At 41.5% G+C, this 261,093-nt stretch overlaps 4 protein-coding genes and 1 long non-coding RNA gene across 10 annotated transcripts; 1 reads left to right on the top strand and 4 right to left on the bottom strand.

Annotated features, from left to right (window-relative positions):
* Nucleotides 1-320: 320 nt before the first annotated feature.
* Nucleotides 321-29,717, top strand: cd9 (CD9 molecule). The gene is made up of 8 exons (XM_062981992.1): nucleotides 321-721; nucleotides 10,932-11,034; nucleotides 15,967-16,064; nucleotides 20,139-20,213; nucleotides 23,378-23,470; nucleotides 24,541-24,630; nucleotides 28,051-28,134; nucleotides 29,356-29,717. Exons 1-8 carry the CDS (start codon nucleotides 656-658, stop codon nucleotides 29,419-29,421), a joined length of 675 nt encoding a protein of 224 aa, XP_062838062.1. The 5' UTR covers nucleotides 321-655; the 3' UTR covers nucleotides 29,422-29,717.
* On the bottom strand, nucleotides 26,690-37,945 carry LOC134299349 (uncharacterized). The gene is made up of 2 exons (XR_010006537.1): nucleotides 37,436-37,945; nucleotides 26,690-28,158 (listed from the first exon to the last, which is right to left on the bottom strand). It is a non-coding gene; the product is annotated as an uncharacterized LOC134299349 (long non-coding RNA).
* Nucleotides 37,946-56,961: 19,016 nt separating this feature from the next.
* nobox (NOBOX oogenesis homeobox) lies at nucleotides 56,962-86,543 on the bottom strand. Its single transcript, XM_003221387.4, has 9 exons — nucleotides 86,317-86,543; nucleotides 82,380-82,478; nucleotides 79,344-79,450; nucleotides 76,769-76,890; nucleotides 75,056-75,189; nucleotides 72,068-72,329; nucleotides 64,915-65,258; nucleotides 61,675-62,021; nucleotides 56,962-57,396 (listed from the first exon to the last, which is right to left on the bottom strand). The coding sequence occupies exons 1-8, from the start codon at nucleotides 86,366-86,368 to the stop codon at nucleotides 61,684-61,686; spliced, it is 1,458 nt and encodes a 485-aa protein (XP_003221435.1). The 5' UTR covers nucleotides 86,369-86,543; the 3' UTR covers nucleotides 56,962-57,396; nucleotides 61,675-61,683.
* A 2,336-nt stretch (nucleotides 86,544-88,879) lies between these two features.
* Nucleotides 88,880-168,963, bottom strand: LOC100561372 (uncharacterized). Of its 2 annotated transcripts, XM_008111347.3 has the most exons (16): nucleotides 168,809-168,963; nucleotides 132,871-133,035; nucleotides 119,674-123,382; nucleotides 117,483-117,567; nucleotides 116,092-116,156; nucleotides 113,905-114,167; nucleotides 112,514-112,674; nucleotides 110,928-111,080; nucleotides 107,525-107,654; nucleotides 105,596-105,670; nucleotides 102,538-102,627; nucleotides 100,794-100,945; nucleotides 100,103-100,264; nucleotides 99,329-99,399; nucleotides 94,128-94,232; nucleotides 88,880-92,261 (listed from the first exon to the last, which is right to left on the bottom strand). In XM_008111347.3, the coding sequence occupies exons 2-16, from the start codon at nucleotides 132,925-132,927 to the stop codon at nucleotides 92,107-92,109; spliced, it is 5,433 nt and encodes a 1,810-aa protein (XP_008109554.1). In that variant the 5' UTR covers nucleotides 132,928-133,035; nucleotides 168,809-168,963; the 3' UTR covers nucleotides 88,880-92,106. The 2 variants fall into 2 exon arrangements, with proteins under 2 accessions (XP_008109554.1, XP_008109556.1); XM_008111349.3 differs by lacking the exon at nucleotides 132,871-133,035.
* Nucleotides 168,964-185,859: 16,896 nt separating this feature from the next.
* LOC100565436 (fatty acyl-CoA reductase 1) lies at nucleotides 185,860-242,907 on the bottom strand. 5 transcript variants are annotated; one of them, XM_008111350.3, is made up of 12 exons: nucleotides 242,373-242,905; nucleotides 226,676-226,897; nucleotides 218,102-218,277; nucleotides 216,821-217,000; nucleotides 207,262-207,439; nucleotides 206,707-206,751; nucleotides 202,708-202,826; nucleotides 200,308-200,375; nucleotides 195,779-195,950; nucleotides 189,919-190,048; nucleotides 187,782-187,909; nucleotides 185,860-186,226 (listed from the first exon to the last, which is right to left on the bottom strand). In XM_008111350.3, exons 2-12 carry the CDS (start codon nucleotides 226,862-226,864, stop codon nucleotides 186,064-186,066), a joined length of 1,548 nt encoding a protein of 515 aa, XP_008109557.1. In that variant the 5' UTR covers nucleotides 226,865-226,897; nucleotides 242,373-242,905; the 3' UTR covers nucleotides 185,860-186,063. The 5 variants fall into 5 exon arrangements, with proteins under 5 accessions (XP_008109557.1, XP_008109559.1, XP_062838061.1 ...); XM_008111352.3 differs by lacking the exon at nucleotides 242,373-242,905 and adding an exon at nucleotides 242,053-242,299; XM_062981991.1 differs by lacking the exon at nucleotides 242,373-242,905 and adding an exon at nucleotides 242,107-242,299.
* Between the last annotated feature and the right edge of the window lie 18,186 nt (nucleotides 242,908-261,093).

The following is a 261,093-nucleotide window of genomic DNA, read 5'->3' as shown; positions in this document are numbered from 1 at the left end:
AGGGGGAGAGGAAGAGGAGGGAGAGAAGAGAGGAAGGGGAGAGAGGAGGAAGGGGAGGAGAGAGAAGAGAGCAAGGGAAGGAGAGAAAAGAGAAAGGATATGGAGACAGAACAGAGAGAGGGAGGGGGAAAGAAAAGCGGAGGGGAGAGTAAACACAGAGGGAGGGGAGAGGGAGAAGAGAGGAAAAAGAGAAATGAGAGGAAGGGGAGAGAGAAATGAGAGGGACGGGAGAGGGAGAAAGAAGACAGGGAGGGAAGGGAGAGAGAGGGGAGAGGATAGAGAGAAGGGAGAGGGAGGGCCCTTCCACACAGCCATATAGCCCAGAATATCAAGGCAGAAAATCCCGCAATGTCTGCTTTGAACTGGGTTATGTGAGTTCACACTGCCAAAGCAGATGTGGGACTTTATTCAGCTGTGTGGAGGGGGCCCAAGAGGGAGAGAGCGGGTCCTGCAGGCCTGGCGCGGCGCCGGGGAGGGCGGGCGGAGGAGCCCAGGGAGCGGCCCTGAGGGCCGGGGTGGAGCCCGGGACGAGCCGGTCTGAGGAGTGGCCCTAGGGAGCGCCTCTCCCGGCCGGGGCTGCTCAGACGCGCCTTCCGCCTCGCCACACAGAGAAGCACCGCTGCCTTCGAGCCGCCGTTGCCTTCGAGCCGCCGCCATGCCCGTCAAAGGGGGCACCAAGTGCATCAAGTACCTGCTCTTCGGCTTCAACTTCGTCTTCTGGGTGAGTCCCCAGGACAGAGCGCAGGCTCGCCTCAGCCGCGGTTCACCTGGGCCTCTCCCTCCCCGCCCAAAACCGAGCGCGAGCCCCTTCCCTTCTCCGAGTCTTTTCCGAAGCGTTCCGAGTGGAATTTCGGTCTGTTTTCTGAAGGCATTTGTTAGGAAACTGGAAACGCAGCCTGAACTCGAGCGCGCGCCTTCTCTGCTGGGCCCCGACGCCGAGTATGAGCCGCGGTGGTTGGATTCTTTGAGGCAAAAAAAGCCCCGGGTGGTGGGCACGCGGACCCCCTCCCCCTTCTTCTCCCTTAACCTCCCAGGTGCAAACAGAGGAAGGCGGGCCAGGGCTGCTCTCGCCTGGGAAGCATGTAGCTTCCCTTCCCACGGCCTCGTCCCTTGGGAGATTAAGCCACAACAGTCTGTTCTCTTCAAAATAATAGTAAAGGTTTCCCCTGACGTTAAGTCCAGTCATATCTGACTCTGGGGGTTGGTGTTCATCTCCATTTCTAAGCCGAAGAGCCGGCGTTGTCCGTAGACACCTCCAAGGTCATGTGGCCGGCATGATAGAATAATAGAATTGCCCCTGGTGGCACAGTGCATTAAAGCGCTGAGCTGCTGAACTTGCGGACCAAAAGGTGCCAGGTTCAAATCCCGGGAGCGGAATGAGCGCCCGCTGTTAGCCCCAGCTCCTGCCAATCTAGCAGTTCGAAAACATGCAAATGTGAGTAGATCAATAGGTACTGCTCTGGCGGGAAAGTAACGGTGCTCCATGCAGTCATGCCGGCCACATGACCTTGGAGGTGTCTACGGACAACGCCGGCTCTTCGGCTTAGAAATGGAGATGAGCACCAACCCCCAGGGTCGGTCACGACTGGACTTAACGTCAGGGGAAATCTTTACCTGATAGAGTTGGAAGATACCAGATGGGCCATCTAGTCCAACCCCCTGCCATGCAGGAAAAGCACAGTTAGCTAGTCAGCCTCTGTTTAATAGTTTCCAAGGAAGGAGCCTCCATTTTGCTCTGAGGCAGAGAGTTCCATTGTTGAACAGCACTTATTTATTTATTTACAGTATTTATATTCTGCCCTTCTCACCTCGAAGGGGACTCACATTACACATATAAGGCAAACATTCAATGCCTTAACATAGAACAAAGACAGAGACAAACGCAGGCTCCGAGCTGGCCTCGAACTCATGACCTCTTGGTCAGGTTTTTGAGTAATTACATTGGACTACCGCGGATTTCTGAGCCTGAATATATTGCACAAGATTTCCCTAGCCTAAAATGATACATTTTAATATATTGGGTTTATGGTTCCCGTCCCCTTGATCTGGTCATGTAAGTGTGATTTACTGTTATAATTGTATTATTTTACTTTATTTAATAATGTGTATTATGTTGTTATGTAATGTTTGTGTTGCTTTTATGACTGTAAATCGCCATGAGTCCCATCCGGGAGATAGGGCGGTATATAAATAAAGTTTTATTATTATTATTATTATTATTATTATTATTTGTTGCAGCTGGCTGCAGCTGGCTGCTCACCAGCCTGCGCCACAGCCCGGGCCTATGTATTTACAGGGCACATAGACCCCAAATAACCCCAGGAACAGGCCTAAAAACAAATTTGTTATTTACAAAATGAACGATGCTGCAATGAGTTAGTGGCTTGTGTTGTCAAAGGTTTTCATGGCTGGAATCACTGGGCTGCTGTGAGTTTTTTGAGCTGTATGACTATGTTCCAGAAGCATTCTCTCCTGACATTTCGCCCACATCTATGGCAGTCAGCCTCAGAGGTTGTGAGGTCTGTTGGAAACTAGGCAAGTAAGGTTTATATATCTGTGGAAGGTCCAGGGTGGGAGAAAGAACTCTTATCTGCCTGAAGCAAATGTGAATGTTGCAAATTGGCCACCTTGATTAGCATAGGACTGAGAGCAATGAATTCAAATTACAGTAGAGTCTCACTTATTCAAGCTAAACAGGCCGGCAGAACCTTGGATAAGCGAATATGTTGGATAATAAGGAGGGATTAAGGAAAAGCCTATTAAACATCAAATTAGGTTATGATTTTACAAATTAAGCGCCAAAACATCATGTTATACAACAAATTTGACAGAAAAAGTAGTTCAATACGCAATAATGTTATGCAGTAATTACTGTATTAACGAATGTAGCACCAAAATATCACAATGTATTGAAAACATTGACTACAAAAATGCGTTGGATAATCCGGAACATTGGATAAGCGAGTGTTAGATAAGTGAGACTCTACTGTATTTACAAAATGAATGATGCTGCAATGAGTTAGTGGCTTGTGTTGTCAAAGGCTTTCATGGCTGGAATCACTGGGCTGCTGTGAGTGTTTTGAGCTGTATGACCATGTTCCAGAAGCATTCTCTCCTGACATTTCGCCCACATCTATGGCAGTCAGCCTCAGAGGTTGTGAGGTCTGTTGGAAACTAGGCAAGTAAGGTTTATATATCTGTGGAAGGTCCAGGGTGGGAGAAAGAACTCTTATCTGCCTGAAGCAAATGTGAATGTTGCAAATTGGCCACATTGATTAGCATAGGACTGGGAGCAATGAATTCAAATTACAGTAGAGTCTCCAAGCTAAATGGGCCGGCAGAACCTTGGATAAGCGAATATCTTGGATAATCATCATAATCATAATCATCATTCAATTACTTATTAATCGCCCTCCAACCAAGATGCTCTAGGCGATTTACAAGCTAAATTGTAAAGGATAAAAATACATAATACATAATAAGGAAGGATTAAGGAAAAGTCTATTAAATATCAAATTAGGTTATGATTTTACAAATTAAGCACCAAAACATCATGTTATACAACAAATTTGACAGAAAAAGTAGTTCAATACGCAGTAATGTTATGTTGTAATTACTGTATTTATGAATTTAGCAACAAAATATCACGATATATTGAAAACATTGACTACAAAAATGGCTTGGATAATCCAGAAGCTTGGATAAGCGAGGCTTGGATAAGTGAGACTCTACTGTACATGAAGGGGAGGTTCCACTTGAACATTAGGAAGAACTTCCTGGTTATAGCCCCTTCCACACATATAAAATCCACATTGTATTATATGGCAGTGTGGACTCGGGGCCCTTCCACACAACCATATAACCCAGAATTTCAAGGCAGATAATCCACAATATTTGCTTTGAACTGGGTTATCTGGGACTCCATCCACGTAGCTGAATAAAATCCCATATTATCTGCTTTGAACTAAGATATATGGCAGTGTGGACTCAGATAACCCAGTTCAAAGCAGATATTGTGAGATTTTCTACCTTGAAATTCTGAGTTATATGGCTGTGTGGAAGCGCCCTGAGTCCATACTGCCACAGTTCAATGTGGATTTTATACAGTTGTGTGGAAGGGGCCACAGCCAGGAAATTCTTCCTAATGTTCAAGTGGAATCTCCTTTCCTGTAATTTGAATCCATTGCTCCGCATCCTAGTTTCCAGGGCAGCAGAAAGCAGGCCTGCTTCCTCCTCGTTATGTCATCTTTTCACATATTTATACATGGCAATCATGTCTCCTCTCAACCTTCCCTTCTTCAGGCTAAACATACCCAGCTCTTTAAGAAGCTCCTCATAGGAATTCATGGTCTCCAGACCTTTGATCATTTTATTGCCCTCTTCTGGACTCATTCCAGTTTGTCAATATCTGTCTTAAATTGTGGTGGCCAGAATTGGACACAGCATTCCAGGTGAGGTCTTCCCAAAGCAGAATGGAGAGGCACCATGACTTCCCTTGATGTAGACACTATACTCCTTTTAATGCAGCCCAAATCCCATTGGCTTTTTTTGCTGCTGCATCACTCTGTTGGCTTACATCCACTAAGACTCCAAGATCTTTTTCACATTGACTGTTGTCGAGTATTAATCCTTGAAGTGCTTGTTAAGTGATTTGATTCTCACTCCTTTTTGTGGCCTGGAAAACATAAATGGAAAACATATTTCTCTATCAGCATCTGGATGATCAAAGGATTTGAATCTTATCACAGAGTACATGGAGATGGTCCCATATTGTCCTCACAGTAACCCATGTATTAAGTTTATGAGAAAATGGCCTTCAAATGTCAAGCAAAAAGTTTCATGACCAAGTTTTACTGGGACTGTAAATTCAATCAATAACACTATGTAATACAATTTTTGTTCCTGGGTTATAAATGACATTTCCTAATTGGTTCTATCATAAAAATGACAACAAAAATTATTAAACTGCCAAAACTTTGTTTTTGCTGGACAACCTGCAGCACATTTTGCTATAGTTTTTCAATGAATATCTCATAGAATTTCAGTCAATTCAACATAGTTTGTGGCAGCCACAAAAACAAAGTTTCTGGAGTATAACAACTACTTTCGAAGTAAGAATTGTGCCATTAAATATGAAATGCAACTTTCAAACCAGGAACAGATTTTTTTCTCAAATTTTGTGACATAGTATAATTTATGCTTTCAGCTTCAAAGTCTGGCTGCTTCCTTCCTGGGAAGATCCTTTGTTGGGAGGTGTTCGCTGGCCCTGATTGTTTCTTGCCTGGAATTCCCCTGGTTTTTTTTTTAGTGTTGCTCTTCATTTACTGTCCTGATTTTAGAGTTTTTAAGTACTGGTAGCCAGATTTTGTTCATTTTCATGGTTTCCACCTTTTTGTTGAAATTGTCTACATGCTTGTGGATTTCAATGGCATCTCTGTGTAGTCTGACATGGTGGTTGTTAGAGTGGTCCAACATTTCTGTGTTCTCAAATAATATGCTGTATCTAGGTTGGTTCATCAAGTGCTCTGCTATGGCTGACTCCTCTGGTTGAGTTAGTCTGCAGTGCCTTTTATGTTCTTTGATTCGTGTTCGGACGCTGCACGAAATGCTGGACCACTCTAACAACCACCATCAGGACAGTAAATAAAGAACAGCATTCAGAAAACGGGAATTCCAGACAAGAAACAATCAGGGCCATCTATCAACTCCCAACAAAGGATCCTCCCAGGAAGGAAGCAGCCAGACTTTGAAGCTGAAAGGCCATTCAGTGTTAATCAAGGTGACCAATTTGCAGCATTCACACTTGCCTCAGGCAGACAAGTTCTTTCTCTCACCATAGACATTCTACAGATATATAAACCTCGCTTGCCTAGTTTCCAACAGACCTTACAACCTCTGAGGATGCCTGCCATAGATGTGGGCAAAACACCAGGAGAGAATGCTTCTGGAACATGACCATACAGCCTGGAAAACTCACAGCAACCCAGTTAGTGGCCTATTTTGGCGAGGGAGGAGATGCTTTGGAAAATTTCCCAAATTGTTGTGCTCTTTGAAAACAAGACTGTCTCTGAAGGTGTTCCCTTGAGAGGGTACAATTTCCCAGCTTTTTATTCTAGACATGGAAATAAAATCTAAAAACACCCTCTCTTACTTTGGATTTGCTTTGAAGCTATTCTTTAAAAAAAAATCTCCTTGTTGTGTGGACACGCCTAACAGATGAACATTCAGGAATGAATTTGTTTTGTACTCTAACTCTCCAATGCTATTCTGCCCCAGAATGAGCATTCAAGACTGCTTTTTTAGAAATTGGATCTCCTTACATGACAAGCCCGCCTTTTTAAAGAACTTTTTGGGGCTTCTATAGTAGAATGGTTAAGCATGATTTGCAAACCACAGGATACTCATTTTGAAGCTCATTTTCTGAATCTTGTTGTGAACGTCCTGGCTCTTTTGGAGTAGCTTCCTTATCTGCTCTTGAGAGGAAGGGAAATGTTTAAACTTAAAAGACAACATCCAGATAATGCTTTTGAAAAGTTTTCAACATTTGAAGACACCATACAGACATTAAATATTTCTGATTAATTCAAGAAAACTTAATTCAGTTTAGAGAATAAATCATAGCAAAGACATTTTGAATAAGGAGAGCTTTTCATCAGTTTTAAGGTGATGAGTTCCCATGAGAGATTGTACTACCTTGGTTTGTAAATTGTACTTCTGTATCCAAGAATAACCAAAGGAGTGAGATTGAGATGGGGCAGTGGCAAGCCCCAGGTGAGTGGATTTTGGCAGTGATCATGTCTTGTAATGAAAGGGATGCAAAGTTTTCCCACATTGGTGATGACATTTACTAGCTAAGTTTCCCCAAGAATCGTTCTGTTCCTTCTCAAGAAACAAATTAACTCTCTTCCCTCTATCTGCAACTTTCAAGAATAACCTGTTGGGTAGGTGACACATGCAGTGACGTGTTTTTTCCAGCTCAAGGAATCTTCTTGCCAGAGGCAAAAGAACATCTCAAGGATGTTTCAATTCCACACAAATGTAGAGTAAGGGCTTCAGAGTACTTTGCTGAAATCAACCATGTACATTGAGAGCACATGTTCACTTATCATGTAATCCAGTTTGAAGTTAATTAGCTTCAAATGGTAATGACTACAAAACACACACTGCCAAACCCTGCTTCAGCACAAAGCAGGCCTTTAAAGCACATTAGGCAAAGTCTAAGGAAAGTCCAAGTTAAACCTCTTAATGTGCTTCAGCAAACCCTAATTCTAAACTACATTGTATAGCAAAATCGGTACTGCAGAATGCAAAGCATTGTACACATACATGCACACACACACACATAACACTAGAGTGCTTTGTAAAATTCAGAATTTTCATATATGGGGGGTGGGACCGCTGAAAAACACCCAAGGGCATAGCTAGGCAGTATTGAACCCCTGAAACATACAGTAGAGTCTCACTTATCCAAGCTAAACGGGCCAGCAGAAGCTTGGATAAGTGAATATCTTGGATAATAAGGAGGGATTAAGGAAAAGCCTATTAAACATCAAATTAGGTTATGATTTTACAAATTAAGCACCAAAACATCATGTTATACAACAAATTTGACAGAAAAAGTAGTTCAGTATGCAGTTGTAATTATGTTGTAATTACTGTATTTACGAATTTAGCACCAAAATATCACAATATATTGAAAACATTGACTACAAAAATGGCTTGGATAATCCAGAGGCTTGGATAAGTGAGACTCTACTGTAATTGATTACTTCCACTGCTAAATTTCACTTTTCCTTTCCTCTCACCCCCATCTCACTACTCTGACGCGCTGGTGTGCATCTCTATTGGAAATGGAGAAAAATCTGCAACCGGTGCCAACTGTGAAGCAATAGACATTGCGGATTCTGGAACTATACAAAAATTACAAACAGTTAAAACATGAATCCTAAAAACAACAACAGCACACATACACAAAATAATAAAAAGAATAGCCAGCACAATGAACAGGGCCTGTCCTGCCTAGACAATTTATCCTCAAAGACCTGTTGAAACAGAAAGGACTTTACTTGTTCATTGAACAAGAGGAGGGAGAAGACCAGTCTTCCTTCTCTGGGAAGGGGATTCAAGAACTCAAAGGCAGCCACTGAGAAGGTCTTTATGTGTTGTGGGGAGATGTACCTTTGGTGGAGTGGAAGAGAAAGAAGACCCTCTGCAGCAGATCGCAAAACAAAGGCAGATTTGGAAGGGATAAAATGGGCATTTAGATAACCTGGACCTGAGATATGTTAAGCTTTCTAGATCAAAACCAGGACTTTGAATTGTACCTGAAAATACATCAAGAGCTAGTAGAACTCTTGCAACAACAAAGAATCATTGAATAATAGAGTTGGAAAAAAACATGGGTCATCTAGTCCAACCTCCTGCCATGCAGGAAAAATACAATCAAAGTACCCTTGACAGATAGATGGCCATCCAGACTCTTTAAAAGCTTTCAAGGAAGGAGCTTTCACCACACTCGAAGGCATAGTTGTTCCACTGCTGAACAACTTTTAGTCAGGAAATTCTTCCTAATATTCAGGTGGAATCTTCTTTCCTGTAATTTGAACCCACTGTTAACCCATACAGGAAGGAATTATTCCCTCCCTGTAGTCAACCCCAGTTACCGATCTTGCTGCAATTCTTTGGACCAATTTCCTTCTTCAGGGCAGCCCTATGTAGAACCTGTTATTTATGCAGTTAGTTTGTAACAAAGGCATATGTCACTGCTGAGAGGTCAAGCAGAATGAATAGGACCTAACACCTCGTGTCTAGTTCCCAGCACAGGTCATCTACCAAGGTGATCAAAGCCATCTCTATCCCATATCCATGCTTAAACCCAGATTTGTTTTAAAAAACAAAAGAACTACATTTTTAAAATGTAACAATACTCTAAATCAGGCATGGGCAAACTTTGGACCCCCAAGTGTTTTGGACTTTAATTCCTAACAGCCGTTAAGCTGGCTGGGATTTCTGGGAGTTGAAGTCCAAAACACCTGGAGAGCCAATGTTTGCCCACACCTACTCTAAACAATACAAAAGGACAAGCTTCAAAATTATATCAAATAGTCCAAGAGGCTAATTTGGCAACTATAAAGGAACAGGAATTGCTTGGGAATTGAACTTAGCAATAAAAATACAGTAGAGTCCCACTTATCCAACACTCGCTTATCCAACGTTCTGGATTATCCAACACATTTTTGTAGTCAATGTTTTCAATACATTGTGATATTTGGTGCTAAATTCATAAATACAGTAATTACAACATAACATTACTGCATATTGAACTACTTTTTCTGCCAAATTTGTTGTATAACCTGATGTTTTGGTGCTTAATTTATAAAATCATTCTGCCGGCCCGTTTATGTTGGATAAGTGAGACTCTACTGTAGATAAAAGCAAATTGAATTTCAATTTGCGAAAATTTAGCTTACAAATCAGTACCAGTGTGCATTAAAGAAAACACATTAAAAACTATCCATAGATTGTATCACTATCCACTGAAACTCCGCATGATTAAAAAGAGAATTTGATACTTGTGTGCCCCACATCTTGTGCTCCCCATATCATTCTCCAACCCTTGTTGGCTCTTTCCACCATTCTAGTATGTTAATAGCCCTCTACTAAATAGTTAAATAGGTCTGTGTTGTAATATTTATGTTTCTTTAAAAGCATTTCCCTCCTACCTCAATGTTTATTCTAACTGTCCAGTGATTAGCATTTATATACAGTAGTATGTTGAATTGGCTACATTTCATTTTTCATACACCCCCAACAATTTCTCAGATTGAATATTAAAAGTGGGGGAGTTCCCAATTGAGGGGTGGTCACTTTTAAGCACACAGTCTATTTAGAGCTCCTTACAGAGCTTATTACACTCAGATGTTTGTGACAGCCCTGTTTGTTTCTGTATTGTGGTGTTTGGATTGATTGACATTTTCCCTCGATCAGTGGTTCCCAACCTTTTTTTGACCAGGGACCACTCTCCAACATTAGTAGCAAAAGGGTTACAAATCAGTTTTTGGTCAACTTTAGATTCGGTTTGGTTATTTGGGGTGCTGATTCAGAAAATTGCATTGGATATACCACATCAGCTCTAGTTTCTGATACAAAACATAGGCCATCCAGTAGTCACTATCTGCTCGCCCACAGAAAACCAAATGTAATCATTTAGAGCTGATGTGGTATATCCAATGCAATTTTCTGAATCAGCACCCCAAATAACACTAAGAACAGGCTTAAAAACAAAGACACTAAGAAATTTTTTTTGGGTTGGTCTGTATTGTTATTTGTAGTAGTTAAGGTGAGGCCGTGGACCATATTTTAGTTCTTGCGGTGGTCCATGAATGACAGGTTGGGAACCACTGCCCTAGATCCACCACTCTTCACATTTTCCAGAGTGAACACCTGCAACTTGCTATGCTCAAGAAGACTGCACAGGACCCTGATTTGACTCAAAATCTCAATTACGTGGAATTGATGCTAGAAGGGATGGAGCTAATATTTGCATCTCTGCCCTCTGTGGCTGTGTAGCTTGTGTCCAAAATTTTACAAGCCCTAATAATACCATTTGCATAATGTTGCTGTAAATTCAGAAATGCATGTGCCCCTGACAAAATGGGGTAGCATTTTCCACAAATGTTTTTTGTTTCTTTCTATTTCTAAATTTAACACATAAGTGTTGTATGGCTATATCACCTCATGGATATTCAAGCCTATTATCCACATGGATGTATCTTCTGTGTGTCTCCCTTGGAACCCATATAATAGTATTGAAAGTTATGGATATATCACTACAACTGTGGAGGACTGAAGAAAAATAACGTAATTCTGTGTACTCTAAATGAAAGCACTCAGAGGGCATAACTAACACTTCTGGTGTCATCTCTCCACAGCTTGCAGGAACAGCTGTTCTGGCAGTTGGACTATGGCTTCGGTTTGATTCACGGACAAAAGATATTTTTGATCATGAAGAAAATGATACAACATTTTATACTGGTATGTTATAAAAGGTTCTGTGGGCCTTCTAAATGTTTTAACACTGCACCAAAACAAAGGATTTGATGACTTTTTAAACCTAGTTCAAAAAAGAACTTTGAATGTTGTACATCTTGATTTCAGTAAAGCTTCAGTAAGATTCTGCAGGAAAGCTGATGAATTGTGGTCATTGTTTGGGTTCATAGTGCGTTCTGGGTGTAGGTGAACTACAACTCTTCTACATTCCCCAATAGGAGTCACAGTGCTCTGACTTGATGCAGGGTGAACTACAACTTCCACCATGTGGAATCAATTCCCCAACTCCTCCAGTAAGTGTATTTGCTGTTCAGTTCTGCTGTGTTTGTTATGCAGACAGATTTGAAAGGGATGGGCAGAAGGTGGGGTCATGCAAATTCCACACCAATGGAGAACCCTGGGATGCCTGCCTGTGGTGGAGGAAAATGCAAAATCTAGGATGAAATGGTCCCCAAATGAAAACATTCCTTGGGTGGTGTGCCGTAGTGTTTGGGGAGGACATTGGCAGGGGTTGGGATACTTGTTCATGGAGCTTGCTGTAACCGCAATATCAGTGGAAGGGAGTGACTTGCTGGCTCCTCAGCACTGGGAACTATAGCATGTTTGTGGAGGCCGGATGCTGTCCGTGTGAGCGGACACCCATGCCATATACACACATATGGGTTTTCACTTTTATTATGGACTAGTTTGGGGACCCGGCGGTGCCCAGGTCATTTGAGAAAGGCATTGTTTGCCTGTGTTCCAGGTGTAGCCTAGATCAATGTCAGCTGGTTCAGTGTGTGCGGGCGAACAACAACTCCCATATGCAAGTCCCATTGTCCATGGTCCATCCGTCCCCAAGCAATGCCAGGATGTAGGATGGGTCATGGGTGGTCTGTGCACCAAGTTTGGTCTTGATGAGTCATTGGGGGGGGGGGTTGCAGCGGTCTCAGGAAGTGAGTGAAGGTACTGTAAATCCCATTATCCATGGTCCGGTGTCCCTCAAATCGCAGCAGGACATAAAGTGGGTGATGGGGGGTATGTGTGAGAAGTTTGGTCTCAATCAGTGATTGGAGTGGGTTGCAGTGGTCTGAGGAAGTGTGTGAAGGTACTGTAAATCCCATCTTCCCTAGTCTGTTGTTCCCTCACACCACAGGAGGACATAAAGTGGGCTAGATTGCACCTTTGTGTCTAGTTTGGTACAGTTTCGTCATTCATTGGCATTACAGTGGTCTGTGGGAGGTTAATTGGATGAAGGTACTGGAAATCCCATCATCCTTGGTCCATTCTTCTGCTAACCGCACCAGGACGTGAAGTGGGTCATATTGCACCTGTGTGTCATGTTTGGTACAGTTTCGTCATTCATGCGTATCACAGTGGTCTGTGGGAGGTGAATTGGGTGAAGGTACTGCAAATCCCGTAATCCTTTGTCCATCCTCCACCGAAATGCTGCAGCATGTAAAGTATGTCCTTTGGGATATGGGTACCAAGTTTGGTTCAGTTCTGTCATTCGTGGCAGTTGCAGTGGTCTGAAGAATAAGTGAAGGTACTGTAAGTCCCAGCAGTCTTGGTCTGTCCTCCCCCATATTGCCCCAGGACGTAAAGGGGGTCATGGGGGTTCTGTCTGCCAAGTTTTGTACAGTTACGTCACTGGTGGGCGTCACAGTGGTCTGTGGAAGGCAAAACGATTGAAAGTAGTGGAAATCCCATCATCCGTGGCCCATCATCCCCCAAATGGCACCAGGACATAAAATGGGCCATAGGGGTTAAGTGTGCCAAGTTTGGGCCAGGTCCGTCATTCCTGGAGGTCAAAGTTGTCTGTGAAAGTGGGAGCCAATCAGAAAGCTGCCACATACCCGCATACCCACATACATACATACAAACATTGACTTTTATTATATACAGTAGAGTCTCACTTATCCAACACTCACTTATCCAACGTTCTGGATTATCCAACGCATTTTTGTAGTCAATGTTTTCAATACATCGTGATATTTTGGTTCTAAATTCGTAAATACAGTTATTACTACATAGCATTATTGCTTATTGAACTACTTTTTCTGTCAAATTTGTTGTATAACATGATGTTTTGGTGCTTAATTTGTAAAATCATAACCTAATTTGATGTTTAATAGGCTTTTCCTTAATCCCTCCTTATTATCCAACATATTCGCTTATCCAACATTCTGCCTGCCCGTTTATGTTGGATAAGTGAGACTCTACTGTATATAGATATAGATAAAAAAACAGATTTACATATAAATAAGGTGGATGTGCTTGCTTATCTAAATCTTGGGTAATATTTTCTACTACAGGACATAGAGCATCTTCAACATTTTTCACGCCATGCTGACGTACTAGACCAGACATGGGCAAACTTTGGGCCTCCAGGTGTTTTGGACTTCAATTTCCACAATACCAAACAGTTGGCAGGCTGTTAGGAACTGTGGGAGTTAAGTTCAAAGCACCTGGAAGGCCAAAGTTTGCCCATGCCAGTCCTAGACATTGACATTCTGGACGCAATAGTTAACAAAACAACATTCATCTTTCAGGATCGCTTTAGTTATTTATTCCTGTACAGCAGAGGTCTGTACTAGTTAACTTTTCTTGTCCCTTCCAACTCTCAGATTCTGTTATTCTTTCCTTTGAAGCAAAAGACGTAGACACTTAGAAAGAAATTTTAAATACATAAATCCCAAGTTGCTCTGCTATCCAGGGGGTGCAAATCACATGTTTTTAAGTTAACAGTTAGAACATGTGTGTTAATCAGCAGTGGACAACTTTGTTGATTTGGGAGTCAGTTTCACAGAGATATTGCTGGACTTCCTGGTGGCCACATTTCTTATATGCATGGGTGCTGCTGAAATTTGAGGGAGGGAAGATGAAACCCCACTTTCATTTAAAACAATCAATTTAGGGAAGTGTAAACATTATAGGAGCCCCTGGTGCCATAATGGGTTAAACCATTGAGCTGCTGAACTTGCTGACTGAAATCTGGGGAGTGGGGTGAGCTCCTGCTGTTAGCTCCAGTTTCTGCCAACCCAGCAACCTAGCAGTTCAAAAAGATGCAAATGTGAGTAGATCAGTGGGTACCGCTCCGGCAGGAAGTAACAGCGCTCCATGCAGTCATGCCAGCTACATGACCTTGGAGGCATCTACAGACAATGCTGGCTATTTATCTTAGAAATGGAGATGAGTACCAACCTCCAGAGTTGGACATGACTAGATTTAACACCAGGGAAAAACTTTTACTTTTACCTAAACATTATTTTAAAGAACAGTATGTTTATACCCAGAAGCACACTGATATATGTAAGGCTGTCCTTCAGAACAATGTGTGTCCTCCTTCCAGAGTTTGTTTTAAAGGAAAGGCATTGGATGGGTTACATTCACTTGGCTAAATTTCAGTGTCAGGACCATAAGAATGGGCAAGGGTCCACACTGCCAGTTAGACATTAATTCAGTTTCCTTTTGTGCATGTGCTTGCCTTAAAGTTGCCTGTCGACTTACTGGAAGCCATGAATTTCAGATTTTTTTTTTTTACAGCAAAGAACTGTGAATGTGGTTTCATCAGTTGCTTCCTCTGCACCTAGCTGCAGAGGAAGCAACTGTAGCTGCACGCAATAACATCCTGCGGAAACTGACTGGCAGCGCATGGGGTGCAGACCCACAAGTAGTAAGAACATCAGCCCTGGCCTTGTCTTTCTCAACTGCAGAGTATGCCTGTCCTGTTTGGCACAAGTCTGCCCATGCAAAGCAGGTGGACATAGCACTGAATGAAACATGCAGAATCATCACGGGATGCCTTAAACCTACACCTGTTGATAAACTCTACAAGTTAGCTGGCATTGCCCCTCCTGACGTGCGACGGGAAGTTGCTGCTAACGGTGAGAGAAAAAAGGTTGAACATTGTGAAAGCCACCCACTGCATGGCTATCACCCTCCTCCCACCAGACTCAAATCAAGGAAGGGCTTCATGAGAACCACCACTCCTCTTGATGTTCCTCCAGCAACAGCAAGGGTGTCTCTCTGGGCAGCTAAACCTGGCAATTCTAACTGGATGGCCCCCCATGAGGGTCTTCCTCCAGGGGCAAACCAAGAATGGGCAACTTGGAAGTCCCTGAACAGACTCAGAAGTGGAGTGGGCAGATCAAAAGACAACTTGGCAAGGTGACACTACCTGGAGGAATCCTCCACCTTGTGTGACTGTGGAGCTGAACAAACAACTCAGCATATGTATGCTTGCCCACAATGCCCTGCCTCATGTACGGAGGAGGAGTTGTTTAAAGCTACAGACAATGCGGTTGCTGTTGCCCGCTTTTGGTCCAAAACTATTTAGTTGCTTGTGATTTCTTTTCTTTTCTATTTATTTCCATTATTTGAAATGTATTTGCTGTACCAATGCTTTTGACACGAAATAAATAAATAAAGTTGCTTCCTCTAGCATGGAGCAAATGTAGTGGCAGTGACAGCCAGGATATTGGAGGTAGTGTACATTGATGGTGCTCATATTGCTCAGTATGATGAAACATGAAGCTTCTATAGGTAAAGGTAAAGGTTTCCCCTGACGCTAAGTCCAGTCATGTCTGACTCTGGGTGTTGGTGCTCATCTCCATTTCTAAGCTGAAGAGCCAGCGTTGTCCATAGACACCTCCAAGGTCATGTGGCCAGCATGACTGCATGGAGCGCCGTTACCTTCCCGCTGGAGCGGTACCTATTGATCTACTCACATTGGCATGTTTTCGAACTGCTAGGTTAGCAGGAGCTGGAGCTAACAGCGGCCGCTCCCGCCGCTCCCGGGGTTTGAACCTGGGACCTTTCAGTCTGCAAGTTCAGCAGCTCAGTGCTTTATCACACTTCGCCACCGGGGTTCCTCGAAGCCTCTATAGTAGAGGGTAATGACTGATCATTCTGTTTTCTTTTAAAACCTTTCCATAGGTGTTTACATTCTAATTGGAGGTGGTGCTCTCATAATGCTTGTTGGTTTCTTGGGGTGCTGTGGAGCAATACAGGAGTCCCAATGCATGCTTGGTTTGGTAAGTAATGATCCTGAGTGACTAAGCTTGAAGCCTCTTGTGAGCTGTAATATAATCGGGGGCAGGGGAGAGGGGGGGGGGAGAGCAGCTATGCTGAAGAATATTTACCTGGAACATTTGCTATTTTTCCCATCTATTGTCTGGCGTCTTCAGCTTCTCTTTGCTGCTGATCCACCCCCTTAATTTTCCATACCAGCAGGCCAGCTGCAGGTGACAAAGTCGAGCCAGAGAAGTCAGGCAAAAGACAAGATATCAACAGCCCCTTCAACGAAATATTTCTCAACACCTCTGGTGCTCTTTGCTCACCATTCAGATGAATCTCCCTACTCTCCACAGTTGAAGAGGCTGCTGATTTCTCACTTTTGCCTGCTTGCTTCAGATCCACTTTGACCCCACCCTCCTCCTCCTTCTGTGATGTACTAAATGTGTGAGAATAAATATTTATTTTCAAATTCTTTTCTTATTGCTCAAAACTCAAATAGTGGATTCCAACCAGCTACTTGTCCTCCTTCTCCCTCTGTGATGTACTAAATGTGTGAGAATAAAAATTTATCTTCAAATTATTTTCTTATTGCTCAAAACTCAAATAGTGGATTCCAACCGGAATAGACCCATTAAGTGTTGACCTATTAAATTCTTATTGATTTCATGGGTCTACTCACGCTCAGACGAAGAGTTGAATTTAAACTATCATATCTCATTTTTTCAACAATTTGTGCTCAGTGCAACTAAAAGTAATAAGAGAGTACCAAAATAATAACTCACGATGATACTTAATGAATCCATTTCCAGCTGAATGGAGAAGCCAATGTACATTAAATTCTGGTCAAGCCAAAATCTCCCTGAAGAGAATTATTTTTATCTGCATTTACGGTGGAGCCCCGGTGGCGGTGTGTTAAAGCACTGAGCTGTTGAACTTGTTAGACCAAAAGGTCCCAGGTTCAAATCCCGGGAGCGGCGGGAGCGGCCGCTGTTAGCTCCAGCTTCTGCCAACTTAGCAGTTCGAAAACATGCCAATGTGAGTAGATCAATATGTACCGCTCTGGCGGGAAGGTAACGGCGCTCCATGCAGTCATGCCGGCCACATGACCTTGGAGGTGTCTACAGACAACTCCGGCTCTTCGTCTTACAAATGGAGATGAGCACCCACCCCCAGAGTCAGACATGACTGGACTTAATGTCAGGGGAAACCTTTACCTTTTACGGTGGAAAAAGAAATTTTCAAACAATGATCTGAGGCAGGGGTCCCCAAACTAAGGCCTGGGGGCCAGATGCAGCCCTCCAAGGTCATTTACCTGGCCCCCACCCTCAGTTTTAGACTTAGGCTTCCCCAAAGTCTGAAATTACTTGAAGGCACCCACACTTGCCATTGAAATCCTGATAGGTTTGCGTTGGTTAATTTTTTTAAAAATATATTGTATTGTTCTTTCATTGTTGTTGTTATTGTTGTTGTTTTTGCACTACAAATAAGACATGTGCAGTGTGCATAGGAATTTGTTCGTATTTTTTTTTTCAAATGATAATTCAGCCCCTCAACAGTCTGAGGACCATGAACCGGCCCTCCACTTAAAAAGTTTGAGGACCCCTGATCTTAGGTTTTAATCATTGGAACAGCATCACTGAAAATGTCTTTTAACTACTCTGTAAAAGAACCTCCTTGGAAAAGCATGAGACATGAGGAAAGGCACAGACAATCCCCTTAATACCACAGTAAATAAACATTTTCCTAATGTACTGGCCTGCAGATTCTTAAAAAATGTGTTAATGGTAGTAATGCATGCACTGCTCAGCAGACCTATAGTAGTTTTCCATTATTTATCTTTCAGATTATGGATGCTGCTTGACTAAATTCTAACATTCTTTCAGTGAATTGCAGCTTATGTTTTCATAGCTGTTGTAATGCATTCTGTGAAACATCTGCCCTTTGTTTAGGTACACTGAAACCTTGTCTTACTGTAAATAAGCTTTCCTTTTACCTACTCAGCCAATCCCACAACACCCCAGCCCAGTCCCCTTTAGGAAGAATTACAGTCTAGCATACATATGGAAACTCTCACTTTTCCAAGACTCCTGATCATATCCTTCCACTGCACAAATTGAAGAGTAGCCCATCCCCTGGACTTATGTATATCAGCTGAAGAGTCAAAATCAGAACTCATCCAAGTGACTTTATCTCCAGATAGTTATTGACAGACTGTATGCAAACTGTTTACAGTGGGTAGCTGGTTGTCTCTATTTTCTTTCATGTGCTAGAGCAGGGGTCCTCAAACTTTTTAAGTGGAGGGCCGATTCATGGTCCCTCAGATTGTTGAGGGGCCGAATTATCATTTGAAAAAAAAAAAAAGAACAAATTCCTATTCTCACTGCACATGTCTTATTTGTAGTGCAAAAAAACAAACAAACCCCAGCAACAATTACTTATTTATTTATTTACTACATTTATGCCCCACCCTCTCTCACCCCGAAGGGGACTCAGAGCAGCTTACAAGTTGTATGTACATACAATATATTATATTATTAGCATAGCACAATATTAGCATTATATATTACTATATTGTACTATACCATTATACCGTAATATTATTAGTAATATTACATTTAATATATAATATAAAATTAATATTATTATATTATACAATATTATTATATTGTATTATTATTATTATTAGCTGCCCTGAGTCCCCTTTTGGGTGAGAAGGGTGGGGTAGAAATACTGTAATAAATAAATAAATATTATATTGTATTACATTATAATATTATTATCAATATTATATGTATACACAATATATTAGATTACTACCATATCATTCATTAACAATATTGGTAAATGAAAGAACAATGCAATATTTAAAAATAAAAATAATTTTAACCAACATACTGTAAACTTATCAGGATTTCAGTGGGAAGTGTGGGCCTGCTTCTGGCCAATGAGATCATCAAGTAGGATTGTTGTTGTTGTGCCTTCAAGCCATTTCAGCCTTTGGGTGAGCCTATGTCTAAAACTGTGGGCGGGGGCCAGGTAAATGGCCTTGGAGGGCCGCATCCGGCCCTCGGGCCTTAGTTTGGGGACCCCTGTGCTAGAGTATAATAGGCCACTCACTGAGTACAACACTCAACATAATGTAATGCTGCAATCTGCATGGCATATCATAAGGTACTGATTCTGACAAGGGGCACATCTACCCTGACCACTGACAAGACCCACAACAATGAAGCAGCTCTGTTGTGACTAAGCAACACATGGAGCTGATACACATTAAAACAGGCCAAAGCTGCTTAACGTGGCCTTGAGCTGCCTTAACCAAAGTTGCGAGTTGCTCTGATTTTTCTCCCAGAATTGAAAGCAAACTACACTTTTGTAAACATGTATACAGTTGGTATGGTTCAGCCACAACTGTTTACACAGCCATTCTGTGTTCAAGTGGCCCAAGGACACGAAATGGCACTCACCATCTCATCCTAATAAAAAATTGAAGCCTACCTTTCATGCCCCCCTCCCAAAAAATACTGGAATGACCTGCCCTAAGAGCTCTGACAGTTAAATAAGCTATCAGAATTTAAAACACGTCTGAAGACCGACCTCTTCTGGCAGGCCTATTCAGACAGTTTTAATCATGAATTTTAATCTTGTGTTCTGTGTTTTAATCTCTGCTCTGTGTGTTTTAATATATATTTTATAGAAATACATTTTAACATGCATATTTTATAGAAATACATTTAATATGTGTATTTGTAGAATTTTTTCAATGTTTATGTGTTTTAACCATGCTGTAACCCGCTTCGAGCCACAAGCAGAGGCGGGTAAGAAATAATAATAATAATAATAATAATAATAATAATAATAATAATAATAATAATTAGTATTATAGCTGGATTGTGATATTTTGACTATCATAATCCTTTGCATGCACACTCACTGAACAAAGTGCTCACTAGCATTGGTTTTAGCTCTGGGCCCATCCGCCTGCAGTAGGTGGATAATACTGGCCTTCCTTTAAGAATGAATTTGTCAAATGCAAGTGGTTTGAACAGTAACCTGATTACACCTTTCTTTCTGTGTTTCTCTCCCCCTAGTTTTTTACTTTTCTTCTCGTGATTTTTGGTCTTGAAGTAGCGGCTGCCATCTGGGGATTTGCAAACAAGTCAATGGTAGGTCATTATCTTCTATATCAAGTCATGTAGCCTTTCACATGTTATTGGGCTGCATCTCCCAACATTCCTTATCATTGTTTATTCTGGCTAGGTTTATGTTATTGTTTCTACAATTTTTGAATTTTGTGTGTTGCACCTTTGAGTGCTTTGTAAGCTGCCCCAAATCCTTCTGGGAGATGGTGGTGGGGTATGAATAAAATATTATTATTATTATTATTATTATTATTATTATATTATAGGCACAGCAAACAAGATAGATATGCTGGATTTCGTATCACAAAATCACAAGTCGAACCCTTCCCAAGTGTCTAGGACTGTGTGATATATTTTCGGATGATGCACGCAGATCCCATTATTATTATTATTAATATTATTATTATTATTATTATTATTATTATTATTATTATTATTATTATTATTAGGAGTTTCAACTTGACAGTGCCTGGAAGGGCATATGACTCATATACCTTTTCTGACTAGGAAAAGTTTTAAAGGAATGGCAGTTAATAAACTACCCACTCAAAGCCTAAAACCAATGGACAGCAAACAAGAATTGATTGTAGGTGTTGAGCCATTATTTCAGTCCCAATCCATACTAGAACGGATCCCAAAATATCCATATTTCTTTCTGCAATTGATTCTGTTAAGTTTTTGGTGGTTCCCACACCAAAAGAAGCAAGTATATAGTCTTCTGCTGTCAAGGACAGAACGCCACAAGATTCAAAGTAACAGAGTTTATTAGATTACAGAACTCAAAAATGCCCGTAAAACACAAGGGCCAGGCAGTTTTTGCCTTTAGGAGCAAAAAGGGGCAAAAGTAAATGTTCAAAAGATAAACCGGATTAAACCGGAGTTTAATCCGGGTAAAAACAAACTGCTTGCTTCAGCCTGGGTATAAACGAAACGAAAGCCAAGGAACAAAAGATACAAAGAATGCAACTAATTGGCAGCAGATTCCTCTCTGCTGCCAACACTGTGCTTAGAGTAACTTGCGTCGCTCCCCCACACACACAGCAGACAGGATCTCCAACACGAGTAAATCAGCCAAGGATTGTAGCAGTTGAGTAGACCAGTTCCGTTCCGTAGATCAAAGCCAGAAGCAGACGTTTGTAGTTTTTCCAAGTCCAAGAAGGGGGGAAGACAAGCCGTGGTCAGTTCAGTCCGAGTTCTCAAAGCAGGAGATGGCGTCCGTCAAGAAGACGACGGAGGGTCAAGCTAATAAGAGTAAGCACAGGTTTGCACAAACAAATGCCCACACAATCCCTCCCGCCGTCTGACCCTGGATTCCAATCAACTTACGTCACAGCACAGGAAAGCACACAAGTCTTCAGGGAAGCGTCCCACACACACACGGATCCCAAGCGTTTGCCCAGATTACCTTGCCCAACGCAATTTGCAATTGCTCTCAAGCCCCATTTTATGCCAGTTACAAATCTTCATCACTGTCAGCTGTCCTCCTTAACCCGGGCGTTTCCTCATCACTTTCCTCGTCAGAGCTGGAACACCTCTGACTACGCCCAACAGCATCTCCAGCTGTGGATCCCGTCCCATCCCTCCAGCTAAACCATGGGTCTAATCCTGAAGGTCCCCATTCATCTTCTGTCCCATCATGGCCAGTGGCACCCACTTCCTCCCTTACCCGAGTCCAATCCATCTCATCCTCCTCTGAGCTAACCAGCCCCTCCTCCATTCTCTCCGTAAACCCTTCGAAAGACTCCTCGTCAGATGGTGCTGCAAATATGTCTCGCAGTCTTTTTCTCTCTCGCTCCTCGAGAGTATCTGACTCTCGAGGAGTCTTACGCCCACGTCTGTCAGTAACAGAGCCATGAGGCTCAATCATAACATCTGCCAAGTTAAACTCTGTTCTCAACAAGGTGGAGGACTGTTTTAATATCTGTTCTGAAGTGCAAGTTGTAGAAGTGAAAAAATAGTTTTAGCTATAGTCGGCTTCAGGTAGAAAGTAACACTGTGACTGTGTTTGATGGAGCTCCACTTGCTGTTGTATAAGTCGACCTTGTGTATTAGTTTTGGAGTCAAAGTTACAGATTTTTATATGACCCATGGATAAATTGAGGTTCATTCAGGGAAGAAGGGAAACCTCTGATCCCACCTTAAGGGGACTGCTGCCCCTGGCCACTGCTGTCGTTTCCCTCCCAGGCAGGCAAAAAAGCCAGAAGTAGTACCATGATGGAGAAAGTAGAGCAGTGGTTCTCAACCTGTGAGTCCCTAGATGTTTTGGCCTTCAACTCCCAGATACCCTAACAGCTGGTAAACTGGTTTAGATTTATGGGAGTTGTAGGTCAAAACACCTGGGGGCCCACAGGTTGACAGTCACTGAAATAGAGGGAGAATGTGCTTCTTTCAGGTTATTCCAGAATTGACAAAACTTCTCTTTCATGACTCTTTCCTTTTTTGATATATGTTAAGGTACAGTACTCACACTCACCCATGGATAGGCTGGCCTAGGTTTTTTGGGGTTGATTTATTTACTAAAAAGTCTTGACTTATACATGAGTATATATGGTATATCCATGATGTTACATTCCTTAAGCTGTAGTCCACCCTAAGGCTGTCTTGTAACTCATGACCCCATTCCCCGGGTCACCCTTTTTCTGGTAATAAAACAGTTTGATTTCCCTGCTCGAATTGTTAATAGCCCCCTCCTCTTCATACTGCTTAACATTCAAAAATCAGTTTCTCAAAACCAAAGACCCAGTCACTTCTAGTGTTTTTAAAGCGTTTTGGCAACTCAAAGGCTGCTAGAAGAACCTGGGGCAGAAATTGCCCCCAGATTCACTGAGGTTTGTCCTCTCCTAGTTCAGTCATTCAGATATAGTGATAGTTTAGTCTTAGGCCTCTTCCACACAGCTGAGTAAAATCCCACATTATCTGCTTTGAACTGGAATATATGGCAGAGTGGACTCAGTTAACCCAATTCAAAGCAGATATTGTGGGATTTTCAGCCTTGATATTCTGGGTTGTATGACTGTGTGGAAGGGCCCTTAGATCTGCATGGGACCTGAGGAGCAAATTGGGGGGGGGGGGAGGGTCATGTTTTTCTTTTTCAAGATTAGGAAGCATATTTCAGTGGTTCTCTTATTAAAAAATATAATTGACATTTGGTCATTCCTGAGATGAATTCTTATCTCTCATTTTTTTAGGTTGCTGATAATGTGAAGAATTTTTATGATTCAGTATATAAAAAAAGAAGTGAACCTTCTGCCAAAGAAACTCTGAGAGCTCTTCAACATGCAGTAAGTCAGTTCTCTTATGCTGGTTTTTTGTCTTTACACTTTGCCGTTATAAAAGATGGGGTTACTGCTTTTTTACTCCTTGAGTTTCCCTTTTCCTTCCCAACATCCTCTGTAGTTGATGTTACATCCACAAAAAGCATTAACATAATATAAATCCACTTCAGATTCAGTATAGAAGTGGGTTTATATCAAAAACACTCATGCAAAAACAAAAAACTGTTAGTTTTAAATTTGTTGCGATGTTCCTTTTCTTCTCCCCCTCTCTTCCTCTTTTTTATGCTGCACTGCTACTTTTTAAGAAACTTTTTGCAACATTCACTTTTTTCTTTTTTTGTATCCTTTTAAAAGTATGATAACTGGTAGGTTGTGAAGAAGGTTAAGGGATAAAAATGAGGGGCCAAGGACTGCAGAGTTAGATAAAGAGTGCTCTTAAGGTAGGACATTTGGGCTATAAAATATCCATAATTATGGAAATGGATAAGCAAGAAAGCTTTATCCAATTAGTAATCCCCAACTGGATCACTGAGGTTTCTATCAGCATTGCAACAGTTTAGATCAGAGTTGTAGTGGCTATTTACATAGGACTGGGGTTCCATGTGCATTAGTTGGATATCAGCAAGATAAAAGACTTATCATAATTTAATGAGTTCTTGAGAAGTCTATTGTGCAGAAGACTTCAGTACTTTCCAGGATTTTCTACAGGTAAGTCTTAACATAACCCTTAAAATTACTTGACAAAGCTCTCCTACTTTGGGTATTTTGACTTAGGGCATAGCTACACTCTCCTTAAGTCAGTTGCAAACCGGTATTGAAGAAAGTGGGTTCACTCTTCATATGATTACATAGGAAATTCTGGAACCAGTTTGATGGTGGTTCCATAGCTCACATATGACTGATGCACATTAAGGGCATCCTTTTACAGCCTTTTGTGGGATTTTGTTGTCTAGCTGCAGCAGTGATGCTAGCTTTGAACTGCATGAAATGGTCAGTGTAGATTAGTTAACTATTTCCAGAAAATTTCCTTTTGAATTGCAACTTCCTTTTTCTAATTTTTTTTTTGCATGCTGTAGCTAAACTGCTGTGGCTATACTGGAGCTATTGAGGCGGCATTTCTAGACACCTGCCCCAAACAAGATCTTTCTGAAATGCTTAAATTACAGGTACGTATGAATAATCCTCTGCACTGAAAAAGTCTATGTTTTACCTCTGTGTGTAACTATGCATTGAGTTTAATATAACTCTTTGACACTCATCAAAGGCTTATGGACTTATTTCTGGAATCATCTGTACTGACCAATTAGGTTAGTTAGTGTGTAACTGCATCAGCCCTGTGGTGGCTTAATGTGGCTTTACCCTGGCCACAACAAAGTCAGGAAAAATCCCAAATCCTGACCTAGGATTCAGGTTGTCCCCCAACTTAAAGGCAGTAAAACCAGTTGGACTGGATCCTAATCAGAACCAGCCACAACTGGCTTGACTGCCATCCTACTTTTCCCAGGCTCAGGTAACCCGGATACATGGGATGGCAATCCCCTATGTCCTGTCTCCTCCCCACCCCACAACTGTTTATGTATGCATGGGTACATCTGAAATTTGGAGATGCATGAATGCAAGACTTTCATAATCCTGTCAGTGAGCAACTATTCAGAAACATGGGTGGCGTGGAGAAAAAGAATGGTGAAAAATATTTCTTAAGATTCCGTTCAGCTATCCTTAACTATACTATTGAATTAGTTAAGTTAGTTAAGGATAGTTGAACAGAACCTTAAGAAATATCTTCCTTCTTTACTTCCTTAACTATACTATCTGGAGCCCCTGGTGGTGCAATGGATTAAACCCTTATGCCGGCAGGACTGCTGACTAAAAGGTTGGCGGTTCGAATCCGGGGAGTAGGGTGAGCTCCCGTCTGTCAGTTCCAGCTGCCCATGCAGGAACATGAGAGAAGCTTCCCATGAGATGGTAAAACATCTGGGCATCCCCTGGGCAACGTCCTTGCAGACAACCTATTCTTTCACACCAGAAGTAACTTGCAGTTTCTCAAGTCATTCCTGACATGAAAAAAAACTATACTAGTTTGTAAAAATGAGGGAAACTAACCAATCACCTCTTTTTGCACTCTTATCACAAAATAAAGAGGTCAGACAACATGTGTATGATATAAATGGACCAACATTTGACCATTCTATTTAATAACTTATTGTAACTACTGCAATCTGCAAAAAAAGAGGCACTTAAATCCTCCTAATTGATAGGTGGATAGTCATAATCCCAAGGCCATCTCAACCTACCACCCCTGGGCCAGCACCTAAACCTGAAGGCAATCCAAATTATCATGGCCGCTCGCTCTGGTCATTTTAAAATGGAGGATGCTCTCTCTCAAACCTTGAGATGTCCCCATTCTAGCCCTAAGGGGAGTCCCATTCCCAGCAACACAAGCCATGGCACCCAGAGTTTGTTCCAGAAGCCCACCTATGAAGATTTTTGTCATGCCACAAAAGGTAGTTCTTTTTTTGTGTGTGTGTGCCATTGGGTTTATTCCAAAAGGCTAGCCTTGTAAATTAATGCAAATTAAATTTACACAGGCCTCATCCTAGTTTTTTAGGTTTCAAGCTTTGCCATTGGACATTAAAAAACTAATGGAACATTCAGCTTACTGTCTGACCCAATGATGGATATGCGTGTGGCATCATTTTTGCTGTAGTCTTCTTTACAGTGCAAAGTACATGAAGTCTATATTTCAGGAATAGAAGAGAGGGACGAAATGGAGGAGGAAAGATTTTCAGACAAACAGTTTATGAAAGGATTAAACTTGATTTGAGCTATAATTTGAAGAATGAGAGAGTGGCCACAATGTTGGTATTGTATTTACAACCCTGTAGATAAGGCATGGGCAAACTTTGGCCCTCTGAGTGTTTTGTACTTTAACTCCCACAATTCCTAACAGCTGGTAAGCTGACTGGGATATCTAGGAGTTGGCGCCCAAAACACTTGGAGAGCCGAAGTTTGCCCATGTCCGATCTACAGTGTTGTTAGTACAGTACCAACATTGTGGCCTCTCTCTCGTTCGTTCGTGCCTGCTGTAGATGTTATATAACCATTTGAACATCAGTTTTATTGGCCTTTATCTAGAATTTAACATGAACAGAGTGCTGGAGGAATAATAAAAGGACATTTAGAGTAAATAGAAGCTTGAAATGAATGTGACCTTAGCCAATAAAATAATTCTTTCTGAGCTACTTTATTTTCTGCTCATTCTTTGAGCTGTCAACTATGAAAATATTACCTCCATATCTGTTACCTCTAGCCCCTTCCTGTCCATTTACACAATATGATTGTTTCCCATGGCCCTTTTGGACACAAATCTCAATCATGGTTCATTATATCAGTTTCTGAGAAGAGTCAAAAAAGCAGAATGAGTGTGACTTTCTGGCTCTGGGTGATATAGCTGGTGTAAAAAGGTAAAAGTTTTCCCTTGACATTGAGCCTAGTCATGCTCATCTCCATTTCTAAGATGAAGAACTGGCGTCGTCCATAGACACCTCCAAGGTCATGTAGCTGGCATGACTGCATGGAGTGCCATTACCTTCCCGCTGGAGTGGTACCTATTGATCTACTCACATTTGCATCTTTTCGAGGTACTAGGTTGGCAGAAGCTGGGGCTAACAGTGGGAGCTCCCAGGATTCGGACCGCCAACCATTCAGTTAGCAAGTTCAGTAGCTCAGTAGTTTAATCTGCTGCACCACCAAGGACTCCTATAGTTGGGATAACACTAGTTAAAAGTGGGGACATAAAGGAGACATATGGGAAGAAAGAAAAGGCTATTTCCTTGTGGGTCTTGGGAGGGCTTCAAACTTACTTCCTATCTATTTTTTCAGATACTTTCCCATTAAATACAGACATCTAAGTTATTCTGCATAGCTTGGATGACTTAAGGAGCTGCCATGGAATATAGACATTGCACTGACTTTTTCCTACAGTAGACATGATTATAGAATTCTCAATAGCTGCTTTGTGTTTTAGTGGCCAGACTGCCTTATAGTGAACTTTTTGTTCCACAGTTGAAAGAACAAAATTTGAGTTGAGCCTTCAGATGGGTGATAAATCTTGGCTTGAAATGCCTTTGACCCCGCCCCCTTGTTGCATTCTCAAAGCAGTATTGTGCTGCTGCTCTGTGAAACTTGTTCTGCAGCTTTCACTGCCCTGAAACGTTAGTCATGGAAGCAACAAACAATTATTGGCAGAACATTTCTCACATTTTTGCCAAGGATGGACAAACTGGTTCAGTTTGCACAGAGAAAATTAATCCTACAGTGCAAGCTTCCCCCTTCGTCTTTCCTGTCCTCTTCTTCCTGTTTTGCTTATTTGACATGGGAATTGCCCATGAACATGAGGTGCATCACTAAAGGAAGTGTTTTGGGAGACACCTAGTGAGAGGGACACTAAGGCCGGACTGCATCACATATAAACCTTTAGGTTGGGCATAAGATCAACATAATCAATGAGATGTATGCTTCATGATCTAGTAAAAATCTAGCAAAGTCTTCGTTGTCCAGTATTGTAATTATAATTTCTCTTCTAGTCATGTCATGCAGCTATTGACGACTTCTTCACCACAAAACTGAACGTGATTGGAGCAGTGGGCATTGTTGTTGGCGTGGTGATGGTACGTTGTGCCTTTTACCTTTACCTATGGAGAAATGTGATATAATAAAAAGTAATTCTTAATTTATTCAAACATGTAAAGGAAGCATGGCATCCCTAAACTGATGGGTTATAGATAGCACATGGGTAAATTAGAAATCTAAAAACACAAGAAGCCTTGCAATTTTTTTGTAGTGTTGAACAGTTGACGGGTGTGAATGATATTTAGAGTCAAGGGCAAGTAAATTCTTCATGGTGGCCGGATTGGGCGCTTAGGATGCAAAGTGCTGTGTACAGATTTTATTTAAGGAAACAGCACCAGGTTGTAGTCAAGGCAGATTAATGTCCAGATGAGCTGGAATGAATGCAAGCATCAGAAACATGGATCTGGGAAAAGTTATTTCAACATGCATGGGCAATTTTGGCTAGATTTCTATAGTATGCCCATTGGACTGCCTTCTAGCCTTTAATACAGTGGTTCTCAACCTGTGGGTCCCGAGATGTTTTGGCCTTCAGCTCCCAAAAAGCCTAACACCTGGTAAACTGAAAGTTCTGAGAGTTGTAGGCCAAAATACCTAGGCACCCACAGATGCTTTAATATAAGAAGATCCTTCTCCTTTAAGGACTTCTTACAAATGTTGACATTGACTAGTTTTACAAAACAATATAGTGCCATTTAGCTATGTTGTGCTGGACTCATTAATCTGCTTTATATTTGCAATGTGAGTCACTTTTAAGATTTATGACACAGGCTGGCAATGCAACAACAAAAATGTGTGTTTGTTGACAGATCTTTATTGGGCTGAATCACTATGTTTTCAGTCACAACTACAGTAGTTTCACTTATCCAACACTCGCTTATCCAACATTCTGGATTATCCAATGCATTTTTGTACTCAATGTTTTCAATACATCGTGATATTTTGGTGCTAAATTCGTAAATACAGTAATTACTACATAGCATTACTGCATATTGAACTGCTTTTTCTGTCAAATTTGTTATATAACATGATGTTTTGGTGCTTAATTTGTAAAATCATAACCTAATTTGATGTTTAATAGGCTTTTCCTTAATCCCTCCTTATTATTCAACATATTCTCTTATCCCAACATTCTGCTGGCCTGTTTATGTTGGATAAGTGAGACTCTACTGTAATTCCAAACATCAAAGATCACACCATTTTTGTCTCGCTGATCTGTATCAATCTCTTGAAGTAATTTTCTGCACATGTTTCTTTTTCAGATCTTTGGTATGATTTTCAGCATGATCCTTTGCTGTGCTGTTCGTAGAAGCAGAGAAATGATTTAACACCATCTCGGTGGGCCCCATTCCTGTATACAAGGAATTTGTGACTATTAAATCAGCATTCCTAAAGGCAGTTCTTAAATTAATATGTATATTTAATTATTGATTTCATACTGATGTTCTTAAATTTTGCTGATGTTTATAAAAACTTTAAAGGAATCTGCTATTGAAAAATTACCAACAACTTGTATATAAGGTTTTTATCTCTAAAATTGTTTTTCTTTCTTCAAACTTACAACTGGCATTGTAACTTGTATTGAAGAATATTTGATACTTAATAAAGTTTTAACAACACATAACTCCTTAAATTTTATTTCCTCTTCAGTGTACTGATTCTGTTGTGAGAGAAGTTGACTTGCTTTCTTATACAATGTTTTAGAGAGTCTTCTAAGACAAATACCGAAACCCTTACAGTGCTACAGATTTTCTTCCTTATGAGAGCAGCTCAAACCCTTGTTCAACATGACAGTAATAGACCTTGGAAAATGACCTGAATTACGTGATTTTAATTCTTGTTTTAATGTTATGTTTTAATTGGATGGTTTAAATGTTTTTGTTTATTCATTGATGTATGGATGTACACATGCAGCATTTAATTGTTGCCTTTGTAAGTCCCCTTTGGGGTTGAGAAAGGTGGGATACAACTGTGGTAAATAAATAAATATTTACTTAATTTATATTCTGCTCTTCTCACCCTTCAGAAGACTCAGAGTGGAGTAAATATACAGCATATATTTAGACAAACATTCAATGTCTCAATCATATAACTATTAAAAATATAACATAAAATCATTAGAACAGTAGACATAAACAATTTAAACCAGTAACATTAAACATAATCCAATACACAATTACCACATTGCACCAATCCTTAATCATAATTGAGCTGCTTCAATTCCAACCATGTTGTGAGAGGACGTTAGATTGCATTTCTGTCACTCTCTAAAAGCCTATTTGAATAGCCAAGTCTTAAATTGTTTCCTAAATGCCAAGAGGAAGGGAGCCGATCTGATTTCACTAGGAAAGGAGTTTCACAGCCAAGGGGCCACCACCTAGAAAGCTCTGTCCCTCATTCTCGCCAATTGTGCTTTCGAAGGCGGTGGGACTGACAGCAGGACCTCCCCATCAGATCTTAGTGCTCAAACTGGTTCATAAAGGGAGATGTGTTCAGATAGGTAAGCTGGACTGGAACAGTCTCTATGTTAGCCAGAAATTTTGCCTGATGTTATCCAGAAAGGGGGAAACCATCAAAATAACTTCCAGCTCGCTTCCTAAATTCCTAAGCATTGTATTTGACTTTACCCAAGGTACCATCCCCTCTTCCTAAGTGTTAGCAACATTTCCAAACAGTTGCTAAAGTCAGACCCATGTAGAATGTGTTACAGTAATCCATGCTGGATGTAAACGAATGCATGCTTCACTGTAGCCAGAATATCTGGTGATATCTGGTGATAACTGTGCAGTCCACCACCGAATTTTAGGCATCATGCTCAGTTCTGAATCCAGGAGTTTGCCCGAACTAGAAATCTGAGATTTCAGGGCAAGTAACCCCATCTAGCACAGACTGACTTGTTTTCCCCTGATCTGCCTTTTAAATGCCCAGAAACACATTTGTCTTGTCTTGATTAAATATTACCTTCTTACAACCATAGCAGGCACTGGTTTAGCACGGAGGCAGCTTCCTTGGAATTTGATGAAAAAGAGAGATTGTGGAGGTTATCATCAGTATACTGGGAACACTGAACCTCCAAATTCAAGATGACTCACTCAGTAGTTTCATAAATATTAAATAGCATGGGAAATCAAAGGAAGCCCTGAGGGACACCACAAAGTAGTGGCTAGGGTGTCAAAAAGTCACCCAAAGTATCACTGTCTGAATCCACCCCTCCAAGAGGGACTGGAAGCCCTGTGGAAGAGTTTTCTCAAGTTGAATGCCATAGAGGGATTTTCTCACAAGTCCCTCACTAAATGTCATGCAAAACACCCCCGTCAGCCATTTCAGATTGCCAAACCAGAACTATGTAGAGATCTGGTGACTACTAGTACTTCCCTTAACAAAGTCCCTGACTTTTGTCTTCTCAGCAAATATCCTGACTTCCTGAAATCATGTGCTCAGGTCTCTACATGACCTAGGACAGCGTTTCTCAACCTGGGGATCAGGATCCCTGGGGGGGGGGGTTGTGAAGGGGGTTCAGAGGAGTTGCCAAAGACCAGTATTTTCTGTTGGTTGTGGAGGTTCTGTGTGGAAAGTTTGGCCCAATTCTATAGTTGGTGAGATTCAAGGGGCTCTTTGATTGTAGGTGAACTATAAATCCAAGCAACTGCAACTCCCAAATGTCAAGGTCTATTTTCCCCAAACTCCACCAGTGTTCAAATTTGGGCGTATTGAGCCTTTCTGCAAAGTTTGGTCCAGGTCCAACATTGTTTGAGTCCACAGTGCTCTCTGGATGTAGGTGAACTACAACTCTAAAATTAAGGTCAATGCCCACCAAAACTTTCCAGTATTTTCTGTTGATCATGGGAGTTCTGTGTGCCAAGTTTGGTTCAATTCCATTGTTGGTGGAGTTCAGAATGCTCTTTGATTGTAGGTGAACTATAAATCCCAGCAACTACATTCTTCCAAATGACAAAATCAATTCCCCCCCCCCCCCCCCAACCTCACCAGTATTCAAATTGGGCGTATCGGGTATTCATGCCAAATTTGGTCCAGTGAATAAAAATACATTCTGCATATCCGATATTTACATTACGATTCATAACAGTAGCAAAATGACAGTTATGAAGTAGCAACAAAAATAATTTATGGTTGTGGTTATCACAACATGAGGAACAGTCTTAAGGGGTCCCAGCATTAGGAAGGTTGAGAACCACTGACCTAGGACAAGAGAACAATAAAAAGTTGAGGAGTTCACACACAAGCATTTCTCAGCTCACATAACACTATGTAACACAATTTTAGTTCCTGGATTATAAATGTCATTTCCTAATAGGTTTTGCTATAGTTTATCAATGAATATCTCCCAGTCTCTTAACCAATTCAACATAGCTTGTGGCCACCACAAAAATGAAGTTTCTGGAGTATAACAACTACTTTCAAAGTAAGGATCATACAATTAAACAGGAAATATAACTTTCAAACAAGGAACTGAAAATGTTTCAAATGTTGTTACATAGTGTAATAGCCTTAACCCCACAGACACAAGACCTCCAAGACACAATACAGCAATACAGTGCTGACAAGCAAGCAAGCAAGTCATTTATTTATTTTGGGCATTTTTACCCTGTCTTTCTCCAGTTGGACCTAAGGCGGCTTACAACATGGTTAAAACATCATCCTAACATAAACCATTCATAAAACAAGACATAAAAGTAGTAAATGCCATAAAAAGTAATAAAATCTATAAAAGGTGGTAAAATTGGATTCAATAAAATGCATCTAAAATCCCCAAATAATAGTAATATATAATAAAACTTTATTTATATACCGCTCTATCTCCTCGAGAGGACTCAGGGCGGTTTCCAACATGAACTTAAAAAACATTCAATTGTCAAAAAACACCATACAACAAAGTTAAATATAAAGGTAAAGGTAAAGGTTTCCCCTGACGTTAAGTCCAGTTGTGTCCTACTCTGGAGATTGGTGCTCATCTCCATTTCTGAGCCAAAGAGCTGGTGTTGTCCATAGACACCTCCAAGGTCATGTGGCCGGCATGACTGCATGGAACGCCGTTACCTTCCCGCCGGAGTGGTACCTATTGATCTACTCACATTTGCATGTTTTCGAACTGCTAGGTTGGCAGAAGCTGGAGCTAACAGCGGGTGCTCACTCCGCTCCCCGGGCTTGAACCTGGGACCTTTCGGTCTGCAAGTTCAGCAGCTCAGCGCTTTAACACACTGAGCCATGGGAGGCTCCAAGTTAAATATAGTAAACATAATAAACAACATCATAAGACAGAACCAAAAGATAAACAAACCGACATAAAATTACAAATCCAAATCAATATACTCCATCAAGGATTCAAATAACCATAGAAGCAAGAACTCAGTAAACTCAATTGCTAAAGCTTTGTTGAATAGGAAAGTCTTGACTCCTTTTCTGAAAGACACCAAAGAGGGGGCTGCTCCAATTTCTTCTGGCAGCTCATTCCATAATTTTGGAGCTGCTCTAGAGAAAGTGCCATCTCTAGAGCCCATGCAAGCAAACAACCTTACCACAACAGACAAAGCAACTTAGGACAAACCTGCACAACTTTGGTATGGGCCAAAATTAAAATAGGCTAAAGTTTTTTGGGCCACATGGCCAGAAGCCTGCCCACAGAACCTTTGACGTCCTTCCCACAGCCCTCAGTGTAAGGTGTGATTTAGGAGAACACTGGGTGTGATTCCATGGTCAGGAATACTAAAAGACAAAGGAGTTCACAAAGGTTGGAAGTTTCTGAAAAATGAATTATTGGAGACACTATTTCCAACAGTTGTAATCAGGAGGAGGAATGGGAGGTTATCTAAATAAATGAGAACAGACATGTAAAAAACTTTCAAGCAAGCTAACATTTATAGAAATGGAGCAAAATCACCAAAGAAGAAGGGGAGAGACTAATAGAACATTTGCGATGCTGTATGTTTCATGAAAATCCATGCCCTCTGTAAATGTCCTGCTGGAATGCAATCTCCAGTAAATGCCAATAGGGTGGAGACCGTACCACAGTGCAAAAGTCAGATGGAAAGTAGATTTGCCGCCAAACAACTTTTGGCACCGCTCCCAGATTCAACATGCACCTCCCCCAGAAAAGTGGGGGAGGGATCTAGATGGGGTCTGGAGAGGTCTGATTGAAAGGCCTCTACACGGTGTGTGTAGGAAGGATGTTAGTGACTGGAGGCTGACTGTAAAAACAAGAGGTAAAGGTTAAAAAGGTTTTCCCCTGACGTTAAGTCCAGTCATGTCTGACTCTGGGGGTTGGTGCTCATCTCCATTTCTAAGCCAAAGAGCCGGCGTTGTCCGTAGACAACTCCAAGGTCATGTGGCCGGCATGACTGCATAGAGCGCCGTTACCTTCCCGCCGGAGCAGTGCCTATTGATCTACTCACATTGGCATGTTTTCGAACTGCTAGGTTGGCAGAAACTGGAGCTAACAGCGGCCACTCCTGGGGTTTGAACCTGGGACCTTTTGGTCTCCAGCTCAGTGCTTTTACACACTCCGCCACCGGGGCTCTAAACAAGAGGTAGGGTTTACATCACAAAAGTTACACACAATGGAATGAAAAGGCTGAAAGCCAAGAGAAAAAAAAACAGCAAAATATCCGCTGTCCTAGAATGTGTCCTTCAGAACAGGAGAGAGGTGGGGGCAAATCTCTGTATGAACAAATTTGAAACTTTTGTGCAGAATGACACGGCTCTGCTACCTTCAAGCTTCCCAGTTCCCCCCACACCAGCCAAAGGTAGGCTAGGCAAAACTACGGTTAGGATCTGTAATTGGTTAAGTGAAAGAACCTAGACTGTGCTCATCAATGCTTGCTCTTCATCCTGGAAAGAAGTGACGAATGGAGTGTCATAAGCAGGGTTCCGTCTTGGGCCCCATTCTGTTCAACATCTTTATTAATGACTTAGATGAAGGGTAAGAAGGCATGATCACCAAGTTTGCAGATGACACCAAATTGGGAGGGATAGCCAACACTCCAGAAGACAGGAGCAGAATTCAAAACGATCTTAACAGATTAGAAAGATGGGCCAAAACTAACAAAATGAAGTTCAACAGCGACAAATGCAAGATACTTCACTTAGGCAGAAAAATGAAATGCAAAGATATAGAATGGGGGACATCTGGCTCAACAGCAGTTTGTCGGGGGTCTTTAAATGTGGCCATCTGTCAGGGTTGCTTTGAATGTTATTTTCCTGCTTCTTGGCAGGGGGTTGGACTGGATGGCCTGTGAGGTGTTTTCCAACTCTTTGATTCTATGAAACAGACAATGGCCTCTTGGGATCATTGTAGTGAATCTGAACCTGATGGCCATGACACAGGAAAGGACCACTTTTACCTTACAGAATCCAGATCTAGACAATTTATGTATGTATGTATGTATGTATTTATTTTTTACTACATTTATATCCTGCGGCTTACAAATAATATTTACAATGTATTGTATTATTAGCATAGCACAATATTAGCAATATATATTACTATATTGTACTATACCACTATACTGTAATATTATATATTACACGTAATATATAATACAAAATTAATATTATTATATTGCATTATTAGTATTATATTGTATTACATTATAATATTATTATCAATATTATGTATATATACAATATATTAATTATTATTGTGGAGCCTCCAGTGGCCTAGGGGATAAAAGCCTTGTGACTTGAAGGTTGGGTGGCTTACAAATAATATTTACAATGTATTGTATTATTAGCATAGCACAATATTAGCAATATATATTACTATATTGTACTATACCACTATACTGTAATATTATATATTACACGTAATATATAATACAAAATTATTATTATTATATTGCATTATTAGTATTCTATTGTATTACATTATAATATTATTATCAATATTATGTATATATACAATATATTAATTATTATTGTGGAGCCTCCAGTGGCCTAGGGGATAAAAGCCTTGTGACTTGAAGGTTGGGTTGCTGACCTGAAGGCTGCCAGGTTCGAATCCCACCTGGGGAGAGCGCGGATGAGCTCCTTCTATCAGCTCCAGCTCCATGCGGGGACATGAGAGAAGCCTCCCACAAGGATGGGAAAACATCAAAACATCCAGGCGTCCCCTGGGCAACGTCCTTGCAGATAGCCAATTCTCTCACTCCAGAAGCAACTCCGGTTGCTCCTGACACAAAAAAAATATATTATTGTATATTATATATTATATGTATATATAGTATTATATTATTAGCGTAGCATGTTACTGGGGGGAGGGGCCTCTAGTTGATGGCACAGAAGTCAAGATGGAAATGTCTTCCTGGCTTCTCCTCTTCACTCTAGAATTTGAATGGAATTCAATAGATTCTTGATTTTCTCTTTCTTCTACTCAAGAGCCATGTGAAAGGAAAATGAGTGTAATCTTGTTGGTCTCCTTTGAATCATAGAGCTGGAAGAGACCACATGGGCCATTTAGTCCAACCCCCTGCCATGCAAGGAAAAGCACAATCAAAGCACCCCTGACAGGTGACCATCCAGCTTCTGTTTAAAAGTCTCCAGGGAAGGAACTTTCACCACACTACAAGGCAAAGAGTTCCACTTTTATAAAAGGACACTGTCTTTGGGCTCTTCCACACAGCCATATAACCTCAAATATCAAGGAAGATAATCCACAATATCTGCTTTGAACTGGATTATCTGAGTCCACACTGCCAAATAATCCAGTTCAATGTGGATCTCATATAGCTGTGTGGAAGGGGCCTTTATTTCTCAATTGGCATGTTTGTGCATGCCCAGGGTGTGTGCTTGGGAGCTGCGACTCAGCATGTGTATAAAAGAGCTTGGTTGCTAGTGAGTCATTCCTTTGAGGGGGTGGCAGTGGCAGAAGATGTGCATTTTTTCCAGCTTTTGTTTTGTGCTATGTTTTTTCACTCAACCAGTTGCTAGGAAAGATGTGCACATGTGTATATCTGCCCTTTTTGCTGTTTGTTTATGATAATTTGCTGCTGTGGGGACCCAACCTCTACCAAAAGGGGAGGGGAGTTTGGAAAAAAGGGGGTTGATTAAGTCCCACCATGAACCTCTTTGAAGCTGCTCCATTCAACCCAATAGTAATGAGAAAAACAAGAAACAAACAGCATAGACTTGTGGTCCCCAAACTTTTAAAGCCGAGGACTGGTTCACAGCCTCTCAGACTGTTGGGGATTCAGATTATAGTTTGAAACAAACATGAATGAATTCCTATGCACACTGCACGTATCTTATTTGTATTGGGGGGAAAAAAAAACTATGGAAGAACAATGCAATATTTAAAATGAGTAACATTTTTAACCAACATAAACTTACCAGTGGGGCCCCTGATGGCACAGTGTGTTAAAGCGCTGAGCTGCTGAACTTGCAGACCAAAAGGTCCCAGATTCAAATCCCGGGAGCGGAATGAGTGCCTGCTGTTAGCCCCAGCTCCTGCCAACCTAGCAGTTTGAAAACATGCAAATGTGAGTAGATCAATAGGTACCACGCTAGTGGAAAGGTAACGGCGCTGCTTGCAGTCATGCCGGCCACATGACCTTGGAGGTGTCTATGGATAAGACCGGCTCTTCGGCTTAGAAATGGAGATGAGCACCAACCCCCAGAGTCGGTCACGACTGGACTTAACGTCAGGGGAAACCTTTACCTTTACTTTAACATACCAGTATTTCAATGGGAAGTGTGGGCCTGCTTTTGGCAGATGAGAGTCAGGTTAATTAGGATTGTCATTGTTGTGTGCTTTCAAGTTGTTTCAGATAGAGGGCAATCCTAAGGTGGGAGCCAGGTAAATGACTTTGGAGAGCCACATCCAGCCTCAGTTTGGGGACCCCTGGTCAGGGCCGGCCGGAGATATTTTTTAATGGGAAGCGGGGGTGCTGAAAAGCGCCCCCGCCACCCGCGCCCTGGCCCCGCCCAGCGTGCCCTGGCCCCGCCTCCCACGCTGCGTGGGAGGCGGGGCCAGGGCGATTAGTGAGGGGGGCGGGGCCACAGTTGGCCCCGCCCCCGCCCAGCGTGGCCATTTTGCCCTTAGTAACAAACTAAGGGCAAAAATGGCTTATCTGGCTGTGCGCATGCGCACAGCCAGATAAGCCATTTTTGCCCTTAGTTTGTTACTAAGGGCAAAATGGCCTAGGTGTGCTGTGCGCACGCGCACAGCACACCTAGGCCATTCGGGCCTGACTTCCTGGTCGCGGCCGGCGACCGCCCGGGCGATCGCCGGCCGCGACCAGGAAGTCAGGCCCGAATGGGCTATCTGCGCTGTGCGCACGGGCACAGCGCAGATAGCCCATTCGGGCCTGACTTCCTGGTCGCGGCCGGCGATCGCCCGGGCGGTCGCCGGCCGCGACCAGGAAGTCAGGCCCGAATGGCCTAGGTGTGCTGTGCGCGTGCGCACAGCACACCTAGGCCATTTTGCCCTTAGTAACAAACTAAGGGCAAAAATGGCTTCTCTGGCTGTGCGCATGCGCACAGCCAGAGAAGCCATTTTTGCCCTTAGTTTGTTACTAAGGGCAAAATGGCCTAGGTGTGCTGTGCGCACGCGCACAGCACACCTAGGCCATTCGGGCCTGACTTCCTGGTCGCGGCCGGCGACCGCCCGGGCGATCGCCGGCCGCGACCAGGAACTTCCTGGTCGCGGCCGGCGATCGCCCGGGCGGTCGCCGGCCGCGACCAGGAAGTCAGGCCCGAATGGCCTAGCTGTGCTGTGCGCGTGCGCACAGCACAGCTAGGCCATTTTGCCCTTAGTAACAAACTAAGGGCAAAAATGGCTTCTCTGGCTGTGCGCATGCGCACAGCCAGAGAAGCCATTTTTGCCCTTAGTTTGTTACTAAGGGCAAAATGGCCTAGGTGTGCTGTGCGCACGCGCACAGCACACCTAGGCCATTCGGGCCTGACTTCCTGGTCGCGGCCGGCGACCGCCCGGGCGATCGCCGGCCGCGACCAGGAACTTCCTGGTCGCGGCCGGCGATCGCCCGGGCGGTCGCCGGCCGCGACCAGGAAGTCAGGCCCGAATGGCCTAGCTGTGCTGTGCGCGTGCGCACAGCACAGCTAGGCCATTTTGCCCTTAGTAACAAACTAAGGGCAAAAATGGCTTCTCTGGCTGTGCGCATGCGCACAGCCAGAGAAGCCATTTTTGCCCTTAGTTTGTTACTAAGGGCAAAATGGCCTAGCTGTGCTGTGCGCACGCGCACAGCACAGCTAGGCCATTCGGGCCTGACTTCCTGGTCGCGGCCGGCGACCGCCCGGGCGATCGCCGGCCGCGACCAGGAAGTCAGGCCCGAATGGCGCCCCTAGCAGCCAGCGCCCGAGGCGGCCGCGTCCGCGGCCGCCTAGTAACAACCGGCCCTGCCCCTGGTATATACTTTTATTTATTTTCTCCACTTACTGGAGAATGTGAGAAAAACATCAGTTGAATGAGGAGGAGGGGGAGGGGGGGGGGTTTGGGTTCATAAGTTTCAGATCTATCCTGCTAATCTAAATTAAAGAGCCACAGAAATATTGCATTGAGTTCTGAAGTCTTGAAGTTCTGTGTATCTTAGAAGGAATTCACAAGACTGAGAATAATAAAGAATGGAAATCAGGTAGCTGCAGTATGTGATTTATGTAAGGACAGGGCATATAAAGACATTATGTTGGCTTTGAAAGTGAAAAGGACTTTGAGAGGTTTACATGGCCATTGACAGGGATGTGTTCCATAAAAAGGAAATGAAACTGAAACAATGGAAGAAAGAGAAAGAAAACAGATGCTGCTTTTGTTATTAGCTGCCAGAAGAAAAGTTCATAAGAAAGGCATTGGAAAATTCCGAGGGTTCCTGGAGCCCAATCACAGATACAACAACCCTGATATGCATATCATTTGAAAGTCTTTAGATTGACTTTGATGAATGCCAAAGTATCAGTGATTTAAGTACCTTTTCATGATCATTGACCAATCCAGAGGTTGAACAGAACCATGACCAGATTATTGTATGACATCTGCTAAGACCCAGGTTCAGACCCAGGAACAGATGAGATACAGCGTAATGGGAGTGATTGAATGGGGATCCTTCATTGCTCAAATAACCAAATCCCTGATTAAGGTTTTAGGCATGGTTTTGGATACCAATTCCCCATGATATCCAAAATTCAGGGGACAAGTGCAGAATCAGAATTGGATTTTTTAAGGGAGTTCAGTTAAGCTGGACCAAGCAGAGAAGTTACAATATTTTTACTGTTTTATTTTTATTACCACTTCCACACCACGCAAGAAAAAGACTTCTTATCCCCAAATGAATGAGACCAACTCTTGCGCAACAACCCTGATGCCCATGAACCTAGTGATACAGAAATCAGAACACAAGGCCCATCTACACTGCCATATAATGCAGTTTGAAACTGCATTATATGACAATATAGACGGGCCTTAAGTTTTATTTTAAAACTGAAATAAATAGCTATTCTGTATCCTTGGCAATGCTATAGTTTCAGTCTTCCCCTAGATATGTTTACTTATAAGATCAGAATAGATGCCAGAATAAGGAAAAGTGCCTAAAGCAGATATTTTATCTTAGCACCTGAGTTGCCTTGAATATCCAGATCCATCACTTGACCTGAAAGCCTTGTCCTCAGAAGACTAGTGGATGATGGAGATACTGGAGTCCCCGTGGAGGTGGTAGGTGAACAGCAATTAGGAAATCTCACCTGCCCATCTGACTGACAAGAATAAGGTCAGAAGCAGTTGAGATAAGAAGCAGATACACCCAAACCAGGATGAGAAGCAAGTGAAGATGACAACAGAACTGCAGTGATCAGAGGTAGACACCAATTCAAATGCATAACCTAGACCAGTGGTTTTCAACTTGGGGTCCCCAGATGTTTTTAGCCTACAATTCCCAGAAATCTCAGCCAGTTTACCAGCTGTTAGGATTTCTGGGAGTTGAAGACCAAAAACATCTGGGGACCCCAGGTTGAGAACCACTGACCTAGACACACAGTTTTTGGGCTCTTATTATATGTTAGTGTATTAGTGATATTATTTGCCCCAATTCCTCTAAAGACAGACATTGGTCCCACTGTCCCTGTCACTTTCCCAAGCCTAAGTGCTGATTTAGACTGCAAAAGCAGTCCTGGGACTCGGTCCGCACAGGGCCCTCACCTCTAAAGACCCAGAACCTAGGTTAAGGTCCAGATCTTTAGTGTTTAATGAATATGGAGTAATCTGGAAAAACTCAATTTACTCTGCATTAATTCACTTTTACCTGACGAGTCATTTGGATGACTGAGGTAAAAAGCGTTTTGGGCCTGTCTGGAAGAGCCCTAGGCGAATGTTGCCATGGAGGTTTGAGTGTTGACATACTTCTAATGTCATTATCCCAGTTGGTGAGAAATCCACAGACTATTCAAAGAATTTTCTTCAAATCCCATGCACCCAAGGGTGTGGTGCCTACTTCTGTGTACCAGTTGAAAGGGAGAGGGAGTGGTTAGTTGTTTTTGTTTTGTTTTTTTCTGGCTGGCATGGCCGATACCAATTCAGCAGTCTCCAATAAACCTTACTTCTTGGTATGACATTAGGCAAATGAATCCTTCAAGTGGAAAGCAAGACTTCAGAGACACCACTATATAGAATTCACTTAACTTGATACCTAAGAGCAATTCCACATGGGCATTAAAATGCAATTTGAAGTCAACTTGATGTTGGGGGTGGCCACAAAACATACACCCCCATTACGCATTGCAGCACACATCCAGCCAGAAACAGCATATTTAAAAAGCTCACCAGAAATCTCAGAATAAGCTATAAAATCTGCTGCAGCTGATCAATATATATTCAATGCAAAGCTGGACCTGAGACAGAGAAATGAGGAGGACTAGTCAGGACAGGGCAAGTGCAGATGCATTTGAAAATCCTGGAAACACAGCTCGGTGGAAGGTAAGCAAACATCTCTCTGCTCCGCCCCACCCTAAAATCACAGCTTTTCAATGGAAATGCCTGCTTTCCACCTCCTTGTTGCTGTGCCTTGTCTTGTTCTAGCACTGATCTGAATCAGACATGCTGCTGGCCATCACTGTTGGTCATGCCAGTTGCTGACCTGAAGGCTGCCAGGTTCGAATCCCACCCGGGGAGAGTGTGGATGAGCTCCCTCTATCAGCTCCAGCTCCATGCAGGGACATGAGAGAAGCCTCCCATAAGGATGGTAAAACATCAAAATATCCGGGCGTCCCCTGGGCAACGTCCTTGTAGACGGCCAATTCTCTCACTCCAGAAGCAACTCAGGTTGCTCCTGACACGAAAAAAAAAATGCCAATGCCCATCAGTGCATCTGAAGAACGAAGAAAGAAACGAAATATTCCTGATTCAGATTGATCCACAGTCTTTGTGGCTACTAGGGTTGTGCTTTCGGGGTAAACCATGACCCGTTTCATGTCCCAGCTTTCGGTAGGGGCCCTGATCCATTTTTTGGGAGCCTTCTGAAATCGGGAGGACAGATATCTGTTTTTGCTCTGGGGTGCCAAAAGATCAATTTTCCATCAACCCATTATGAGTGGGGGTGGGCTCCCCTTCCTGTCATTTTAGGCATTTAAGCTTTTTTACTCTAAAGAAACTCAATTGCAGGCAGATGCAAGCACCCTCTCAAGGGCCCATGCATGCACACCACACATGCATTCTCTCAAGGCAAGTTCTGACTTTCTCACTCTAGAGGAGGCGCTCTGCTGCAGGCAGGCATCTGTGCTGGGCTGCTTACGACACACTCTCTCAAGACAAGTTCTGACTTTCTTACTCTAGAGGAGGCACTCGGCTGCAGGCAGGTATCCGTGTTGGGTCTCTTTCCAAGGCAAGGAGGCATGGAGTGCCACATGGTCACAAAAGTAGAGGGAGAGCCAATGACGGGCTCCTGCTTGCTTTCGTGTCGAGCTATGTAATTTTCATGGGGGGAGCTTCCCGTTACATGCTCCCAAAGGTAACGAAAGTACAAAAGAATTGATAAAACGAAGGAAAACGAGTTCTATTCACAACTCTAATGGCCACCATCCTAGCCTTCAACTAGTTCCGGGGATTCTTGTATAAAAGCCCTGTAGCGAACTATGTCTCATTAATCCAGATCCTGGCTTGGTTTAAATGGCTGTGTAAAACCATCCTAAAACCTAATCCAACTGGACAGACATCACTCATACAATAAAATATTTCAGAAGAAGAAAAACAGAAAATGTGTGTTGCAAAGAGAATTTTTATAGAAATTGCAAGTTATAACTATTTTGTCCTGTTTCAAAATAGCTAGAAGATCTTTTTGTCTACCAACTTCTACCAACTGAGTCAAATTTTAATTGAGATTAGAACTTTACTGGAGGCACATTTTATCCTTCTGGCTGAAAGCTGTGCAAAGGTAAGCATTATTACGTCTTTGAAAAGCCCAGCCTCTCCTTTTCTCCCTTTCCTTTCCTTTTTATTTTTGCATATATGAGTATGTGATGTAAGAATGCAGGAGCTAAACTTCTCTGAGGGAGCGTGAGGAATTATAGAATGGTCCAGCACATTCTTTATATAGAAATGAACCCATTCTTACACATAGGGAAATATATATATGTTGGGAGTGCACAAGAGCAGAGAATCACTGAGAGATTAAGTGTGCAGCCTCATTTGTGAGCAGTGCTTTGATCTCACAAGGATTATTATGCCACAGCGGCATTTCCTTAGACAACATGTTTTTGGAATTACTGGATCCAAGATAGACACAGTTAACAAATCCTTTTATAAACAAGTTCCTTTTATAAAATTTTCTCACAACTATTCATCTCAGACTTTTCCTTGTCCTCTGTCTAGCTGGAAGTTTTTAAAGAAACATCAGCACTGAAAAGGTGATGAAGGGGGGCTGGAATAACCCAGACATTCTTTATTTAGTTACAACAGTGTGTGGTAAACAAGCTGGGTAAAATGCATTCTCTAGCTGATCATACTGTAGTTATACATGCCTCCCAATAACAGAAAAGGTAAATAACAGCTGTCTCCAAAATCTCCTACTATGTGTCAACAAAACAGAGAGAAATGTGGCAAGCAGATAAGCTTCCTGAACCAGGATGTGGAAAAGTAAGGAGGGTCGGGAATGTTTCAGCCTTGAATTCCTCATACAGAATTGTGCCCATGCTATTATTTATTTGGTATCAAATGAAGGTTTGTGGGGATTTTCTGATGATTTTGGTTAATTGCTGTTTTACTTGTATTATTTACTTGTATAATTACTGGGTTTATAACTGTATTTTAAGTACAGTTTGTAATACAAATAACTTTATTCTTATAACCCTCCTCCATCTTCCCGAGGGGATTAGGGGCGACTTTCATGGGGACTAAGTCCAGAAAAAAACAGAGAATTCAGATACAAAATTAAAACACATAATAAAGGCAAAATAATTTAAAACAATCAAAAACAAGGAAATAAACCTAGATATTGCTGATTAAGGAACAATAAGGATACAATAAAATGCCCAAACATATGTACGTGTGTGTGTGTGTGTGTGTGTATTCATGTGATGAACCATGGGCCTTGTAGTCCTGCTCAGGACATTGTAATTCCTGATGAAGATGAAAACTTGGGTTTTTTACCTTCCCAGTCTGAACTGGATTCCTCTCAGCCAGATCTTTCCCAGGCAGATCTGGAAACTTTGCACCTGCAAGAAAGTTGTGCCCCAGAAGTATGTCAAACAACCCCAGAGCCTACTTCTCCCGTGTTCTTGCGCCGGGAGTTTTGTAAACAACAGAGAAGTTTGGATTCAGCTTCGCGCAGGAGTGCGAGGATAGCAGCTAAGAATGTTGCCAATTAACATTGGTTCTCGTGAGAATCTTTAAGGAGTTTAACATCTGGTCTCAGAGTTTAGCTTTCGTTTCTGATTCCCAGAGAACCGCTCTGGTGAGAAAGTTGGACTCTATATAGGTGTTTTGCCCGCGTAGCAACTTCGCGGAGTCAATTCGTCAGCCTGCGGAGCGAGTTGTGTTTGGACAGCGCGCTCCGATTCAAGCCTCGCTTCAGCTCAAGCCTTGCCTTGCTATCCAGCCTTCGCCTTGCTTCCCAGCCTTGTTTACCTACGGACTTTGCCTTGTTTCCCAGGACTAATCCTTGCCTTGTTTCACGGATTTTACCAAGTTATTTCACGGACCTTGTTCTTGTTCTTAGTTACCTTGTTCCACGTTCAAGCCTTGTTTCAAGTATCAAGTTATTTCCTAGCCACGCTCAAGTTTTATGGACTAAAGGACCTTGTCATCTCCCCTCACTTTGCTTGGCAAAGTGAGTGTTTCGGTTATTGGATTACAACTTTGGACCTTAATATTTCTTATTGGACATTGCTTTTTTGGACTAATTCTGACCTTTCCTGAAGGGTCTAATTCTGGACTATTTACTACACTTGTTTTTATTAACTTTATATATTCCTTCAATAAAGATATTAGTTAGATTCTGGCCTCTGTGTATGGTTATTGGTGCCTCTGCTGCCTGGGTCGTGACAGTTTGACTCCGCGCCCCATAAGCACCAACTAACCGAGGCCAGGATGTCTACCGGAGCCGCGCCGGCTGGACAGCCGCTCAGCTACACCATCAGCAAGGACGAAGTGGACCGCATCCGTGACAGACTCAACGCGCAGGATGGAGAAATAAAAGGGTTGAGGGAGCGCGGAGTTCGCCTCCCGGCCATGGCGTTGCCTACCAAGTTTTCTGGAGAAGCTGCTAAGGTTCATGTTTTCCGCCGCCAATGTCAAGCTTATCTAGAGGCCCGTGATGCTGAGTTTCCCCAAGAAGACATCAAGGTGGCGTGGGTCTACAGTCTTCTAGACGGACCAGCGGCTAGCTGGGCGACGGCCCTGTTTGATCAAGCCTCCCCCCACCTAAGTTCAGCACAACGCTTCTTGGATCACCTTAAGGAGACCTGGGGAATCGAGGACAATTTGGAGGCAGCCGGTCACAAACTCCGGCGCCTCCTTCAAGGGGACAGACCCATGTCTCAGTACATAGCCGAGTTCCGCGTGCTGGCCCACAACACCGGCTGGAACGATGTAGCCCTCAGAGGACAATTTCGGGAGGGTCTCAACATTGAAATGCTGGAAGAAATCTCCAAGGTGGATCCTCCCCAGACCCTCGAGGCACTCATTGATCAATGTTTACGGGCTGAAGTCATGATTGCCAACAGGAAACAATGGGTTCGAGGCCAGGGCGGTAGAGCCGGGGCAAAACCCCCCGCTCCCGCCAGTGTTCAGCCACGTCCGGTGTGGAGACCCCCACCGCCAACCCCATACCCTAGAGGAGGCGAGGAGGTGCCGATGCAGTTGGGCAATGTGCGTCCCAGACTAGATGCCGCCGAGAAGGCCCGTCGTCAACGCTTGAACCTCTGCTGGTACTGCGGGAACGGGGGCCACTTCGCCAGAGAGTGCCCAGCCAAAGGGAAGCCTGCCGCCCGTCTTGCGGCGGCGTCCTCCACGGAGTCGAAGGCGTCTGAGCCGACTGGCACACAGCCGGCGGGGGAAGCCAACGACCGGGTGTAGAGAGGCTCGCCAACCCGGTCAAAAAATCCATCCAAGAGCCGCCAACCGGGGTCCTGTTCCTTCTCGTGGTCACATTATGGTCAGCAAAAAGGGGACCCGTCATGATCCACGCCATGATAGACTCTGGAGCTACCAACAATTTCATCGATAGAGAGTATGCCGACTCTCTGGGATTACAATATCATGATTTCAAGAATGCCCGTGTGGTGCAAGCCATAGACGGCCGTCCCCTCAAGACGGGCCCCGTAAGCCAGTGGTCGGAACCCACCAGGATGTGGATAAGGGAACATATGGAAGAGATTTCCTTCTTTGTTACCGAGGTTCCCCATTTCCCGGTGATTTTGGGAATTCCATGGCTGACACTCCACGACCCTAACATCTCCTGGTCCAACAGAGAACTGCAGTTTGCTTCACCGTACTGCCAAAACCATTGCCTCGTAGCCAAGGTATGCCATGCCACAGACTCCGAGCCCATCATCACCTTGCCAAAGAAGTACTCCGAGTATTGGGATGTATTCAATGAGAAAGAAGCCGAAAAATTACCCCCACATAGACCTTATGACTGTGCCATTGACTTGGTGGAGGGGGCCCCGATCCCGCGAGGGCATCTCTACTCCCTGACTGAACCAGAGCAAGAAGCTCTCAGGGAATTCTTAGAGACAAACCTTCGCAAGGGGTTCATCAGACCCTCTCAATCCCCAGCCGCCTCCCCAGTGATGTTTGTGAAGAAGAAGTCAGGGGAATTACGCTTGGTGGTGGACTACAGAGCATTGAACAATATCACCAAGCGGAACAGCTATCCCCTGCCCTTAATCTCGGATCTACTGGACCGACTTCGAGGAGCCAAGGTCTACACCAAGCTGGATCTTCGGGGGGCTTATAATCTAGTTCGCATCAGAGAAGGGGACGAGTGGAAGACCGCCTTCCAGACTAAATTCGGATTATTCGAGTCCCGAGTTATGAATTTCGGTTTATGCGGAGCTCCCGCAACGTTCCAGCATTTTGTCAACGATATTTTTCAGGACTATCTAGACAGATTCTTGATAATCTACTTGGACGATTTTTTGGTGTTTTCCAGATCACAATCAGAACATGAGAACCACGTCAAAATGGTGTTGCAACGACTGCGGGATCATGGCCTTTATGCCAAGCTAGAAAAATGCGCTTTTGATCTACAAGAGGTAGATTTCCTTGGCTACCGCATCTCGCCTCTAGGGCTTTCCATGGATCCAGCCAAAGTTTCAGCAGTATTGGAATGGCGGGCGCCAACTAACAAGAAAGAGGTGCAGCGTTTCTTGGGGTTCGCGAACTACTACCGCAAGTTCATTCCAGATTTTGCCCGCTGGTCCGACCCCATCACTAGCTGCATCCGTGGAAAGCAGCCTTTCCGCTGGACTGATCAAGCAGAGAAAGGGTTCCAGCAACTGAAGAAACTATTCACCTCCCAGCCAATTCTACAGCACCCAAATCCTGGAACCCCTTTTGTGGTGCAAGCGGACGCCTCTGATGTGGCAATTGGGGCTGTACTCTTACAACCGGTGGGAGATCACCTCCACCCCTGTGCCTTTTATTCTCGTCAACTAACCACACCAGAGAGGAATTACACCATTTGGGAAAAAGAACTACTGGCCATAAAGGCAGCCTTTGAAACTTGGAGACATTGGCTAGAAGGAGCCAAATTCCCCATTGAAGTCCACACTGATCATCGTAATCTAGAACATCTAAGAACTGCCCGCAAACTAAATCAGAGGCAGCAGCGTTGGGCTTTATTCTTTGAACGTTTCAACTTCCAGATTCATTATGTGACCCCAGCTCAAACCAAGCAAGCAGACGCCCTGTCACGTAAACCGGAATACGCTGCAGGACGCAAGGAGACCTTTGAATCCCAACTGCTACAACCTGAGAACTTTGCCACGCTCACAGTGGGGAACACCAAATCCAGTCCCATTGGTTCAACTTCCCCTACTCCAGGACCCATCTGTGCTCAAGAAATCAGGGCTAGTCAGCAGGCAGATGCCTGGGCGCAGGACCAACTTCGCCAAGGTCTGCATTTTCCCTTTTCGCTTAAAGATGGGCTGCTCTGCTATAGAAATCATGTTTATATCCCACCCGGACCGGGCAGGGAAAAAGCGCTTCGTCTGTGTCATGACTGCAAACCAGCAGGACACTTCGGACTATTTAAAACCATGCATTTGATCCTAAGAGATTTTTGGTGGCCCAAGATCCGCAAGGATGTGGAAAAATATGTCAACACTTGCCCAGTATGCCAGCGCTCCAAGATACGAAGGGAGAAGCCCTCAGGGCTTTTGCACCCCCTTCCTACCCCATCTCGCCCATGGGAAATAATTTCCGCGGATTTCATCACTGACCTACCACCTTCCTGTGGATTCACCACGATCTTAGTGGTGGTGGACCTATTCACCAAGTTAGCCCATTTCATTCCCTGCGAAGGCCTCCCCACGGCCAAAGAAACTGCGGATCTATTTCTTCAGCATGTTTTCAGACTACATGGATTGCCCAAGAGTTTAGTCACAGACCGTGGATCTCAATTCACCTCTCGTTTTTGGAAGGCACTACAAAAACTATTGGGCATAGACTCTCGCTTATCTTCAGCTCATCATCCCCAAACAGATGGGCAAACGGAACGCACCAATGCCACTTTGGAGCAGTATCTTCGCTGTTATGTAAATTACCAACAAGACAATTGGGCTTCTCTGTTACCACTGTCTGAGTTTGCCTACAATAATGGAGTTCAAGCTTCTACAAAAGAAACGCCGTTCTTTGCAAACTACGGTTTCCATCCACGTTTCTTTCCCCCTGTCATTGAAACTTCAGAAGTTCCCGCAGCAGAGGATTGGCTGCAGGAACTCACAGCGGTGCAACAACTTTTGCTCCAGCAACTGGACCAAGCCAAGGAGGACTATAAACGCCACGCTGACAAACACCGCCAGCCGGGCCCCGAAATCAAGGTAGGAGATCGGGTTTTCCTGTCCACTCGCTTTCTGCCCTCCCACCGCCCATGCCGGAAGTTAGATGCCCGCTTCATTGGCCCCTATCCAGTGGTGGCGCAATTAAACCCCGTGACTTTCAAACTCCAACTTCCGCGTTCAATGCGCATTCACCCAGTGTTTCACCGTTCCCTGCTCCTTCCGGCGGATGGTGTGCGTCCTGATACAGACCAACCGGCCCCCCCTCCTGTTTTGATGAATGGGGAGGAGGAGTTCGAGGTTGAGGACATTTTGGATTCTCGCTTTCATCGCCGCCGCCTACAATATCTCATTGACTGGGTGGGTTTTGGGCCTGAGGAACGCTCTTGGGAAGACGCCTCCACAGTTCATGCTCCTGATCTAACCCGTCGCTTCCATCTGACCTATCCCACCAAACCGCGACCTCGCGCCTCGGGGAGAGGGCCCCAGTTTGGGAGGGGCCCTGAGGAGGGGGATAGTGTGATGAACCATGGGCCTTGTAGTCCTGCTCAGGACATTGTAATTCCTGATGAAGATGAAAACTTGGGTTTTTTACCTTCCCAGTCTGAACTGGATTCCTCTCAGCCAGATCTTTCCCAGGCAGATCTGGAAACTTTGCACCTGCAAGAAAGTTGTGCCCCAGAAGTATGTCAAACAACCCCAGAGCCTACTTCTCCCGTGTTCTTGCGCCGGGAGTTTTGTAAACAACAGAGAAGTTTGGATTCAGCTTCGCGCAGGAGTGCGAGGATAGCAGCTAAGAATGTTGCCAATTAACATTGGTTCTCGTGAGAATCTTTAAGGAGTTTAACATCTGGTCTCAGAGTTTAGCTTTCGTTTCTGATTCCCAGAGAACCGCTCTGGTGAGAAAGTTGGACTCTATATAGGTGTTTTGCCCGCGTAGCAACTTCGCGGAGTCAATTCGTCAGCCTGCGGAGCGAGTTGTGTTTGGACAGCGCGCTCCGATTCAAGCCTCGCTTCAGCTCAAGCCTTGCCTTGCTATCCAGCCTTCGCCTTGCTTCCCAGCCTTGTTTACCTACGGACTTTGCCTTGTTTCCCAGGACTAATCCTTGCCTTGTTTCACGGATTTTACCAAGTTATTTCACGGACCTTGTTCTTGTTCTTAGTTACCTTGTTCCACGTTCAAGCCTTGTTTCAAGTATCAAGTTATTTCCTAGCCACGCTCAAGTTTTATGGACTAAAGGACCTTGTCATCTCCCCTCACTTTGCTTGGCAAAGTGAGTGTTTCGGTTATTGGATTACAACTTTGGACCTTAATATTTCTTATTGGACATTGCTTTTTTGGACTAATTCTGACCTTTCCTGAAGGGTCTAATTCTGGACTATTTACTACACTTGTTTTTATTAACTTTATATATTCCTTCAATAAAGATATTAGTTAGATTCTGGCCTCTGTGTATGGTTATTGGTGCCTCTGCTGCCTGGGTCGTGACAATTCATAGAATCTTAAAGTTGAACGAGACCACAATCCCCTTCCATGCAGGAAAAGCACAATCAAAGCAATCAAAGTGGCTTGATTGACGTCTCACTGTAACAAGGTTAATCTCCTATTTTTTTACTTTTGCTAATTATTATATTTTCCTAGTATTTAAAACTTTGTGCAAGTCATTCTAACTCAGGAAAGTGTAAAACTAGAAACGGAAATGTTTGTGTAGATCGAAGGAATTTGTAATAATGACTGTCTACAAGCACTGACTTGACTAATGTTTCATTTGTGCAGAGAACTGAACTGGTCTGCACATTTTCTGAAGGTACTGGGAGTATTACAAAAACAGGAAGGCTTCTGTCAAAAGCAGAGCTTTTGTGAAAACAAACCTTTGCTTACATCAGATGAGAAACTGAAAGAGTTATGGGCAATGTATTCTTCACCCGGTGCCCTTGTTATTGTTAGAATTCTTACTGTATACATACCCTTAGCAACCTCTTCCTTTGGTTTGTTTATTATGACCACACAGCCTACACAAACTTGGAAGGAACTTCTTGCTGAACCAGTTTAGTGCTGGGAAACAGGTGTGGCTTCTGCTGTAACCGCAGAATGTTTCGTTTACAAGACTTTACGAGCCTTGGGCCTATTACGTTCTTGTTGTAAACCTTTCTCTAGAGATTAACTACTTCATAGATGTGCTGCTTGACTTGTTGGACACCGCTTGTTCTCTTCTTTCAGGATGGAGCCCATTACATGATGTACCAGAAAGGGCCAGAAAGGGGAGAGCAAGTGGCGTATGCTGCTTCAAGCAGACTGGGAGGTGACCTTTATGATAAGGTCCCTAAACAGACCTAAACACTTCACAAAATGGTTTAAAAACAGAAGAATTATTTGAAAAAAAAAACTCAGAAAGTGCTGCAAGCTGATAACATCAAGCTTGGGTAACTTCTCAATTTTGTTCAATCCCAAAATTGGAAGTCATCTGGATTATCAGTGTGGGAAATGTCAGTCTAGCCTCTGTCATCAGGCATTTAGGGCATGATGTGAGTGGGATTTTTGTGGCCAGTGTAGTTTTGTATGCTTCAGGACACAAAAGATTAAAAGAGTATACCACACTCCAAAGCAGCAAATAGCTGTTACCACCAGGAAGTTCTTCCTAACATTTAGGTGGAATCTTTCTTCCTGCATTGCTCCTTGTCCTAGTCTCGAGAGCAGCAAAAAACAACACTGCTTCATCTTCAATGCAACATTCTTTCAAATGTTTAAACATGGCTATCATGTCCCCTCTTCATCGCATTTCCAAGCTAAACACACTGGCTCCCTCACTGGGCATGGCTTCCAAACCTTTGATCATTTTGGTCTGGACACATTCCAGCTTGTCAATATCCTTCTTGAATAGTGGAGCCCAAAACTGGACCCAGTATTCCAGATGAGGTCTGACCAAAGCAGAGTGGGACTATGCCTTCCCTTATTCTAAATACTATACTCCTATTGATGCCGCACAAATTGCAGTGACTGTTTAAATTGACTCATGTTCAGATTATGGTCTACCAAGACACCTAGATCTTTCACAAGTAGTGCTTTCAAGCTAGATATCACCATTCTATATCTGTGTATTTCCTGATAATGTTTGCCATAGATGTGGGCAAAATGCCAGGAGATAATACTTCTGGAACATGGCTATACTGCCTGGAAAACTCACAGCAACCCAGTGATTCCAGCCATAAAAGCCTTCAACAACACACAGAATAGTTTCAGACAACTCTAAGACGAAGCCATCACAGAGGGTTTTGGCAGATGATCATGTCTTCAAATCTAAAGAGACAGGGGTGGGGAACCATTCAAGTCTACATGATCTTAGTAATGGTCAATATACTTCATGATCATTGAACTCACGACGACGCAGTTGGCGATGGTAGGACGAAGAGGATAACTTCTGAGAACTGGTCTCAACTGCTATCTTTTTAAAAAGTTGCCTAATCCATTAGAAGATTACACATACCACCAACAGTGAGGGTCATAAAACCTTTTAAAATGCACACTGGTTTCATTGGAATTTGGCAGTTTAAAGCAAAAAATGACCTCAGATTAGCTCCATTATATATTTTTTTCACAACTTGCTTTGATCTTTTTATTTTGTAATATGTGACTCAGTAAAATCTCTTTGAACAGTAAGAAAGGAGTCATTAAAGCCTTTTAACATACTTTCAAAACACTTTAATTTTCTGATAATATAAAAATCTACTCAAAAGCAAAAATCAGAAAACTATGAACTGAATTGATAAAAATGTCAAATTCGTGAGAGAACTGCAGTATGACATTTTTATCATGTGTTATGGCTTGACAATCCAAAAATACTTTTAAAAAAGCTACAATACTGAAAGTTTTTGATCACAGGTCTTGATTGTAGCTCACTCACAATGGAAAAAGAACTTCTGTATAAACATGTCCATTTCAATTCAAATAGTTTAATGGTATATGACTCATTTGTAAGTCTATTAATGCTTTGTTCAAGGCAATCATCTTTTGTTCAGAACACATCTATCAACAGCAAAGAGGTGTCTGGCTCATGAAATTTGACTAAGGAAATGCCCTTTTTCAAGATAAAGGATTCTTGGCTATCTTAAACAGGAACTTAACTCACCACATAACCATGCTGATTGTCGATCCCACTGGTTGAAGAATGTAAATAGAACCATTGGTGTTTAACCAAAAAAGCAATCAAAGATAAGATTATGTAGCTTCTAAAACAAGTGTTGTACTGGTTGGGCAGAAGTTTTGACTCCAAATGGTGGGAAATAATAGAAATTTTGATTTTGCTCCAGAAGCTGACTGAAATTATTCTCAGTAATTATACAAGGGCTACAAAATTTAAAGGGCAGACCATTGTCATATGTCAATAGAAGCAAAGGAATTCCAGGGAGTTCACAATTAAATTCATCACTTTCCTCAAGAAGTCAAACCAAGCTAAACACTGGCTGGTTAGTCATTACAGATGCAATTTTCTCATAATGAACATTATTCACTTCCGTATTTAGACTAAGAATCCAAATCGTTATGAATGTTACAGCTGGTGACATCCTGCATTCTTTGGTGGCTACTGTGTGACTGACTTTGTAGAAATTTGAGATTTTATTGGGAAAAAGGCAGTGTCCAACTGTGGTGTGTAATGGTTTATGGCTTTCAGTACAGGTTGATAATGGTTTTGCAGATCTAGTGCTGTATCTTTTTCCTCATACCCCTCTGAATATTCACCATTCATACAAAGATGTTGTCTGCTGCCTCTCACTGAATCACAGCTTTGGACTTACCTCCTAGAAACAATGATACGTGGTAGATAATTTCTGCACAAATCCAAAATTGGAAAGTTACTGCAAAAACTAGTGCAATTCTCCATAATGAGAAAAAGACATTTCACAGAATTCATGAATGTCAGACACATCTATATTTCTAAAATAAATGTATTGATAACTCATACTCCTGTCTTTACACAAATAAAAGTAATTTCCATGAGCAGAGCTGTTGGCAGACACAGACCTCTTAATCCAACCTTCTAAAGAGTTTATTTGTTCTTGATCATTTATTTGAGTTCAAATAGTTATTTTTAATTGCTATAAAGTCAGATATCTCTGGGAATCTTCACAGCATCCTGTCATCAATGACATACTCAGGCCCTGCATATTCAAGACATTTCCTCCAATGGCACTACTTTTCTATGTGTAGTGGGATTGCATGCTCCTGTGAGAACAGATATTATGCTGATGGTATTACTGCTGTGGGCAAGTTCTTTCATCAGATAGGCTTAGCCTAAGAAGCCAGATTGGGCATGCCAAACAGCTACTGCGTGTCAGTAGCAGTTCTATGTATATAAGAGAGGAAGAGGAAGAGAGAGTGGGGGGGGGGGGCAGAAAATCTCTTGATGCATTGCCACCACAGCTGACCTTTGTTAGCACTGTGTAGAAGGAGGTACCACAAATCACTTCTGAATATCTTTGGATCTGTTTGTCAGATCCAAAAGTGTTTCCAGTGTAATTGAATTACTGTTTATGCTTGAAATTACTGAGCCCAAGACCTCTAACACTCCTCTCCCACTCTCCCTTCCTGGCTGTGCCTATATTGGGGGGAAACAAATTGGCACACAATTTTAAAGTAAAAGCTACAAAACCCAAAGAAAGTAAAATGAAAGTGTGTGTGAAAGGGAAGTACTTTATCTCCAAAGATCCACATAGAGTCTACATTGTAGACCAGTGTTTCTCAAACTCTGCTCCTCCAGGTGTTTTAGACTTCATCTCCCAGAAATCTCAGCCAGCTTACCTGCTGTTAGGAATTGTGGGAGCTGAAGTCCAAAACACCCAGAGGAGCATAGATTGAGAAACACTACTGTAGACTATACCATGTGTTTGGTTCATGTCTTGGACCAAATTAGATGGAGGTCTCAAGTGGAATACCACAGGATTCTGGCTTGTGGTAGACACTCATTTTATCAGTGATTAAGATGATGGAGTGGAAGGAATCCTTATCAGATTTGCAGATAAACTGGAAGGGGTGCCTAACACATTGGAAGATAGGGATAAAATTTAAAAGGACCCTCATAAACTAGAAAACAGGGCTGCAAGTAATAAAATAAAATTCAGTAGAGACAAATGCAAAATTCTACATTCCACAAAAATTAAATGCACAAGTATAGATGGGGATAGCTCAGCACTACTATGTATGAAAAGGATTTGAGGATTATTCTTTATCATAAATTTATCACAAGTTAGCAGTGAGATGCTGCAGCAAGGAAATCAGGTGTTATTTTAGCCTGTATTAATAGAAGCACACTTACCAAGGTGAGGGAAGTAATACTCCTGCTATATTCTGTGTTGTCAAGCCTCTTTACAGTTCTGTGTTCAGTTCAGGGCACCTCATTTTAAGGACAAGATGGAACGAATCCAGACAAAGACAACAAAGATGAGATGTGGATAAAATATATGAGGAAAGGATGGAAGAGCTGGAAATCTTCAGCTTGGAGAAGTCTGATAGATAACATGCTCACACTTTTCAAATATCTTAAAAGCAAATGTCTCGGAAGGCAGAACTAGGTATAATGGTTTAAACCACAGGAAACTAGAATTATATTGAACATTAGATAGATCTTCTGGACAGTAAGCTGTTGAGCAAAGGAATAAATTGTCTAGAGAGGTGGAAGGATCTCCTCCTCTGGGTGTCTCCAAAAAGAAGCTGAACAGTTACCTGCTGAGGATGCTCTAGCTCAGACATGGGCAATCTTCAGCTCTCCAGATGCTTTGGACTTCAACTCCCAGTCATCCCAGCCTGCTTAATGGCTATAAGGAATTGTGGAACTGAAATCCAAAATGCCTCATGTTTTCGGTTATAACTGTGACTGCCAGGTAAACAGAAAAACTCGTCATGCCTCCTCTTGTTCTTACTACCAAAGTTTTCTGTATAAAAACTAACAGGTGAAGTTTTTCTTTACTATTCTCTTTACCTTGAAACAGAAAGTGTAGTTCATAGTGGAACCTACAAAACTATGTTGAGGCTCTCAAATGTGTTTTACAGTTACTTTAAACAACTTCTTGCTGAAAATACCCATTAGCATCCTGTATGGGGTGTAATGAATGCAATTTTGCTCTTTTTTGCTCTCCTCCAGTGTTTTAAGCCCAGAAGAGGACTTTTTAAAAAGCACAGAAATAACTATTTAGATTACTTCCTGTTTTTTAAAAAAGTTTTCCTTGTAACATAAAGCAGCCAGGCAGGATGGGAAAATGGCAAAAGGAGCCACTGCCAGATAAAAATCAGACATTAACCATTCTAAAAATTTGGTCTGGGGGTGAAACCCTCCAAGGCCCATAAGAAGTTACTAGCCTATCCCTCCTCCACACAGATGGCTATTAGCATGCCCCTGGAAATGAAAACATTGACAAGCAACTACTCTTATGACAACAATGTCTCCATAATTTTTAATGAAAGCATCATTTTAAAAATTCCTTTTTCAACAAGGTAAGGAGCCCTAGTTACTCATAGCATTAAATATGCAGATACTCAGAAACAACATCTCATATGTAAATTAAAGAACTGTATTCAGTTTATTTATTGAAATTTCACTGCTTACCTCAGCAGGCAATAATATGTCTACTTAATAAATAAATATCAAATAAAAACAGCAACAACAACAACAATTGCACTTGTTGTCTTAGTATCTTATTTTCCCACCTTCTTCTGTTTTTCAATGTGTTTACTTACAAAATATACATCATTTCAGTTTATTTCCGAGAATAGAATAAAAATATCATTTTCTTTTCTCTTTTTTTCCTAAACCATCTTTAAAAAAGGAGATTGAGTCATTGCATGCTGTCTTCAGGGAAACCTGAAAGGAAAAGATAAATGAGCCAGGAAAATCTTATGAAAGCATGAGATGAGAAGGTGGGGTCGGGGGGGGGGGGGGCATGGATGAAAAGGAGAAGGGCAGGGACCAGGAAAGCAGAGATCTACATCTTTTATTTCCAAAGTGACACAACATCAGTTGTCCTTGATGTCCTCTTTGTGGTGCACAATCCCCATCACCAGTTGTTCTTGATAATTAATATGAAAAAGCCAGAATGGTAAAAGACACCTATCAGTGGGACCATGGGAATGCTGTGTGCAAAGTTGTGTGCATGGCCAAGACATGTGGAAAGGAGCCAACTTCTAAAAAAAGTCTTTGTTCATCAGCATATTACAGGAATTAGTATTAGACATTTTATTTCTCTATGAAAAAAATACCACAATAATACAGCTTAACTAGTAGCCATCTCTTGCAGCTATTATGTGTGATAAAGCAACCCCTCTCTTGTAGCACTCTCTGTCAGTGTTGTTATTGTTGTCAGTAATATTGCACTTTCCCCCCCAAAATTGGGACTCAAGCTTGCTTACAATTCCAAGTAAGAATACAGCTAAAAACAAATAAAAATGAACAATATTCCTTCAATGGCATCCATTCAGCCTGGCCCTTCACTGACATAAATATTTTAACTGGAAATAATAATGCTAAGAAATGATAGAATGGTCCCAAGTTTCACTCAAACAACTAACACAAAAATTACAGTACAATCCCCATAATATCCATATCCTGAATTCGCCTTGGAAACAGGAAATGACTGGAATGAGAGACTCCTCCTAAAGTTACTACAAAGTCACTTTGGAGAACCCATAAAGTCCTAGGTCTTCTAACACTAGTCTATGATAATGTCTGATGAAAACATATTACAGAATTGCCAAGATGGCCAATAAATTTTCCAGAGAGATGTCTGTAGATGAAACTGTGGGTATTCCTTCCACAGGTATCGCATCATACTGTATCTTTTAAAATATTATCTATAGAAGTACTTCTCTATTCTTGTTAAACATTGAATTGCTTTTGCTTGGATGACTGTGGCAACTATAGTTACTTCCATAAATTCCAGGAAATAATCTCACACAAGGGGCTGGGAGGGAGGCAGAAACATTAGAACAGTGGCCTACTTGAAGCAACTGGCTTTAAATATGAATTTTCAAGCAATGCCTTACATCACTCATTGTGTAAAATGTTCTGATTAACATAAGTCCTTTCACACCCTGAACTTTAGCTTCTTTTTTGTTAGCTTTTGTAGAAAACTCACTTTATTTTAGGAATCATTCTGAAGTCTGAATGGGCCCAGATCTTTGAGCTTCATTGGAGTCTGGCACACATCCCAAATTCCTACATTTGTTTGTAGAAATGTCTTGTACTGTCTTTTCTCTCTCTCCCCCCCCCCCCCGCCCCAACCCACTTAGATGCCACTGCTGTTTCTAGAAACAGACCTACACCTGTTTTATCTGCATCATACCAGGCATAATCACTGTCTAGAGGGCTACTATGTATGTAAAAGTGTCAAACAGTTCTGAGAACGGGAATGACATTTCTAGTTGTTCACTGATTTCCAGTGGCCATCAATGAGACACACAAAGCTTTAGATTTCTGCATTTTGACTTCTGTTCAGAACCCATATAATCGTGTACTGGTCCTGAATTAAACCAAACAGAGACAAGCCATGTTCTAAAGCAGTGGCATCCTTAATCCACCTGGGCAATAAGTAAAAGGAAGAACACTCCATGCAAGCCTTATATATGTCTGATGCCCAAACTGAGCACACCCCATTAACACAGATATGAGAAATCCCACTCGACTGTCTTGGACTGTGGCTTTCTGCATGAAATCTAAAAGAGGAGATGTAATAATTATAATTATAATTATTGTATCCCGCCTCCATCTCCACAAAGGGACTCGATCAGACATAGATAAAAACAACACAATAAAATTTATAAACAACATCATAACAACATAAAAATAATATCATAAAACAACCAATAGCCTGAACAGTAATGAATGCTAAACTCGGTGGGTAGGAGCTTGTGAAAAAGAGTTTCAAGACAGGATTGGTGGGAAAAGTGGAGGAGCCAAAAATAAATTAGGGCTTGAAGGGCAATGTCATTTAGAAACGCTAGATCTATAGCGCAGGGGACAGTGATAAAGTGTATGAGCCGATAGTAAGTTATAGCTGGGGGCCAATTATCTGGTGAACTGTTAGTAAAAAGTTAAATTTACTTGCTATAGAATATTGCTACATTGATGCTTACACAATGCTAGGCAAGGAGGCAGAAGTTCAGCTACACTGTATAATATTTGGGGGGGGGGGGTGTCAAGATGGAGGAATCTTGATGGCAGGGTGTCTAGACAGGGGAAACGGCTAGATGGGGGAACCATCTATATGAGGGGCGTCTATATGGGGGCCATCTAAACTGGGGGAGGGTCACTTTGAATACACAACTGTCTTGATGATACAACCAAGCAGGGAACATCAAGACAGTTATGCAGGAATATCGACATGGTCAGTCATTTTCATACAAACCAAGATAATCTTCCACATTTGCATAATACAGATAAGAAATAAAAGGAATGTGAGCTATCCTCTGCACTCTCAAAAAAGAAAGGAAAGAAGAGGTCACCCTTGAAGAAACTGGAGCATCCCAGCAATTTTGGTTCTCCAGCAGAGAGAAAAGGTTACAGAGTAAAAGGTAACTTTATGAAGACTCAGAAACCAGGTATCTAATAAACACACACCAAAGAAAAGTACTATTTGGCCCAGCATTTTTTCCTCTGACTGGTAGTGGATATCCAGAATCTAAGATTCCTGTTAACTAAAATACTGTTTGTATTTCTGCGCAGACTTCTGCGGTTGATTTATGGACCCAACTTGGGTGGGGGGAAAATAGATTTAAATAAAAAATTCTAATAAATCTGCTGAAACACTGTGTGCTGACTAGATGGCTGAAACAAAAAGTATGTTGATTTGCCACTAAATAAAATCTCTATACTATCTATTATACAAAGACTTCTTTAGAGAGAGGAGAGGAGCATCTCGTTCATAACTTGGGGATTGCCTGTACTTGAGGTCATGTAAAAATTTATCTGGCGGAGAGGGGTTGTGAGTGGGAAAAGTTTAAGAAGTGCTGTATTAGGTAACAGTAGCTGCCCTGTGGTAACCCACTCAACAGCTAATCCAGGCGCCCTTCACATTCAAGTGTTCGGTGCAGATGAGCCCCATGTTGTATGTACTTCTATCACAGAGGCAGGCCATAATACCTGGCAGCCCTTGGCAACAGCAAGCACATTCAAGTCTCTCCCTTGGAGATATTCTATGCAGATGACACCAGCTTGGGTGCACACCAATGTAGACTACTGCCTACTTAAACACTCTTTCATCCAAAATGGAATTATTTACACAGTACAATTTGATTGTCAGTTTTGAGAATCCATCTTGGTTGGAATTATGAAGGAGGATCCCAAGATACTCTGCCCAACCATTCCTCAAATTCGTTTTTTTACTGAATCCCACGAAACTACCCGTGACCTGCCATTTTCTCATCAGAACTATTTTACTAACCATTTTGTCACTACAGGTAGGGGATATCACTTGTCTCCTCTAAAACAACTGGTCCTTTCTGAACATTCCCCTCGGGTTTTTGCACAGCCATGGAGGCTTTTCTGAATATTTAAAAACAGTGCTAGCAAAACAGATTAATACCAACCACGTCACAAACTAAAGAATGTTGAAAAATACAAAGTCTTTGCCTCTGTTTGGATGTGGAAGGGATAAAAAGAAGATTATTTCATAGGATGCACCTGGAAAACTGATACTAAAGGAAACATTCTATGCTTACAGAGGTAGTCAGTTCTCTCCCCTCCCTGCTTCCTGTTTCTATTCCTTGGAACGGATGATCCAAGCATGCTCACCTAACAAAGCACTTGGGCAAGGCAAAGAGCTTATGAGTGGAAACTTGTATCTAGTTAAATGCAGGGGGGAGGGGGAGAACTTGATCAGGTTGTCATTCTGGAAGAGAAACCTTTTGCAATATTTACAACCTCAATTTCCCCCCAAATGCAATCTGCACAGCAGGGTAAATGAGCTCCCACCACATGCAGTACTGCCGTTCTAATTCAAATTGGTCTAGTAGTTATGGTTGCACGTTTCTTTTAAAAACTGATTACAAATCTCCCAGCCCTACATTTATTTGATCAGACAATACATATTTTCAATTTTATGTCATTCTACATCATAACTTGATGAACATAAAACTCATCACTCACCTGAAGCATTTACTTGAACTTCGAGATATCATCAGAATTAAGGACCTCCTCATAGGCTGCCATGTGCTCTGCCTGAGACTGATGGATTGGGCTCATATCTTCATCTGCTGGAGCCATTTGCTTGGCAGTTAATAACACAGTAGGTCCTGGGACTGTGTTTTTTGGATGTTGAAGAGGACAAGAATTGGGTGGCACACCTTGATTCTGAGTAAATTGCACTTGTTCTGCAGAGTAATATTCCCCTCTTGAGCTGCATAATGCCATCTGTGAGCAAAGTTGATTTGTAACTGGAGCTCTTTGCAAACAAAATTCATTCCAGGGCATAGCCTGAAAAGCAGAAATGAAACCTAAATACAAAGCAGAAACAAAGAAAGAGAAAAGAATGTGGTAAGAAAAGTATAAAATGGCAAAAATGTAAATACAAAGAAAATGTAGTAAGTCACAAAAAAGAGAGCATCAACAGAATTCAAACTGCATGTTAAAAAGTAAACATCTCTTGGGGGACAATATGCCAAAACCAAGGTGCCACTACAACATGATTTTTCCTCCTATAACCATGAACCTCACTTCAGTTGGCAGCAGGGCCTGCCCTAGATAATTTTCAAGTGTAAGCAAGCAGTATTTTGCCCCCCCCCCCCCAAACCAATCACTAAAAAATAAAAGATAGAAGGTAGAGGTGAATAGAATACACACACACACACACAAATGGCACATATAGTCCCTGCTTATGTGTTTGTATGTGTGTGTGTGTCTGTGTGTGTATGTATGTGTGTGTGTGTGTGTGTGTGTATATATATATATATATATATATATATATATACACACACACATACAGTAGAGTCTCGCTTATCCAACATAAACGGGCCGGTAGAACGTTGGATAAGCGAATATGTTGGATAATAAGGAGAGATTAAGGAAAAGCCTATTAAACATTAAATTAGGTTATGATTTTACAAATTAAGCACCAAAACATCATGTTATACAACAAATTTGACAGAAAAAGTAGTTCAATACACATTAATGCTATGTAGTAATTACTGTATTTACGAATTTAGCACCAAAATATCACAATGTATTGAAAACATGGACTACAAAAATGCATTGGATAATCCAGAATGTTGGATAAGCGAGTGTTGGATAAGTGAGGCTCTACTGTATATATACACACACACACACACACACACACACATACACATACACACAATGTGGAGAATATGTGGCAAGGTAGATAGATAGCTAGGGAGCCATGGCAGAAGAACTTTCCCTGGAGCAAGGCCTAATAATAATAATATTAATAAATCATCCCAACAAACGATTCCCCCAAGCAGGAAGCAGCCAAGCTTTGAAGCTGAAAGGCTATTCAATGCTAATCAAGGTGGGCAATTGAAACATTTATACCTGCCTCCAACAGACAGGAGTTCTTTCTTTCCCACCTTGGACTTTCCGCAGATATATAAACCCCACTTGATTAGTTTCCAACTTCTAAGGATGCCTGCCATAGATGCAGGCGAAACGGCAGGAGAGAATGGTTCTGGAACATGGCCATACAGCCCAGAAAGCTCACAGCAACCCATTTGTCTTTACCGTATTACACAAATATAATGTGCACCTCAATTTTGGCAGTCATTTAGGCAAAAAAAGTGTGGCTGAGATTGATGAAATATGGTAGTTTTAGCATTCTTACTCAAACAGAAACTTGAATAACAGTAACTAGGCTTTGGCATTTTGGAGAATATGCTCAGCATGATAACTATGGTCCTTGCCCTCTGCCGAGCATGAGAATGATGAGCAGACCTTCTTCTAAACCTCTGATAACTTTGATGGCAAGGCTGGGGTGACTTACTTGAAGTGGGGAAAAATTAGTAGATGTGGGCGAAATTTCAGTATTTTAAAAACTCTAAAATCAGGACAGTAAATAAAGAATACCACTCAGAAAACAGAGGAATTCCAGATAAGAAACAATCAGGGCCAGCTAACACCTCCCAACAAAGGTTAACCCCAGGCAGAAAGCAGCCAGGCTTTGAAGCTGCAAGGCTATTTAATGCTAATCAAGGTGCCTCAGACAAGAGTTCTTTTTCCCACCCTGAACATTCCACATATATATAAACCCCACTTGCCTAGTTTCCAAGAGACTTCACAACCTCTGAGGATGCCTGACATAGATGCAGGCAAAATGTCAAGAGAGAATGCTTCTGGAACACAGCCATAAACCCACCACAGAGACTGGGAAAATGGCCAATTAATGTCGGTGAAGTAGAAAGGAGATGAGGAAGGAAGCAGGGAGGGAGAGAAGGAGGAAAGGAGGAGGAAAGAAAGAAGGGACGAAGGAATGAAGGAAGGAAAAAGTGAAGGGTGGGAGGGAAAGAGGAAGAAGGAAGAGAAGAAGGAGGTAGGGAGGGAGGGCGCCAGGGGATCCTCAATCAGGACCAGCTAACACCTCCCAACAAAGGATTACCCCAGGCAAAAAGCAGCCAGGCTTTGAAGCTACAAGGCTATTTAATGCTAATCAAGGTGGCCAATTGCAACATTCACACCTGCCTCAGACAAGAGTTCTTTTTCCCACCCTGAACATTCCACAGATATATAAACCTCACTTGCAGAAAGGGAGAGCAGGGAAAAGAGGAAAGAGGGAGGGAGAAGAGGGAGGGCGCCAGGGCATTCAGAAGCCTGGCGGCAGGGGGAAACAGAGGGCTGAGCCCACTGCTGCTGCTTCTGAGTGTCGGAGGGCGGAAAGGAGAGAGAGGCACCCCAGGGACATAGTTAAAGGGGCAAGGCACAAAGGGGGTGGGGGAGCCAGGGAGGGAGGGAGGCCAGCGCTGTGCCCTTCCAGGCTTCTCCAGCTCTTGCGCCTTCTGTGACCGCATAGTTGCCATATGCCTTGAGCCGCCCTTGGTTGGCAGTTAGCAAATGTGAGATTTTTGGCTGAAGAATGATGTATTGATATCATATGTCAACATATGAAGACAGTTGATAAGGCATACTATCACATAACAAAGAAAGGACATAAAACAATTCATTTTGGCAAATTCTAATTAACTGATATATTTTGGGTGTCTTCTTTACCACACAGATAACTTCAGTCTAAAAGGGCTGTAAATAAACAAAGACCATAGATATACAGCCACACCCTTTCTAGGAGGGCTAAGTTGTTATCATGCATGTGATTATTTCCACTGATAGCATCTACTTCTTAATAAGGAATCACCAAAACCAGACAGAATTTAGTTAAGTAACATTTACCTGAGCTTTCAGTTGATGACTGTATTAGGAGATGTCCTCCTATATGATTCTGTTGAAACCCTGGAGGAGCTTCTGCTGTTCCATACGTTGCAAGTCCACCATTGCTAGGTATGGAGAAAAAAGGTGTGCTGGATTTACTGGAAGCAGCTTGTGTCAACTGGACACTGGGCAACATGCCTCCAGTAAGGTGGATTGGAAAGTGCTGTAATTGAGACATCTGTTGCTGAGGATGTTGGTTTAACTGGAACATCTTTGAATGACTACTTGAGTAAAAATTTGGGGTTTCTAGGATAGCTGTAGGTTCCAGCTGCTCAGGGTAATTACAATGCACAGGAGAGATGATGCTGGGGGTAAAGAAAAAATAGTTCACAAGTTACTGTTTAGAATTAAGAGTCCATTCTCTGCACACTGAATCAGAAGCTTGGTACTTCATATGGAATATTGTAGCCACTTCTTTGCACAATAATTCAACTGGAACACACTCCAGAGGAGGGAAACAAAAATGGTAATAAGATCTAAAAGCCATGTCCTATGAGAAACAGCTAAGGAGGTTGGGTATGTTTAGCTGGAGAAAGAAAGGTTAAAAGGTGACTTCATAACCATGCTTAAATTTCAAAGAGATACCATGCTGAAGTTGGAGCAAGCTTGTTTTCTGCTCCAGAGACTAGAACAAAGAGCAATATCAAACTACAACAAAAGAGATTTCACCTAAGCATTAGGAAGAACTTCCTGCCTGGAAAGCTTTTAAACAGAGGCTGAATTGTCATCTGTCATGAGTGCTTTGCTTGTATATTCCTGCAAGGCAAGGGACTGGATTGGATGGCCCTTGTGGTTGCTTCCAACTCTATGATGCTATGATTCTGAACCTATGACTCATTCTTATCTGGTGTGAATGAGACATGCAAATACTTGATGGCCCTCCTACCATATAAGAAGGCAGGAATCATATGATCACAATTTTTGATGTGGTAGTGATCCTCATCTCTGCCTCTGATTTCATCATAGCTAAGTTAACAGCAGTGGCGGTGGGGAACTTTTTGTAAGAACACAGCTATAGCTGAAAGGACAAGGATAATACAGAATAAAACTATAGTACATGGGCAACTGGACTTAATGGATCTAGTGACCCATTATCCCATTCTCTCTTTAGGATACAGTTCAGATTTGGTCTGTGTAATTATTTCAGCTGAAATCCAAAATATAGGATCCTTGGAGGCTTTGAGCATGATGGTCAGTACAAGGCTATTAAAACTACTGGAGGCTGTTTTGATTTGACCTCACTTCCCACAGAATCCTATTCAAGAGCTGTATTTACATAAAGATCTGTCACTTTAAACAATGTGGCAGGTAAAGAGGACACATTGTGATTTCATGTTATTCTTGCAGACAAGCTGCTACAATTTAGACAAAACAATGTTCCTCTTAGGCAGATTTGAAACTGGTTGGTCGATTGAACTCAAAGAAGGCTTGCCAATGGTTCCTCTTTATCAAGGAGAGAGGTGCCACATGAGGGCATACTGCTCACCAGATGATATAAAATTATGAGGGATAGCTAATATTTAATTATTTGTACACTTTATCTTTTTCCCACCTTTCTCCTGATATAACAGGATCATGATTCAAAATGATCTTAACAAAAATGAGAACTGGACAAAAACAAAAATAAACATCTTTGGTATAAAAAGGTGATATGTACACCCCAGTCTTTCTGGAAATCCTTGATCAGTATAATCAGTTTGTATTTCTATTATTATTGGGCTAGACTGAAACCCCCACCCCCCAAAGCTCTCACTAATTAAAAAGATCAAAAACTCCTATACTGTGTTCTGTTCTTTTTGATTTCTTGGGTGGAACTATATAAGTCTTATGCCAGAATATTTTATCTCAGCTCATGGCACTATCAGAGTCTCTGAATCCAGATTATCTGCTTTGAATGCCATATAATCCAGTTTGAAGCAGAAAACTGGATTATATGGCAGTGTAGATATCTGCTCAATGTTATAAACATTGGCTGATTTTAACCCAGTATAGAATAGAAACAAAACCTGGAGCTTTTCAGTCAGTCCTGTAGTCAAGTCTGTTTAGTTGAGAAGAGCTGAGGGACTTTAAAATGAGCACTACTCCCTCTGGTGTCCAACTGATAAATTTACAGCAGCAAAAAAAATGGTGCTTTATTTTGGCAGAATAGCAAGTCTTGCTTATTAAGGAAGGGGCTAATGTGAGAGGTTCTGCCAACTGTTGATGCGGCAGGGGGGATGGAATGGATCCTGCCCACAGACTAGTTTCTTCATAGACTCCCTTCCAAGTCCTAGTCTTCTGATTTCTTAGAACTATCCTTCAGGTCTAGTAGAACCTGTGCCTAATATGCCTGGCTAATGAAAGCTCTCAGACAACATGGTTGGAAAGATCCAGAAGTCACAAATAATCAGTATGCAATAGCTTCCTAATTGTGGACTAAGTGGTAAAGGATTAAAAGGAATCATTGATAAAATTTAATTATGGGGAACCAGAAACATGCATACCACAGTCACATCTAGGCTGGACTATTGCAACGCCCTGTATGTTGGCCTTCCGATGTCTACAACCCGAAAGCTCCGTATTGTTCAGAATGTGGCAGCCAGGCTACTCACAAGAACACCCATGAAATGCCATATAACACCAGTGCTGCAGCATCTGCATTGGCTTCCAACTGATTACCGTGGTCTATATAAGATGCTAGTTCTGACCTTTAAAATTCTTTGTGGCCAGGGCCCATCGTACCTTAGGGACCGTCTCTCCTTCTCCCATCATCGGAGGTCACAACAACCATCCCAACGTGACTTACTTTATATATCGGGTCCTAGAGAAGTGCACTTGGAAAGGACCAGGCGCAGAGCTTTTTCTATTTCTGCCCCTGCCTTATGGAATGCCTTGCCACCCTATATGAGAGCCATGCGTGAGTTAGGGCCTTTTACCCCAGCACTCAAGACCTGGCTCTTTACTAGAGCTTTTAATCTATGTTAATTTTATCAATATTTGTATGTATGTATTTTTATCCTTTACAATTTTATCTTGTAAATCGCCTAGAGCATCTTGGATGGAGGGCGATTAATAAGTAATTAAATGATGATGATGATGATGATGATGATACCTGCCAGAGATCTCCCACTAATTCATAATTAAACCCAGGTGAAGAAGAGTTCACCACCACTGGAGCTCCCCCAAGTGAAGTTTAGTTGTTTTCAGGAAAAAATGACATTATACCTCCAAACCTGCCAGAATCTTCAGACCCAGATCCAACAGAAGAGCAGCAAGTAGAAATTATTTCAGTTGTTTGAACTAAATTAAAAACTCACACACCTCTCATTGTCCTTGACTAATTTCTCTAACAATTACATTGGGCTTAGCCACCAGGTGGCTATAAGCGACCAGAATTCACTATGCCTGCAGGTCATAAACAGGGCTTTGCTGTGCATCTCTTCCCATTTATTAACTGACACCCAACTTTGTGCCTATTACAGATACTGACAAGTTAGAAATTGTCAACAGGACTCTTTAGCAAATATAGGGAAACCTACTCCTTGTAAAACTGTAAATATTGATATCTCCTTTTCTTATTACAAGAGCTTAGAATTAACAGGGGGCTGAAGCAAAAAGCCAGACTAATGAAACTATTCAGTTTTAGGGAAATATTGTACAAATGTTAGGTGAGACATCCTCTTAATACTTTCCAGAGAGGTTTGTCTACTGTTTCTTTTATTCTCCTTTCACCACCAGATGAAAATATTTGTTTATACAGATATCATAATAATTGGGCATTATTTCATGCTGGAATTTTATATTAATGTCCAAATCAGCCTGTGAAATTTATTAAAATTTTGTCACTTTGAACTGAGACACCGATCATATTTTGCATGATAGTCCTTCCTCATTAAAAAAAAAAGATTATGATTTGAACACCTGGAAAATAAGGCAGAATTACAATGGAAGGAAAATTAAAGAAATATGGACTCCATTTAACAGATGGCTACAGGCTGTTAAACCAGATGATGAAAGCTGGAAGAAAAAAGTGGAAAGAATGGGAAAAAGGCTGGAAGAAAAAAGTGGATAGAATGGAAAGAAGGCTCATGTAATGGGAAAAATACAGGATTAAGTTGTCAATAGGGAAGGGGGTGTGAGGGGAGGGAGAAGGGAATGAAAAAGGAAAAAGTATAGTAACTATGGTTATGTATGTATTTTCTTAAAAGTAATAAATTTAAAAATGCAAAAAAAATTACAATAGAAAGATTGTTTGGAGAGCAACAATCAAAACCTACAGAACTAATATATCTATATATAAAAAAGAGTTATGGCATCACGGCGACCAACAAAACTACAGGCCCCCCAACCTCGAAATTTGACGACACAACCCATCATCCACGCCTCTAGGTTGATACAACAAAAAGAAAAGAAAAATAAAGTCCTAATTAGAGAGAGAGGAATAACTGCTTTTATCCAATTGCTGCCAGTTAGAAGGTTAAGCTCCTCCAACTTGGTCTCCTAGCAACCCAATAAAAATAATAAAAAACACTCAAAAATAATTAAAAACGCTAAAAAATTAATACTATAAAATGCTATAATAACAGAAAATAACTAAAAATAATACAAGAAAACAATAAAATATAATAAATAAAAAGATAACTTACAATAAAATTAATTAAAAAATACAAATAATGTCAAATAAAAATTACACAACAATTTTTAACCAATACCACCACCACTTTGCCACAGCAACGCGTGGTCAGGCACAGCTAGTGAACTATATAAAATAAACTTGTCCAGAAAATTATGTTAATGCTTTAACTGAATCAGTTTCAGTACACAAACACAATCTGCTTGAAGGTTTAGTTAATTTGTATGTTCACTGGGTAGGGTGAATTGACAATTTTATGCAAAATCAGAATCCACTTTAAACCTGGACTTCAAGTGAATGTAAAAGTTCTCCTCCCAGGCCTCTTCCTTACCACTAAATGCCCCAAATGACCAAGACAAGCCCAGATGCCCCACCAGCAAATCCTGACCATCTCTCGACACTGCTCTCTCCATTTCAGTTTCACTATTGTTACTGTAACTATAATGTATGTTGTATTACCATTTTAATGATAATTTTAATTGTACCCTTTCCACTTATGTATTTTTAAAAATCATTTAACTATGTATATAATAAAAGTGAATGTTTGTATGTGTGTATGTGCCAGCTTTCTGATTGGCCACCACTTTCACAGGCAACTTTGACTGCCAGGAATGATGGACCTGGCCCAAACTTGGCACACTTAACCCCCATGACACACTTTATGGCCTGGTGCCGTTTGGGGGAGACTAGACCACGGATGATGGGATTTGCAGTACTTTGAAACGCTTCAGGTCCTGCAGACCACTCCAACGCCCACCAGTGACTGAACTGGACCAAACCTGGCACACACCTTTATGTCCTGGTGCAGATTGGGGGGAAATGGACCATGGATGGGATTTGCTTCACTCACTTCCTGAGACTACTACGACTACCAGGAATGATAGAATTGGACCAAACTTGGCACACATATGCCAAATGACACACTTTACATGCTGCAGCACTTTGGGGAGGATGGACCATGGATGATGGGATTTGCAGTACTTTCAAATGCTTTGTCTCACACAGACCACTGCTACTCAAACCAATGATGGATGAGGACAAAATCTGGCACACATACCTCCCATGACCCACTTTACGTCCTCCTGCAGTCTGGGGGAGGACATACCAAGGAAAATGGGACTTTCAGTACCTTCACTCACTTCCTGAGACCACTGCAACTGCCACAAATGACTCATCAAGACCAGACTTGGAACACAGAGCACCCATGACCCACTCTATACCCTGGTGAAGCTTGGAAGATGATGGACCATGGACAATGGGAATTGCAATGCCTTCACTCACTTCCTTAGAACACTGCAACCCCCACCAATGCCTGATCAAGACCAAATGTGGCACATAGAGCCCCCATGTCCTACTCTACACCTGGCTGCTGTTTGGAGGGGGATGGGCCATGGACGATGGGACTTGCAAAACCTTCACTGGCTTCTTGAGAGCACTGCAACTCTCACCAATGATGAATCAGTACCAAACTTGGTACACAGAGGCCCCATTACCCACTCTACAGCCTGGTGTGGTTTGGAAGAGTTTGGACCATGGATGATAGGACTTGCAGTATCTTCACTCACTTCCTGAGAGCATTGCAACCCCCATCAATGTCTGATCAAGACCAAACTTGACACATACAGTTCCCATGACCTACTTTACATCCTGGTGCTCTTTGGAGTGGGATGGACCATGGATGATGGGACTTCCATATGGGAGTTGTAGTTCACCTCCACCTACTGAACCCCGCTGACCCTGGACCTAGACTAAACTTGGAACACAGGCAAACAATGCCTTTCTCAAATGACCCTGGCATCACCAGGTTCCCAAGCTAGTTTCTTATAAAAATTAAAATCATAGTCTTATATTTGCAGGTAGCCCCCTTTGTCTCCTGGAAAACAATATTTTTAGACATAGGCTGCCACTGCTGGTTGTTGTTGTTTTTTTTTAAGCTCCTTTTAAAACAGAGGAAAATTTGGGAAAGAGAAAGAAAGATTGCAGGTGCAAAACAGAAAAAAACTGAGTGAGATGGAGAGGAGGCAAAGGAGGCAATGCAGTGAATAAAGGGGAATACCAAAAGGTGACTCCCCTTGATGGTGTCACCTTATAGTGTTGCACAACCTCACACCCTCTAGTGATGCCACTGCAGTGGGATTTCTTTATTTCCATACTTTGCAATATTTCCATTATATCAGAGTGGTTGTTTTCTGCTTTCCCAAGTAGAATGAGAATGAGTGGATTCAAATTAAATTAAAAAGCAATTCCACCTAAATATTAGAAATAATTCATTTACTGTAAAAATTACTGGAAACAGTGGAACAGACTACCTTAGAGAGTGGTCGGTTCTTCATCTATAGAAGTCTTTAAACAGAGACTGCATGGACATCTTGCAGGAGTGCTTTAATTGTGCATTCTTGTATAGTAGTGTTATGGAGCTTAATAATGAATAATATGACCAATACATTTTCAAACACAATATTCTAAGCTCATTTCCCACAAGGTTTGTGTGTGCTTGCCTACCTTTGGCTTGGCATGTTACAGGCGAAGGTCTCATTGGAGTTGTTTTCCTGGCTGGCAGGACAGTTACACAAATCTGCCATCAATGGAGCAATCTGACTGTTTGTGTTAAGTGCCACATTAAATGGCAGTATGGCTCTACGAATGGGTGGAGGACTTGGGATGGCTGGTAAAATTTCTTCCTTGAGAGAACCAAGTATGCCTTCGGAGATGTCTTTGGTCTGCACAGATTGATATGGTGTTGATTTGCCTGTAACTGAGACAACTGAAGGAGAGAGAAAAGGGATCTATTACATGAGTAAGGTAAACTGCATATGCAAGGCCAAAGATTGGCAGAAACAGTATGAAAGAGTTGAAAGGAGAGAGACTGCAAAAAAATCTAGTATTGTATAAAATATAGAGGCAGAAAAGTATTCTGAACTATTAGTAAAATGCCATTGCCTGCAAAGACATCTTTTTAATTCAAGTTCACATTTTAAAAGGTGTTTGCAGGCATGGATACTCTGAATAATTTGTAAAGTGGCTGTAAAAGTGTTTCACATTTAGGACATCAATTCACAATTAGTTTTTCAGTTTAATAAGTAGCATTTGTGGAGACCCAATCATGATTAGGATCACAACAGTGGACAAGAATAAAGTTTCCCCTTCATCACAGACTCACACACACAGCTGATATCTGGCATGGGTAGGAAGATCCATGGGCACTAAGCAGATTATTTTCCCAGGGTTAATAGTAGCAAAGAGAATAATTTCACTCTGATCACAGTGAATTCAAAGAGACAATGATTTCATGGTACACTAATATAGATAGCACCCAGCCCTTGAGGGCTTCCTTTTGCTCCATTTCTCATATTTCCTTTTTGGTTCCCAGGAAGCAAATGTAAAGGTTTCCCTTGACATTAAGTCTAGTTGAGTCCGACTCAGGGGGGTGGTGCTCATCTCCATTTCTAAGCTGAAGAGCCGGCATTGTCCGTAAACACCTCCTAGGTCATGCGATTGACATGACTGCATGGAGCGCCATTACCTTCCAACTGATATGGTACCTATTGATCTAGTCACCTTTACATATTTTCCAACTGCTAGGTTGGTAGAAGCTGGGGCTAGCAACGGGAGCTCGCCCCATCCTGCGGATTTGAACCACCAACCTTTCAATCAGCAAGTTCTGCAGCTTAACGGTTTAACCCGCTGCACCACCACACCACAATACATTTCAATAATTCATTCACTATTTATCTGGTTAGCTACTCACCTTATCTTTAGGCAGTATCTTCCCTTTGAGTTTGACTTTAATTAATGAGAGACCACTTCTGGATCTTGATTGAGAACTATGGTGTATCTGGACTCTGTTAGTCTATGTCAGCCCAATTTATTACCATAGGCTACATAATCCAACCCACACAACTATGTTGAATTTTAATTGGCTTTTGTAAAATACTGTGAACATTTATTTAGATTTTATGTCACTATATAATTATTGTTTGATTCTGTCTGACTATATTGTTTTAATTTATCAAAGTTCTGTTGCTGATGTTTTAAAAGGTGCTTTTAGGATGTTTTAAAGATTTTTTTTTAAAGATGTTTTTAAAAATGTTTTTTAAATTGTTGATTTTAGCCGGTTCTTGTAAGTCGCTCCGAGCCCTAGGGGAGTGGCGGCATATAAGTTTGAAAAATAAATGAATAAAATAAATAAATGTTCAATTTACTGATATTAGGTTTAATTTGATGTCAGGTTTTAACACTGTTTTTATATTGTTGGGATTTCATGCCAATATCTGTTTTATGAAGGCATTGAATGTATGCCGCTATTTGTTGGAATCTGCCCTGAATCCCTTCGGGGAGATAGGACGGAATAGAAATAAAGTAGTAGTTGTTGTTGTTATGGGGCCGGGCTGTGGCGCAGCTGTTGAGCAGCTGCCTTAAATCACTCTGACCATGAGGTCATGAGTTCGAGGCCAGCCCGTGGCGGGGTGAGCACCCGTCAATTAAAAATAAAAAATAGCCCCTGCTCGTTGCTGACCTAGCAACCCGAAAGATAGTTGCATCTATCAAGTAGGAGATAAGGTACCACTTATAAAGTGGGGAGGCAAGATTAACTAATTTACGACCTGGAATGAGGAAGTGCCGTCAGTGTGGATGATGAAGCAGCTGCTCCCCCCTGTGGCCAGAATCGAACATCCCCTCAGAAGAAGGTTAACTTGCCTCTGCGTGTGTCTCTCAGTCTCTGTTTGATGTGTTTATGGGCATTGAATGTTTGCCCTATGTGTGTATAATGTGATCCGCCCTGAGTCCCCTTCGGGGTGAGAAGGGCGGAATATAAATACTGTAAATAAATAAATAAATAAAATTGTTATTGTTGTTGCTATTATTATTTGTCTCTCAGCAGCTAAAACATCACCATACCAACAGATTTTGCATTTTTATTACATTTCTATTTCTATTACCATTCACACATACAATCAGTTCCTTCATAGTTTCATTCATGCAGCTGATGAAACAAAAGTGTATGCTACCAACTTATTTCAGTTAGTCTCAAAGTTATTGTAACACATACTTAAACCCTCTTCATGTAGGTAAAGGTAAAGGTTTTCCCCTGACGTTAAGTCCAGTCGTGACCAACTCTGGGGGTTGGTGCTCATCTCCATTTCTAAGCCAAAGAGCCGGCGTTGTCCGTAGACACCTCCAAGGTCATGTGGCCGGCATGACTAAATGGAGCGCCGTTACCTTCCCGCCGGAGCGGGACCTATTGATCTACTCACATTTGCATGTTTTCGAACTGCTAGGTTGGCAGGAGCTGGGGCTAACAGCGGGCGCTCATTCAGCTCCCGGGATTTGAACCTGGGACCTTTTGGTTCGCAAGTTCAGCAGCTCAGCGCTTTAACACACTGTGCCGCCAGGGGCCCCTTTTCATGTAACATTATCCAAATAATGGAAATTGGAGAACGAAGCAATGAATCATGACTGAAACCAGTTATAGGTCATTACAGGTTTCACCTGAAGTGGAGACCAGTGGTGTAGATTGTTCACTGTGGATGCTGCTACAGATAATAGTTGGAGGACCCATCAAGAACGCAGGAGACTGATCATGCACATTTTCAGTTTTCTGAGAAACAGGCAGTGATGCTGCACTAAAAATAAACATCATAATCAACATAAGGCATGAAATGGTGGCAAAATTAAAAACTTCTATGCCACTTCACTATTAGTTTTTATTTTCTACAGGGAATAAGTTCCTGCTACCCTCCTTACAGAGATATCTTATTTTGTCTAATATGATGTTCTCTTTAATTCTTTTATATGTTACTAAATTTGTATGGTTTGATGTTGTTAATCGGTAATCCTAGAATTCCAGTATGGTCTAATGTCCAGCCTGCTCGCCTTTTTGGGAACTGGCATTAAAAAACATCTGAAGGGCCATGTAACCCCAAACTTAACCATGGTTATTTTTCTTTCATAAATCATACATTGAGAAAGTGATTGCTATGATCTTTCATTCATGTTTCCAAGTCAACATTTCTTCTATTGTGTAAACACCTAATGCCCTTTAGCTTGTATCTTTGAAACTCATAAACATTTTGCATTATATTTTTTAATATTTAAAAAATAGAACAAAAATCCAAACTTTTCTCCAGAAATAGTTATGTGTGGATATTTAAGATATATAGTCTTAGTTGCAAATCCTCTTTGTAAAAATACAGTTAAAAAGTTGAAAGGCCTCCATCCCCTGTAAACCAAGATAAAGAAATAGTGAGAAAACAGAAGTGCTTGGCTCTTTGTGGTAAGGGGAAATTCTTTTTAAAAAATACAGATAAAGAAAAAATGATTTCATGAGATACAAAAATGGGTTTGTGCACGTAGTCAGATTTGGCATTTTAGTTTCCCAAAACCATCTGAAGTGCTCAGGAAACAGCTAAGAAACTATTTGAAACAATTATTTTAGCAAAGATGAAATAATGTAAAAAATTGGAAAAGCCATGAATATTGAATATATGTAAATGCCTATATAACAAAAGAAAATCATTAACAGATTGAATGTGAAATGATGTTTCATGCACTACAAATACATTATATAAGATGATGATTACTACCACTGTACTACAAATACAATGTACCTTATTAGCGTGGATTTTTTTCTTATTAAAATAGGTCTATGTGAGATCTATGAAAGGTCATTTGGCTGTACAAAAAACCTCTTATTTGATATGACAGATCACCACCGGCAGCATGTAACTGCATAAGCCACTTGTTTTACTAATACGCATATAAATTACTCTGTAATCACACATGTCCTTTCCGGTAATATACATTTCCCAAAAGAGCAAAGTTTTAAAGAGTTAATCTGCATGCTTACTAAAGAATATTTATAACTTTGGAAGCCCAGGTGACCAAAATGGCAGACCCAAAGGAATGTAACATAGATAGAGTGACAACCACAAAGAAGAACTAACAATACCCTATATAAAGGAGTGAAAGAACCATGCCTAACTCATTGCACATTTATTTTCCCCTAAACTGACCAACTGCCTATGCTATTTCCCTGTGGTTTCTAACATGAATTATGAAGCATCCTAAAATCTGGGGGGGGGGGGGGGGGGAACTGTGTAATAAGAGAATACATTGAGAAGCAATAATGTCACTGGTATATCATTTGCAGTTCTCTCAACAGCTATCACCCATCCCTGAACCTATGATACATGGAATTCTCACCCCTGATAATTTTGTTGAGAATCTGCTAACAAAGCTGCTTCTGTAGTTGAAGATTTCTTGTTGTCTTTCACTATTAATTTTTCCATTTTTCTCCACTTTGCTCTGCGATTCTGGAACCAGACCTAATAAAAGGAGTGGGAGATTCTTAGTGAAATGAAATGAAAATTGTATAGACCAAGATCTCCGGGTGTAAGAGTGGGACGTTAACTTAAGTAACATACAGTTACTGCCTATTCTGGTCACTAGATTATGGGATTTCTTCAACATAAAGGTCAGACACATAGATCCCTAATTAATTGTATTTCAGTCACCTCACAATAATCCATCCTTTCTTTAAAGCAAATTATATTTGATGCCTACAGATCTGAGCAAAGGGAATGCTCAACCTTTCCGCCACCCTGTCCTTAAACCATATGTCCCCATCTTTCCCTCCTCCCAGGACTAAATGCACCTGGAGAAGAACACATTAAGAGAGAAATGGTAGTATTCAAACAAAAAAATAAGTGTCCCCTTTGTTCAGATTTCTGTCATCTCCAGCTGCTTCTGGCATACTAAACCAGGAATTATGTATAACTGGAATGTCAGCTATCTATCTCAGGCTCAAGCTACACATAACACTGAAATATCTGTGGTCCATTTATTGATGCTCTCCTCCCCTCTGCCTGCCTGCCTGCCAGTGAGGTGGTGTTTTAGAGAGAGACTGCAAATATTGTCACTGGAGCAGTATTGTAGAAAAGAATAATTAAAGCTCTCTCTCATGACATAATTCTCCAATTGAAATTTCTTTGATTCAGATCTGTTTTCTCACAAGAGATAAATACAGACTTTTACAGATCACTCTATTTTCCCACATTTGAGTTAGGAAGCATCTATGTTTGGTGGGCAATTATAATAGAAAAAGCAGCTGATGGTCCTCACTGCTGCTCCTGTGATGAAGTCCTCAAGTAAATATTTTGTGGGGTGGTGTCATTCCAGGAAACTGATACAAAATTCTCAGCTTCATTTTATAGGGTGAACTGTAAGTCTGCTGTGGAATAAAATATAGACGTTCCAGCATGGATTGGAGATACTCAGACTGAAATTTATGGTGGTGGTGGTGATATAACACTATGTACAAAATTTGAAAAAATGTCTGTTCCTGGTTTGAAAGTGTTTTTTTTCTGTTTAATTCTGCAGCCCTTACTTTGGAAGTAGTTGTTATATCCCAGAAGCTTTGTTTTTCTGGCTGCCACAAACTATATCGAATTGACTGAGATTCAATGAAAAATGTCACGGTCATTTAGTCTCTCAAAAATGTTCCAAAAATAAGAGGAAAAAAGAGCAAGAAATGAAAGTAAAAGGGTATGAATAGCAAACAACGAAGCAAATATTGGTAATGAACAAAAATAATAAGAAAAAATTAAATGGAATGTTTATTTCAAAATAAATTTATAATCTGTTCTGTATAAATGCTGATTTGTGCAGTAACAAAAATGTTACGGGCACTCAAGTTCAGTATATACAATGCCATATCCAGATGGTGTAACTTATATAAAATGACAAAATTAAGGTTTGGGGTTGTGTTTTTTTTTTTTGCAGGGGAAGGGAATAATTTAGAACCATGGATGCTGGAATTCAAGGATGAAGAATCCATGGGTTTGGAGGGCCAACTATAGTTCCACATTTGAGACAGAATTTTGAAGAAAGTATCTCTTTCAGAAACAGATTTCACAGCTTTGGATACCCGTACTTACTCGAGTCTAATGCATCCTCAATTTTCAAAAATCTGAAACTCAAAGTAATATTTACCATATTACACAAATATAATGCACACCCTAATTTTGGGAAGGTAATTTAGTAAAAAAAAGGTGAGCATTACAATCACCTTTAAGGTGATTCTAATGTTACTTTAAGGTGTGTGGATTCACTCCCGCTCTCAAAATAGAAGCCAATAATTAAAAATTCAGGTTGATTCCTTTCCAATGAACAGAAAAACTGCTTTCTTTTCTTCTTTTGTAACAGTAGCAGTATTATCATACATTTCTGCAATAACACAGTGTCAATACATTGCTCATATAAACAGAGTACTTGATGGTACTTTTTTGTGCAAACAGGTGCCAGCACATGAACAAAACTATTTCAAACATGCATTACCACTATTTACCTGTGCCAACATTGGCATACTGTTCCTGTTAAACTGCTGATTCTGTTACATTTAAAATGTAAACATTTAGTTTGATCTCAGCTAATGTTTAAATGGATTTTTACTCATCTAGTAAATTGATGTCAAAAATCAGTTCACTGTTCTAGATGTAACAGTCAGTCACAGTTTAAGATAGTTAAACTAAAACCAACATGCAAAAGGAGAAGGCAACTCTTAATCATTTTTAATGAATGCTTTATGTTACATTGCTTATTCTAATGATGCTGTGAGCTGCCTTGGGTCCATATAGAGAAAGGCGGCATAGAAATTCCAGAAATAAATAAATAATAAATAAATTTGAAGAGCTGCTGCCAGCTTCTGAAAGATAGTTTAACAAACCAGATGTGTTACATCTAAATGAGACAAATTTCTTAGTCAACAGTAAAGACTTACCATAACTCGCTGTGCTGGAACACCAACAGCAGTAGCAATTTCTCTGCGCTTTTCATTATCAGGATAATGATCTTCCAGGAACATTCTTTCAAGCTCATCTAGCTGTTCTGGAAAAGAGAACACCATTGGGGGGAGGGGGGGGGAGAAAGAAGCTAAGAGAGAACCAACAAAAAGCCAGAAAGAACAAGAAGGAAAGAACTTGAGGAAAAGACTAGAAATGTGACCTTAAAAAATATCTGAATTTGAAAATATTGTAGCCTTTAATTTGAAAATAAATTTAGAAAACAAAACACAATACTGTATACGTCTACAACGTCCCCAACCTTTTTTTGTCCAAAGACACCCAGTATTTCTATGGCTGGGCAGGTATCTGAATCATCTCCAAAATCATAGTCAAATGTTCAAACCATGATACCACACTGGCTCTCTAGGTCTAAATCCCAACAGTAGCTTTTTTGTTCAGAACTACAAAGTAACCTTGTAGAGCTGTTGGAGGCTTGCAGGAACCTCTTTTTCTTATACCATAGTGCTACAGGGCTATACATCCAATCACATAATTCCTATAAAGGAATGGAAAAGAATTTATACCTGAATTCTAAATTCTTATCCACTTTTCACCTCTCAAGAATCTGGCATTTTAAAAATATGTACTACTAAAGAGAAAATTACAACTGAAAATACACCATTCAATAACCATGCGCAGAATAAAATTCCAGACCAAATTTGACCTTTTTGAAGGTAAAAATACATGAAATAATTTGCAAGGGGAAAAACAAACAATACCTGATACAAACCAATTTTAAATTTAGGGAACTACTGGGTGAGACCAAATGGTTGGAAATGCATAAAAGTGAGGGAGCTCATAATTCACAAAAGTTTCTTGAAGAGATTAAGATAATGCTGTGGACATAGCATATATTGATTTTAGTAAGGACATTGACAAGATAGCCCATTATATCTTGCAAAAAAGATGGGATAACATGAGCTAGACAATGCTACTGTTTGATGGATTTGTAAGTCATTATCTGTCCAACCCAAAGGTGCTTACCAATAGCTCCTCCTCATTATGGAGAAAAGTGACTAGTGGGATGCCACAGGATTTTGTCCTGTGGCATATTTATTCAGCATATTTATCGATGATGGAATAGAGGGCATGCTTATCAAAGGTGCAAATGACAACAAGTTTGGGGGGAGGGGTATCTAATACCTCAGAGGATCAAAATCCACAATGACCTTAACAAATTAGGGCCAAAACTAATAACATGAATTTCAACAGGGAAAAAAATAATACAAATTAAATGTACAGATATAGGATACGTTGCATCTGGTTTGGCAATATTAAATGTAAATGGAATGTGGAAATTTTATTAGACCACAAGCTGAACAAGAAAACCAAGAAATGTAGTAGATAAGAAAGCCAATGTAAATCATGTTGCATCAGTAAGAATTTAGTGTCTAGACTGAGAAAAGTAATAGTACCTTTCTATTATGCTTTGGTCAAACCTTACCTGGAATGCTGTGTCCAGTTCTGGGCACCACAATTCAAGGAGGATATTAACAAGTTGGAATGTGTACAAAGAAGGTTGACCAAAAAGGTCAATAGTGTGTAAGCCATGCCCTATGAGGACTGACTAAGGGAGTTGGGTATGTTTAGCTTGGAGAAGAGAAGGTTAAGGGATGACATGATCTCCATGTTTACATATATGAAACAATGTCATATTGAAGCTTCTGGATATGGAGCAATGGATTCATTTCAACTAAACATTACAAAGAATTTCTTGACAGTAGGAGCTGTTGGACAGTGGAATACACTGCCTTGGAGTGTGGTGGAGTCTTTTTCTCTCGAAGTTTTTAAACAGAAGTTTTCAAACACGGGCTATGTGGCCATCTGTTGGGAGTGCTTTTATTGTGTATTCCTGCATGGCAAAGGGGACTGGACCTTGTGGTCTCCCAACTGTATGATGCTATGAGTCTATGAAAAAGGATAGTCTGGAGCAGGCATCCTCAAACTGCAGCCCTCCAGCTGTTTTGGCCTCCAAATCCCAAAAGCCCTAGCTAGCTTATTCAATGGCCAGGAATTCTGGAAATTGGAGGCCCAAACAACTGGAGGGCTGCAGTTTAGGGACACCTGGTCTGGAGAATCTGGAGGTATTGAAGGACATGAAAATAAGTTTGGGGATGGCAAGCATCTAAAGTGCCACACTGGCATATTCCTGAGTAGGACAGTGGGCCACTTGCAAAGTACATAAGAATATAACAACAGCTGTAGGGTTACTAAACATTTAGTAACAGTGAGAAGATACTTCTTAGTGATCCTGCACTGAGCAACGTGGTATTGTTGGGTGGCCCATGAAGCCAAATCCAAGTCCTTAATTCTTTATTTTATAAGCACTGGATGTTGGGGGCTCATAGCTACAAGGTTCAATCAAGCCAGGGCTAGAAAAAAACAGTTTCACATTAGGGCATATCTATGAAAATCTGAACTGTGCAGAAGATGTAAAAAAGTGCCTTCAGGTTGAGAGTAGGAAAGAACTATTATGTCACCTGATGTACACTCTCCCCATGTTCAGAGTACAGTAGAGTCTCACTTATCCAAGCTAAATGGGCCGGCAGAAGCTTGGATAAGCGAATATCTTGGATAATAAGGAGGGATTAAGGAAAAGCCTATTAAACATCAAATTAGGTTATGATTTTACAAATTAAGCACCAAAACATCATGTTATACAATAAATTTGACAGAAAAAGTGGTTCAATAAACAGTAATGCTATGTAGTGATTACTGTATTTACAAATTTAGCACCAAAATATCATGATATATTGAAAACATTGACTACAAAAATGGCTTGGATAATCCAGAGGCTTGGATAAGCGAGGCTTGGATAAGTGAGACTCTACTGTAATTGTAAACAAAACAATCTCACAAAATATCTCTCCTGATCACAAGGAAACAACTGCTATAATAACTGCCCTAAAGATTTTCCAGACTGCTAGATCTCCAAAATGTGTGACTGTACAAATTGATTTTTAATATCCTACCAGCACTGTAGAATGTTCGTGTCTTTTTTCGGGCAGGTGGAACAGGTTCTTCTGGAGTTTCTGGAGAATTTTCCTTTTTCTCAGTTGCATCTGGATTGCCTTCAAATATGGAAAATGACAAAAGATTGTATAACTGCAGATCTGTGCAGTTCACTGCAGCATTTCTGGTTGACCTGCATGTAGCATGATTGAAACTTAGGTTCTGATTCAAATCCTGGATGTACTCTGGTATATGTATGTCCTCTAGTGCACCTGCTGCAAGAATGCTATTGCTTCATTTTTCCATTGTTTCTTTTTCTGTAACATTAAAGCTTGCTTGACCCTGGGGTTTGGGCTGGTTTGTATGTTGTTGGTTTGGCTCAGCTTCTTGAATGGGGATATCTGTGTTCAAATTACTAAAACAGGTAGATAGATGCTTGCATATAGATGGGCAACAGAGCTGGTGAGTATCCGACACTGATGGTTGTGTAACAAATGATTCAATCTCCTTATCTATATAATAGAGTCTATCCCTCTCTTCTTCCTTTGTAATGTCAATGTCCCTTTCCTTCTCCGAGTTTTTCTGAGACTCATCATCTATGGCTGCAGTGTGTGGAAATACTGCTACATTCATCCCAGTTCCAACTGCATTCACAAGTTTCTCACTTTGAACAAAATGCTGTGCATGGTAGCTTTCTCAGTCTTTTCCCTTCTTGTTTTTCATATTCTTCTTTGCATGCTGCCAAGCAAAAACACCTGCATTATGTCAATGCAAGCAAAAAAGAAACAAAATAAAAACACTGCTGATCTTACACAAGAAGTTTACATCTTAATTTCAAGAATGTGAAGAAAAGCAAGGAAAATATGAAAGGGAAATACTAATATAGGCTTAATGTGAGCAAATGCAGTTGTATCTTTCCAAAAGAGAGTGAGTGCTTCACTTTGGGAAAACAACTATGCTCTTTTTCCAATACAATATCCTATTTCTATTTTGTTCTACTCCCCTCTGCTTCGGAAGCATGCAGCCTCTGGAGCTCTATTGCCACTGGCATAGCCTGTGGGGCTTCTGCACTGCTGTTTTGACTGTGGTTTTCCTGCATGGCAGAAACAGGTTGGACTGGGTTGGCCCCTGGAATTGCTCCTATTATTGTTGTTACTGCAAAGCTGGATGGTCGCTAAGGACTTCCACTGAAATACAGTTAAGTATTTACTGTTAAGTCTATGTTGGTTAAAATTGTTCTTCGTTTTAAATATTGTATTGTTTGTTCTGTCTTTCTGCACTGCAAAGTATGTGCATTGTGCATAGGAATTTGTTAATGGTTTTTTTTAAATTAGTTTACACAAACATTATCCATCCATCTGCCACTGGTCTGACCCATCTGTCAAATTTTAAAATGCAATGCGGCCCCTGTGTTCAATTTTATTGGGGCCTCACAAGAAACTTTTCCTTCAAAAAGGGCTTTGTGGCTTTAAAAGTTTGATTTGCTTTACAGTATTTCGTAACACCAGATAGATCTCAATTCCTGTAAACCTCATGGGAATTAACAGGTCTTGCACAAGACTCTGTCCCTGGATCCACCCAAAATTTCTTTCTATTACAATATTCTGCATGCTATGCCAGAAAAGATCTAAAGCCCCGGGGCCTCCTCAACAAGCACACTCACACCCCATAACCCTGTAAGACATTTGAAACTAACAAAATGAAGTTCAACAGGGACAAATGCAAGATACTCCACTTAGGCAGAAAAAATGGAATGCAAAGATACAGAATGGGGGACACCTGGCTAGATAGCAGTATGTGTGAAAAAGATCTCGGAGTCCTCGTGGACAAGTTAAACATGAGCCTACAATGTGATGCGGCTCCTAAAAAAGCCAACAGGATTCTGGCCTGCATAAATAGGGGTATAGCGTCTAGATTCAGGGAAGTCATGCTACCCCTCTATTCTGCTTTGGTCAGACCACACCTGGAATACTGTGTCCAGTTCTGGGCACCACAGTTGAAGGGAGATGTTGACAAGCTGGAAAGCATCCAGAGGAGGGCAACTAAAATGATCAAGGGTCTGGAGAACAAGTCTTATGAGGAGGGGCTTAAAGAACTAGGCATGTTTAGCCTGCAAAAGAGAAGGCCGAGAGGAGACATGATAGCCATGTACAAATACGTGAAGGGAAGTCATAGGGAGGAGGGAGCAAGCTTGTTTTCTGCTGCCCTGCAGATTAGGACGCAGAACAATGGCTTCAAACTACAGGAAAGGAGATTCCATCTGAACATCAGGAAGAACTTCCTCACTGTGAGAGCTGTTCGGCAGTGGAACTCTCTCCCCTGGACTGTGGTGGAGGCTCCTTCTTTGGAGGCTTTTAAGCAGAGACTGGATGGCCATCTGTTGGGGGTGCTTTGAATGCGATTTCCTGCTTCTTGGCAGGGGGTTGGACTGGATGGCCCATGTTGTGTTTGGAGGTTTTCCCTTCGTGTTTTGGATCTTAAGAAGTTATGGAGTTAGAGAGAAGCTCAAACTCAATTCTTTCTTATCAAGAAATGTAGTTTTTTTGTATTGTTGAAGGCTTTCATGGCTGGAATCACTGGGATGCTGTGAGCTTTCCAGGTTGGGTGGCCATGTTCCAGAAGCATTATCTCCTGACATATCACCCACATCTATGGCAGGCATCCTCAGAGGTTGTGAGGTCTGCTGGAAACTAGGCAAGTGGGGTTTATATATCTGTGTAATGACCAGAGTGGGAGAAAGAACTCTTGTCTGCCTGAGATAAGTGCCAATGTTACAATTAGCATCGAATAGCCTTGCAGCTTTAAAGCATTGCTGTTTCCTGCCTGGGGGGATCCTTTGTTGGGTGGCCCTGATTGTTTCTTGTCTGGTATGAGTTTTCTGAGTGTTACTCTATATTTACTGTCCTGATTTTAGACAGTAAAATCATGTCAGACTACCCAGAGAAGTCACAGAAATTCAGAAGCACGTGGACAATTTCAACAGAAAGGAGGAAACTATGAAAATGAACAAAATCTGGCAACCAGTAGTAACTCTAAAATCAAGACAGTAAATGAAAAACACTCAGAAAACAGGGGAATTCCAGATAAGAAACAAATGTAAATGTATATGATGCTCTAATATACATACTGTGTTTATATGTTTTGAACCTTCATTGTGTTTGGATATTTCTTGACAAAGAAACAATCAGGGCCAGCTAACACCTCCCAACAAAGATTATCCCCAGGCAGGCTTTAAAACTGCAAGGCTATTCAATGCTAATTGAAACATTCACACTTGCCTCAGGCAGACAAGAGTTCTTTCTCCCACCTTGGACATTCCAGATATATAAAACCGGTTGACTAGTTTCCAACAGACCTCACAACCTCTGAGGATGCTTGCCATAGATGTGGGCAAAATGTCAGGAGGGAATGCTTCTGGAACATGGCCATACAACCCAGGAAACTCACAGCAACCCAATGTCGTTCTAATCTTTTGTAACTTGAAAGATAAAACACTGCACATTGCCTGCTAAGCTCTAAGTTTTTTTGCAGCCACACAACACTTCACCTTTCTGCTTGCTCTGAGCTGACTGCTCAAATAAGTATCCTGTTTGTAATTTTGGATGCTCTGCTATTTTGGGAGAATTCCCTAACAGATGTGTGTAAAAGGGAGGCGTTCTGAAACCTTTCACTGTTGCCAATTCTTGGGGTCTGGAGGGGCTCCCAGTGTTGCAGAAGCAGCGCTACAAACAAGATGGAGCCCATTCCATGGTGGGTTGCTGCTTCTCCTCAGCGGGCAGAGGAAGCCTCCAGGCCAAAACGCGGGGAGTCCCAGGAGCAATTAAAGGCTATAAAGACGTCCCACTGGGCACTGAAACTACTTGGGGCCTGGGGGATTCCCGAAGGGAGAAAGCAAACGCTGAGGGGTTTGAGAAGGGCTTCAGGCAGGGACTCTCCCACTCCCTCCCCGCCCTTTACCCGCGTCTTGGAAAGCGGGCTCCGGCGCGTGCCTCGTCGAGCTGAGCGCCATTCCCTTTCCCGCGCGCCTCGCGACGTCCTCGTGCGCAGGGTATGCTCCCGCTCTCCACGCCCGGCGCCGCTCTCCAGCGCGCCCTCTCAAGGACAGCCGGGACGGCGCATGCGTACAACGCGTCTCGCCAGTTGCGCGGCCGAAAAGGATCCCTCGCGTTCGGGACAGGAGTCGCTTCAACTCTGCGCCTGGAGACTTTCTTTCCGTGCTTTCCCCCCCTGTACAGCCGCATAAGGCGAAAAGAGATTTCTCTGTAACGGTTGCTGCTTGTATTAGAAAGACTGGCTTCCACAGGAGGAAATATGGGTAGACAGTTCTCGGCTGTCTCCCTCAACTGCTGGTCTTTCCAATTTTTTTTTCGTGTCAGGAGCAACTTGAGTTGCTTCTGGAGTGAGAGAATTGGCCGTCTGCAAGGACGTCACCCAGGGGACGCCCAGATGTTTTGATGTTTTTACCATCCTTGTGGGAGGCTTTCTCTCATGTCCCCGCATGGAGCTGGAGCTGATAGAGGGAGCTCATCCGCGCTCTCCCCGGGTGGGATTCGAACCTGGCAGCTTTCAGATCAGCAACCCAACCTTCAAGTCACTTAGTCCACTATGCCATCTGGGGGCTCCTGTCTTTCCAATGCAAAGGCCAGAAAGGGAGCCCATCCTTCTGGTGCTCCCTTAGCACAGCTGAATAAAATCCCATATTATCTGCTCTGAACTGGGATATAGGACCGTGTGGACACAGGGACCTTCCACACAGCCCTATATCCCAGAATATCAAGGCAGAAAATCGCACATTATTTGAGTGTGGACTCAGATAACCCAGTTCAAAGCAGATATTGTGGGATTTTCTGCCTTGATATTCTGGGATATGGGACTGTGTGGAAGGGCCCTCAGATAGGTCAGTTCAAAACAGCTATTGTGGGTTATTCTGCCTTAATATTCTGAGATAATAGGGATGTGTGGAAGGGCCCCGAGTTTCAGAAACCCAATCTCCACAGATACAGTGAGCCCATCGTCCATTTCTAATGTTATTTTCTCGCTTTCCTCTTAATCTGCTCTGGCCCCTTCCACACAGCTGTATAAAATCCCACATTATCTGCTCTGAACTGGGTTATATGGCAGTATGGACTCAGATAACCCAGTTCAAAGCAGATGTGGATTGAGGACGACAAGAATAAAGAGATTCTGTTCAATTATTTGATTACAGCTGCAAGGATAACATATGCTAGGATTTGGAGACAAAAGGAGATTCCAAAAAAGGAGGATTGGCTAAACAGAGTCATAGAGATAATGAACATGGATAGACTTACTTATTGGTTATCCCCAAATCAAGGTTTACCAAAGAAAGAAACGAACTGGGACCTGGTAAAGGATTATTTAAAACAGATGAAGTTTGATCTTATCTGCTGAACCGACACAACCTTAGAGATTAAGGAGGACGTAGGGACATGGCGTTTTGCCAATAAATATATTTCTTTGAAAAGATTATGAAGAGCCAGTAAAAGACAGATGGAAGTCTACAACCTATTTTTTTCCTTTTTTAAATTAAATTTTTACTTTATTGTTATTAGTATTATCTTTCCTCTTTTGTTTTTAATTTTTTTAATTATTTTTTCTTTTTCTTTTTTTTTTAGATTTACATATATATATATATAGGTTTGGATGGGTATGGGTATGTACGTGTATACATATATATTTCTTTTCTCTTTCTTCTTACTTCCTACTTTCTACCTATAAAAAAGGGTTCCCCTTTCGCTGCAAAATATGGTGATTTGCATTTCTTTTCTTTCATTTTTTTATAATGTAAAATCCTCAATAAAGATATATACAAAAAAAAGCAGATGTGGATTATCTGCCTTGATATTCTGGGTTATATGGCTTTGTGGAAGGGTCCCAAATAACTTTTTTACCCAGAACCTCATAAGCTAGATCCACACTGACATAAAATCCAGATTGCTAAGCGAATGGTATAAATAATCAGATTTCCAAACAGTCTTAGTTCTCACTACTTTGTGCACGTAGTTCTAGTTCTATGAACCATCTTGGAGTTTAAGATCCTCTGGAGAGGCCTTACTCTCAACTCCGCCTTCTTCGCACATGCAATTGGCAGAGACGAGATACAAAGCCTTCTCAGTGGTGGCCCCTTGCCTATGGAACTCCCTCCCCATCAGCTCCCTCCTTCCTGAGCTTCCACAAAAAAGTGAAGATGTGGCTCTTTGACCAAACCTTCAAAAATCTAGTGCAATAGATACAAAAGATGTGTAATTAACTTATGGAATGGCCCCAGACTATGCAGACGGATCACATGATTTAACTTGTTGTATGGATTCAAATACTTTTAATTGTTTTAATAGTGCAGTTTTTATTGTACTATGTTTTTAAAGGCATTGCTTATGTTGTGAAGCCGCCTTGAGTCCCCTCCGGGGTTGAGAAAGGTGGGATAAAAGAACTGTAAATAAATAAATAAATAAATAAATAGTAGTCAATAAGGAAATACTAATGTAAATAATCTCATTCAGAGTACCGTAAATGTGTGTATTTGTCTTAAAGTATATCTATTATTGCCAAATATATTCTAGGATGTGTTAGACAACCTCATCCATCTATTGAACTTAAACAACATAACCCATATAAATCTGATATATATACAACACAACACCAGGTAATCCTGGGTACATAATCCTTCTTTCGGGGGATCCTTCATCAGGTTGTATTCCTTTAAATGTAGTCTATAACAGTCTCCTGATGTGTGATTGTTTTCTTCTTTAGCCAGTGGTCAATAAATCTTCTCGTAATAGACACCGGTAAGCTGTTTCAGATATACTGCTGTCTTTTTAACTTAGTTGCACTTGCTTGGTCCTGCTCCAATTCAAAGCATTTCAGTGCTACTTGTATTTCTAAATATAAACATAAGTACATACTAATAACTGTACATAATTCACCAAAATAGATATATATATATATACACACCCCTATGTTTTACAACCCTTAGTTTAGTACACAGAAGTATACAGAAATATAAAGATAAAATCCAGATTATCAAAGCAGATAATGCACATTATCTGCTTTGAATTGCATTATATGAGTCTACACTGCCATATAAGCCAATTCAAAGCAGATCATTTGGATTTTATATGGAAGTGTAGAAGGAGCCTCTGTTTGTGAGGTTTACTGTGGTCTCTGGATGCAGATGAACTACAACTTCCATATTCATCTGTCATTGTCCCCAAACTATGCCAGTATTTAAAGTTGGTCATTATGAGCAAGCATGAATGTTGCAGTTAATCACCTTGATTAGCATTGAAAAGCCATGCAGCATCAAGGCCTGCCTGCTTACTGCCTGGGGAAATCCTTTTTTGGGAGGTGTTAGCTGGCCCTGAATGTTTCATGTTTGGAATTCCTCAGTTTTCAGAGTGTTGTTCTTTATTTACTGTCCTGATTTTAAAGTTGTTTTTAATACTGGTAGCCAGATTTTGTTCAGTTTCATGGTTTCCTCATTTCTGTTCAAATTGTCCACATGCGTGTGTAATCTAACATGATGGCTATCAGACTGGTCCAGCATTTCTGTGTTTTTAAATAATATGTTGTATCCAGGTTGGTTCATCAAGTGCTCTGCTATGGCTGACTTCTCTGGCTGAATTAGTCTGCAGTGCCTTTCATGTTCCTCGATTTGTGTCTGGGCAATGCTGCGTTTGGTGGTCTCTATGAAGATTTGTCCACAGCTGTATGGTATACAGTAGACTCTTGTTCTTTGCTGAAGGTAACATTTGTTGGATTTTCTTAGTGGGTCTGTAAATAGTTTGTAGGTTGTGTTTCTTCATCACTTTCCCTATGCGGTCAGTGGTTCCCTTGATGTATGATAAGAACATGTATGAACCACTGACCACATAGGGAAACTGATGAAGAAGCACAATCTACAAACTATCTACAGACCCACAAAGAAAATCTGCATATAAGAAGGCTATGTATCTATATTTTGAAAAAATGTGGTTTCCAAAGTTAGCACAGGCACAACTCCTACTTGGCGTTAGATGGTCCTAAATCCCATTGATTTCACTGGTGTGTTTGTAAGATCATACATAAGCAGAAGACAAATATTCTCTTCAAGCCTATCCCAGGCTGTTTTGTTTCTCAGGGAGTGCTGACTTGAACAACTGATTGTAAAGAAAAGATAGCCCTGCCTCCTGAGTTTATGGCCTGCAAACTCTGTACAAATGATTACAGTGTCTAGGAACACATGAATAACAACTCTATTAGTATATCTTTACTTCTATTGATAGTGGCTGTCTAGCATTTCAAACAGAGGTCTTTCCCATTATATTCTGCTCACTCCAACTGGCAATTTCTACAACTGAGCAGCATCTTTTTATAAAAAAGGCAGTTTCTTTATCATCTCAAAGTCTGTCTTGGCAGACTCTTTATATACATATTTAAGGGTGTATTATACATAAGAGCCATTCTGACTGTACCGAATAGAAAAGAATCATTTGGGATTCTTTTCTAGCAGCACCCTATCAGTTGGATGGAATGACTATGAGAAGTACATAAACATTACCTTACCCACACAGACTTTTAAGATCCCAATTTCTTGAAATGGAGGCCCCTTCTACACTGCCCCTGTATCCCAGGATCTGAACCCAGTTTATCTTCTTATCCCAGATTATTTGGCAGTGGAGACTCATATTCCAGTTTAAAGCAGATAATCTGGGATAAGATCCTGGGATATAAGGCAGTGTAGATGAGGCCTGAGAACCTTAGGTACAGTATATTTTAAGAGTATTTCTGGAGGAGAGAGAGAAGGATGTGGTAAGTATATTGTCTTTTCCTGTCTGATCTCAGCCAACACTGAATTTCCCTTTTTCCCTAGCCCTGCACCACAGCAGGAATAATAGGTAACGTATTTTCATTTCAGAATAAGCGGTGAGCCAAGTTTCATGCCTTAACTTGTGTATGTGCTGGTGACAGAGAGATGCAACATTGAAAGGCACATAAGCAAGGTCATTACTAGAATGCTGGGGCTAATTCTGTTGCCAGCAGGTAACATCTTAAGGGAAATTGGACACTTTTATATACCAGTAAGTATTTCTTCTTTGGTGGAACATGCCTGTCAATTAAAACAAGTTATTTCAAATGGAAAAAGTATTTCCACAATAATAAAACATATTTTCTCTAACATTTTCTCTGATATGTATTCAAAGCACTTTGAGATATTAACATTTTGACTCATATTGCAGAGCAAAATCTGAAGCAAAGTTCTTTGAATATCGTAAGAGTCAAGAATAGGTTCCCCAAGTCCTAAAACTCAGTTTCCATCTTTCTTTTGTCTTCCTTGCATCCACCATACCAAAGTATATGTAGAGATTGTTGTACTTTGGCTGTATCTTAACAAGACATCATTCAGTAGAAAAACCAATAATGGTAAAGTAGAAGGCAGTAGGGAAAGAGGAAGGGCACATTCCAATTGGAGATAATCTTATCAAAGAAGCAGGACCAGAGCAGGCTGTTCATGACAGGGTGACTTGGAGATTTCTCATCCATAGGGGTGTCATAAGTTGAAGTCAGCTTCACAGCAGTTAACAACAATAGCTTTCTAGTCCCAGTGAAGCACCATGCGGAAAGCCATTTTTCCATTGTTATGCATAATGTCTTTACGTCCAGTTTGTTAGCCTTTGCAGCCATCTTCATTAGAGAAAATCAAATGCTGCAGTTTGGTCAGGAGGCTACACCAGGGAGAAAGGAGCAATGACTCTACTTTCTGTGAAAGACTTGTTGTTTGGCATTCTTAACACGTTGTTCCTCTCTCAGATTCATCTGCCGCACATGCTTACAAGAGATGAATTCCACGTGATCAGAAGGAAACCAACCTCTCTCTCCATCTGAGAGTTTCATGCCTTCTATCCAGCCTGGAAAGAGAGAAGAAGCTAAGTATGAACAGGCTAATAATGCTGAATTACTGTTATTGGCATATAATTATTCAGTAAAACAACCATTTTATCTGACATGCAATAAGATCCCCTCTACAAAAGGGTTGCTTACAAAAATAAATACAAAACCAAAGCAAGAATAAAAACATAATACATAATAACCAAATAATAATAATAAACACTGCCAACAGAATATGATCACTTGCACCTAAGGAACCCACTACATCCACCCCATTTACCAGGTCTTTCACTATCGGTTAGGATCAGATCTAAAATGACTAATTCCCTTATTGCCCCGTCTACCTTTTGGACAATGAAACTGTCTGCAAGGCAAATTAAATATTTGTTGGACATGATATTTTTACCAAAGTTTGTCTTCCAACAAATATCAGAATTCTATGATTCTATAATTGAAACACCTCATTACCACTACAGCTCTCCTTTCTGAATAATTTGGTCCTTAGTCTGGCTTGGAAGATCCTCCTCCCAATATCCTGTTATTTTTCCCTCTTAATTTTTATCCAGATACTTTCAACCTGACTTCCAGGATTTATGTCATGGACCTCCTCACAAACACCTTTCTCCTTTCCTGTTTGGTCTGTTTTTCCGAAATAAGTTCTACCCCTCAATTAATACATCCCAATAATGAGAGTCATCCCATCAGGTTTCAGTGATGCTTGTTATACCATATTTGTTTTTATTAAACTAAGAGTTCAAGTTCATCTTCTTTATTTTCCATACTTTGTGCGTTATGGTCGAGATATCAAAGACCATGGGCTATCCCCAGTTGCTTAAGTTTCTTCCTTCTCTTTGTTGAGTTCTTGTGCTTTTTGCTGAGTTCTCTTTATAACAGTTGAAGTATTCTGCCCTGATAAACTTATGACTAAGAAGATTCTGAGGAAGCTTTTTGAAGACAATTCTGAGGTTGAGTGGAAGATGTGAGACAGATCTCAGGAATAACATGCAACTAAAAAGCAGCAACTAGAGAACTTGGTAGAAGACATGACTCTTGCCAGTAACTTCACATAGCATTAATGTAGCAAAAGTTTTGAATGGGCGTTATACTCTAGGATGCCAATCCAAACAACTTTATTTGCCGATTATGTGAATCATGTAATGGATAGGGGAAGGATTGGTTAGTAATCTCACCCCAGTACAGTTTCTTGATTTTTGTTTGTTTGTAATGCAGGGGTGTATAACAGTACTTGGTAATAATAAAACTTATATAATAAAACTTTACTTATATCCTGTCCTATCTCACCGTAGGGACTCAGGGTGGTTAGCAACAATTGACAAGTAAAGTTACAACTGCTTGTAGCATTTTTAAAGAGAGCAGAAAAAAGTTATATATCAAAAGCAACATTATAAGTGAGAACAGTTACTTTATTATTGTAACAAGTTTTCTCCTAATTAATTAATTAGACCTTGGGAGTTAATTAGTTGTTAATGTTGGATAGAATGAAGTTTAATGATAGTATACTTCATTTCTTAATGATTCTGTCTCAGGAATCAAGGGGATTTACAATGAATGTCATTTTTGGCATTCATTTGGGATTTACAATGAAAGCTACTTTAACTGAAACCACAGGAGTGGTTTAAACATCCCCAGTATGCTTGTAATTTCTACAGCCTCTTACAGGTGTATTAAATTAAAAACAAGCCAACAAAGCCCAGGATGAGACAATCAGGGTATGTCATGTGTGCCCTGGACTAAAATAACACTCCATTCTGTTCTTCATAGTCCTGCAAGTGAAGATCTAGGTTCAAAAGATCCTTCCCTGAGAAATCAAGTTCACAATGAACTTTCTATACCCCAAAGTTCCCAGCATTGCTGTATCTACTCACCATCAGTAGTATGCCGTAAGACAATGATTATATCAGCTTTCTCTAGTGCCAACTCATCATTCTCTCGGGCTTTGTAAGATTTCACACACTGAACTTGAGGTGTATCTGTGAATTTGATGGGAACATGGGGTGGTTAATTGTCAGGTACATTGTTGTTAAGATAATTCAAATGGGTTGGGAGTAGTCCCCAGTGGGAAAAATAGAACATTTGAACATAGACATGCAGAGCTATTCTAACTTATGTAGATGTGACCGCATCTTCCCCTATGAACCTGTGCGATCTTTCAGTTCTGGGGAGGCCCTTCTCTCGCTTCCTCCACCTTCGCAAATGCGGTTGGTGGGGACGTGGGACAGGGCCTTCTCTGCGGTGGATCCTCGGCTCTGGAATTCCCTCCCCAGGGAGATTAGGTTAGCACCAACCCTGTCTTCCGGAAGCAATTAAAAACATGGCTGTTCCATTGTGCTTTTGAGTAAACAAGTCCGTTATAACCTGGCCCATAACCATATTGGAAACTTGCCCTGTCACTTTATAGTTTGATTTCCGTTCAGATTTATCTTCCCTACTTGTTGTATCTGTTTGGTGCATATCCTATTCTGTAATAGACACTCCATCAGTTTTGACTGTTGCCCAGACTGTGGTCCTATATTGGACCTTTTAATGCCTAGGATGATTGTTTAATATTTTAATTATGCCTATTTTAAACTATGACTTGTTTAATTTGTTTTTAAATGTGTTGCTTGATGTCTTAATTGTTGATTTTATGATATTATATGACTGTATTGGGCTTATCCGCGTGTGAGCCACTACGAGTCCCCGTTGTGAGTCCACTACGAGTTGTTGTTGTTGTTGTTGTTATTATTATTATTATGGTATGTATAATATATGCATGTACACATGCATGATTCTATGCTATTTATTGCACTTGAACTTTGCAGCTCCACCAGGCACTGTCCACAAAAATGCATGCCTAATTTCTACTAACATATCAGAATTGCAGGTGTTTTGAGGAAAGCTGATTTGGGGATTATGACACGTGTAACATGCACATTCAGATCTTGAAATACCTGGATACATACATTTGTAGTTCCCATAAAAAAAAAACACCTCAAAACAGTGGCATTTATGCTTTGCTCACAAGAGATAAGGCCTGAATGTATATATGTGGAATTTTGGATTAGGAATCTATAAAAGCAAGAATGTCTGCTGTGTAATGTTCAGACTATTATGTAATTGGAGGTGGAGGGAAATACCCATAAGGTTTATCTGGATGCAAAGTTCTAAGAAGAAAAGGGGTTCTGAAGTAAGGCGGATGACACCTCTTTCCTCCCAACAGGAGAATTCTAGCACTGTACATGTCAATATTGGAAAAGTGTAGGGAGTCTGAGAACACAGGTCATAGCAGCAGCTTCTTGTGCCTGGCTCCTCTGATTGGTACAGTAACTAGCCATAGCATAATTTCTCATGTTTACACAAAATCAGTGTTCTAGGCCACAAATGGTTCATTGTTGACACTTTTGAATAATAATGTCTCTCTTCCCTTTCTTTTTCATTTTAAAACCTCCTGTCAGCATAAAACTATCCTGCCAAGATAGTTTGCAGTAGTCACATTGCATAAAATGAGATTCAAAATATAAAAATAACTATATTCTTCCATGTTGTATGCATTCAGTTTTGCAAATAACATTATTCAGGAAAATCTAAAAAAGTGGTTGGTCAGGCTTTGGAAGGTAAAATGAAGGTTTGATTTCACAATGTCCAGGAGCAACTGGCATAAGCAAAAGGCAACCTTTCCCCTGCCCATAAGTGTCAGATAAAAAACTAAGACATGAGGTGAAGAACCACAACAAACCTCCTGGAAAACAATAATTCCCAGAGCCCCTGCGACCTTTTAGGAAATGTTCAAGGCTGCAACACCTATCCATTTCATTGTGTCTGTTCCCAAGTAACTTCTTGCAGAAAGGGATGGGACACTCAGGTGACTTTAAGGAGACTGGGGTTTAAATTCTCATGTTTCTCAGTGATGACAATGAACTTGAAATAGTCCAAACATAGAAAAAGTTGATACCAGGCTTTGTCTAAATTGCGTAAATACTTTTGGCTGATTCTGAACAAAGTCTGGAGCATCACTTTTTTACCAGCTTCTGCTCTTATAATGATCTCCTGTGATATTCAGGAGTGCTAGTTACCAGCTTCAGTATACTCCTTAAGATTGGATAAGTGCGTGATGCTGTGGTCAGTGACATCACGTGCCAGCATGGCTGCTTCCAGGCTTGGGCCGAGGCTGGCTCTGCATCGCAAAGGCCCTATTCTGTTGACCAGCCATGCCATGAGTGCCCACATCTACAAGGAGGGGCTCCCAGTGGCCCTCAAGCCAGATGCTGAATACCCAGAATGGCTTTTCCAGATGTATTTTGGGCCCTGCAAAAAGCTGAAGGAGTTGGATCTGGAGACACCAGAGTACTGGCGCCTGCTATGGAGGCAAACCACCCAACAGTGGAACAAGTTGTGCAAAACCCGGCCATTTTGAGCCCAAGAGGTTGGCAGACAAAGCTCAGGCAGACTCAAAAGGGGACTGATTCCTCCGCCATTGCTTTTTGTCTTTTCGATGTAAATGTCAATTAATAAACAGAGTTATTTTGTATAAGTATATATATTGGTTTACCCAGGGGTCCCCAAACTAAGGCCCGGGGGCCGGATGCGGCCCATCAAAGCCATTTATCCGGCCCCCATGACACAAGGGCAGAAGGGGGTTGGGCTAAATGACCCAAGGGGTCTCTTCTTCTCTTACAACCCTTATTATTATTATTATTATTATTATTATTATTATCATCATCATCATCATCATCATCATCATTGAGGCTGGGTGGCCATCTTTCAGGGGTGTTTTGCTTGTGCTTTCAGTGCACAAAGGCAGAAAGGGATAGGACTAAATGGCCCAAGGGGTCTCTTCCAAAACTCTTTTTTATTATTGTTGTTGTTGTTGTTGTTGTTGTTGTTGTTAATTATTATTGCTCGGTGGCCAACTATAGTCCAGCCCTCCAACGGTCCGAAGGATCGTGAACTGGTCCCGTTTAAAAAGTTTAGGGACCCCTGATATATTGTATGTACATACAACTTGTAAGTCGCTCTGAGAGAGGGTGGGGTATAAATGTAGTAAATAAATAAATAAATAGTTGTTGTTGGGTTTTTTTGTTTTGTTTTTTGTTTTTGCACTACAAACAAGACATGTGCAGTGTGCATAGGAATTTGTTCGTATTTTTTTTCAAATGATAATTCGGCCCCTCAACAGCCTGAGGGACCATGAACCGGCCCTCTACTTAAAAAGTTTGAGGACCTCTGGGTTTACCTCTGTACCAAGTTCCGGAATCCAGTTTAGTTCAAAATTCATTACTTGTACATACAGGAGGAGCATGTTACACCTATATTAAAATCATTGTACCGGCTACAAATTAGTTTCTGGGCAAAGTACCAAGTGTTGGTTATGAGTTTTTTTCTTTTTTGCCTTCACTGCTACAATTTATTAGATTTTCTTTAGTTAGCAAATTATTAGCAAAGAATAAGCCTTGAAGAGAACTTCCTTAAATCCATGTTTAACTGAGGCAGTGGGGAAAACAATGTTTTCCTCAGACCTTGGCATCATCAAGAAAGCTGAATATGAGCCTGTTAATAAAACTTCAGAGAACAAATAGTTTTGAAGATTCAGTAGGCATTCAAATACATATACTGTAGCCTGTTGTCAGGAATGGTAGATATATGCCTGCAAATCTCTGCCTTGTCAGTCAGAAGTGTCAAGCATGTAGTTCATTTTTTGTGCAGTATTGAAATGAAAGCCACTATTAGAAGGCAGAATGAGACAAAGATATATATAGGATCATTTCTCTCATACATCCTTGTCTCTTCATTGTACTTTTTCCTGCCTGAAGAGGTAGCTGATAACATCGAGCCATACACAGAGCCCATTTTTAGTCCCATTCTTTTTCATGATACTCAAGCTCAGGAACATACATGACTACCAAACTAATCCACCTCCCACTAAACGGAAAATGTAGAAAAAAGGGAGAAGAATCAAGAACAAATAAAGAGAATGAGAACATAAGATATGGGAAATGTTTTTTCCAATACTGTATTAGAACACAACAAAAATCCTATCTCACATAGAATTTATGAGTAAGCACGCTGGCATTATTTACCCTATTCCTTCAAAACAAAGGCAAAAAGCAAGGACTCTGGAAAGAAAATAACAGTGGAAGTAAAATCAAGGATGGGGCTCAGCATATATCCCCAGTATGCCACTGGTTATCTATATATATAAAAGAGTGATGGCATCAGGGCAGCGGACAAAACAACAAAACTACAGGCCCCCCAACCTCAAAATTTGACAACACAACCCATCATCCACGCCTCTAGGTTGATACAACAAAAAGAAAAGAAAAATAAAGTCCTAATTATAGGGAGAGGAATAATAGTTTTTATCCAATTGCTGCCAGTTTGAAGGCTAAGCTCTGCCCACTTGGTCTCCTAGCAACCTCCTCAGCCCAGGGGACAGGCACAGTTAGGCCTCACTTAGGCCTCTTCCACAGATTATCAGATTTTAACTGGATTATATGGCAGTGTAGACTCAAGGCCCTTCCACACAGCTATATAACCCATTTAGAATCTTATATTATCTGCTTTGAACTGGATTATCTTGACTCCACACTGCCATATAATCCACTTCAATGTGCACACTAGACATAAAGACAACCATACAACAGACATTCAGTACCACCACTACCTCAACAATTTCTCACCAACACCACCAGACAACGCCACAGCAACGCGTGGCCGGGCACAGCTAGTTACCTTTAAAGTCCTACACGGTTTTCATTCAGGTTACCTGCAGGATTGTCTTCTCCTGTACAATCCACCCCATACACTTAGGTCTTCTGGGAACTTGACTATCAACTGTCACGCAGATGATAATTTCATAACATTAGGATCTATTTTTGTTTCTCACATTCTTTCATGCACTTTTCTTTATTGTGTGCTACATTTAAATGCTCATTAGTTGCATTGTTGTCAGCATCTACAAACCTGAAGGCTGAGAAAGGAAAACTACTTTCTGTACAGAACTGTACTGAAAAAAACTGTACTGTATTAATATGGGTCCACAAATAAATATATCTATTATATGCATGTTGCATGTCCTGAACAATCCTACCAGAGTCATTCAAAAGGTCACGTTCTGTCTGTTGAGGCGAAAGAGCAGAAATCCACCGCAGCTTCTCACTCCTAGAAAATACAAAATAAATGCTGAAAATAAGAATATTCAAAAATGCACTTAATGTCTGCTGGTGCAAAACAAAAATGTAGTATACTTTCTTGTGTTTCCTTGTGATAAACTGGTGGTTATACGCTTAACTATTGCTAATTATCACTAACTCACCTTAAGGAAATTAAATTCAAAGAAATGTCTGTGATTTTTATCAATATACAAAAGATCTTGTAGTAACTGACACTGAGTGGAAGAAGGTTAAAGTTTCTGTAGACCCAATCCACACACCTGTGAAACACACAAAAAAGCATACTACATCTTTGTGTAAGAAAGCCATTGTTATTTTAGCCTGTGACCTCAAACCCCAATCTTTAATATAAGGAGGGAAATACCAACAACTATTATGTTGTTATATTCATTTTTATCCCCCCCCCTTTCTCATGAAAAATGTGGTTTTTCAGGCAACCTCCCACAGAATAATTGTATTTTGCACAGAATAATTTTGCAAAACACTTTGCTATGTGTAAATACTAGTCAAAAACTGTCCTGTCCCCCCCCCCCCCCCCAACTGGTCTTCCAAAATGTTGGGAACATCATTTTTTGGGCAGGAAACAAATAACAATAAATATTCTTTCCATTCCTCTTCATATCTGTTCTACTAGTCTGAGGTGTTGTGGTGTTTAGAGCTGATTTGAATTATAAAATTGTAGATTTTCTTACTGTATTTCTGTACGGAAGAGAAACTCTACTTTTTTCCCTTGATTATTCTGCAGGAGGAAGAGGCGGAAAACATTTTTGTTTGCTCCATGCAGTTTCATTTCACATTTCTCTCCACGAACATCTGAGGAAGCAGCATAATCAAATACAATAAAGCGCCCGTTTCTACAACAGAACAAAAGGGGCCAGAATGTCAAAAAGCTTGAATTTATAAGTAATAAAAAGAGCAATTCAATTATGTCATGTACAAAGAAAAGTCATGTGATGGAATCTTTCCTCTTAACCTCTGAACCTTATAGCCAATTTGTGTCTTGATTTAGAGAGACCTCAGTGGAATATGAAGAAATGAGCAAATAACTCTTTAAAAAATCTGAAGGAGCAGACTAAATATCAGAAGCAAGGGGAGTGTTCAATCCAGATCTCCTAAATCCTATGCCACCATTGTTGGCTTTATTTAAAAAAAATAGTAAATACCTTTGCACTGTCATAATGAGAACTGGACAGTATATTTAATCATTTTTCAACATCTGCAATATGTCATATTTAGATTTTGGGTGACCTCTAGGAAAGATGGCAGAGGTCACACAGTCAAGATGCTCCTATTTGTTATTCCTTTGCTTCTTTAGAGAGGACATGTTAGCCATCAAAATCCATTAAAGTTTCATAAAGTATTTGAAGTCTTAATAGCACTTACTCTTTGGGCCGTGATAGCAACAAATAGTCATTAAAAAGATGAAGGTAGATGGATCGAGTGGTAAGCTTCCACTTCACACTCAAATTATACTCTAGTGCTGTAAGTTCTCCACACTTCACAAGACGCCGTGACTGTGAGATAAGTGGGAAAATCTACAAAGGAAAATAGAATGATTTTAAGTGAAGTTTACTGTATCTTCATAGCTCCAGGCATGCAGAAGAAGGTTATGTTGGCCCTCTATTTGTGCCTTACCCTGTCTTTGGTGGATAAGAGATAGGGAAAAAGGACGAGAGCTTGGGGTGGGGGGTCAGTGTTTTGTATTATTTCAGATATAATATACTATTTTAATAAACAATGAATATAGTGTGCATAAAGACAAATATACTAATAAGGATGTAAAGTATTAAGCATATAAAGGCCAGACTGATTGTGCTGGGATTTCTTGTGTACTTTCCTGTGTGGCAAGAACTCCTATTCAGGCATGTGCAGAAGGAAACAGAACTCCAGCCTTCTTGCCTCCCTTCTCATTTGTCTCCTCCGCTCCATGTCCCTAGCCTCTTCATGGATTCAGCAAAGGCTGAATAGTGAACATAGGGAGCCTAGAAATCCTGATAAAGCAAGATTTCAATTTTGTTCAGCTTTGTAATTGTTTGAACATGCTTGAGACCTTCCCTATGAATAGGAGAGAATGGAGTAGGGAGGACAGGGCTAAATTACAACAAAGGGCAGCTGAATAGGGCTAAAGCAGTGGTTCCCAAACTTTTTTTGACCAAGGACCACTCTCCAACATTTGTTTTTTTTTTCATGTCAGGAGCAACTTGAGAAACTGCAAGTTGTTTCTGGTGTGAGAAAATTGTACATTTCTGATGTGAGAAAATTGGATGTTGCCCAGGAAATACCCGGATGTTTTTGATTTTTTACCATCCTTGTGGGAAGCTTCTCTCATATGTCCCCACTTGGGGAGCTAGAGCTGACAGAGGGAGCTCACCCACTCTCCCCAGATTCGAATGCCAACTTGTCTGTCAGAGTCCTGCCAGCACAAGAGTTTAATCCGTTGCACCACCGAGGGCTCCACAATAGCTTTTTGGTCAACTTTAAATTCAGTTTGGTTATTTGTGGTGTTGATTCAGAAAATTGCATTGGATAGACCACATCAGCTTTAGTTTCTGATACAGAACATATGTCATCCAGTAGTCACCATCTGCTCACCTACAGAAAACCATTTTTAATAATCTAGAGCTGATGTAGTCTATCCAATGCAATTTTCTGAATCAGCACCGCAAATAACCCCAGGAACAGGCCTAAAAATGAACACACCAAGGCACCCCTGCTTCTAGACACCACATAGAATGACTCCAGTCTGGGGGAGGGAGAAGGAGGAGAAGCAGCAGTCTGGAGGCTTATGGTCATGCCTTTTGTGGGTAGTCAGCCTCTTCCCCACCCGACATCCCCATTGCTTTGGCACTATAAGAGTGTTTCGTGAGACCTGTCACTCTTGTTGCAACAGTGTCATAATGGTGAGGCCACGGACCATATTTTAATTTTTGGGGACCACTTGTGGTTAATTGGCTGAAGAGACAGGGAAGGTTGGTCATCCACCCTCATTGAAACAGTTGAGGATCATCAGTTGCCTAAAGATTCATACAGCAGGATAGCCTCACTGTTAAATTGTCACCTTTAGGTGGCAGCAATGAACCTCTACAAACCAGGAGAGACTGGGAAAGAAAACCAATTGTTTGTTTACCTTGCATTCAAACTCCATATTTTGACTTAAGTGGATTAGCTCTTCAGTGCTCTTCATGCGCTGGACATTTTCATTGCAATCTTTGATGAGCTGCAAAGAGAAGAATGTTAAGGACGGTACAAAGGCTGAGAATAAGGAATCCATCCTTTTAGAAGTTAGTACTGACAAAACTAAATCTGTTGAGATTCACAATGATTTATTTCTGGAAAAGTTGACAGACTGCTTAGAAAAAAGTGCTATTTTGATCAACAATTTTAAAATATTTACACTCTCTTAGCATCATCTGTCTTGTATTCATTAGATTAATATCCCACATTTCTTTCAAAATTGGCACTCAAGGCAGCTAACGATAAAATTGAATTGAACAAATCCAATTAAAATGCAAAACACAATAAAAACATAAAGGATTATACACAAAATTTAGATTTAAAATATATTAAAACAAAATGCATTATCACTAGGTTAAATACTCTCATCCAGCAACCCAAGTATTTGGGAGAGGTTTCCTCTGATAAAAAGCTATTGTCTACTGATAGAAGTAGAAGGAAGGAAGGATCAAATCTGCTCCCACCCCCTTTTCCAAGAAGTTTAAATTGTGAATCCAAGAAGAGCCACGTCCCTCATGACCCCGCTAGAAATACCTTTGAGAATAGTAAGACAGAAATAAAGCTGTTCCTCAAAGATTTGACAAGTACTTATGTGAGAATACAATCCCTCAGGTAGCCTGGGTCCAACTCATGCAGGACTTCATATCAAGCACTTTGAAATGCATCCAAAATAGACTGGAAACCAGTAATATTGTTGTAAAAAGTGGTCCTGCCTATCTAATAACGGGATCCAATCAATATCATGGCCATTGAATTCTGCAGTACACAAAGTTTCCAAACACTCTTCAAAGGATTCCCCTTGTAAAGTGCATCACAGTAGTCTAAATAGGATGCAATATGTGTCAAAAGGGTCAAATTAGACATCTACATCAATAAGCAAAATTGGTATACCAGTTTCAGCAAACACATTCCTAGGCATCCAGGCTCAAGTTCAAATCTTCGACTACATTTAAATTGTGAAAACAGTGCGATCAACAAAGTCCCTCGATCCTCTTGGTTATTTAGAGCAATTGTCTTGGATGAAAAGCTTCAGTTTTCTTACTGTCATCCAGTCCCTTACTGACATTTAGTTTAGAACTAGAACAACTTCCATGGAGTTAGATAGAATGCAAATGTAAAATTGGGTGTTAACAATGTTAATTGTGTTCATTAAAACGAAATAACTCATAAGAGTTGCACTTGCTTTTGGAATTGTAATACCCCAACGTTACATCAGTAAGATCATCTAAAAAGTCACTTCTGACCTTATTGAAAACTCCACAGCATAGAGATTTTCTATTTGGGAGATAGTTGTTCACAAGGTTTTGTGACAGCCACTTTCCCAACTGGAAATCTCTGTGTTACTACACACGGGGTAAGGATAGAGGTAATCCAGAGTACTAAATCACAAGAGATAGTGAATGTTGTACACCCATGACATATCCATTTCAATGTCCTTTGCACTTTAAGAAACACTGGCAAAGTGGCTGACTGATATAGGGGTAGGGAACACTGAGATTTTAAGAGCTCCATTCATATTGAATATGGATTCATGCAGCAGTAACAAACAACAAAATGTTATTATCTGCTTGAAGCGAAGCCTAGCATTATGCATCTCTAAAATAATTTATGGATTCTTTGGGGAAAAGATAATCCCTTGTAGACATTAATGTACCTGAAATGCACTTCTGTATTACTATGTGCATTTTGATATGGTCCCACAAGTCATTCTGAATAGGGTTGTACAGCCCACCTGCATTGCAAAGTAGATGACATCTGCATCCAGTCCAGTGTTTTGGGACACACAGTAGTCTGAACATTGAATTATGACTCTGGAAGCCAGTGCTCAAACCCCATTGGGCCATGAAAGCCACCGGGTGACTTTGCGCAAGTCACACACTCTCAGCTTCAGAGTATGGCAAAAGCCAACTTCTGAACAAACCTTGCTATGAAAACCCGAAGATAGGCTCACTTTAGCATTGCCATAGGTTGGAAATGACTAAAAGGAACGCAACAACAGCAAATGCATATAACTGCATGGACTGGAACCATTTCTGTAACATTGTGAGCCCCACGGGGAGATGGTGGTGGGGTATAAATAAATATTATTATTATTATTATTATTATTATTATTATTATTATTATTATTATTATTATTTTATTATGACACAGCAAACAAGATAGATATGCTGGATTTCATATCACAAAATCTCAAGTCGAACACTTCCCAAGTGTCTAGGACTGTGTGATGTGTGCAGATCCCAGCAGGGTGGCCTTTTGCAGTTGGCAGATCGTAATTTTGTCAATGTCTATTGTTTCCAAATGCCAGCTGAGATCTTTTGGCACGGCACCCAGTGTGCCGATCACCACCGGGACCACCTGCACTGGTTTCTGCCAGAGTCTTTGAAGTTCAATCTTGAGGTCCTGATAGTGGCTGAGTTTTTCCTGTTGTTTTTCGTCAATGCGACTGTCACCTGGGATGGCAACATCAATGATCCAAACCTTTTTCTTTTCCACAACTGTGATGTCTGGTGTGTTGTGTTCCAGAACTTTGTCAGTCTGGATTCGGAAGTCCCACAGTATCTTTGCATGTTCATTTTCCAATACCTTTGTAGGTTTGTGATCCCACCAGTTATTGTTATTATTATTATTATTATTATTATTATTATTATTATTATTATTATTATTATTATTATGAAATATTTTTACTACAGAAAAAGAGAAGGGGGACAGGCTAAGGGATATGCTAACTCTTCTGTGTTGCAATACACATAAAACATAGAATCATAGAGTTGGAAGAAGCCACAAAGCTATCCAGTCCAGGAATCAAATCAAACAGAATCAAAGCACTTCTGACAGATGGCCATGAGTATTTCTGATTCTCTCTCATGGGCGTTTTTGAACCAATATGCCTCTTGTGTGGGACAGAAACAATTTCTGGTAGGATTAACTGTTTTTGGTATTTTTCTTACCTTCTCAAGAGCATCATATGCTTGTGTGGCCTGAATTTCTTCTTCTGCACCAGGTTGCGTTCTCTTCAGAATGTTCTGAAAAATGGAAACAAAAGGGTTAAATACTTGGGCATTTTCATATTCTACATCCACCTCACTACATCAGTGATAAATTCATCAAACTAATAAACATGAAGGATCTATATGATTGGACAGCAACTACTTTTTGTGGAATACAATTTTGGGCTGGAGCAATGAGGCAACAGTTGAATTCCCTAGATATTTGCCAGAGTGTTGTTGTCATAGGTGCTATGAAGTTCCTGGATTAGCTATTTGAATGGGCTGCCTGAGTAAAGGTTTCTGATGAGGAGAAAGTAGATTTCCTGGCAGTGTTCTTAACAGCAAGACCATATCAAGTGTTTTGTTTCTTGTTTGACCAAGAAGAGGATCGTAAGGCATGCTCCCTGGTTAGAAAACAAGAGATGCTGTGTCAGCTCCTTAACTCCTGAAGCCTTTCTTTTCACAGTTCTCTCACAGAGTGATTCATGCATTCTGGGTTTATATGTGCCTTACATACAGGGCTACCTTTACATTGCAATGGTGATGAGTATGAAATAGCACTTCAAGCTGTCAGTTGCCAATGTCACATGCTTATAATAAGGAAATGGGGCCCACTTCCCCCATATTTCTGTTTATAAACATGTTCCACATATTTATTAACATAGGGCCCCTGGTGGTAGCACAGTGTGTTAAAGCGTTGAGCTGCTGAACTTGCAGACCGAAAGGTCCCAGGTTCAAATCCTAGGAGTGGAATGAGCGCCCACTGTTAGCCCCAGCTCCTGCCAACCTAGCAGTTCAAAAATATGCAAATGTGAGTAGATCAATAGGTACCGCTCCGGCGGGAAGGTAACGGTGCTCCATGCAGTCATGCCGGTCACATGACCTTGGAGGTGTCTACGGACAACGCCGGTTCTTCGGCTTAGAAATGGAGATGAGCACCAACCCCCAGAGTTGGCCACGACTGGACTTAACATCAGGGGAAAACCTTTACCTAGCTATTAACTGTATTATACCTGGTTGCTGTTATTGGCTGCCCTCAAATAATTTCTGACTTAAAGTAATACTAAGAAAATCCTGGATCCCCCGATGGCACAGAGCCAGACATGACTAGACTTAATGTTAGAGGAAAACCTTTACCTTTACCTAAGGAAATTATATTATGGGATTTTCTTTGCAAGTTTTGTTCTGAAGAGGTTTGCTTTTGCTTTCCTCTGCAGTCAAGAGTCTGTGGCTTAAACAAAGTGAGTTTTCATAGCTGTCTGGAACCCTAGTCTTCAGAGACATAGTCCAAAACCCAAACACTACATCAAATTTATGCTCATGCTATCTGGCAACAAATTTAGGAATTTGTCTGATATAAAGAACTGTAAACCCTAACGGCGCTCCATGCAGTCATGCCGGCCACATGACCTTGGAGGTGTCTACGGACAACGGCGGCTCTTCGGCTTAGAAATGGAGATGAGCACCAACCCCCAGAGTCAGACATGACTGGACTTAACATCAGGGGAAACCTTTACCTTTACCTAAATCCAATATTGGGAGCCCCAGTGGCGAAGTGTGTTAAAGCACTGAGCTGCTGAACTTGCAGACCGAAAGCAGACCGGTTCAAACCCCGGGAGCGGCATGAGCGACCGCTGTTAGCTCCAGCTTCTGCCAACCTAGCAGTTCAAAAACATGCCAATCTGAGTAGATCAATAGGTACTGCTCTGGCGGGAAGGTAACGGCGCTCCATGCAGTCATGCCGGCCACATGACCTTGGAGGTGTCTACGGACAACGCCAGCTCTTCGGCTTAGAAATGGAGATGAGCACCAACCCCCAGAGTCAGACATAACTGGACTTAACGTCAGGGGAAACCTTTACCTTAAGTCCAATATTGGCAACATTCTTACCTGGAGAAGGAGTTTCAGTCGAGTAATACGTTGGAATGGGAGGATGAGAAATGATTTAAGGGAGAGGCGTTGACAAACAGGATCACTTTCCAGTCTTTCTAAGACTTGTTGGAAGGCAGGAACACCATTCCTGACAAAGAGAAGAAATTTGGCAGTGTCAACAGAAATTATTTTTTTCAAGGCCTTTTTGTTACTCAAAGTTATAGACATATATGGGTGAATAGCATGGTAACTAGTTTGCCACTGCTCATTTGCCAGCTATAGCTTGCCCCTCTCTAACTTAATGGTGCCCACTGGGCACTAAAATATCAGCAGACACTGTTTGGTGCCTGGAATAATAGTATTCAACATACCAAAGAGGAATCACTTCACCTTCTCCAATCTCTTCAGTGCGCTGGATATTGTTATTCCAGTTATTCCAGTGTCCACTAACATTTGGTGTCTGATTGGCACTGCTAAAGTAAGTTAGAGATGTTCGAAGTAGGTGCCATCCCCTCTCACTGGGCTTGGTGAGCCCAGTGAAAGTGGGATGGCATGTAATCCACTGTGCCACTTCCCAAATACAGTTGATTACACAGGCCCAAAGAAGCTTGAAAGGCTCCAGAGTATCCAGTGATGTCAGGTAATGCAAGTCAAGTCCATGTTGACTCAATCAGTTCTGTGTGTTGTGAAACAATTATTTGGGTCAGGTTTTCCTTCTGCTCTAGAGGGTAGGCATTTGCCAGCTGAACATGTAAAAGAATCAAAGAATCCTAGTAGACCACAAGCTAAACAACATTCGCTATATGAAACACTGGCAAAATGCTAATATTTTCAGTGTTGATTTAAAAGAAGCACAGTATTATGATCAAGAGAAGTTATAGCACCACTCTATTCTGCTTTCGTCAAACCTCACACGGAGGACTTTGTCAAGTTCTGGGCTCCAGAGGTCAAAAAAGAGATCAACAAGCTAGGACATGTCTAGAAAAAGGCAACTAATATGGTAAAAGGCATAGGAATAAAGCTCTATGAGGACCAGCATTATGAAGACAAACTAGGACATGTCTAGAAAAAGGCACAAAATGGTAAAATGGGCAGAAATAAAGCTCTATAAAGACCAGCAAAGAGAGTTGGGTATAGAAGAGAAGACTGAGAAGTGATATAATAGACATCTTTAAATATACCCTACAATATACAGGGGGAGCCTCTGGTGGCTCAGTGTGTTAAAGCGCTGAGCTGCTGAACTTGCAGACCGAAAGGTCCGAGGTTCAAATCCGGGGAGTGGAATGAGCGCCCGCTCTTAGCTCCAGCTTCTGACAACCTAGCAGTTCGAAAACGTGCAAATGTGAGTAGATCAATAGGAACTGCTCTGGCGGGAAGGTAACGACGTTCCATGCAGTCATGCCGGCCACATGACCTTGGAGGTGTCTATGGACAATGCCAGCTCTTTGGCTTAGAAATGGAGATGAGCACCAACCCCCAGAGTCGGACACGACTGGACTTAACATCAGGGGAAACCTTTACCTTTTTTTTTAATATACAAAGGACTCTTAGGTAGAAAATGGAGCAGACTTGTTTTCTGTTGTATCAGAGGATAGGGTGCAAACAATGGGTCTTGACTAGATATGTGCACAAAATCCATTCTTACTGTTTCTTCCTGTCTTTCATGTCTTCCATTTATTTGGAAGCATGAAATAGGAAGCCCCCTCCCCACATAAAACTCAGCTTGACACGAAAGCCTGCTTTCATGTGGAGCCTGGAAAGCTTGTGCATGCTTCTCAGTGCCTGCCTGCAGCTGAGCACCTGCACAGTCACACATCCCACCACACACACATGCCCCATTGCCCACCACACTCTCCGGATTGAAAGGAGGGAGGGGTGGTGGTTCCTTCTTGCTTGCTTGCTGAGGTCTTCTCATGCTCGGACCTTTTGCACAAGCTTCATGCCAAATGGACGTCCTACACAGATGTTAGTTTGTCCAAATCACATCCAGATACGTTTCCAATATACCGAGGGCTAAGAGTCTTCAGTATTTAGGACTACAGATCATAACAACCTAATAGCTTTGTCCAAAGAAAACAAGCATCACCTAGACATAATGGAGAAAGAGTGCATTCAAGATTAAAAGGTAACTGGATTGCACCCTTATCCTTAGAAGAGGAAAATCCAGAGCAACCATGGCATACATATCTAGATCAACATCTGATACAACAAGAGGTTGCTGACAAATTGCCTCATCCAATAGAAGAAAGATGGGACAAGAAAGTTTTTACCAATAAAGAAAATAATCAACAGGAGGAACTTCTTGTAGGTTTCCTCTCATATGCAAACAGTGTTAGCATTCCAGAACCAGCAGACAAGTCATATATTATTGAATATGAAGAAAGCAATCATATTGATAATAGAAGTTCAAAGCAGCCTAGTGCTTCAAGGTCTGTCATAAAAGAAGATGAAATTGAAGATATGTCCACATTGCAGACTGCACTTCAAACCAATTCCTCAACTCAGAGGGCAGAATCAGATATACCTTTTGACCATCCAGAGACTCAAGTGTCTGTACAGCAAGCTATAGAGGCTGTAATGATATCTCCAATAGTGCAACCACCCACCAATGTTGGTGTCGACATTTTTGCCCCACCAGCAAAGATGTGAGGCTGCCTGGCCTTGACTTCTGTAAGTAAATGCAAGGCATTGCGGGGCTGAGGGAGGGAGGGAGGATGAGGAAGAGAAGAAGTACAATGCCTGCCAGGCAGTCGAACACCTCAGGAAAAGGAGTCAGTGGGTGTGAAGCCCCCCCCCCACCAAATAATGGGTCGATTTTTGGGCCCTGAAACAAAACAACTGAAAACAACCCTCCCAATTTCGTGAGGCTTTCCAAAAATGTATTGGGCCCCACAACAAAAGCTGGAAACGAAACGGGACAAGCTTTTACCCAAATGCACACCACTAGTCCTGACCTCAGGTGAAAGTCATGGATTCTTTAGCTGTGAGGAAGCAGTGATACAAATGAACTAATTAGCATTAATGGAACCATTTTCTCTTTAAAGACAATAAAACATGAGAGTATCATTATATGTAATAATAATAATAATAATAATAATAATAATAATTTTATATTATTTTTATACCCCGCCCCATTTCCCCGAAGGGACTCGGGGCGGCTTACATGGGGCCAAGCCCAGACATCAAACAATATAAAAACAAAGCAATAAAACAAATCATAAAAGATCATATACAATAAATATCATGATAAAATCTTGGGTTGGCTCCAAAAGAAACTGGGCCAAAAGTGCAAGTTGTTTCGATATCATATGTAGCACACACTTCTGACATAGCTACAGTTCACTGGGCTCTCTCGCACAGGTTTGCCTAAAAGGGAAGTGGTGGAAAACTGCAAAAACTAAAATGCATAATCATTACTTACAGTAGCCTCTTAAAGGTTTGTTCCTGGTATGCCTGGTTTGTCACATATGGCAAATAAACCCTGCGGAATTCTGAGGCATGTCTCAGTGCCACATCACACACATTGAAGCTGAACATGTTTTCCTCAAGTTTCTCTTCCAGGTCAAACAGGAAACTGCAAGAAGGTCATGGAAGAAAAGCATACCATTTACACATTCTTTAAGATTCATATCCCACATTTTTCCTAAACCTTAGGTTCAAGGCATCTCATACTAAAATTATATAAAACAAGGAAAATTAAAATGTAAGCAAGGACAAGCATAAAATATTTTAAAACAGAACTTAAACCACACCAAGAGAAAACACCCCGAAGTTTAAAAGTCATGGACATCTCTATGTGTGAAGATACCAATTCTCCAAAAGGCTGACTAAATTTTGGAAAAATGGCATTCATAACCATTTGGCAATCATAACCTTTTGGAAAAGTTTGATCTTTCAGAGAGGAGCTAAAGACCTGTTTGAGTAGAATCTTCTCAAGTGATATCCAACCCAATGTAATATGCAAAGCAATGTCGTCAGTTGTTAGACTGAACCTATTCTCTCTGATCTGTTAGGAAAACAGAGAATATGCCAGTGCATAAAAACAGAAGTGTTTTTCAGTTTTCAAAAATATATCTATATCTATTTCAAAAATATATCTCCCATAACACATAAATAACATTTTTTGTTTACTCACAACTTTCATGTGTTCAATAGAACACAGGCACATAGCTTATCAGTCCAGTTTCAGATATTCTTGAGATAATCTCTGTGCAAATGACACAGGCAGAGCCAGCCCTAGGTATTTTTCAAGTGTAGGCGAACAGAATTTTGCCCCCCCCCCCGCAACCAATTACTGAAAAATAAAAGCGTTGGATAAGCAAAAATGTTGGATAATAAGGAGGGATTAAGGAAAAGCCTATTAAACATCAAATTACATTAAGATTTTATAAATTAAGCACCAAAACATCATGTTTTACAAGAAATCAACAGAAAAAGCAGTCTCGACTTGCGCCCCTGTATGTTTTGCGCCCAAAGCAACCACTTAATTTGCCTCATTGTTGGACCGGCCCTGGACACAGGCTCAGACCAAGTGTTTGGACTGAGCAGCCCAAAGTCTAAAATAGAGTCTGAGGTCTGAGCAGTCTCAGATCAGATCATGTGGCCTGTAACCCCTCCCACAAGCTCTCAGGAAACATAGAGCAAAAGAAGCTGCATACCAGAACATATACACAAAACAGTAAGCAAACATAACAATAGATTAACAAATTTCTAGAGGAGGCTTGAAGAAGGTTGTAATTTCCAACAGAAAATGTAAGAATATTCTTTGCATCCCTACTCTAAGTGCCAAATAAAAAAATGGAAAAAAAACCCTAATTTTTTTTTAAAAAAATGTGCAACATTTGAAAAAAGTGAGACATATCTGATTTTTTTCAGTACTCATAAGCATAGAGATTGGAATCCAAGTTTTACTCCATGTCTGCACTGGCCTGAGGTATCCAGTTTCAAATGCCCACTCTTGATAGAACTTGTTGGCTTTTGAAGGTGAAAAAAGAGAGTATAACTCACTTGGCACTAACATCACGCACATCCTGAAGGCGGGAGAAAAGCCACTGTCTGTCTTGATTAGTCAACACAGCCTGGAGTTCTGGGGCGTGTTGAAAGTGATCCACGGCTACATTTAAGCTCCGAAGGTACGAAGCTTCAGATGCAATCAGTTCAAACTTGGCCTGCCAGAAAGAAGTGGGAGAAGATGGCTTTCATGAATCCAGAATTCTTATGTATGATACATTATTTGGGGAAAAGAACAACAGAAGCCCTCAAAACTCATGGGTCTGAGACCATAGCTATTAATGTGTAGTAGAGAAAGAGTGAGTAGTTACTGTATATACTCGAGTATAAGTCTAGTTTTTCAGCCCTTTTTTTAAGACTGCAAAAGCCCCCCTCGGCTTATACTCGGGTGAGGGTCCCGGTTGGCTTATATTTGGGTCAGCTTATACTCGAGAATATTTGGTACATTTATTATTTTTTCTATTATTATTGGTATTATTACATTTATTATTTTTCTCTATTATTGTTGCTACTATTACATTTATTTTACTCTATTTTTATTATTATTATTATTATTATTATTATTATTAATACATTTATTATTTCACTCTGATATTATTATTGTTGCATGTATATTTTACTCTATTTATTATTACTTGTATTATTTTCCTGTATTTATTATTATTATTACATGTATTATTTTACTCTATTATTATTAAAAGGATACAGAAGCACATTTACATGGAAGAAGATGAGAATAATGATTTGATCAGAGTTGGAAGTCTTATCTTAAATTTGAGCTTTATGTAAATATTCAAAAACATTTAACCTACTGATGCCTCAATCAATGTAATTTTATTTTTATTTCTGAAATTTACCACCCTTGGCTGGTAAGAGTCAAAAAGCAAGCAAGAGTCCAAAAGTGACAGGTTAAAATCCAGAACCTGATACCAGATAGAAACTCCTTCCTGGGTACATAGAAGACTAGGTGACTTGGAAAGCGCTGAACAGACTACACTCCAGAGCTAAATCTTAAGAAATGGGGCTACAAAGTGGATGCAGATGCATTTAGCTCTCCAGATGCAGAGCTAAATCTTAAGAAATGGGGCTACAAAGTGGAGTTCATGACATGTGAATGTGGAGAAGAATAAACCACAGACCATTTGCCACATGCCCAACGAAGGACCTTCTTACAACGACACCAGAGACACTCCAAGTAGCCAGATTCTGGTCAAAGGAAATTTAGTATAATGCCAAAATTTTAACTTTGTCTGTGGTTTTTCTATACATTATGACTGTATTCTCAATTCGCTACTGACATGGTAAATAATTGTAAATAAATCTCTCCAGCAGGAAACTCAAAGTGGCCTGTGATGATTCTCCCTCCCTTGTTCCCTCTTTCCTCCTACCTCCTGCAGCTTCTGTTCCTCTCGGGTCATGCTCTGCAGCATTGTACTCTCTCGAACTTTGGGAATGTCCTGCCAGAGAGATGCAGTGGATGAGACGGACAGGCGTTGTGGATAGGAGTCTTGCAGGGGCAGAACCTTTCTTTGCAACCTTAGGGAGCTTGCAGATCCTAATTCCACATCTTCAATCAAGGAATCTGCCCTCTTTTGGCTTTGAATGGCTTTGTTTAGTATAACATCACTGTATTCCTGGTAGAGTACCTTTGCTGTGGATAAAAGTCATATAATCTTATGAATCAATGCACTAGATCTAAGGCCAGAACTTTTCTGCTGGTGGTGTGAGGTTCATGAAAGGAGGACAATTTAAAACATAGCCAGGGGCGGTTCAACCGTGAGGCAAACTAGGCAGTTGCCTGTGGCACCATCCTGTGGGGGGCACCGTTGAGGCAACTCCTGTCTCTGCCTCCGCAAGGAAGTAGGTCTTCGCTTTGGGGAGCAGAGAAATGCCGCTTCTCTGCTCCCCAAAGCGGTGAACGCCTTCCTTCTTGCCAGGAAGGTGTTCGCTGCTTTGCAGAGCAGAGAAATGCCAAGGACCATTATATCTTAGGGACCGCCTCATTCGTTTTTCCCATCAGTGGTCACCTCGATCCTCCCAGGGAAATCTCCTCTACGTACCGGGCCCAAGGGAGGTATGCCTGGAAGCTACAAGGCATAGAGCCTTTTCAGCCTATGTTCCAATTCTGTGGAACTCATTGCCTCCATATGTTAGAGCAATGTCGGAGTTGCGACCTTTTGGAAAAGCGCTCAAGACTTGGCTGTTTGGTTGTGCATTTAAGTAAATCAGATCTAATTTGCCAGATAGTCACTGTTGAATGTTTTTAGGTTGAATGTTTTTATGTTGAATGTTTTTATGATGAATGTTTTCTATTGTGGAATGATATTTTAAATTGTAAGTCGCTCGGAGCACTCTGGTGGAGAGCAACTAATTAAGAAATAAAGTGAAGTGAAGTGAACCCCTGAGGCTGCCTGCCATAGATGTGGGTGAAACATCAGGAGAGAATGCTTCTGCAACATGGCCATAGAGCCAGGAAAACTCACAGCAACCCAGTGATTCTGGCCATGGAAGCCTTTGATAACACATTGCAGGGCCATTGCAAAGTAGTATTTCACAGGCTGGTTCTAGGCCAAACTAGACATGAAGGTACTTGCTGTTCACAAGTCATCTCCACTCATGTAGAAAGTGAGGGCTGATGGCTGATTTTAATGTCAAGAGGAGAGTTTAACCCTTCAACACTCTATCTCCTGCAGTCTATTTCTGCAGTCTTTTCCTTCAGCCTAAGTCTGATAATAATGTGAGTAAAGCTAGAGAGGAAATAGCTGAAACCGTCAAACACAAGGTAACATGGCAAGAGAGGGTTCAGCTCTTCACTCATTCAAATCTTTCAGTGTATCAAATCAAGCATTACCATGAAGGACCATACTTTGTACACAAATGAGTCAGACACAAGAATAAACAGATATAGTTATCACCACAACAACATCAAATTTGGCCCACATATTTGCTATGCTACTAAAAGGCTGTCTCCATCATTTACATTATGTGCAAAAATAGAAGATAATAACTGTCTCCAGATTTGTATTTAATTTCCTTCCTATTTGTACTACATAGATAGGAAGGAAATAACAACCAGCATGGTCTTTGCCTAGGAAACTAGCACAGGGCCTTGATCCAGCCTAGAATCAGGGCCCACACTAGAGCCCTAGGGCAGTTTTGTCTTCAAAATATAATCTAGGCAATTTAAGCATGTTTGGGTTGCTGTGAGTTTTCTGGGCTGTATGGCCATGTTCCGGAAGCATTCTCTCCTGACGTTTCACCCACATCTATGGCAGGCAACTTCAGAGATTCTTTCTCCCAACCTGGACTTTCCACAGATATATAAACCTCACTTGCCTAGTTTCCAACAGACCTCACAACCTCTGAGGATGCCTGCTATAGATGTGGGTGAAACGTCAGGAGAGAATGCTTCTAGAACATGGCCATACAGCCTGGAAAACTCACAGCAACCCAGTGATTCCGGCCATGAAAGCCTCCAACAACACATTAAGCATGTTTATTTGAAACCATGAGTAATCTAACACAGAGTCTTAAGGAAAGACTAACACAAAAATATTTGGGCAGGAGATATTTACATGAATTGATCAGTTTGGAATGTCGCCGTTTGATGTTTTCAACTGTTGCTTCTGGTTTCTTCTCTCTTTCAGGAAAGAGAAAATATAAAGGCATTAATACTATAGACATGGTAGATTAATTCCAAAGGAAATTCTATGTCCTGAGTGTTGGACCATACCAGTTACTTTGCATACCAGGCACTTTGCAATCAGAATCAGAAGCTTGTCTTGTCTATTCTTACTGCAGAGAATTGCTGAGGCCCCTTCTACACTGCCATATAATCCAGATTATCTAATCACATAATCCAAATTATCTGCATTAGGAGCCTTTGTAGCCTAGTGGATTAAAGCCTTGTGACTTGAAGGTTGGGTTGCTGACCTGAAGTTTGCCAGGTTCGAATCCCACCCGGGGAGAGTGTGGATGAGCTCCCTCTATCAGCTCCAGCTCCATGCGGGGACATGAGAGAAGCCTCCCACAAGGATGGTAAAAATATCAAAACATCTGGGCATCCCCTGAGCAACTTCCTTGCAGACAGCCAATTATCTCACACCGGAAGCAACTCAGGTTGCTCCTGACACGAAAAAAAAACACAAAACCCTGCATTGAACTGGATTATCTGAGTCTACACTGTCATATAATCCAGTTCAAAGCAGATAATCTGGATTATATATGACAATGTAGGAGGGCCCTTAGTTGATTACAGCTGGATTGTCTGAGTCTACACTGCCATATGATCCAGTCCAATTGGGCAGGAGATATTTACATGAATTGATCAGTTTTGATGTTGAACTGAACTAGATAATCCAATTCAAAGCAGATAATCTAGATTGTATATGACAATGTAGATGGGCCCTTAGTTGATTACAGCTAAATTAATGTGGCCTTCCAACATGAAAATGTTCCCTACCTACATAGTAACACAGTATTCTACTTGCTTTACTCTGGTTCTCAATTTTGGGGAATTGTTTTGTCATAGATTATCAATTCAAAAGGTATGCTGATGTGTATTTCAAATGGAAATTCAGAATGTACTAGAGAAGTGGTCCCAAAACTCAGGTCTTTCAGGTCTTTTGGTCTTAAGCTCCCAGAATTTTTCAATACAGTATTGGCCAAAGTTTCTGAGATTGCTACGAGTTGAAGTCTGAAACACCTGGAGACCCAGACTTAGATAATCACTGAACTCGAGAGACCTAGGCCCCTACTACACTGTCATATAACATCCAAATTATCTGCTTTGAACTGGATTATATGGCAGTGTAGACTCATATAATCCAGTTTAAAGTAGATAATGTGGATTATCTACTTTGATTACCTGGATTATATGGTAGTGTAGAAGGGACTCTAGAAGTGCACTGAACCAAGAGAACATTAAAAGAGAGAGATGCAAAAAAGTTTATGAGAAGAGACTCACCCACATTGAACTTGTTCTAAATGGTTCCTTTTGTCTTTGTGCTCATGGGCATCTCCTTTGGAAGGGACAAAAGATGCTATCATATCTTAAGGAAGAAAACAAGATAGGTTTTGCAAGTCAATGAAGTACTTAAATCCACATTATTCAATTAAGATGACTCAGTCAAGAGAGTAGAAAGATAACTTATTAGAAAAGGAGAATTGCAGAGAGATAAATACTATAGAAAAAATAGAATATACAGGAAAGGGTCGGCTGGAGCAGTGCAGAACATGGAAACACATTGTGTGCCTTCCAATGGAGGCATACGCACTCTATGACCCTTTCTACACTGCCATATAATCCAAATTATCAAAGCAGATAATCCATTTTATCTGCTTTGAACTGGATTATATGAGCCTACACTCTCATATAGACCAGCTCAAAACAGATGATCTGGACTTTATATGGCTTTACTGTAGGGACCATGTAGTAGGGGCCTTACTGCAACAAATGCAAAAGCATGCTTTTATTTAACCAAGACTGAGCAACTGCAGTCATTTACCTATCACTAGGTGTGAGGAGAGAGGTTTTGCCAATGGCCTTGCCAAGTAAAAATATTCTCATCCCACTTTAAATATGTGTGCTTCCTTAGTGACATGACCGTTCCCATCATATTAAAGTAGTTTAGAAAATCTCAAGACATGCAATTCAAGTCCATATATACTCAAGTATAAGCTGAGTTTTTCAGCCCTATTTTAGGGCTGAAAAAGCCTCCTTCGCCTTATACTCAAGTGAGGGTTCTGGCCATCTTATATTCAGGTTGGCTTATACTTGAGTATATATGTAATCAGAGTTGGATAGTCTTGTTTTATTAAAGTCTTATTATCTTAAATTGTAGTTTTATGTAAATATTCAAAAACATTTAACCCACTTATGCCTCAGATAATGTAATATTATTGGTAACTATTTTTATTTTTGAAATTTACTAGTAGCTGCTGAATTTCCCACCCTCATGTTATACTCGAGTGAATAAATTTTCCCAGTTTTTTAATGGTAAAATTAGGTGCCTTGGTTTATACTTGAGTATATATGGTAAGTTTCATAGTTTCAAACCAGAACCAGGTGTTCTTCCCAGAGCACATAGGCAGTGAGGAAGTGTGCAATTCTCAGCAATATAGACTCTGCCAAGGAAGAAATATTTCCCATGTCATTGTGGGTGCCAGACAGCATCAAAATGTGGGTTCAAAAAGTGAGGCAAAAAATCCTGGGACCTGACAACAAATCCACACACAGACCTGTAAGTCCCAGGAATTGCTCTCTGCTGTCCTCATGTTTTTAAAGTGGATTTTATAAGTCCACAAGATGAAGGGGGAATGGAGGACATCTGGCGATTTTTTAAAAAGTCTTTCTGAGATGCGCTGGACCTCATCTGCAATCATGCAGAGAGCCTAATGTACACGCAAGCAGATTTCTTATTCTCTCTCTTCACCCAATTCTAAATCCAAGCTCTGTTTAATATTATAAACATTAGAACAAAGGAATGGTTGCAGAGAGTTGTAATTGCTTTCCAATTGTGATTAGACTGAGCCACCTGTGTGTCTGTGACTCCATTTTTAAACAGCCCGATCAGCTATTTGGGCTTTTAAAATATGAATATGAGCTGTAGGAGTCCACACAGGGGGCTTAGAAGTCACGTGCTTTCCGTGACTGCAGGGAAATACAGTCATGTGAAGATGCACATATTTGGGGCACAATCGGGCTTTAAGTGCACTTTTTAAATACATGCTTTTCAGCTGTTAACCTGATTCTGCCCACACTTTCCCCAAATGTAATTTAGCCACCCCCAATTTTATCCCGATTTTTGGGGGTTTTAGGTATGGGCCCTCAGACCTCATTCAACATGGATTTTTTTTTCACAGCACAATCCATCGAGAATCGAACCTGCAGTAATAGTAGGTTGTGCTGGCCTTGATCATGCTAGAATATGTAAGCATGAGCGAATGTGTTTGCATGTCTGCTTGTGTACAATAGCTAATCTCTGTGTTTTCCAACATCCCTTTCAGCAGTCAGGCAACTCATTACAGATGTGGAAAACAGATCGGGAAAATAGATCTCAAGTGTAATGCTTTGATTTCTATTTCTAGTGGTAGCTGGGCAGATTATTCCAGGCAGCTCAACAGACTGTGAAAATGGGGATTAAAAGTCAACTCACCTAATTCATTCTCTGTTGGTATTGAGATCTTTCTCATACCATGCCGATGCCAATCTTTGCTTTTTGACCGATGTTTGACTAATACCTCCTGTGTCTTTGAACTGAGTGCTGATTCTTTTGGGCTGCGCAAAGCAACATTTGTATATGGACAACTAGAAGATTTCTCTAAAGCAGGATGTTTAGCTACCCGGTCTGTCTTCTGATATATTGCACTGATGGGTTCCATTACTGACTTTTCCAGGCCCTTCCTAGGGCTTCCAGTGTCTTTTGCCATAAATGTTGCTGTTTTAGCAAATCCTGCCTGTTCCTGCTGCCACTGTATCTCTTGAAAGTCAGCCTGCGGATTGCTCGGATATCTGGCTGGTGGTGATGGTGGTCCAAGCTGAAGGAAATGGATTGGGTTGGTGAAAGCAAGAAGTGTAGGGGGCTGCCTTGAGGTTTTGGACTCTGTAGCTTCACACTTTTTCTGCCTGTCCAATGAGGGATTGAATGTGTGGTCAAAGGAAGATTTTCCATCAAGCACATCCATAACCTGAGGCATTGTTTCTCCAGTGCTATCAACTGCTGATGCATAATTTCCTAAAATGACTATATCTGAGTGTGTGTCCAACATCTTACATTCACAGCTTGTTTCAGGTATATTCCCATCCTTTCGGCTTTGTAGAGCGGCTCCTCTTGCCAATTTTGCCATCTGCAAAACAGGATTCTCCTCTACTCTATTGTCCAAAGTCTGATTTTTGGCAAGGCTTTCAGATTTAAAAGAAGAATCTCTACTCTGAGAGAAAAAATTGGCAATTGGTACAGTAGTATGTTCGCATCTATTGCTTTCTGTGCAATTGCAGGATACATTGGATTCTGGCATTTCAACTAATTGCTGAAAGAACTGATTGCCAGCAAGGCTTGGAAGCTTGTTCATGTTGGAAGTTTGAAATGGTCTATTAGCAGTAAAAGCTGGATATTCCATGAGATATTCTGTGTGTTCTTTGATTGGGTTGAAATCATCCCGTTGGATGGACTGGTTGCCTGTATGCTCTGAAAATATACAATGATCTGTGAGTTTTTGCAAAACAATGGGCATGGGTAGTAGTTGGTTGTTGACAAACTGTTCAGAATGGGACACTGGGTCTGGAGACTGGCTATATTGGTTGAAATCACATTCAGGGTTTGGGCACTGATCAGACAGTTCAGTGTCAGATCTGGATTTCTCTTTCTTTAGGGCAGTGGGAAATACGCAAGTTTGGTTACAAGAGGGCACTTGCTCTAGGGAGTGATGGAGACATCTGCTATGAGGAATGTCAGCTTTTGGCTGGGCAGGGAGATCTATATTGTCTGGTGAGGTTAACAACTGAACAGGTGTGCTACAACATGGTGGAGATAATGAAAGCTGGTCAAAGTGGCTAGAGGCAGGTTCCAAAGCCAGGCACTGGTTAGAAATAGACATTGGGACTGAGGACTCTTTTAACTGAGCCATATCAGTGGTGGGAAATGAAGAAATGTCAGTATTGTGGTCAAATTCTGTTCTGCCTTCTTCAAGAACTGGCAAACACGATGAATCATTTATTGAAACTTCATGCTTCATACAAAATGTATCTATGGCTGCTTCCTCCCCCAGAAACTGAAACTTATTCATTGAGGTTTCTACATGCTGGTGTTCCTCCAAATAAGTTATGGGGAAGTCTCCTTTCTGGGGTGACAATGAAGTCAATGTAGTCAAATCTACATTATCTTTAGTTGTGGATCGACCCTCCTCTGGAGAGACACTTTGATGGATTTCACAGATAGAACTTTGAGAATATTTATCAAAATTCTTATCACAGGTGCCATTTTTGCTGGAAGCCTGGACAACTGTATCACTGTCTAATGTTAAAGCTTCTTCTTGAGTCACTAGATCCATTTGCCAGGAGACAGGTAGCTTTTTGTTTGCTGGTTCTTCTATGGAATCTGATTCTTCACACAGCATGTAATTACCATCACTGGGTTCTTTGCCAGAATCTTTCTGTGCTGGACCTACTGTTCTTGTTATTCCTGACATTGAGGTGCAAATATGGAGTTCAACATTACCAGTGCACTCTCTAGATTTGGAATAATGTAGGTCTTGAGAATTTGGATTTTTACACAGTATTGCCATTCCTTCACCATCAACAATCCAATTACTCTTTTGACCTTCCACATTTCCACTAACTCTGTTTTCGTCAGTGGGATGTTCAAAGACTTCTTGGTCATGTCTCCCAGAGGATTCTAATTCTCTAAATTCATGACAAATTTGAGATTGGGTACTTGGGCTTGTATTCCCTGGATATTGTACTGGTTTTGTATCAGAAGACATAGCTGTTGTTTCGACATTGGAATCCAGACAGTGACTTGGTGAGAAGACCTTGAAGGATAATGCAAATCCTTCAGTCTCTGGAAAAGCACTGCTCTCATTTAAATCAGGAAGGTGCAAAGTGTTTTTCAGATTATAAACTGTATCTAGACCCAGCATATCTTGTGAACTGGCCATCCCATCTTTTTGTTCTTCCTTTCTGGGTGTTTTTCTTATCTGTGTGCCCCACTCTTGCTCTTCCTGAGCATCACTGTGTCTCAGTTTTTGTGTGGACTTTGCTTTTATTTTGTACTCCATTGTTTTCCTATGCAGATCCCCCTCCCTCTCCTCCTCCATCTTCTCATGCTTATCCTCTAGTTGTTCACTGCTTTTTACATGTTTTGTTTGGATCATCTCCTTTAGTGAATGAGTCTGGCTGCCTTCTGAATCATCCTCTTCATCTTCTTGGAGATGGAGGGTCGTGCACATAAATGATTTGCCCCCCAGTTCTTTCTTGCTCAGGCCTGAATGATCACAAGATTCTAGAGGTGAACATCCATCAAGTTTTCCTAGATTTGCTGTCCTATGTTCAGAACATCCTGCTCCTGGCTGATAAGGAAGATAAGAGTTCACCTTTTCTTTCTGTATCACTAATTCTTTTACGTTTTCCTCCTCGCTCTTCCTGGAAGGTCTGGGCTTTATTTTTCCACTACCTTCTGTCTTGGATGACATTTCCTTGTCTGTTTCATATTGTGCCTCTAATGAATGATCTTCATCTGATCTAACTCCAAAAAGCTCAGTATTTTGATGATACTTTGAAACAGGAAAGCTTTCTGATTCCACACAAAGCTTCTGCGATACTGTATCATGGAGGTTATAGGATGGGGGAAATCCACCAAAGGCATGGGCCTCCACTTGTCTTACTGCAACATTACTAGGAGTATTTGGGGTTTGTGCCAGGGTATTGGAAAGGGAAGCTGGAAAAGTGCCAGAGGAAGATGCATCTGTAAGTTCTCCCTGGTGGCAATTCAAGAAGGAATCCTTGCTATCATTCAAACTGACTTCTTGTATAATGCGATCTCTTTCTTCCTCTAAAGATCCTGCCCACTCTGATGGATCCTTCTGCCTTCTTTCCAGTGCTACAGGGGTCTCTTTTTCAAAAGAGTTGGAGAATGTGCCCCGTATCTGTTCTTCCACGACAAAGAAAAGAGGTAGATCTTCAGAAAAGTAGGCCACTTCCTTCTTTTCTGCCACCTGCTCTTCAGAAAGTTTACTCATGGTGATAAGATGTAGGCCACTATTGTGCCTTCGGGATGCTGGAGTGCCTGAAGCTTCATGGAATACATTTGTTGGTGGTGGGAAAGAGTGTCGCCTTTTGATTTTTGTAGGCTCCATTAGCATTAAATCCTGAAAATGGAGAAAACAGTAGTTGTTAGTGTTAGGAAAAAGTTGGTCTGCAAAATCTGTCTTAGGAAACTTTCAGAATATTGAGGGCGGAACTGAAACTAAAAATAGGGAGTGATCAACCAGATGTTTTAAAGCAGCCTGGGGAAGTGCAGAAGTGCAGTAAAAAGAATAGCATGTGAAATCCAAGTTTCCGAAGCTCAGACTACTTGCTACAGAGTTCTGTTTTCTCTTATTGGAAAAAAGATACAAGTCCAAGCAGAATATTTTCATGGAAAAATCCTTTTTATTTAAGCCCGCTTTCCTTCTGACAATGCAGTGGTTCTCAACCTGGGGTCCTCAGATGTTTTTGGCCGTCAACTCCCAGAAAACCTAACAGCTGGTAAACTGGCTGGGATTTCTGGGAATTGTAGGCCAAAACATCTGGGGACTCCAGGTTGAGAACCACTGTGATAATGCTACGATTCTAAATCATCCAGATTTGGTTTCTAACCCAGAGAAGGAAACATAAAATAAAACTAATTGAAAAATACAGTAGAGTCTCACTTATCCAACATAAACGGGCTGGTAGAATGTTGGATAAGCGAATATGTTGGATAATAAGGAGAGATTAAGGAGAAGCCTGTTAAACATCAAATTAGGTTATGATTTTACAAATTAAGCACCAAAACATCATGTTATACAACAAAGTTGGCAGAAAAAGTAGTTCAATATGCAGTAATGCTACGTAGTAATCACTGTATTTACGAATTTAACACCAAAATATCACGATGTATTGAAAACATTGACTACAAAATGTGTTGGATAATCCAGAACATTGGATAAGCAAATGTTGGATAAGTGAGACTCTACTGTAAGTAGCAAAGAAAGCACCTCTCTTCACTCTCTTCTTCTACCCCACTTGGATCAAACTATTTTTAAAATTCAGCAGAACATATAATCTAAACTGACAAACTGATGAGTCAAAGAAGAATAAATTTTATAAAATAGTCAAGATAAACTGCACAAGCTTCCACGGGTTGCAGCTTTTTATCGTTGAAAATACAATAAAGGTTTGGCAATAAAAAACAGAAAAAATGTACAGAAAAAAGAGGATAGGATAGAATTATAATATGTATTGAGTTCCAGGTCTCTTGATAGTAATTATACAACATTAAACAAAATTTCATCTTTAGAACTAATCACACTCATACACTTCTACTGCTCAAATTTCTCCATTTTACTAATCATAATTTATGTCAATCACTGATCCCTGACACCCTGGGTCAAATTAAGAAAAGATGTATAATCAAGGACCTTGTGGAGAGACCAGTGGAGAGCAGGAGCCCAGAACCCAGCTGGTTGGCCGATCAGATGATCAGAGGAGCGGGAGCCATGCAGTAGCTAGCTACCAGCGCCGTGGCTATAATTGATTCTTTGTATCCTTTTTGCCTCCTGTGTCTTTCTCTGTCCCTTTTGAACCTTGGCCCATTGACCCCACAGCCTTTGGAGAGGGGCTCCTTTCCTTCCTTTCCACACTACACAACCCCCCTTTACCCTAACCAATCCTGAATCACCACTCGTCCCTATGGATACCCCAGTTCCCACGATTGGGATCCCTCGGTATCTATGGACCCCTTTGTGTGTACACAATGTAATACTTTATGTTTTATAAACTTTTGGAGACATGAAACCACCCAGCAAGACCTTTCACCAGCACCCCTTGACCCTGGGAATTCCCTCCAGCATTTTTTCTGGGCTTCACAACAATGAAGCCAAGTGCCCATCATCACTGAAATCAATAAGGCCGGAGTTAAAATTGCTGGAAGAAACATTAACAACCTTAGGTATGCAGATGATACCACTCTGATGGCCGAAAGCAAGGAGGAGCTGAGGAGCCTTATCACCAAGGTGAAAGAAGAAAGTGCAAAAGCTGGGTTGCAGTTAAACGTCAAGAAAACCAAGATCATGGCAACTACACCTATTGATAACTGGCAAATAGAGGGAGAAAACGTGGAGGAAGTGACAGACTTTATATTTCTAGGCGCAAAGATCACTGCAGATGCAGACTGCAGCCAGGAAATCAGAAGACGTTTACTTCTTGGGAGGAGAACAATGGCCAACCTTGACAAAATAGTGAAGAGCAGAGACATCACACTGGCAACGAAGGTCCGCATAGTCAAAGCAATGGTATTCCCCATAGTAACCTATGGATGTGAGAGCTGGACCATAAGGAAGGCTGAGCGAAGGAAGATAGACGCTTATGAACTCTGGTGCTGGAGGAAAATCATGAGAGTGCCTCGGACTGCAAGAAGACCCAATCAGTCCATCCTCCAGGAAATAATGCCCGGCTGCTCACTGGAGGGAAGGATATTAGAGGCAAAGCTGAAGTATTTTGTCCACATTATGAGGAGACAGGAAAGCTTGGAAAACATCACGATGCTGGGGAAAATGGAAGGAAAAAGGAAGAGAGGCCGACCAAGGGCGAGATGGATGGACGGTATCCTTGAAGTGACTGGCTTGACCTTGAAGGAACTGGGGGTGGTAACGGCCGACAAGGAGCTCTGGCGTGGACTGGTCCATGAGGTCACAAAGAGTCGGAGACGACTAAATGACTGAGCAGCAGTACATGGGATGACTGTATCCATAAGCTGGGCCACCTGTCCTTTCTGCAGCCACATAGACACAAAGAAGACATTAATCACCCTGCATTCCTCCAGTACGCTAGGAGGTCCTGCCCTGTTTATCCACAATGCCATTTCTCCTTTCCTGGGAATGGATTCCATAATCCACTCACCTTGGACAATATACTGATATGGAACACAATGGGCACTAGCATCGGGGGTATTCAATTCAATGAGGACTCATGACACCATCACGAAGACAATAAAACCCATGGGACCAAATGGCCCCTCTTCATTCATCACAAAACTGGGACCTAGCAATCAACTCAGGAAACTATGTGTTCTTTTGTCTCACTGGTCATTCTTTCCCCTGAAATCCATTGCAGAGCAGAACAGTCCCACCTCGGAGAGGGAATCGTCCCAGCTAGTGTGACGTCAGAAACCGGCACTGCCAATCATACAAAGCTGTCCCCAGCTGGTCATGAGCGGGAAAAACAAAAGACCTTATTGTATAAAAGTGTCTGTTTTATTCTTGCCATCTCATCTATATATTTTTTTTAAGTTTCTGCATTTTTATTTTTATTTTTCATGGCACCTTGTTGTAGAAAGTGTCCCCTCGTCACTGCTTTGCTTGCGTCTCAAATGATATCTAATGGTAGTTCTGGGGTATCATTTATTTCAAAATACTCTTCTAATATCTTTTTGTTCCTATCTACATCTTCCTCTCATCTTAATAAATTGGTGTTCAATCTCCATTTCCATATCTTTTTGGTCTGAAATAATATTAATTCCAGTGGGCAATGGTCTGAATCTAATCTTGGTAAAATTTTAGTTTTCTTTACATTTGATGCTATAGAGTTCGATGCCCAAATCATGTCAATTCTCAACCAGTTTTTGTGTCTGGCTGAGAAGAAAGTATAATCTTTTGGGGGTTGTTGTATGTCTTTTGGGCTGTGTGGCCATGTTCCAGAAGTATTCTCTCCTGACCTTTCGCCCACATCTATGGCAGGCATCCTCAGAGGTTGTGAGGTATGGATACCTCACAACCTCTGAGGATGCCTGCCATAGATGTGGGCGAAACATCAGGAGAGAATACTTCTGGAACATGGCCACACAGCCCGAAAGACATACAACAACCTTGTGATCCCGGCCATGAAAGCCTTCGACAACACATATAATCTTTTTCTCCTTCATGATGGATTCGCCATATGATTTGTAGGTTGAATTCTTACTTTAAATTCTTAAAAGATGTGTGAGGTTTCCCTGCATTTTTCTTTTTGTTTTTTAGAGTATTGCTTTTGTCCAAATTATTATCTGTCAGTCCATTAGAATCTCCTAATATTATTAGGTTGTCGTATTCTTGGTCAGTAATTTGTTCTTTTATTTTCTTCACAAATGGGGTTTTTGAATTATTTGGTGCATATATATTGCAAATTAATATTTTAGTGTTATTTATTGTGATTATTACTCCGATTATTCTGCCATCTGAATCTTTAAAGGCCTGAATGAATAAAATATCCCAGTGGCTTCTGCTTCAACAGGTAAAATTTCTTTGATTGGGGAACATTGGGTTGTAATTTTAAGTCTTGCCAGGCTCAGATCCACAGGCGGCCAGCTGCCAGTACCTGTTTTCCCCCTAACAGATCTCGGTATCTGGGCATTGGATTTCGCTATCCACGGTCCGGATCTCACAATCTGCCAACCATTCCAAATTGCTTGATTTTATTATCAAAACGCATAATCAGTATGTTATACTAATTTTTCTGCCAAAAATAATGTTTGCCAGGCTTTCAAAAAACACAACCATGAAGAATAAAAAGAGATCCCACCTAAGCCTTAGGAGGAATTTCCTGATGCTAACATTATTGATGCATCCTTGAATTGTATTTTTGGTCTTGCAGGTGTAGTCATCTACGTAGTACTTTCCATTTGATCTTCCAACATTTCAAATAAACACAAAACATCACTGAGCTGCTGAACTTGGTGACCGAATGGTCAGTGGTTCAAATCCAGGGAGCGAGGTGAGCTCCCGCTGTTAGCCCCAGCTTCTGTCAACCTAGCAGTTTGAAAACATGCAAATCAGTTGTTACCGCTCTGGCGCGAAGGTAATGGCGCTCCATGCAGTCATGCCAACCACATAACCCTGGAGGTGTCTACAGACAGCTCTGGCTTTCTTGGCTTAGAAATGGTGGTGCGAACCAAACCCCAGAGTCGGACACGGCTAGACTTAATGTCAGGGGAAAACCTTTACAATTACCTTATCAGCACTATATTCTTTCATTCTAGCCAAGCAACATGCAACAAAATGAAGCTTTAAATCAGGAACCCCGAACCTTCCTTTCTAGTTTGCATCCAATATCACTTTAGATCTAATTCTAGGTTTCTTTCCTTGTCATATAAATTTCATCACATTTTTTTCATTGTTGAAATAACACATTACAAAAAATTGGAATTATCTGAAACAAAAACAGCAGACTTGGCAAATCATTATTTTTTAAAAATCACAGACAATGTGCCCAAATCACTCTTAATAACATTTCATATTTTACCTAATAATTGTTCACCAGCATGTAGCTCATATTTCTTATATTAAAGCCAATATATTTACTGAGCTGTGGTGGCACAATAAATTAAACCCTTGTGCCGGATGAACTGCTGACCTCAAGGTTGGGTTGCTGACCTGAAAGTTGCCAGTTTGAATATGCAAGATGGGGTGAGCTCCCATCTGTCAACTCTAGCTTGCAAAGACATGAGAGAAGTCTCCCAGCTAACATATTTGGGCGTCCCTGGGCAACGTATCTGTAGATGGCCAATTCTCTCATACCAGAAGTGACTTGCAGTATGTTCTCAAGTCGCTTCTGATATGATTAAAAACTCCAATATATTTTACCTTTTCCTCAACTGTCAAATCAGACAACTTCATCAAAATTATTTGATCTTCTCTTTGCATTTTTTTGTAAGCACCTTCATCTTTTGCTTATTAATCTTAAACCCAGCCAATTGGCCAGATTTATTTATTTTTCTTTAATTTTTAAAACGTTTATTGTGTGTGAATGACAAACAAAAAGCAAAAATCAAGTACAAATGTATAGTAACTAACAAAAACTGTACAATTATAACATCTTATCAAACCCTTACCCTCCTTCCCCACACCTGTGAATTCATCACCTATGATTTCCGGCACCACTCAATGTGAATCTTATATTAAAATCTACCCTCATATATGTTTTAATAAATTCTCCTTGTGGCTACTTTAAAGTCAAGATTTGTCTTCCATTCCAAATATCCAACTGGCCAAATTTATTCAATTCCTCAAGCAAAGGTTCTATTTTCTCTAATATGGAGCCTCCGGTGGCCAAGGGGATAAAAGCCTCGTGACTTGAAGGTTGGGTGGCTGACCTGAAAGCTGCCAGGTTCGAATCCCACCCGGGGAGAGTGTGGATGAGATCCCTCTATCAGCTCCAGCTCCATGCGGGGACATGAGAGAAGCCTCCCACAAGGATGGTAAAAACATCAAAACATCCGGGCGTCCCCTGGACAACAGTGGTCCAGAACCATCTTTGGTGGGGTTCACAGTTCTCACTGGATGTGAGGGATTCTCATAATCTTCAGTCCTTGCCCCCCCACCCCCCAAAAGCCTCCAGAATTTTCTGTTAGTCATGTTGAGTATATATACGGAGTTTGGTACAGATTTATCCTCCTAGGCATTCACAGTCCTCTCTAGATGTGGGTGAACTGCAACTCTTTTCATCCTGGGCCATTCCCCTCAAAGCGCAGTAGTACTTAAAGTTGGTCATGTTGAGTTTGGCCCCTTCTACACTGCCATAAAATCCAAATTATCAAAGTAGATAATCCACAAAGTTTGGGGACATAAGGACACTTCCAGTGAAACTTAAATAGTGGCACTTCGTTCTTAAGTGCATGGAAACTGGTTCCACTTTCCCACACTGGAGAAAGTGGAAGAAGAAAGTCCAGTCATGTCTGACTTTGGGGGTTGGTGCTCATCTCCATTTCTAAGCCGAAGAGCTGGCGTTGTCCGTAGACACCTCCAAGGTCATGTGGCTGGCATGACTGCATCGAATGCAGTTACCTTCCCGCCGGAGCGGTACCTATTGATCTACTCACATTGGCCTGTTTTCAAACTGCTAGGTTGGCAGAAGCTGGGGCTAACAGCGGGCGCTCACTCCGCTCCCGGGATTTGAACCTGGGATCTTTTGGTCTGCAAGTTCAGCAGCTCAGCGCTTTAACGCACTTCACCACCAGGGCTCCACATACAAATATAGATACATACAAACATTTTCTCTTTCATTATATATATAGCTATGGATTGTGGGTGTGTGTGTACATGTGTGTGTGTATGTGTTGGGAAACATTTAATGTTCCCTCCTTACACATGATCACTTACTGGGGCACAAAGCGTGAAAAAGGATTTGATGGGGAGGCATCCAGAGATAGTGCAGGGTGAGTGACAAGATTGACAGATAAATAATAAAGACTATTGGTTGATGATAAGTTGGTGCATGTAGGGTGGTGATATGTGTATACATCCCTCACGGAAGTGCCCGGAAAAAGAAGGGACTGGCTGAGAGAAATATGACCAGGAGACAGTCATAATCTATCCTAAGGCTCTCTTCCTTTCTCCGGCTCCTTAGATTTTCCTAAGAAAGGCAGAAATGGAAGTAAGATATGGGAAAGGGGCGAGGTTTCCATTTGAAAATGAAATGATATATCCTCAAACAGATAGCCCTCTATTGCAGCAGAAAGGAAAAGGAGGTGGGAGTAGGAATTGAGCAGGCCCTTTGAGACTAACTGATATATATTTCAGTGTGAGTGTGACTGCAGCCAGGAAATCAGAAGACATCTACTTCTTGGAAGGAGAGCAATGGCCAACCTTGACAAAATAGTGAAAAGCAGAGACATCACACTGACCACGAAGGTCCGCATAGTCAAAGCAATGGTATTCCCCATAGTAACCTATGGATGCGAGAGCTGGACCATAAGGAAGGCTGAGCGAAGGAAGATAGACGCTTTTGAACTCTGGTGCTGGAGGAAAATCCTGAGAGTGCCTTGGACTGCAAGAAGATCCAACCAGTCCATCCTCCAGGAAATAATGCCCGGCTCCTCACTGGAGGGAAGGATATTGGAGGCAAAGTTGAAGTATTTTGGCCACATCATGAGGAGACAGGAAAGTTTGGAAAAGATCATGATGCTGGAGAAAATGGAAGGAAAAAGGAAGAGACGCCGACCAAGGGCGAGATGGATGGACGGTATCCTTGAAGTGACTGGCTTGACCTTGAAGGAACTGGGGGCGGTGATGGCCGACAGGGAGCTCTGCCGTGGACTGGTCCAGGAGGTCACAAAGAGACGGAGACGACTAAACAACTGAGCAGCAGCAGTGAGCTCTTGTGGATATCAATCTACTTCATCAGATACAATGACTGAGAAACTGAATTGATATTCAAAAAGAATACAGAACACATAGGATGTGTACCAATAAGGTAAGAAAATGCAAAGTTGCAAAAATTGCAATGATTACGGTAGTTTCTGCCTACCCCTTCCATCTTCAGAGGAACCTAGATTTAGCACAGATAGAAGATTGAGACTTCCAGTTGTCCCCCATGGGCACCAGAGTCTACTTCAATGTCAGGGCCCTTCCAGACAATACCAACCCCAACAGGCAATGCCGAGATTTACTGCCTCCAAAGATGAAAGCTCTGCCACATTTATATATATACTAGCTTGGGGACCCGGCGGTGCCCGGGTTATTAGTAGACAGCATTGAGTTGTTTGGGGATGTGAGGAAATATCACTTAAGTTTGGTCCAGATTCGTCATCACCTGGGTTCATCACCTGTCTGTATAAGGGTGAACTACAACTCCCAGAGCCAAAGGTCGATCACCCCAAAACGCTGCCTGTATGCACAGTTCGGCATGATAGAGCTGTGTGACAAGTTTGGTCCTGATCCGAAGTCGGCTGGGTTCAGTGCTGTCTATATAAGGGTGAACTACAACTCCCAGAGCCAAAGGGCAATCACCCCGAAACCCTGCCTGTATGCACAGTTCGGCATGATAGGGCTGTGTGCCAAGTTTAGTCCAGATCCGAAGTTGGCTGGGTTCAGTGCTGTCTATATAAGGGTGAACTACAACTCCCAGAGCCAAAGGGCAATCACCCCAAAACCCTGCCTGTATGCACAGTTCGGCATGATAGGGCTGTGTGCCAAGTTTGGTCCTGATCCGAAGTTGGCTGGGTCAGTGCTGTCTATATAAGGGTGAACTACAACTCCCAGAGCCAAAGGGCAATCACCCCGAAACCCTGCCTGTATGCTCAGTTGGACATGATGAGGCAGTGTGACAAGTTTAGTCCAGATCCGAAGTTGTCTGGGTTCAGTGCTGTCTGTATAAGGGTGAACTACAACTCCGAGAGCAAGAAGTGAATGATGGTACTTGGTCCATCCTCCCCCAATCTGCTCCAGGACGGAAAGGGTTTCATGGGGGTTGTGTGTGCCAAGTTTGGTCCAGTTCTGTCACTGCTGGGCGTCGCAGTGGCCTGTGGGAGTCGTAGTGATTGAAATACTACAAATCCCATCACCTATGGGCCATTATTCCACAAATGGCACCAGGGTGTAAAGTGCATCATGGGGATGAAGTGTGCCAAGTTTGGTCCAGATCCGTCATTCCTGGTGGTCTCAGTGGCCTGTGATAGTGGCGGCCAATCAGAAAGCTGGCACATACACCGCCGTCCGCCGCACACATACCGGCATACATATATATAGATATAAAAAACAGAGATCTTCTGTATGCAACTTGCTTATTACTTTTAACTAATTCAGTGTCTAAAATAATTTAACAGCTAACTTAAAATATGATAAAATTTGCTAGTACATCTTACCTTTTTTAGCAGTCTTCGATAGCAATGAATCTCATTCTCTATTCCTCTGTATCCCATTTGCTCTAATCCAGTAATGTACAGCAGGCCAATGCACAGGCTCTCACAGGTTCTATGAGGACTTCAGAGGATACCCCTTGCCCCCAAGCAAGGGTTTCCCAGCCAGGCCTACATGAGTGAGACACTTTTATACCATGCTCTATCATACATCTCTGATTTTTGCATGGGAAGGAGGAGAAGATAGAGGAAGCAGGCCCACAGGAGTTTGCGTACAAGGCATTAGTTAAAATCGCCGGGAGCATATGCTAAGAGGTAGCTGGAGGGGGAAAAGTCAGCAGGATGTTCAAAAGCCACTGTGGCTGAGCTATTCACCCCCAGTTTCCTGCAACACAAAGAGAGGCCGGAGAGGAAAATAAAGGAATCCAATGCCGCTTGCTTGTTGGCGAGCCACTCCTTCCTTGTTCCTTAGCGGAAACCAAAGCATTGGGCAATTCTGGAGACCTAGTCTAAACACACACACATACACATACACACACACACAGAGTCTATGACTAAGTTGAGCTAAAACCATGCACTTTTTCATTATTTGAAGTTTGTTCTCCCTCCCCCACTGCTGGTGAAATCAGTATTAGACTCAGGAAATTTCATCACACTTAGCTGCAATGCACAGTCTAGTCACTGTAGTAGATGGTAGTGGGGGAGGGATAGCAGGAGAAAGAACAATTAGTTGCTGGATAGGAAAACATTATGTGAACCGAGACAGTTAAATATACCGTATATACTCGAGTATAAGCCGACCCGAATATAAGCCGAGGCACCTAATTTTACCACAAAAAAAACTGGGAAAACATTGACTCCAGTATAAGCCGAGGGTGGTAAATTTCAGAAATAAAAACAGATACCAATAAAATTACAGTAGAGTCCCACTTATCCAACACTCGTTTATCCAACGTTCTGGATTATCCAACGCATTTTTGTAGTCAATGTTTTCAAACATCGTGATATTTTGGTGCTAAATTCGTAAATACAGTAATTACTACATAGCATTACTGCGTATTGAACTACATTTTCTGTCAAATTTGTTGTATAGCATGATGTTTTGGTGCTTAATTTGTAAAATCTTAACCTAATTTGATGTTTAATAGGCTTTTCCTTAATCTCTCCTTATTATCCAACATATTCGCTTATCCAACATTCTGCCGGCCTGTTTATGTTGGATAAGTGAGACTCTACTGTACATTAATTGAGGCATCAGCAGGTTAAATGTTTTTGAATATTTACATAAAGCTCATTTTTAAGATAAGACTGTACAACTCTGATCAAATTATTTTTCTCATCTTCTTCAATGTAAATGTGCTTATGCATGCTTTTAATAATAATAGAGTAAAATAATACATGTAATAATAATAATAATAAATAGAGTAAAATAATACAAGTAATAATAAATAGAGTAAAATAATAAATGCAATAATAATAAGATCAGAGTGAAATAATAAATGTATTAATAATAATAAAATAGAGTAAAATAAATGTAATAGTAGCAATAATAATAGAAAAAATATATATGTAATAATACCAATAATAATAGAGAAAAATAATAAATGTACCATATATTCTCAAGTATAAGCTGGCCCAAATATAAGCCATAATGAAATGTAAAAAGGATAGTATGGTATGTAATGTAAATGGAATCATACTAATGTAGTCAAAGTAAATACAGGTAGTGGATACCTAAAGTAAAATATTCATTGTAATATATATTATCAGTAAATGTAAGTGATTCTAGAGGGCTATGATCTACCACTGTTTCTAATCAAATCCAACTTTGATGGATATTAATAAGATATCTTAATCCCCTTCTTTGGCAACTTGCATAACAAGTGCCACTAAAAGTTGTTTATATAGAAGAAATATTACATTACTAACATAGTACTCACACATTACATACCATACTATCCTTTTTACATTTCATTGTAGTCTATAGACATCTGCGTTTTTGTGTTTGTGTCCAAATATAAGCCAACCAGGATCCTCACCTGAGTATAAGCCGAGAGGGGCTTTTTCAGTCTTAAAAAAAGTGCTGAAAAACGAGCCTTATACTTGAGTATATACAATAAGTTTCCACAATGCTACTCTGGAGCACAAATATCCTTCACCTCCAAGTAGTAGTTGCTGGTTGTTTTTACAACCACCCATCAGTCTTCCAAACAAAATAACTTAAAAGGTACCTTTTCCTCTTCTGAAATGTGTGAATACACACAGACAGAAATGGCAATAGATCAACTTTCCCCAATCTTTTCCATTAACCCAATCCATAAAGGCCATATTGGCTGGGAACAATGAGAATTGTAAGCAAACACATCTAGAGTGTGCTAGGTTAGGGAAGGCTGATCTACTGCCTCATTCATTACACCATGTGACACTGTTCCATGACAGCTATTCCCACAGCAGCACACTCTCATATCACACATACAGATGATAACCAGAAGTCAGTTCCTCCCCAGGATTCCCCATGAGCATACTGAATCCTTCCATAAGGACTTTTTGTGCTGGGATAGGCTGTGGCACAGCTGGCTAGTAACCAGCTGCTATAAATCACTACTGACCGAGAGGTCATGAGTTCGAAGCCCGGGTCGGGTTAAGCCTCCAACCATTAATAGCCCCGGCTTGCTGTTGACCTATGCAGCCCCGAAAGACAGTTGCATCTGTCAATTAGGGAAATTTAGGGACGCTTTATGCGGGAGGCTAATTTACAACACCATAAAACTGCCAGCAAAACACGAGGAAAGGAATGCGGAAGTACAGCCACTACTGGACGGTGAAGCAACAGCTCCCCCTGTGGCAGGAATCGTGAAGCTGGAAAAATGTTAAAAATGCCTCTGAGTATGTCTAATGTATGTTGTTTGTCTGTTGGCACTGAATGTTTGCCATATATGTGTTCATTGTAATCCGCCCTGAGTCCCCTTCGAGGTGAGAAGGGCGGAATATAAATACTGTAAATAAAAATGAGACAGAAATTAGCCTGTCGCCTATAATACCAGTTAGAAGTTAATGACAGTGCACTTCACTAAGGCCAATTCCACAAAATACATCTGAACATGCATTCCTACTTGCATAGAATGATGCATCTACCATTATTTGGATGACTAATAAGATATCTCATTTATTATATTCAGTGAAAGTGGATCAATTTTTGTAGAAAGTGCTCCTTTCAAGAGTCCGTGCCATATCCAGCACTTTGCAGCAGCTCACCTGGCTGCCTGTTGTTTCTGGGCACACTTCAAAGTGTTGGTTATGACAAGTATGAACTGTCATTCAGCTCAGCTCAGCTCAGCAATTTATTACAGTCTATGACCAGAATATATAGAAATGGGCACAGGTGCCCAAAAAGGGGAATCACAGTTCCCATAAAAGTCAAATAAAAGAACAAGTTAAAAACATGCTATAATAAAAACAAATTAAAAGCAGACTATAAGCAGGGTCAGCTAATAGTAAATATTGACCCACTAAGAGGCTCTGGAGGGGGATAGAGGGAGCATTTGTAGTATTTCAGTTATAACAGATTGCTCTGGCTACAGGCCCTGTGGGGTCTTTACAACTGGTCCATATCCGAGTCAATATCCCATTGTTAAAGTCCAAATACTCCAATTTGACATCCTCTGATTTTTTAAAAATTGAATACAGCAAGTCAATTTTTGTATTCATTTTTGTGAAATTTTTGTGTTTTATTCAGTGTGATGACCCATGGGCCTTGTAGTCCTGCTCATGACATTGTGATGCCTGATGAAGAAGAAAACTTGGGTTTTTTACCTTCCCAGTCAGAACTGGATTCTTCCCAGACAGATTCTTCCCAGCCAGATCTGGGAACCTTGCACCTGCAAGAGGATTATGTTCCAGAAGTATGTCAAACAAATACTGAGGCTACATCTCCAGTGTTTTCTCGCCATGAGTTTTGTAAACAACAGAGAGGCTTGGAAGCAGCCTCGCGCAGGAGTGCGAGAATAATTGCTAAGAATTTGCCAATTAAGCCCGCTTTCCATGAGAATCTTTAAGGAGTCAAACATCTGGTCTCAGAGATTAGCTTTCGTTTCTGGTTCCCAGAGAACTGCTCTCGGCGGGAAAGTTAGACTCTATATAGGTGTTTTACCCGTGGAGTAACTTTGCGGAGTCAATTCGTCAGCCTCCGGAGCGAGTTGTGTCTGGACAGCGCGCTCCGTTTCAAGCCTCGTTCCAGCTCAAGCCTTGCCTTGTTTCCAGCCTTCGCTCCTGTTTCCCAGCCTTTGTTTACCTACGGACCTTGCCTTGTTTTCCCAGGACTAAACCTTGCCTTGTTTCACGGATTTTACCAAGTTATTCCACGGACCTTGTTCTTGTTCCTCGTTACCTTGTTCCACGTTTCAAGCCTTGTTTCAAGTATCAAGTTATTTCCTAGCCTTGCTCAAGTTCATGGACTAAAGGACCTTGTCATCTCCCCTCACTTTGCCTGGCAAAGTGAGTGTTTCGGTTATTGGATTACAACTTTGGACCTTAATATTTCATATTGGACATTGTTTCTTTGGACTAATTTTGACCTTCCCTGAAAGGTCTACTTCTGGACTAACTTTTACATTTGCTTTTACTAACTTTATATATTTCCTTAATAAAGATATTAGATAGAATCTGGCCTCTGCGTATGGTTATTGGTGCTCTGTAGCCTGGGTCGTGACAGTTTGACTCCGCCACCCTAAGCACCAATTAACCTCGGCCAGAATGTCTACCGGAGTCGTACCTGGGCCGAGCGGCCAGCCGATTACCTACACCATCGACAAGGATGAGGTGGACCGAATCCGTGATAAGCTCAATGCGCAGGATGGAGAAATAAAGGGTTTGAAGGAACGCGGAATCCGTCTTCCGGCCATGGCGTTGCCAACCAAGTTTACTGGAGAAGCTTCTAAGGTTCATGTTTTCCGTCGCCAATGCCAAGCTTATCTAGAGGCCCGTGATGCCGAGTTTCCCCAGGAAGACATCAAGGTGGCGTGGATTTACAGTCTCTGTTCGACCAAGCCTCCCCACATCTAAGGTCAGCGCAACATTTCTTGGACCACCTTAAGGCGACCTGGGGAATCGAGGACAATTTGGAGGCAGCCGGGCACAAACTCCGCCGCCTCTTCCAAGGAGACAGACCCATGTCTCAGTACATAGCCGAGTTCCGAGTGCTGGCCCACAACACCGGCTGGAACGATGTTGCCCTCAGAGGACAATTTCGGGAGGGTCTCAACATTGAAATGCTGGAGGAAATCTCCAAGGTGGATCCTCCCCAAACGCTGGAAGCACTCATCGAACAATGTTTACGGGCTAAAGTCATGATTGCCAACAGGAAGCAGTGGGTACGAGGCCAGAGCGGTAGAGCTGGGGCAAAACCCCCCGCTCCCGCCAGCGTTCAGCCGCGTCCAGTGTGGAGACCCCCACCACCATCCCCATACCCCAGAGGGAGCGAGGAGGTGCCGATGCAGTTGGGCAATGTGCGTCCCAGATTAGATGCCGCCGAGAAGGCCCGCCGCCAACGCCTAAATCTCTGTTGGTACTGCGGGAATGGGGGCCACTTCGCCAGAGAGTGCCCAGCCAAAGGGAAGCCCGCCGCCCGTCTTGCGGCGGCGTCCTCCACGGAGACGAAGACGTCTGAGGCGGCTGGCACACAGCCGGCGGGGGAAGCCAACGACCGGGCGTAGAGAGGCTCGCCAACCCGGTCAAGAAACCCATTCAAGAGCCGCCAACCGGGGTCCTGTTCCTTCTAGTGGTCACCTTATGGTCAGCAAAAAAGGGACCCGTCATGATCCACGCCATGATAGACTCAGGAGCTACCAACAATTTCATTGATAGAGAGTATGCCGACTCTCTGGGATTACAATATCATGACTTCAAGAATGCCCGTGTGGTGCAAGCCATCGATGGCCGCCCTCTCAAGACGGGCCCCGTAAGCCAGTGGTCGGAACCCACCAGGATGTGGATAAGGGAACATATGGAAGAGATTTCCTTCTTTGTTACTGAGGTTCCCCATTTCCCTGTGATTTTGGGGATTCCATGGCTGACACTTCACGACCCAAGCATCTCCTGGTCCAACAGAGAACTGCAGTTTGCTTCAAAGTACTGCCAAAACCATTGCCTCGTAGCCAAGGTCTGCCATGCCACAGACACCGAGCCCATTATCACCTTGCCAAAGAAGTACTCCGAGTATTGGGATGTATTCAATGAAAAAGAAGCCGAAAAATTACCCCCACATAGACCTTATGACTGTGCCATTGACTTGGTGGAGGGGGCCCCGATCCCGCGAGGGCATCTCTACTCCCTGACTGAACCAGAGCAAGAAGCTCTCAGGGAATTCATAGAGACAAACCTTCGCAAGGGATTCATCAGACCCTCTCAATCCCCAGCCGCCTCCCCAGTGATGTTTGTGAAGAAGAAGTCAGGGGAATTACGCTTGGTGGTGGACTACAGAGCATTGAATAATATCACCAAGCGGAACAGCTATCCCCTGCCCTTCATCTCGGATCTACTAGACCGACTTCGAGGAGCCAAGGTTTACACCAAGCTGGATCTTCGGGGAGCTTACAACTTAGTTCGCATCAGAGAAGGGGACGAGTGGAAGACCGCCTTCCAGACTAAATTCGGATTATTCGAGTCCCGAGTTATGAATTATGGATTATGCGGAGCTCCCGCAACGTTCCAGCATTTTGTCAATGACATTTTCCAGGACTATCTAGATAGGTTCTTGATAATCTACCTGGACGATTTTTTGGTGTTTTCTAGATCACAATCAGAACATGAGAACCACGTCAAAATGGTGTTGCAACGATTGCGGGATCATGGACTTTATGCCAAGCTAGAAAAATGCGCTTTTGATCTACAAGAGGTAGATTTCCTTGGATACCGTATCTCGCCTCTAGGGCTCTCCATGGATCCAGCCAAGGTTTCAGCAGTATTGGAATGGCGGGCGCCAACTAACAAGAAGGAGGTGCAGCGATTCTTGGGGTTCGCGAACTATTACCGTAAGTTCATTCCAGATTTTGCCCGCTGGTCTGACCCAATCACTAGCTGCATCCGTGGAAAACAGCCCTTCCGCTGGACTGATCAAGCAGAGAAAGGGTTCCAGCAACTAAAGAAATTATTCACATCCCAGCCAATCCTTCAGCATCCAGATCCTGAAACCCTTTTTGTGGTGCAAGCGGACGCCTCTGATGTGGCAATTGGGGCTGTGCTCCTACAACCGGTGGGAGATCACCTTCATCCTTGTGCCTATTATTCTCGTCAACTAACCGCACCAGAGAGAAACTATACCATTTGGGAAAAAGAACTATTAGCCATAAAGGCAGCTTTTGAAACTTGGAGACATTGGCTAGAAGGGGCCAAATTTCCCATTGAAGTCCACACTGATCATCGGAATCTAGAACATCTAAGAACTGCCCGCAAGCTAAATCAGAGACAGCAACGTTGGGCTTTATTCTTTGAACGTTTCAACTTCCAGATTCATTATGTGACCCCAGCCCAAACCAAGCAAGCAGACGCCCTGTCACGTAAACCGGAATACGCTGCAGGACGCAAGGAGACGTTTGAATCCCAACTACTACAACCCGAGAACTTTGCCACGCTCACAGTGGGGAACACCAAATCCACTCCCATTGATTCAACTCCCTCTACTCCAGGGCCCATCTGTGCTCAAGAAATCAGGGCTAGTCAGCAAGCAGATGCCTGGGCGCAGGACCAACTTCGTCAAGGTCTGCATTTTCCCTTTTCGCTTAAAGATGGACTGCTTTGCTATAGAAATCATGTTTATATCCCACCCGGACCGGGCAGGGAAAAAGCACTTCGTCTGTGTCATGACTGCAAACCAGCAGGGCATTTCGGACTATTTAAAACCATGCATTTGATCCTAAGAGATTTCTGGTGGCCCAAGATCCGCAAGGATGTGGAAAAATATGTTAACACCTGCCCAGTATGCCAGCGCTCCAAGATAAGAAGGGAGAAGCCCTCAGGGCTTCTACACCCCCTTCCTAACCCATCTCGCCCATGGGAAATAATTTCTGCGGATTTTATCACTGACTTACCACCTTCCTGTGGATTCACCACGATCCTAGTGGTGGTGGACCTTTTCACCAAGTTAGCCCATTTCATTCCCTGTGAAGGTCTTCCCACAGCCCAAGAGACTGCAGATTTATTCCTCCAACATGTTTTCAGACTACATGGATTGCCCAAGAGTTTGGTCACAGACCGTGGATCCCAATTCACCTCTCGTTTCTGGAAGGCACTACAAAAACTATTGGGCATAGACTCTCGTTTATCTTCAGCTCATCATCCCCAAACGGATGGGCAAACGGAGCGCACCAATGCCACTTTGGAACAGTACCTTCGCTGTTATGTAAACTACCAACAGGACAATTGGGCTTCTCTGTTACCACTGTCGGAATTTGCCTACAACAATGGAGTCCAGGCTTCTACAAAAGAAACGCCGTTCTTTGCAAACTACGGCTTCCATCCACGTTTCTTTCCCCCTGTCATTGAAACTTCAGAAGTTCCCGCAGCAGAAGATTGGCTGCAGGAACTCACAGCGGTGCAACAACTTTTGCTCCAGCAACTGGAACAAGCCAAGGAGGACTATAAACGTCACGCGGACAAACATCGCCAGCCGGGCCCCGAAATCAAGGTAGGAGATCGGGTTTTTCTGTCCACTCGCTTTTTGCCCTCCCATCGCCCTTGCCGGAAGTTAGATGCCCGTTTCATTGGCCCCTATCCAGTGGTGGCGCAACTTAACCCTGTGACTTTCAAACTCCAACTTCCGCGCTCAATGCGCATTCACCCAGTGTTTCACCGCTCCCTGCTCCTTCCGGCGGATGGTGTGCGGCCAGATGTAGACCGGCCGGCCCCCGTCCCTATTTTGGTGGATGGGGAGGACGAGTTCGAGGTTCAGGACATTTTGGATTCTCGCTTTCACCGCCGCCGCCTGCAATATCTCATTGACTGGGTGGGTTTTGGCCCTGAGGAACGCTCTTGGGAAGACGCTTCCACAGTTCACGCTCCTGATCTAACCCGTCGCTTCCATCAGACCTATCCCGCCAAGCCACGACCTCGCGCCTCGGGGAGAGAGTCCCAGTTTGGGAGGGGGCTTGAGGAGGGGGATAGTGTGATGACCCATGGGCCTTGTAGTCCTGCTCATGACATTGTGATGCCTGATGAAGAAGAAAACTTGGGTTTTTTACCTTCCCAGTCAGAACTGGATTCTTCCCAGACAGATTCTTCCCAGCCAGATCTGGGAACCTTGCACCTGCAAGAGGATTATGTTCCAGAAGTATGTCAAACAAATACTGAGGCTACATCTCCAGTGTTTTCTCGCCATGAGTTTTGTAAACAACAGAGAGGCTTGGAAGCAGCCTCGCGCAGGAGTGCGAGAATAATTGCTAAGAATTTGCCAATTAAGCCCGCTTTCCATGAGAATCTTTAAGGAGTCAAACATCTGGTCTCAGAGATTAGCTTTCGTTTCTGGTTCCCAGAGAACTGCTCTCGGCGGGAAAGTTAGACTCTATATAGGTGTTTTACCCGTGGAGTAACTTTGCGGAGTCAATTCGTCAGCCTCCGGAGCGAGTTGTGTCTGGACAGCGCGCTCCGTTTCAAGCCTCGTTCCAGCTCAAGCCTTGCCTTGTTTCCAGCCTTCGCTCCTGTTTCCCAGCCTTTGTTTACCTACGGACCTTGCCTTGTTTTCCCAGGACTAAACCTTGCCTTGTTTCACGGATTTTACCAAGTTATTCCACGGACCTTGTTCTTGTTCCTCGTTACCTTGTTCCACGTTTCAAGCCTTGTTTCAAGTATCAAGTTATTTCCTAGCCTTGCTCAAGTTCATGGACTAAAGGACCTTGTCATCTCCCCTCACTTTGCCTGGCAAAGTGAGTGTTTCGGTTATTGGATTACAACTTTGGACCTTAATATTTCATATTGGACATTGTTTCTTTGGACTAATTTTGACCTTCCCTGAAAGGTCTACTTCTGGACTAACTTTTACATTTGCTTTTACTAACTTTATATATTTCCTTAATAAAGATATTAGATAGAATCTGGCCTCTGCGTATGGTTATTGGTGCTCTGTAGCCTGGGTCGTGACAGTTTGACTCCGCCACCCTAAGCACCAATTAACCTCGGCCAGAATGTCTACCGGAGTCGTACCTGGGCCGAGCGGCCAGCCGATTACCTACACCATCGACAAGGATGAGGTGGACCGAATCCGTGATAAGCTCAATGCGCAGGATGGAGAAATAAAGGGTTTGAAGGAACGCGGAATCCGTCTTCCGGCCATGGCGTTGCCAACCAAGTTTACTGGAGAAGCTTCTAAGGTTCATGTTTTCCGTCGCCAATGCCAAGCTTATCTAGAGGCCCGTGATGCCGAGTTTCCCCAGGAAGACATCAAGGTGGCGTGGATTTACAGTCTCTGTTCGACCAAGCCTCCCCACATCTAAGGTCAGCGCAACATTTCTTGGACCACCTTAAGGCGACCTGGGGAATCGAGGACAATTTGGAGGCAGCCGGGCACAAACTCCGCCGCCTCTTCCAAGGAGACAGACCCATGTCTCAGTACATAGCCGAGTTCCGAGTGCTGGCCCACAACACCGGCTGGAACGATGTTGCCCTCAGAGGACAATTTCGGGAGGGTCTCAACATTGAAATGCTGGAGGAAATCTCCAAGGTGGATCCTCCCCAAACGCTGGAAGCACTCATCGAACAATGTTTACGGGCTAAAGTCATGATTGCCAACAGGAAGCAGTGGGTACGAGGCCAGAGCGGTAGAGCTGGGGCAAAACCCCCCGCTCCCGCCAGCGTTCAGCCGCGTCCAGTGTGGAGACCCCCACCACCATCCCCATACCCCAGAGGGAGCGAGGAGGTGCCGATGCAGTTGGGCAATGTGCGTCCCAGATTAGATGCCGCCGAGAAGGCCCGCCGCCAACGCCTAAATCTCTGTTGGTACTGCGGGAATGGGGGCCACTTCGCCAGAGAGTGCCCAGCCAAAGGGAAGCCCGCCGCCCGTCTTGCGGCGGCGTCCTCCACGGAGACGAAGACGTCTGAGGCGGCTGGCACACAGCCGGCGGGGGAAGCCAACGACCGGGCGTAGAGAGGCTCGCCAACCCGGTCAAGAAACCCATTCAAGAGCCGCCAACCGGGGTCCTGTTCCTTCTAGTGGTCACCTTATGGTCAGCAAAAAAGGGACCCGTCATGATCCACGCCATGATAGACTCAGGAGCTACCAACAATTTCATTGATAGAGAGTATGCCGACTCTCTGGGATTACAATATCATGACTTCAAGAATGCCCGTGTGGTGCAAGCCATCGATGGCCGCCCTCTCAAGACGGGCCCCGTAAGCCAGTGGTCGGAACCCACCAGGATGTGGATAAGGGAACATATGGAAGAGATTTCCTTCTTTGTTACTGAGGTTCCCCATTTCCCTGTGATTTTGGGGATTCCATGGCTGACACTTCACGACCCAAGCATCTCCTGGTCCAACAGAGAACTGCAGTTTGCTTCAAAGTACTGCCAAAACCATTGCCTCGTAGCCAAGGTCTGCCATGCCACAGACACCGAGCCCATTATCACCTTGCCAAAGAAGTACTCCGAGTATTGGGATGTATTCAATGAAAAAGAAGCCGAAAAATTACCCCCACATAGACCTTATGACTGTGCCATTGACTTGGTGGAGGGGGCCCCGATCCCGCGAGGGCATCTCTACTCCCTGACTGAACCAGAGCAAGAAGCTCTCAGGGAATTCATAGAGACAAACCTTCGCAAGGGATTCATCAGACCCTCTCAATCCCCAGCCGCCTCCCCAGTGATGTTTGTGAAGAAGAAGTCAGGGGAATTACGCTTGGTGGTGGACTACAGAGCATTGAATAATATCACCAAGCGGAACAGCTATCCCCTGCCCTTCATCTCGGATCTACTAGACCGACTTCGAGGAGCCAAGGTTTACACCAAGCTGGATCTTCGGGGAGCTTACAACTTAGTTCGCATCAGAGAAGGGGACGAGTGGAAGACCGCCTTCCAGACTAAATTCGGATTATTCGAGTCCCGAGTTATGAATTATGGATTATGCGGAGCTCCCGCAACGTTCCAGCATTTTGTCAATGACATTTTCCAGGACTATCTAGATAGGTTCTTGATAATCTACCTGGACGATTTTTTGGTGTTTTCTAGATCACAATCAGAACATGAGAACCACGTCAAAATGGTGTTGCAACGATTGCGGGATCATGGACTTTATGCCAAGCTAGAAAAATGCGCTTTTGATCTACAAGAGGTAGATTTCCTTGGATACCGTATCTCGCCTCTAGGGCTCTCCATGGATCCAGCCAAGGTTTCAGCAGTATTGGAATGGCGGGCGCCAACTAACAAGAAGGAGGTGCAGCGATTCTTGGGGTTCGCGAACTATTACCGTAAGTTCATTCCAGATTTTGCCCGCTGGTCTGACCCAATCACTAGCTGCATCCGTGGAAAACAGCCCTTCCGCTGGACTGATCAAGCAGAGAAAGGGTTCCAGCAACTAAAGAAATTATTCACATCCCAGCCAATCCTTCAGCATCCAGATCCTGAAACCCTTTTTGTGGTGCAAGCGGACGCCTCTGATGTGGCAATTGGGGCTGTGCTCCTACAACCGGTGGGAGATCACCTTCATCCTTGTGCCTATTATTCTCGTCAACTAACCGCACCAGAGAGAAACTATACCATTTGGGAAAAAGAACTATTAGCCATAAAGGCAGCTTTTGAAACTTGGAGACATTGGCTAGAAGGGGCCAAATTTCCCATTGAAGTCCACACTGATCATCGGAATCTAGAACATCTAAGAACTGCCCGCAAGCTAAATCAGAGACAGCAACGTTGGGCTTTATTCTTTGAACGTTTCAACTTCCAGATTCATTATGTGACCCCAGCCCAAACCAAGCAAGCAGACGCCCTGTCACGTAAACCGGAATACGCTGCAGGACGCAAGGAGACGTTTGAATCCCAACTACTACAACCCGAGAACTTTGCCACGCTCACAGTGGGGAACACCAAATCCACTCCCATTGATTCAACTCCCTCTACTCCAGGGCCCATCTGTGCTCAAGAAATCAGGGCTAGTCAGCAAGCAGATGCCTGGGCGCAGGACCAACTTCGTCAAGGTCTGCATTTTCCCTTTTCGCTTAAAGATGGACTGCTTTGCTATAGAAATCATGTTTATATCCCACCCGGACCGGGCAGGGAAAAAGCACTTCGTCTGTGTCATGACTGCAAACCAGCAGGGCATTTCGGACTATTTAAAACCATGCATTTGATCCTAAGAGATTTCTGGTGGCCCAAGATCCGCAAGGATGTGGAAAAATATGTTAACACCTGCCCAGTATGCCAGCGCTCCAAGATAAGAAGGGAGAAGCCCTCAGGGCTTCTACACCCCCTTCCTAACCCATCTCGCCCATGGGAAATAATTTCTGCGGATTTTATCACTGACTTACCACCTTCCTGTGGATTCACCACGATCCTAGTGGTGGTGGACCTTTTCACCAAGTTAGCCCATTTCATTCCCTGTGAAGGTCTTCCCACAGCCCAAGAGACTGCAGATTTATTCCTCCAACATGTTTTCAGACTACATGGATTGCCCAAGAGTTTGGTCACAGACCGTGGATCCCAATTCACCTCTCGTTTCTGGAAGGCACTACAAAAACTATTGGGCATAGACTCTCGTTTATCTTCAGCTCATCATCCCCAAACGGATGGGCAAACGGAGCGCACCAATGCCACTTTGGAACAGTACCTTCGCTGTTATGTAAACTACCAACAGGACAATTGGGCTTCTCTGTTACCACTGTCGGAATTTGCCTACAACAATGGAGTCCAGGCTTCTACAAAAGAAACGCCGTTCTTTGCAAACTACGGCTTCCATCCACGTTTCTTTCCCCCTGTCATTGAAACTTCAGAAGTTCCCGCAGCAGAAGATTGGCTGCAGGAACTCACAGCGGTGCAACAACTTTTGCTCCAGCAACTGGAACAAGCCAAGGAGGACTATAAACGTCACGCGGACAAACATCGCCAGCCGGGCCCCGAAATCAAGGTAGGAGATCGGGTTTTTCTGTCCACTCGCTTTTTGCCCTCCCATCGCCCTTGCCGGAAGTTAGATGCCCGTTTCATTGGCCCCTATCCAGTGGTGGCGCAACTTAACCCTGTGACTTTCAAACTCCAACTTCCGCGCTCAATGCGCATTCACCCAGTGTTTCACCGCTCCCTGCTCCTTCCGGCGGATGGTGTGCGGCCAGATGTAGACCGGCCGGCCCCCGTCCCTATTTTGGTGGATGGGGAGGACGAGTTCGAGGTTCAGGACATTTTGGATTCTCGCTTTCACCGCCGCCGCCTGCAATATCTCATTGACTGGGTGGGTTTTGGCCCTGAGGAACGCTCTTGGGAAGACGCTTCCACAGTTCACGCTCCTGATCTAACCCGTCGCTTCCATCAGACCTATCCCGCCAAGCCACGACCTCGCGCCTCGGGGAGAGAGTCCCAGTTTGGGAGGGGGCTTGAGGAGGGGGATAGTGTGATGACCCATGGGCCTTGTAGTCCTGCTCATGACATTGTGATGCCTGATGAAGAAGAAAACTTGGGTTTTTTACCTTCCCAGTCAGAACTGGATTCTTCCCAGACAGATTCTTCCCAGCCAGATCTGGGAACCTTGCACCTGCAAGAGGATTATGTTCCAGAAGTATGTCAAACAAATACTGAGGCTACATCTCCAGTGTTTTCTCGCCATGAGTTTTGTAAACAACAGAGAGGCTTGGAAGCAGCCTCGCGCAGGAGTGCGAGAATAATTGCTAAGAATTTGCCAATTAAGCCCGCTTTCCATGAGAATCTTTAAGGAGTCAAACATCTGGTCTCAGAGATTAGCTTTCGTTTCTGGTTCCCAGAGAACTGCTCTCGGCGGGAAAGTTAGACTCTATATAGGTGTTTTACCCGTGGAGTAACTTTGCGGAGTCAATTCGTCAGCCTCCGGAGCGAGTTGTGTCTGGACAGCGCGCTCCGTTTCAAGCCTCGTTCCAGCTCAAGCCTTGCCTTGTTTCCAGCCTTCGCTCCTGTTTCCCAGCCTTTGTTTACCTACGGACCTTGCCTTGTTTTCCCAGGACTAAACCTTGCCTTGTTTCACGGATTTTACCAAGTTATTCCACGGACCTTGTTCTTGTTCCTCGTTACCTTGTTCCACGTTTCAAGCCTTGTTTCAAGTATCAAGTTATTTCCTAGCCTTGCTCAAGTTCATGGACTAAAGGACCTTGTCATCTCCCCTCACTTTGCCTGGCAAAGTGAGTGTTTCGGTTATTGGATTACAACTTTGGACCTTAATATTTCATATTGGACATTGTTTCTTTGGACTAATTTTGACCTTCCCTGAAAGGTCTACTTCTGGACTAACTTTTACATTTGCTTTTACTAACTTTATATATTTCCTTAATAAAGATATTAGATAGAATCTGGCCTCTGCGTATGGTTATTGGTGCTCTGTAGCCTGGGTCGTGACATTCAGTCACTTCCAACTCTTCATGATCTCATGGGCTGGTGCCCACGCCAAACCTCTCTGTCAGCCGTCACCAACCCTAACTCCTTCAAAATCAAGCCAGTCACTTTAAGGATACCATCCATCCATCTTGCCCTTGGTCGGCCCCTCTTCATTTTCCTTCCATTTTCCCCAGCATTATGATCTTCTCCAAGCTTTCCTGTCTTCTCATTATGTGGCCAAAGTACTTCATATTTGCCTCCAATATCCTTCCCTCCAGTGAACAGTCGGGCGTTATTTCCTGGAGGATGGACTGGTTGGATCTTCTTATGGTCCAAGGCACTCTCAGAATTTTCTTCCAACACCACAGTTCAAAAGCATCTGTCTTCCTTCAGTCAGCCTTCTTTATGGTCCAGCTCTCGCATCCATAGGTTACTACAGAGAATACCATTGGTTTCACTATGTGGGCCTTTGTTGCCACTGTGATGTCTCTAATCTTCACTATTTTATCAAGGTTGGCCATTGATCTCCTCCCAAGAAGTAAACGTCTTCTGATTTTTTAACCTGAGAATAAGTCCCACTACACTTATATATGTGCAACTAAACATGCATAGGGTCACCTTACAAAATTGTTCTTTCACAATTTGACACAAGATGGTAGGTAACGTTGACTAGGTATTGCCCTTTGCTTGGCTGATAGATACTATCAACTCCTGGAATTAGTTCCCCTTTTCACATCTGAGCTACTGAATTTTTTGTGTGCTTTGTCTGGAAAGACATTTCTTTTGACAGTAGATGTACCTAACCAGCCCTTTACAACTGGTCCATATCTGAGTCAAGATCCATTGTTAAAGTCCAAATACTCCAATTTGACATCCTCTGATTTTTAAAAAATCGAATACAGCAAGTAAAATTTTGTGGGTTTTTTTTTCTTGTATGCTCAGCTCAGCAACTGTCATTCATTAGGCTTTCAGCAAGTTCATTATACCCCCGCTTTGTTCACTGCAGTAATCAGATTTTCCATAGTTGCATGGATCCCCTCTTGATCTTGCCAAGTAACAATGAGAGCTAAGCAATCAGCCACATCCTTATTGGGAGCACATGCCAAAGCTGGTGCACAATCAGGTTGTGCAGCGTGGGGTTGAACTCAATAATGCGGCTCAGATCCAAGCTATCTGGCTGATCACATATCACTGTACTAAGCTGACTGAGCCTCGAGGTCCTCAGGAAGGCCCTTCTCTCAGTCCCATCTCCATCACAAGCTCAGTTGGTGGGAATGAGAGAGCGAGCCTTCTCTCTCAGGGCCCTTCTATACAAGCCCTAAAATCTGAGGGAAACCAGGATAAAAGGAGGGAGGTGGCTATCTGATGCTTGCTGAAAATGCACACTAAATCACATCATTAGCTGAAAAACATAGGTTAAAAGGTGGGCTTAAAATCCAAGAGGGCCACAGGTTGTGCAGGCCTGGGCTACAGCGTCCCCAGCAGACAGCTGTCCAGACTTTTAAAAATATGTCTAGTAGGAAAGTTTCGGGGGGGGGGGGGGGTTGAAACTTTTTTTTTAAGAAAATCGTGAAGAACAGTTCCATAATGCAAAATAATTTAGAAATCAGGCTCCATCAATAAATTTCAGTGGACTCATGGGGATTTGGTTAACCAGTTAAAATCTGTGAGTAAAACAGTTTTTTAAAAAAAAAAACTGAATTTTTTTTTGAGGGGCGGTTGAACCCCTAACCCCCTCCCCCCCCCTTGGCTACAGCCCTGCATACAACAATTGCTTCCCTTTGTTAAAACTTTCATATTGTCAAAAGATTCTTTATAGTTTTCTGTCACCTGCAGTCTTAATAAGGATTCTCTTTCTCCTCTCATCTAAGTCACCAGAAAAAAGTTGAGGCAAAACTCTGAGGCACACCACTCAACGCTTCCTTCCAAAAAGCGAGTTATTGAAGGCACAGTTTCAAATAGTTCCAGTGAGGAGGAAAAACATGAGGTGTCTAAAGAAACCACAATCGATGTCTAAGAAAATTTCAACTGACCATGAATAAGAAATGGAAAAAGAGACAAATCACCAAAGACGAATTCAAGTGAATAGCCAGCATGTGTTAGGAGGAATTTGGAAAAGCCAAAGTACAGAATGAGTTCAAGCTTGTTAGAGATGGGATATTTTTGATTATGTCCACATCAAAAGGAAGGACAAAATAAATGATAGGGACACTGTGTGCAGATTATGGAGAAATGCTTACAAGGGACCTCGAAAAGGCAGAATTACTCAACACTTTCTTTGCCTCCATCTTATCACAAAAGGTTAACAGTGCTGAACTTTGGGATGATCAAGCAGTGGATGCAGTAGGGAAAATGCAGCACAGAATAAGGAAAAAGGCAGTTCAGGAATATCTCACTACTCCAAATGAATTCATATCACCAGGGCCAAATGAATTCCATCCAGGCATATTAAATGAACTGGCAGAAATAATTTCAGAATTCCTGGAGAACAGGAGAAGTTTCAGCAGACTGGAGGAAGGCAAATGTTGTCCCCATCTTCAAAAACAGGGAAAAAGAGGACTCCAAAAGTTATCATCTAATCAGTTTGACATCAATATCAAGGAAGATTCTGGTACTGGTCATTAAAAAGACAATTCTGTAACCACTTAGAAAAGAATGCTCTGATCCCTAAAAGTTAACATGGGTTTCTGAAAAACAAGTCATGTCAGAAAAACATTATCTCTCTTTTGTCAATGAGTTACAAGCTTAGTAGATGAAGGGAATATTGTACATATAACCTATCTTGATTTCAGTAAAGCCTTTGACAAGGTCCCCCATGTCATTTTCACAAAGAAGCTAACAAAATGTAGACTAAACAGTGCTATTGTTAGGTGGATTGGGAACTGACTGTTGACTGACTGAATTCAAAGGGTGCTCAGAATAGCTCCTCTTTATCCTGGAAAGAAGTGACTAGTGGGATGCCACAGGGTTCTGTCCTGGCCCAGTGCTGTTCAACATCTTTATCAATGATTTGGATAATGGAAAGGAAGATATGCTTATCAGATTTGCAGATGTCACCAAACTGGGAGGGATAGCTAATATCTCTGATACTAAGATCAGAAACCAAAATAACTATGATAGATTAGAGAACTGGGCCAAAATTAACAATATGAATATCAACTGGGAGAAATGTACAGTACTACATAAATTACCTAGGGCTGGCCCTGATTGTATGTAAGTCAGAGCAGTGACATTTTAAAATTCTAACTCTAGCCAAATATATATTTTTAGCTTTGGATAGCATAGGGAAGAGTTAACACCCCTGTTGTGTTTTGCTGTCTGTGCCCATGTTCAGAAGATTTCATCTCACTTTCTATTGTTGTGATAATTAGATTTTGAACAATTTGACTTGTTGTGGAAACAAGGTTAGGTGAGAAAACTTCAGTGGAGACACCTTTTTCCCATGATAACTCTTGTAGGAGTGAATTTTCCTTCCTAGGGATGGGTTTCTCTCACTTCCTGTTGTCTCATTCCCATTTGTAACTAGGAGCCATATGTATGTAGGGTGTTTGTAACTCAGGGAATGAATGTCTGTAGTGTCTAGATCAAGGGAAATAATAGTTTGACTCTATTCTGATTTAGATAGATATATTATTTTGGATGAAATCTATTATTCAAGATTTTGACATGCTGAAACATGTCCAGAAAAAGGTGACCAAAATGATCAATGGTCTGAAAATCAAACCTCTGAAGAACTTCTTAAGATGCAGTGTACAATTAGCTTGGAGATGAGAATGTCGGGGTATTGTGTATTGTGAAATGTTAAAATCAATCTGGGTTGTTAGAAATGCCTTCTGTGTTAGTTTTCGGCAAGACATTTCAGTAGTTATGGAGTTAATGGGAACCTGCTATGATTGACGTATCACAGGACCAATGGGGTCAAGTTTGTTTGACCGGGACTTCCTTCTTGGTCTGTGGAATGCAGGGGAGTGTCTGTGTGAGTTGGTGTTCGGCGTTGAGCATTTGCTGAAGATGGACTATGAATGCTATGCTCTGAAGCCGAGAAATGCAAACTGTAAATAGACATGTAAATAAAGTTAATCAACAGTTGGACTTCGTCTGCTGGAGTGTTTGTTTGACCAGTGCTGTTTCTCAGCATGGGAATACAGTCTGGAGAAGGAGGTGAGACCGGGATGATGAATTTTGGAATCCACTCCGCCTCCCATCATCCCCTGTCAGAGAAGACGAGGAGCTTGAAATATCTGAAAGGGACTAGACAAGGTTGGCCCCTTTCTCCATTGCTGTTTCTTTTGGTTATAGAAGCTTTGAATAACACCATAAGAAAAGTAGAAGACATCAAAAGAATAACGATAAAAGGACAAAGTTATAAGTTGAAAGCTTTTGCAGATGACTTGGTGATTTCTTTAGAAGGCCCTTTAAATACAGGTAAAGATCTGAACCCTATCCTGAAAGACTATGGAAGAGTATAAGGATTTAATATTAATAAGAAGAAAACAACAATGGAACAGAAAACCCGAGTCCCTTTGGGGAGATAGGACAGGTTATAAATAAAGTTTTATTATTATCTGAGAAATTGGATTTTCAAGCTGTACAAAAAGTTACATATCTGGGTATTAACATTTCTACTAAAAACTCAAACGTATTGAGGACAATTACAATTTAATATGGAAAGAAGTTAAAAAAGATTTACATAGATGGAAAGATCTGCAGCTATCTGTTATAGGTAGAATTTAAGCTATAGAGAAGAATGTCCTACCAAAGTTGCTGTTTTTATTTCAAGTATATATTACTGTATATACTCGAGTATAAGCCTAGTTTTATGTCCTTTTTAGGGCTGAAAAAGCTCCCCTCAGCTTATACTCGAGTGAGGATCCTGGCTGGCTTATGTTCAGGTCGGCTTATACTCAAGTATATAGGTAACCAGATTTAGACAGTCTTATCTCATTAAAGTATTATTGTTGTTGTTGTTATCATCATAATCATCACCATCATCATCATAAATTAAAATTTTATGTAAACATTTAAAAACATTTAACCTATTGATGCCTCAAATAATGTAATTTTATTAGTATCTATATTTATTTTTATTTTTCAAATTTGTCAATAGCTGCTACATTTCCCACCTTCGTCTTATACTCGAGTCAATAGGTTTCCCCAGTTTTGTGATAAAATTAGGTGCCTCGGCTTATTTTCAGGTCGGCTTATACTCGAGTATATACGGATACATTGAATGCTGCCCCATTTAAACAATGGCAAAAAGACCTATCAACATTTATTTGGCAAAGAAAAAGGGTCAGATTCAAAGAATTACAAGAAGATAAGAAAAGAAGAGGACTGTAGGGACCTCATGGCATGAGAGCACGATCCACTTTAATTCCAGTTTGCAGAATTCTGGGGTTTGTAGTTTAGGGAGGGGCATTTAACTGCTCTGCCAGGTTTTCCTAATCTTAAATCTACTATTATCCATGTTGTTTGACTTGGTTGAAGAACTGGTTTTTCCTGGGAAATGAATGTTTACTACATCTAGAAGGAGAAGATCTGAAATTTGGGATTCATCTTTGTTATGATAAAATGAAGGCAGACTCTAATTTTAATAACTAGGTGGCACAACGGGTTAAACCATTGAAGTGTTGAATCTGCTGACCTAAAGGTTGGCAGTTCAAAGCCACAGGTCAGGGTGAGCTCCCGCTGTTAGCCCTAGCTCACGCCAACATAGCAGTTCAAAAACATGAAAATGTGAGTAAATCAATAGGTACCGCTTCGACAGGAAGGTAATAAAAGTGCCCATGCAGCCATGCTGGCAATATGGAAATGGAACAAGAGCATCTCCCCATGGCCAGAGTTGAGCACCACCTCCAGAAAGCCAGAGATGAAAGGGAAGCCTTTACCATTGTTCTGTGATTTGTATGTCATTATTATTCCACTGTATTATAGGAATTCAATGTTTGCCTATCTGTGTATGTTGTAATCCGCTCAGGAAGATGGAGTGGAATATAAATAAAGTGTATTATTATTCTTACCACCACACAAGGGGATCACTATTACAAGTGTGGAATAAATATAAAAAAGGATTTTACACCAAGAGGTCCTTAACATGTTCTCTACATGAAGCTTTGTTTAAAAGGGAAATTGCTCCGAAAGAGAAATGGTTGACTTATAAGCACTTGTTGATATTGGACAATGACCAATTCAGAATAAAGATGAGAAAGAATTGCATCTGAAGGCTTCCCAGTACAATGGTTTACCTACAGACAATTATTAGAATGATTTAAAATTGTCACAATTTTATATGGATTTGTAATAGATAAACCTGAACTTGATTTTTTTCTAGACTTTGGAGAGGACCACTTAATTGCGAAGTTGTAAATGGAGAAGGAACAGGTGAAATTTCTTCTTCTTTATTCAGTCAGTCGTTTCCGACTCTTCGTGACCTCATGGACCAGTCTGCGCCAGAGCTCCCTGTTGTCCGTTGCTGCCCCCAGTTCCTTCAAGTTCATGGCAGTAACTTCAAGGATATCGTCCATCCATCTTGCCCTTGGTCGGCCTCTCTTCCTTTTTCCTTCCATTTCCCCCAGCATCATGATCTTTTCCAAACTTTCCTGTCTTCTCATGATGTGGCCAAAATATTTCAACTTTGCCTCCAATATCCTTCCCTCCAGTGAGCAACCGGGCAGTATTTTCTGGAGGATGGACTGGTTGGATCTTCTTGCGGTCCAAGGCACTCTCAGGATTTTCCTCCAGCACCAAAGTTCAAAAGCGCCTATCTTCCTTCTCTCAGCCTTCCTTATAGTCCAGCTCTCGCATCCATAGGTTACTATGGGGAATACCATTGCTTTGACTATGCGGACCTTCGTTGCCAGTGTGATGTCTCTGCTTTTCACTATTTTGTCAAGGTTGGCCATTGCTCTCCTCCCAAGAAGTAAACGTCTTCTGATTTCCTGGCTGCAGTTTGCATCTGCAGTGATCTTCGCGCCTAGAAATATAAAGTCTGTCACTGCCTCCATGCTTTCTCCTTCTATTTGCCAGTTGTTAATAGGTGTGGTTGCCATAATCTTGGTTTTCTTGATATTTAACTGCAGCCCGGCTTTTGAACTTTCTTCTTTCACCTTGGTGATAATTTATTTATTTATTTATTTATTTATTTCCAACATTTATATCCCGCCCTTCTCACCCGAAGGGACTCAGGGCGGCGTACAAATTGGCAACAATTCAATGCCTACACATAATTAAAACAGCAATGAAAATCCAATAAAACAATTAAAACAATATAAAAATATAAAACATATGATTAAAATCCATTCCTCCAAAATCCTCGTGCTGTAGCCGTAAATCAGTCTGGGGTCGTCTTTATCATTTAATCTTCGAAAGCCTGGGCACATAGCCATGTTTTCAGGGCTTTTCTAAAACTCAAAAGGGTTGCGGCTTGCCGTATATCTCTGGGAGTGTGTTCCACAGCCGGGGAGCCACCACCGAGAAGGCCCTGTCCCTCGTTCCTACCAGCCGCGCTTGTGAGGCAGGCGGGACTGAGAGCAGGGCCTCTCCAGATGACCTCTGGGATCTTCCTGGCTCATAGGATGAGATACGTTCAGACAAGTAGATTGGGCCAGAACCGTTTAGGGCTTTATAGGTCAAGACCAGCACTTTGAATTGGGCTCGGTAGCATATCGGCAGCCAGTGGAGCTGGCTTAACAAGGGGGTGGTACGCTCCCTGTATGCCGCCCCAGTTATTAATCTGGCTGCCGCCCATTGTACTAGTTGGAGCTTCCGGGTCGTCTTCAAAGGCTCCTCAGCTCCTGCTCACTTTCAGCCATCAGAGTGGTATCATCTGCATACTTAAGGTTGTTAATGTTTCTTTCAGCAATTTTAACTCCGGCCTTGGAATCGTCAAGCCCCGCACGCCGCATGATGTGTTCTGCGTACAAGTTGAATAGGGAGGGTGAAAGCATACAGCCCTGCCGCACTCCTTTCCCAATCTTGAACCAGTCTGTTGTTCCGTGATCTGTTCTTACTGTGGCTACTTGGTCTTTATACAGATTTCTCAGGAGACAGACAAGGTGACTTGGTATTCCCATACCACCAAGAACATGCCACAGTTTATTATGATCCACGCAGTCGAATGCTTTGGAATAGTCAATAAAGCAGAAATAGATGTTTTTCTGAAATTCCCTGGCTTCCTCCATTATCCAGCGGATATTGGCAATTTGGTCTCTCGTTCCTCTGCCTTTTCTGAACCCAGCTTGGACATCTGGCAACTCTCACTCCATGTATTGCTGGAGTCTGCCTTGCAGGATCTTGAGCATTACCTTGCTAGCATGGGAAATAAGTGCCACTGTATGGAAGTTTGAGCATTCTTTAGCATTTCCCTTTTTGGGTATGGGGATATAAATTGATTTTTTCCACTCTGAAGGCCATTCTTGTGTTTTCCATAATTGCTGGCATATGGCATGCATCACTTTGACAGCATCATCTTCCAAGATTTTAAACAACTCAGCTCAGGTGAAATAATGTATGGTTAAGTGGACACAACATTTTGGTAAACAATGGGAAAGAGTCTGGACAAAGAGTTTAAAATACACATTGAGTAATGACTTGAAAAAATATATAAGATGATGTACAAATAGTGTTTTTTTAAAAAATAATTAATGAAATACATAGAAAACTGTACAATCACTGCCAATGTTTACTCTGCTATCTAGTGGAAACTGTGAACAATTACAAGTCTGAAAGGCCAATTTAAGGGACAGATAATATTAGATAACATTCTGTAATTATATTTTCATTTAACTCCATCTAAAATAACTGATACAATTTCAAATGAAACCTATTTTCTGATTTAAATGCACAAGTTTCTAATTTCAGCTCTAACAAATAAGTGATTACAGATGCTGCCCAAGAATTTCTTTACAAGTCTAATAGCTCAGAGTTAAGGCATAGTACTCAAATTGACCTGTTGATAGACAAATTTTTTTTGACTAAAATTTCTAGACATATACACAAGTATATGTACACATATACACAAGGATACGTTCAGTAAATATTCAACAATAATGCAGTGAATGTTTTAGAATAAAATCTGCAAACCCCAATTTTGATAGCTATTCTTTCTAATCTAAGCAAGAATGACCCCTAGTCTCCTCTGACTTCTCCACCTTAGTAAGGGTAATTCTACAATTGCAATTTAATTCTGTTCTTTAGGACCACAGCTGAAAACCCGCCCTGGGTCCCCTGGGCCTTAATAATTATACAACCAAGTATCCACTATTACAGTAATACAGAAATCCAAACGGAACATCCGAAGGGGTTGAACAATACCAAGTCTTATGACTGTTTCTTGTAAAGATTGATAGTCTTCCTTTAAATGTGACTCTGGAGTAACAGCAATTATATTACTTTACAACCATCTGACCATTTTGCTTGCCATTTAAGAGTGAAATTAGTTACTCAGCTTCATACTCACATTGGAATCAAACTGTTTGCAGAGTATGCATGTTTAAAACTTAGATCTTTCTGTGAGTATGACTTTTACATTATCTTTGTTGTGTATCGTGTATGTCTCATGTAACTATATGTATTGTAAATAACTGGTAGCTACTATATATGTTCCCTATAGGATCCACATTAAAAAACAAACAAAAAAAAAACAAAAAAAAAACAACTGAATAAAGGACTACAATCCACCTGATGAAGACTCTTTTGAGTTGAAACCGGTTGTGGTTTTGGAGTCTACTATCCATAATAAAGAAACAAGAACAATCTATATATATAAAGGGGTAATGAAATTTCGACCTAGGACAAAACAACAAAACTACACATTCCAGAAACACTAAACTTGGCAGCACAACCCCTCATCCATGCCAAAAGAGTGATGGCATCACGGCGACCCACAAAACAACAAAACTACAGGCCCCCCAACCTCGAAATTTGACAACACAACCCATCATCCACGCCTCTAGGTTGATACAACAAAAAGAAAAGAAAAATAAAGTCCTAATTTGAGAGAGAGGAATAATTGCTTTTATCCAATTGCTACCTGTTAGAAGGCTAAGCTCCTCCAACTAGGTCTCCTAGCAACCCAATAAAAAATAATAAAAAACACTAAAAATTAATACAATAAAATACTATAATAACAGAAAATAACTAAAAATAATACAAGAAAATAATAAAATATAATAAATAAAAATATAACTTACAATAAAATTAATAAAAAATTGCAAATAACGTCAAATAAAAATTACACAACAATTTTTAACCAATACCACCACCACTTTGCCACAGCAACGCGTGGCCGGGCACAGCTAGTTATATATAAGAAGAGGACTCAATTTGTGTATGTGGAACAATTAAAGAACTAAAAAACGTATATTGTTTATGAGAAGAGGAGTAAATTCATCCTTCAAGAGAAAAATATTGTTTTTACCGTGAATGTAACAGTCCTTTGTTTGATTGTTTAGCAACGCCTTTTGTATCTGTTTTCATATTGATGTATTGAATTAAATTTAGGTTTAATGATTTCTGTATTACTGTAATAGTGGATACTTGTCTTTGTAGTTCCAGGGAACCCATTTTCTTTTTGGTACCTTAATAATTATACATCAGTGTGTAATCTTTCTCTTTTTGGGCCAAGGGCATTGAGATGGCAGTTACCCTGCAACTCCAGACTCCTGTAGAGCAAGATACAGAGTTGAGACTGCTATGGTCACCTTAGTGGATGATCTCCATTTTAATACTGACAGGGTGTGTGTGTCCCTATTAGTGCTTGTAGATCTCTCAGTGGCTTTCAATACCATCAACCATAGTAGCCTTCTGGAAGGCTTGAGGTTTGGGAATCAGAAGCACTGTGTTGCAGTAGTCTTGGTTGTATCCCTCAGGCAGGTTCCAGATGGTGTTATGTGACATTCCCCAAGGTGCCATTCTATTCCCAGTGCTTTTTAACATTTAAATGAAACTGGTGGGAGAGATCATTCAGAGACATAGGGTGGGGTGTTATCAATATGCTGGTGGCACCCAAATATATTTTCCATGCCTTCAAAAATAGCCTCAGTGAAGGATAGTATGTCTCCTCCGAATGCCTAAAGGAGATGGTTGGCTGGATGAAGAGAAAAAAAAATCAAAACTGGATGAGACAAGACAGAGATGCTTTCTATCAAGGTTCCTAATCTGTGAATTGATGTGTGTCAACCAGTTTTGGGTGAGGTTACACTTCCCCTAAAAGACTGTGTTCACAGCTTGGGAGTGCTCCCCGATTCATCTCTTCAAAAGTCAGCCCAGGTAGATGCAACAATCAGGAGTGTCTACTATCAGCTTTGGTTGATATGTCAGATGAGCTCCTTCCTAGAATTAGAATATCTAAAGATGGTAGTGCATCTGCTGGTAACCTCAAGGTTGGACTTCTGCAATGTGCTGTACATTGTATTACCTTTGTACCAAGTTTGGAAACTCCAATAAGTTCAATATATAGCAGCCAAATTGATCACAGAAACATCTAGGAGTGAGTACATTATGTCTATACAAAAAGCAGTCAATTGGTTGCCAATTAACTTCTGGGCAAAGTAATAATAATAATTTTATGTATTTGACCAGTCATATGATCATTTCAAAATACAACAGGCAAAAAGGAGGAAAGGATGGTAGATGACTTTCTATTTACAATGTGTTGTCGAAGGCTTTCATGGCCTGGATCACAGGGTTGTTGTATGTCTTTCGGGCTGTGTGGCCATGTTCCAGAAGTATTCTCTCCTGATGTTTTGCCCACATCTATGGCAGCATCCATGCCACACAGCCTCTGAGGATGCCTGCCATAGATGTGGGCAAAACATCAGGAGAGAATACTTCTGGAACATGGCCACACAGCCCGAAAGACATACAACAACCCTTTCTATTTACAGTCAAAATCTTATTTTCCTGATTTTTCTTTCAGAAAATGTGCTCTTTTCTTGGTAGCTTTCAGAATAAAAAGGCTTACTCTGGTTATGGTGGATCTTTCTTGTCCTTGCAAGAAGAATGTCAGAAGATCATTTCTGTTGGGAGACCTAAAATTGGATTGTAATGGATGTAAATATCTGTATCGAAGTTCAGTATATGCTGGATCGTCAATCAAAAAGTGTTCAATATTTTCCACAATTTGTTCTCCCCAAATGCAGAATCTCTCACTTCTTGGGTTGTTGCAGTAGCGACCAGTTTGCATCATAGTATTTGCAACTTCTTCCCCACTAAACTCTGCTGCTTGCATCCTCAACCAGCCGGTCACCACTGCCCGCAGCTGCGCAGCGTCGCCAAAACGCTGCATTGCCAGCCATGCCCCATTGTTGGAAACAAGTGGTTGAGGATGCAAGCAGCAGAGTTTAGTGGGGAAGGAGTTGCAAAGCTCATTCATCACTATGATAAGTGCCTAGATTTGAATTGCGACTATGTTGAGAAGTGGTATTTAGGTGTGGCTTTCAACTGCATATGGTAAATATAATAATTGATTTAAATGAGTCTTACATATGCATAGGTAAATGTTAAGGTTTTCCTCTGACATTAAGCCTAATCGTGTCCGACTCTGGGGATTGGTGCTAATCTCCATTTCTAAACCAAAGAGCCAGCATTGCCCGTAGACATCTCCAGAATCATGTGGCCAGCTTAGCCCGCTTCTAAGAGGGGAAGTGCTCAGGACTGAGTTTCTTCCAATGCTACACTATGTCTTAGGTAAAAACCTCAGTCTTTTGCTTTTTATGAATGCTCCCATGAGAAAATGTATGGGTGAACTACAATTCCCAAAAGTCTTGGGTCAACCCTCCCAAAACTCCCCTAGGATTCACAGCTGGCCATATTGGGTCTGTGTGCCAAGCTTGGTCCAGATCTGTCACTTTTTTCCTTATCCCAGATTATATGGCAGTGGGGACTCAGTTAATCCAGTTTAAATCGGATAATCTGGGATAAGATCCTGGGATATAGGCCAGTGTAGATCCAGCCTGATCTTGCAAACGAGGAGGAGGAGGAGGAGGAGGAGGAGGAAAGGAGGAGGAGAATATATGTCCCCACTGCCTTATAATCTGGGATAAGATGATCTAGGAGTTGGTTTCCTTCCGCACTCAGGAGTGGATGGGGCTTACACATGTCACATACACAGGAATACTACTAAAACATAGATTTAAAATGCAACCTTTCCAGAATGATACTATTTTATATATATTTATATATATGTGTGTGTGTGTGTGTGTGTATACATACATATACATACATATACGTGAGTCCCTTTCCATCTCAAATCTAGAGAGAAAAGTGGGGTGCCAATAATAATAATAATAATAATAATAATAATAATAATAATAATAATAATAATAATAATATCAGGGTAATTTAAAATAATAGGGGGCAAATTGTGGAAAATCCTTAGCAGGGTGATAGTTTGCTTTCCCTGCCCATTGGGTGGAGAGTTCTAGTTTGGGGTTTTGCCAGCACATTGGGATTGATTCCCTCCTTCTTTTCCGCCTTTCCTCACTTAAAGTTTCTGGCAAAGGTAGAATTAAAGCCCTGCAATTATCAGGCTCTCTCCCTTCTGCAAGTCCCTGTTTAAGCACAGGAAGACAAAGTGGTTTGCAAGGAAGATCCTCCCTCCACTTTTGCAAGCTTGAGTTTAAGCACGGGAAGACAAGATCCAGGCTCCCTCCACTTCTGAAGCCAGTTTAAGAGACCCATAGAAAACAACCACTCCAAAACGGGAAGGGGAATTTCTCTCCTGAATAGCAAAGATTGGTTGAATGAAAACACTTTCCCATATATCCAAAGGTTATCCAAAGGTATTTAGAGGCATGGGCACTAACGCTTCAAATTGGAAGGTTAATTCCGAAGTGCCAAACCACCTCGGAAACCCCTTCAGATCTATTTTAAATAACGAATTTATTACTTATTCCAAAGATTCGCCCATGCCTAGTAATTAAGGCAATAAAAGGACTGAAGCAATATAGAGCACCAGGCATAGATGGATTCGTGGCAGAATTCTGTAAGACCTTTATGTATGAGTTGGTACCATATATGACGGAAATGTTTAATGAGGTATACATAAGAGGTTTTGTCCCACAAACATGGAAATTCTCTGAAATTGTTACTATCTTGAAGCCAGATAGACAACTAGAGCTCCCAGAATCATATCGTCCGATCAGCCTAGCAAATCAAAATTATAAGATATTCATGAAAATCATAGCAAATAGAATGGAAGTTATTTTACCAAAAATAGTAGGAAAAGATCAATATGGCTTTTTGAAAGGATGGAGAATTAGTGAGCCAATAAGAAATGTTATCAATGCAATCTGTCATGCGACTAAAACTAAAAGAAAACTGGCATGTGTACAAAGCTTTCAATAAAGTAAACCATAAATATTTATATAGATTATGTAATGCACTAAATTTGGGGAATAATATTTTTGAAATGATTAAAAATATATATAGGAGAAATAAGCCCTGCATTAGAGTGAATGGACAAAGAACTGAGAATATTGATACTGAAAATGGGACCAAAAAATTCTACAATATAATGCATCCCTAAATGGCTTTTATTCATACTTTCACTATAAATTGATGTTGATTTGATGGCAATTAATAATGACCTACAGTACACCACTATTCATTCACAATTACTTGCCACTTATTTTAGAATAAGCTTTCTTGAAATCTGGTTCATCTTCAGTGGCTACATGCAATGACAGTATAAAGCTTCTTATCTATATCTATATCTATATCTATATACAGTAGAGTCTCACTTATCCAAGCTAAATGGGCAGGCAGAACCTTGGATAAGCGAATATCTTGAATAATAAGGAGGGATTAAGGAAAAGCCTATTAAACATCAAATTAGGTTATGATTTTACAAATTAAGCACCAAAACATCATGTTATACAACAAATTGGACAGAAAAAGTAGTTCAATACGCAGTAATGTTATGTTGTAATTACTGTATTTACAAATTTAGCACCAAAATATCATGATATATTGAAAACATTGACTACAAAAATGCATTGGATAATCCAGAACCTTAGATAAGCGAGTCTTGGATAAGTGGGACTCTACTGTATATAATAAAAGTCAGTGTTTGTATGCAGGTATGTATGCATGTATGTATGTATGTATGTATGTATGTGGGTATCTGGGTATGTGGCAGCTTTCAGACCACTGTGACCTCCACGAACAACGGATCAGGACCAAACTTGATACACTTAATCCCCATGATGCACTTTATGCCATGGTGCTGTTTGGAGAATGATTGACCATGGGTGATGGGATTTGTAGTACTTTGAATCGCTATGGCTCCCACAGGCCAATGCGCCGCCCACCAGTGACGGAACTGGACCAAACTTGGCACACAGAACCCCCATGAATCCCTTTCAATCCTGGGGCAGATTGGGGGAGGATGGACCAAGTAGCTTCAAGCACTTCTTGCTCTGGGAGTTGTAGTTCACTCTTATACAGACAGCACTGAACCCAGCCGACGTCGGATCTGGACCAAACTTGGCACACTGCCTCATCATGCCCAACTGTGCATACAGACAGGGTTTCGCAGTGATTGACCTTAGGCTGTGGGAGTTGTAGTTCACCCTTATATAGACAGCACTGAACCCAGCCAACTTTGGATCTGGACCACACTTGGCACACATGTTTCTCAAATGACCCGGGCACCACCCGCTAGTTTCATTATAAATCACACATCTATCTATACACATAATAAAAATGAAAATCCGTATGTGTGTATGTGGCACAGGTGTCCACTCACACAGACAGCCTCCGGCCTCCACAAACAGGCTATAGTTCCCACTGCTAAGGAGCCACCAAGTCAATCCATCATTGCAGGTTGCAGGTTACAGTGAGCACAATGAACATGTAGCCCAAACCCTGCCAATGCCCTTCCCAAACACTACAGCCCACCATCCAAGGAATGCTTTCGTTTGGGGACCATTTAATCTTAGATTTTGCATTTTCCTCCACCACAGGCAGGCATCCCAGGGTTCTCCATTGGTGTTGAATTTGCATTACCCCGCCTACTGGCCTTCCCTTTCAAATCTGTCTGCAGAACAAACACAGCACAACTACACTTCCTGGAGGAGTTTGAGGGATTGACTCCACATGGTGGAAGTTGTAGTTCACCCTGCATCAAGTCAGAGCACTGTGACTCCTACTGGGGAATGTAGAGTTGTTGTAGTTCACCTACACCAAGAACACTGTGAACCCAAACAATGATGGGTCTGGACTGAACTTGCACTGCATACCCAATATGCCCAGATTTGCATACTGGTGGGTTTGAGGGGAATTGGCCTGGACATTTGGGAGTAGTCGGTATTGGGATTTATAGTTTACCTGCAATGAATGAGCACTTCGAACCCCAGCAATGATGGACCACAACCAAAGTTTGCACACAGAGCCCCCATAACCAACAGATCATATTGGACGAGTTTGGGGAAAGGGGAGTTATAGTTCACCTGCATCCAGAAAAACAGTGACCCCTCACTGACAATAGTACAGGACTAAACTTCGCACAGAGAAGCCTCATGACCAACTGAACATACTGCAAGGGTTTATGGGAATGGGCCTTGATTTTGGGAGTTGTAGTTCACCTACATCCAAAGAGCATTGATCCCAGCCAATGACGGATCTGGACCAAACCTGGCACACAGACTCAATATAGCCTGCTGTGGATACTGACAGATGTTTAGGGACAATTGCACCAGAAATCTGGGAGTTGTAGTAGTTCACCCCCATCCAGAGAGCACTGCAGCCAGGCGATGACCAACCAACAACAGATCTGGACCAAAATGGCCAATTTTGAATACTGGCAGGGTTTGGGGAGGATTGATCCACGATTCTGTGAATTGTAGTTCACCCACTCCGAACTGAGAATACCTAACATTCAAATACAAATAATGCCTTTTTTCAAATAACCCGGGCATTCACTGGACCAAATTTGGCACAAATATCTGATATGCCAAAATTTGAATACTCATGGGGTTGGGGGGGATTGATTTTGTCATTTGGAAGAATGTAGGATTTATAGTTCACCTACAATCAAGGAGCATTCTGAATTCACCAACAATGGAATTGAACCAAACTTGGCACAAAAAACTCCCATGACCAACAGAAAATACTGGAAGGGTTTGATGGGCATTGACCTTGAATTTTGGAGTTCACCTAGATCCAGCCTTCTCTGCCAAAGGGATTCCTAAGACTGTCAGAAATATGTGTTTTCTGATGTTACCCCCCCCCCCCCCTTGTAACTTGATCCCCAGGATGAGAAACAATGTGATAGAGGCTCTATAGGAGCACACTGGGCTTTTTAATGTCAAGATGCAGTGATAACAATTCATGGGATATAATAAAAACAACATAGAACTATTAAACAGGGAAGAGGCAAAGTATCGATTGATGGTGATCATCTAACCAACTCAGTATGCAACCTCAGCATTCATGCAACCTTGTGTTACACATTAGTAGGTGTTGTAACTGATATGGTGGCCTGAAAAAAATATTTTTATTTCAACAGATGTTCTTTCTTGTGAAAAGATATCTGGGTTAGTCAGAAATACTGAAGCACGGCCAATACTATAATTGTATTTAAGAATGCTTTTGTTTCCAGTTCATGATTAGGTGTGCATTAGTTGTTACAATTGTCATATATATATATATATATATGAAACACACACATGCCCATATATATCAACAGATCCATCTCATCAAGTTCAAAGTAGCCTGGTCGTGACCTGGTGGTATGAGTCAGAGATTCCCATGGCTCTCTGAAAAACAGCCTTTGCCTTCCCCCCTCTCCTTCACAGCCATCACTTCTCTATAATATGAACATCACAGAATCCAAACAAATTAAGGTAAAAAGGTAAAGGTTTCCCCTGACGTGTCCGACTCTGGGGGTTGGTGCTCATCTCCACTTCTAAACTGAAGAGCCAGCGTTGTCTGTAGACACCTCCAAGGTCTTGTGGCCGGCATGACTGCATGGAACGACGTTACCTTCCCACCGGAGCGGTACCTATTGATCTACTCACATTTGCATGTTTTCAAACTGCTAGGTTGGCAAAAGCTGGAGCTAACAGCAGGTGCTCGCTCCGCTCCCGGGGTTTGAACCTGGGACATTTCGGTCTGCAAGTTCAGCAGCTCAGCGCTTTAACACAGTGAGCTACTGGAGGCTCCAAGCAAATTAAACACAGAAGGAAACTATGGGCCTTTCCACACAGCCATATAGCCCAGAATTTCAAGGCAGAAAATCCCACAATACTTGCTTTGAACTGGGTTATCTGAATCCAGACTGCCATATATTCCAGTTCAAATCAGATAATTCAGCTGTGTGGAAAGCCCAAGAATGTGTCCAGTCAAATGAAATGATCTTGAAATTTACCACCCTCGGCTTATACTTGAGTCAATCATTTCCCAGTTTTTTTGTGGTAAAATTAGATGCCTCGGCTTATATTCACGTCAGCTTATATTCGAGTATATACGGTATATCCCAGCAGAGTTAATGCTTCCCATCTGACTACCTTCCTGTAAAACAGTGTTTCCCAACTTGTGGGTCCCCAGATGTTTTGGTCTTCGACTCCCAGAAATCCTAACAGCTGGTAAACTATCTGGGATTTCTGGGAGTTGTAGGTCAAAACACTTGGGGACCCACAGGTCGGGAACCACTGCTGTAAAAAAAAACTTCATTAAGTAGGGATTTGAGCTCGGCAATCTAGCTACTACAATAAAAGGCATATTTGGTGCTTTCTTTTCTATGTAAAAAGTGAGATTCACTTACCAAGTGCATGAGGCAGACAAAACAAGTACAGTAGAGTCTCACTTATCCAAGCTTCTGGATTATCCAAGCCATTTTTGCAGTCAATGTTTTCAATATATCATGATATTTTGGTGCTAAATTCGTAAATACAGTAATTACTACATAACATTACTGCGTATTGAACTACTTTTTCTGTCAAATTTGATGTATAACATGATGTTTTGGTGCTTAATTTGTAAAATCATAACCTAATTTGATGTTTAATAGGCTTTTCCTTAATCCTTCCTTATTATCCAAGATATTCACTTATCCAAGCTTCTGCCAGCCTGTTTAGCTTGGATAAGTGAGACTCTACTGTAGTAGCAGTACAGTAGAGTCTCACTTATCCAAGCCTCACTTATCCAAGCTTCTGGATAATCCAAGCCATTTTTGTAGTCAATGTTTTCAATATACAGTAGAGTCTCACTTATCCGACATAAACAGGCTGGCAGAACATTGGATAAGCGAATATGTTGGATAATAAGGAGAGATTAAGGAGAAGTTATTAAATATCAAATTAGGTTATGATTTTACAAATTAAGCACCAAGACATCATGTTATACAACAAATTTGACAGAAAAAGTAGTTCAATATGAAGTAATGCTACAGTAGAGTCTCACTTATCCAACACTCACTTATCCAACGTTCTGGATTATCCAACGCATTTTTGTAGTCAATGTCTTCAATATATCATGATATTTTGGTGCTAAATTCGTAAATACAGTAATTACTACATAGCATTAATGTGTAATGAACTACTTTTTCTGTCAAATTTGTTGCATAACATGATGTTTTGGTGCTTAATTTGTAAAATCATAACCTATTTTGATGTTTAATAGGCTTTTTCTTAATCTCTCCTTATTATCCAACATATTCACTTATCCAACATTCTGCTGGCCCGTTTATGTTGGATAAGTGAGACTCTACTGTATGTAGTAATTTCTGTATTTACAAATTTAGCACCAAAATATCATGATATATTGAAAACATTGACCACAAAAATGTGTTGGATAATCCAGAATGTTGGATAAGCGAATGTTGGATAAGTGAGACTCTACTGTATCGTGATATTTTGGTGCTAAATTCGTAAATACAGTAATTACAACATAACATTACTGCGTATTGAACTACGTTTTCTGTCAAATTTGTTGTATAACATGGTTTTGGTGCTTAATTTGTAAAATCATAACCTAATTTGATGTTTAATAGGCTTTTCCTTAATCCTTCCTTATTATCCAAGATATTCGCTTATCCAAGCTTCTGCTAGCCCGTTTAGCTTGGATAAGTGAGACTCTACTGTAGTAGCAGTACTAGTAAACCAAACACACAGTGAGACAGGCTTGGTAGCAAAGCATTTATCTAACAAGGATCGAACTCGACCTTAGCTTTGTAGACATAAACATATTTTACTAGGCATCATAAAATGGTGGGTTATTTTCTTCCTTGCCTCGAAATTGCCTGTCAGAGCTCATTCCATTCTTGACTAAATCTGACACAGCTCACCTGGAATTCCTCTACAAGGCCTCACACGCCTCTCTTTCTCTTTCTCTCTCCATTTCACCCTGGAATATAGAGACAGCACAAAGTTTGCTCTTTCGTACAGCAGCGGAGAAACACGATCCGGTTCTCTTACCTGACAGATGTCACATGCTTGATCTTGGGTCAATCTTTTCTGTAAATCTGGGTCTGGTAATATCTGCTGCTGCAATCAAGCCGAGGTTTTCCTGCCTTCCCTGAGGGGATTTCATCTGTTTAACTTTTTCAGGTGAGTACAGAGGAACACACCTACAAAGTGGGAGAGACAGGAAGCCAAGAAAGTTACATGCTGATTGGTTGCCTTCCCAGCCGTGTCTCTTAAGGAAATCAACTCCTACATCAGGTGGGAAGAGGAGAGAAGCTGAGTACAAGGAAAAGCAAAGGAAGAAGAAACATGCAAACTAGGGAGAAACAAAGGTACATTAGTTGATTGGTTTATGGAGCTCAGTAGTAAGTAACTCATCCTCTGAGTACCAATACTATGGAATTCTAAAACTATTATGTACAGTAGAGTCTCATTTATCCAACATGAACGGGCCGGCAGAATGTTGGATAAGTGAATATGTTGGATAATAAGGAGGGATTAAGGAAAAGCCTATTAAACATCAAATTAGGTTATGATTTTACAAATTAAGCACTAACACATCATGTTATACAACACATTTGACAGAAAAAGTAGTTCAATACGCAGTAATGCTATGCAGTAATTACTGTATTTACAAATTTAGCACCAAAATATCACGATGTTTTGAAATAATTGACTACAAAATGCGTTGGATAATCCAGAACGTTGGATAAGTGAGACTCTACTGTATTAGCTTTCTGCTGTCTATCTATATGTAAATGCATTTTAATTACTTTATAAACAACAACAACATGTTTTATTGATTAGTCCATTGGCGGTATCAAAACATTTAACACATAGACATACAACATACAACCAGCAATTAAAATAAACAGTTGTTCAGAAGTACAGTAGAGTCTCACTTATCCAACGTTCTGGATTATCCAAAGCATTTTCGTAGTCAATGTTTTCAATGCATTGTGATATTTTGGTGCTAAATTCGTAAATACAGTAATTACTACATAACATTAATGTGTAATTTCTTGTACAAATGGTTGTCCTTGATCGGTTGCATCCGCATGGGTAATTTCTCAATATAGCCTCAGGGTTCAACTCACTTTTGGGTTCTCCCCCATGTTTATAGCACTTTTAACTTCCTCCATGTTTACAAGTCTCACTTAGTGCACTTTGATGAGCCCATCCTTATGTTTTATTGATTTTTTTTTTAACTTTGTCTTATTAATGGTTTGATTTTTAATCGTATGTTTTAATTTTTCATTTGTGCGTTTTCGGTATTTGATGTTTTTGTATGTATACTTTGTTGCATTTGTAAGCCGCCCTGAGTCACTGCAGGGAGATAGAGGCAGGGTACAAGAATAAAATAATAATAATAATAATAATAATAATAATAATAATAATAATAATTATTAATGAAATACTTTTTCAGTCAAATTTGTTGTATAACATAATGTTTTGGTGCTTAATTTGTAAAATCATAACCTATTTTGATGTTTAATAGGCTTTTTCTTAATCTCTCCTTATTATCCAACATATTCGCTTATCCAATGTTCTGCCGGCCCATTTATGTTGGATAAGTGAGACTCTACTGTAACTTGAATAACAACAATGTTTAAACCAAGTTTCTGCAACTAAGTTAGGCCTGGAGGGTTGGAAGCATCCCACTATGTGGGTATTTTGAGTAAAAGAGTTTAGGTGCAGCAGGACAGGGAAATGATCACTGGCAAACTTGGGCTTAACTTCCAAGGTTTTGACATATGGAAGGAGGTCCCTTGAGACAGCTATGTAGTCAATGGCGCTTATTTTAGAGCCAGATACGGCTGGGTGATTGCCTTCCAGAGCACCATTTAGGATGTGGAGATTCAATCTAGATATTGATTGAGCCAAATAGCCCTGCAAAGTTTATTTTTTATCTTTGGAACTGTTTGTTTTAATTTCTGGTTGTATGTTGTATGTCTATGTGTTAAATGTTTTGATACAGCCAATGGGCTAATCAATAAAACATATTGTTGTATTACTTTGTAAAGAAAAAAGAGGGGAAGGGAAGGAAAAATGCTTCTCGTGTAGGTATAAACAATAACACTTTGTAACAAAATTTGAAAAAAAAAGGCTACTTGGTGGATATGGCAGAAAGGCTGCTGAGCTATTAGCCATAACACTATGTAACAAAATTCAAAACAGTTTCTGTTCCTGGTTTGAAAGTGTTATTTCCTGTTTAACTGTTTGATACTTACTTTGAAAGTACAGTAGAGTCTCACTTATCCAACATAAATGGGCCGGCAGAACATTGGATAAGCGAAAATGTTGGATAATAAGGAGGAATTAAGGAAAAACCTATTAAACGTCAAATTACATGATATTACAAATTAAGCACCAAAACATCATGTTATACAACAAATTTGGCAGAAAAAGTAGTTCAATACGCAGTAATGCTATGTAGTAATTACTGTATTTACGAATTTAGCATCAAAATAACACAATATATTGAAAACATTGACTACAAAAATGCGTTGGATAATCCAGAACATTGGATAAGCGAGTGTTGGATAAGTGAGACTCTACTGTACTTTGAAAGTACAGTAGAGTCTCACTTATCCAACATAAATGGGTCAGCAGAACATTGGATAAGCGAAAATATTGGATTAAGGAAAAGCCTATTAAACGTCAAATTGCATTATGATTTTACAAATTAAGCACCAAAACATCATGTTTTACAACAAATCAATAGAAAAAGCAATTCAATGCACTGTAACGTTATGTAGTAATTATTGTATTTATGAATTTAGCACCAAAACATTGCAATGTATTGAAAACATTGACTATAAAAACATTGGCTACTAAGAAATTGACTACAAATAAATATTGATTTGCATAAAATGAACTTGCAGTAACAACATTGGCAGAAGTTAAATCCATAAAAAGTTCAGTCTTTGTTGCCTAGAGAAACAGCTGTGGATCTGGGTGGGAGGAAGATTGTGTTGGATAATCCAGAACATTGGATAAGCGAGACTCTACTGTAGTTGTTATACCCCAGAAACTTTGTTTTTGTGGCTGCCACAAACTATGTTGAATAGGTTGAGACTCTATAAGCTGTTCATTAAAAAACTATAGCAAAATGTGCTGCAGGATGTCCTGCACAACCTAGCAGTTTGAAAACATGCAAATGTGAGTAGATCAATAGGCTGGAAGGTAACGGCGCTCCATGCAGTCATGCTGGCCACATGACCTTGGAGATGTCTATGGACAATGCCGGCTCTTCGGCCTAGGAATGGAGAGAAGCACCAACCCCCAGAGTCGGTCACGACTGGACTTAACGTCAGGGGAAACCTTTACCTTTATTTTATTTGTATGTCTGTTTATGTGGCATTGAATTGTTGTCCACTTGTAAGCTGCTCTGAGTCCTCTTCAGGATGAGAAGGGAGGAATATAAATATAGTAAATAAATAAATAAATATTCTGTTGCCATCGGAATACATAACACATGGCTGCTTTTATAGTGAAGACATTTCTCTCAGGACTCCATCAGATCCATGAGAGTCCCACAGAGGCCATCACATGACATAAGGACACTTCCAGTGAAACTTAAATAGTGGTACTTCGTTCCTACCGTGTTTCCCTGAAAATAAGACAGTGTCTTATATTAATTTTTGCTCCCAAAGATGCTCTAGGTCTTATTTTCAGGGGATGCCTTATTTTTCCATGAAGAAGAATTCACATTTATTGATGAACAAAAAATGATCATTTATTATATACTGTACAGTAGTTGTCATCACAAACCAGCATAACCAGACAAACTGTGAATCCTATCAAGAATTTCTTGTTACTACCATTATTTCTGTGTACAACACTTTATAATACGTACATTTACCGATCCTGCATGCTCTGGTGTTCTGTTTGGCAGGCGCTGGGCATGCTTCCAAACAAAAACTTTGCTAGGTCTTACTTTCGGGGAAGGCCTTATATTTAGCAGTTCAGCAAAACCTCTACTAGGTTTTATTTTCTGGGGATGTCTTTAGGGGAAACAGGGTAAGTGCATGGAAACGGGTTCCACTTTCCCACACTGGAGAAAGTGGAAGAAAGCAAGGAGAAGATGGGGGAAGGTGCAAAAAGGACATGGGATGGCTGGCCAATGGCCATCCCAGAAGATGGAGAAAGGTGGTAGGGAATAGGGTAAGATGGTTCCCTCCACTTTCCCTCACTTCCCCACCGCCCCTCTGATGAAATCCTTAGTCTTGAATGCTTAAAAAAAAACTCATTTCTAGGTCTGCATTTTTCACAAAAAATGTGTGTTAAAGCACTGAGCTGCTGAACTTGTGGACCAAAAGGTCCCAGGTTCAAATCCCGGGAGAGGAATGAGTGCCCGCTGTTAGCCCCAGCTCCTGCCAATCTAGCAGTTCAAAAACATGCAAATGTGAGTAGATCAATAGATAGCGCTCCATTGGGAAGGTAACGGCGCTCCATGCAGTCATGCCGGCCACATGACCTTGGAGGTGTCTATGGACAACACTGGCTCTTCGGCTTAGAAATGGAGATGAGCACCAACCCACAGAGTTGGTCACGACTGGACTTCATGTCAGGGGAAACCTTTACCTTTACCTTATCTGGAATGGGGGCCACTCAAAGGACATTTTGGTGTGTGGTAATCATTCAATTTTTTAAATGTAAATCAGAGTCCTCACTATTCATCTTTTCCCCTAATATTGATCTCATAGCTGGTGTCTCATTATATCAGAGCAAGCACCATCACAAACAGGGCTCTAGTGGGAATGTGTTTGGCAAGGAAGGCAGCACTGCTTTGACAGGCCCATGAAGAAAGGCACTTTTTATTTTCCCTTTTCAATGATGAAGACCCCAGTTTACCCTGGAATTGACTTGGGAATGAGTCTTGGCCACAAGAATGGAATTAGCAGTGCAGTTTATGACAAATACGAGTGTGGTGTTAACGGGGAGGGAGATTTCAGAGCCGCTCCAGGACACAATGCTCTGAATTGCTGCTGGATTATTTTGTAGGCATTTTTATAGGAAAGATTACATCAAATATGATAGATCCTGTACCATTGCTGTGCTTCTTAGGGCTCTTCCACACAGAATATCAAGGCAGGAAATCCCGCAATATCTGCTTTGAACTGGGCCATCTGAGTCCACACTGCCATATATTCCAGTTCAAAGCAGATAATGTGGGATTTTATTCAGCTGTGTGGAAGGGGCCCCAGTTTTACACAGGTCTAGTTTAAACAAATATGCTTCCTCAGTCCTAGAATTTGTTCCTTAGACCAGTGGTTCCCAAACATTTTTGTCTTGGAACTCAGTTTAGAAGACTTTTCCCCCCACAGAGCCTCTTTCCCTGATTTTCCTACAAAACTCTAACTCTGTCCTGAAGCCCTGTGAACCCACAAAGTTTTCTTTGTTTCATCTGCTCCTATTGTCTGAGTGTTTTGCATAATGTAGCAGATTTGGAAATAAAGAGAAAATATTTTAAATATAACCTATGAGGTAAAGGTTTCCCCTGATGTTAAGTCCAGTCATGTCTGACTCTGGGGGTTGGTGCTCATCTCCATTTCTAAGCTGAAGAGCCGGTGTTGTCCATAGACACCTCCAAGGTCATGTGGCCGGCATGACTGCATGGAGCGCCGTTACCTTCCCGCCAGAGCAGTACCTAATGATCTACTCACATTGACATGTTTTCAAACTGCTAGGTTGGCTACTAACCTTTATTTTGGTACAGGATTCACACGTAAAGCGATGAATGAAAATGTTTCATTTCTGTATTCAGCCCTGGTCATCAGCATTCATTTACAGGCTATTTTCCTCAAATACTGACTCAAATACAAAGCAGCTTGTAAAAGTTTAAAACAAACACACTAAAGCTACTTACAAGTCATAAGTTAAAACATACAAAAAGTTATTATTAAAATATAATTAAATTCCATATCGAATTAAAACCAAGTAAAAGGAGTCAATAAAACAAGGTGAAAGCTGCAAAATAGCATACTATTAGAAACCCCAGAAATTATTTTCTAAAAGTATGCCAAAATAAAAAGGTTTATCAGAACAGAAGAAAAACAATATGGGAACCATCCTAGCTTCCTTGGGGAATGAGTTCCAAAGCCTAGGAGCAACCACTGAGGCCCCTTCTACACTGCCATACAATCCAGATTGTCAAAGCAGATAATCCACATTATCTGTTTTGAACTGGATTATGAGAGTCTACACTGCCATATAATCCAGTTCAAAGCAGATAATCTGGATTTTATATGGCAGTGTAAAAGGGCCCTTCCAGGGTTCTTCCAGACAGGCCTTATATCCCAGGATCTGATCCCAGAGTTTTTGCTTTAAATTGGATTGTACGAGTCCACACTGCCAGATAATCTGGGATAAACAGAAAATCTGGGATCAGATCCTGGGCTATAGGGCATGTCTGGAAGTGCCCAAAGGGGCCTGAGAAGGCTCTTTCCTACATTCCCACTAAATGTGCATGGAAAGGTGAGAGATGAGAAGAGACCACCACCAAAGATGTTAGCGCCCAGGTTGGAGTCTATAGGAAGATATGGTCCTTCAAATATTAATAAAATATTTCTGATACAAAACCCGTACTTTATGGGAAGCTTTAAATTTATTTAAATCTCATAGATGCTAACAGGAAGTCATGTTTAATGTAACAAGTACTTCGTATTAAGTAATGGTTTGTCTTGAAAGAGTTATTTTCATTCTCCCCTACTCCACAACACATACTTAGACCTTTGGACCATTTATCTTTCCTACTCAGCACAGATACGTTGCACCCATGGATGTGCACAGGCAGGGGCGGTTCAACCGTAACACAATTTAGGCCGTTGCCTGAGGTGCCATTGTTTGGGGGGCGCAAGTGCCCTAAAAACAACTTTTTGTTCGCTTCACTCGGCAGCAGTTAGTCATAAATGTCTCTCCTCTAACTTCCACGAAGGCTTTTTAAAAAGAGGATTGTGGACTTCTCGGCCTGTCAGTTAGAAGACGTGTGAGCCCGGGTTCATGCTTCTCTTGCACTCCCACCCCATATGTTGCTTGGTCCTCTCAGGCCTGTCAATCAATGGCTCACAAGCACGCGGTGAGGTTGAACAAAAGCCGTTAACCCTGCCTCCTTTTTTTCTCTTCAGCCTTTCAACAAGAGAACGTGCGTAGGCTTTGAAAAAAAGCAACAGTTGGTTGTTACTGCCCCATGTGCCCCTCGTGCCTCCTTGGTCCTGGCCCTTTGTTCCTCCCCTCTGCGTTGCGGCCTTGTGCCCACCGCATTTCCAAAGCGAGGACCTGGCTCGCGCCTCCTTGGCCCCGCCCCCTCCTCCCTTTTCCTTCCTCAGTGGGTGTCAGCCTAGGCCTCACAAGGCCCTGCCTCCTCGCCCTCCTCCGTCCCGCCCTCTCCTTCCCTTCGTTTGGTGGTGGCGGGCGGAGAGAGGGCGAGCAACGCCACAGCCCAGTGGTGGCCATTCATGGAAAGAAAATAGGCCGTCCCTGCTCTTCCTCCTCCTCCCAACTCCGGCCTTCTCCCCAACCCCGCTCTCAGTCCCTCCCCTTGCCAGGCCTCTCCTCCTCCTCCTCAGGCTGCGCCTCGGTGGGCATTGATGCAGGATGAGCGGTAGGTAGTCGCCTCCTTGGGCCTGGGCCCGGTCCCTGTCCTGCCGGGCCCTCCTTTTGCCCCTCCTCTTCTCTCCCTCTTCCATTCCCCCTTTTCCTTCCCAGACACTCCCTCCTGTGTGCACCCTCCCATTTCCCGCCCTGGTGCCTCCCTCCTCCTGCCCCCTCCAGCATCCTGGGCCACTCAGTAGCTGCCGGGGATGCTTTAGGGGCAGGAAAATGAGGAGGAGGGCGGCTGGGGTTGGCCTCCTTCCCTTCCCTCCTTCCACCCATGCTCTCCAGGCCACAAACCAATCACATGGCCCCTTTCTGAGTTTTCCCTCGTCAGCCTCGCCCCTCCTCCTGTAGGCCGGGTTTCAAACCACGTTTTGTAAGGACTCCCTTTCTGTTGTCTCCACCCCCTCCATGAATCATCAAGTTTGCAGACGACACAAAACTGGGAGGGATAGCTAACACTCCAGAAGACAGGAGCAGAATTCAAAACGATCTTGACAGACTAGAGAGATGGGCCGAAACTAACAAAATGAAGTTCAACAGGGACAAATGCAAGATACTTCACTTCGGCAGAAAAAATGGAAATCAAAGATACAGAATGGGGGACGCCTGGCTTGACAGCAGTGTGTGCGAAAAAGACCTTGGCGTCCTCGTGGACAACAAGTTAAACATGAGCCAACAATGTGATGCGGCAGCTAAAAAAGCCAACGGGATTCTGGCCTGCATCAATAGGGGTATAGCATCTAGATCCAGGGAAGTCATGCTCCCCCTCTATTCTGCCTTGGTCAGACCACACCTGGAATACGGTGTCCAATTTTGGGCACCGCAGTTGAAGGGAGATGTTGACAAGCTGGAAAGCGTCCAGAGGAGGGCGACTAAAATGATTAAGGGTCAGGAGAACAAGCCCTATGAGGAGCGGCTTAAAGAACTGGGCATGTTTAGCCTGCAGAAGAGAAGGCTGAGAGGAGACATGATAGCCATGTACAAATACGTGAGGGGAAGTCATAGGGAGGAGGGAGCAAGCTAGTTTTCTGCTGCCCTGCAGACTAGGACACGGAACAATGGCTTCAAACTACAGGAAAGGAGATTCCACCTGAACATCAGGAAGAACTTCCTCACTGTGAGGGCTGTTCGGCAGTGGAACTCTCTCCCCCGGGCTGTGGTGGAGGCTCCTTCTTTGGAGGCTTTTAAGCAGAGGCTGGATGGCCATCTGTTGGGGTTGCTTTGAATGCGATTTCCTGCTTCTTAGCAGGGGGTTGGACTGGATGGCCCAGGAGGTCTCTTCCAACTCTATGATTCTATGATTCTACTATTCTATGATTCTATGATTCTATGATGATGTTGAGACTGTGCATTCATTTGTTTTCCAAACCCTGGAAAATGTCGCCAGTAAAAGTTATAAGCGAGTACTGGGTTAGCCATATAACCCAGAATATCTGCTTTGAACTGGGTTATCTGAGTCCACACTGCCATATAATCCAGTTCAAAGCAGCTATTGTGGATTATCTGCCTTGATATTCTGGGTTATATGGTTGTGTGGAAGGATCCTCAGTGCTCTTCCACACAGCCATATAACTCGGAATATCAAGGCAGAATAACCCACAATAGCTGCTTTGAACTGGGTTATCTAAGTCCACACTGCCCTATATCCCAGTTCAATGTTTGGTGCTAAATTTGCAAATATAGTAATTCTTACATAACATTACCATGTATTGAACTGCTTTTTCTGTTGATTTGTTATAAAACCTGTTTTGATGCTTAATTTGTAAAAATCATAATGTAATTTGATGTTTAATAGGCTTTTCCTTAATCCCTCCTAATTTCCAACATTTTCACTTATCCAGTGCTTTTATTTTTCAGTGATTGGTTTGGGGGAGGCACCAAAATTCTGTTCGCCTACACTTGAAAATTACCTAGGGCCGGCCCTGTGCACCGGAAAGAAGCAGAGTAGTCATACAGAAAAGATGCTATATTCCTGGTAATTTGGGAAATCTGTTACGATTCTGCTTCACCTTAGAGAAAAGCGATATAGTCTCTAACACTAGAACCAGTGTGAAACAATGTTTAAAGAAATAATGAAACACCTCACCTCCCTTATTTTATTTCACTCATTTATTTTGCTTTTTGTTCAACATGTTACACATTCCTATCCGGTAGAACAGGGTTGGACTGGATGCCTTTGTGGTCTTTTCCAGCTCTGTGATTCTACATTTACTTCTACGTTCCACAGAATACTAAGAGACATGTATCAATAACTAATTCCCACTTCCACTCCCGTCCCCAAAGAGTATGGAATAGTAAGGAATCAGATACCTATCCAAGTTTTGACCTGGCTTTTGTAAGCTATTTTCTTTGACATTTCACTGAAAAACAGATGAATTAAAACCATTTGGATGGTATGAAACACCCTCAGGAGAAAATGTCATTTTGAATTATCACTGTGATTCAGACCTCGCCCTTCTAGGAGTGATATGACTGGAATCAACCTTAGTACTTGAAGAGGAAAATCTAAGCCACATCCCATTGCAATAAATCAGTAATACTGTGCAAGAAGGAGAGAAAGTTATGGGTGGGTCCCTTGCTTTGCCGGCAGCTCTTCCTTTTCCAGGTGGTAATACTTATCATCATAGGCTGTCACTCGTGGTCTAGTATGATTGCCTTCCAAGTGTAGAGTCTTGGTGGTGGGTCCGTAAGTGACTGTAGAGACCTGTTCTTGGTCCACATGTTCTTTTGCAGTGAGAATATCAGTTTCCATTGGACATCTGAAGGTGATCCCAACAAAGGGTTGGCTTGATGCACCTTCCTGTTAACACACTTCTGCCTTTCACTCTCCATTTGTGCCTCTTTGAATTCCACAGCACTCTTGGTAACTGCCGAACTCTTGAGGGCCAGGGCTTCCCAGTTCTCAGTGTCTACACCACAGTCATTAGTGCTGAGGGGACACCAAAGTTTTCAGGCTCTCACTTAGGCCTTTTGGCTTAGGACCTCGCAGTCCCTTCTGCCTCACTGTCAGCCTGGTATGCATCCAGCATCCATCCAAAGGGAACCCATTTGCACCCGTCTCCCATGGATCTCGTGCTCTCTTCCCACCACAAAACTGTGCCTGAAGAGGTTGGCATATTGATTCCCTCCCCTTATTATTTAAATACTAGGACCACAAATTGAATCTCAAGATCCGCAATCCCATGATCTCCAACAATGAAGCCCAAAGTGACCTTTCCCCCAGTTTCAAGCATCTTCTCCATGAGCTTGCCAAAAGTCGCACAAGTAATAATAATAATACTAATTTTATTTCTTCCTCATTTTTATTTTGTCGTGGTGGGAAAAAAACACATTATTATTATATAAAATACATATATTAAAATACATAGAACAAAGATTAAACACAAGACACAAGTTTAAAATTTGTGCTTAAAACTAGCTGGGTAGGCCTGCTGGAAGAGATAGGTCTTCCAATGTGTTTTAAATTCTGACAGTTCAATCAGTTGTAAAAGTTCTTCTGGCAGGTCATTCCACAGTCATGGGGCAGCCAATGAAAAGGTCCTCTGGGTGATGGATACCAATTGGATTGAAAGCAAACAAGTGAGACATCCGAGGAACTTTGAAGAAATCAAAAATACCAAACATTGTTATAAAAAGAGCTCACCCACGTACCACGGCTGAAAAAGGGACTACTCCAGAAGGTGCTATACAGTATGGACTGAATTTAACATTATTATAGGGCTGCAGATTGTTAGCTGCCATTGGTCAAGTCAGTTTCTCAACGCACAGGATGGTGACTGGAATAAAATGGGGAGAAGAGCCATGTGTACTGCCATGGATTCACTGGAAAAAGTGGAATGTAAATTTATTTATTTATTTATTTAGAGCATTTATATTCCGCCCTTCTCACCCCAAAGGGGACTCAGGGCTGATCACATTACACATATAGGCAAACATTCAATGCCTTTTAACATAGAACAAAGACAAGACAAACATAGGCTCCGAGCGGGCCTCGAACTCATGACCTCCTGGTCAGAGTGATTCATTGCAGCTGGTTTCAGCTGGCTTGCTCTCCAGCCTGCACCACAGCATAATTTCTTGTTATATAAACAATAACAAAAAATTATGACAAATATAAAAATATAACAATAAAAAATCAGGGTAGTATTTTTGGCTTAGCAGTAAAGTGAAAAGGACCGGATTATTGGTTTTGCACAAAGTACAATAAAGCCTCTGATCTTTGCCTTTATTCCATCTGTATTTAATTCGATCCTTTGGGAGCTCGACATTCCAGGCCCCAAACCCATGACATCTTGGACATGTTCACAGTGCTCTCTATAACCTGTAATGTCATTGGAGGGAGGCCCATTGGTGCCCATTGGGAGATATAGCTATTTGTGGAAGTGGGAACTTGTCTGTGGAAGTGGACACCCCGGTCACACACATACATACATATTTTCACTTTTATTATGTGTATCGATTATGTGGTTTTTTCCCACCAGAAGGAAATACAAATGATGAAGAAATAAAATAATATTCCCTCTAAATTTCTTCTTTATTTCACCTGTGAAGAAAGTAACCTATTTATGTTCATGTCTGAGATTTTAACTCATGGGGAGGGGAGAGAATGGATGTGTACTTTGGGGCAGAACTGTGCAAGTTAAGTAGGAAGCCTGTCTGTTTATATGCATTCTTAAATATATGCAGGAGCTGAACTGGCTAGGGTGGGGAGAGAACAGGAAGCAAATGTTCATTGCCTTGAATGAGGTCTGAAGTGACTCACAATGACTCAGAGACAGGAGAAGCCAGATTGCCTGGTCTGAACTTTAAGCTGAAATTTGTGAACGTAAGCTGATTGAGGCCAGCTACCTCTCAGTGGCCAACTGGCTGGACTACTGCACCGCTTTCAAGCATAGTAATAAAGGCTAGGAGGAGGCAAGAGTTTCACTTTGCTTTCTGAGAAAAGTCCTGTCATTCCAGTAAGAAAGGCTCCTATTGTACAATAGTCCTTTGCTTCATTCATGGAATTCTATGAGAGCTGCAGATGTCATCTTACATTTGTAAACATCCTGTGTTTTTCCTCCACTATTTCCACTGCCTATCTCCCAAGAAAGAAACAGTCCCATTACAAATGAAAAGGAGGAATAGTTAGTTACACACAACATTTCGATGAGTAAGCATTCATGTGCCAAGTACCAATGATTTGTTTGATCTTATTAAATGTACTGATTTAAAGTGAATATTAAAACATGAGTATTTAGTGCAGTTCTGCTCAAAACAAATGTACTTGGGAATTATTTTTGGATTCTGTCATTGCAATGCACTTAGAACTAATGGGATCATGTACAAGGTAGAGTCTCGCTTATCCAACCTTCATTCATCCAATGTTCTGTATTATCCAACGCAATTTGACTCCCGCCCGGATCCACAGCTGTTGCTCTAGGCAGGCAAGGATCACAGATTTTAAAAAATCTTCTTAGGACTGAACTTTTTACAGATTTAACTTCTGACAATGTTGTTACTGTAAGTTCATTTTATGCAATTCTATCTTTATTTGTAGTCAATTTTTAGTAGTCAATGTTTTCAATACATTGCAATGTTTTGGTGCTTAATTTGTGAAATCATAATGTGAAATTGTGAAATCAATACATTGCAATGTTTTGGTGCTTAATTTGTGAAATCGTAATGTGATGTTTAATAGGTTTTTCCTTAATCCCTCCTTATTATCCAACATTTTCACGTATCCAGCATTCTGCCAGCCCGTTTATGTTGGATAAGCGTGCCTCTACTGTATTTAAATTATTTTAACTTAGATTTTAAAAAAAACAAAGGTGTTCTTACAGCTGATGAAAATTCATACATTCTTGCATGAGTTGGCAGACACTGAAGTCAATTAGGTTTTGATTTGCAAGACAGCATGGAAACAGAAAATCATCTTATTTTTTAACTCAGTTCTTTCATCCATAAGTGCTGTTGGTCATGGATGGGCACAGAGAGAGGCCCAAAGGACCTTCAGGACCCATAATCCCTCTCCAACAACATTTGCAATATATGATGTTCTGCCACCCTAGTAAAGGTAAAGGTTTCCCCTTGACATTAAGTCTAGTTGAATCTGACTTTGGGGAGTGGTGCTCATCTCCATTTCTAAGCTGAAGAGCCAGTATTGTATGGAAAGCTATTACCTTCCCGCCTAAGCAGTACCTATTTATCTACTCACATTTGCATGTTTTCAAACTTCTCGGTTTGCAGAAGCTGGGGCTAGTAGCAGGAGGTTATCCTGTTACATGAGTTCGAACTGCCGACCTTCTGGTCAGCAAGTTCTGCAGCTTAGCGGTTTAACCCATTGCATTACCATGGCCCCATTCTGCCACCCTAGTCAATCAATATTTTCTAGTATCCTTTGCCAGTTCACATATAGTACACAGCTTTCAAAATGTCTACCTTCAATGAATTTAAAATGGAATAGAAATGGAGACCAATTTTTTTCTAGTTAATCAGTATTTCTGACAAGAATGTATCTTGCACTGAGTCCAATGCTGCCATCTCCAAGCAGCATATCCTTATTGGGTTATTCCCCCCATTCACTTTCTTATAAAGTCCTTGCAACAGCATCATTAAACTACATTCCTACTACTGTACAAAGGGGACAAATGAATGTAGAGTGAGGAAACAGGTGAATTACTTCAGGATATAAGTTATCTCAAAGTTCATTGGAGGAAATAAAGCCTACTATTGTCTTTCCAGCAGCTGTTGTGTGTTTTAATGCAACACATAGTTTTAGCCTTAACAGGCAGAAAGAAAAGAGGCACCAAAGACGCTCAAACGAAAAGAAAAATGTGACAGAGACAGCTGAACTTCGGGCTGACTCTCAGAATGAAAATATCTCAGTGCATTCCATGTTCTTTAAGGACCAAAGAAAACAGATGAAAAATCTGAATGATCTCAGACTAGATTTAGCCCTGGAGAAACTCCTGCTGTCATTACTTGGGGATTCCCCTTGAAAAGAAATGGTGTTGTAAAACAAAGCAGGACTTTTTGATGGATAGGGATGATAGCATGAACCAATTGTCCATAATTGTTTTTTTAGTATTGATATGGCGGCTTCAGTATTTCTGGTTTAGGCACAAGGGATTTCTCAGCTTAAACATGAAACTAGTCTTATTTACTGCCTATACGTTTTTCCTCGTTGATAATAAAAGTTGCAAAACAGGAATAAAAAGAGCAGATCAAGTATCCCTTATCCAAAATCCTTGGGACCAGAAGTGTCAGGATTTCGATCCCCCCACCCCTGGATTTTGAAATACAGTAGAGTCTCACTTATCCAACACTTGCTTATCCAACGTTATGTATTATCCAACGCATTTTTGTAGTCAATGTTTTCAATAAATCATGATATTTTGGTGCTAAATTCCTAAATACAGTAATTACTACATAGCATTATTTCGAATTGAACTACTTTTTCTGTCAAATTTGTTGTATAACATGATGTTTGGGTGCTTAATTTGTAAAATCATAATTTAATTTGATGCTTAATAGGCTTTTCCTTAATCCCTCCTTATTATCCAACATATTTGCTTATCCAACGCTCTGCCAGCCTATTTATGTTGAATAAGTGAGACTCTACTGTACTTGTATTCGCATGTGTACATAATGAGTTATCTTGGAGATGAGGTCTACGTCTAAACATGAAATTTGTTTCATATATACATAGTCTGAAAATAACTGCATATACAATATCTTAATGCTGTTGTGCATGAAACAAAGTTTTGAATACATCAAAGCAACAGAAAGCAAAGGTGTCACTATCCCAACCTGCCATTTTTAGATTTTAGAGCATTCTGGGTTTTGGAATAAGAGATGCTCAACCGGTATATCCCTTATCATTAGTGATGGGCAGACACAATTAGCTACCTATGACATTTGTGCAACCGCGTTCTAATACACGGTTTGGATTGTACTAGCACCTGCAAATTAAAATATTTTAGGTCTCCATAATATATAGCAGACTCTCAGTTAAGTGGATGCAAGCAACCAAAATTCCCAAGCAACTGGCAAAAAGAAATCAAAGCAATAATGCATAAAATAAATATGAAATACATCTATAATACAATACAACTGTGTTACATTAAGTTAAGCTTGTCTTTATTTGATTATTGTATTTCAATATTAATATAAGTCAGTACAGAATTTATGGTGTGGTATAGTACACGGCTTCTTAAACTTTTCCCACTCATGACTCCTTTACACCTAATATTTTTTTTTCATGATCTATATTGGTATATAAAATAAGTATAAAACTGAACATTTACTGGTTACAAATCAGCATTTGTAAGGATTGCTAAAAAGGCTGATTTTCTTTTACATGGAGTGCAGGTGATGCATTTTTGCAACATCCACCATGAACACTGCACGTTGTTTGTAACAGATTAGTGTAAATGAGTGTTCAGAAACCTTTTAATGCCAAATTTTTCATGACCTCAACACTGATGTAAGGGGACCCCATTTGGGGTCAGGATCCACAGTTTAAGAAACTATGGCATAGCTCGGAGTATAATACTAGTCTATCTTATTTTTAATAGTAACTCTCAAGCAACCAGAAAGCACATTTATTCGGTACCTACCAATTCCCATGGGTGTTGGTTAACTGAGAGTCTACTATACTGTAGTTTGAATTCTAGAAAAAGAAATTGTATAAATTAATCATGAAGATAGGAAAGCCTTGGTAATTTCCTTGTAAAGTGTGTGCACATTTATATTATTAATGCTCAAATATCTTTGGTGAAATCCATAATTATGCCAATGCATGTATATCTGCATATGCTTACTGGCATAATTATCATAGATTTCACAAAAGAATCTTAACAATTGTAGCATGTTAAAGCGATTTATGGGATTTGAAACTGATTTTCACATAGCATAGTTTTCAGGGTACCCCAAAAAAAGGGAATGGCTACATCTAGATTTATTTCCTTTTCATTTTGTTTGAGGCAGTTATGAACAAAATATCCTTCTCCCCAAATTCAACTATGAATGATGTTGAAAAAATAGTCTGCTCTCTGATTTTAGTAATCCATATCTTGAAAATATCCCCCCCCCCCCCCCCCCCCAAAAAAATATCCCCAAACAAGCAAAAAGCAAACCCTTATTCTGGCTATTTTATATAAGGGACACCATGTTACTACACCATTGTATATGATGGAACTTTAACATACATTGATTTTGGTATTTCTGGAGGGTCTTGGATCCAAACTCCATTTGGACTTTCAGTTATTTTTGTGGTTTATATCCATGCTTCAATTGTAATACTTCAGTTAGGACAGCAAAGGAAAAAAAAGATTGGAAATGGCTGGTGTATGCATGTATGATATTAGGTAGCTTTGTACACTGAAGACAGCTTGGAGTAAGCCATAAACCTTTGTTGTGAAGAAGGAAATGTTCCCAAATGTCCACATTGTCTATCATGGATTTTATATGGCTTAGACTGGTGGGAACGAAGAAGAAAGAAAGTACTTTATTAAAGCATTATTTTTTTAAAGTCAGAGATTCTGTAATGATGCACACTGAATGCTGGTCAAATAATCTGGCAGTTTAGAGATACCCTGCTATTTTTAAAAAATCCGAAATTGTTGTTTGAACAGCTGGAGGCCTTTCATGAGATTATGGTGCTCAATAACTGGAGCAATAGTTCAATGCCTGAGGGTGCTGGAAGCTCTGAAGTAGCTAAGGAACTTGTAGCAGAGGTTCACCACAAAGTACCATATGTTCTGAGCCATTTGTGACCTTGCAATAAAAATGCGCCAGATGATCACAAGAAAGATGGTATTAAGTGCATACTGAATATTCCTGAGCCTGGAGAAAAAGAAAGAAAAGTGGGTAAAACATCAGCTTGGTGGGCAAACAATTAATGGACAGAATACACCCATATGCCCATTCTTCTATCATAGCATTGATAATGAACTGTAGTTTGCTCTACAGCAGGCCTGGGCACATTCAGCCCTCCAGGTGTTTTGGACTTCAGCTCTCACAATTAATAACAGCCCGTTGAAGTCCAAAACATCTGGAGGGATGAAGTTTGCCATGCCTGTTCTGAAGTTTTTCTTTACACTACTACAAAAACATGGCAAAAACACAGGGGAAGGCTGGGGAAAAAACTGTAAAAGAATCAGTCTGCACTGGTTGCTGAATTCTAAAGAGCTATGAGATGGAATCGGTAGATAGAGAACCAGGCAAGTTTTACTAAATTATTATTGCTATTACTATTACTTTTATATTTATACCATACTTTGTCTCCCCAAATGGGGCTCAAAGCAGCTTGACATAAAAGAATTAGTATACAATTTTAAATATACAAATATCCAAACATTAAAACAGAATTAAACACAAACAGTACTAAAAATTCAGTTAAAATCCAGCAAAAACATATTCAAAGTTAAAAATCACAGCATCCCTTGACTAGAACTTAGATACCTTCATCTTTAAAAGCCTGTCTGAATAAAAAGGTTTTAGCCTGCAGCCAGAAGGACAGCTTGGGGAGATAGGGCGGAATATAAATAAATTGGGGAGATAGGGCGGAATACAAATTATTATTTCCTGGGTAGGGAGTTCCAGAGTCGTGGGGCAGCCACTGAGAAGGCCCGCTCTCTCGTTCCCACCAATCAAGCTTGAGATGGAAGTGGAACTGAGAGAAGGGCCTCTCTTGAAGCTCTCAGGGCCCAGGCAGGTTCATACAAGGGGATGCGGTCGGCCAAATAAGTCATAACCAGCACTTTGAATTATGCCCAGGAACAGACTGGCAACCAGTGGAGCTGCTTCAACAGGGGGGTTGTCCACTCCCTATAGCCACCTCTAGTGAGCAACTTGGTTGCAGATCTTTGGACCAGCTGAATTTTCCAAGCACTTTTCAGAGGCAGCCCCATGTAGTGCATGTTACAGTAATCCAGACAGGATGTAACTAAGGCATATACCCCAGATCTGGCTTCTCAACAAACAAGTATAGTTGGTGCACAAGTTTTAATTGTTCAAAGGCCATTCTGGCCACCTCAGAAAAATGGGTCTACAGGTTTAGTGCTGAGTCCAGGAAGACCCACAAACCCGAGTCCAGGAGGACCCATGGCGGGAAGGCCCAGCCAGCCTGGATGGGCCTTCTCTTTTGGGCCCGGGCATGAAGAAGGAGGCGGGGGTGGCACCATCCTCCTGGGGGTTCGACTGCGCCCCCGGGACGATGGCGCAAGGAGCAAATGTTTTCCTCGGCTGGCGGTTGGACCCCCTCTGTATGCAGGTGAGAACAAACCTTATTTAAACATTTAGAGCTAAAAAGCCAGTTTTTTGCTATTGTACCAATAGATTTTAACAGTGCAATAGCACATGATGTTGCAGTATACACAAAAGGCTCTATTTGTCTCACTTTCTCAAGTGCTGCTTTGCTGCAGGAATTCCAGCCATATCTTCATTCAAAAGGTATTTCTTCGTTCCTAAGCAGTAGTTTTCTATGTATTCTGACCAATGCAGCTGACGGACATCGAAGCAAAATAACTGCAATTAGAGAAGAAAAGAAGAACAGCAGAGATGTATCACAAATGGAGGGGAAGAGGGACTACTTTCTGAAATTATACAAAATGTTTTATCAAGCAAAACAGATATAAAGAATTTTATATCTGCGTTTACTAGGAAAGCAAAGGAGTCTTGGGCCCATTTGTTCCCAAGAAAGAGATTCTTCCCTCATCGATGTTTCCTCCTCCTCTACCACACACTGGACATCAAAAGATGCTGAGAGAGCTCCATCCAGCCTATAACACTGGCTTCTACCTAAAGAAGCATGGCAAAGTCCCAAGTCAGACTCTGAGGAAATACCATAAACTGTATTTGGGGAGTCATTCTTAACTACAATACTTTTTAAGAGTCTTGTGTAGGTGTTTGTTTTGGACACAGTGCTTATCCTGAGCACATGCCTAAGGGGGGTAGGGCTTGTTTTGGGATTTTGCACTTTCTGAGCACATGGATGAATGGGGCTTCTGCTGAGTCTCTGATCTGCTTGGGAGTGGAGTTAGCAGCTACTATTTTCATATAACTGCTCCCTTAATCTTTTGATCTCAGTCTCTGAGGGTCAGCAGGACACACTTGTGGCATATGCAGTTATATCAGCGAGAGTTGAACAGGAACTCTGCTAATACACAACGCCAGCAGATATTTCACATGAATTTTGAAAGGGGAGCCTCGAGACTTAAGATTACTGAATATGGATAGCAAGGGAGTTGCTGTAGTTGTTTGCAAAAGCTTGAAAGGCTCTGGGTAGAAAATTAAAGGACCTTGATGCACCAGTTTTTATATTTCCTCCCAATTGAAGGACACAGCCCAGGATGGGAGAGAACAACGGAGGTGAAAAAAAGGAACTGAGGATTTGGCAGGACCTACCTATTTATATGAGCATGGAGAATGGGCAGGGTTATCACCAAAATGTTTTAATAACATTCTAGAAAGTTCCACGTGTGCTCCGTGCAGGCAGGGAATAACCCATTTGTGTGATTCACTGAGGCCACAAAGAAAAATCACTGTAACACAGTCTTGTTATTGTAACAATTCATTTACCATCTTTTCTATGCAGTAGGCCTGCCATTTTCTTCTTCCTCTTCTACCAAACATAATAAAAGAGTCTTCTTTTAAATATTTTAACATCTTGAACAAGCCTGAGGCCACTTGGAGCTTTAGCTTTTCTGATTCTCTCAACAGTTCTTTGTTATTAGGCTGAATTACAGTGGCTTCACCTGTGTTACCATGGATCAGCCCAATGTGACATTTGGTCACTGTGGGGCTGATCCTAATCTACTCTGACCTAAATGGCCAGTGTAGATGGGGCCCATGTCTTCAGTTTGATTGAAGGGGTTGTGGGGAGTTACAGTTTCCACTAGCAAATTGAATATTCCCTGGTTGGAAATAAATTAGATTTCCACAGTATATGAAAACTTGGACATGCCATGCCTCCTTCAACATAATTTAATTCAGGGGTCCCCAAACTAAGGCCTGTGGGCCAGATGCGGCCCTCCAAGGTCATTTATTTGGCCCCTGACCTAAACTTTAGACTTAGGGTTGACCTAAGTCTGAAACGACTTGAAGGCACACAATAACAACAATCCTAATTTTGGACTATTTCATCATAGTTTGGCCCCCCAATGGTCTGAAGGACCGTGAATCGGCCCTTCACTTAAAAAGTTTGAGGACCCCTGATTTAATTAATCACTCTTACTGCAACACATCTGCCTGGCAGTGCTGAACTATGGTTCTAGATAGCCTTGTGACTGAAGAGCCAAAACAGAAAGCCACATGCTCTGATAAACACAATAGTCAGTGCATTCAGACTGATGCAAATGCCACATTTATCCTTATAAAAACTTGAACCATGCCATGTCACAAAATCATTTCATATTCCTAGTACATTTATGAAAACTCTGACCACAAAAAGAGACATCAGTACTGTATAGCTTGAAATGTTCCCAGAATTGACCTGCTATTTGTTCCTTGGTCATAGATCATAAAACAATACTTACCTTTTTGTCCTTTGGACTGAGCTGGTTCATTAACATATTCATATTGTCTGAACTCCATTCCCAGGTACGGCTGGTAAAATATTCAAAGAATGTCATAGACTTGTGCAGACGACTGAATAGCTTCATCATTCTAACAGAGAAAATTGAAAGATTTGAAATGTCCAACATTTTTACAGTTACAGTTAAAATGAGTATTTTATACTGAAAACATTTGACTAGTTAAAGTTCAAATTATAGAAAAAATGGATGATGTAACAGCTATCTGATAAGAATGTGAAATTTGAATCAGGTAATTTGGGTTTCCTTAAAATCACAGAGCTTGGGATCCTTCATGCTATACAATTATGGTACTATGAGTCTTCTCTAAGTGTCATGGCTGTAATCATAATTTATCAAAGACTTCAAAAGAATCTTATATCTTTAAGACTAAGAGAAAAATGTTGGTAGCGTACGTTTTCACAGATGTAAGTCTACTGCATCAGAGACATGGAGTGAAGTGCCTTTATAGCTATGAATGACAAAAGAAACAGATCTCTGTGGGGACAGGAATACACAAAACCCAGAATACATCAACCTTCCTTGGCATTCTGTCTTGGAGCCCAGAGCAATAGGCCTTGGACAAATCTGTACACATAATAAAAGTGAAAATCTGTGTGTGTATGTGGCATGGGTGTCCGCTCAAACAGACAGCCTCCGGCCTCCACAAACAGGCTATAGTTCCCAGTGCTGTGAAGCCACCAAGTCACTCTCTTCAAGGACATTGCAGGTTACAGCGAGCACATCCCAGTGTTCCTTTCTCTATTTGCATGACCCAGCCCACTGCCTCTCCTTTAACCCTTCCCTGCCCTTTCCTATGGCACACAGCAAACAGAGGAATTGATCAGCAACTGATCAATTGCCAGTGTTAGTGCAATGCCAAGTGAGGTGACTGAGGCATCTGTCTGTCCGATTTTCCTGGATTCGTTTTGGCTTGTGCAACCCAATGACGTGGACAAGGTCCTTGGACTAGTGAGCGAGACCACCTGTGCTCTAGATCCTTGCCCTTCTTGGTTAATCAAACTTACCAAGGGAGGATTGGTATATTGGTTTTAGAGGATAATAAATTCCTCACTGGAGCAAGGGATATTTCCATCTAGCCTTAAACAGGCAATAATCAGGCCTATATTAAAAAAAGGCATCCCTTGACTCCTCCATTCTTAACAACTATAGACCGATCTCCAACCTCCCATTCCTGGGCAAGGTACTGGAGTGGGTGGTTGCCTCTCAGCTCCAAGGATTCTTGGAAGAAACAGAGTTTCTAGACCATTCGCAGTCTGGTTTCAGGCCTGGGCACAGAACTGAGACGTCTTTGGTTGATGACCTCCGCAGAGAGCTAGACGGGGGGAGTGTCCCTTCTGGTTCTTTTGGATATCTCAGCGGCTTTTGATACCATTGACCATGGTATCCTTCTGGGACGGCTTCCTGGGATGGGTCTCGGGGGCACTGCTCTACAGTGGCTCCAATCATTCTCAGTCAGTGAAGCTGGGGGATAACTGCTTGGACCCCTGGCCATTGACCTGTGGGGTCCTGCAAGGTTCCATTCTGTCCCCCATGCTTTCAACATCTACAGGAAACTGCTGGGTAAGATCATCCAGAGTTTTGGAGTTCGATGCCATCTCTATGCAGATGACATCCAACTCTACAACTCATTTACACCCAACTCCAAGGAAGCCCCTCGGATACTGGACCAGTGCCTGGCCGCTGTGTTGGCCTGGATGAGGGCGAACAAGCTGAAGCTCAATCCTGACAAGACAGAGGCCCTCGAGGTCAGTTGCACATCTGATCGGGGTATAAGTTGGCAACCTGTGCTCGATGGGGTTGCACTCCCCCTGAAGACACAGGTCCACATTTTGGATTCGGAGGTGAAGCTTAATGCTCAGATGTCGGCGGTGACTGGGAGGGCCTTTGCACAATTAAAACTTGTGCACCAGCTGCGACTGTATCTTGTGAAGTCTCACTTGGCCATGGTAGTCCATGCCCTAGTCGCCTCTAGACTGGACTATTACAACACACTCTATGTGCGGTTGCCCTTGAAGACGGCCCGGAAACTACAATTAGTCCAGTGATCAGCAGCCAGATTGCTAACGGGTGCAAATTACAGGGAGAGGTCAACCCCCCTGTTTAAGGAGCACCAAATCCCAGTGTTCCTTTCTCTCTCGATTTGCATGATCCCACCCACTGCCTTTCCCTTAACCCTTTCCTATTCTTTCCTATGGCACACAGCAAATAGAGGAATTGATCAGCAACTGAACATACTGGAGAGATAGGTTTGGGGAGAATTCACCATGATTTATAGGAGTTGTGGGGACTGGGATGTATAGCTCACCTGCAACCTAAGAGCACTCTGAACCCCACCAGCAATGGACCTGGAACTAACTTGGCACACAGACCTAATGCGGCCAACTTTGCATACTGGCAGGGTTTGGGGATGATTAACTTTGACATCCAGGATTCAGAGAACACTGAACCCAGCAAATGACAGATCTGGACCAAACTTGGCACACAAATTCAACATGGCCAACTAGGAACACTGATGGACTTTGGAGGCGACTGACATTTATCTCTAGGAGTTATAGTTCATCTGTATTCTGTGAGCCCTCTGAACCTCACCAATGACAGATCTGGATCAATCTTGGCACACAAACCCAACACTGCCAACTTGGCGTGATTGACCTCGGCATCAGAGTTATAGTTCACCCATATTCAGAGAACACTGAGCCCAACAAGTAACGGATTTGGACCAAACTTGACACACAGACCCAACATGGCCAGCTGTGAATACTGGGGGAGTTTTGGGAGGATTGGCCCAAGATTTTTGGGAAATGTAGTTCACTCACATCCTTATGCATTTTCTAATGGGAACATTCATAAAAACAACAGGAAAAACTAAGCTTTTTCCTAAGACATAGTGTAACATAGGCGCAAACTGATATTACCTAACTGTTAACTGTAGCAAATGACAGAGAGCTAGAAATCTGTCTGTTGGGAGGAACGCCCTTTGTGACATGGAATCGAAGAAAGCGCCTATGAATCTTATCCTTGTAGTCAGATTCAAGGACGATTTCTCAGTGTTGAGCTCGAGGCCTAGAGACTGTAGGAGCTTGAGTGAAGTCGAGACATGTGACTACAGGGTGGTCGGGTCAGGGGAGACCAGTAACCAGTTGTCTAGATATAGGAAGATAATTATTCCCTGCTTTCTGAGGTGGGCTGCTATCACCGCAATAACTTTAGTAAACATCCTCGGTGCCGTGACGAGGCCGAATGGGAGGACGGAGAATTGGTAGGTCTGGTCGCCTAGATTAAATGTTATTGTTAGAAGCAGTATGGCCTCACTGTTTTTGGGCTTAGTGGTGCTTCCTCTGCTGGAGATGCTGGTTTGGTTGTCCTTGCCTCACAGGTTGCCTGTAGCCCTGGTTGGGGAAGGACTGGTGGGGGAATCTTCGTACCATGGTGGATGCCAGTGCCTGTGCTGAGCATGGGACTGCTGAATCTCATTCTTAGCTGCCAGAATTTTAAAATCTTGATTCGATTTTAGTTTATCATCTGTCCCAGCATTGAAAAGTATGAGCGCATCGAACGGGAGGTCTTCAATAACCTGCTAGAGGAGGAGGAGAGGCCCGATGATCTCAGCCAAGAATGGCGGTGGATTGCCACAGCGTGTGCAATCATTTTTCCTGCAGTGTCACCAGTGTGCTTAGCCATCTGAATTTGATAGTGAGCTAGAGTGTCTGCCTCCTATTGGTGGGTCATCAGTACAGATAACTTGTCAAAGAATGGTTGGGCCTTCTCCCAGAGGATCTGCTGGTACGCTCCCATGCAGGCGCCATAGTTCACCATCTGGCAAAGGAAGAGGGCAACGGAATAAAGCTTGCGGCCAACGGTGTCGAAGCGTTTGTCTTCTCGGTCCAATGGGTTGTTAGCTTGGCGGCCCGAGGATTGGGCTGCCTTGACAACCACCGAATTTGGGTCAGGGTAGTGCTTTAGCCATTCCAATGTGTTGTCATTGATACAGTATCATGCCTCAATGCGTTTTGAGGTCGGAGGTATCTAGATTACGTTTAGAAGATAAGGCAGAAAAGGAAGCAGAGTAGCTGGGGGAGCCTCCGCCTGGACTCGTTTGAAGACTGGATCTGTTACTGCCTTGGAGGTCTGTTTGATCTTGTGACCGAGGGCATCGGCCATCCTGACCATTTGGTTGGTGAAGGCACGAACGTTATCCGTCGGAGTTGGAGGTTCGACTTCGTACGCCTCCGGTGCTCATGATAGATCGAGTCCAAGGGAGAGCACTGAATCATAATGTATGGATTCTGCTAAATCGCCATCTTGGTCATCGTCTTCGGTCCCTTTAGGAGACCGAAGAGGAGACGTCAGTTGTGCGTCTGGCCCTTGTGGGGGAGGTTGGCTCGGGGCCTAGGTGACCAGGTGCTTAGAGGCCGAGGCCTGGGCTGCCCTGGTGAGGCGTGTTGTTTATCGCCTCCTCTCCGGGGTTGTGGAGGGTGGGAAAAGTTCCTGGCATGCTTGCGGTTGTTGAGCCCGAGTCAGGGGAACTGAACACCTGGACCACTGTTTGAAAAGAGTGGTGGGGTGAATCCTGCAATTTGCCGTCCAACAATTGGTAAGTCGGAGACTGAGAAGAAGATCTCTTAGGTTCGGCCAGTTGGATAGGAGACGAGCATTGAGATGATGTTGCTGAAGAAGAGGGGACATCTTTCTTGGAAGATGCTGAAGAGGAGGAATGCTGTGGAGCCCTCCTTTTGGCCAGCAGCTATTTAGATGGGGCCCTCATGGACTTTCCCGGGGTGGGCGGTACCGGATATGGAGACACGGTGTCAGATTGAGCTCGGCGAGTCTCCTCATGGGCCCATTTGAAAGCAATTTTCATTGCTGCAGAAGATGGCGGAGCTCCCAGGTGGGATCGAACCGAAGTTGCTGAGACCACTGAGGTCGACATCGAGGAGGGGCCTACCTTGCCCAAACGGGTCGACACTGTGGCTGTAGTCTCCATGCATGGGGCCTTCAAGGGTCTAGGGGCCTTCAAGGTTTTCGAGGCTCTGGAGGAAGTCGAGGCCATCGTGGTTGTCGGGGTTGAGGTGGAGGCTGATAGCACTGCAGCCAAGGACCTCTGATAGAGGAGTACCTTCAGGTGAGCCGCTTGGTTCTTCTTCGCTTGAGCCGTGAAGGTGAGGCAATGGCAGCAGGACCCGAAAAAGTGGCCTTCTCCTAGACAGAGAAGGCACTTGGCGTGGCCATCAGAGTCAGGAATTTTCGCTGCACATTCTGTGCACCTTTTAAAGCGTGTCATCGACATGGAAAGATTCCAATGTGAACCTTGCGGCGGAAAAAAGGAACCAGGGAGCTGGCTCCGGGGGCTGGCTTTTATGCCCTCTTCGTAGAGGGGAGGGGTTACCGTCAAAATTTAAAAGATTCAGCTTGGAAGATTTTCTGTTGGAACCTGCGCAAGCGCAGTTATTTCCACTAGTGTGCATTCACAGAGTACATGAAGAAAAATACCAGGTGCTGTTAGGTATATTTCAGAAGAAGGAACTGGCAACACCTCTGAGTATTCCTTACCTACGAAACCCCTATGAAATTCTTGGGGTCAGCATAAGTCGACAGGCGACTTGAAGGTGCACACACACAAGCACAGAGCCTATCTTATCTTCCTATCCTGTTAGTTAAATGCTGCTAATTCAGAGTCACACTCAATAACAGCACAAAGGCAGGAAAGGCAACCTGTGGAACAGGTCTGATTTTATCATTACTGTGGAAAGATCTCGTGCATCTTGTTGTCAACATATTGACACAACATGCTTCCTCTCACCTTGGTTTCCTTCCAGTTAGTCTCAGATACAAATCATAGAGAAAGGCTGGAGCTTTGTGACTGACAGCTGTCCAATACTGGTGCATCAAGTAATTTGAGGTCATGTTAGCCTTAGGTATTCTAAAGGCTTTCTCCAGTGGGTTCCTCTTGTATGTAGATATGACATGATGTTCTGCATAACAGAAAAACAAATGTGTTCATCAAAAGACTAATAGTACCAAATAACATACCTGCAGGAATATTTGAATATACCTGAATTTATTTAATACCAACAATAAAAGAGACATTGCAAAACTGCAAATAAGTTTGGGCACTTGACAGGAATCCACCTGGGAGAAGAAGGAAACCCATTTCAGCCTTATGAAATCTATCTACTGTTTATAAGCCCATAAAGACAGTATTTATATTAGGGACTGTAGACAAACAGCCATCTACCCGAAGTCTTTAATGATTGTATATATTTTTCTTAAATATACATAAAATTCACCTTTCTAATTTCACCTAGTTTTGAGCAGAACAGGTTACTTACCTGTAAATGTAGTTCATTGAATGGTCACCTGTGCACTCATGCAATGAGTTTTGCACTTGTATAGCAACTTCTAAACACAGATGCCAAGGCTGCTAAGCTACTGTTTCCTTAGTTGTGATGTCCACTAACAGTGTCAGTGATGTGACAGAGGGGAGATACAGAGGGCTTGTGTCAGTACACAGATGACCATCGAGCCATGAGGAGAGGTGGGTAAGAAATAAATAATAACAATAACAACAACAATAATAATTGAAGAACCGGTTACAGGTAAGCAATCTGTTCTTCACTTTTGTACATCACACAATTGAGAAATTTACCACAGGAAGATGGGTTGGTCACTACATGACAGAAGATAGGACAGCCCAGTCAAAGGTTCAGTATCTACAGTCCAGTCAATAATGCCACACAACAACACTCAGGAGAAAGGAATTTTGGTCTTACCTGTGACATGTTTATTTTCAGCAGGAGGGAGAGAACATCCTGATGTAAGTAGGTTGCTGACCTGCTTGATCTGACAGGCAAAAACCAACCAAACTTTCAACTGGGATATCCACCAGGGAGCAGCCCTACCAGAGCTTTCCAGTTGAGCCAAAGTCAAAACCTTCAAAAATGTAGGCACAGACTATAAAGATACCAAAAACAAGTGAAGAAAAGATCCATATCAGCAGCGTTTACTTTGGGCAGCTGGGGTGAGGGAGGTGTCCCCTCTCTTCTGCTGAAAACGAACATGTCACAGGCAAAAAAACAAAAAACAAAAAAACAAAAACAGAAGCACCTTCCTACCAATGGAGGCCTTGAAAGATGAAAAACAAAATGGCCCAACTTGTACTATCTCACAAAAGTAATGTTGGAGTATAAGATAGTTACAAATATCTATCAAAGGAAAATTGGTGGAAAAGATAGAGGACACAAAATCAGAGCCCAGTTCTTCTGCAGAGGATTGAGAGTGAGAAATAGAGTCTGACTTAGTTCTTGTGTTAGGGTGCATAGAATGTTAAAAGAAGGCTTTTAGAGGATCTTGAGTCTGAGTATTTTAAAATGGCTGCAATTGAGAAGAGCCTGTATTTTTGGCATGCTGGGAGGAAAGGCACAGCTTAAAGTGGCCTTTTCTGAAGCTGGGATCACTGCGCTGCTTAAATTGGGAGATTCTCTACACTCTGTAAGAACACTGCTGGGTAAGGCTGCAATCAGTGGGATCACGATTACATGAAGCTGAGGCAGAAACTTCTGTTTCCTGGGCCAGTTGTAGAAGGCAGTGAGGATGGCTTGAGAGGCATCTACCAGAAGCAGATGATAGATCCCCATGCTCACTGCAGCATTGGGCAAAGCACTTGCCTCCTCCCAAGACCCAAATCGGCTGAACAATGGTGGTGCACAGTGGTGGAAGAAGGTCAACAATTTTTACATTCATTCGAGCACTTTAGCATATTGGTTGGCTCAGTCCTCGCCTCTGCTCTGGCCATGGCATTGCTGAAACTCCACGGAGGAAGGGAGGAAAGTGAGAAATCAGAATCAGAAAAAGAGGAGCGTGAAGAAAAAGAAGTTTTCTTATAGACAAAAGAGCTATTGTGCAGGGCACCTCCATCTAACATTGTTCTTCTGGCAGTTAGCTCTGAATGGACTCTTCCAGAGAGTGTAAATGTATTGGAAGGTTGTGGTATGTGTTGCTGTAGTCCCTGCATTTTTAAAACAATGTTTCTGTTGTCCCAGACTATTTTCTTGCAATCCCTGGTATCTGGTGCAATATTTTATTCCCACTCTCAAGTGGAAATAAAACCAACTCGCAAATGTGAATATAGCTTTTATTTTATATTTTCAAAACTATCAGAAAAATATGTTTCATTTAATTTCTTTATTTCAAATGTCAATGCTTTATTTATTCGCAAAACCACTTCTGAGCATTCCTTGCCTAAGAAAACCCTATGAAATTCATGGGGTCTCTGTTAGTCAAGTGACTTGAAGACGCACACACATAAACAATGATTTAGTGAAATTGCACTTTTGTAATATAATTCTATAGAACAATTTGCTTTAAATTCAGATATGAGAAATTCACAATTCAAACCAAAGGATCACTATAGCACACCATGCCTTGGTTGTTTTTTTAAAATATATATATATATATTTGGAAGAACCATAGTATGGATTTTAGAAATTACTACAGTCTCCCCCCAAAATGGAATGAATAGACACATAGATGACAAAAACTTGGAAAAATCCAAGGAGTTGTTATAAGAACTCATCCTTCTTCAGACCAATCTGGAAAACCCATTTTTTGACAAGGCTGAACCTATACTGTACATGGAAAATACCTCAGTCTCATTTCTAGCATCACATGATATTTCTCCCTGTGCTAACTGACATTATTATTTTTTACATGACAAAGGATTTTGATGGAATTTTTTTAAAAAAAAACCAGGGGTCTTTTTGTTGTTCTGCTTTTTGTTGTCATTGTTTGTTTTGGGGAAATAGTACATCTTTTCTCAACCAGGATTGAAATCAGAGTGATTTTTTTTTTTGAACAGGAGAGCCACTTCAATGTAGAAAGGTTGCAAAAATGTAGCTTAAAAAATCAAAGTAATGAGAGACATGACAGAGGTGTATAAAATTATTCCTGGTATTGAGAGAATGGATAAAAGGTTTCTCTCATTCATGTAAATACTAGAATCTGGGGTCATTCACTGTTACCAGCTGATTGCTAACTTGGTCTAGATTTTGGAAATTTAATCTCTTGACACTTAAGAAAATAAACACATGTCACTTTATTTATTTAACTTTATTCAACCTTTCTCCCAGGCTGAGACTCAAGGCTGGTTGGGACATAGAGTAGGCTATTTCTGTGTTTTAAGAGTGCAAGTTTATTAACTAGTTCTGGACATAAAGCCATCTACCCTGAAATATAATGAAAACCTGGTTGTCCTTTTCTGCACTTTTTCAGTGCTACAACATTTTTTTAAAGGTACTTCAAATTGTAAGGATTTGAATAACGCAGTGTTATAAGGTAAAGGTAAAGGTTTCCCCTGATGTTAAGTCCAGTCGTGTCCGACTCTGGGGTTTGGTGCTCATGTCCATTTCTAAGCTGAAGAGCAGGCGTTGTCCATAGACACCTCCAAGGTCATGTGGCCGGCATGACTGCATGGAACGCCATTACCTTCCCGCCGGAGCGGTACCTATTGATCTACTCACATTTGCATGTTTTCAAACTGCTAGATTGGTACTGATAACTTTATTTTCAGTTTGATAACTACCATATTCAATCACATAGCAGTCACCATTGCATAAGTAGCACTCCCATTTTCGGGGTGGCAAAATCGGTATAATTATATTTTTCACATATTAGCTGCATCCTTAGTTCATGGTGTGAATATTATGTGAAAGGGATAGGTGAGAGGCAGGTAGGTGGCCTGCCTCTCCCCTCCACAGTTACAGAGGCTTGCCTTGCTTGGAAAGGAGGCAGTCACACAAGGAAGTAAAGCTTTACACCTCCGTCCACCTGCTCCCTTTACAGCTATGGGGCTTCCTTCAGCTACCAGTCGAGGGAAGCCCCACAGCGACATTTTTAGCAAAATGTGTGGTTTTCTCTTTTAAAAACATAGCTACACACCACACTGTTATTTTGATTCACCTATTTACCACAGCAAGATTCCTTTCTTGGTCTGTCATTATCAGCTTAAATCCCATCAGCATACCTGCAAAATGGGAATTTTGCCTCAGTATGCATCATTTTACATATGCAGATATTGAATCTCATTTACCATTTTACTGGTCGTTCGCCCAGTTTGGGTGAATGATCAAACATTTTATGCTCTCAACATCTTTGGTAATTTAGAGTCTTCAGTTCTCAATTCCACATCATTGATGAAAAAGTTAAAAGTATTAATCCCAATACAATGGCCAACAATGGAATTGTATGTTGTGGAAAAACCAGCCAAGCTTTTAATATTATTCTGGCGGAATGCATATAAATCTGGACTGTAGTCTTTAGTGTAGTAAAACTTACCCATCTCTCCCCAGCAAAATGGATTCATACCACCTGTGGTACAATTATATATCAGCATTGATTTTGGTCTGAAAAATAAACAAGGGGGGGGGGGGACAAACTGAAATAAAGAGAGTAAATGATATATAGGTAAAGATTTCCCCTGTTGTTAAGTCCAGTCATGTCTGACTCTGGGGGTTGGTGCTCATCTACATTTCCAAGCCAAAGAGCCAGTGTTGTCCGTAGACACCTCCAAGGTCATGTGGCCGGCATGACTGCATGGAGCGCCATTACCTTCCCGCCGGAGTGGTACCTATATATAAACGATATATAGCACAGTACAATCCTCTTCTCCACTGTTTCTCAAACTCTGCTCCTTCAGGTGTTTTGGACTTTAGCTCCCAGAAATCCCAGCCAGCTTACCAGCTGTTAGGAATTGTGGGAGCCAAAGTCCAAAACATTTGGAGGAGCAGAGTTTGAGAAACACTGCTCTTGTTTATGGTTTCATTTATCCATGTCTGACAAAATATGTATTCTCTGGGCATTTTCTCAAGTGTGATTCTATGGCATTCTTGGGCTAGAAGTCCTTCACTTCAATTGAGGTCACAATTATTTACAGCTTTTTGGTATGCCTTTAGTCCTTTTCTGACTGTTTGAATTCTGTGTGGCTTTTCAAAAACTACCCTATTTGAAATTAGTCTTCTTTAAATAATATTTAACTGCTAAACCATTTAATATAGAAAGCAAAACTATACACATAATAAAAGTGAAAATCTGTATGTGTGTATGTGGCTCGGGTGTCCATTTACACAGACAGCCTCAAGCCTCCACAAACAGCTACAACTCCTAGAGCTGAGGAGCCACCCATGGCCCTCTCTCCAAGGAACATTGCAAGTTATAGCGGGTGCTATGAACATGTCAAAGAGTCATGCCAATGTTCTCCACAATCACCATCCTGCCTCCATCAACCAAGTGAAAGCTTTCATTCGGGGACAAGTTCATCCTAAATTTTTTGTTTTGCTTTCACCAAAGACACTTCCCAGTGTTCCTTTCTCACTTCATTGCTGCAGAATTTGCATGGCCCCGCCCACTGCCTTAACCCTTTCCTACCCTTTCCTTTTTAATTTTTTTTACATTTCTATTCTTTCTGATACAAGAGAAAGAAAAGTCTTTACAACATATATAAGTAATTCTTTTCTTTCCCCCAATGTGCTACCCATTGTGCTCCCTATCACTGGAGTCCATTTCTTTATGATCCCACCAGAACGTCATTTCTTCTGGTGGGGATTGGTTCCTATCTTCTCTCCTTAATGTTTCTTAGATAAATTTCTTCCATATACCTTCAAGATCATTTCCCTTGCTTAGGCCTTTTTTAACATTTAAATTACCTGTTAATTTATCATTTATTGCTAATTTCCAAATTTTCTTGTACCATTCCTCTATTTTAATTTCTACCTCTCCTTTCTAATTTCTTGCTATTAATAACCTTGCAGCCATTAACAACATTGTTATCAAATTATTTTCATTTTCCTACCCTTTCCTATGGCACATAGCAAACAGAGAGGAACTGATCAGCAATTAAACAGCTAAATATACTGGAGGGGTTTGGGGGGACTGATTCAACATGATGGAAGTTGTAGTCCACCCTGCATAAAGACACAGTACTGTGACCCCCACCGACAATAGACCTGGACCACATTTGGCATACAGAACCCCCATGACCAACAGAACATACTGGAGGGATTTGGGGGGAATTGGCCTTCACATTTGGAAGTTGCTGGTAATGGGATTTATAGTTCACCTGCAATCAAACAGCACTCTGATTCCCACCAATGGACTTGGACCTAACATGGCACACAGAACCCCCATGATCAACTAAACCTACTGGAGGGGTTTGAGGGGAACTGAACTTCATTTCTGGAGTTGTAGTTCACCTACATCTGGAGACTCTGTGACTACCACCGACAATAGACCAAGACCAAACTTGGCACACAGAACCCCCATGGCCAACTGAACCAACTGGAGGATATGGGGAGTGGGAACTGACCTTTTTGGGAGTTGTAGTTCACCTACATCCAGAGATACCAGGACACCCACCAACAATAGATCGGGACCAAATTTGGCAAACACAACCCCCATGACCAACTGAACCTACTTGAGGGAATTGAGGGGAACTGACCCACCATGGTGGGAGCTGTAGTTTACCCTGCAGCCAGAGAGCACACTGAACCCCACTGATGACGGAGCTAGAGCAAACTTGCCCAACATAACAGACTTTAAGTATGGAAGGAGTTTCTCAGGGTTCACCAGGCATGATGTAAGCTGTAGTTCACCCACAATCTTATGCATTTTGGACAATTAAAATAACCCAGGCAATGCCGGGTACCCAAACTAGTAATAAACTGAAGAGTACAGTCCTACCTGTGAACTGCAGTGTACCACCCAGTAGCCAGAATTAAATTGATAGCAACATCTACAGGAACAATATCTGCTACTGCCTCCACGTTGCATTTAACAGTCCGTATAATTCCCTTTCCAGCCTATGAGTTGGGGAAAAAACCCAGTCAGCACATTCTGCAGCACAATTTCACATCTTAGTCACAATACGGATGAAACAGGATATGAATTCTAAAACATCAAAAGCAAATTTAAACCCGCCAAAACAAAATTTGATTATTAATCTGGAATGTTAATTATACTTATGTTGCGATGAAAAACATTGGTTTTTTTTTCAGCATTCTTAGATATTATCCAAAAATTCTGAGTCTTCTCCTCCTTCCAAGTATACAAGAAGAAAACTGAACCCTTTTCCCCCACAAAACATTGCAAATGCAAAAACGGGTGAAATAAGACTTCCTCTCTGGTCCATTCTTTCCTTGACTGTCCCAAGCAGAGAAAACCCATAAGTAGGTAACATATACATTTTACTAGTGACTAGGAGCATTTACTTACAAATCATTAAACTGAAATTAAGAGTAAGAAGGAGGAAGAATCACAATGTAAGATAATTTTTCTGCTCAGAAAATGAAAAGAACCAGCGGTGATGGCTGGTAGTAGCACAGATGTGACCAAGTCTGATTTTTAAGTTTGCATCCTAATTTGATATGATCTAGCCTCACCACAAAATCCAGGGGATGCGGCCTAACTGGTGAAATTCATTTTTCAGACTATTTGAACAGTCAATTTGCTTCTTTCGTTGTGACTTTACACAGAATTTGTGCCCTCTTAGATTGGCAAAATGAATGCATGCTGGAACAAATTTGGAATGGAGAGATTGAACCCCTACAGGAGTGCATAATCCCCATTGCACCAGTTCTACTGGCTGCCAGTGTGTTTCCAGACATAATTCAAAGTGGTGGTTGTGACCTATAAAACCCCCACCATCACAAACACAGTTGCTGAGAATGAGAGAGGGTTTTCTTGGTGGTTGCCACTTGACTGGAACTCTCTGCCTAGGGAAGCCAGAAGGCCGTTCCAGCAACAGGCTAAAGCCTTTCTATTCAGGCAGGCTTTTAAATAAGAACTTTTTAATACCGAGTCTGGGGGTGCTGTGTAATGTTATGTGTATTTTAATGAGTTTTGATGGTTTTGTCTATTTATTTTTAATAGCTCCATGTTTTATTTTATTTTACTGTTTACATGCTGTAGGTTTTAAATGGTACATTGCATTGTTAGTTGCTTTGAATCTCTTTTGAGAGAAACAGACAGACTAGAAATAAATACAATACTAATAATAATAATCTTAGGCGATCCCTCATAGCTCCACTGGCTGCCGTTCATCTTCCGGTCCCAATTCAAGGTGCAGACCATCATCTATAAAGCCCTAAACGGTTTGGGACCCACCTACCTCCGTGACCGTATCTCCTTCCATAAACCTGCCCGTTCTTTGCGATCATCCGGGGAGGCCCTGTTATCACCATTGCCTATATCCCAGGCCCGCCTTGTAAGTACAAGGGAGAGGGCCTTTTCTGCTGTGGCCCCCCGACTGTGGAACTCACTACCTACTGAAATTAGGCAAGCTCCCACTCTGTTAGCTTTTAGGAAAGAATTGAAAACATGGCTCTTCCGCTGTGCTTTCAGTGAGTAATTTCTGTTATAGATCTCTGTATTACTCCCCTCCGAACATCTATCCTCTAGATTACCCCTTCCAAATGTCCCTGCCCATAGTGGAGTACTCCTCTGTCCCTCTCACTCCGGGTTTTATCTCTGTGTTCACGCGGCCTGCCCTTGCTTTATTGTTTTTTTGATTTCTTGATGTTCTGTTTATTATTATTTATTGTATTTTGAATGGTGCTATGATATGTTGTTTTTATATCTTATTATGTTGTATTGCTCTGGGCATGGCCCCATGTTAGCCGCCCCGAGTCCCCATCGGGGAGATGGTGGCGGGGTATAAATAAAGTTTTATTATTATTATTATTATTATTATTATTATTATTATTATTATTATTATTATTATAGTTCTAGGATGATTAATAATAATAATAGCAACAACAATAACAGCCACCACCACCGCTCATGGAATAGTTTATCTTGGGGGCATGGGAAATAAGCTATATACAGCTTCCCCTCATATCCTTCCTACTAAACAGTGTGAATTATTACTCCCTTTTATACCTTTACTAGTACTCTCACAAATCAAGCAAGATAATAAATAATTATATATATACTGCCCCCTCTCCTCAAAGAGACTCAGGGTGACTCACAATGGAAAAAATACTGTATACTGTACATGATAATACTTGATCAACCAACTCAAAATAGACCTAAAGGACCCATACTACAAGTGATTTGCATGAAAGCATCATTTAGTTCATTGGTTCTCAACCTGTGGGCCGCAGCCCAGCAGTGGGCCATGAGAATGAAAATCAGGTCCGTGAACCTCCTTCCTCTTTATTTTATTTTATTTTATTTCTGGTCCTTTCCACAGAGATGGCCAGCCCTGCCCCTATTGGTACTAATGTTGGAAAATGGTCCCTGGTCAAAGTGGTCTCTGTTCAAATAGTCCCTGGTCAAGTAGTCCCTGGTCAAAAAACGGTTGGGAACCATGGCTTTAGTGAATTCCTGCTCCTGCTATAGTTTAAAATAGGGGTGTCCAATCTTTTGATTTCCCTGGGCCATATTAGAAGAAGAATTGCTATAGGCCACACAAATACTAACTGTAGCTGATGAGCAACATTGCAACAGAGTCCTCTTGCTCTTTGTTTTGTTAGTCAATTTTGAACATCTTTTCAGTTTTTCTGGCAACTAGAATGCGAGTAATATTTCAATATCTGTGGACATAACATACTCTGAATATTTCATTCCATTGAATTGTCATGTATAAAGTTTGCACCTCAAAACTACACTAATGAGTTACACGCCCCCCCCCAAATATTTTAAGTAAATTTTACAATTTTGTGTTGGACCATGTTTATAGCCGTCCTAGGCCACATGCGGGTCATGGGTCACAGGTAGGATAAGCCTGGTTTAAAAGGATGCTATCCTTTTTAGGATGCAAGGGAAAAGAGGAGTGCATTTTGGGTCTCCAGCTAGATTTGAAAATCATATATGGAGGGCACTTTAAAAAAAATCTTTGACTACCTCTGAAAAATTAGTCACATTCTTTATGAGGGTCTTGAAGTATATCTGAGTTAATCAGAAGTAAGCTTTGGAAGTCTCAATCATCTCTATTCAAATATCCTTGTTTAGGTTTTCCAACCATAAGGAAGGCTGAGTGAAGGAAGATAGATGCTTTTGAACTGTGGTTTGGAGGAAAATTCTGAGAGTGCCTTGGACCGCAAGAAGATCCAACCAGTCCATCCTCCAGGAAATAATGCCCAGCTGCTCATTAGAGGGAAGGATATTAGAGGCAAAGATGAAGTACTTTGGCAACATAATGAGAAGACAGGAAAGCTTGGAGAAGGCAGTGATGCTGGGGAAAATGGAAGGAAAAAGGAAGAGGGGCTGACCAAGGGCAAGATAGATGGATGGATGGTATCCTTGAAATGACTGGCTTGACCTTGAAGGAGCTGAGGGTGGTTATGTCTGACAGGGAGCTCTGGTGTGGGCTGGTCCATGAGGTTACAAAGTGTCGGAAACAACTGAACAAATAAACAACAACAAAGCTTTTACAAAGAGCAAAAGCAAAGTGCACAGTGCTCAATATAATTATCTGAAAGCCTTTTTAAATTTACAGAACCCTCTCCAAAATGATTATTTGACCAATCAACCTCTAACTGTAGGTAGAACAATGAAGTAGGGCCACCACAGCAGCACTATTCTTCTTCCAACAGACACCATGAGGCTCTACCCCCATTTCCCCAGGCTCCCCCTTCTCATCTGTCAAGCATAGGCCTTTTGCTCTTCTGGGCTCCAGCCTTCTCTTGCTGACTCTTGAGTTTCAAGGCACTAGACATTCCTAAGCGTAACTGTACATACCGCAATAAAGATGCCACTTGTTCCGTTGAAATTGTCAATCCAACCCTGGAAAAGAACACAAAGGGGAAAATACATGGATTTTCGGAAGCAGGGAGAAGACATTCCATGAGGGACATTTTCTTCATTTCACAGCATGGAAAAGGGGTGGGTTTTTTTTTAGTAATTCATTTCTGTTATTAAATTGGTTTAGAAGTAACCCATTTCTGCTGCTCAGCTTTTGATCTACTAACTTAGATCCCTTTCACATGTACAGTTGTCAAGTCAGGTGTCACCTGTCCTATACATCTGCATTTCATTTCTTCTGCCTATGTACCTTGCAATTCCCTCTACTGAAATTTTTCATGTTTGTTTCAGCTGAGTTCTCTAATTTTTTATTATTATTGTCACTACCCAAAAGTTGCATTGTCTACTCATAATTGCATTGTCTAGTCCAAGAACTGTACTGTTACAAGCTATTTCGTGCAAAGGTTTCTGTAAGAAACAGAAATGTTTGGGAACAGAGCAACAGCTGCATTTTCAGTATCCTTAGCAGAAATGAAGAGCAATTATGCTTACGGGAAAAGGCTCATGCCAGCTGGCTCCCACAATGGATGGCCGGACAATGGCAACATTAATGTTCCCTTTCTCTTGCTGAAGCAGATATTCTGCCAAGGCTTTAGTGAATGTGTAGGTATTGGGCCAGTCTCCAATCAACTTGGGTGTGATTTCTTCAATGAGGAACTCATCCATCCACCTAATGGGAGAATAATGCATGGATGTCAACAGGAGAAAACAGACTAGCAAAACTGCAACTAAAATAAAATGGACAGAGTTTCAGCAGTATGCCCTGCAAACCAAAATTGGCTTTTTAAAAAAGTCACTGTGCTAATGTCTGCATCCCTTTAGGTGCTGCAGGAAAGATAACTTGTTTATATGAACAGAGGGTTGCAAGTTTATACTACAACACTTTTGTAAATCCAAGTGATTTAATAGTTCTACTCTATTTAAAATTAACAATTTGGATTTAGAGCATTCATTCAATATAAATACATACATATTCATTTCCAGAGATTTTTACAACTGGAACATTTTTCCACTTAAGCACATAGGACTATCTCCTTGCTGCTTTAATTTTCTGGAGCCTCTTGCAAGGAGGTCGCAAAATTATTTCTCTTGGCAATTTATTCACATCATATCATTTGATCAAGCATTAATTTCCACACACATTTTTGAGTGACTTTCAAGTGTTAAACCAACACACCCCATTTGCATCTGATGATTATAGAAACTGTAGTCTGTCAGAATGCACATAATTGGATTTTAAAATTTGCAAATCAGGAGACCTGACTGGGAGGATTTTCCCATCATCCTTGACCAATTAATCTACTCAGTAAGGTTGTCCCTTCTTAATTTGGCCCTTCATCTCTGTGAGACACAGGGTTCATCCAATAAAAGTGATAGTAACAATGTGTAAAAATTAAAACAAAAATAAAATATAAAAAACCAACAGAAAGCTTCTATAGAGAAATTTTAAGAAAGATATTTAATTTTCTTTTTGTGTTTTGAACTACATTTGAAACTATCAATAAATAACATTAACCTTGGATGAATGTTAATTCATCCAAGGTTGGTGTCAGACCATGCCCCCATCTCGATGCAACTAAAATGATAAGCCAGACAATTGGACATGGAGGTTCAATGACAATTTACTTAAGAAAGAAGAAATCCTAAAGAAATGTAAAAAAGATCTTCTAGAATTTTTACAGTTAAATACAACTCCAGGTATGTCACCATATACAATTTGGGACACAGCAAAATCCTACATGAGGGGTAAATTAATACAACTCAACATAATAGAAAAGAAAAAGAAACAAACCAAATTGCACAAGATTCAATTGGAAATTAAAGGAGCTTGAATATAATAAACAACCAAAAGATGAAAAAAATAGCCGAAGAACTAAAACTATTAAGAATCCAAGCATCGATGATTTGGGTGGAACAAATGGACAAAATATTGAAATTTAGTAAACAGAATTTTTTCAACATGCAAATAAACCAGGCAGATGGCTATCAAATAAATTAAAAATGCAAGATCAAAATAAATATATAATTTCATTGAAACATGAAGATAAAGAAATTAAAGAAGAACAAAAGATAAAACAACATCTAAGAGACTTCTATGAGGATATATACAAAAATGAAGAAGGCTCAACAAAAGCAGTAGTAGAATACATAAAAACTCAAAAGCTTTCAACCCTCCCTGAAGAAGAGCAGGAATGTTTGAATGGATCAATAAGAGTACAGGAAATTGATGGAGCAATTCAGAATTTAAAGACAGATAAATCCCCAAGGCCCAGATGGCTATACAGCGACATACTACAACATGATGAAAGATGAAATAACACCAATACTACAAAAAATAATGAACTCTTTACTGGAAACAAATCAAATACTAGAGACATGGAAGGAGGCCAGCATTATTCTAATCCCCAAAGAAAATCAAGATGAAAAACTGGTTCAAAATTACAGACCTATCTCATTGCTAAATATGGACTATAAAATATTTACATCAATATTGGCAAATAGATGGAAATCAACACTAAGCAATTGGATCAAATCTGATCAAGCAGACTTTCTACCTGGAAGGCAAATTAAATATAACACAAGGATAATTTAAATATAATTGAACACGTTCTAAATGCAAAAGTTAAAAAGGGTGCACTTTTATTATTGGGTGCTGAAAAGGTCTTTGACAGATTACACCTACACAATCTATTTCAACAGGAACACTTTTCAGGGGACCTACACACTATCTTGCACAAAAGAGACCCTGTGAATCCTCAAAGGAAACAGGTCTTGGTAGTAGGCGACTCCCTCCTTAGAGAAATGGAAGCCATCATTTCCAGAAAGGATGGGTTGACTCAAAAAACATGCTGCCTCCCATAGGCAAAAATACACCATGTCACTCAGAGGCTCACCAGGCTCCTAAAGCCCCATCACCCTCCTCCCTCATGTTGATTCATGTAGGAACCAATGATACGATTAGACATACCTTTCAAAAGATCACAAATGATTTTTGAGCTTTTGGAACAAAGCTAAAACAAAGTAATGTACATGTGGTCTTTTCATCCCTTCTCCTCGTTGCATTCCATGGATGCCAATACTAAAAGACAAGGGAGTTAAGGATGGATGGGAGTTTTTAAAAAGTGAAATACTCAAGGCGCAAATGCAAACAGTGCCAACAAAGAAAAAAATAAGACAAGTGCAAAGAAGCCAGAATGGATGTCCAAAGAACTTCTAACTGGTCTAAGACTCAAAAAAGACATGCACAAGAAGTGGAAAAAGGGAGAAATCACCAAAGAAGAATTCAAACAAATAGCCAACTCCTGTAGGAAAAAGGTTTGCAAGGCTAAAGCGCAAAATGAGCTCAGGCTTGCCAGAGACATTAAAAACAATAAAAAAGGCTTCTTTGCTTACATTGGTAGGAAAAGGAAGAACAAGGAGGCGATAGGGCCTCTGTGAGGAGAAGATGGGGAAATTCTGACAGGGGATAGGGAAAAGGCAGAACTATTTAATGCCTTCTTTGCGTCAGTCTTCTCACAAAAAGAAAGCCAGCCTCAACCTCAGCAACATGGAGTGGATGAAGGATTAGTGGAAATCCAACCCCAAATAGGGAAACAAATTGTCCAGGAACAGTGCTCTAAATGAATTCAAGTCTCCAGGGCCGGATCAACTATACCCAAGAGTACTGAAGGAACTAGCGGAAGTTATTTTGGAACCACTACCAATCATTTTTGAGAGTTTTTGGAGAACGGGAGAAGTCCCAGCAGATTGGAGGAGGGCAAGTGTGGTCCCTATCTTCAAGAAGGGAAAAAAGGACAACCCAACCAATTACCATCCGGTTAGCCTCATGTCGATACCAGGCAAGATTCTGGAAAAGATTATTAAGGAAGTGGTCTGCAAAAACTTAGAAACAAATGCGGTCATTGCTAATAGTCAACATGGATTTAACAAAAACAAATTATGCCAGACTAATCTGATCTATTTTTTTTTTATAGAATTACGAGCTGGATAGATGCGAGGAATGCCATGGATGTAGCCTATCTGGATTTCAGTAAGGCCTTCGACAAGGTCCCCCATGACCTTCTGGCAAACAAGCTAGTAAAATGTGGGCTAGGCAAAACTACAGTTAGGTGGATCTGTAATTGGTTAAATGAATGAACCCAAAGGGTGCTCACCAATGCGTTGTTTACACAAAAATACCACAATAGACCTCGATCCAGGAAGCTTTCAAACAAAGTGGAAATTCCAAGGGTAGTAAAAGATGGCCAACATATGCAGAAATAGTCAAGAAAATACAAGGTACCATCCAACTGAAAACAATGATAGAAATAAACCAGAAAGGCTATAACATGAACTCGTTTGAATATGCACAAATACACCAACAATATCAAAAAGATGTGCAGACAGGGATTGAAGAAGAAAAGACAGATCTTGACAAGATACTTCAATCAAGAATTAAACAACTATCTAAGCTTTACAATCTTCTTTTAAATTGCACAAGGAAGATAAATATATCAAGAAATGTATGGTAAAATGGGCTAAAAACATTGGCCAATCGATCAGCTTAGACAAATGGGAATACCTCTGGAAAGTAAAAATAAAAATTTTCAGAAGCTATTCTCTTCTGGAAAATTTCTACAAAATGTTTATCAATCCTATATGACACCTGTTAAATTAGCCAAAATGCAGCCACAATTAAAAAACACTAGTTGGAAATGTAAACAAGCAACAGGATCATTTTTCCATATGTGGTGGTCTTGCAAGAAGGCAAAAAACTTTTGGATTGAGATCCATAAAACTTCTGAAAAAATATTAAAGCTAAAAATACCTAGGCACCCAGAAATACTCCTACTAGGAATAACAGACAGATCACTGCTGAAGTCATACGATAAACTCTTCACCTTGATGACAACTGCTGCGAGAATAGTTTACGTATGAGCCTGGAAATGGATGAATGGATTGTGAAAGTGGCAGAGGTGGCTGAGATGGACATTCTGATGGGATATCTCCAGTCAAAAGACCCTTCGGAGTTTAATAAAGACTAGGAGCCCTTCAACAGGTTTTTAGAAGGAAAGACTATTTCAACATGGGGGTTTCAAGTTTGACTGTTATAAAATCTAAATTTTCATTACACTGTTTAACTTCCTTCTGAGAAAAGGTCATGATGAAGAATCTATTGGAACTCTTTGGAACTCTATTGGAACTCGAGTGAATGGTAGAGTATGTTATACTTACCTATTTTGCACAAGTTGCCATTTGAATACAGATCTAGACACATTTCATTATTTTTGAATGTATATTTTCTGATTGTATATTAGATTGTTGGTGTCAAATAATTAATAAAATAATTTAAATAACTAAATAAATAAATAACATTAAAATGAACTTTTTAAGAGCATAAAATCTCTGACAAAGGGCTGTGCATGTCAGGATGTGATCAGCCCAGCATTCACAACAAAGGTGAACTGTTCCCATCCTGCCAGAGCTAATTGGGATGGGGAATGATTTAACTGATAAGAGCCATATGGCTGGGAGGATTGATTTGTGACTCGTTCTGATCTTCGAGCCTGGGAAAGGAATTTTGGGAGAGAGGTGTGAACGTGGAAGGGGGGCCGGAGGGAAGAAGCAGTTTGATATGTTAATATGTTGGGGCTTGAGCGGGTTTCAGTTAGTAGTAGCTTTGCGTTTGTCTTGGCAAGAAGGATTTCAATAAAGTGTATCCACAGAATATCTGTGTGAGCCTACTTTGTGTCCTACACCTTCCAAGGACTGACATTAAGCTACTACTCCCTGATCTGCTCATCCCGTAAAGAACATCTTTGCTGGTGAGAGCATGAACTCCATCAGAGGTGATGACCCGTTAGAGCCTTTACCCTCGGAAGAGGCCCATGCAAACCCACGGGGTGCCAGAGATTTGGGGGACGAGGGGAACCCCTTGCCCGTGATGAGTGAGGTCGGAGTGGAACCATAGGACCCGTCATGGAGACCACTGACTTCCACCCAGTTACCCACTGGCAGGGGAGTGATGGTGAGATGGAAGATCCAAATGGGAGATGACCCAGAGCAAGCCGGAGATGAGTCCCCGGAAGCCAGGAGACTAGAGAGGAGGATGGATGCGATGGAGAGGATGTTGGAGACGTTTTCTCATCAAATGGATTTGATGCGGCAAGAGTTGACTGTGTCCTGGATGGCAGCAGCTGAACAGAGAGATCAAAGGAGAACCCAATCCATGAGAGGTACCACATTCCGTCCATCTGGTCAGGTGGGGTTCATGAATGTTGAGGACCACCTACAGCGGCAAGGGACATCGGCATTCCTGACAAGCCTGTTGGGGAGGAGCCAGATGGCACCCGGTAAGGGAGAATTTCACATGAAGTTCAATGGGGATCCAAAGCAGTTGACTTATTTCATCACTAATGTTAGACACTACATGGAAGACTATAGGGACCATTTTCTTTCAGAAAGTGCAAAAATCCACACTGTGGGAGCAAAACTGAAGGAAGCAGCTAATGCTAATGCAGATGTATGATACCGGTGCCTCCGAGCTGAGGTGCCTAGACGATTTGCTGAGAGCCCTCTGAGAGAGATTTGAGGACCCTCTGGCGGAGGAGAGGACAAAGGGTCAGCTGAAAAGAATATACCAGGGAAGCAAGACTGTGTTGGAATGTGACCTGGAGTTCAAAGCAGTGGCTGGAAGGATTAGAGACTAGTTGGAAACCACCAAATTGGAATATTTCAGAGCAGGCCTGCGTTCAGATGTGCTTGAGTGGGCTCTGCACCGAGGTAACCCTGGAGACTTGGAAAGTTGGGTTATTCTGGTGGGCAGAGTGGAGTGGATAAACAGCAAATGCCACATCGGTCTAGGGAAAGCAGCAGATTCAAACCCCCCAGCAACAGCGACACGGCGCTCCTCCCCCTGCGGGAGATCAATGAGCCAGGAGAGGAGAGGGAGATGAGGTGCCTGTTTTTCCTGTGTCCACAAGGGGCATCGAGCGGCTGAGTGTTCAAAAGGAGCTGGCACAGGAGCGAGAGGAACGAAACCTCGCAGCCAAAATTTGCCCCTCCCTCCATCCAAAATGGCTAGGGGGAAAGCTGCTCTGGCAACTGAAACAGCTTTACCTCCCGAACAGCTCCCAGAGGAAGAGCTAGAGGGAGAGGAAGGAATCCTGGAATTATTGGGAAATGATCCAGATCTGTTCTAGATGCCTGCGAACAGATCAAGCCAGTGAAGGGAGACGATGGTGAGTTGAAAAAGATCAACTGTGACATTGTGAGAATTAGGGGTAAGGCTGTTGAACCCTGAAACAATGGCCCATATAGAGACTGATGCTATGCTAGATTGTGAGTGCACCCGGAACCTAATTACCCCTGAATTAGCCGAACTGTTGGGAGTAAAACCCAATCCATTAAGGACATTGGTAGTTTTCTCACAATTAGATGGGACCCCAGCGTACGGGGCCCCAGTAACAGAAAAAACAGGGTTTTTAAAAATAATCATGGGCACCCATCCAGAGACCTTGCAGTTTGTGATCTCAATGATGGCGCACCAGCCTGTCATATTGGGTGTCCCTTGGTTGAGGTGGCAAAACCCCCAAATCGATTGGAAAAGGGAAACTTTCACATTCTGAGATGGGACTTGTAACTCTGAAAGCTCCCCGAGGACAGTGAGAGAATTAAAGCCAGAAGGAGTGCTGGCTGCCACATCACAAGATGTGCCAATGGAGAACATACCCAAACCAAAGCTGTACACAATGTCAGAACCTGAGAAAAAGGCACTCAGAGAATTCATTGTCAAAAATCTAGAGAGGGGGTTCATTGAGCCGTCCCAGTCTTAACTGGCAGCTCCAGTCTTCTTCCGGCCAAAACAGGACGGATCACTGAGATTGGTAGTGGATTACTGAGGACTTAACACGATGTGCACCACAAATCAATATCCGCTCCCGCTAATGTCCGAGATGTTAGCACAATTGGAAGAAGCATGCATCTTTACCAAACTAGATTTGCGAGAGGCCTTTTATAGGGTTCGAATCCGAGATGAAGACTGTTGGAAACCTGCTTTTAATTGTTGCTTCGGACAATTTTACTATAAAACCATGCCTTTTGGTTTGTCCGGAGCCCCCCGACTATTCATGCAATTCATAAATGAAATTTTTCATGATCTATTTTATAAAGGGGTGATTATATACTTGGATGATATCCTCATATTTAATAAAACACTAGACGAGCATGTTAAATTGACCCAAAAGGTCCTGCAGATCCTAAGGGAGAATCAGCTTTATGCTAAACTATCAAAATGTGAGTTCCACAGAACCGAATTGGACTATTTGGGGTTTCGGAGCTCTACAAAGGGCCTAGTGATGGATTCGGTGCAGGATGTCTTAGCATGGGAACCCCCCAAAACCCACAGACAATTACAGGGGTTCCTGGGATTTGCCAATTTCTATAGGCAATTCATCAAAGACTTCGCCAAATTGGCTCTACCTGTCGCACCTCAGGATAGCTTCACTTTGCTGAACACACCAGGCTGCACACAGGTTGAGATCTTTTGTAGTATATTAGGAAATAGGAAATAAAATGGTCTTAAAAAGCAAGAGTAAAGATCCAAAAGATTGTTGCAAAACCAAGGCTATACAGATTAATCCAAGAAAACCTTAGGCATAAAACAAGGTTCCATTAATACATGACATAGTCCCATAAACTTGATTACAGGATAATCCAAGAAAGCAAGAGCTGCTTCTAACTCAAACAAGACGTTGCTTTGACAAAGATTCCTCTCTCAGCAGACTGTTTTAATAGCATAACATGAAGGCATTCCTTTTCCCTTTGACCTCTCTTTTATTTGCTATTCTAAGACTTCTGCGATCCCCCCTAAATTCCAAACGGCTGGCCCGGTCCAGAGATGCTGTATCGTCAAGGCCAAACTGCTCGTTAGTGTTATCAGGCTGGGAGCTGCTCTTCCTTCCTGCTTTTTGCACCTGGGAAACATTAGCATCAACAACACCATTTCCTCCCGTGGGAAAGCCTCCCTGTTCCCCATCTTCCACAGCAGGAACACCCTGCACCCAAATCCCATAATTCCCATCAAAGTCATCTTGAAACTCATCCTGAACCTGAATCCCCTCATCCTGAACCTGTATCCCAAAATCCTCATCAGAGTCACTCTGAGGCTGAGTCATAATACTACCCTTGACAGACTTACTAAAAACCAAAGGATAGCTCCCAAATGGGCCTCCCAATTCCTTCTGGCCTGCGGCATGAAAGCCTGGTAGTGGAAACAGGATTGGACAATATGGGCCCCTGCCCAGACAAAGGAGGCACTTGTAGCCATCCTTATCAGGGATTTTGCCTGATAGTGTAGTCCACACAGTTCTTAAAGAAGATAGTGGATGCCATATTCAAAGTCAAAATACAATAATTGTTCCAAGGCCTGTGCAGGAGAATGAACACAGGTCAAGCCAGTCCAAGGTTAAGGCACAAGAGAGTCAGAAAAAGATTAAAAGAAAAAATGATCAGTTGGGGCATCAGAAAGATGAGACGAAGCTGTGAAACAGTCCAAGATCAAGGGAAGGAAGTCAACAAACCAAAAAAACCCAAACCATACACAAATTGAAATAAAACACATGCTGGAAGTTCCTACAAAGATGCTGCTGCCGCCACAGAAAAAAAAAGAACTAAGGTTTTGGAAGCAAAGGAAGAGTGGGCGGGATTACCACCAAAATGTATCTTTAGGACTCTAGAAGGTTCTGAAGGTGCTCTGTATAGGTGTACGATACAATCATTTCTGCGATTCACAGAGATCATGGAGAAGAAACAAACAGACATTTTAAAGAAAAATTACAGTTAAAGAGTTCATTCACTGACAAATCTATTAATGTCTCAATCTTCTACCAGGTGGGAGGGAAATGATAAGATCAGAAAGATTAGTATGATTCTATGTGATTCTATAATTTGCATATATTGCAGCTGTGAGAACGCACTACCACAAATTATCTTCAACTTGATACGCAGGATATACTAAGTGCTCTACATACCAAGTTGAAGATAATTTATTCAAGATAATGGTTAGACTTACTCCACAAGATCTAAAAGTTTCTTGGGCTCCATGGGAGGAGGATAGATGATTTCGTCAATGTATCTCTGATTACAGTTTGCATAGGCAGTTGAAACGTGGATGAAAGTCTCAAGGTTCTTCATCTGGCGAGCCAGCGCCAGGAGTTGTTGTGTGCCCCTGACATTTAGCAAAAGGGCATGCCTGGTTGAGAAATCATAGAAAAGTTATGAAGAGCTCTGGTTGGCATGAACTGCTACAAGCAATATTGTTGGTTCCATAAAGGATTGATAAGCATTTAAAGGACTAAGAGAGAAAAGAAGCCTGAATAACTATCCCCACTCTTTCTGTAGCCCTGAAAAAGAACAAAATAGACATTTCCCAATCTGGAGTGAGATCTAGAAATCACTGGAATTCTTTCAAGCCTTTTTGTGGTTATTACACCCTCCAGACTCTCAAGACAAACCTTTGGGTAACAACAACAACAAAAAAGCTAAACTCTTCTTTGGAACCATGTAGGAGAGAAGTTATCAAAAGTTCACTTTTGAGTTTATTTTAAAAATAGCATCTTTTTGATAAATGCAGAAAGGTCCTAGAAGCTACTGAAAAGGTAAATTGCTACTTCTATATGATTCCAAAGAAGAGTTTAGCTGTTTTGTTGTTTTTGTTGCTGTTATCCAGAAGGTCTTGCTTGGGAGTCCGGAGGGTGTAATAGCCACAAAAATTATTATTATTATTTATTATTTCCGATATTTCTACCCCGCCCTTCTCCCCGAGGGAACTCAGGGCAGCTTACACAATTGGCAGGATCACTACCAGCACATCATAATACAATAAAATAAGAATAAAACAGTTAAAATAGTTAAATAACATAGTAAAATACAATATATAAAAGATTTAACACAGTGCAACACCGAATATATATGCCAATCTTCTATCAGACCTTGTAGACTGCATATAAAGGATTCCTCCAGTGATTTCCAGATCTCACTCCAAACTCTATACATAGAGAGAAGTTACCAGAAGTCCACTTCTGATTTTTTTTAAATGGCATATTTTAATATATATATAACTGTTTGTTGAAGGGTCCCAGGACCAGAAAAGTATTACCTCTTGAACTTGCCAAACCCTTCTAATCTCTACTGTCAATTTTGTGTCAAACACCATGACCTGATATATTGTCATGGAAACAATACAGAGTATTCTCCCACACATTTCTTTTCAAAGAGAAATTCTACCCAGCAATATAGTCTAAACTTCCAGATTAATATGTGTTGTAATAAAGGCAAGGTAAGACGAACATACTTCAGTGGTTCATCAAAGCGAACAGTTGCAGCACAATGGAAAACAATGTTGACTTCAGACAGGAGCTCTGCTGTATCCTCTGGATTGATGGCCAAGTTTGGGTGGGTGAGTTCAGCACTTATTGGTTTAATCTTCTCATGGAAATTGGGGCACTCTTCACGGACTCTGTCAAATAACTGGAACACAAAATGCAATCAAAATGAGATCCTCCTGATATTGTTGAACTGTAATTCCACCAGCCTTAATCAACTTATCCAGAAGTGACTCAAGTTGCTCCTGACACACACACACACAACCCCCCCCCCAAAAAAAAAACTTATGCAACATAGCCAATGATGTGGAATGTTGGGAGTTGTATCCCAGAACCACCCCTTCAGAGTAGAAGTTGTATAAATGCTACAAAACATACACCTAGATATATATGTATGTATTTGGATTGAAAATTCCCTAGAAATGAATGCAAATGAGGAAAAAGAATGCAATGTAGCTGTGGTCTTATCACTTCTAATTCTGTGCAATCCAGCATGACATGAAATAAGATAATTTCAAGAAAGACTGAGATATATTTATCACCTTTAACACCAAAGATGGGGATAAAATTCTACTACTGAAAAAAATGCTATTAAAAGCAGAAATGTGGTTATATAGAGATTTTCTAATGGAACAGTAAATTGAGGACTGAGAAATGAAAACAGGCAAGGAGAGTGAGACTTATAGGTTAGTTTTAATTGTTCTACATGTAGGAGGTATTTAGTAGGGTGGGGTGGTAGTAGTTAGAATGCTCATTTTAGATCGAGTTGTGTTAGATTTTCGTTAGATTTGTGTTTTATATTAAGAAAAAGGTTATATTTTTGTAAGGTAAAAATTTGCCTTTCTGTATATGTCTTTTATTCTTTGATTGTAGGGTTGTTTCTTTGAATAAAATTAGTAATAAAAATAGAAAGACATGGAACAATAGAGTCATAATCCTCAAGATTTCTACATTCAGTTTGTCATAATCTGAGTACTGTGCTTGTGTCAATATGGCTCAGATCCAAACTATTTGGCAGATTGTATCTCTATATGAACCTCTCCTGGCTCTGTTATCACCGGGAGAAGCCCTTAGCTTACCTGACACACATCCTCGCCTTGACATCTGATACTCATCTTAGCCTGCTGATCTATATATATAAAAGAGTGATGGCATCACGGCGACCCACAAAACAACAAAACTACAGGCCCCCCAACCTCGAAATTTGACAACACAACCCATCATCCACGCCTCTAGGTTGATACAACAAAAAGAAAAGAAAAATAAAGTCCTAATTTGAGAGAGAGGAATAATTGCTTTTATCCCATTGCTGCCAGTTAGAAGGCTAAGCTCCTCCAACTTGGTCTCCTAGCAACCCAATAAAAAATAATAAAAAACACTAAAAATTAATACAATAAAATACTATAACAAAAAATAACTAAAAATAATACAAGAAAATAATAAAATATAATAAATAAAAATATAACTTACAATAAAATTAATTTTAAAAATGCAAATAACGTCAAATAAAAATTACACAACCATTTTTAACCAATACCACCACACTTTGCCACAGCAGCGCATGGCCGGGCACAGCTAGTGTGATATATTATATTATGCTTTTAATGTATTGTGTTTTAATTGGTATGACTCCTTGCACTTATTATGTTTATTTAGTTTAACCCTTGGTTTCCGCTGTTTATAAGTTATATTGAGTTTATTTTATGTAATGTTTTGCCTTGTCTGTGTTTATCTATTATCTGTTTTTGGGGATTGAATGTTTGACATTTTTGTTATTCTTGTAAATCACCTTGAGCCCCTTCGAGGAGAGAGGGCAGGTTATAAATAAAGTATTATTATTATTATTATTATTATTATTATTATTATTATTATTATTATTATTATGTTAGATGGGGACGCATCTGAGATCATCCCCTTGATGGGGATGCAAGAAGGCTTTCTCGGTGGATTCCCTTAGCCTTTGGAACCCCTCCCAGGAAAAAAAAGTGCCCCCCTTCTTGTGGTCTTCCTGGCAGCAAGCTAAAATCTTTTTGTTCAGGCAGGTTTTTTAAGAAGAAAGTTTTAAAGAGTGAGCCAGGTGGTGCTATAGTATTTTGTTTTTAAGTTTTTTAAATCATTTAACTGACTTGTATGTTTAATTCTATTTTAATATTTATATGTTGAAAATTTTAAATTGCATCTTTTTAAAATATTGTGAGCTGCTTTGTGTCTCAAAGAGATAAAAGCTGAATATAAATAAATATCATAAATTAATACAATAATGGCTTTTGTCAACAACTAGGAATTTAAATCATAAAAACAGCTAATGAAAAACGAATGGCACATCCAAAGTTTTATTCCTAAATTTTGAAATATGCTCTGTAATACGTGTTTCAATACTATAGGACAGTAGTTCCCAAATTGTTTCCCATAGAACCCTAGAATTCTTCAAAAGTGTCACAGAGATTCAGCGAAAGATCTTAAATATCAAGTTTGAAATGGATTTTAAGATAAAACCACATTATGCCAACTACTAGATGTCAAGGAAGGAGGAACATGGGTTATCTCCAGACATCTATTTGTCAATGGAAATTGTTTGATCAAAAGCAGCACCTCAGACCTATTTCTCCAGGGAAATTGCAAGAACATTCCTCGCACACACTCGAGAGCACTCTTGGCTTTTCTAGTAACACCCAGAAGGCTCTTCCACTTATAAATACTAACATATTACTGCTCTTCATTCAGTTCAGTTCAGGGAATCTCACGTTTGTGGTATTCACGTTTCTCTTTATTTCCAAATCTACTGTCATACAGAACACTTTGGCAATAGTAGATGAAAGAAAGAAAAACTTTTGTGGTTTCACAACGCTCAATAAAACACAGGGATAGAGTTACAGTTCCATGATAAATAATATATTGTGAAGGATTCCATGCCCAAAAAGGTTTGGGAATCGCTGCTATAGGAAATAATATAAAAGGCAAAATAATGCACATGATTTTGTAGCACAAAAGTTATTGTGTTGTCGATATATGTTGTGTGTCTAATGGCATTGACAGAATCCAAAATACAGTGAACAAAAAGATGTTCAAAGGTTTTACTGTGAAGTATAATTTAGAACCCTATTCATATGTAATGATAACATAGAGCTGATTATTAATAGTATACTGCTGCTAGCTCACTAGATACTCTTCATCATCATACTCAATGCCTTCATGAAGATTAGAATAGGGAAAGTGCTGTTTGGCCAAGAAGATTTTTTCTGAGACTCCGAGAGCCCTCTAGAAACTCCCTTTGATGTTTAAAAAATGTCCTCCATGCACACTTGCGTCACTCCCACCAGGCCATTTTGGGTTCCAGGAAACTTCTGTGGTGGGATAGGAACAGCAAAATTACACACACACCCTGCCTCAAATATTGCTTCATGGCTTTGAAGGAGACAATTTTTCTATGGCAGATTGTCTCCCATATAGCATGGAGGCATGTGGGGCATTTTAAGAAGGAATTTTTAAAATATTTTTTTAAAGAAGTCGGTGATTTTTACTTGAGATACCTTCCAAAACCTCAATAGGATCTACAGGACTGTATTATAAAAAAATATAATAAGGGCCATTATGAAGAGAAGCAATTTTATCCTTAAAGTGAGTTGCAAAACTGACCCTATGATCCATGTGGAAACACATTTCCTAAAATAGTTATGACAGAAGCTGGAATGTTAAATTGCCTCTGTGTCGGTCTATATGTGTTGTCTATATATGTTGTGTGTCTAATGGCATTGAATGTTTGCCAAGTATATATTCACTGTGATCCACCCTGAGTCCCCTTTGGGGTGAGAAGGGCGGAATATAAATTCAGTGTTCCCTCACTACTTCACGCTTCACTTTTTGAGGATTCGCTGTTTTGCGGTTTTTCAATAAACTCTAAAAGAATATTATAAATCATAAAACATTACAGTTTACAGCCTAAAGAAGGGAGGAAGGAGAAGCCAAAGGGAGAGAAAAGGAGCCCAAGTGGCAACAGAAGGAGAAGGAAGCAATTTATCAACACACTATTTGTTGATAAAGACTTAAAATAGTGCATAACTACTAAAATAATGTATAAATATTAAAATAAATATAGCGTCCCTACTTTGCGGATTTTCACTTATTGCGGGTGGTCCTGGAACGTAACCCCCGCGATAAAGTGAGAGAACACTGTACTGTAAATAAATAAATAAATAAATAAATTCATGTAATTTAGTTTCTGTACTAAATTTATTGCCAATCTATTTTATTAGGAAATTCCAATCCCTAACATTGAAAGCAATATAAAAAGCTGTCTATTAACTTTCTTTATACCATACATTATTTAAAACAATAAAACCCCAATATCCACAGAGGATATGTTCCAAGACTATGCATGGGTACCTGAATGCATGAATAACAAACCCTATATTTTGACTATACTTCGGTCAGAATGATGCAATAGATTTGCCTCGGAGGATATAGAAAAGCCCACAAACATTTCTGGGAGGAAATATTTTTGGAGCATAAGAAAAATAGTGGACATCGAATTTGTGGATAAGGAACACATATTGTACATCTATATTGCTTGACATGAAAGTCATTATTGTACATCTATATTGCTTGACATGCAGTGGAACTCTCTCCCCCGGACTGTGGTGGAGGCTCCTTCTTTGGAGGCTTTTAAGCAGAGGCTGGATGGCCATCTGTCGGGGGTGCCTTGAATGCGATTTCCTGCTTCTTGGCAAGGGGTTGGACTGGATGGCCCATGAGGTCTCTTCCAACTCTACTATTCTATGATTCTATGATTCTATGATTATCCTCATACATTGGCCTTTTCCCAATTTCTTAATTTAGGATTTATTTCTAAGACAGCCCACACAAATGTTACCCTCCTTGCAACACATATTCAAACAAAACATACACTTATTTTCTCCACTCAGAAAGAATTCCTCATTAAAGAATAGGTGCAATGAACCAGATTTCCTCTTAGAATGTACTGTCTTCAAAATTTAGAGATCTTCCGTCCACACTCAACACCTACTAAAGAAGAAGCTGGTTATTCTTAGGCAGGACAAGCAGCCACACAGAGAGCTAATGACACAATCTCAGTGCTGTTGGGGTCAACGGCAGAGTTATCCTACACTTACAGCTATTTATTCCCTGCTTCTAAATGGATACGATTGTCGTGATATCCCTTTTTAAGCCTATTTTCTTGAACCGGAGCAGCTGCCAGTACTCGGATAGCTAAGCTGTAGAGTACTGCATTAGGAATGCACACTATTCCCATGTTAAATACTATGAAGGCTTTTCAAAATATTCATGCTGAAAGGAGGTATTTAAAACTCTGACCTCAGTAAAATCTCACATAGCAATATGATTTTTATAACACTAACACAGAGCTTTCCAAACATTTCATGTTGGTGACTTTTCAGACACACATAATTTTGCAACATAGTAATTCAGTTTTACTAGCAAACTAGAGGTTAAATCAACCTCTTGAGAGATTGAGAGAGAGAGAGAGGGAGGGAGGGAGATACGGAAATCTTAATAAAATGTATCGGGACTAAATTAAATTAAGGGTTAAATAATGTAATTAATTAAAATTAGGAAGAAAGTTTGTGTCAAAAGTTAGTATTGAATTAGGGGTCCTTAGTTCTATAGCTGAACCCTTTTTCATTGAGCTACTCCAGTGCACACAGATACCATAATGAAAAAGGGGAACAAAGAAAGCCACAAAAAGTCCAAAACCAAAGGGAAGAGGGAAGAATCTCTTTAAAACATATTCCTGGTCCCAAATAATTAAGATTGGAATCTCCTTTGCAGAGGGATTGAATTGGCCCTCCCATCACTATGCCACTGTGACCTGGGAGGGGCTATCAATAGGCATCTTTGCGCAATAGACCTACACATGGCAGATGACACACTCACGTGTCATGACACACTGAGAGCACACAGGAGCCCATCCTGCTGGGCAGAGATGACCCTGATAGCCAGGGACTGTTGATTGTCTCCCCTACATCGCTTGCGTCAACTATGGATTTGAAGATGCTATGTGATGCAGAATCATCTTATAATATTTGAGCAATTGAGCTGAAATCTGATACATAAACATCTCAAAAGGGCATCTTTGCACTGTTTGACCTATAAAAGTAAATGTAGCTCCACAATATGGAATTCCATCTTCTTCGCACCCACGTGAATGTGTTTTCTGTTTTTCTATTGCCTTTTTAAATTTTCCACAATAAAACTTTTCTCTTTTGAGGTCAGAAAACCCCTGACTGATGCCTGCTGTATTTTTAAGCTGCAACTTTGAGAGATTGATGTGGTAACTCAGGTTGGAAAGTTCTGCTCTGACTTCCAGGTTGGTTGCTGAAGGAGAAAAATGAGGTACATTGAGCTCAGTGGAAGGAAACAGCCATCTTCTCTCTCCCGACCCTCAGGCTGGATTAAAATGGGTGAGGGGAGACCTGGCTTCATGGAAACAGCTAGTCAAGGCTTTCGAAGAAGAGATTTCTTGAGATAAGCTCAGCCAATGCTGGACAGCCATTAATTTCTTGTCTCCGGAGATAGACCTTCTACAAAAAAACAAAACAAAAAACAAAAACCCTGCAACCAACTGGCTTTTAAAGTAAGGATATCAGATAATTCCTTTTTTAATTAGCACAGTTCACTGGGGGACTGTTTATTTTCATACCCAAGACTAAAAATGATCTATTCCTCATTGCCGGTCGAGATAGGAAATAGTTTTATCTTGGTTCAAGAGCAATTTAAAACTCTGTGTACTATTGTGCAGAAACCTGCATTTTGTTGGCTGGATTCTACAGCAACTGTCTGAGGAATCTTATTCCTTCTTTTCTGATAGAAAAAGTAATGATGAAAAATTGTTTGTGTTTGTGCTATGTTTATTCTAATATTTTTCAAATATTCAAGAAACAGTGGCAGTCCGTGAGTTGTACTCTAGAAACTACTACTGTAGTAACAGCCTGTGAGCAACAGAATATACAAGAGCCAAAGCACTAAAATTAAAACCACTCGAAGGCCTAGCTTTGAGTGAAAAGAGGTGTATTGATACTATACAACTTAGAAGGGAAGAACCTGGAGTTAAGCTGAATGTTACAGAGACATTTACAAAAGAGACAAAATAGAGACTAGAAGCAAACAATAATAAATCACAGGGATGTAGATTGTTACATTCTTCATTTTCACAAACAATCATGAGAAATGTCAAACTTTTTAAAATCTAAGATTACAGAAGATTTTGTGTATTTTTCAATGTTTTGTACCCACCTGCTTCTGCACCACCCCCATTTCAGATTCGGCATTTCACAAAAATGAAAAGAAGTACTTGGGCAGAGTCAAAATTCTATGTCTGCTTTCTGTCCCTGAAATTTTGGCAGTAGTTTCCTGTTCTTCATTTTCATGCACATAGATCAAACTATTATTGATCCAGATTCATTGTCAGTGGGGTGCACAACATTATTTGTTAGTGAACTACTACAGACAACACCATGGGTCAATTCCCCCCCCCACACACACACACACACAACCTGTCCAGTATTTAAAGTTGGCCATGTGGGATATGGGGTATGTGTGCCATGTTTGGCCCAAATCCATCATGACTGCAGTTCCCAATGGTCTTTGACTGTCGGTGAGCTAGAACTCCCAACATCATGGGTCAATTCTCCCCAAACACCACCAGTTTTTAAAGTTGGTCATGTGGGGTATGTGTACCAAGTTTGGTCCAGATCCATTGTTGGTTGGGTTCAGAGTACTCTCTAGATGTACGTGAACTATAACCCACAACCTCCAAGGTGAATTCCCTCCAAACCCTTCTACTATTTTCTGTTGTGCAAAATTTGGTCTAGATTTATTGTCAATGGGGTTCCCAATGCGCTTTGATTGTCAGTGAACTCTTACTCCCAACACTGTGGGTCAATTTTCTCCAAACCCCACCAGTATTTAAAGTTGGTGATGTTGGGTATATGTGTCAAGTGTGGTCCAGATTGATCATTGGTTGGATTCACAGTGCTCTTTGATTGTGGGTGAACTACAACTTCCAACATCATGAGTCAATTCCCCACAAACCCCACCAGTATTCAAAATTGATCATGTTGGGTCTGTGTACCAAGTTTGGTTCAGATCCACTATCAGTTGGGTTGAGAGTGCTCTCTGGATGTGGATGAACTGTAACTCCCAACCTCCACCCTCAATTTCCTCCAAACCCCTCCAGCATTTTCTGTTAGTCATGGGGTGAGGGTCTGCGTGCCAAGTTTGGCCAAGATCTGCTGTTTGCAGGAATCAAATGGCTCTCTGGATGTGAACTATAACTCCCAATATCACAAGATAACTCAATCCCTCCCCTCAACCCCATCCAGTGTTTTTGTTGGTCTGGGGGGGGGGGGGGGGGCTGTTTGCCATGTTTGATCCAGGTCTGTTGGTGGTGGAAGTGGGAGCTATCTTAGAAACTGCCTGTCCATATACATACAAACAAATTTTCACTTTTATTATATAGTTAGATCACCAACTGTCATAGTTTTCTTTATAAAGTTAAAATTTCCTACCTTGCATTTCACCATATGCTCCACTCTGTTTTGCATCAACTGTCCAGCTTTAGGCCGCACCAGAATATAAATTGCTTTCACATCTGGGCTGGAGCGCAGAAGTTTTTCCACAAGTACTTTGCCCATGAAACCTGTAGCTCCTGTAACAAGTACTGACTTCTCATTATAGTAAGTTGCAACTGAAGACATTTTTCTTTGGTTTGCAGCTTGTTCCAGGGGTATCTAACAGGGGGGAAAAAAACAAGCACTAAAGGCATTAGTTCTCATCATATATTAGTCCTAAGGCAAACCTATGACAGGATTTCTTGGTGACATTTGTTCAGAAAACGTTTGCAAATAAAAAGCAGTAAGAGAGATGAAAATGCAGGGATTCATTCAACTAATAACCATGTGAAGATGAACCTACAATTTTAGAAAGTGAACCAGGAGCCATATCCAGAGAACTTGAGATAAATATTGTGGGTCCTTGCTCTCTTATGAATCTTTGTTTCAAGACTGTCCCATGCAGCACAATAAAATAATATCCCTTATAGGTAAAGGTAAAGGTTTCCCCTGACATTAAGTCCAGTCGTGACTGACTCTAAGGGTTGGGGTTCATCTTCATTTCTAAGCCAAAGAGTTGGCGTTGTCCATAGACACCTCCAAGGTCATGTGGCCGGCATGACTGCATGGAGCGCCGTTACCTTCCCGCCGGAGCGGTACCTATTGATCTACTCACATTTGCATGTTTTCGAACTGCTATGTTGGCAGGAGCTGGGGCTAACACCGGGCACTCATTCCGATCCCAGGATTTGAACTTAAGACTTTTTGGTCCGCAAGTTCAGCAGCTCAGTGCTTTAACACACTGTAAAATCAAGGTTTACAATTTGGATTTTTTTAGGGGGGGGGGCATACTTTCTACCTATGGATGATTACATCTGAGGATGCAGAACCTGTGAACATGCTGGAATGAGTACAAATCACCAGGAACAGACAGCATACCAATACAGCTGTGTTAATATTTGGAATCTACTCTATTTCTAGCAAAACTCTGTCAACAAATATGGAAAACAATTGTTTTATTATTGTTGTTTTTTTACTGCATTTATATCTCATCCTTCTCACCCCGAAGAGGACTCAGGGCGGCTCAGAAAACAGGCACAATTCGATGTCATATATGCATACACAAGATTATACAATATATACATTAAACCTGATAATTAAAACATATCTATCTTAAAACAGTTAATTAAAATCACACAATCCAAATGGGCATTCTAAGAGGTACACTGGTCGCCAATAGCATTGTTCCATAAACACTTACTGCACTGAGAACAAAACAATGGTCCACAGACTGGAAATTTATTTATCGTGTCAGAAGCGAACTGTGGGTACATTTGTAATGTATTTAAAAACACAAAGTTTAAAAACTTGGCATTATACTAAATGTCCTTTGACCTGTAGCTGGCCACTTGGAGTGCCTGGTGTTGCTATAAGAAGGTTGTCTATTGTGCATGTGGCAGAGCTCAGACTGTATTATAATAGGTGGTTTGCTCTTCACTCTTGCATGTTGTGGATGCCACTTTGTGGCCCCATTTCTTAAGGTTGGCTCTGCATCTCGTGGTGCCAGAGTGCAGAGTTCAGTGCCTTCCAAGTCGCCCAGTCTTCTGTGTGCCCAGGAGGGAGTATCTCATTCAGTATCAGCTATGGCTTGAGATTCCGGGTTTTAGCCTACCACTTTTGGACCCTTGCTTGCTGAGGTGATCCTGCGAGTATCTCTGCAGATCTTAGAAAACTATTTCTTGATTTAAGGTGTTAGTGTGCTGGCTGATATCCGAACAGGGGATGGGCCAGAGATGTCACTGCCTTGGTCTTTCATTATTGGCTGTTACTTCCCGGTGGATGTCAGGTGGTGCAATATCCGCTAAATAGTACAATTTCTCCAGTGCTGTAGGGCGTAGACATCTTGTGATAATGTAGCATGTCTCATTAAGACAACCACAAATGTCTTGCAGAAGATTGGAAATGATCCATATACATTCCAATCTGTAAGAAAGAGTATACCTGGGATAAAGTAGCCATAAGAAGCATTCTTCATACAAGTGATGCTCAAAATTCTTTAATGAAGACTTTTACAGCATATGGATTGAGAAATGCTAGATGTCCAAGATGAATTCAGGAAAGGCAGAGGCAGTAGGATCATATTATAAATCTATCTTGCATAATGGAGCTCATAAAATATTTCAAAAGAAAATCAGGCTGTGCTTTATAATTACAGCAAAACATTTGATTTTGTAGATTATGAAAAATGATGGCTCACTCCTTGACAGAAAGGAGTGCCCCATATTTGATTATCCTGATGCTTAACCTGTACAAGAGACTTCCATCAGGACAAAGTACTGAAAAACAAAATAATTTCCAACTGTCGAGGAAGTCAGGTCAAGGCTGCATTTTATCAGTCTATCTGTTTAACTTGTATGCCAAACGTATCAAGTAGGATTATACTAGGGGCACATCCAAACAGGGTGCATAATGTGCGCCTTCCCGGATATTTGTGGGGGGGGGGGGCGTCCAGATGATGGCTTATGAAATTGCGAGTGTTCAGCGCAAAGCAGATAACTCTGCTTTGCGCCGAGATCATTTCTTAGTTGGTTTGTTCCATACCTTCTCAGATGGCGTGGGGCAAACCCAATATTTCTGCTGTCTGGTCTGCTCCCTCAGAAGTTCTGGGACTTCCGAGGGGGCTGTCTGCACAGCTGTCTCATGTTTTCCGGCCTAAATCAGGACAGAAATGTGAGAGGGCTCTAACCCCCTCTCCAAACCTCCCCCAAAAACCCTTTTAAAAATAACTTACCCTGCCACCATTAGCATGGTGCTGATGCTCTCCTGGTGCATAGGAGTGATGCACCAGGAGAAAAGGGGGGAGAGAGGAAATCACTCCTGGACCCCTTCTCCTGGTGCATCATTCCTATGTGCCACGAGAGCTATGGCACCATGCTAATGGCGGCCAGGCAAGTTATTTTATTTTTAAAGGGTTTTTTGGGGGTGGGGAGGGGATCTGGATGTCTCCCTGTTCTCCTAGTAAGTACCAGGAGGACATGTAGATAATGCCCAAGGAAAGCATGGGCATTCACGGCGGTGTGCGTACTTTTAAAAACTTGAATTGGTGCAGACTTTACCGCTGTTTGGAACCGCCCTTGGAGGAAGCAGGTGTAAAAATTTGAAGAAGAAACATTAAAGAGAAAACACCTGGAAGGGTTACTCAGGAAAGTCAGGGAAGAAAATGCAAAGTCAGGTTGACAGCTAAATATTGAGAGAGAAAAATAATGACTACAGATTATTTACATAACTTTAGGGTAAGACAATGAAGACACTAAAATGTTTTAAAGATTTCCCATACATTGGCTCAATAACAAATTCAATGGGGATTGTAATTAAAAAATCATAAAGGCCAGGCTGTGGCGCAGGCTGGTGAGCTGCCTGCTGCAATAAATCACTCTAACCATGAGATCATAAGTTCGAGGCCAGCCCGTGGCGGGGTGAGCACCCGTCAATTAAAAATTAAAAATAGCCCCTACTCGTTGCTGACCTAGCAACCCAAAAGATAGTTGCATCTATCAAGTAGGAAATAAGGTACCACTTATAAAAGTGGGGAGGCAAGTTTAACTAATTTACGACTTTGAAATGAGGAAGTGCCGTCAGAGTGGATGATGAAGCAGCTGCTCCCCCATGTGGCCAGAATCAAACATCCCCTCAGGAGAAGGTTAAATTGCCTCTGTGTCTGTCTGTCTCTGTCTCAGTTTGATGTGTTTATGGGTATTGAATGTTTGCCCTATGTGTGTATAATGTGATCCGCCCTGAGTCCCCTTCGGGGTGAGAAGGGTGGAATATAAATACTGTAAATAAATAAATAAATAAATAAATAAATAAATAAATAAATAAAGGACTTTGAAGGGCAGATGTGAAGAAACTAGATAAGATACTGAAGGATACAGATCTATTATTAAATACTAACAGTAGGATTGTCCATGCCATTGAATTTCCAATTTCTATACCTGACAACAATACCAGGAAAGATTCTGGAGCAGATCATTAGGGAAACAGTTTGCAATAATTTAGGAAGGAATACTGTGATTACTAAAGGTCAACATGGATTTCTCAAAAACAAATCATGCCAGACTAATGTTATCTCTTTTTTCGTTAGAATTACAACCTTGATAGATGTAGGGAACGTTGGGCGAGGGAGGGGGCTTACAAACAAAAGACCTGCCCCATAAAGAAATTGTAGTACAGCTTAACAGCAGCAATGTAACTCAGCAGCGGGTAGGTAATGACCAAATGAACAAAAACACACAGATCATGTTAATTTGTCTTTCACTTCCTCTGGAGGCTTTTTCTTGTTACAAAAATAATATTCTCAAAATATGGTTTCTTCAAACATAAAGAAAGTTCATTACATAGGCATAAATCCAATGCCTTATCTTCGCTTACTCAATCCAAGGCTTTTCTTCTATCTTCTTTCTTCTATTGTGGACTACTCAAACTATAAACAATCCAAACAGCACAAGCTACACTGAACACAGCAACTCATTCCTCCATTCTATACTCTCTCTCCACATCTGAGTTACTCCACAGGCACACCTGCTTATAATAGCTTACTGGTGTAACTGAGTCACTGCACCATTTTTAACCCTTTCAGTGCCGGTATATAATCTTTGTAATTAAAAATAGACTTTTAAATTTCAATATTTCTGACAGGGAATGCTGTGGATGTAGCATATCCTGATTTTAGTGAGGCTTTTGACAACGTCCCTCTTGATCTTCTCTTAAACAAACAAGTCAAATGTGGGCTAGGCAATACTACTGTCAGATGGATCTGTAATTGATTAAGCGACTGAACCCAAAGAGCGCTCACCAATGGTTCCTCTATCCTGGAAAGAAGTGACTAGTGGAGTGCTGCAGGGTTCGGCCCTGAGCCCAGTACTGTTTAATATCTTTATTAACAACTTAGAATTTTTTTTTCGTGTCAGGAACAACTTGAGTCGCTTCTGGAGTGAGAGAGTTGGCCGTCTGCAAGGACGTTGCCCAGGGGATGCCTGTATGTTTTGATGTTTTTACCATCCTTGTGGGAGGATTCTCTCATGTCCCCGCATGGAGCTGGAGCTAATAGAGGGAGCTCATCCGCACTCTCCCCAGGTGGGATTCAAACCTGGCAGCTTTCAGGTCATAACTTAGATGAAAGTTAAGAGGGCATACATATCAAGTTTGCAGATGAGCACAGGATCAGAATTCAAAATGACATTAACAGATTAGGGAGCTGGGCCAAAACCAACAAAATGAATTTCAACAAGGACAAATATAAGATACTACATTTAGGCAGAAAAAAATGAAATGCAAAAATATAGAATGGGTGATGCCTGAAAAAGATATTGGAGTCTTTGCGGACAACAAGTTGAACATGAGCCAACAGCGTGAGGTTGCAACTAAAAAGGTCAGTGGGATTTTGGGCTCCATCAAAAGGTGTGTCTAGATTGAGAGAAGTCATGGTCCCTCTCTATTCTGCTTTGGTTAGACCTCACCTGGAATACTGTCTCTAACTCTGGACACCATTGATTAAAAGTGATACTGATAAGTTGGAAGGTGTCCAGAGGAGGGCAACTAAAATGATCAAAGGTCTGGAGACCATGCCCTATGAGGAGCAGCTTAAAGAGCTGGGTATGTTTAGCTTGTAGAAGAGAAAGTTGAGAGGAGAAATGATATCCATGTTTAAATATGTGAAAGGATGTCATAAGGAGGAGGAAGAAGGCTTGTTTTCTGCTGCTTGGAAACTAGGAGTTGGAGAAATGGGTTCAAATTACAGGAAAGGTGATTCCACCTGAACATTAGGAAGAACTTGACTGTAAGAGCTGTTCAGCAGTGGAACTCTATGTCTCGGAGTGTGGTGGAAGCTCCTTCCTTGGACACCTTTAAACAGAAACTGGATGGTCATCTATCAGGGGCACTTTCATTGTGCTTTTTCTGCATGGCAGGGGGTTGGACTAGATGGCACATGTAGTTTCTTCCAACTCTATTATCCTATGGTTCTTTGTATGAAACTAGACACTGAAGGAAGCTGATAGGAAGAAAATCAACTCATTGGAAATGTAGTGCTGGATGAGAGATCTAGAGAGACCTTGGACTGCCAAAAAGCCATATAAATGATTCCTAGAGTAAATTATACCTAAATCATCACTAGAAGCTAGGATGATCTATTACTTAAATTTTGGTAGCTAGATTCAGAACTCCTAGATAAAACTTAAGGAGGGAAAGAAAGAGGGATGTTATTGTGTGGCTCTACTAAAGGCCTCCAAGCAGTCCGAGGACCTGGATAAAAGCTTACTGGAGCAGGTGACCAAACTTTCAGGAAGGAGAGATAACACAATAATAGATGTCAATAATCCTGATATTTGTTGGAAATCAGACTGTCAAGATATCAGGTCCAACCAATTCCTAACTAGTCTTCAAGACAATTATTACATTGTCCAGAAAGTGAAAGAAATAACAGTAAGATCAGTTATTTTAGATATGATCATAATCAATACTGATAATCTGGTTCATGAAGTAGAAGTGATGGGATCCTTATGTGGGAGGGACTGTTCTACTGGAGTTTGTTATACAGCACAAATGGTAAGATAAGGAGTCAGACTTTAAGAAACTTAGGAAAATAAGCTTAGGGAAATACTGGGTGTGAGCCCATGGTCACAAATACAAAAAAGGAAGAGTTCATGACAAATGGGAGGGTGCTTCAGAACAGGTGAAAATCCCAAGAGGAACTGGGATTTTAAATTCCCTCCCAGAGATTGACTCGAGAGGGGAGGGTGGGGGTGCCATCCCGAAGAAACAGGACGCCAATGGGGACTGGTCCTTGGGATCATGGAGGGTGGTCCTGGGAGTTAATCCCCACAGGCCTAACAATTCAACAGATCCAAGCCTTGTAGTAAGGTCCAGATCTATTGAGATGTTTTTTTAAAAAAAAAAAACTGGAGTAAACCGGGAAATCCCAGTTTAATCTGGATTCATCCAAATTCTCTGGAGGCGTCATTTGGATGCCTCAGGTTAATCTGAAACCCATTTAGGATTTTGAGCCTGTCTGGAATGGCTTGGAGCTTCTTAAAATAAGACAGTGGAAGCACAGTTTTAAATACAGTAGAGTCTCACTAATCCAAGCCTCGCTTATCCAAGCCTCTGGATAATCCAAGCCATTTTTGTAGTCAATGTTTTCAATATATCGTGATATTTTGGTGCTAAATTCGTAAATACAGTAATTACAACATAACATTACTGCGTATTGAACTACTTTTTCTGTCAAATTTGTTGTATAACATGATGTTTAGGTGCTTAATTTGTAAAATCATAACCTAATTTGATGTTTAATAGGCTTTTCCTTAATGCCTCCTTATTATCCAAGATATTCGCTTATCCAAGCTTCTGCTGGCCCGTTTAGCTTGGATAAGTGAGACTCTACTGTAGTTCCAAAGGGGAGAAAAAATGGCTGGTCTAAAGAAACCAGGATGAATGTCTATAGAAATTTCAACTGAGCTATGATTTGAAAGGGGCATATATAAGGAATAGAAAAGGGGAGAAACCACCAAAGACAGAACAATCAATACAAGTGAAATGCTCACAGAAGCTAGTGAGTAAGAGAAAGAGAACAATTCAATAATTCAAAAATAATGGAACAAACAATGCAGATAAAGAATGGGTGACACCTGGCTTGAGAACTGTAAATGCAAAAGAGATCTAGTAGTCTTAACAGACCAAGAGTTGGACATGGAACAACAGTGTGAAGTGGTAGCTAAAAATGCCAATGCAATTCTAGGCTACATGAGTGGGCATATAGGGTCTAAAATGAGGTAACAGTATCAATCTATTCTGCTTTGGTCAGAATTCACCTGGAATATTGTTTCTGAGCACCGCAATTCAAGAAGGAACTGACAAGCTGGACTGCACTGCCTAGGAAAGCCTCTTTCTTTACCATAGTAAATCAATCAACCAACATTACTTCCAGCGCTAACAAGATCTAACTAAAATTCTACTGCTATTGTCTCGGAGAGCTCCTCCACCAGTGTCACCTCCCAGAAAATGCCAGTCCAGCACATAGCAATTCAGAGAGCCAGAACGTAAGAAGAGGGCATATGGAACCTAAAGATCCTAAAGGTATCAGATCATGTCTGAGTTTGGAAGCTAAGCAAGGTCAGCCCTGGTTAGTACTTCCATGAAATTGAATGAATGCCAGGTGCTGTAGGCTAAATTTCAGAGGAAGTAATTGGCAAAACCACATCAGAGTATTCACTGCTTTTTAAAAAGCCTATAAAATTCATGGAATGGCTGTAAGCACATACACTGTGGAACAAGCCTTCTATCGGCAGAGTTGATCCTTTAAGGGAGCTATTGGAAAGTAATGCAGACTATGTTTCCCATACTGTGTTTCCATGAAAAGAAGACACTGTCTTATATTTATTTTTCCTCAAGAAGACACGCTATGGCTTATTTTCAGTGAATGTCTTACTTTTATTAGGTATGGTACAACAATCTGCATTTATGGGATGATTTTTCTGGGCTCAGTAGCAGGCTGCTTGCTGAAGCTTTCCCCCCATCCCCTGGTGTATGTGTGGGGTGAGAGAGACCCACAGATGTTGCTGGTCAGTGCTGGGGAGCAGCAGCTTTACTGGGGTTTTTGGGGGGTGAGAGAGACCCACAGGCTGTAGCTGGTTGGTGCTGGGGGAGAGAAACCCACAATGCTGAGTAAAATGACAGCCATGTCTTTACTTCTTCACCCTGAGGACACACAATACCTAAAACAGAGCATCCTGCTCCTCACTTCACTGAGACTTTTACTTTCACTTTCTATGTTTCCCTCTATGCCAGTGGTTCTCAACCTGTGCCCCCCAGGTGTTTTGACCTACAACCCCAAGAAATCCCAGCCAATTTACCAACTGTTAGGATTTCTGGGAGTTGAGAACCACTGCTCAACTTACAGCACACACAGAATGACTGGGACCTGACAGTGGAGCCAACCTTGCATGCTGCATCGTCATGCCTGTCATGCCTATCACTATGTCTTATTTTCAGGATATGGCTTATATTGCATAAATGCTTAGAAATCCTGCTACGGCTTATTTTATCAGTGTGTCCTATTTTGGGGGAACAGGGTAGTATGAAATTCAGCAGGAGGTCGTGGTGGACATTCTGTTCACAATTCAACCAAACAAGCGGGAAGTGCATACGACAGAGTACGTGGATAACCCCCCCCCCCCCCCCCACACACACACACACACACAAATGAATTGACTTAAAAATACATGTGGTGTAAAGGGCAAAGAATTTATACACCAGTGGGGCTGAGAAAAGAAATGTTATGATGTGAACTGGGACTTGAAAGTAGGACAAGCCGTTTAAAAAAGGCTTGCCTACCTTTTAAAAAAATCAATAACCTTCAAGAAAACTTGCTCCAAAATAAGTGGAGCTCTTCATTGTTCAGACTTGTAAATGAGGTCACAGCTGAATTAATTTTATCCCAAACATATAGACGCTTGTATATCGGGGCCTGCCTGTATAGTAGTGTGTTTTATCTGAGTGTTTTAAAGGTGTTGTAACTCAAGCTGTGAGGCAAGTAACAAATACAAATGCATTATTATTGTTGTTGTTTATTCATTCAGTTGCTTCTGACTCTTCATGACCCCATGGACCAGCCCACGCCAGAGCTCAGTCGGCCGTCGCCACCCCCAGCTCTTTCAAGGTCAAGCCAGTCACTTCAAGGATACCATCCATCCATCTTGCCCTTAGTTGCCCCCTCTTTATATTATTATTATTATTATTATTATTATTATTATTATTATTATTATTATTACAAAATGAATAAAAATGAACAGTGTGTCCAGGGTTGCATCGTTATAAATGGAGATGAAATTGAGAAAGTGACTGAGTATGTATAGCTTGGACAACAAGTACAGTTGAACAAGTTGGCAAATGGAGAATGGGCTTGAAGACACAAGGTGTCTTGGATGGCTTTTAATTGAAACCAGACAGTGCTAACAGATGCTGAACTGCCAATGAAGGTCAGAGCAGATATCTTAAACACTACAGTTTTATCGGCAATATTATATACATCTGAAACACGGACAACAAAGTTAGAGAAGGACAAACTGGCGGTGACTCAGAGAATAATGGAAAGAAGGATGTGTGACATGACAATAAGAGATAATGTCAGCGTCAAAGAATTGGGGTACACGACGTGGTCAATCAAATCTATGAGGCAAAAAATGGGCAGGGTAGGGCATATAGCACGAATAAAAGACAACCGATGGACATGGTGACTAGTGAATTGGATACCAAGAGACCACAAACGACCCTTGGGCAGACCTCGTACTCAACGGGACAAATCAATGGTTAAGCTATTCAGCCAGAAATTGAAAAGAAAAGCACAGGATCGCATATTTTCCTCCCTAAGGAAATTAAAATGTCCCTTCCCTTCTCTTGTTCAAAAAACAATTCAAAACTTTTCTATACTCACAAGCATATGAGAACAAATATTATATATTATATTATATATTATATTTTATATTATTTATTATATTAGGTTAAACTGTAATTTCAGTGTTCATTTAATTCGGTGGTAATGTCTTGTTATTGCTTATGTTAAGGTTTACTGTTTATGTTAAGGTCACGAAGAGTCAGAGACGACTAAACGACTGAGCAGCAGCAAAGTTTACTGTGTTATTTTAAAGTTATGTCTTGTTTATTGGTTGATTGTATTATACGGCATTGAATATTACCATTATTTGTTATTAATTGCCGAGTCCCCATCAAGGAGATAGAGTGGAAATACAAGTAAAATTTATTATCATTATTATTTTGGCAAATGGTAGATTTGTGTGAAGTCCAAAAGAGTGGATCGGCAACAAAATATAACTGAATAGAGTTGTTGTTGTTGTTGTTGTTATATACATCCATATTGGACATTTGGGATAATAATGTTCTGAAAAAGATGCACACACACATATATATACACAAGCCCATAACCAAGGAAGGGGGGGGGGTTAGGGGTTCAAACCACCCCCAAAAATGTGTTGTTGAAGGTTTTCATGGCCGGGATCACAGGGTTGTTGTATGTATTCCGGGCTGTATGTCCATGTTCCAGAAGTATTCTCTCCTGACGTTTCGCCCACATCTATGGCAGGCATCCTCAGAGGTTGTGAGGCATGGAGAAACTAGGCAAGGTGAACTAAACCACCTAAACTGGGCTCTACAGGCCAATGGATACTCCACCACAGACATCAGAAGAGCTGCAAGGCCAAGAACAAGCCATGAGAGTCAAGACAAAGATCCACCCAGAGGAAAGGTGTTCTTACCATACATCAAGGGAACCACTGACTGCACAGGCAAACTGATGAAGAAGCACAACCTACAAACTATCTACAGACCCACAAAGAAAATCCAACAAATGCTACGACCAGCGAAGGACAAGAGGGATCCTCTCTCCTCTGCAAGAGTCTACTGTATACCATGCAGCTGTGGACAAGTCTACATAGGGACCACCAAACGCAGCACCCAAACACGAGTCAAAGAACATGAAAGGCACTGCAGACTAAGTCAACCGGAGAAATCAGCCATAGCAGAGCACTTGATGAACCAACCTGGACACAGTATATTATTTGAGAACACAGAAATGCTTGACCACTCCAACAACTATCATGTCAGACTACACAGAGAAGCCATTGAAATCCAAAAGCATGTGGACAACTTCAACAGCAAGGAGGAAACCATGAAAATGAACAAAATCTGGCTACCAGTATTAAAAAACTCAAAAATCAGAACAATAGATGGGAAGCAACACTCTGAGGGCAGAGGAGCTCCAGGGATGACTAATAACTCTGAACAAAGGATGCCCCCCAGGCAAGAGACGAACCTTTCCCATGCTAATTAGAGTGATTAACTGTAACATTCACGCAACATTCCAACTGACAAAGAACTCTTCTCACACCCTGGACTTCCCACAGATTAACCTTCCTTGCCTAGTTTCTCCATGCCTCACAACCTCTGAGGATGCCTGCCATAGATGTGGGCAAAACGTCAGGAGAGAATAGTTCTGGAACATGGCCATACAGCCCGGAATACATACAACAACCCACCCCCAAAAAGTTTTGGGTAAAAAAAATGGTTTACTCATGAATTTCAACTGGTTAACCAAATTCCAATGACATTAGAAGCAGTCCCTCTAGAACTGCAAGAATTATCTCAATCAAAGTTTGATTATTCACAGTATCATTACCTACCTTTCTACCAATTTACACTGCAATAGCAGCAATAGCTGACATAGTGGAAGTGACCATAGTGGAAGCTGCCAAAATGTGGTAGCCAGTAGGCAAAGCCTAAGTCATAGGACAGGGATCTGACCTGGATTGCAGGTGAAAACTGAGGAAACTGGAAAATGAGGTGTTTCCTATTGGGTCATCTAATCCAAGTCCAAAGAAATAATGGAACAGGAACAAAGAGAAGAAGCTGTGACCCTGGACTTTATATGAACAGGACTGTTTCTGATTTTTTTTTTCATGTCAGGAGCAACTTGAGAAATTGTAAGTCGCTTCTGGTATGAGAGAATTGGCTGTCTGCAAGGATGTTGCCCGGGGGATGCCCGGATGTTTGAAGCTTTTACCATCCTTGTGGGAGGCTTCTCTCATGCCCCTGCATGGGGAGCTGGAGCTGACAGAGGGAGCTTATCCGCGCTCTCCCTGGATTTGAACCGGCAACCTTCATGTCAGCAGTCCGGCTGGCACAAGGGTTTAACCCATTGCGCCACCAGGGGGTCTACGGTTTCTGTTGACCAAATGAAAGCTCAATTAGTGCAAAATCCATAGACTCCATTGCCAGGATATGTATTTCCTGTGGATACGAACATGAGCCTAAGTTTTCAACCCAAATGGTTCAGCAGATTCCCTGGGTTAACCTACTCATTTCAAGGTCCACTCTTTAAGAACGGTGTGATGTTTGGAGGAGAAGTTGAGGGTAAAGGTGCTCATCAGCAGCTTAGTGCATTGGTTGCTAAACCATTTCTGCGATGGAAAGATGCAATAGAAGTCTTCAACAGACACCAAAAAAACAGAGTACTATCAGAACAACTTGTGTTTGGCTGAAAACTTTTTGCTAATTCAGAGTGGAGAACGTCTTGATGTAACCCATCATTACAACAAAGGAAATAAGAAGAAAGTAGAAGAAAACTGAAAGTTACGGAATTACTGGGTTGCTGTGAGTTTTCCAGGCTGTATGAAGTGTTCTCTCCTAACATTTTGCCCACATCTCTAGCAGGCATCCTCAGAGGTTATGAACTCTGTTAGAAACTAGGCAAGTGGGGTTTATCTATCAGTGGAATGTCCAGGGTGGGGGAAAGAACTCATGTTAAGTGTGAATGTTGCAATTATGGATGCCTGTCATAGATGTGAGCAAAACGTTAGGAGAGAATGTTTCTGGAACGTGGCCATACAGCCCGGAAAACTCACAGCAACCCAAACTTCTGCCAGTTGTGGAAACAATTGTCCTCTGTGGCCGACAAGAACTGATTTAAAGAGGGAGCAATGATTCAGGACCTATTACCTGTGAAGAACCTCTACACAGTTATGATAATTTCAGGGCCTTGTTGATCAGGAGACACTGACCTGAAAAGTCATCTCGGAGGGGAAAAAAATTAAACCCCTCCCAAATCTGATTTCTGGTAACGGGCCTGTATATACACACACATCCATCCCCTGGGGTCCAGATGTAGCTATGGCCTCCATTAGACTTAAGCCAGTGTTTCTCAACCTGGGGCTCGGAACCTCTGGGGGGCTGTCACGAGGGGGTGTCAAAGGGGTCGCCAAAGACCATCAGAAAACACATATTTCTGATGGCCTTAGGAACCCTTTTGGCAGACAATGCTGAAGGTCTCTCTGCCTGTTTGGCCCAATTCTATCAGTTCACAGAGTTCTTTGATTGTAGGTGAACTATAAATCCCAGCAACTACAACTCCCACATGTCAAGGTCTATTTTCCCGAAACTCCACCAGTGTTCACATTTGGTTATATTGCGTATTAGTGCCAAGTTTGGTCCAGATCCATCATTATTTGAGCCCACAGTGTTCTCTGGATGTAGGTGAACTACAATTTCAAAACTCAAAGTCAATGCCCACCAAACCCTTCCAGTATTTTCTGTTGGTCATAGGAGTTCTGTGTGACAAGTTTGGTTCAATTCCATCCTTGGTGGAGTTCAGAATGCTCTTTGATTGTAGGTGAACTATAAATCCCAGCAAGTCCCAAATGACAAAATCAATCCCTCCCAACCCCACCAGTATTTAAATCTGGGCATATCGGGTAAGGTAAAGGTTTCCCCTTACGTTAAGTCCAGTCATGTCTGACCCTGGGGGTTGGTGCTCATCTCCATTTCTAAGCTGAAGAGCCGGCGTTGTCCGTAGACACCTCCAAGGTCATGTGGCCAGCATGACTGCATGGAGTGCCATTACCTTCCCGCTGGAGCGGTACCTATTGATCTACTCACATTGGCATGTTTTCGAACTGCTAGGTTGGCAGAAGCGGGAGCAACAGTGGGTGCTCACTCCGCTCCCAGGATTTGAACCTGGGACCTTTCGGTCTGCAAGTTCAGCAGCTCAGTGCTTTAACACACTTTGCCACCGTGCCAAATTTGGTCCAGTGAATAAAAATACAGTAGAGTCTCACTTATCCAACATAAACGGGCCGGCAGAATGTTGGATAAGCGAATATGTTGGATAATAAGGAGGGATTAAGGATAAGCCTATTAAACATCAAATTAAGTTATGATTTCACAAATTAAGGACCAAAACATCATGTTAGACAACAAATTTGGAAGAAAAAGTAGTTCAATACACAGTAATTCTATGTAGAAATTACTGGATTTATGAATTTAGCACCAAAATATCATGATATATTGAAAGCATTGACTACAAAAATGCGTTGGATAATCCAGAACGTTGGATAAGCGAGTGTTGGATAAGTGAGACTCTACTGTACATCCTGCATATCAGATATTTACATTACGATTCGTAACAGTAACAAAATGACAGTTATGAAGTAGCAACGAAAATAATGTTATGGGTGGGGGTCACCACAACATGAGGAGCTGTATTAAGGGGTTGATTAGGAAGGTTGAGAGCCACTGAGCTAAGCTAAGGAGCACGGAGGGCTGCCAAATCTCACACAGAACGAGGCGAGCTCCAGCACGGTCTAATTTCCACACATCAACCACCAGCTTAATTGAAACAGTAACCGGCAAGCCGGTCTTTAAACTTGAACGGCAAGAAGCGCTCCCGCCCTCGGGGAAGGAAGGCGGCAGAGGCGTGAAAGGCAACCAACCGCGGCTCCTTTTCCCGGCCTCGAGAAATCGCTTCCCCTCGCTTCGGAACTCACTCTCCCTCCCTTTTCGAAGGGACCGCGAAAAGAGCGACAGCCGGGTCCGGGTCCGTTCGGTTGCCAGGCCCCGCCCTCGTTTGAAGCCTTGGCTGGGGATGTCCAAGGGGAGGGGGGGGGGAATGGCGCGCGAGGGAACCCCCTTTCCTCCCCTCACGCGCTCCAATCCACTCCGGAGGGGCCTCGTGCCCACCACCTTCCTCCACGCGCCGCTCTCCTACTCGCCCTCTCCCCTCCCCTTCCCGCCCATGCGCAGACGACTCTACCTGAGGGTCGGCAGGATTCCCGGCAGTTGAAGGCAGGCAGGCAGGCAGGCGCGCGCGTAGTGGGCTCCTCTAAGGAAGCAAAGCGACCTCAGACTCGGGCGATGAGGAGGAAGCCAGCGGAGCCTCGCGCCTTAGTAAGGGAGGGAGGGAGGGAGAGAGCGGAGGGCGGGGCCAGGCTTGGGCCAGGCTGGGCCAGGCTAGGCGAGGCTGCCTCTCTCCCGCTGACTTCCCGCCGAGGACAGCGGGGGCCAAGGAAGGAGAGAGGAGGGAGGGACAGCGGAGCCTTGCGTGCTATTACTGCTTCTGCTTAGTCTCGGCTAGCCTCGGTCGCGTGGCCAGGGCTCGCGCCGCCCCATCTATCTGTTCTGCAGCCAGCCTCATCCCTGTCAGTCTCCTCAAAGCAGAGCCTTGATAAACACAGCGAGCTGAGCGGCGTGAAGGGGCGCGCGCACTCACGGGCGCCGAAGGCCTGCCTTTTGCCTTCCTTTTGACGGAGAAGGAGCAAAGAGGAAAAGCGAGCACCGCGCTTGAGGGGACGAAGGAGTCTCTTAAGGCAGCCAGGCGACGCAAGGGCCGTGAAGCGAAAAGGGGAGGGGTTTCCCCATCTCCGCGGAACATTTGTCATCCAGCAATCATCAATGAATCAAAAGCCTTGGTTGAATTCATTGACTGGTGGTTCCTGCATCTCCGCAAGGCCATACTAAGGCCGCTTCCACACAGCTGAATAAAACCCCACATTATCTGCTCACAACTGAGCAGTGTGGGCTCAGACAACCCAAGGCCCTTCCACACAGCCCTATATCCCAGAATATCAAGGCAGAAAATCCCACATTATCTGCTTTGAATTGGGAGATATGGCAGTATGGAATCAGATAACCCAGTTCAAAGCAGATATTGTGAGATTTTCTGCCTTGATATTCTGGGTTATATGGAAAGGCCCTGAGTCTTCCAGTTCAATGTCAAAGGGGCCTAGATATTCTGGAGGCCCTTCTACACAGTTATGTAAAATCCACATTGAACTGGATTATGTGGAAGTATGGACTCTGATAATCCACTTTAAAGCAGATATTGTGGATATTTATTTATCGTTCCATTTGCAAACCAAGGGTACAAGTTGTAATGTATTTGAAAATACAGTAGAGTCTCGCTTATCCAACGTTCTGGATTATCCAACACATTTTTGTAGTCAATGTTTTCAATATATCGTGATATTTTGGTGCTAAATTCATAAATACAATAATTACAACATAATAATACTGCGTATTGAACTACTTTTTTGTCAAATTTGTTGTATAACATGATGTTTTGGAGCTTAATTTGTAAAATCATAATCTAATTTGATGTTTAATAGGCTTTTCTTTAATCCCTCCTTATTATCCAAGATATTCGCTTATCCAAGCTTCTGTCGGCCTGTTTAGCTTGGATAAGTGAGACTCTACTGTATTGTGAGATTTTCTGCCTTGATATTCTGGGTTATATAGAAAGGCCCAGAGTCATCCAGTTCAATGTCAAAGGGGCCTAGATATTCTAGGGGCCCTTCCACACAGTTGTATAAAATCCACATTAAACTGGATTATGTGGAAGTATGGACTCTGATAATCCACTTCAAAGCAGATATTGTGGATATTTATTTATAATTCCATTAGCAAACCGAGGGTACAAGTTGTAATGTATTTGAAAATACAAACTTTTTTTTTAAACAAAACCTTGGCATTATACTAAATGTTCTTTGACCGGTACCTGGCCACTTAGAGTGCCTCTGGTGTTGCTACCCTGTTTCCCCTAAAATAAGACATCCCCAGAAAATAAGACCTAGTAGAGGTTTTGCTGAATTGCTAAATATAAAGCCTCCCCCCGAAAGTAAGACCTAGCAAAGTTTCTGTTTGGAAGCATACCCGCCGAACAGAACACCAGAGTATGCAGGATTGGTAAATGTAAGTATCATAGAGTGTTGTACATGGAAATACAGTAATGGTAGTAACAAGAAATTCTTGATTGGATTCACAGTTTGTCTGGTTATGCTAGTTTGTGATGACAACTACTGTACAGTATATAATAAATGTTCATTTTTTTGTTCAACAATAAATGTGAATTTTTCTTCATGGAAAACTAAGACATCCCCTGAAAATAAGACCTAGTGCATCTTTAGGAGCAAAAATTAATATAAGACACTGTCTTATTTTGGGGAAACATGGTATAAGAAGGTTCTCCATTGTGCATATGGCAGGGCTCAGATTGCATTATAATACGTGATCTGTGATTTGCTCTTTTCCACACATGTATGTCGTGGACTCCACTTTGTGGCTCCATTTCTTAAGGTTGGCTCTGCATCTCATGGTGCCAGAGTGCAGTATGTTCAGCGCCTCCCAAGTCGTCCAGTCTTATGTGTACCCAGGAGCAGGCCCATAGCTAGGATTTTGTTTGGTGGGGGAGGGGGCTGAGTCTGAGTGAGAGAGTATCTACCCTAGCAAACCTTTTGTATCGTTATCCCAATATCCCCATGCATATGGGATATATTGAGCATGGTGATCAGATCATGATATGAATAAACATAACAGTTTAAGTAATACTAGTAAGGCCTTCTTGCGGACCACCCTGAAAATTTGGGGGGGGGGGGCTGAAGCCCCTCCAGCCACCCCCTCCCCCCTCTACATGCGTGCCCAGGAGGGAGTCTCTCATCCGGCATTAGCCACTGATTGAGGTTCTGTGTTTTAGCTTGCCACTTTAGGACTCTCGCTGAGGTGTTCCTGCGAGTATCTCTGTAGATCTTATAAAGCTGTTTCTTGATTTAAGGCGTTGGCATGCTGGCTGATACCTGAACAAGGGATAGGCCGGAGATGTCAATGCTTTGGTTCTTTCATTGCAGGCTGCTACTTCAGGTGGTGCAGTGCCAGCTAGACAGTATAATTTCTCAAGTGGTGTGGGATGTAGACATCCTGTGATAATGCGGCATGTCTCATCAAGAGCCACACCCACTGTTTTAACATAGTGAGATTTATTCCATACTGGGCATGCGTACTCAGCAGGACAGTAGCAAAGTGCAAGGGCAGATGTCTTCACTGTGTCTGGTTGTGATCCCCGGGTTGTGCCAGTCAGCTTTTGTATGATGTTATTTCTAGCACCCACTTTTTTTCTTGATATTGAAGCAGTGCTTCTTGTAAGTCAGAGTATGGTCCAGGGTAACTCCCAAGCATTTTTGTGTGCTGCAATGCTCCAGTGGGATTCCTTCGCAGGTAATCCTCAGAGCTCAAGATTCTTGTCTGTTCTTAAGGTGAAAATCGCCTTGATGTTCTGGGTTGTATGGCTGTGTTGAGGGGCACTGAAGTGATGCTTTTGCTTTCAATTCAGATAATGGAGGAATGGTAGTTAATGGAAATCCTGCATGCCTTAAACCGCCTGGGCGGAGGAGGAAGGAGGAGGAATTTTTATGAAAATGACTACAAGTCGTTTCCCTCGCAGAGCCACCCTCCTATGCCACCTTCTCAATCTTGCTTTTTGAAAAGAATGTAATGACTAGGAACATCCTGCTTTTTGCTTTGCTGTTTTTTTTGTTTTTTTTTTTGTGGGATTGTGTAATGAATAATATAAACTTGTTCTTTTACAAGCATATCTGGTAGGGTAATCTGTGGGGCTATTAGTGCTAATTAAAATTAACTTCTGTCACTGCCTTTTTGAAGTTGTACTTGCAGCACTAATTAAAAGTAACTTCAAAACACCAAAGCTACAAAACTGCCCCCAAACACATACGGATTACTCTATTCACTCCTTTAAAATAAGGAGTGAATACTATTCATTACACAAGCCCACAAAAAGCAGGATGTTACATTCAGCAAAGGACAAGAGGGATCATCTCACCACTGCAGGAGTCTACCGTATACCATGCAGCTGTGGACAAGTCTACATAGGGACCATCAAATGCAGCATTGCCCAAACATAAATCAAGGAACATGAAAGGCACTGCAGACTAACTCAACCAGAGAAGGCAGCCATGGCAGAGCATCAGATGAACCAATCTGGACACAGTGTATTATTTGAGAACACAGAAATGGTGGACCTCTCTTACAACTGAGGTTGAGACCAAAGATTTTGGGGATCTTTCCTAGCAGAGGAGACTTGCACAAGACCTGCATGCAGGGTTGCGCAACACCTGGCGAGCTCCCGAGAAGCATATTTTAAAATTCCCTGTCCCAATTAAAAATCTCACCCAGGCGTTTTGAAGCAGAGATCACCGAAACACTTTATTCTGTCCAGTTGGAACAGGATGACGGTAGCAATGTGATGCAGAAAGAACCGGCATACATTTACAGAGAAAAATGCACTTTTTATACATTCCAGTTTTGAATTTCCCACCTTTCCCCACCTCTCGGCTCCGCGCTGATTCGCCAGGAGAATCCCTGATGTCAGAGAGAAGGCGGCGCTGACGGGCTCAAGCGCCAGATCCAATGACAGTGCAAGTGCCTCCTGTGACGCCAGCCAATGATAGAAGAGGAGGCAGGAAAACAAAGAGCATACATGTGCAGATGGCAGGATTATGGGTGATTTAATGATGATCTTTTGTCCGAGTGGTCAGGTGATCACCTGTGGCACTTCAACCGGACCTGGCTTGTAGATTCTCTGATTGATTTTTCCAGTTTCATGAATGGGAGTCTGTCCCCTGCTGGTTTGTCCATAGGATCATTGATGGGATTATTAATGACTCAAAAGTCTGAGGAAAAGGTGGCTTTTGTCAAGCCTTGCCTCTCTCTTCCAGGAAATATGAGTCCTTTGAAATGAATGGCTTTCAGGGTGTCAAAGGGGTTTTCCTGTAGATGGCCTGACATTAATGTCCTCTGAAGTCTAAGGAAAGCCATTGTATACTGCAGGTAGTGATCAATGACAGTTCATACCTGTAATCCCATAACCTTTTTTGGACATCCGGAAGGTGCCCAGGTGGATCAGAGCTCAGGTTAAGGTTACCAGTGCTTCATTTTATAAGGGGAAGGATATTACATAGAGAATAAAGGTAAATAATAAGGACAAAATAATAACTAATAATAATAAATGATAGAGGATACAGTAGGAACCCATACATAGGGAGGATTATACAGAGTCCAGCATCCCTAATGGGTTTAGGTAGACAAACACAATCTTCTTTATGACCATTTGAAGGGGATTCTATCCCCCTCTGTGTATTCATAAGGGATTAAGGAGGGATCCCAGAATTTCCCCACCAGCCCAGGTAGGCAAACGGGCTAGTTGGGGTCACTCTAAGACTTGTAGAAAAGATGCAAGGATTACATGGGAATTCATGAGGGAAATAGGAGGAGGGGTCCCTGATAGCTAAAAAGTTCATAAAGTTCATAAAAAGACACATTTTAAGGCATTTCTGAGTTGTGTTGCCGGTGCTAATTCATAAATACAAGACTCCATTCATAAAAATACCAGTTTGAGCCTGTGGAGGTGAATTGGGGCCATGGTGGCAAAATCCGAGATAGCAGTTAGGCTTAGAATTGGTTCCGGAATGATTTGAAATTAGTCTGGAGCAAATCGGTGAGTTTGTGGATATTGAGATCTAAAGGTCCCAGTGTCCATGGTTGAAAAAAATGTATTTTCCCATTCCCGGGGCAACCTGGGATCGCCTCACCAAAGCCTGCGAAATTCTGCGGCTCTGGGGAAATTCTATTAATATTTTTTTGGTTAATAGGAATGAATTGCAAAAGGGCTCATCTTTTGCAAACGAAAAGGAAAGTGATTTGCAAGTATTATTGCCTTTCAGGTAGCAGGAGTCAAAAGAGCTTCAATGGAAGGGAAAGCATTGAGGTTTCTCTTCTGCTGCAGAGGGGAAACAATGTATTTCTGTGGTGCTGGGGAATTTTTAGAAGGGAAAACCAGGGCTCCCACAAGCCTGAGGAACTTCTGGTGGGAATCAGCTGTATGTCAGAGCAGTATGAGAGTGGGGTCTGGTGCGTTCGATATCACAACCACCATATCAGACTACACAGAGAAGCCATTGAAATCCACAGGCATGTGAACAATTTTAACAAAAAGGAGGAAACAATTAAAATGAACAAAATCTGGTTACTAGTATTTAAAAAAAACCCTCTAAAATCAAACTAAAAGAACAACATTCAGAAAACAGGGACTTTCAAACAGGAAACAATCAGGGCCAGCTAAGACCTCCCAACAAAAAAATCCTCCCAAGCAGGAAGCAGCCAGGCTTTGAAGCTGCATGTCCATTCAATGCTAATCAAGGTGGCCAATTGCAACATTAACACTTGCCTCAAACAGGCAAGAGTTCTTTCTCCCACCCTGGACATTCCACAGATATATAAACCCCACTTTCCTAGTTTCCAACAGACCTCACAATTTCTGAGGATGCCTGCCATAGATATGGGCCAGATGTCAGGAGCGAATGCTTCTGGAACATGTCCATACAGCCCGGAAAACTCACTACAGCCCATTACACTATTTTCAAAAAAGCCACAAGACTGATAACATTTTTCATTGGCAAGACTGATAATGTCTTTCATGACTGGCCCCTTCCACATTGTAATTGAATATATAACAGTGTGAACTCAGATAGCCAAGTTCAAAGCAGAAATTGTGGATTATCTGCCTTGATATTCTGGGTTATATGGTTGTGTGAAAGGATCCCTACACTGCCGTTATAAAATCCAGATTATCCGCTTGGAACTGGATTATATGGCAGTTGTCAGACCCCAGGCAGCAGGGCACCAAGAACCATACACGGAGGCCAATCTCTATCTAATATCTTTATTAAGGAAAAGTATAAAAGTAATAAAAACAAGTGAAGAATATAGTTCAGAAGCAGACCTTTTAAATGAGGTCAAATATAGTCCAAAAATGTATTGTCCAATAAATGATATTAGAGTTCAAAGTTTAAATCCAATACCGAAACACACACTATTGCCAAGCAATAGTGTGGGGAAATGCCAGAGTCTTAGGAGTCCAAGGAAGCTTGACAACAAGGCTGGAAATAATCTTGGTTCTTTAACAAGGTCCGTGACTAGGAACAAGGCAAACAGTGATTCTTGGAACAAGATCCGTGGTTAAAAGCAAGGCAAGGCAGTACTTGAATTCTTGATCCGGGAAGCAAGGAACTGGGGTTACGAAGTCCACACACGAACTCACTCCTGAAGCTGCTCTGTTGACTCCGCAAAGATTCTCCCGGCGTCAGGCACCTATATTGGGGTCTCGTTTTCCCGCCAACAACCTCTTTCCCTAGAGAACGGGAAGCGAAACCCAACTTTGTCCAGATGCAAGACTCCTTAGAATTTCCCAAGGGAAGCAGGTCTAATCAGCCTGTTGTTTGGCAGCAATCCGTAAACTCCTGCGATTCTGTTCCCTGACTCCTCTGTCTGCACAATAGGACTCTCTCCTAGGGAACGGAGGCGAGGAATGTCCAAGGTCTGTTTTACTGAATTCTTGGGTACAAACATCAACATCCGGCAGGTGAAAAGACTCCGGCTCTTGTTGAACCGGCGAAAACCCCATGTTTTCGTCTTCATCTGCCTCGATGGCACTAGGAACAGGACTACAAGGCCCATGAGGCATCACAGCAGTGTAGACTCGGCCAGTTCAAAGCAGATAATGTGGATTATCTGCTTTGATAATCTGGGTTATATGGCAATGTAGAAGGGGCCTCAGTCAAAACATTTCTAAAGCAGCATAATATCATTCATTGTTTTATTGAGAAGGTAACTTGATGTCTGTTACTCTGTTTTTGAAGTTGTATGTTTGGTGTTTTTATGTTAATAATAATAATAATTTTATTTCTTATCTGCCTCACTTCATGGCACTAAATTAGCACTAAAAGTAAAACTTCAAAAAAGGAATAACAGACATCCAGTTACTTTCCAAATAAAGCAATGAATGATATCAATGTGCTACTTTAGAAATGTTTTAACTTAAACATGATCTATGGATACTTTGATGTCTGTGCACACATATGTATGGTCTGTGTATGCAAAGCTGGGATGGGAGTTGTTTCGGTTAAATGGATTTCTGACTGTAGTATCAGTTGATTAGATTACTGCCTGAAGCTGATTTATTAGCAATTTTTAGCATTAGAGGGACTGCCCAGTTTCATGTCCCAAAGGGAACTTTAATCTTGGGATGATATATTAACAACTGCCACCACATTGGCTCCTCTTGTAGAAATGTGGCAATCAAAGCTAGGTTGCAAAAGACTGTCAGCGGAGGCAGGTGTGTGGGACTAGGAAGTCACTCTGTTTGGGAAACTGATGACTGATAAAGAGAGTCTTATGAAAACTTACTCATAGTTAACAACAATAATAATAATAATTTTATTTCTTACCCGCCTCTCCTTGTGGCTTGAGGTGGGTTGCAACATCGCTAAAAACACATAATCACCTAAAAACATTCTACAAAATACGCAAATTAAAACATATTTCTTAAGAATACATATTTAAATGCAGAGAACCAAGATTAAACGTATGATGCAAGTAAAGGTTCCGTACATGCTGCAGTGCTTTACACAAAACTTGCATGATACTGGCTTTGAAAATAAGGCAGAGGGTCAGAAAATGTTTACATACTCAACAGAAATGGCAGAAACCTGTATTGACTTTGTGCCTTGCACACAAAATAATGAAGGGAGAAGACAAGAAACAAAACTGAAGTAAATGTTAGTCAGAAGTACAATCCATGGCTATGGAAGAAGAAACGGCAGTGATTGATAAAAAGGTAAAGGTTTCCCCTGACATTAAGTCCAGTCGTGACCGACTCTGGGGGTTGGTGCTCATCTCCATTTCTAAGCCGAAGAAACCTCCAAGGTCATGTGGCCGGCATGACTGCATGGAGCACCGTTACCTTCCCACCGGAGCGGTACCTATTGATCTACTCACATTTGAATGTTTTCGAATTGCTAGGTTGGCAGGAGCTGGGGCTAACAGTGGGCGCTCATTCCGCTCCCGGAATTTGAACCTGGGACCTTTGGGTCCACAAGTTCAGCAGCTCAGTGCTTTAACAAACTATGCCACCAGGGGCATATCCAACCATATTTTATGATATCCAACCATAAAATGATGAACCAAACAGATTTTGGTTAAACAAGGAACGTTTTATTTGACCTATTGTCATTACACTTCAGTGAAAAAAGAAAGGGGACTTAATGTTGGTGTGGCTGAGGCCTGATGCTAAATCTCCTCAATCTCCCTTAGACAACCAGCTCTGAGATAGAATCCATTTCTAAGAGTTGCTCAGTGGAGCCAAGTTTTATCTGGAAGAACTCAAGACCCTCTCTCCCAAACTTCCAGATTCACAAGACACCCCCCCCCTCAAAGCAGGTTATCTCATCTCAAGATGCTGGACCTAAAGAGGCTGTTCCAGAGTGCCACCCTTAAAGCAAACAAATGCATCCGTTTGAAGAAATAGGAAACAAAGGGCAAAGGACAGACCAGGAACAAAGCAACACTGTAATCAACAAGGAAAAGACATGAGGAAAACAAAGCAGTGTTTCACCACCACAAACCAGTCAACCAGACCTGAAACCACCACCCAGTAAAACAAGCAAACCAGGCCTAATATAAAGCAACCACCTGGAAATCTCCTTGGTCCTGAAATTCCAAAACTGAAAAGAAACATGTAAAGGGCCATGGCAGGCTCAAACAGTCTTCTGACTTTTCCCCTCTGAACACGATGTTTCCTGTTTCCCCGTTGTCAGATGTTTAAATCTGGCCTCTATGCATGGAGGCAATCAAGGTGCCCTCTTCCCCGTAGCACCTGGCTGTGAGAATCCTGTGCAAGTTAGAAAAACATGTACACACAACTGGAAAGGTTTCTGAAGCCATCTCACAATGATGAATTAGCTTTCTAGCATCTTTATCTGTGATTTCCCCAGACATCTAAGCCTTTTAGGTTGTTACTTGAGTTATCCTCCCCCCACCCCAAATATATTTTATTTTGTTATGTGTTATAGGGCCAGATCATCATCATCATCATCATCATCATCATCATCATCATCATCATCATCATCTAATTACTTATTAATCGCCCTCCATCCAAGATGCTCTAGGCGATTTACAAGATAAAATTGTAGAGGATAAAAATACATACATACAAATATTGATAAAAGTTCCATGGTTAGGAGCCTCTGGTGGCCTAGGGGATAAAAGCCTCGTGACTTGAAGGTTGGGTTGCTGACTTGAAAGCTGCCAGGTTCGAATCCCACCCGGGGAGAGCGTGGATGAGCTCCCTCTATCAGCTCCAGCTCCATGCGGGGACATGAGAGAAGCCTCCCACAAGGATGGTAAAACATCAAAACATCCGGGCATCCCCTGGGCAACGTCCTTGCAGACGGCCAATTCTCTCACTCCAGAAGCAACTCCGGTTGCTCCTGACATGGAAAAAAAAAGTTCCCTGGTATCTGTCTTTAGCAGGGATGGAGAAGGGCTGATGAATTTTATTGAGTGCTCTAAATTCTATCTACTATACTGCAATAGTTGTTCCTTGGGACAGGAGAATGGCCATCAAAAGGGGATGCAATTTAGTGCTCTTCCAGTGTAGCTTCCTGAGCCATAGCGTACACACAAAATATTTTTAGACTCAGGAGCCTGTCCAGTGCTGTGTGATGCCCCTGTTCATGAGCAAGGCACAGATTGCCAGAGTCCTGTAAGTTTCTTTTAAGAGCAAAATATGGCATTTTCCTTCAAGACAAATGACTTCAGTTGTGGCAGAGGCCCACTGCACTCGCCATTCATTGCCTGTAGCATATTGAATGGGCTGAAGTGGAGCGCCTTGCAGGACATACAACTGTGCAGTTGCAGGTCAAGACCTCCTCTCCCCCATGCCAACTACCCTCCCAGCCTCAACCCCATGCCAGCTCCCCATACCAACACCACTGGCCTTCCCCACCACAACCACCTCTGTGCCCCCCCTCCCCCACCCTCCTACACCAACCATCCCTGCTATGCCCCTGGGCCTCCCCCCCACACCAACTGCACCCTGGCCTACCCGCCCCCACCAGCCACCCCTGGCCGCCCCACTTGTGTCAATTGTCAGCCTCCTTCCCTCACCCATCCCACCTAGCCAGGCATGTGGCCCCATCTCTCAAAACTTTGCCCATTCCTATTCTGTATAAACAGTGGTAGGGAGGTGTAATTGTACAAGTGTTAAACTAGAGCAAGGAAAACCCAGAGTAAAATCCTTACAGGACATGCAGATCATTGAGTGACCTTTGGAGGACCACTGGACAAGATCCTGCACCGAACACACTATAATAGCTGTGTTCTGTTTCTCCATATAACCACAAAAACTCATCTCAAAATCTAGTCACCTAAACTGAGGAACAAAGGTCTATAGCACTCTTGAGTGCTACCCTGAAGGATGACAATTTCAGTTCTTTCTCATTTGAGTGATGGTACATTGATCACAAATACGACTTGCCACAACTGATCAGTGCACTCAGGAGAGAATGCTTCTTGAACATGGCCATACAGACCAGAAAACACACAACAACCCTATCAGTGGACCATCTCTCACTAGTGCAAGAGGAAGCCATGTGTCATTCTTCAGTGTCTCACTACTAGTGCTATAGAATAGAGATGTGTTAAACGGCAGAAATTCATTTCGCAATTCGGATGACTCCTCATTTTGTTTTGGAAAGATTAGGAAGGGGAGCATTTTTATTCATAATCTTAATTCTGAAGTTTCCTTATTGTTTCATTAGCAGCAATGGGGAAACTTTTGAGGTTTGTTCTCTGTGATTTTGACAGCTATCAGGATAAAACTTGCCACAGTAGTAGACCACATTTACGCCTCTAAGTCTGCTATGTTTCAGAATGTCTGTCTTCCACTTATTTTTAGGAAACTTTTTTTTAAAAAATAATCTTTATTGAGAATTTTCATACAATATGATAAAATAAGTGGGTGATAAATATAGAAGAGTGAAGAGGCAGGGGAGGAGGGGGGGGGTAAAAGAAGAAGAAAAAGAGAGAAAAAATAATAATAAATAATAATTAAAAAAAATAACAGCAAAGACAGAAAGCAATTAAATTAAAAAACATCTGGAACTTCCCAGCTTTCCCGATGAGGTATTTTCCATTTGTTTCCTTCTTCTTTCCTCATCTTCATTCGTTTCTTCTTACTTCTCAGTGTATTGGTGAGTTCTTATTTAATTATCTATTTCTGCCTGTTGATTTATTGATTTATTATTTATTTTATCATTTTCTTTAGTTTAGTATCTTATTTACTTATTTCTTGTTTTTCCTTTTTTCCTTTCTATTTATATAATTATCTACTTGTTGCTGGTTTGTCTCTTTTCTTGGTTTTCCCTGCTGTTTTGCCATTAGAAAGGTTAGCCTATCCAAATTTTTTATCTCTGCAACTTTAGTTAACCATTCTGTTTCGCTGGGAATTTCTTTCTGTCTCCAGTATCTTCCATAGGTAATTCTGGCCGCTGTTGTTAAGTATGTCACTATTTTTTCTTCGTTTGAGCCTGGGGGGAGGTTAGAGAATCCTAATAAGAATGTTTCAGGAAGTTTATTAAGTCTTTTTTCTAAGATCTTTGTTACACTTTGATGTATATTTGACCAAAATTCTTTGGCTTTCCTACATTTCCACCATATGTGGAAATATGTACCCTCTTTCTCACCACATTTCCAACATTTTGTGTTCATGCTTTTATTTATCAAACCTAAATTTTTTGGTGTTATGTGCCACCTGTAAAGCATCTTCATCCAATTTTCTTTTAAATCATACGAATATGTTAATTTTAATTTTCTGTTCCATCCTGCCTCCCATTCGTCCATGCGTATCACTCTCCCTACATCTTTCGCCCATTTGGTCATACACTCTTTGACTGTTTCAGTCTCTGTGTCCCATTCAAGTAATACTTTATATATTTTTGAAATTATTTTTCCTTTGATTTCTAAGATTCTGTCCCATCTATTGTTCTTTTCCATAAATCCCAATATTTTATCTTTTTTAAAAGATTCCTTTAATTGCCCATATTGTAGCCAACTTAAATTTGGGTATTTTGTTTTTATTTCTTGGTGTGGAATTAGAATGTCTTCCGTTCCCTGTTTTCTAATTAAATCCTCGTATTTTGGCCAGTTTGACCATCCTAGCAATCTTCTTTGCAAAGCCTCTAGGGGCGATAACCATCTTGGTGTTTTGCTATACATTCTCCTTTTATATTTATCCCACGTTTTTAGTAAGGCCAATCTAATTAAATGGTTGCAACAATTTTTTTTCTATTTTAGTTTTGTCATACCAGAGGTATGAATGCCAGCCTGTGCGCAGGTCGAAACCTTCTAAATTTAATATCTTCTTATTTTTTAATTGTATCCAGTCCTTTATCCATAGTAAGTGACTTGCTTCGTAATATAGTTTCAGGCTGGGTAAAGAAAATCCCCCCCTGCTCTTGTCATCTGTTAGATTTTTTATTTTGATTCGGGGTTTCTTTCCATTTCAAATGAATTTACTTATATCTTTGTTCCAATTTATAAAATTCTTCTGATTTCTTAAGATAGGGAGACATTGGAATAGAAATAACATTTTAGGTAGTACGTTCATTTTAACTGTTGCCATCCTGCCCCACAGTGATAACTTTAAATTTTTCCATATCTCAGGTTCTTTTTTTATTTCATTCCATGTTTTCTCGTAATTATTTTTTAATAATTGAATATTTTTTGATGTTATATTTATCCCTAAGTATTTAATTTTTGATATTATTTGGACTCCTAAATGTTCTATTATCCTATCTTGTTTTTTCTTTTGAATATTTTTTGCCAAGGCTTTGGTTTTGCTTATATTCATTTTAAATCCTGCTAGGTCCCCATATTCCTTAATAGTCTTAATCCATTTTTCACCTTTAGTTATCGGGTCTTCAATAAAACAAATTAAATCATCTGCATAGGCTCTTACTTTGTAGTGTGTCCCTTGTATCACCGTGCCCTGTAATTCCTTATCTTCTCTGTTCTTATTGAGTAGTACTTCTAGCGTCATTATAAATATCAGTGGTGACAAGGGGCATCCTTGTCTTGTCCCTTTCTGTATTTCAATTGGTTCTGTTTCTTGGCCATTTATTATGATTTTTGCTGTCTGAAACTTAGGAAATTTTAGGAAACTTTTGAAGTTTGTACAAGTTTTTAAAAATCAAAAGAGGTATCCCCTTGAATTTCTCCACAGTGATACAACATAAGTAGAGCATAATTCCTGCAAAGTTTCAGAAAGATCTGGGTATCCACTGATTTTATTATTGAGTCTCTTTGGGGAGATGGGGTAGGGTATACATAAAGTTGTTGTTATTATTATTATTATTATTATTATTATTATTATTATTATTATCATCATCATCATCATTTTTAAAAATTTAATCACCTTAAGTGAGTCACTCTCTCAGCCTTAAAAGTTTGAAAAATGAAAATATTTCTACAGCTTTCAGGATTAAATTTGCCACAGTTGTAGGCCACATTTACTACTTTAAGCCTGCTACATTTCAGAATATTTTGATCTTCCACTGATTTTTAGGATTTTTTTCAAATTGAGCACACGTGATTAACCTAAATCACTTTCATATGAATGAGACTTACAAGCAATAAGCATAATTGTAAAGTGAAGTGTACCCATTCCTCAAGTATCAATTTGGTGCTCACACTTAAAAGGAAAGTTCATTTCCAGATTTTCCATGATCTGCTATGGTTTCCTACAACACAACAGCATGCATCAGTGCAGTTTAGGAATGAATATACTACTGGCTTACCTAGTGACTTACACAAAGCAAGATTTGTTACAAGGTTTTTTTTTCTTTCTTTGCTTTCATCTGTGGCTGAGAGAATATGCCTTGACCAATGTTTACCAGTGCGTTTATCCAGCTGAGCGGGGATTCAAATCCAGAGGGACAGGGTGTAGCAACACTGTAGAGTTAATGCAGTTGGACAGCACTCTAACTGCCATGGCTGAAAGCTATGAAATCATGGGAGTTGTAGTTTGTTGAGGCACCAGCACACCTTGGCAGAGAAAGCTAAAGGCCTTGTAAAACTAAAACTCCCACAATTCCATAGTATTGAAGCATGGCAGTAGTGCCAAACTGCATTATTTCTACATGATGTTAAACTGCATTAATTCTACAATGTAGGTGCACTCAGACCACTATACTATACTGGCTGTCTACATAGTTTTGCTCATCCATAACTTCTCCATATTCACTCCTACTTAGTATTGGTTTTGACACTATCGCCTCAATCCTCACTCCTCCTCAAACCTACTTTCCCAGTTTTCCGCTGCATGAAAAGATGCAAGTCCATTCTGCCAGTAAATGGAGCACAGGTGAGTCATATTTCAACCAGATTTGAGGGGGACAAATTAGAAGAGGAATTAGGTAACTGTACTTAACAATGGAGATGTTGTAGAATAATGGCCAATCTGTCTTGTTTCCACATGCTCCAATCTGTCTAAACAGATTTCCATAGCAAAAAACACTATCTGCTGTACCTCAATGTCCCTGGAGGAATGACTAAATTGATTTGTAGCTCTGGCTTCCAAACAAATCATTTTAGTACTATAGTAAAAGTTTAAGCCCTAGGGGAGTGGCGGCATATAAGTTTAAATAATAAATAAATAAAATAAATAAAATCTTCCCTCTCCTGACCCTCATGACGCACTTTATGTCCTGGTGCCGTTTGCGGGACAAAGGACCATGGGTGATGGGATTTGTAGTACTTTAAATTGCTACGACTCCCACAGGCCACTGTGATGCCCACCACCTGCAATCGAACTCCACCGATGATGGACCAGGATCAAACTTGGCACAAAGAGCCCCCATAACCAATACAACATATTGCACAAGTTTGGGGGAAAGGGAGTTTTAATTCACCTGCATCCAGAGAAACAGTTACCCCCACCGACAATGGACCAGGACCAAACTTCACACAGAGAAACCTCATGATCAACTGAACATACTGCAGGGGTTTGTGGGAATGGGCCTTGATTTTGGGAGTTGTAGTTCACCTACATCCAAAGAGCATTGACCCCAGCCAACGACTGATCTGGACCAAACTTGGCACACAGACTGAACATTGCCTGCTGTGGATACTGACAGATGTTTCAGGACAATTGCACCGGAAATCTGGGAGTTGTAGTAGTTCACCCCCATCCAGAGAGCACTGCAGCCAGATGATGACCAGCCAGCAACTGATCTGGACCACACTTGATACACAGACCCAATATGGCCAACTTTGAATACTGGCAGGGTTTGGGGAGGATTGACTCACGATTCTGGGAATTGTAGTTCACCCACTCCAAACTGAGAATACCTAACAATCGAAGAAAAATAATGCCTTTATCAAATAACCTGGGCATCGCCGGGTTCCCCAGCTAGTATTCTCTAAAGTGCCTTGCATTTTGTTCTTTAGATGTATTGTGCTTTTATGTTAAATTAAATACAGAGGGAAAAAATTAAATTTTAGCCTCATTACATCTCACAATATTTTCAATACATTCCAATCATGCTAAAATTCCCTAAAGTTTGTGACAAATTCAGTAATCTGTACAGGAGCAAACTAGGAACTTTGGAAGATGTATTTTTTGATGACAGTCTCTGGAACCTGCAGAGAACTCAATGATTCTCATCCCCACTCTAAATTCTTTCTTTCTTCCTATGAACTATTTTGCCACTAATTTCCTTCAAATCTCTTCAGTTGGTTTATGGAAAACAATACAAATCTGGATTATAGAGCACATTCACCTTCTATCTTCAGTGACTCTAGAGTTAATGGCCGCATAGAGACAGAGAACTGTGATTGAGAGGCATTCATTTCTCTCTCTTTGGCTTTAGCTATCTCAACACAATTTCCTTGTAATTGTGTGTGTGCGTTTGGTTGCTCTGATCTTGAGCTTACATTAGCTGTGACCCTTGGGGTTACAAACCACAGTAAAGTTTGCATACTGTTTTACATGGCCATGCAAGAACTTTTGTTCACAAAATACATAGAACAAGGCCATAGTCCACCCTGTTGTCATGGAGCATGGCAAGGTGCTTCAACCTTTCCTCCCCATCAAGGTTTCAGCTGAATTCCAGGGCCTTGCACATACTGGAAACTCTCAGGGGGTGTGGGACCTTTCTACTCAATCAAAAGGACAAACATGAATGGAGAAGGAAGCTCCCTTGCTAGATCAAAATTCCAGCAGGGAAAATGGAATTGAAGACCCCCATGCCATGAGCCCAGCCATCGTAACATAAGCTGTTTCAATGAACCAGAGAAGGAAATACAAATACTACTGAAAGTCTCCTAGAACAAACTTTGACCATGCTGCATTTGACTCATGTGTAGGAGCCATTGCTGAGAAATGGGGGCAACCAAGGAACTTTGATTTCAGTTTGAAGCCACTTGCATTCTTCTACTGGTAAAGTCCAGAGGAGGCCTCCATGTAAATATCAGGAGCTGCTGCTAAACATTTAAAGAATCAAGAGGAACCAAAGTCACTGTAGAATCACAGTGCCAGACTCCACTCAGATCCAAAGGACTGGGGTGAGATCTCTGCTCAGATCCAAAGAGACTGCTCACAGAAGCTGGAAATAAGGTACCACTTATAAAAAGTGGGGAGGCAAAACTAATTTACGACTTGGAATGAGGAAGTGCTGTCAGAGTGGATGATGAAGCAGCTGCTCCCCCCTGTGGCCAGAATCGAACATCCCCTCAGGAGAAGTTTAAATTGCCTCTGCGTCTGTCTGTCTCTGTTTGATGTGTTTATGGGCATTGAATGTTTGCCCTATGTGTGTATAATGTGAGCCACCCTGAGTCCCCTTCGGGGTGAGAAGGGTGGACTATAAATACTGTAAATAAATAAAATAAATAAATAAAATCAATTATCTCTTCATTTGCCATCAAACGCGGAAAGTAGTCTACACCCAGGCCTGTAGCGAGGGGGAGGGGGGGTTAGGGGTTAACCCCCCCCCCAAATTTTCAGGTTATAAAAAAAACCTGGTTTACTCATGAATTTTAACTGGTTAACCAAATCCCCATGCTAAATCTATGAGACGCAAAACATTAAGAGTCCCTCCAGGCACTATCTCAAGCAGATATTGACAGGTTTGTAGCGGGGGTGGGGGGTGCTAGGGGTTCAACCCCCCCCCCCAAAATTTCACCCCCCCCCCCCGAATTTTTTTTTCTGGCTACGGCCCTGTCTACACCCATATCTCTTTCTTTTCTTTTAGTTTTGTTTAAAAGGGTAACTATGCAGTAACAAAAGTGTGAAATCTTGGGATTTCAGGAAATAATATTACAAAATTTTGTAAATTCATCATACAGAAAACTTTTTTTAAAAAATTACTATCAAAGGATCCGTCCTCGTGGAATAATGGTGGCTAGGGTAAAATTGAGGAAAATGTAAGACCACCTAGTTGAACACTCACAAATAAATGTCATAATGATGATAATAATCACAATCATCATCATCATCATCATTTATAACCTGTCCTATCTCCCTGAGGGAACATAAATAGCTAATTACACAGTCATATGATAGCATTCATGGGAATCTGATTTTAAAGTGTCTAGAAATGGGGAAAAGTCTGCATGTGATGAGGTCATAAGTCTGCTTCTTTTATTTCTCTCTGACTGGACTGTTGCATCCAAAGGGGTTACCACTTTGCTGTCAAAAAAGACCAAGGAATTTTGGAATGTGGAACATACAGACACTGTTGGATCATAACACAGACAATGAATGTCCTGAATGTAGGACTGCTATTATTGCAAGG

Source organism: Anolis carolinensis, chromosome 5, assembly GCF_035594765.1.
Source record: "Anolis carolinensis isolate JA03-04 chromosome 5, rAnoCar3.1.pri, whole genome shotgun sequence".
Taxonomy (NCBI): Eukaryota; Metazoa; Chordata; class Lepidosauria; order Squamata; family Dactyloidae; genus Anolis; species Anolis carolinensis.
The sequence above is the reverse complement of the archived record's forward strand: the minus strand, read 5'-3'. Positions and strand labels throughout refer to the sequence as shown.

Bases quoted from the DNA above. Each gene is read 5' to 3' on its own strand.
- LOC100565436 (XM_008111350.3), bottom strand. From the start codon at position 226,864: ATGTCTTCAGTTGCAACTTACTATAATGAGAAGTCAGTACTTGTTACA. The intron at 207,440-216,820 runs GTAAGTCTAACC...TTCTCCCATTAG, and splicing joins AAACTTTTAGATCTTGTGGA to GTGGATGGATGAGTTCCTCA. The intron at 187,910-189,918 runs GTAAGTATTGTT...CTCTAATTGCAG, and splicing joins TCAGTCCAAAGGACAAAAAG to TTATTTTGCTTCGATGTCCG.
- LOC100561372 (XM_008111347.3), bottom strand. From the start codon at position 132,927: ATGGGATACAGAGGAATAGAGAATGAGATTCATTGCTATCGAAGACTG. The intron at 111,081-112,513 runs GTGAGTTATACT...ACCTTCTTGCAG, and splicing joins GTGCGTGATGTTAGTGCCAA to TTTCCTGTTTGACCTGGAAG. The intron at 99,400-100,102 runs GTAAGAAAATCT...TGTATTTTCTAG, and splicing joins CTCTTCCGTACAGAAATACA to GAGTGAGAAGCTGCGGTGGA.
- nobox (XM_003221387.4), bottom strand. From the start codon at position 86,368: ATGGCGCTCAGCTCGACGAGGCACGCGCCGGAGCCCGCTTTCCAAGAC. The intron at 76,891-79,343 runs GTAAGTCTTTAC...TCCTTTTATTAG, and splicing joins TTCCAGCACAGCGAGTTATG to GTCTGGTTCCAGAATCGCAG. The intron at 65,259-72,067 runs GTAGGCAAGCAC...CTTTACCCCCAG, and splicing joins TGTAACATGCCAAGCCAAAG to CATCATCTCTCCTGTGCATT.
- cd9 (XM_062981992.1), top strand. From the start codon at position 656: ATGCCCGTCAAAGGGGGCACCAAGTGCATCAAGTACCTGCTCTTCGGC. The intron at 16,065-20,138 runs GTAAGTAATGAT...CTCTCCCCCTAG, and splicing joins CCCAATGCATGCTTGGTTTG to TTTTTTACTTTTCTTCTCGT. The intron at 24,631-28,050 runs GTACGTATGAAT...TTTCTCTTCTAG, and splicing joins CTGAAATGCTTAAATTACAG to TCATGTCATGCAGCTATTGA.